The sequence below is a fragment of the Squalius cephalus genome (assembly GCF_949319135.1).
Source record: "Squalius cephalus genome assembly, chromosome: 19".
Classification (NCBI taxonomy): Eukaryota; Metazoa; Chordata; class Actinopteri; order Cypriniformes; family Leuciscidae; genus Squalius; species Squalius cephalus.
The window spans coordinates 7,803,219-8,029,474 of record NC_137140.1 but is presented as its reverse complement, the minus strand read 5'-3'; the positions used below and the strand labels follow the sequence as shown (position 1 = coordinate 8,029,474).

Genomic DNA, 226,256 nt, shown 5'->3' with positions numbered 1-226,256 from the left:
GGACACTTTTAGCCATTGAGATGACTGTCCCGAAAAGTGTCCTCCTTTCAGCATCTCATGCATCTTTGCTTTATTCAGTAGTCTACATCAGAAAATAATAGCTTGTTGAGCAGTGCTTTATAAAAATTGTTTAGGGTATTTCATCAACAACTTTGGGTGTTTTTATTTAGGTTTAGGATTTTTTCAGCTCTCCATTTTTCATTTTTGATGTATGAAAGTTCCCATATAAGTGACTTGAAAACTTTTCCATGCCCTCATCCTGTATTTTCATTACTTTTCAAGTGCCTTTATATTTAGATGTTTTATTGTTGAACCCTTGTCACTCACCCAGACAATAAAGCTATAGGCTATTTGTAATATAAACTATTACGTACACTGTAAAAAGTTGTCAGTTGATTTAACTTCAAAAAAGTGAGGAAACCTGTTGCCTTAAGATTAAGATTAACTTGACAATTCCACATAACTTAATTTTTTCATTTACGCATCTAGTTTATAACATTTACCCCTGGTTTCACAGACAGGGCTTAAGACTAGTCCTAGACTAAAATGTAAGTCTGAGCTGTTTCCACTGAAATAAACTTGCACTGACTGATCTTAAAAATATATCAGTGCCTTTTTAGTTTTAAGATGCACATCGGTAATGTTTTTTTCTAAGCATGTTTATAAAAATTACTTAAATGTCCTAATTGATCTATGGTCTAATCCTGGCTTAGTCTAAGCCCTGTCTGTGAAACCGGGCCTTAGCCTACTTAATTTTAAGGCAATGGGTTTCCTCACTTTTTTAAGTTACTTCAATTTATCACTTTTTACAGTGTATAGGCCTGGTTTCACAAACAGGGCTCAGATTAAGACAGGATTAGGCTTTAGTTCAATTAGGACATTTAAATTGCTTTTATTAACATGCCTTAGAAAAGAAAAACAAGGAACTCCCGCACAATATCAGTATCAACATTTTATTAGCAATGTTTCGGTCTCACGACCTTCATCAGTCATAAAAAAAAAAAAGTACTGAGTAATGTAGCCTACGGTAATACATGGGTTAAGGTTAGGTTTAGGGGTATGTTCAGGGTTAGTATAGTGTCATTACTATAATAAGTACATGTACATGTGAAACAGGGACTGTAACAAAGAGTACAGAATTACAACACTATTACAGAAGTTGGTCATGCTTAAACTTAAATAAAAATGATCAAAATGAACTTCAAGTTGGCACATCTAAAGTAAACTCTCTCACTGAGCAATGAGCAAGGCTAACTTCAGCTCAGCCCATTTTATAATTGATCAAGGTATAGCTAATAATTAAATTTTAAGTGCCTATAATCTTGTCAGGAGCATATTTCTAATGTTTTAATCCGCTATACTCTTATATAGAAATAATTCTTTAAATTACACCTCAGTGACATTCTTTTTTTATACAAAAGCAAGAGCATTCAAAGCCACTGCAGAACAGGAATTCCCATATAAGGTCTTTTCACCCATTAGTGACACAGTTAAGAACGTTTTATATATTCTGCCATCTAATCGTTTTGTTTTGTTTGGCAGGGAAAGAGCCTTTAATAGCAGCAGTATTTTTAAATGCAAATAAAAGACAGAATGAGGCTCCAGAGGCTGGAGGTTAGCTTAAAGTCAGTCTTCAGTCTGACCCTTTAGTGAACTGTTTGGCTGTGCTCTCGTGACCCCCTCCTGCGGTGCTCACGGTTCAAACAGCGTTCGCTGGTCTATATGTCATGTAAACTCATAAATCAAAGACAAATTCACTACCTATGCTGTGCCACGTGTCACTAATGCGAGTCATTTTATGCGAGGAAACAACAACAACAACAACCAGTAGCTCCAAAAAAAAAAAAAAAAAAAAAAACGAAAAAAAAACAACAAAAAACAGTAGCTCCAGCAGGATGCGTACACGTCATCCAATGTAGAGAAATGGCGGTTGTAGCCTATCATATACTCTGAAATAGCTGACTATGAATAATTTTATATGATTTAGGGTAGGCTATATAAAGTATTTTCGACCGAGCGTAGATATATCTTTATACGTGGTAATAGAAAACGATTCATTTTCATCACGGTCCGAATTATGTGGGGATGGGGGAATCTGACGCCACTAATTAAAGGGATAGGTCACCCAAAAAGTAAAATTCTGCCATCATTTACTCTCCCTCAAGTTGTTCCAAACCTGTATGAGTATGTCTGTTGAAGACAAAAGAAGGTATTTTGAAGAATGTTTGTAGCCAAACAGTTGTGGGGCACCATTGACTTCTATGGAAGCTTGTTTCCACCACTGAATAATAAATAAATAAATAATAATTGCGACTTTTTATCTCACAATTCTGACTTTTTTTCTCACAATTGCGATATATCAAGTCAGAATTGTGACTTTTTTTCTCAGAATTGCGAGATATGAAGTCAGAATTGTGAGAAATAAAATCGCAATTCTGAGAAATAAAGTCGCAATTCTGAGAAATAAAGTCGCAATTGCGAGATATAAAGTCGCAATTCTGAGAAATAAAGTCGCAATTGTCGCAATTCTGAGAAATAAAGTCGCAATTCTGAGAAATAAAGTCGCAATTGCGAGATATAAAGTCGCAATTCTGAGAAATAAAGTCGCAATTGTCGCAATTCTGAGAAATAAAGTCGCAATTGCGAGATATAAAGTCGCAATTCTGAGAAATAAAGTCGCAATTGGGAGATATAAAGTCGCAATTGGGAGATATAAAGTCAGAATTGTGAGATATAAACTATTCTGAGGTAAAAAAAAATTTTTTTTTAAAAAGTCCGTCTTTTTTTCCCTTAGAATTGGACTTTATATCTCACAATTGTGAGAAAAGATGTCAGAATTGCGAGATATAAACTCGCAATTATGTGTTATAAAGTCAGAATTGCGTGATATAAAGTCGCAATTGCGAGAATAAAAGTCAGAATTCTGACTTTATAACACGCAATTCTGACTTTAGCCTATATCTCGCAATTTTGACTTTATAACACGCAATTGCGACTTTATTTCACGCAATTCTGACTTTATATCTCGCAATTCTGAGAAATAAAGTCAGAATTGCGAGATGTAAACTCGCAATTGTGAGATAAAAAGTCGCAATTATCTTTTAAAATGTTTTTATTTTGTGGCGGAAACAAGCTTCCATATATAGACTTCCATAGTATGGGGAGACCAAATAAAAATGGTGCCCCATATTCTTCCAAATATCTTCTCTTGTGTTCAGCTGAAGAAAGAAACTCATACAGGTTTGGAAAAACTTGAGGGCGAGTAAAATTATGACAGAATTTTACTTTTTGGGTGAACTTTCCCTTAAAGGCTTGGTACTACTATTTGCTTATATGCAGCCAACATTTTCAAACATTTTTAGTCAACACAAAAGTTAGATTACAGGGCGCACAAAAGTGTTTTGTTTAAAACATTTCAAATGATTGGTGTTTAACAAAATACGATTTGTTAATGCTCATTCTTTACGAACCCACATCTTGTGCCCCGAAAATTCCTGTCAGAAATGAATTTACAAAATTCTTCCCCTTCTTAAAGTCATTATATAATTTGCAGACTCGTTTTCACCACCATTTTTTAAAACGGCCTATTCCTTGTGCTAAATATAGGCGGCGGACCTCTGTGATGAAGGGGGTGAAACTGTGATAAAGGCGGCGACCAACATCCAAGGCTCCAATTAAAACTCTCTCTCGCACACCAGTGAAAGGCTGTTTATCTCTTGACCCAATTAGAACATTACTGTAAGTGGCTTTAATGATGCCCTTGATTTGATTTTTGTGATGGACAGCACAGAATAGATGGCAGTGTGGATAATTACTGCTGCTCAGGCTGCGTATCTCGTTATTTGATGGACAGTGAACTTGGCGAGCTTTGTGGCCAGAGTTCACAGAGATGTCAGGGTCCGCGCTGCAGGGTCACCGGCGGGTCACCAGCACCCGGGAAGGAGCACTGAGATCAACACACACTCAGTGTTGAAGATTACAGCTTATACGAGACACGTATCGATAGCGATGACTCAGATTACTCTCAAGATCGCTGAATAAACATCGAAATGAGAAATAAATAGAGGGGGGAAAAGCATTGAGGCAACTCCCTTTGGAGTCTTTTTAGTAATGAAAATTTATACTGTGTGATTTAGCTTCAGTTTATATTGAAAACATCTGAATGCAAAATGAAAGTGATTTTTTAGACTAAAATGTTAAAGAATAGAACATATGGCATGTAAAATTCAATTCAGTTCACTGGATTGTCAGGACTATTAGATAGTTCATAATCCCAAGTGTTTCCAACTATATCACATGCACTGTAAAAAAAATGGTTTCCTTATATTTTTAAGCACAATCACTTGAATTACATTAAACTGACGTAAAAAAAAGAAGCTGAATATTGTGTAACATAAAAAAAGTTGAAAATTGCTTAACTTATTTTGATGACGTTATTTGTCATCAAAGTCTATTTGGGTCTTTGGATAGCTCAATGAAACACACACACACACACACACACACACGTTGGGTTTTCATGTTTTGTGGGGACCGTAATGGTTAGATGTAATGGTTTTTATAATGTATTAACTGTATATTATTTTACCCTACACTAACCCTACCCATCACAGGACACTTTATGCTATTTTAGATTTTCAAAATAGAGAATTCTGTATGATTTGTAAGCTTTTGGTATTTGGCATTTGGTCCCCATAACGTAGGGAATACCAGGGCGCCACACACACACACACACACACACACACACGTTGTGTTTTCATGTTTTATGGGGACTTTCCATAGACATAATGATTTTCATACTGTACAAACTGTATATTATATCCCCTTACACTAACCCAACCCCTAAATCACACAAAACTTTCTGCATTTTTACATTTTCAAAAAAGAATCACTTAGTATGATTTATAAGCTGTTTTCCTCATGGGGACCTGAAAATGACATTTTGTCCCCATAATGTAGAGTTTACCAGGTTTACCAGGACACAGGATATGCATACATTTATGGATCTATGACATATATCGCATCTTCTTCCCGAGGGCAAAAATGGAATTAAACAGCTTTATAAATTCATATAAAATCAATTTTCAAACTCAGTGGTAAAGTTTGGTTACAAATGTTACCAGTGGATTAAATGGGTTAAGCACTTGAGAGTATATCACAGTTTACATATATAATTGTAATAGAAAGAAGCTATAGGAAGAATTTATACAAGCTTTCTTTAGGGAACTATCCTTGAACTTCAGGTTGCATTGCTCTTGGCGCCGGTTGAAAGAGTTTATTAGGTTCATCAAAGCATTTCACACACTTCTACGACTCTTACGAGGGAAAACAGGACTCATAATTGCACAATTCACAAATAAGGCCAAGTTTGAAGGTTCGCTTAGGGCATTTGGCACGGTCGGGTCATGTCGAAGAATAAATATGGCAACGGTCGTGTAATGGGGTAACATATGAATGAGTTGCTTACATAGACACATACCTAAAATACCGGCTTAACATAGATATGTCATGCGTGAGTTTTCCCCATCCCATCACACAGGATGAAAGGTGAAATGCAGGGCAGACACACATCAAAGAATGAAGAGAGGGAAAAATTTGGAGCCATCCTGTCTCTTTAATTGACTGCCTTCCCAGCTTGTTTTTTCCACGTTATGGCTGTCGTAAAAACAGTAATTCAGACTGCTGTGGGTGTTTGCTCTTCATGTACCGTAACCTTGCTCTGCTCCGTCACTTTTTAAGCTGACCCATGTTTGAACCCGCAATGAGACAATGTTCATATTTATGATATTACTGCACACTCTGCTCCACATGAAAACAGCATTACATCTATGGCACTGTTCCAGGTTAAAGTCTAATATGAGATCAGATCCAGTTCACCACAGTACTGACAACACATATATGTGTCATAACTTATTTCAAACACTGATCTCAGTGATGTCTAGATAAACAGACAGAAGTGCATTATTATATTGCAATGTATATTGATATTGTTATCAGATCTAGCAGCAAATACCAGAGAATAAGGACCTGAATCAGCTCTGTATCAATGTTTTTTTTTAGGTAAATCAACTGTACATGTTTATATTATTAGAAACAGGACATATTTTGGGGTAGAAGTGTCACTAATATAAATAATCTTAATTAAAAAAAAAAAAATCCCAGTGATTAAATGTTTTAATATGAAAAAATATATATATAATAAATAAATACCACCATTTAACTTTACAGGTAAGCTGTCTAACCTGTGTAATGGCCTATTAAGGGCCCCCACGCCAAAGAAAGACAAAAAGAGGGCCATTTAAGGGATTTAAAATGTAAAAGTAGAGCTTCACAGTTTAAGCTCCTCAATTAAATCCTCTTGCGGCATTTCTGATGGCACACAAGCCCAGAGTAATGAGTGTAAACGACGGGAATATTGGCAACAAAAGAGCCTCGGATGCTTCCTTTTGTGTCGGGGGAATTAACACCTTTTCAAAGTGAAATCTCAGGATTGTCTGCTTTCTACGGGAGGTGGTATTAAAATGCGCCTATAACAAATGGTTCAGAGTTTGGAGAAGCTTCTGCCCTGTGGGCGGGGCGAGATGACACCACAATTAAAGATGAACTTTGTGTGAACTAATTTATCTGAGGAAGGTAACAGGAGGAGACCTGCGCGCAATAGATATATAAGGGCGCACAAGCGAGAACGCTCTCAGTCTGCGCGTAAAGACGCGTCTCCTCTCCAGAAGCTCTTTTGCGATTGTTGCGCGCTTCACCATGGGTCTGTACACTCTCATAGTCACCTTTCTCTGCACCATCGTGCTTCCCGTTTTGCTCTTTCTCGCCGCGGTTAAGTTGTGGGAGATGTTATTGATTCGACGGGTCGATCCGAGCTGTGGTAGACCACTGCCGCCAGGTACAATGGGCTTACCCTTCATTGGAGAAACGCTCCAGCTGATCCTCCAGGTACGCGTGCACTTTTATTGCAATTTGCACAGGTTCAGATGATTGTACTTAATTGGTAAATGCGATGCTCACAAATGTTTTGTTGTGTTTAATATCGGAGACATGTGTGGATCAAAACATGCGTTTGGAATCTTTGTGCCAATAACACGTTGTCCTTTTACACAGAGAAGGAAGTTCCTCCGGATGAAACGCCAGAAATACGGATGCATCTACAAAACGCACCTCTTCGGGAACCCGACTGTCAGGGTGATGGGAGCTGAGAACGTGAGGCAGATTCTGTTGGGCGAACACAAGCTGGTCTCTGTTCAGTGGCCAGCATCAGTGAGAACTATACTGGGTTCTGACACCCTCTCCAATGTTCATGGCACTCAACACAAAAACAAGAAAAAGGTAAGGACGTTAATCAGTGCTTTAAATATTGGAAGTACTTTACATAAAATCTTTCTATTACACTGCTCTCTGGGGAACTGATGAGATCAAACTCATGCAAGAACTCTGTAGTGGTTGCTCCTGTAAAGCTGCTATATTTGAAAGGTGTTGAGGAACTTGATATATTCAATACTCCATGTTTAAATAATATAGAATATTTAAGCCATCATCAAAAAGGAGCCTAGAAACTCTGCAAATTTTCTGAGGATCCTCATGTTTTTTTTTTTTTTTTTTTTCAATGTAAATCTTAAACCTCAATCTTTGTATTGAAAAAGAAAAATTATGCATTGATTTTTATTTTTTAATGTCCTGTTTAGGCCATTATGAGAGCGTTCTCAAGAGATGCTCTAGAGCACTACATCCCAGTGATCCAGCAGGAGGTGAAGAGTGCCATACAAGACTGGCTGCAAAGAGATGCATGTGTGCTGGTTTACCCGGAGATGAAACGCCTCATGTTCCGCATAGCCATGAGAATCCTGCTTGGTTTCGAGCCGGAGCAAATCAAGACGGACGAGCAGGAACTGGTGGAAGCTTTTGAGGAGATGATCAAAAACTTGTTCTCCTTGCCTATTGATGTTCCCTTCAGTGGCTTGTACAGGGTAAGTTATTGTATGATAGCAGTCTAAACATGCATTTCAGTATGCGAAATAAATTTCACGTAATAACAATATGAAATTTGTTTGGCAGGGTTTGAGAGCACGCAATTTCATTCATTCCAAAATTGAGGAGAACATCAGGAAGAAAATTCAAGACGATGACAATGAAAATGAGCAAAAACACAAAGATGCTCTTCAGCTGTTGATTGAGAACAGCAGGAGAAGTGAAGAGCCCTTCAGTCTGCAGGTAATTATTTCTCATTAGACTTAGTCAGATATTGTTTTATGCTCAAAAGTGAAGTAGGATCCAGTCTGCAAACCTCATTAATGAAGTGTTTTTTTTCCTCAGGCAATGAAAGAAGCAGCTACTGAGCTTCTGTTTGGAGGTCATGAGACCACCGCCAGCACTGCGACCTCACTGGTGATGTTCCTCGGTCTGAATTCAGAGGTGGTGCAGAAAGTTAGAGAGGAGATTCATGAGAAGGTATGATCCAAAAAGTTCTTCTCAATCTGATTGCATTACTTAACCAATATGTGGGCTAACTGTACCTACTTTTTTTTTTTTTTTAATCAACAGGTTGAATTGGGCATCTACTCACCTGGAAACTCCTTAAGTATGGAGCTTTTGGAACAACTGAAGTACACTGGATGTGTGATTAAAGAAACTCTCAGAATCAACCCTCCTGTACCAGGAGGCTTCAGAGTGGCTCTCAAAACCTTTGAATTGAATGTGAGTTAAACTTCAGGGCTGGTGATTTTTAATGTTACAGTTGACAGCTTCAAAATGTCCTCTATTTAAATACTCTCCCATTTGTTTAACACTGAATTCTTTTATTTTCTCTTCAGGGTTACCAGATACCTAAAGGATGGAATGTCATTTACAGCATCTGTGACACGCATGACGTCGCCGAGGTGTTTCCTAACAAAGATGAGTTCCAGCCAGAGAGATTCATGAGCAAAGGTCTGGAGGACGGCTCCAGGTTTAACTACATCCCCTTCGGAGGCGGTTCCAGGATGTGTGTCGGCAAAGAATTCGCCAAAGTGTTACTCAAGATCTTTTTAGTTGAGCTAACACAGCAGTGCAACTGGGTTCTTTCTAACGGACCCCCGACAATGAAAACGGGCCCAACAGTGTACCCTGTGGACAATCTCCCCACCAAGTTCAGTAGTTACGTCAGAAATTAGTCTAACATGAACTAACATGAGCTTTGTACATATGTTTTTTTAGATGAGCTGTGATGTATTGAATATTTTATATTTTGTTTATATAAAAGATGTGTATATAAGTCTATACAAGAAAGCAAAAACGAGGGCACTACTTTTCATGGATGGCTGTAATTCTACAGAGTGTCTGTGATGTATATTTATAATGTAGTTGTGTTATATAGCTTTTGTACTGTATGCAACTTATTTAACTTGCTCTTTATCATATGGGTTTTATTTAATAAAACAAGTTGTTTCAAGTTTTTCATTGCTGGTATTCTGTTTTAAGAATTGATCCACGTGGAAGCACATGCATATGCAAATTTCAAGCTAAAATGTGACTTATGTAAAAAAAAAAAAAAAAATGTTATCTGAAAAGGCTTTAAATCTGCAAACAGGAACGTTGAGATCTCAGACATCTAAAGCATTATGAAATGCAAAGTACCCGGAGTTAAACCGTTAATATAAGGATAATGGTTTTGAATAGAAAACAGTCAAACTGTTTGCATGCAGAGAACTTCATCTCAGTAAATAATCAGTGGTAATTAAACATCCAAACTGCTCTCTGTCTGGAAGTAGATGACGTGGAGATATAACACCCCCTGTTTGTAATTGTACTTAACCCTATAAAGTCTACTGTTTCATATTTGATACGTGAATTTCTAATTTATAAAAAGAGTAACACTGGAATCCATACATCATTTTTATGTAATGTTTATTTGTTCATCTCTAAATGAGCATTGTATTGCATTGCTTTTGTGTTCTGTCTCCACAATAAATTCTAAAATATCATTTAAATATCTTAGACGTATTATTGGGAGATATAGAGTGACAACTGATATTTATATGTAAGTGGTCTGCTATACTTTTATAAAGATCTGATTGATTTATGATACAAGCTATCAGAATTTCATTCATTTCATTTTTTTTTTTTTTTTTTTTTTGGTAATAAAAAAATCAGCAACTGTATCAAATTGCAGTTTTTGCTCAGTTTGGGCCTCTGAATAATTTTTTTCAACTCCTTGAGTATGAGCTGCATATTCTCATATATCATATAGGTGAGCCATAAAAGCCTGATCTATTAAATATGATACTCAATGAAAAAAAGTGTTTTTTATATATATTACAATATTTTGTCTAAAGGTTCAATAAACTCTTCCATTAAGAAAAAAATAGACTTTTCTGACTATTATTTTATATGTCAGGCCAGGTTAACTCTTAAAACACTTACAAATGTTCTTGCCTTAACATTTTTACTATAAGTTTTGAAAAATAACTTAATTCTTAAATTTCAGTCCAAATGCTTGTAGTTAAACAGAAATCATCAAGTCAGGCAAGAGTTACTTTGGGAGAGTTTTTATTTTTATTTTATTTTATTTTATTTTATTTTATTTTATTTATTTTATTTTATTTTATTTATTTTATTTATTTTATTTATTTTATTTATTTTATTTATTTTATTTTATTTTATTTTATTTAATTTTATTTTATTACTGTTACCGTGCTTTTCTGTCACTTCTTTTTGAGTAATAATGTTTTGTTAATTATACTTGCAAAGGACAAACGTTACAGTACAGTCATCATCACTGCTCGTTTCAAAAGCTCATTGCGCTGCCGTACGGTTATTCTAACGACCCCCAAAGGCAAATTTGCACAAACGCATTACCCCCGGAGGGGGCGCGTCTCCCAGCGCACAGGGGTCATGTGGAAGGGACGTGTCCTTGTGTGACACGGCGAGGGAGACAGAGAAGGCGGTGAGATGCTGGCAGATGCCTCTCTCAGCCGTTTCTGGGCTTTTCTCTGCTGCTGATTTACACGCGTCCCGCCGCAGGGCTGACACCTTTATGTTCAGCCACCCTATCGCTGCAGGTCCAGGCCTGGGGAGAGATGCAGCTGAACTTTTCCTCCTATCACCTTGTAAAGAACGTCTGTCCGGCCTATTGTTTGACATCTAGGGGCGACAACAAAACTTTTTATTCCCAGAGCCATTTTTTCTCTAAATTTGTGAGTAAATACAGAATTTATAGCAAGCAAATGAAAGAGGCCTGTTTTTATTCACTCCCCTGAACTGGACACAGTGTAAATCAGTGTAATTGCAGGGTTCTTTTCCCCAGACACTGAATTGCTTGTTATTTAGCATAAGGGAAGGGGACAAAAGAAGTATTTTCAGCTGAAAAGCCTGTTGTTGTTTCTTTTACATTTTCTGCACAAAATATAAGTGATGCCAGTGCAAAAGTCATGGTACTGCAGCCAGAGCTATTGCAATTCAGAAATATCGTCGAACTGACTGCACTCACAATATCGGAAATGAACCCTAACATCGACATTGTTACAGAACTGAATTGAACCAACATTGAACAGAGCTTAATGACACTATTGCCTTCTATAGAGCTGAATTTGACAACATTAACACTTATTTTCCTGTTTATTACTGTGAAGCTGTTTTGACACAATCTGTACTGTATAAAGTGCTATATGAATAAATGTGAATCGACTTTGCTTATTAGCACAACAAGCTGCATTATAACATAGGGTTAGTGATTCATTCAAAAACTTAAATGTCAGCTAAACTTAGTCCACAGGGGAAGTGTTAAAGATGTCTGAGTGATATGGCTCTCCAACACTGAAGTGAAAATGACTTTTTCATTAGCACAAGGGTCAATGAGAACGTTTCTAAAAGCATTTACACGTCTGCTGCCCTCTTGGCCTCCTGCTGAATCATATCAGACTTTTCCAGCTCTCAATCGGATTAACTATTAGCAGCCCATTGCTATTATTTATAATCAAGAGGGGGCTTTTCACGGGTTTGCAGGGTCAGGAAAAGTTCAGTCATTTACAAAAAGAGGCATGACCTCACGGAGACATTAATTTATCCATTTCTCGTGAGCTGGAAGTTTTGCAGGTCTATTTTAGTACTACTGATGGGGAAAGAGTTTCAGAGAAAGAGAGAAATACTGTGTGACCACTTCATGTGTGATGAACACATCATTCAGACACATTTACACACTTATTTTTAGATCATTTTTAGATCAACAGTTTTGCAGTTTTTTTTATTGGTGTATACTTTTGCTCATACTTTGGCTCAATGATTTGTGCAAACTTCTAACAATATATATTAAACTTTAGTCAAGTCACGTTTATTTATATAGCGCTTTATACAATACAGATGTTTCAAAGCACATTCACATTGATAAACAGGAAAATAACAATGTTAATATTGTAAAATTCATTAATTCAATATCAGCTGTAAGCAGTTGAAGATAGTAGTGTCATTATTCAACTAAATTTTGCTCAATGTTGTTTCAATTCAGTTCAGTAACTGTGTCAATGTTGCAAAGATCATCAGTAATGAAACTAGTTCAATTCAGCTATAAGCAGCTCTAGAGCTGACAATAGAGGCATTATTCAGCTTAAGTCAGTTCAATGTTGGTTCAATTCAGTTAAATAACAGTGTCTATGTGTCTAATGACTGTTAGAGTCATTAATCATCTTTTAAACCACAACTAAGCAAGCCAAAAGTAACAATGGCAAGAAGCCAAAAACCATCAGGTGACAGTAGTGGAGGGGGGAAAAAGCTTGGGAGAAGTTTTAGTGCAGGGGTGTCCAATCCTGCTACTGGAGTTCCCCTTACAAAAAAAGAAGTATACTTCAATTCATTTTATTAAGTATACTTGAGTAAATTTCTAGGTTGTGTCCGAAATCACCCCCTATACCCTTAAATAGTGTACTATTTGAGGGGACAGCCATTTGTAGTGGTGTCCAAAACTATCGTGCATGTTTTCAATTCTACTCATTCAATCCCATGATGCACTGCAACAACGAGTGTAAAACCGATGTACACTCAGAGCCTAAAGAATACCCATAATGCACTGTTAGAGTCACGCATCGAATTAACTCCCACGTCTCGTCAGAAGATCCATTTTCCAAACTGGACTATATTAGTGGAGTAATGTAGGGAAAAGTGAATGGGTATAGGGGGCGATTTCAGACACAGCCCAAGTAAACCAGAACACCCTGTGCATAGCAACAATTTCCCACCCTGTCATCTCGATGCAAACCCTATTCACATTTCCTCCAGCAATCATCAAAATCTGCTTAGTTATGATCAAATACAAAGTTCTGTCATGAACCTCTACATGGTGCAGGCTGATAGGCTCTTAACTCAATCTTCTTGCAATCACACCATTCTCTATAGTGGCACCACCTGATTGGTTCCTGTTGTATCAGTAGCCAATGAGCTCGCTGCTCAACCTTCAAATACTGGTCAGTATTTTCCGCAGCAGTTGCAGTGTGCTTTCAGAAACCCTCCACCTTCCCCAGCTCCACCTGTATTGATCTACTATGGGTAATCAACAGCAGCAGAAGCTTAGCAGGTCTATTCCCGCCAAGACAGAACATATCAACATTGTCATATCCATTACCATGCCAAACACTGAGAGAGTTGCCATGACAGAAATATATGCATAAATATAAGTTTTACACCACTTAACTCTCTCTTTGGTGAGATCATTCTATCACGCGTGAGCTTTTGTCAAACAAGGTATCTGAGTGAGAACATGTGGTCAAAGCTAATGACGAATGATTTCTCTGTTTGAGCGTGTATACGTCCACACCCGACACAGCTCAAGAGGCGGCTTTACTCTGGTCGAGCGACGCGGCTCAGGTTTCTGACTCGACCAGGAGCATAAACAGTAAGCATGCACCATTTAGTCCTTAGAATAACAGCAATGCTAGCATCCAACAAGTGAAAACAAATTCCCCAAATCTCCTGGAAGACCTCGTTCCAGTCTAGGCAGATAAATATCAGGTGCCTATTGAAAGTGAAGATAATTTATTGCTTTTACCTGTGGCTTTCAGGTTAAGTTGCACGACTATAACCATTAGTGAGGTTGTTTTGACTCTATATCCTCCCAAGACATGGTCCCACTTTATATTAAGTGTCTTTAACTATGTACAAACATTTATATTAATCGATTGATACAACCCACTTACTGTGTGAATACATGTTTTTACATTGTACTTATATTTAAAGAATACCTGCATGTAAAAAAAAAAAAAAATGAAAGCTGTAATTCATTTATGTAATTTTATCTTTAATTACAATGTGGACCCTTCCCTTATTCATTAAACCACCGTTAAAGGGATATTTCACCCAAAAATGAAGATTTTATCATCACTTACTCACTCTAAAGTTGTTTCAAACCTGTATGGGTTTCTTTCTTCTGTTGAAGATATTTTAAAGAATGTTGGTAATCAAACAGTTGACGGTAGCCATTGACTTCCATGGTAGGAAAATACTATGGATGTCAATGGCTACTGTCAACTTTCTGGTTACCAACATTCTTTAAAATATGTTCTTTTGTGTTCAGCAGAAGAAATAAACTCTTAAAATATATAATAAAATATATTTTTGGGTGAACTATCCCTTTAAACCTACCCAAACCACAAAAAATTTAGTCCCAACCCAATCACTACCCCTAAACCAAACTAGAGGGAAATGATAGGTGAATAACACTGATGTAGAAGCACCTAACCCTGGTTGTAAGCCTAAACTTCACATAAACTGTAAACTTTAGTGTAAAACTGTAAAATCAAAACAAATCTGATTGGTTGCTTGAAATGTTGTTTCAGGATCAACAAAGATGTTGATGCAGGAACATGTTGTATGTGAAATCACGTTCGCCAACCTTACCCGTATCCCACATTAATAACAACAAATGTGTTTTGCAATACAACATGAACACAATAATTGTACCTAACATTTTTTTTCTGATGTAAGTAAAGACACCTATATAAAGTGTGACCCGAGACGCTCAAAATTTGAAGTATAAGCTACCTTGCAAAAAAGTAGTTTACTAAACTAGAAGTTATTAAGAAAAGGAAGCTACGTGTATATTTAAGGGGACAGTATTTCAAATTTCAAACATATAACCTTCAAATTACATCATTTATGCAATCAGAGCAGTATTTATTGGAGTTATGATCACATTACACATGAATTACACTAAATTAGCAATCATTTAATGAATGATGACTGAATTTAATGAATTTGTTTAATTAATGATACTTCAATCATTCATAATGTTGAAAAGATAAACAATTATGCAAACATTATAAATGAAATAAAATAAATTAATTAATTATTAAATCATTAGTGGACTTGTGAATCCTTGAAACAAGGCTTGAAAATGAGAATATTCAAATGTAATTTCCTTTATCAACTATAAGACGAAAACAGCAATTATCCTGACATCGAATCCACTTGCCTCCCAAGTACATTTGTTTTTGACACAACCTTAAAACACCTCAAGACATCCAGACAAGACGTAAGACAACCAATTACTGTGCGATCCGCTGAGGTGGGAACTAATGATTGACTTTCTGAGACAACATCTGCTATTATGGCCTTCTGACGCACTTTTAAGGCAAGTTCAAACAGTCCTCAGAGTTCAAGCCTCACAGTGGCCTCAAGCTGCTCATTCTGAGGTTTGCGGCGTCTCTGTGTCCTACACATAAACCTGAACAAACGTACGTTAGTGCCTTAGTTTCTCTTTACAACACATCTCAGTTACTGAAAAAACCCGTAAAAAACATGAAAAGACTTCTTTTCCCTGCATTTTTTTGGTTAAAAAGCCGTTTAAAATGTCAGTTGCTTAAGGATTTGTAGCAAACAAATACAAAGAAGAATGTATGGAAGCCAAAGAATAAAAAAAGTAATTAACTTTAATCTCACAATTCTGACTTTTTTTTTGCTGTTGTTGCAACTGCAAGTTAATATCTCACAACTCTGAGAAAAAAGAATTCTAAACTCATAACTGTATGAAATAAAAGTCAGAATTGTGAGATATAATCTTGCAATTGCTAGAAAAAACTGAATCTGAATTGTGAGATAATTTTTTTTTTAATTGCAAGTTTATATTTTTTCCTTCGTAATTCTAAGAAAAAAGTCAGAATTGTGAGATATAAACTTGGAATTGTAAGATTTAGGCCTGGTTTCAGAGACAGGGCTTAGATTAAGCCAGTATTAGGCCTTAATTCAATTAGGACATTATAGCTTTTATAAACATGCCTTAGAAAAAAAAAACATTATTGGTGTGCATGTAGAGACAAAACAATGGCACTAAAATATTTTAAGATATGTCAGTGCAAGTTGCTTTCAGTTAAAACAGCTCAAACATGCATTTTAGTCTTGGATTAGTTTAAGCCTTGTCTGTGAAACCGGGGAATACATTTGTAATTGCGTAGTTCTGTCTTTTTTCTTGCAATTGTGAGATAAACTCTGAAAAAGTCAGAATTGTGACTTTTTACTGGCGGAAACATGCTTCCATATAGAAAACCTAGAAAAAAGATTCCGGACTTGAAACTCAAAATGTATTGTAATCTAATGAATGGCTCAATAATTGGGTTTCGGGGTTCTATTAAAGGTTTATGTGTTGAGCTCAGCTCTGATGAATAACAGCAATACATCTTTAGAGAGTTTTGTTGATGTTTAGCCCGGTGCACTTGACTTTCAGTGGCAAATCAGAGGCAGATAACCTGCGAGATCCATGTGAGACCTGAGCAAATCTACTACTGCATCTTTATGCTACATGTTCGATTTGGACTCCAGCACAAAGCCACATACCATCGAAAGTTCAAAAGTTCAGTCTAGCCATGAACTTTGTCAGGACTCAAGTTGTTCTGCAGTCGCAGTATTTTCACCCACGCTCTGTCCTGAGTAACACAGATTTCTGTGGACAACCGCAAAATAAAATTATTGTGAAAGTAATTAAGCGGCTTACATTCCATTTCATCTAAATGCCTATTTGCTTGCCTCTCTGAAAAAAACAAATCCATTTTAGCACATTCTGTGAACAATGGCCAAACAAACAGTAGGGAATTAAAAACAACAATAAATGTGTCATACTGTTTTATCTTCTAGAGTTTTATTACTCTGCACACTTCAGAAGTGGATCAGGTAGGGTTGCTCCGAGGTCATACGAGCCATAACCGGGCCGAACTTCATCCAGATAAGACGTGGAAACCTCTCCCTTGTCATATAGTTGTGAATGAATATGTGAAAATATCTTATTTATCATAAGAAGACTTCACAAGGTCAATGTGAGAAATGTGTCAACCGATAAAAGCTTCCGTGCTCATGGTTATTTCAAATCACACGTGTATAGGATAGGCTATATAAAATCATCTAAAACTAATCAGTGGCCTCAAACAAGACATACTTTTTTGGGGATCGCTTGTGAAATGGAGTAGAATTTTGTATACTTTTAAAAAGAGTAGCCTATAATTATCATACTTAAAAAGAATATTCTTAAGTGCAAACTGAATTTAATATTTGAAGTCTTCAGATGCAAAAACCTCTACGTCCGCCTGACATTTTTCTTTCAAATTAGGATTTTTATGTTTTTACTATTTTACTCTTATCAGTGACATTTTTTGAAAATAAGGCATTTCAGTAATTGACTAATAACCTTTTCATTGCCATGAAAGTGAAATTACTGAACCTAAGCCCGTTCACACCAAGGATGGATAACGATAAAGATATAGTTAAAAAAATCGTTCTCAATATTAAAGAATAGCAAAGTTCGCACCACATAACCATAACGCACAGAGAAACGATATCGTTGGAATCCCCTTCAGAACGATTTTATCCATCTGATGAACGATACAAACATTGACAGCCAATCAGAATCAATCCTGCTAATAGCCAGCTCGATCATTTAAAGTGACAGACAAGAACGCGCTAACAATAAACTGAACGATATCGTTATGGTGTGGACGCTAATATAGTTCACGAGTTCACCCTTTACATCAATTAAACAGAGTAAAGATTATGCGTATTTGGCGTGCTCTCCGGGGGAGGGCTCCGAGCTCGGAAATTTTGCCCGAACCTACTCCCCCGTTGTTGTAAAAGTGAGGAGATGAGGTGGTGGAGGGATGTTGTTAAACTGTCAACGAACGGAGGTAAGTTTGCAGTATATATAGCCTACACCTCTTACCTCATTGATTGGGTTGATTAACAGAGTGTGGTCCACTCGTGTTTAATTAGGTTTGATTGTCTGAATGTGCTCCACATTTGTTTAATTAGGTTTAATTATCTGAACGTGCTCCTCCCGAACTTTGTTAATAAAACATCATTTATCGTTCTCGGTGTCGGGCCGTGGCCGTGGCATTTTTGAAAATAAGGCATTTCAATAACCTTTTCATTGCCATTAAAGTGAACCTAAATATATGGAGCCTGATAAAATCCTTATTTAAAAGAAATGTCAATCAGACTTCATTTTCAGACACTTAATTGCATGTTATTTACATACATTTACATTTACATACATTAAATGTATTGTAGTTTAAACATATAAAATAGCCTACAATTAGTTGAACTTGAGGGTGTTTTTGACCCACTTAAATTGGACTTGAGTATATCTTTATAATTTCATACTTACTTCAATTGTCTTTGAAATACGGTTAAATAATGTACTGACAAGTATTTATGGCAAACTAAAAATATATTGAAACTTGATTGTCATATTTGTAAATGCATATTTGTAATTTTGATGCAGCAATGTAGTAGATTTACAATTTATTACCTTTAAATGTAATATCAAATAACTACATTTAAAATTATAATCAAGTAGGCCTACTTTACATGTGCATACTCACATCAAAATAAGTACAAAGGATCCTTAAAAGAATGATTTTGGTCATTATCACAAAGTGTACTTTTCAAAAGATGTTAAGAAACGTATAATCATGAAAGTATACTCTCCTTTTATTTCATTAATAGGCTATGATGTTATCTGCATGTACAATTGTTGTTTTAAGTGCATGTTCAACACTATAAAGCGCACTTCCTTTTAAATAAATGTAAATGTCAGATTTGTATATTTCTTTAGCCCTGCACTCTTCCCATCATTCTACTCTGAATGACAAAAGCATTGCAGGTTCATTTACACATCAGTGTACACATTTACACATCTCCACTTCCAAGCAGTGAGTCTGATCCCTTCAGGCCTCCTCTGAGAGCAGACGGAGAGCGTCTTCAACACTGCTGATAAAAACAGACTCTGTGTCGACTGTCATCTCACTCTGGATCTCGCCAACCCTCTGTCAGACTGAGTTTATTGAGCTGAGGTGAGCCAAACCATGTCAGTTCATGTATCTCCTAATGACATCATGCCTTTATCAAACATTTCTTAACACTATCAATAAAGAATTTGGAAATGCATGTAGATGCAGGGACATCAGATGAATATGTTTTGATGGTGATGCTTTTATATTTACATTTTACCACAATTAAGTAAATACAAATGTTGGTGTCTATTTAAGAAAGTTTACATTAAGTCATTCACAATAGTGCAAGCAGTGAATGTGAATTATGGGAACCCATGGGAGAAATTCCTATTGCTCAGTAGTTGTAGCTGCTTTCGTATCTCATATGAGATTTCATTGACCTTTCAACATTTGTCTCAGTACAGAACAAATAAAGATGACATTTAAGACAATTGAAAGACAGGAAAGAACTGAGTTGGAGGAAATGAATGTGGATCAAATGGCTCAGAACATTTGGTCTGGCAAGAATTCCATGAGAACTGTTCATATCGAAAACTCAGACATACGATTGCAGACTTGGAATCTTGTCACATTGTGAGACGTTATGCAAATTTGCGTTCTCATGCACTATTAGTGTAAGTGTCCACGGTCAAAATTCCAACAAGAAAAAGTGCACTTTAAAAATACTTAAAAAAAAAATAATTAATTGTGGGAAGTTCTTCAATTCCTGTATTAGTTATAGCATAGTACGTCATTTGGGACACAACTCTACTGAAACTCTTTTTCTCAGTAGAAACATCAGAGAAGCAGGAGTTTTTCTATTTAATCTCATTCCTTTTGCAGTTTCACTGAAATGCGAAACACCTGATGCTCATGGTTTCTACCTCTCTATTTTGTCATGTCCTTCCCTCCCCCATCTGCACTCATTTGGCCTGTACATGAACCCTTGCTGACTTTTTACCCTTCACTCCCTGTACCTGCTCACACACAAGCAGCTGTTTTTCTGTCCTCATACGGATTCCTTGTGATAAAGGAGAACATTATAGCATACTTTTAAAAAGAGTACTTGTTACAGAAATGATGTATCATTAAGGGTGAAATCTGTGTAATGTTTTTGGACACTTAATTGTATGTTATTTCAGATGAAATGAAAATGTATTACAGTTTAAATTGATATTAAATGCAATTAGTTAAACTTTTATGTAATTTCATAATTCTGTTGTCTTTGAAATGTCTATGTAATTTCTACTGAAACTTGTATGTCATGTATTTAAATATATTTGTAATTACACATTGTAATGTTTGTTCAAATTTAGTACATGCAAAAACTTTAAATGTGATATCAAATAACACAACAGTTAAAATTACAATCAAATACTTTATATGTGCTTTTTTAGTCAACACATCACTTTTTAAAAGTCTACTTAAGTGTATTATGAAGCATTATGAAGATTTTTTTTTAAAATGTACTTTTTAAGATTTGAATGCACTTCTTATTCACAAGGGATGCACTGAAATGTTAAAATAACAATAAAATGTACAAACGCGTTTACGTTTGTTTGTGTAAAATGTACAGTTTGTTTCATTATCCCACTAGGTGCAAAATAAAAAATAAATGGCTGTTAAAGCTGAAATGATTTTATTATGTGAGAAGAAAGAGGTGATTTAGAGGAACTCAGATGCCTGTAACAACAGTCAGTTACACACAAACTATGCTGACCAATCAAAATCAAGTGTTCATGGTGTAATTTGAATAAACATTATCATTATGATCATTCCATTATCATTCAGAAAGTGAATGACTTTAGTGCCATTAGACACACAATGCTCCATGAGCAAATAGTTTTCTGAAGGCTGAACATTGCTCAGTGTGGCTCGTAATGAGTTAAAGAGCACAACATCACAGGTAGAGGTATGTTTAGTCGTTTCGGTATGAGGAAACAGATAACGGTGGAGTTAAAATGATTAATTTGCTGTTCCCATCAGAAGGACGGTCTATGAACAGCTGCTATGGACTCTGAAAGCAAGTGAGGAAGACTGGCCCAGTTCATTGGGAGGGCAGAGGCGATAAAGAGTGGTGTGTCTGTGACATTTGTGCGCACACACACACACACATATGCTGAAAGAGTTACCTCTGTATCTCCCATTACCTCCTTCACGAGAGGAACGCTTTGCAACATTTCACCCTCATCCAACCTGCCATTATCTTCTCTTCGGGTTCATTCCCATGCCAGACCGAGCAGGCAGCGTCATTTATTTTCAACATCCGTCGTTTCAAAAAGAAAACACAGTTTGGCTCTTCTGGGGAGGCTTTCTAATGCCAGCTTCTGCCTCAATGATCAAAAACGATGAGCTATTACTTGAACGTGACACGAAGCGGTGGGGGCAGTGAACTGTTTTTGGAGCTGCTTTGGAAGTGTAACTTATCAGTTTGGGAAAACTCTAATGGTGGATAGCTTTAATGGCTCCTCCGCCACCTCATCCCTCATTCCAGCCATCCGTCAAGTGCCACCTTTGTCTCTGCGTTTCAGTCCTGTCTTTGATTCAGCAAAGTTCAGTGCTGAGTCTTTCTCTACACTATCATTGCCTGGAGAACGTGTGTCAGCAGCTTGAGCCAGACTTTTAACCTCATGAAGCATCATGGCTTCCCCTACAGTCCCGATTATGCTGGAGTCAGATTAAGAATAAATAGATTTTGGGTACTTAATATTTATGAAATCTGTATTTAAAGGGTTAATGCGTCAAGCATATCTGTTAAATTAGTTTTGGTTACTTTATTTTAGGATTTGAAGGGAGAAAACTCCATCATGCTGACATCTTTGCGGTCTTTGAGAGGCCAAACATAAAGACATTTAAATCAGTCTCAGAAGACCCATAGATGTAAATATTGCAGCAATTTCATGTTCCTAGTCACCCTGGTGTGCTAAATAAAGGTAAATATTAATGGGAATGTACTTCAGAGATATTTTACTCGTAAAAAATTCTAGGGGTGCCAATAATTGTAGCCAACGTGATTTGGAGAAAAACATTTATTTCATAATGTGATTTCCTCCCCACTTTCAATTATTTTACTTCAATGAAAGGTTAGATTTTTGCAAATTTTTTGAATGAAAGATCAAAAGGATAAACAATGCAGATTTATTTTTTACAGCCATTTTTGATCATATTTACCAGGGGTGCCATTAATTCTGACCACCACTGTATTTTGCTATTTTGACTGGGTTTAATCTCCTCTGTAGCATATTTGCTCCACTAATTATAATATATATATGTTTATGTGCTGTCAAATCAATTAATAGTGATTAATCACATCTAACACACACACACACACACACACACGCACACACACACACACATATATATATATATATATATATATATATATATATATATACGTATATATATATATATATATATGTATATATTTATAAATGATGTCAAAAGACTTGTTTTAAAAATATTTATGCATATAGATGATGTCAATAGTCAATATATAAAAGACTTGTTTTAAAAATATTTAAAAATATTTACCAACCCAATAGTGTACACTCAAACATTCCATTTTTCTTTTCTATTTTCTCCATATTTTCTGCAATTACTTCAGCTTATTTATTAGCATTTTTATTACATTTTTGTTCATGCCAACTTTATACTTTTAAAGAAATTAAGTTTTAATTAAAATTTTATTCCTATTTGAGAAATAAATTTTGAGATTTAAGTTACAATGCATACAATTCAAAATGCATCAACAGCAATGATGCCATCATTAAATCTGCATAATGAATTCCAGTGGTCTTTTCTTTCTAATATCTTTTACTTGCCACATTATGTGTTGATTCTCATGCACAGCTGACACAAAACAAGACGCACAATGAGCGTCATGACATGACATCCTAAAATTGACATTTTTAAAATGAGTAGATGTCACCTGTTCATGTTTACTCTCTCTCTCTCTCTCTGTGTGTGTCCTTACAAATCCCGTCTGCGGTGCAACTAAAGAATAATTGGCGTGTGGAGACAGCAGGGTAAGATGTGAACGGTGTGGATGTTGAGTGTGGTAGGTGAGGTGGGGAACATTGAGATGAGCTCCTGCTGAGACAGACAGGGACAGATGAGGGCCGCTGGCGTTCACAGCTGGGAATCCAGTCAGGGCCAGAGAGTCTATCAGTGAACTCCACAGCCCTGCTCAGACCCTTCCTGACCTGAACATAACCCCACTGATGCTAATCCTTATTTATTGCCTATTAAAGAGCAATGCTTCATCCTCTCAAGCCATAGTGTGATTTAGCACTCCTCAAGTCCAGTGTCTCACCTTTCTGCTGCTTCATCATGTTAGCACTCTGCGAGCAGGCCAATGCTCACTTTGGGGGCTTTTCAACAACTCCTTTTGAAACATTTGGAAAATTTTACACATTAATGGTGCAACAAACTGTACCTTTAGGTTTACTGGGGCAGTACCCTTAAAATGTTTAACTTTATCCACCCCTAAAAGGTGCATATTGGTACATAAGAGTAGTAATATGCACCCTTAAGAAAAAAAATAGTGCTTAATCGGATTGAATGCGCACCTCAAATCTTAAAAGCATATTTTTTAAAAACTGTACTTGCATACAACATATTAATGAAATAAATGGCCACTTTGATGACCGTAAGTAATACTTGTAATAATGTCAAATTGAAAGTTTCACTTTACTACATTTTAAATGATTGTTTAATAACTTTTTGTAGTGGTTTAAAGAAGTGCACTTATTTTGATGTGTCGACTAACATACTAAAGCACATGTTAAGTACTTGATTGTAATTATTAACTGCACTGTGTTATTTAATATTATTGTATTTATACAAAACTGCAACTTCATGACATACAAGTTTCAACAGAAATTTCAGTTTACCCTGAATATATTTCATAATTATGAAATTACGTATAAAGATGCACTTTAAGTCCTACTTAAGTGGGTGAAAAACAATAATTAAGTTCAACAATTTGTATGCTACAGTGTACTTCTTTTTCACAAGGGAAGGTATCGTTTAGGGTTAGATAGGGATGAGTGTTTCTTCTCAGGTCATAGTATGTGTTACAGCTACTGCAAAGAGAAATAGCTGGAAAAGTGGTATAAATGGAGGAATGCCTCTGTATGAAAAGAGTGTCGTTTACAGCACTTGGCACAGGGCCGTCTGAAGAGGTACCTGCTAAGTGCCGTCATTAAAGCTGGAGTCAACGTGTCTGCAGGACTTCATTGTGCACCACAGCCCTTGTTTCCTGTCAGACCTGGAGATGTGAATTGTCCCGGGGCCCTCCAGGTTGAACCAGGGCTGGGGGCAGAGACGGGACAGAAGAACACAAAGGAATGAGAGAGGTGACGGTGCGAGTCTAGTCATCCAGTCTGACCCTCCCACCCGACCCTCTCTTATCTGGTTTGTGACTGGCATTAGGTCTACAGTAGCAAGCATTTCACACTTTTAGTTAGGGTTGCATTATGTCGCGTGACACCTCACCTGCTTGTGAAAAGCGGAGACACATTATCACGACGGGCCCCCGTTTCTTTGAACTGAGGCCCCCGCCCCGGTGAGTTCGTTTGCATTTTATGCCTGTGTCAAAGCAGTCTGATACACGCTGACGTCGTAATGACGCTCTGAACGTGGTGTGAGACGCCGTCCTCAGATCTTCAGGAGCCTCGGGGACTATTTAGGTGGTGCAATCAAAGAGGTTCTCCTCCATAAATTGGCTTTCATACTCAACTTTATAGGCCCTGATTTGTCAGAAGAAGGAGTGAAAGGAGCCGTGGTCAGGGGTTAACTACAGTCCACCTCGGGGAAGTGCTGGGACAGATACAGATTCTGTGGCACAGTTTCAGACAGCTCACAAGTGTGTGTGATTGTCTCATTGAGGCCACAGCCCATATGTCATTTGTGCTTTTTTTTTTTTTCTATGCTAAACTGTCACCTCTCCGAACTTTGAATAACAGTGGACCAGAAAGTTTCGGTCGTCATATTTGATATTAATTGATCTCAAATTAAATGGCCTCCATTTTGCATGCATTTATTCTTTATAGCCACCGATTCACATGGTCTCTATGAAGTGTTTAGCTATGTAGAAGTTTGTTCATTTCGAATATGTCTTCAAACACAGGAACATGATGTAGGTTTGAGTAAGATGACATGATATACTTATGCAAATATATACAAATATAATAACAATTAACATACATAAATGAATGATATATTTTACCTATATATAAATCACATTGAAATAATTATTATCAATTATTAATACAATTGTGCAAATAAATGTTTTCATATACTGTATATAATACATCCATGCAATTTTAAATAAAGTAAATAATATATATATTAATGTAATTGTATTTAACGTTATATAAATTACATTAAAATATATTTTTAATACAATCATGCAAATAAAAACTATTTGTATACTTTCATATAATGTATATAATATCATGTGAATTTAAATAAAATATATATTATCATATATTTAAATGTAATTATATATTTAACTACATTACATTAAAATATTTAATGAATCAAAATGAATAATATGATTATGCAAATAAATAAAACATCTATTACAGTTTTTCTCGATTGCTTAAACACTATAACCAGGCTTTTGAATTAAAATTTCAAAACCATAATGCCATTTATCAAGAAGCACACCCATTTCACTAAACTATAAACACTATTCCCTGTTTTGACACACGAGTCAGATTTGTTGAACTGTCACTGCAAAACTCTACACACAAATCCCTTCATTTCTCATTGCTTAGACCATGTTGTCATTTAGAAAGCACTAGCATTCAATATTGTTCACTCAAGTCAGCACAGCTTCAGCTCAGTTAGCACACAATTACCCAAGTGGAAACACTAAGAGTCAAAATTTAACACACATCAACCAGATCCTTCAATAGAGAGATAAAAGGGCCCAAATCAGTTTTTTGAGTTTTGGAACAATGTATCCAGAAAGACATGAAGGAAGAGATCGAGGATAAGGAGGAGGAGGAGGAGGAGGAGGAGGAGGAAGGGCAAGAAGACGAGCAGTCTCAGATGAAATTCAAGCCACTCTAGTTGCCCATGTCTTTATCAATGGTTGGACTATGAGGGAGGCTGGGCTACGAGTAAGGCCAAATTTGAGTCGCTTTACCGTCACCTCGAGAACCTTCATGGAGGAGTGGTGACAAACAAAATTCACTGAATAAAAGACAAACATTTCCAATAGTCTTTGATGAGGTTTATTTTCTTGCAAGAAAAGGCCAGCAGTCGTACAGTCACACAGAGTGACACGGAGCGTGACAGTGAAGGGAGGGCATCCTTTCTCCTTTATAGTTGACTCCCAGAATGTTATCTTTCTAGGTAAATGATGGTATTTCAACCATATGTGGAACATTCAGACTTGTTCATCATATTGTCTCCTTGAGTGGAGGCCCTCCTGTCACACACTTTACCAGTCCAATACAATTCCATATTAGAATAAGGTTTGTGTGTGCTCTTTTACTGTCATATGATGGTCACACACATCTTACTGTAAGTAAATATAAAAAAAAATTTAGAGGAGAAAAAAAAAAAAAAGTAAAACGGGAAAAAAAGGGTTTTTTTTGCTTTGTTGTGTGTGTGTTGTACTGTGTAGTACATGAATGAATAAAAATGTGCCAATGTATCCATTGGTTGTGTCTTTTGTGTTCATCATGTGAAAAGGTTTGTGATGGGGGGACCACAAGCAACATAACTTACCAGTTTTGGAAATGTTGTTTTGAATTTATTGCACCAGTGTGTTAGACTATGTTGTAGTGTGTGTGATTTTGAGGGCTTGTGTGTCCTGTCTGAGGGCAAAGTTTGGTTTTTCAGCAAGAGAGAATGGTTTTGAGTGTAGAGCTTCATTTTGACCTGAAAATAGGATGTTTGGGGAATTGGGTGAGACGTTATGGATTTGTGTTTACAGTTTTGAGAATACGAGGCATAGTTTCAAGAAATGTGTTTAAGCAATCGAGAAAAACTGTAATACTTTCATATACCAAATATAATACATCCATTTATATAAAATATATATTACTATATATTTAACTATTTAAAAAAATATTATAGATTATTAATAATTGTACAAATAAAGAGAAAACTCAATTAACATACTTTCAAATTCTGTATATATCCATGAATTTATGAATAATTTATGAACAAATAAGTAAAAATATATAAATTAAATACTTTCATATACTGTAAATAATACAACCATGTGACTATGATATATATATATATGTGTGTGTGTGTGTGTGTGTGTGTGTGTGTGTGCATAAATTAATATTATTCATCATAAAACAAATTACTGTACTGATAAATTACTGCTGCCATGTTTATTACGAAAATAAATGTGATTTGGTTATAATGCATATGTTATGTGACTCATCATGATAATCCCTTTGTAACGGTCTCATGTTGCATGCTTTATACCCATTAATAACTGTAAAGAAACCATACCTTAGGTGAATTAGGCAGAGTAAAAATGCTGGGCCCTCCTTTTCACATATTTTATTTAGCCAAATTTCAATTTCTTGTGAGGTCCAGTTTTCAGAGCACTGTTACAACTGGATCATTCCCCTGAACTGCATGAAGTACTTCCAAGTTTGTTGCCCTCATTATAGTTCAGTATTTCTCCATGTGCTAGTCACAATGGCTTGGGCAAATTCTAAGCAAGAAAATTAAAGGTGAAGTGTGTAATTTCTGTACCACTAGCATCAACAAACAGAATTGCAAAAACAATCATTTTCAAACAGGTTTCAGAACATTCCCACAGTCTATATGCTTAAAGCAGGGTTCACCAATCTCGGTCCTGGAGGGCCGCTGTCCTGCAGAGTTTAGCTCCAACCAGCTCCAACACACCTGTTTGAAAGTTTCTAGTATGCCTAGTGAGACCTTGATTAGCTGGTTCAGGTGTGTGTAATTGGGGTTGGAGCAAAACTCTGCAGGACAGCGGCCCTCCAGGACCGAGATTGGTGAACCCTGGCTTAAAGCAACACTAAGGAACTTTTCCTCTTCGGTCGCCCTACAGGTTGGAAGCGGAATTGTCCATTACCGCTGTCGTAAATAATTTCGCCGCCCGCAGCTTACCGTCGCACGCATGCTTGCTGTTTATCCAGCACCGGCTTTGGAATGAACGATGTCCACAGACAAGGTAGAGTATGTTGCATGATTTTATGAAAGTATGATGTATTGCGACATCAGAAACGAAGAAAAACTAAATAATGACTATTGTAACGCTTGACGTAAAGCAAGTCAAATTTGTAGTTTTTTTAATGTCTCATTCGAACTACAGAAACGCGACTCGGTTTGGCAAACTTGCATAGTGTGGTTATAGCAGATATAGGGCTGCAAAGCGAATCCAGAAGTGCCTTCACCCCGTTACGACTTGATGAACCACTGATACGATTTTGGAAACATTATTTTAAGGTAAAAAATGTTCCTTAGTGTTGCTTTAAAGTCGCAATGAAACAGAGGTAGCAAAGGGTATTTTCTTCTGTATTGTGACACATCTGAGGGTAATTGATTATCAAAAAAGAAAAAATGTAGGGCAGGTACTCGGTTCTATTCATCAGTTGTTGGATTCATCAACTGGATTTTGAGATGTGGCCGTTCCACTTAAAAGTGAAGAGAGATGAATGCAGTTAATCAGAAAAAAATCATTATTCCTAACCCTCTTTACATAAACTTGTGTAAATAACCATGCTAGTGTGCATTCAATTTCCTAATGCAGTTCATCATTAGGTATTTCATATATTAATGGCACTTGCATATTGTCTCTGAGCATGTTTAATGATCCTTTCAGGCTGGCACACGTCTGTCCAGCAGCAGTTTGAGATGCTTTTACAAACACATTGCTTCAGTACTTCCATTAGCTTCTTCTTTTCACGTGTAAGTCCTCTACCCCTGTGTGCTTGCTGGTGCATTTATCATCCATTTTCACTTTTGTCGAGGCCATGCATCAAATGATCAATCATAGCCGAGTGTTTTCCTTAGCATTGGCCATCTTTCATTGTCACCATCAAAGGACTGTCTCGTCTCCTTTGTGGGAGAGAGAAAGAAAGAGAGGGGGTTAAAGGACAGGAGCGCAGGGTCTCATCCTTACACGACACCAAGAGAAGCCGAGGTGTACAGTCGGTATCAGCGAGGTATCTCTCTCTCTGTGCTCGCTTCGAGCAATGGGTTTTTCACTGGCCTGCCCTCCGATTCACCTTGAGCCGTTGCCGAGACCTCCATCCCTCTCCATCTGTCACCAGCAGAGAAGCTCTGTTTTACTGCGGCTGGAACCGCGAACAGCAGATCTGGGTTCAGCCAAGATTCACTAGGAATGCGTTTTAACCACATACACTGCATGTGACCCTTTAACACTTATGAGCTTTTATTTATAGACTAGTCAATCAGAGAGAGAAGGAGTTCAGAAGTTTATAACATTCACGGTGAGCACTGGAATAGTCCTACCCTGTGAAAGATCCGCCTTGATACCATTACAGCTGTCCTCTGGAGCTTTTACTGTGCATGTTACAGAAACAACACAAATGTGGTCGTTTAGGTGACATGTTTAAACAAGTAAACTGAGTCACATTTAATATATTTCACATCTATGGGTTTAGTAAGGCTGCACGATTTGCAATCTAATTGCAATTTTTCTGAAAATAAATATTAAATAAGAACAAAATAAAATTGTAATATCTGTAATATTTTACTGTAAAAATAATCAAGTATTCAAGAAAATAATATGATAATCATCATATTGCAATTTTAGTTAAATATTATTATAATAAAAATGATTATTATTTATTTTACATTACAACTGTAAAATTGCAATACGACTCACCGGCACATTCTCCATCACCAGCAGCCATCTCTGCCTGTTCCAGACAGGACTTATCGTCCCAGCCCAGAGTGTCCTGGAAGGCATGAGACATCTTCTGTTGTGGACCTGATTTTGATGCCTAAGCCTACAACGGAAACAGAGCCAGAATCAATGCCCGCCACGGACCACATGCTAGAGCCACCTAAGACCCAACCAAGTAGCCAGACTGCCAACAAGTCCATCCCGGAGCTAGAGCCAAAAGCCATTTCCATCCCGAGGCCAGAGCCCACCATCAGGTCCATCCCGGAGTCCGCACCACGGGGACAGTCCTCTCCTGAGGAGGGCTCATTAACTTCTCAATGGATCCAGCTCCGACCCTTGTCCCTGCACCTGAACTCGCTTCAAGGAATCTGTTAGATGATCCAGTCCCACCCTGTCACCTGCTCAGCCCGATGTCTCCGTCATCACAGCTGGCTCCATCCAGTTCCATGGATTCACCTGCTCTGCTTCATCGGCTTCGCCCTCGACGCTGACTCCCTCCAGCCCTCCGGTTCCGGCTTGGGCCTCCTCTCCACCAGCTTGGCTCTGTGAGACGGATCCCCTGGCTGCACCTTGGGCCTCCATGCCCATGTCTCCATCTCACCCTGTCAGCCTTTCAGCTCCACCTTGGTTCTGCACTCCCTCAGCTTCATTGTGGTCTGATATCACTCAAGCTCCACCGGGCTTCCTTTTCCGTCCAGTTCCAGCTTGGACTTTCGTCATCCTGGTTCCACTGCTGAATTCTGGGCCTCTGGCTGCGTCTAAGGCCCTTCACCCCTTCGGTTCCACCGGGTTCCTTCTTCCCTCCGGCTCTGCCTTGGTCCTCACTCCCTCCGATGTCACCCCATTCTGCCAGGCCCCCGTCTTTGCCTCGGTCCCTCAAACTGGCAGAATCGCCTTGGACTTTCTGGCCTCCAATGTCACTCCGGTCCATCATCCATTCGGTTTTGTTGGGGTCTCCACCTTGACCAGCTCCACCTCCGTCGGTTGGCCCACCAAGCTCCATCCAAAAGACCATCAGACTCCATCAGCTCTGCCGTGGTGTTCCCCTCTTCCGGCTCCTCCTGTTTCATGTACTTCGCCAGCTCCTCGTTTTCCTCCAAAGCCCCCTCCCTCCATTGCTGGACTAAAGTGCATGCCAAAAGGACATGCCTTTTGGGAGGAGGACTTCTGTCTGGGATTATGTTTGTTTCATGTATATCCTTTTAGTTTAGCATTCTTTGTGACCTTAATGACTCTGTGTTAGTTTTATTAGTTACTTGGTTACTTGTTTCTTGTTTAGTTCACTCATCAACTCTGAGGTTGATGAACAACATCAAGTTCTGTTCAGTTCATTGTCAGTTCATGTCTTGAGTTAAGTGCTGTTAGTAGTGTATTTTCCTAGTTATTCTCTCCGTATCATTGTTATTTATTCTGCGTCACGCATCTCCTTACGACCACCATATGCGCGACAACAACAGTGCAAGTATTTTATTACTTTGAAATTCCTCATTCATAGCTCAGGAGACTAATGTGCTATTCAAGTGGAGTTGAAAATATTGTTATTATGAGTTACGAGCACATGAATAGCCCTGCAATTTGAAGTTGTAGTCAAAGTGAATGAATTCTAGTTGATACACAAGTTGCGTCATTGGATAGGGCATGCCAGTTTGAAACATTGCAGCTCTGATCTATAAAATAGATAATTTCATATAATGTCTAAAATATATAAATATCAGTAAGTGGAAAGCAAATTTGTAGTGAATTATAATGAATGCTTTTGCGAGTAATATATAATAATAATACTTTTGTTTTCTTTAGGCTACTTCCGTGTTATGTATCCGACTTGAATGCTTGACATGACGTAGTAACGAACGAGGTTCGATTTGTTGAGAAATGTTTGAGTACATATTGTTTTAGATCTCATCTGAAACTTAACAGAATACAAATGTGAGAATACTAGGATCTTTTTTTAAGGAGAAAGGGTCTCAGTTTGCTCTTCATTAAATCCCATCGCTGTCTGAGAGAGATGTTAGAGAGATCTAATTTGTGGAAATACTCATATCGCACTGATGCAGATCATACTATCTCCATCATATGAAAGAATTGGAGTCGAAGGATGTATTTTGATTGTTAATTTACTATGTCCTGAAGTGACTGTATATTATTTACAGGAAACCTGGAAATGCTTGAGACAGCTTAAACAGGTTATCTTCTCAGAATCAGCTGTTATCAGCAATTGCTTTGTGTTTTACCTTTCAAAGAGAGGCATTTCCCTGACCCAAGTCAAGCCAATCAAGCGGCAATGACTGCATCTCAGTGTCAAAGCTAATTGGTAGCCGATCAAAATAAAGGCTTGAATGGGAGTTGTCTCTGCACCCAGAATTACCCTGAACTATGGGTGAACCCAGTGCTGCCCATCAAAGAGTTCACTGGAATTGTCCATGTGCCTGAAATCATCTCACATCAACCTCAAATTAAACAGGGAAGTGCTGTGTTTCACAACTGCCCATTCAGCAGAGGAGATGAGGAGATGATTGCATGAGTGACTGTAAAATCCTGCCTTAATGGTTCCTTGATTAACACCCCTTGAAAGAGACCTAAGTTCAAAAGACAGCTGACGTGACAGTGGAGCAAAAAAGACGATTGTACAATGGTGTCCAAAAAATTAACACAAAACTGACGCGATCAGTTATGAATACAAACATAATTGCTATACTCCACTGGTATGAACTTTGAGTTTGTTTTAAAAAATAGTTAATTTTGATACAGTGTTTGAGAATGAGATCAACACATATCCGCCTTCATCTGTGTAAGATTACATCATCAGTAACAGTCTAGCAGCCAGCCACATACAGGCACCATCTGCATCCTTTGTTTTTCAACATAAAATGATGAGGTGTTGATTTAAGTTGGCTGACTAAATGGGGAAATGAACATTCATAGATAAAAGATAATAAATTATACCATAATGAATTTCAGAGAACTGAACTTGGACTTATTGAACTTACTGTGACAATTGCATCTTTGGTTCCAGCTATAAAACACGTGCACCAAGTCAACAACAAATATTGCAATCAACGTTTTTAGTGCTGTCTGATAAGGCATATATTACCCAGTTCCCACCTGGTATTAAAATATGTTTTCAGAGATCCGATTTTAGTATCATAGAGATATATACTATTGAGACAATATAGTCTTTATTAATACTTAATTATATTATTTCTATACAGTTTTTATAAAATATTATTTCAGTTTTAGTTGTTTTAGTACATCAAGTTAAACTAAATTAAAATTATAAATGTTGCAATGAAATAAGGTTACTTTTTTATTTTATTTCAGTTAACATCTATTTTATTTCATAGTATTTTATTTTATAGCAACCCTTGTTGAGATGCATTTCGACCAGGTATTAACAAGTATTTCGAATGTGTCTTTTGTGTCCACATGTTTTCAGATTTTGTTGAGACACTTATTTTGCCACATTCTACATCACAGACCCTGTTTACACCTGGTTTTAAGATGCGCGCTGGTCGATCGGATCACAAGTAGACAACGGAGAAACATTCCCATTTACACCTGGTGTTTTAATCCGTCTCTTTTGCCCAATTTCAACCACTCCTGTCCTGATTTCTTCGAGGGGAGGGACTATGGGCAGGTAAATGTATGTTTTTTCCTGATCTTTCGATCTAATGGACAAAGTAAGCTCACGCAATTTCGTTTCTGCTATGACAGCCGGTAGACCACATCGGACGCGTTGTGTGTGTTAGAAATCAGGAATGGTGAGAGAACATTGTGCTCGGTACTTTTTTGTGTTCAAACCAAACTTGGATCTTCAGCCGACAAAGTTCAAATCCCATCTGGCTGGCGCACCTCCCATAATGTTTACACATTAGGTCAGTAGGTGGAGAGTAGACGGTCTTTTGCGGCTGTTCGAACACATCCGACCTCATGAGCGTCTACACTATGAAAGCAATCCGGTCGAATGCGTTTTCGACAACCTCTGGAATTGTTCGAAAATGGACCAACTAAAAACATTTTAGACCCTCTTTGCACCTGTACTTAGCGTCATCCACTTGTGAACCAATCGACCAAAACACATCTTAATACCAGGTGTAAACAGGCCCACATTCGAGGGAACGGCGAGGGAGTGGCGAATGGTGCACGAATACTTTTCAGCTTATGAGCTAATAAGCTAATTGGATCGCTTGGGGTTCTAATGGAGACCCAATTTCAAGAGAGGACCCGATATCTCACGAGACCGGGACGCATTGCTCCATATGTTTTCAGTGATCCGATCACAAATCATTTAAGACCCTTGTTTCCACCTTTATTTAGTGCTGCCCGTAACGTAAAACTCATCTTAATTCCAAGTGGAAACAGAACCAAACTTAGTTAGTGTTTTAAACAGATTTTGAAGTTATCTCATCCCATTTGTGCTACTTACACGAGATCATGGGAACAATAACACCTCATATCATTCAATTTGTTAAGGAAAGGTGTGCTTTTACTTTTCTAGATATTTGCTGGGCAGATTACAAAAACCGAGCCCCATCTGGAGACTAGGAAATCATAGAGACTTGAAGGTGGGCTCTTTTGACTTTGGCCAGTAAGCAACCACCTTAGCAGTGAGAACATCCTTGCAATGCTCCAGAAAACACCCAGAACTCCTTAACAACTGCATAGCAACACTGTAGCAATCACCCAGGGGTGCGTTTCCCACAAGCATCATTAGCCAACTATGGTCGCAAGTTCCACTGAACTCTGTTGGTAACGACAGAACTTGCGACCATAGTTGGCTAATGATGCTTGTGGGAAACGCACCCCAGAATAGCAACTCCCTGGCAACCACCCAGAACACCCTAGCATTGTGGTTTACTTGGTTGCTACTGTACATAATAGCCATGCTAATGTTCTCATTTGAACAATTAAAAGAAATTGTTCTTGCACCTGCAGCAGCAGGCAAAACGCCACCTGCCAAATGGGCAACACTCAGAGCAGTTGTCTGGCTGCCCCTCTCTCTGCGCAACTGTCCTGGCAGATCTCTATCGTGAGCCCCGGCAGATGCTTAGCCAGAGAGATAAGGGCCCAGCGGCGTTTGAGACGTGCTGACAGGATGCTCCATTACACGGTGTAATTACAACCAGAAGCGGCACCAAGTGTGAAAGCGACTGATAACATCAGGTCAACCAGTGAGCAGGGAGTTCAGCGGGAGGTGGAGGGGAAAGATGCATCCCTGACGGGTTATGTTTCCACAGCCCTCAATTCTGTGAGCACACACCCGACAACCCACACTCACGCCTCCCTGTGTGTCCAGTAGTGCTGTTGACTCTGCCAGGACACTGAAGATGTACATGCTAATGAATATTCCAATATTACTTGGTCATATTCTGCAAGTATCATATGAACGCATAAGCCCGATTGTCATGATTAACATGTAAAAATGTTTGGGTTTTTTAGATATTTTAAATACCTTATACAGAATATGTTCAACATTTTGATGAACATTTGAAAAAAACTGGAAAATTATTATGTAATTTATATTAAATACAGACAGTTTTGGTATAGAAGTTCAGCAACTAGACACATTTTTGGAGCAATGAAGAAACTGTATTTTTTTTTTATTTTATAAACATTTTATGAACATACTTTTCAAAGTATCATGACCGACATTTTGCAATTTCCGCAAAATTATTTGCAGTATTTCTAGCAGCCCAAGCTTATTGGAAATACAAGCCTGTGGTGAAATTACTGCAAAAGATTACACTGCTTCTCGCACATTTTGCTACACAATGTCCAGTAAGCGGTGCTAATTGCAACATTTTATTACGTTGGTTGTTGCAGCAGTTCATAATTTGGCTAAAGGGTTAATGCTATATCGCATTTGAAAATAACATACCACCTTCTTTAAACCATACCCCAAAACTAACTAATAGTTTTAACAAAAGCAAACGTGAGGGGAAAAATGGATTTACATTGCGTCACAAGTGCAATATTGTACCAGGTGAGCTACCGAGCTTTACTACATCATAAATGCCATATGTGCTGATTATGTGATGCAAACTTCAAAATTTCTTAGTTTTCAAATTTGGCACTATGGTAAAAGTGTTTCAAAGGTCATCATAACATAGTGCTGTGAAAAGAAGTTGTTGATATTTTACTACCACTAGTGGCCATTTCAGCTGAAAACTGCATTGAATTGTATGTATAGGGTTGTTTTTTGATTTTTGCAAAAAATGTAGGCACATTTTTCCAACCAGTTTTTTATAATAGAACAGCGAGGACAAGTGTGCATGTCTTTGTTCCTATTATGCAGATTGCAGGACTATAGCAATATTCTGATCACTGTATAGCATAATCACTATATATGGGTCTTAATGGGTAAAGAAAACATGCTGTGGTCACTCTCAGAACATCAGCACTTGCTGTACTGGTGTATAGATGTGAGAAACCACAACACAGGTGAAGCATCACAGTGCCACAAGGTCGGCGAGGGGACAAACACAGGAAAGCTCTCATAAACTCAAACACAGAGGGCAGCAGTATTGCCCTCTCTCTCTCTCTCGCTCGCTCGCCTCTGTCCTCGACTTACCCTTACCCCCCTCCAACCCCGGCCTGGCGACACGTGCTGATTCCACAATCAGATTTGTCCGTTTTATTTTGAGGTCCTGACCCCGCCGCCTTTGGGAATGTGAACTTTTCTTGTTTATTGGTGGCCATCAGGCCAAGAACAGCTGTGTGTGTGTGTGCATGTGTGTTAAAGAGAGGGAATGAGAAGGGGAAGTGTGCAAAATGCCTCCATTTGGCTGGACGTGGATTGCTCCTATTAAGCAACAAAACCAGTCCAGATTTCACGCTTGCTGCGAGACGTGTAGCATCCAACAATTTGCCACCACAGCATCCTTATCAGCATCATAAAAGCCGGCTTTGGATGGATGGAATGAACCCCAGAGAAAATGAACACGCACAAAAATCAGGAAAGGTGCACTTGGTTCCTTCACCTGTGCTCAGTCCTGCTGGGATATTAGTTAGGCTGCTGCTGGGCTGCTTGTATGGAGAATGGGTGAGGCGGAGCAGAGGTTTGCAGGAGCTGAGGAGGAACACCGTCTCCTGTCGCCAGGCTGGATTTATGATGCTTCCTCTCACTTTGAAGGGCAGCTCTGTTTGCTTAGTCCCCGCTAACTACTTTGCATGGCCTGCCCCAGTGCATGTTCATTCACAATAACGCTCCAGTGCCGCCAACCCCCAGGAATAGGCTGACGTGCTTGAAAAAAGCAACATAGGTCCTTTGTTTTTCTCCTTTATCATTTCTAATGCTTTTAAGGCAAACCCTCAAGGCAAAAGCCTGTCAGGAACATGTCCAGGTCATATTTCACACCAAAAACAAAATAAAAAAAATTTGTAATTATATTTTGCATAAAGAAAATGACACCTATTTATTCTTTTATTTTTATTATTTTTCACAACAATTAAGCACATTTTCTCCCACAAATGATCACTAATGAAATGTGGGAAAGTTTTTATTACACTAATGTCATATGAAGAAAAATACATCATGATATAAAATAAAGTTTTTATACATCACGATAGAATTTTTGCCTAATAAAATTGTTTTTAAATGATCTTTTTATTACTTTAAAGTAATAAGAATTTGAGACTCACCATTGAGAACGCAAACAAAGAGTAAAAAATACAAACACATAGGATTTTTCTAGGCCAAAATTGTGTCACAATGCAATTTTTTTTTTATTATTATAATCAAGCAAATTCACATTCCTCTATTTCGCATTACTGTAATGTGTTCAAAAATATTGGGTCACACTTTAGTTTAGGGTCCAATTATCACTATTAACCATGACTCAATAAACTCCTGATTACTGCTTATTAATAGTTTGTAAGGTAGTTGTTGAGTTTAGGTATTGACTAGGAATAAGGGATACAGAATATGGTCATGCAGAATAAGGCATTAATAAACAGCCAATATCCTAGTAATATTCATGCAAATAAGAAACTAGTTAATAGTGAAAAAGTGTTACCAAACATTCAAATATCATTTAAATTGTAAAGTATTTATGCATCATGGCAGTATTTGTTAAACTGTCTTGCATTTCAATTCATTTTGATTAGAATAAAAAATCATTACAGCATAACCATTAACAATATTGAGAATTACAAGCAAATGTAAAAGTAAAATGCCCAGATGCATTGTGGTAATGAGCGTTTATTTTTTACCTATGTGATCATAAAACATGCTTTATTTCTTTCTGCAAAATCTAATTTCATATATGACCTGGACATTATCTAATGAAATTCACCCCTTGAAGCCTCATCTTGCACTAATCCATTTACACTAATATCGCCACAATAAAAGGTTTTTAGGAAAAACAACACATCCTGACTGTTTGCAGCACTGACATATTCAACCCAAACAAATAAGTGCAAAACCAGGGGGTGATAATAACAGCAAATCTGATCATACGGAGCGAACTAATGGAGTTTCAAAGCGAGGGAACGGGAGGATAGATCGTGCCATCTGCACCTCTCCGCGGCACAACACACTGTCTACAGCAGCAACAGGAAATCTCTGCAAAGTTCAGCCATGGGTCAGTGTAGACATCGCTCCTCCCTCTGCCCTCCCTCCACCACACACACACACACACATCCACCTGAGCAGCCTTTGAGGGGTCATGAGGATTAGCGACGGGGCGGGGGCAGGGGAAAAGGGGACACAACTACCATATAATTCAAACAATTAAGGAAACATTTAGTAAATGGTGCAGTGTGTGTTAAGTGTGCGACTGACCTTTTCCTGAACCCATTTATGAACTTCTGTTTTGGTGTGTGTGCATGAGCGTGTCCAAACTCCATTTCCCCGCAGAGAGCGTAAACTTTAGCCAAATATTGTTTGTCTATTGATAACCGCTGATGGGAGGTAAACTAAACTGCTGTCAGTTTGCTGAACGCTGATATGCCAGCAAAGTTTGCACGCCGCCAGCAATCACTAATGTCTCTCCTCCACACAAAGTGCTTGTGAGATATTATCGTGCAACTGGTCATTCCCATGCAGATCTCTTGCTGGGCACGATAAGGTTACCATTATGACTAAACCGGCACACGCGATTCCTCAGATGACGGAGAAATTACCCATGCTGCCTGTTATCTCTATAGAGCAGCACTCTATGATTCCATAGCAGAACATGAAGAGCCAGCAGGGGCTGCCTGACCTCTCTCTAATCGTGAAGTCAAATCCTGGTCAAACCCTGAGGGACAGCCGTGACGGAGGAGGCCGTCCCGACTCCATACATGTGTTTGGAGCCGTGATTAAGCATTCCAGGAATGTGGTATGAAAATAAGCAGCTTTGATTGAAAACAAACAAACAAACAAAAGATTATTCATGTAATCTGACCAGGACGTTCAGTCACATGGAAAACATTCATGTGTCATTAATGGTGTTTGCTGTCAAGAAGGCTTGAATATGAGCCGTTCTTCATATTTTTGTAGGCAAAAACCCCGGAAACACAGTTAGCATTTTAGCACTTCCAGCTCCATCATCCTGAAGTCATTGGGCTTTTTTAATGAGTTTTAGGTTAAATGGCTGAAATACGGGCTGTGGTTAACAAGCACAAGATATTTTCATGTTTTTATAAAAAATATATCAAATACCCACTTGTGATTTTGTAAGCTTGTCTTGTTGCTAACAAGTAACTAAATGGGATTACAGAGTTTGTTGGGGATATTAAACATCATAACGGCATACAGGTTACTTTATCTACTCGCTAGTCTGCTTTCACAGCCTCGTTGTGTTTATAATCACTCTCTTGCAGACCGTTCTAACTCAAATTTGCAGGGAAAATGTTTTTAATAAAGAATGAAAGAGTTGTCGGAAGCTGCCGTTGAAGTCTGGCAACCGTGGTGTAGTTCGTTTACAGCCTACATTTAGCTTTTTACTTCTGGTGCTTGTATTTAGGCTTCAAAACTCATAAAAGCTGTGTTCATTTGTTCGTTCATTATCATAATGAACAAAATGCAAGCCTGCAGAGCTTATTTTCTGCAATAATCCAAAAGCCAATGGAAAATCCTATTGAGTTTTTGTCAATGGAACCAGGGTGATGCTAACTTATAGATGGCCGACAAAAATACATCATCACCAGCACTCTGTTGACCCTGCATGGGGGATGTTTAATAATACTTATGTTAAGACTTTTTATAGAAAAACTATTAGATCACAATGTCCTTCCAAACTCATAAGAATTCCTTCAGCGGCTATCCAGCTCAAAAAAGCACCACAAAAGTGGTTCATATGACTTCGGAAATCATTTGATGGATTTTGTGATTGAAATTAAAGCTGTTGTTTAGTGAAAATCCCTCGTGCTTCTAAAATCTCAAATGCACTTGTGCATATTCAGAATTAGCACGTTGTGACTGCATGGCATGAGAGAACCAATTAACGTTATAGACATCAAAAAGGCGCGCCTTCACGCGGCATATTTATTCAAAATCCTAATATTTGAAAAGCAGTAAAATCTTCAAAAACTCACCTTTTGTGTTCCACTGGAGAAAGACAGTCATATTATTTACTTTAGAGCGACATGAGTTTGCGTAATTAATTCATGACAAAACTGACATTTTGGGTCTTGAGACATGCTTGAGACCTGTCACACAGATACAAGCACATACTGTTATAGCGCCCTCTAATGGACATCTAATATAGTGCAAATGCAGTCTGTTATGACAGTTCTAGCAGTGTAGCAAAATTGACAACATTTGACATCTCTAGACTAGAGCCGCTGTTAACTGGTGAAAAGCACTTAAAATGTGAACCAAAATGTGCCAAATGACTAGTAAATTTGTTCCCGGAGCTCTTGACTGCTCTTAACTTAATTATTTCTGTCAGTCTGATTGGAAAGCTCACTGCTGCCTCAATTCACTATTGAATTATCAATTTAAATATCAAAATTCAATCAAACGTGGAAGTTACAGATTTATTATCATTATTTGATTTTACTTGCAATAACTCTAGTAACAGGTTTACAATGTTGATGAATGTAGTCAAATAATAATTATTAAAAGTCCAAATAATGTCACTTCCTGAGTCTGGAAATTTGGAACATTGGAACTATTCGTGGAAAGTTTTAAACGTACCTTAACAAAGTCTGTCATCTAGTGGACGATACGCGTAATGACAATCTACATCGCAGATCTACAATCTATATTGCGTGCAAGCAAGCTCAAATTTCCGTTTATCCTTTGAAATCGTCAATTGTATTATGCATTTTATTAGACTAAATCAGAGTCTGGAAACTTAAAACATTAAACATTAATTAAATGAGAGTTACTGTATGAAAGAAATGTTAGAAGCTGTCCCATTATACTTTAATGATGTGTGTCTGATGAGAGTTTCAGTCATCTTCACTCCTCTCCTGTCTTCCACTGAGTGAAGCTCAAAGCTCAGGTTCTGTTCTGTCCATCCTTGATGATATACAAGTCAAATATTTGTACACCCCAAGCCGTTCATTATTATTAGGCCTACTGACTTTTAAAAGATAAGTCATCAACCAGCATTATCAAAACCATCCTCAAGAGTTCACTTGTATGCTGGATACTATTTGTAATTCATGTATGAACCTTTTTTAAGATGAACAAATGTATGCATGTATTCCCGATGTCATGAGATCTATCTATCTATCTATCTATCTATCTATCTATCTATCTATCTATCTATCTTTCAACAGATCTATCTATTCACACAGATCTGTCTCTGTCTATCTATCTATCAATCCATTCTTCAACAGATCTATCTATCCACACAGATCTATCTATATATCAATCTATCAATCCTTCAACAGATCTATCTATCCACACAGATCTATCTATATATCTATCCACACAGATCTGTCTATCTACACAGATCTATCTATTCTTTAATCCATTCTTCAACATATCTATCTATATATCTATCCACACATCTATCTACACAGATCTGTCTATCTATCTATCTATCTACACAGATCTATCTATTCTTTAATCCATTCTTCAACAGATCTATCTATCCACACATATCTATCTATCCACACATATCTATCTATCTATCTATCTATCTATCCATCTATCTATCTATCCATCTATCTATCTATCCATATATCTATCCATCTATCTATCTATCTATCTATCTATCTATCTATCTATCTATCTATCAATCTATCTATCATTTAAATGTTGCTCTTAAAAAGTGCAAATATTCATTAATATATATTCATCCATTAATCCATCAACTGCTCAGCAGCAGAATAAATATCATTTGGTTATATAATAATGTGTGAAACAATGTGTAGCAAAGAAATAACAATATTTGCATTACAACATTCCAGCTTTATTCATAATTTGTATTCATTTTGAATGACACATCGATCCACACGACAGCACAGTTACCTGCACACCCACAGAGATGTTATATTAGTGTGGTCGTCCTCCCAGATGAAGAACGTTCTGCATGGAGACCAGTAGTGAAGGATTTCAATCGAGGATTTAAAGAATGTGCAAAAGGGGTTTCCTTTAAACCCAAGTACCATCAATAATAAAGAAAACAGTCAGCTTTTTTTTTCTCTCTCTCTTTTTTTTTTTTTTTTTTTACACATTTGAAAACTGTATTAAAACATCTAAAAAGTCAACAAGAACACAACACCGCCTTTTGTTCTCTTTGGTATTTTCTCTATTACTGATTAGATACAATTTTGGTCTGATGCTGACAAATCACTGTCAAGTTTTGAAGAATCAGAATTAATACCTAAACTACAATTGTAAAAACGACTTAAAACATATCTAAAAGGCAGCAAAAGATGAATGAAAACAGAAATATAAAAACCCACATCCAAAAAGAACATTTCTAAATGCAAATACTGAAACAAAAGACATCTGAATGTCAAATTCAGACCAATGAAGCCATGCATTACAAATACAGACATCAGTCAAACCCCATACACTTCAAGCTCATAATACTCACTGTATGTACACATTTGCTGGTAGAAGTAATAAATAGATCTGTTGGTATATCCATGAAAAAGTTAAAAAACATAGTCCACAGCCCTTATGAAAAGAGAAGAATATGAACACACTGGTGGTCTGATAAAGTGGACACATCTTCCCGCACATCAGTAGTCAGCTCAGTTCTCCATGCTGGTGTAAGTCAAGGCATTAAGCCCTGGTCTTTTCCTCCCTTTGATCTTCAGAGATCCATAACGAGCCTGCGACCAATGAATGACAAGCATTTGTTACCAGAATTAAAATCACGCATTCCGCAAATGAAGAGGCAAGCTATGAACAATTATAATCTCAAGATAATATGATCTGATGAAGGGCTGTAATAACTAAATGATAAAAACGACACAGCGAACTTCCATCAGTGACGTCACTTTACAGTAGTAAAACAATGCATTTGAATAACGGGTGATCCCACCATGCATAAATTACATTTCACTATACTATTCTTACCTGTAAATGTAACCAAATCAAATTCATGTGAATATTTCAATTTTGCAAATCAGCCTGTGTGAGTTGCGACTTCTTACAGCGTGCAACATACGCGTGTCATCAAAACGCAATGCAACAGAGGAAAAAGGGCATAATTGATTAAAAATATATATAGCTTTTGACCAAATATTGATTGTTGTATGGTAAATGAAGGTTTTACATTAACCGAAATTTACATTTAACACAATAATGTTTTTGGTACAACAGTTACTGTAATGTGATTATGATGATATAATTATTGTTCTTTATATTTACAAAAAAAAAAACTACAGTAATGTGTTGCCATGTTCAGACGAGGAAATATCTTTTTGACCTGCTGCTTTCAAACAGTGGACAAACAAACATTTTTTTTTTAAATAAAATATAGAAAATAATATGTGGCTTTTGAAAAATGCTATTAGAAGTCTTTAAGGGTGGGTTGCACCAATAAGGATTAATCTTAAATCTAGATTAAATCAAGGTTTATCTACTAATTCAGTTGCACCAAAATAAGCAGGTTTACATTTAAACCATCATTTTAATCCTGGATTTAAAGGCCCTCTAAAATCAAAATTTAACTTTAGCTTTTATTATGAATATGTTTGTAAGAGCCATTATGCTCTATTTAAATGTCTGTTGTAGTTCCACTGGAGAACACTGGGCGGAGTATGGGTTTAATTGGTATATAGGTAACCAGAGAGCAAGAGATGTTAGGTGTAATGAATGAGGGAAGCAAACCATTTTTGACATGTCAGGATCATGTAAGGACATGCTAACTGGTGATTGCAATGTGTTTTTTAGCATAAGAACTGAGACAAATAAAGAAGATAAATGCAGTACTGGACTGGAAGTGTATTTGTTTGGAGCCACGCATCAGATAGCCCTACAAACACCTCTAATGGCTCGTTTCCACTGAGCGGTACGGTACGGTACGCATTTATTTGCGTTTCCACTATCAAAAGTTGTGAATGGTACCAAAATGCCGAACCGTACCGTACCACTTTTTAGGTACCCTTCCATTGGGGTACCTAGCACAGTGGTACGGTACTAAAAGGTGGAGCTAGACTCACTGCAGGATGTTGATTGGTTGACAGAGAATCGTCACTTGCGCGTGCTACAAGGGGAATGACAACATAAGAAGCGCCATTTAATACAGTTTAATATAATACTACTGTTACTGTGTCACGAAATGTAATTTTAAGAGTTTTTCAGGCGAGAATGTAGTTGTTTAAAGCTCAAATCTGTGGTTTATTTATAAAGATAATTTTTCCCCCCGGTTGTGAGATCCATGCGATCAGCGGGCGCTCGGCGCTCATGTTTCCTGGCTGGATGAGCCTTTCCTCGGCTAGTTCTTCTATCGTTCGTCGCTGACTCCGACGGTAGTGGTTAAACATGAGATATAATTCGTCTTGTGTAGACCTAACGGGCGATCTTTGGTCTCGTGAATATATAATTCGTTCCATGTCAATCGTTTTGGCTGAGGGCTAAGTTTAGTTTCATATTATAGGCTATTTGTATTTAACTTTACTGTTGTAATGTAGAGCGCTGCATTTGGATATTTGACTGAATTGTTTGCTGTATTTCTTATTATATAGCTTCTTGTACCTTTTACTTAAACTTTTATATTGGCTATTATTGATAAAACTGAAATTTTACAAAAAGAAATATGGTTTCTTGTCATTTTTTTATTACAAGATTATCACTGATATTTATTGCAACATTTGTACAAATGCATATATTGCCTGGAATATGTGTAATTTTTTTTTTTATTTAAACGAAAAGAGGTAACGTTAGGGTTGTGTTTTAAATTTCGTTTTGTTATAAATAGAATAACGTATAACGTGCAGTGAATAATCAATATGCGTTGCGCATGAGCCACATTTGTGTCCCTATAATGTTAAATTTATCTAAATGAAAACGAAAAGAGGCAGAGTGGTGTTTTATAACACATTTCGTTTTATTGTTGCTTAACATGTACATACAGAGTAACAGATAACCGGAGTAGCAGAGCGAGCTGAGAGACGCTTTTAAGAACGCGCTGTACCATTTGCATGTAGGAGTCGCACATGGCAAGTACAAACTTTGCGTACTTGATATTGAGAAAAGCCTAATGTCGGCGCTTGTCTTCTTGTGACAAACATGTCGAGGAGCTGCTGTATGTCATCCATTGTAGTTTACTATGTTCTTCTTCGCGCGAAAATGACGCCGATCGAAACACCACGCCTATCAAGTAAGGGTACTGTTGGCAGTGGAAACGCTAGCCAGATCATGGTTAACAGACCCGAACCGTACCGTACCGTACAGTGGAAACGAGCCATTAGTGACAAGATGGTCATTTTTCGCTACAATGTTCGTCACAGAGCAATATTGGTTGGAGATGTGTGTTCTGTTGCTCAAACGCTCAAGTTTTATTCCGTTTTCCAACTGTACGTTGGTTAAGAATGAAATGGCTAGAATTTATTCACACCTCTACTATTGAATCCAACGTATCATCAGCGCTCGGATTCGCTTCCATGGTGCTGTCAAGTACGATGTGCAATCTGTGCGGTAAACTAAACGCTATTGGCTATTTGAAAAGCAGGAGGAGCAATTCAATATGTCCCACCTTAGCTTCCTGTTTCAGTGGAAATTACGTCAATGCTTTCATTGCCTGCTTGATCAGTAACGGTCCTCTACGTAGCAGTTTAAAGACAGCAGACATTTTACAAGTTTATATCTTTTATCAGCAAGAGCTACTGTCAGAGACAGAGTTTCTGGTGGTCAAAAAAGAAGGAAATGGAATACTAACATTGTTGCCGTTTAATCACAATGACGGATCCATCCATCAGTTTTTAATCGCAGGTTAGAATTCTAATCCCCGATTTGTTAATCTGTGTTTAAAATTAAGTGGTGCACCACAACTTGATTTAAAATAAAGCCCAGATCAACAAATCCTAGATTTGCTGTAAAATGTGCTTAATATAATCCTTATTGGAGCAACCCACCCTAAAATGTAATGTTTATGTAGTTATTGAGTCTTGGAAGAACAAAATGGAGATGTGCTATCGGGTTTAGATGAACTTACATCTCTGCGCACTTTTGAGCGGGTTATTTTGACGCTCTGAGATCGTCTGAGCCCGTGATGAGACACGGCTTCATCTTCAGAGAACACAGCCTTCCCCTCGTCATCACTTCTGTCATTGTCATCGCTATGATAATACTCTACAAAAGAAAACAAGATGAACATATAGATCAGAGTATGATCATACATAACAGCAGACAGAAGAGCAGGTATGATTAAGGTCAGTGCTACTTAAAAGCTTACCCTTCAAGGCACAGAATTTACACCAACATCAAATGGAGACTAAGTAACAAAGAACTAAAGTTATCTACTGAACAATATGTTTTACACTGAAGACTGAGCAGAAAACTTTTTTTTTACATTTATACATTTTGCAGACACTTTATTCATTTACATTGCATTAGAGATGCACCGATATGAAGATTTTGGCCTATACTGTTAACTTCTTATAAACCGATAATATTTGAAAGCCGATAAACGATATATTGGTAAATATATTTATTTTGATAAATCGAAATCCAATTTTTTTTTATACTTTTTGAGAGCCTAATTACATAAACAAAAGTCTCATCATTAAAAGCCATGAAATAGTGTTTAGAATTATAGTGTTCTCATTATAATTTTATGTAGCCTATGTGACAGACTTGCGCTACACATGCTGCACTTAACTGTATTTTCCAAAGTGATTCCAATCATATTTCAAGCAATTCAAAAGCATCAAGGCAAACAGTGCGCATAAGTGTTTCAGCTGAAGGAAATAATCCCCTATTTATCGGCTTTAATATATCAGTCAAATTTTCTTATCGAGCCGATAACGATAACATTAAAAATCTCTCTCTCTCTCTCTCTATATATATATATATATATATATATATATATATATATATATATATATCGGCCAATACCGATATGGTGGCTGATATATCGTGCATCTCTACATTGCATTCAAGGTATACATTTTTATCAGTTCTTGCTTTCCCTGGTAATCGAACCCATGACCTCGCCGTTGCTAGCGCCAGGCTCTACTGTTTAAACTACAGGAAGGCTAAAATACATTAATATTACAGCATAGGAACAACAATATGCAAAATGACTAAGGTGACATTATGCTGGATAGGAAACCTAAGTACACAAACAGATGAACTTGTGACAGATTAATTTGTTCCAAAATACAGCAGAGTTTGACTGGACGTCAACAAGGTATGGGAAGTGTTTTCTACTCATTTTAAGGAGCCTATTTATTTATCCAACTGTGCATGATTATTTGTTTATTATTTTGCGCTTAGTATTGCTTTTCCTTGTCCATGACCCTATTAGAACAGATCTATTTTTGGGTCACGACTGACCGGTTGAGAACCACTGATCTAGTTTATTGTGAAGGTTGGGAATGTGATTTCAGCCACGGAGAAAGGACAAGCGGGGGAAGAGAGAAAGAGAGAGAGCAGCTGCCGGGTTCAGGCCGCTCCTGGCACCATCACCTCTGGGCTCCCCGGGTGGCGCTGGGAGCTAGGCAGAGACAGCCTGTGCCAGGACGCCTAAAGGCAATCCAGCCGGAGCAGATTCACTGCACACTCCATCACCAGAACGATACCACCAAAAGACAGGCTATAACACGACTATACAGCACTGCACAGAACTGCAGGCTTAATTTAGTATTGTGTGTGCCGTTCTCCTCTCCACCATCAGGGGGCAGAATAAATACAGAAACCAATGGTTCTGAAAAGCCTTCCTTTGTTTGTTTCCACACCCACCGCTGTTTTCAATAACTGAAATATAACAACTTCCGTGGGATTTGGAAAACTATGCAATTCATTTTCCAGAACTATTCTTTTAAGGCCCTGTGCAAACTAAGCAGAAAGAGATTTGAAAGAAGACAAATATAAAGACACAGCTGACATGTCTTTGTTATTTAGACTGTTAGCAGCTCTACAGGCCAGTCTGCCTTATAACCAGGAGAGATACAACTTCTCTCAACCTTGGCATGAATTTTATTGAGCAACTGAATAACAGTCGTAATATATTGTAGGCGATACAGCTAATTAGTGTGTGTGCGTGTGTGTGTGTGTGTGTGTGTGTGTGTGTATATATATATATATATATAAAATTGGTTTCCTTTGATTCTTGGAGATTAGGATAATGAAAAAAAAAAAAAAAAAACACGGGTACAATTGTCCCACTCTAGGAAACTTAATGGGCAAATAATATATACATTAAAATCATTGCAATATTCACAATGCTTAAATTTATATTGCTAGCGAAAACACTAACATCAGACCCCAGTATTTGTGTGAATGTGATTGACAGGAGAGCATAAAAATATATACAGGCATGTTTTATGTCATGCCTGTCATTCAAAGCGGACTTCTGCATCTTTAGAAAAAGCCAAACCCAATATTAAAGGGTGGATGAATAAATAACACACTCGAGCCTCTCTCTTCATAGGCTACCCCCCGTTTTTAAATTCAAACTGCAATTAGCAGCTCGTTTGATCAGTCGGGATCTTTCACCTTGGCTTTGAGCCTCTGAAAGGGAATGCCATTTTGGAGGAGCTGGCTTTCTGATGGCTTCATTGCAGATGAGATGAAAATGACCTGGATGCCAGCGGAATTTCAAACGCGGCGGGCACATTAGCATACTGAGATAGAAGCACATTAGGTATTCTGCTCAGAGGCTCCCTGAGCTGTTTTTTCCTCTTCATCTTCTCACAAAGCGGCACTAGACTATACCTTTCATGCTAGGAATGTGCCTTTATTACTTATAACCCTCCGTTGCTTGAGACAAACACCGAATCCATTCCATTTCCTTGAAAACCAGTTAACATTGCAGTGATTTCCAAAAGCGAGTGAGATTTGGTTGAGATATCATTATGAAAGTGCTATGGCTTTACTTGCACAACAGACGCTTTCCCAGCTCCTGCTTGCTGTGTTTGGTGTCACACAAAGGCTGTGTCTGAAACCTCGCAGGTGACAAAGCACATTGAGAATAAACATGTCTGATGGAGCAGTTATTGCATAACAGTTTAAATCTTAATGATAGTGAGCATTGCTGTGATAAAATATTTGTGTGATCACCTCTAAAGCTCACTTGAATTTGTTCGACATCATTAGACATGATGTTCTAATGCATTGGAAACGTTTGAAACGTATAGTAGCTTCATAAAAATACTCTAAGTTTGTATTTATGACTGAACAGGCAGAGCAAGGCATTCTGCCTTCTGTTGTGGACGCAGCAGAGAAACAGCAGTGCGAAAGGAAACAAAGGATTGCATGTTAATAATTAATCTGAGGTAAGATATACCAGCTCCGTCGGGTTGGTCCATGATGGCTCTTCTGGCAGGGTTGGAGCCGTAGGATGAATACCCGTCGTCGTGAGGGATCTGGGTAAGGTCGTGCATGCTGAGGCTCCTGAGCTTCTCTGTGATGGCACCTTGACCCTGTAGAGACAAAACAACCCCCAGTTATGATAAACATGTCAGCACTGACATTGACAACACACAGAACAGCTTTAACGGAGCGTAACAAGGCTGCATGGGCTTCCATGATGACATCATCACAACATGCAGGTATGGATGAATGTTTAAAAGATTTGGGCTCTGTTCCAAGTGACCTGTTACCTAGTGACCTGCTCCATTGTCATATGAACCTCTGGAACAAATAGCGCTCCTCACATGACTCTCTATTTCAAAGGGGTTGGCATTTGCATGTCAGCAAAGCATTTATTAATTAAACAATGAATTAGGGCCGGTTCACGCAGAATGCAGTTTTTTATTCCACTGCACTAATTTTACATTGTTTTCAAGTGTAAACGCGCTAGAAGGACAAGTTTTACGAGAGTGACAACTGCATTCTATTGGCCAGTTCAGACAAACACCAACAAACCAGTTGGCCATTGGATTTAGACTTTTATGAAAAATAACTGTCATATGCAGTGTTCTTGGTTTTGGAAGAGAGCTTAATTGAAGATAGACTAAAGAAAAAAAAATCTTTGCATGGGAACATTTTAGGCCTCATAACACAAATGTTTTGAACTGATAATACCAGATAATATAAGCAGTACTTAACACCATGTTTGAGTCAGAAGAAACTGAAAAACTATTTAAAAAATTGGAAAAAGGAAACAATGCACTAAAAGTAGTTAAAATGATATTAACAGCATGCTGTAGACACTCTATGGAATTACCTGCACTGGAGAGAGCAGGGCTGCAGTATTCCTATAGGGCAGTATATGTCAGTACAAGGTAACAAGAAAAAGATAATCACCAAAGAGATTTCACAAATAAAACAGAAAGAACATGCCAGAAAGAGGGTAAAAGGAGATAAGAAAGGGAAAATATGGTAGCTTTCAAAAATAGAGATTGACACAAAGCCTTTTCTCAACTTTAGAGACGCCTTTCAATAACGGCATGCTTTCAGAGAGTCTGGGCAGGACAGTGGCCAAATTAAAATTGGAGCATTGTTGAGCAGCCCTGTGATCTGCTTCTGATTAGTATATCAGCATGATTTCCTTTACGAATACTAATGGCCTTGGGTTGGTTTCACAAAAGAACAGTGACCTTTGCTTGCAAATGAAAGTCATTAGCGTGTCATTTATTACTGGTATTGCAGATTTGTGCCAGCGCACTTGTGCTCTTTGCTACATTAAACATTGCATATATGAAACATCATTTGCAACACTTTCATAATGTGATGTACACTACCATTCAAAGGTTTGGGGTTAGTAAGATTTTTTTTTATAAAGTTTTGGAATAAAGTACCTGATGTAAAAAAGAATAAAAAAATGATATAGTAAATTTTACTACAATTTAAAATAAATGTTTTCTAGTTTAATATATTTTAAAATGTAACGTATTCCTGTGATGGCAGAAATTGGTTAAATTTTCAGTAGCCATTAATCTCTACATTAGTCTTCATCCTTCAGCAGATTTGGTTCTCAAGAAATATTTCTTAATATCCATGTTAACAACTGTTTTGTGCTGCTTTATATTTGGGGGATATTTCCAGGATACTTTGATGAATAGAACATTTAAAGCTAAAGATCATAATTTATTTTAATAGAAATGGTTTGCAACATTAGAACAGTCTTTACTGTAATTTTTGATCAATTTAATGTCCTTGCTAAATAAACGTATGCATTTACTTTATTTACAATCTTGCAAACCCGAAACTAAACAACCCCGACCACCTTTTAAATGGTAGTTTATTTCTGAGTGAAACAGAATATATAAAAGAGTAACTTACTGTGTTAACTATTAGCAAGACATTATTATTATTACCAATAAAGGCTGTATCACCTACAGCAGTCTCTTAAATAATGCATAAATAGCTTTCCAAAGCTATTACAGCTATTTGGCCATTGTTTTTGAGGAAAAGCAAGTTATTACATAAAGATGAAAGATTACAAAGACAAATATTGTTTTCTTCTCTTTAATAACTTGCAGTGATGAATATTTTTTATAAAATCATGAAAGTGCATTAATAAAAAGTAAATAGGGTCCATTTTCATTTCATGTTGACTGTCAAAACAGCTCTCTCTCATTCTGTTTGTCTATCTTTAACACACACACACACACACACACTTGCCTTGACAGCAGCAGACACAGCAGCAGTTGCAGCAATGCTCAGTCCCTGCTTGCCGAAGTTCACCATGGTCTCGTAGCTTCGCTCTTTTGCCTGGATTATGTAGTCGTCAATTTCCTTCAAGAACATTAGGACAAGATTGAGACCTTTCTGGTCTTCAGGCACAGTATCAAACAATATAATATAGCAATAATATAATACAGTACTGGAAATGAAAAGCAGTACTAGACCACTGGTGGTCTGTTCTTATAAGGTTGCGGAACAACAGGGAAAAATAATGCCCAAATTCACCTTTCATTTTGCAGTATGGTGAATACTAAAACAATATAAGTGCTTTGCAAACCCAGTGTTTTAAGAGGTAGATAAATGTGAAGAGGAGATTCACCCTTTCTTTGGAGGAAAGCAGAGGATGGAGGGCTTTTCTGTAGATGACACTAGCTCCTCTCGTGTAGGGAGACAGAAGCCAGATCACAAACGCAACCTTGATCTCGTAATAGAGGGGAAACCTTTAGATCAGAGGAGAGGAAGAGAGATACAAGGACCCCCGTTACATCAGATTAATCAGCTCACATAATTACACTCATTAAAGCTGTATTCCAACAAATTAATTTGTGCTACTCTAAATTAAAACAGCAACTTCGTTTCATTAAACCCTGATTGCTTCCCTGCATTCCTTGGACTAGGGAAACAAAACAAGATCTTAAATGAAACGGCTTGCTTCTTTAGCCTGACATGAATCACTTGTAATCAGGTAAACGTGCCGCTGGTGTGAAGGAAGACTCGAGTGTCAGACTCACCAGGCTATGGTTAGATCTGAGATGGTCTCCACTACTGTAAACAAGGCAAAGACAATCCAGTACATCATCCATCGCACCTGAAAAAGGAACAAAACAGCAAACAAACAAAAACAATAGATGTTAAATTTACACAGTTTATGTTAAGTGCAGTAATATAAAAAATGTGACCTATACCAGTAATCAATAATCATTTTTTATGTAACAACCAATGTTTATGTTCTTTTTTTAAACAAAAAAAACAAACAGATATCAACCCCCACACAGGTTATTCACCATAGCATAAAAATAATTCTTGGCCATCGATGTCAAATCAAAATTTCCCTTAAATCCTGTTTGTTAAAGCTGCAGTCCGTAGTGTTTCCTCTTTGTCGCCATCTCTGTCTGAAATCTGCAATTGCAGTTATTCGCAGAATTATCAACTTTACGTGGGTTGTGCCTCGGCACGGCACAGCGCGGATGAATCCAATGTTTTGAGGAGAATGTGCGGCTGTCAGTTGCCGCGCCGGTGTGGAACCTGGCATTCGCAATCACAGATTCTACTTTGGAAGTATGACCAACATAAGAATTTTCACCGGAAAATGTCATCTGAACCAGTAAGTTACATTGTTCTGATCAACTAAGGGAAAAAAAGTATTGCAGTAAATCGCGCTGATTAAATCTAACGCTTATCATATCACGTCAAACCGTGCAAATTACACTTTGTTCTCAAATTGTTAAATGTTAACAACATCAGCACTGCGTGAGTACATTTAATGCCCTTGTTTTCACATGGGCCCGGCTCTTTTTTTCTGTAGCCACTCCGAAGTCCGAAGTCTTTTGCATTTTACAACGGGTGAATCTCCAGTTGTCACTGGTGATTGTTGTTCGAACCTTTCTGGATCCGCCATCAAATTGATAAGTTTAATTATATCAAGCGCTGTGAGAAAAGGCTATAAATCTCCACCTCCAACATCCTCACACACAACTTAGCCTACTAGCCGAGACTCCTTCTTTATGTGGACAGATGTGACGTAATAACGCATGCTCGAATTTCCCGCAGAAATCCACCAGTACCACTGAAATTAAAAACATGACTACAACCTTACGTTTTGAACATTGGCTGGTTATGTACTTGTTCAAAAATGTATTTTGGATCATTTTAACCAAAAAAAGTTACAGACTGCAGCTTAAAAATAAATAAATAAACAAAAAATAAAAGAGTGACCTCATCACTGTCGCAAAATAAACCTGACGAAAAGTGGTATTTTTTTCAAAATAAACCTGTACATTATCCCACAATGAGAGACATGAAACTAACATGGCTATGCTGAAAAATTACTGTATACTTTCAATTAAGACTTATAAAATTCCTATGGGAAAATACTTCTGGAATCAAGGTCGCTAAGAAAGTGGGAAGGCACTGTTGCACTCCATGATGGACTGATGATCTAATGTTTAGTGAAAACAACAACACGCTATATACATATATATTGAATCCCAAAGTGCAATAACCGCTACTCTTAATGTAGTCTTAGCCTCAGACGTCACGCCCATGGACCGCTGGCTGAATGTCTGATTCATATGCCACACTTAACTGGAAACACTTCAGGATTTTCAAAGTCGTCATTTGATTGGTTGAATTCTACAGTATGTCGGGGAGATGTGTGTGTCACGTTCTTTAACGGTCCGTCTGGAAACAAAGATGCTGTGACGCCAAACTCCCTCACGGAAGAAGAATGCCGTTGTGTTTACAACTTTGACAATGAGCGCTTGGCAGGATCAACTAAACGCTGGATTTTCAAAAGTATCTGAAGTAGGTGTAAAGAGTTTTGCACACCAGTCTGTTATTGTAGGGATATCGACGTTACATTTTAACGCCCCTAAACATGACGTAGAACAAAACAAACTGATTGGTTGCTTTACATGTCAGTCAGACGACCTCTGGGCGGTCCTTGGCCAATGAAAGCTGCTATGGTGTCCAGAAGGTCCAGTCTGAAGGTCTGGTTATGCGAGACTACACTTAATGCAGCATTGATCACCTAATGCCAAGATGCATCACAGTCACCCAAACATAAAACACCTGATACCATGCTAAAGAAAACATATATATATATAAAATTCATGCATTTTTTATTCTATTCAATAGCGTGAACGCATAATCTTTCCACACAGAGTGGCTTGCTAACACAAATCCATGTGCACCTCTTTTCCTAGGAGGAGACGGAAACAGTCGAGTGTAACAAAAAATCATTATGGCCGTGACATTAATTTCCATCCCAGCTCTCTGTGCGTGTCTCTCTGCAGCAAGACCTGTTTGGTATGCTCTACCTCTCCTCTGCTCTCAACCACAGCGCGCTTTCAGCCAGCTTCTTAGCATTTCAATTTCAAACGCCCGTGCAGACAGTCATGTGATCCCCAGCCTTGAGCTGCAGCTCTCGAAGGTATTAGGTGATATTTTCAGCCTCACTGAACAAAGTCAAATGAATCCATGCAGAGGCAGCATTACCAGCCTGACAGGAGGCGTCAGATTTAATTGGTGTCCTCCCAATGAACCTTCAGCGGTCTGAGAGAGATCAATGCGTTGCATCAGCCGCTGGAAAGCTGCCGCTCCGTGACAAACTGTCAATCGAAATCCACCAGCAGTGATCTTTTCTAGTAGCCGGAGCGCTTTGGTTGCTGACCGCATCGATACATGAAATCTAATCAGATCTAGAAGCCTTCCTCCCATAATCCTCCAGACAATCCTATTTATTACAAGTCGGCAATTACCTGGCTTCAATTAGAGAAGTATACGAGATGTAAGCAGAATTTCAACAGCTTCTATCTCGCTGTAAAACTGGGTAAAGGGCGATTCAAGAATGGGCTGGCGCCCAAGACAAGCATGCCTTTCCCGTTCCGCACTGCATGTGGATAAGGAGTTGTGTAGACTCGATTTCCAATGGAAATAAAAGCCTTTGAAGAGCCCTGATTGTGAATGGACGTATTCCTTTCCTGCTCCGCGTGTGCACCATGGAGTTTCTTTGTTCAAACATTTAAACTGAGCAGTTAGACATACGAGCTGACCCACTCTGTTTATCTAACAAACAGGAGTTGTAGGCATTGTACAGATTTGCTCCGAGTGGAAAAACCGCAGTGTGGTTTCTAAGAGCATCTAGTCTATGCTAGTAAACACAGGCTTTGTCAAGCTGCCTTTAAACTTTATTTTAAGTCCAACATAAACCAGCGACTCCAGTCGACCGGTCCTATAAAAAGGCCTGCAGCACAAAGCATCATTTGTCCAGTTCTATTTTAAAAATTATTTGAAAGAGGTTTCTCTGTTACCCGTCTGCACTCAAAGGCAAACGCAGCAACGGTTATGACATGTTTTCAAAAAAGCTGCTTTTGTGGTCGATTGAGCTTTCTTCTTTTTTCCAAAGGTTTGCTATTAAAAGTCTAAGTTTACCGAAATTGACTTTCCACTCGAACATTCAGGAACATTAAACATTCTAGCAAAGCATATAAACATCCGTGATCTCGGGCTGCCGGTGTCCCTTGTCCTGAGTTGAGTGATACTGCTACTGCTGTTTACATAAACGTGTCCTTATACTGTGTAATGCATCTATCTCCAGATCAAACATATTATGGGCTTGACAGTAAGGTTGGCCTAATGGCTGGCTTAAGAGTGATTCAGGCTAGTATATATTAAATATTAGTACAATAACATGCGACAAGTTTGACAGAATCGTTTATTGATATTTAAACATTCAAGCAGCACATTTCTGCTTTGAAATGCTCCAGAACAATGGCATGGTTTACTTCTACTGTAGTTGTTACTGTAACCATTTATTTTTATATAAAAATATATGCATCAACATGAGATTCTGTGCTACACGGTAACAAAATGGTCATAATTCTAACAGTAAAGAAATGTAAAACAAATTTAAAAAAAAAACTGTTTTTGGAAGGGAAAAGAATACAATCTTATTATTTACAGTGTGACAGTTCACATTTTATGGTTTTCATTGAAATAAATAAATTAAATAAAAGTTTCTTCTTAGTTTGTCTCTTGTCAGTTTGTTACATCTTATGTTGTTATATACGTTTATTGCATTATTTAAGTGTCGTGTGTTACCATGCTCCATGCTCTTTTACACTGTATTTCAGTCAAAAGCTATACTTGTGATGAACTTTGATTCATTATGTAGCTTTCTCTACCACCTATGTTTTTATGGTGGGTTTCAGAATATTATAAAAGTATAAAACGGATTTTACTACTTTGGCATATTAACATTATCAGTTAATCAAATATATATTTTTAAACTGCTACCGTATTTTGTGTGGTACAGCATATCAATCATTTTTAACAAAAATGTCACCGATTTTTACAGTGTGCTCCACATGCCTGTCGAAAGGGCTTAATCTGCATTGAACATAGAACATTCCTTTAAGCACACTCTCCTCGCTCTGTTCCCAGTGTCTTGACAGAGCGAATACAAATCTGAAATGTTTTGCATAGAAATTTGTTGGTTTCCACCAGATAAAGCCTTTCATTTGGAACCATTTTCTAAGGAAATGTTAATGCTCAGAAAATCATTATTGTTGATACCCATGACTTGATAAACCATTGTTGGCTGCAGGCTGTTACAGTTTATGCAAAGATTTGTTAAAACAAGAAACGTTTTTAATTTCTTTAAACCGCTTCAACTGGGATTTGGTTTTAATGAAGTGTGCATTCTGCAAGTAAACAGGAGAAGATGGAAAATAATACAGGAGAGTGAGACCTGGCTTGGCAACTCCATAAAGATTCCTGGCATAATTTCTGAAACTTTTGGACTTTCTGAAATATTGAGATGAATGACATATAAAACAGTCCTGTTCAGGAGAGGTAGCATTGGCATAGCTTTTACAAGTGAGGAGCAGAATGTTTTTCACAGCTAAAGTAACTCAATGCAGCACCGATTCAAACAGGCTCCAAGTAGAATACTGAAATACTACCAGTACAACCACTAAGGAAACCTAAAATTAGCCATCTGAAGCAGACAAATGCATACGAACAAAGAAAAAGAAATGTTTAAAGGGATAGTTCACCAAAAAATAAAACTTCTGTACACTTACTCACTCTTATGTCGCTTCAAACCATGAAACACAAACGGAGAACATTTAAAAAAATCTTTATTCACCATGGAAGGTGAGTAAATAAACTTAAAAATACACAATTTGATTTGAGTGAACCATTCCATTAATCATTTCACAAGAACAAAGGGCACACAAACAGAAGATCATGACAGTTTTTCCTCAATGGGGCAAAACCACATTCAACATATTTTTCTTAATTATATCCTGGTTTGCAGGTTCACCACAATGTTGCTTAGAGCTATTGTTGACTATAAATGACACTGATTCTGGCCAGACCTGAATTAGCATTAGCATTGATCTCTCTCCTGAGGATGTAGGATGAGCTCTCACAGGGCGGGTCCTTCAAGAAGTAAGTGCAGAGAGAATGCGTCACCTGATCTGGACATACAAGCCAACACACTCTCCCTCCCAACATGCTTGATCATGCACGGGAAACAATAAAGTGCTTCTCTTTCCATGTCCCATTTAAAGGTGTGGTATGGCTTTGTAGTTAAAGATCTGGACTAGTAACACAAAAGTCCATCATCACTGAGCTCTTGAGCAGGTCACTTAACCTCAGGTTATTTCAGAGAGGACTGAATTTGTAGTAAGCAAACCAAACTGTTTTGAAAACTCAAATGCCTGCTAAATCAAAAAACAACAAGAAATGTAGGCAACATGAATGGACACTGTGTTTATACTTACGTATTCTTTGACATTTTTGGTTTTCACTGCTTTGTAGGAATAGTACGCTGGGTACAGGTTTCCAAAAACCAGCCTGTGTAAAGAAACAGAGGGTAAAATAAATAAAGGAAAACAACTGTAACACTCCAGACATTCTTCAAAAGCAGGACTAATGGGTTCGGATAAATCCTGTTTCTATGTATAGCTCTATTAAAAGCCACTCACTTCCTCAGTCTGATTGTTTACAAGGTAAACAATGATTTCCTTTTCTTTCTTTTCCAAAAGAAAAAAATAAGGGCAACAGAGGGGACAAAAATGCAGGAGACACCTAATTTAAAACATGTCCTAAGAGATTAAATCCATGTAAACTGCCGTCCATAGAGAGCAAAGGCTGTGTGTGCTTTTGGATGGCAAAAAAATAGCTCTTTTTGGTTGAAAATGGAAACAATTACTACATAATATTAAGGACAGAAATTCATCTAAATGTTATTTTGCAAAAATTACAAAATTAGAAGTCATCCTTGATGTATTAACAAAAATACATTGCATGCACAGATTTTTGCTTCGATTTACTGGTGCTAGTTGCCGTAAGTCAGAGCCAGTCTGCAGTTTTGAGTTGACGGACTTCACAGAAAACCGTGTAGTGTATGACACAGACTCAGATATTTCTTTTGATTACATCTAGGGGTGGGCAAGATGACCAAAATCTCGTATAATTTTATTTCACGATAACAATATATATCACGATATAGTTATTTTTGCTTTTAATAAGGTTTTTACGATATAAAAAATTTGATAACATTGAAATTTCATAATTCTTATCACAATTTTCAATATTATTCAAAAAAACTAATACTAGCCTAAAAAAAAATCTCAAGCTTACTGCAGACAAGTCAACAGTGATAAAGAAAGAGAAAAGAAGAGAAAACAAACTACAATAAAACATGGACATAAATGAAATAGACCTACCTGAAAAACTTAAAGAACTAGAAATTCTACATTTATAAACTAGTAATCAAATGTATAAAAAAACAAAACAATGCATAGTGTTTAATGAGTAAATTAAATATACATTTATTCTTATTAAAGTTACAAAAGTGATTCAGTCAAGAGCAGTGAGAGATTTTCTCTCTCTTTTTGTTGTTTGATTACCATTAAAGGTGACATATTATGCCCCTTTTCACAAGATGTATTATAAATCTATGGTGTCCCCAGAATGTGTCTGTGAAATTTCAGCTCAATATACCCCCCAGAACAGGGATGGGCATCTTCGGTCCTGGAGGGCCAATGTCCTACAGAGTTTAGCTCCAACCCTGAAAAAAAAAAAATCACCTGCCTGTAACTTTCTAGTAATCCTGAGGACCTTGATTAGCTTGTTCAGGTGTGTTTGATTAGGGTTGGAGCTAAACTCTGTAGGACACTGGCCCTCCAGGACCGAAGTTGCCCATCCCTGTCCCAGATCATTTATCATAGCTTGTCAAAGTTGCCCCTTTTTGGTTGCGACCAAAATCGCGCCATTTTTGTGTCCCTTTAAATGCAAATGAACTGCTGCTCCCCGCCCTCGTTCAAAAGACGGACGATCCTTTACACGAGCTTCAGATACTCTGTCAATAACAAACACGAATTTCAGTCAAATCTCAGAAATAACCAGAAGCAAAGTGCAGCCTTATGGAGAGGCTCAGGAAGAGGTTAAACTTTTAGACGCACATGGACGTTTCTGAATGGTTAGTGGACATGGATGTAGTTGTTGTGGAGTTACATTGATTAATCTCATCGACTTTCATGTACTGTCATCTTTAAATTTTACACAAGTCGACAGTTCCCTGAGGTCATTATAAAACAGCTGTGACATTTTTTGGTCTAATAGTGTTCTGTGCTCGTCTGTGCAGCAACGACAGAACAGTTTGCAAGCTTTACTTTAACTTTTGCCATTGCGTTAGAACTGGTTACACTGTTGTAAACCAAATGGCAGCGTCGTGGGTGGAAACGTACAGATTAAGGGGCGGTAATATTATAATAATATCCCATTCCTACGTTAGAAGGGGAGCGAAATTAATTTTTGACATGCTTGCAGAGAAAGGCTTACCAAAACAAAGGTACTTGGTTGTCACTTTTCACGTTTTCAGGGTTGGTAGATGCACAGGGGACCCAAATATACCACTTAAACACGGAAAAAGTTGATTTTCATGATATGTCCCCTTTAATAATGACAGCAGGTACATTTGGATGCTGTCAAGACCGACTGCACGAATCCAATATACTCGTTTGTTTTCTCTCTCCAATGTTAACGTTCACTTGAGACATAATTGACTGTTTACTTGCAAATACATGGTCACTTTGACACATAGGTGTGTCTATTTAACCGTTCAAGCCCAATTAGGCAGCAAAAAGCACTCAGTTCACTTCTCATGCCATCTCATGAGTCTCAGTCAACGCTTAAAAATGCATGCACAGCAACTTCACGTGAGCTTAACCGCAACAGAGAAGCTCAAAACGCTTTAGATCCTGTTTACAACTATATTTAGCGTAGTCCAGTAAGTCCACTTATGATCTGATCTTAATACCAGGTGTAAACTTGGTCTTAGTGTGAGATCCCCAGTAATTTATTATATCATGCCCAGTTTTTCTCTTTAACCATTATAAAAATTGTCAAGTTTATGATACCAACTGTTATAAAATCTGTTCAGATTTTAAAAGTCAAGCAGGCCGGGTTTCAGAGACAGGGCTTAGATTAAGCCAGTATTATGCCCCCTTAGTTAAATTAGGACATTTAAGTAGATTTTATAAACATGACTTAGAAAAAAACATTACTGGTGAGCATACAAAACAAAGCCACTGAAATATTTTAAGATATGTCAGAGGAAGTTGCTTTCAGTTAAAACAGCTCAAACATGCATTTTAGTCTGGGACTAGGTTTAAGATGACTTAGGTTTAGGCTTAAGTCTGTGAAACCAGGCAGTAGTGTAGTCCAGATAAGTGTTGTCAAAAGACCCGGTACTTCGATACCAAGTCAGTACTAAAAAAATTCAACCGTTACGGTACCAGCTTTTCTTAAGTACCGGTGCTACCAAAGTATCGGGTTAATCCGGTTCTTGATGCGCTGTCCGAAAGGTGCACAGTTGCGTCCTCTTCATAAAAACACTGAGACATGGCGACCGGCGGCAACGACAGCTTGTGGAAAGAAGGAGAAAGTGGTGCGAACTGCGCTCTCCATGATGACGAGAAAGTATTAGCAAAAAATTCATTTATTTATAGCCCTTGCATTAGCTTTACTACTAGATACATTTATGGAAGTGAGAAATAAAAAGCCGCCCTGTACAGCTATGATCAGCTGTTCGGCCAAGCTTTCGATGTTGTTACGGAAAGGCCGATCGGTTGGTTTTTGTCACATGACCTGTTGAGATGTTTTCATCACGCATAGCCTACATTTGAAATAACGAATTTGCACGCGCAAAAAATGTGATATTTGAACGGCCCCTAAAGTGGTATCGGGTGCGGTTGTATCGGGGTAGTTTTACGAGCACAGTATCAGACCGACACCCAAACACTGGTATTAGTATCGGTGCATCCCTATTTATGTCATTAATATCAGTCTGTCAGAAAAGCAGTTCTAGGCTTATTCTTGGCTGGATAACTCTTAGTAGGTTTAAAACTAAATATGAACGCAGTTTGGGATTAAATAAAAGTACAGTCAAGTCAAATAAAACATGTTTTATCTCCTGTATAGTTTGGTAGCACTACAATAAAATACCATTCATTAAAATTACTTAATGCGTTATCTAACATCAACACATTGAGTGAACAATATATTTTTACAACATTAATGTTTCTGAATGTTATTTAATACAAACACTTGATTGTGCATGTTTGTTCACTTCATTCATTGTGCATTAAATAATGTTAACAGATAAAACTTTTGATTTTAAAAATGTATTAGTAAATTTTTTAATTAACCCCAAGGAGAATAATTGCTACAGTATATAACTATTGTTTATTGTTAGGTCATTTTATCTAATGTTATCTAGCAAATAGAATCTTATTGTAAAGATATAAGCTTAATAGTTTAACAGATTTCTATACAGAAACTGTGACCAATAATTTAAATGAGAAATTATCCAGTTTAATTGGATTTAATGTAAACTTGGGTTGGAGATGGAAAAGAGGTCACACTGATATGTTCATTTCAGTGAATCACTAAGATATTCCATTTCATCCTATGAGCGACTGACCTGAGACAAGCCAATAAACCGGCAGATGGGCCCAGTGCCAGCCCTTCATCTGCGGCCTGTCACTCTCACACGAGCCCCATTTATTATGTTCCGCTCGGCTAAATTTGTTTGGGATCTTGCGGAAGAACACATACTAACCTCCTGCTTGTGCAAGACTCCCATTGTCACAGAGCAATTAGTGCACGCTCAGAGGTGCCAAACACAAGTTCAGGGGGATAAACCATGCAAAAACAGGGAGACACACAGATCTGGAGCTGATTTCTGGCCCTAAAGTGCCTGTGGCCCAAATTCCATGTGCTAACAGAGGAAAGCTGCTACTAGCATTCATTTTGACATGCCACGCAGACTTTTCCGAGGTTTCACAGGCAGGAATCAGCCTTGATGTTTCCCAGATGATAATGCTGCTCTCTGAAACCAGTGTTTCACTCTCATACCAAAGCTGTGCCTTGAAAAATGGCATTTCCCCAAGGGCTAAAAGAGTCCTTCAAAGTAGCTTTTTGCTGAACTCGGGTTGAAGCATTCCCACTGATTTAGAAGTACTGTCTTTGCAGACAGACAGGCTTTCTTGACTCAGCAGTGCATCTAAATTTGGGGACAGCTTCTGCTGTTTTCGCTGCCAATTATAGACAATGTGTTGACACAGAAATTCAGGCTACTCCAATATCAGCCTGAAAACTTGACTATAGTGCTGGGCGGTATGACCAAAAATCCACATCACGGTATTTTTCTAAATTACACCGGTTTCACTGTATATGACGTTTTTTTTTTCCAAGCATGACTGGGTGTAAAGCCCCGTTCACACCGCCAGCGACACGCAGCGACAAAGCGACATGATCCCATTCATTTCAATGGAGCGCTGGCGACATCCGGCGACACGAGCGACAGTGACCGTTGGCGACAGAATGTGGGCGTGTCAAGCGACACGAGACGCGCGACAAAAGTTCAGAAATTTCAACTTTATGCAAATGAGAAGCGATTTTCGCGAGCGACAACCAATAGAAGACTTTCAGTGGAGTTCAGCTCACGTCACCGTCTCGAGTGCAGGCAAGAAGAGTTCGAGGGCGATTTCACTGCTTTATATGATTTGACTGTATGGATATAATAAAATGATGCATGGAAAAGAAACTGTCGACATTCTCAGTGAGTTTAATTCACACATTTAGTTCGAGTGTTGTAATTTTATGATGCAAGTTTAGCACTGCTGCAGACAGTTCATTTTACAGTTTCCCCTGCATTATGTGGATTATAAGGGACAAGAAATGGATTATTTGTCAAATTCGAATGACGTTTTAGTAACTATTGACAGTATGAGTGAGTTTAATTTGTTGATTGATCGATCGTTAATGTAGTTAAATATTTAATGCACTGCACTGCTGTGGTTAATATAACAACACTCTCCCAACAGCATAATATTGCTTTTAAATCTTTTAAGACCAATTCCTAGTCAAATTAGAATTATATCTCAGTTTTATATAACACTTGTGATGGTATATGGCATGCTCAGACGTGCAGTCTACCAATAACATTAGAGCGACAACACTAGGAACGCCCACAAGCGACTTCACTGTACAGAGACTAGCGACATGCAGCGACAAAATCGCTGGCGGTGTGAACGGGGCTTTAGAGGCGCTTTAGGAGCGGCAGAAATAGCGGTTTCCCCGGTAACGGCTGTACACAAAGCAGCAACGCTCATAAACGCTGCTTTATCAGGAAAGATAAAGAAAGATTCAATCGTCATAACAAAGAAGCTTTTCTAAAGACCGTCAGTTAACTTCACATACATTCATATAAAAACACCCGCGCCGCCTTTTGATTTTGAAATGTGCAGTGCTCATGTTTATTCAACGATGTCAATGCCAACCACAAACAGATTTTTCAAAAGGCTGTGTTGATATTGTGAAAATGTATAGGAAACACTGTAATATAATTTGACAGCTATCAATTATAGTTTAACCTAGCCATCTTCAAAGTCACGCTTAGGGGTTTACGCCTGGCCACTTCATGCGTTTTCTGTGACCGGATAGCTATCCGATCGTGAAAAGACCAGGTGTAAATGCCCTCCGAAACGCATTCGAGACGGATTTGAATCTGATCGCTCAAACCACTTCAGGAGGAGGTCTGAGGAGGAGGCCTCAAACCACTTCAGGAGGAGGTCTGATTCCAGACGAAACTGGACAAGTGTAAATGCATCTGGTTGTTGAAACCACATATGTAAATTGTACTCCTCCCAAAAATGCTAAAAAAATAAACGTGTGAGAGCGTGTTATAGGCTATATGTAATGTTATAGCCAGTTATGACGACGTTACTGGAACACGCATCAACGCAGATGAGAAGCTGAGCATATATTCATTAAGCCAACGTGCAAACTATCGCAAATCAAAAGTGAAAGTGAGACGCTTAACACACAATCATCATCATTAAAAGTAGAGAAACGAAATGATCTTACCAGGGCTGTTGCCGCTCTCTCTTATTGCGGTCTTTGATTTTGAAATTTTAGCTGATGATCAATAAAATGCAGCTCATATCTGTTGCTTTCGGTGACGTGCACTCCAATCTGCATATAGCGCGGGAATTGAAGATCGGATTTAAAAAAAACACATTTATATGACCAGGTGTAAATGGAATCGTTTTGATAAATCCGATAGTTATCCGATCTGAGAAAACGCATGAAGTGGCCAGGTGTAAACAGCCCCTTAGTAACACGTGCGTCACCACAGTGCAACAGTGGAAGGACCCTCTCAAACAGTGTCGCGCCGCGCCGCGTTCCGATCGTTATTAAAGCGACATACATCGGTATTGCGGTATTTTAAAAATTCATATCATAACCAAAATAAACACCGGTTTTCGGTAAGAACCGGTACACCGCCCAGCACTACTTGACTATAGTGGCAGTAACATATCTGTCATTTATTTCTATAGTGAACATCAATAAACAGCAAGATTAGAAAACATAACACAATGAAAATAATAATACATTTTTCTGTAGTGATTCTTGCACATGCAGAACTCAGTATCACGGTGCTAGGGTGTTCTGGGTGGTCACATCATGTGGTTCACATCTCAAGACATGACTCTTTCACTTGAAGTCTATGGGTTTAATATAGGGCTGCAATAACTAATCGACAACAAATCAGATCAAGTAATCCTGTCTATGTACTATGCACGGAAACCATCTGCCAGTCGTGTCACTTTATGGAAGTGAAAAACACATTTCTATGAACAAAACACATCTGGAAAACAGGCAACGCAGAGCAAAATGATTCTGAACCCAAGTTTGTCCTAAACATGAGAACGTGTCATATTAAGTGATTTAAACAAAAGCATATGACAGGAAAAGCTTCCCTGTCATAATCATTTCTATCCAATTAATAAAAGAAATAATCTACAGATTATTCTATTATCAAAATAATCTTTAGTTATAATATTTAGCATTAGGGGTTTGTTCAGATCCCTAATCCCAAGTAAGACAGATAATAGTGTTGTTTGTCTTAAACACCCAATGGGGCTTGTGAGCATTTTAATCCACAAGAATTATAACACTGTGCAGTGGATGAGCACAGCACACCACAGTTCTCCCTGTTGCATGGTCCTCATCCAAGGATCCACCTTGGCAGCAGTTTATTTTCCTGTTGCCATAGAAACAGCAGAGGCACCAAGGCTGTAACAATGGTGTTCGGCTCCACACATCTCTCAACCCTTCCCCCCTCCACTCTCCCTGGAGCACTGTAATTTACAGATCTGTTACTCGCATTCATGTTGCTTTGTGCGCCTAATAACTAGTATTTTTCTTTCATTGGACGATTGTTTTAATCAGCTCTAAATGAGGAAATTCACCTACAGCGTTGCTCAGCAATTTACAGGGAGCTGCAGTAGGCTAGACTGACTGTAGACAATGGATAACAGGGTTTTCCCACAATTCAATTCTAGTCTGTGGACCAGGAACCAAACTCAAATAAACAGACAGAGGTTTTATCTTCTAAACAAGTGGAACATTTCCAGCAGCAAGTCATTTGTCTTTCTACACTGAAAAAGAAAAGGCTGTAGGACGTCACAATCACAGCCAATCAGAAATAAATGAAAAGCAAATTTGAGTTAATGAAATATGTTTTCTGTAATTTTTTATTTAAATTTGCAAAACTTAGAACGTTGCTACTAAGGTTGTAACGGTAACAAACTTTTAGTAGTCACTTGTCAGTTAGTCGGTCGTAAAATTCTGCAGTGTTGAATTAAAAACTTGTAAAAAAATGTTGTCTTGTTTTGTCTTGTCTGTTGGTTATCACTGTCGATCATAAGCACGCATTTAAATACGTTTGTCGTTCCAGAAACTTTTGGAGTCTACATGGCAGCATAATATCTAAAGCGCAAGCTCACTGAATTCTGCACTCTCCAAATAAATAAAAAAAAGTTTTAATTGTACAATAAATCTCTTATTTACATTGTGTTTACAATTTGTTGGTTATAAAGGATTGTCGACCAATTATAAAACAAAACCTCACACGTTTTCAGTGGTGTTAAGCGGATTCAGACTAACTTACTGACTAGCACCTCTGATATGCCATTGCGTTCACGCACTCAACAGATATGATTGTGATTGGCTACCATGCTCAACGCTTGTAAAAACACGCTGTAAATAGAAACCTTTGACACTCAGAGAGCGCTCAAACAAACATGCAAACAAACAGAAATGCTGGTACCTTCAACTTTTTTTTTTAGTACGGAGTAGTACTAGTAGTCAACCCTTAGTTGCTAACATATTTTTACTGTAGACTTCTGGCAACTAGCTGCTGTTTTACAGTGTTCTGTCTGCTTGTAGCATTTGTTGATGAAATGTTTGCGTGTCTTCACAGGCAGATGGTAGCCTGGAAATCCAGACACAAATCTGAAAGATTAAGGGTCTGGCATTGAGTAATGTAAATGGCCCAACTCGAGGGGCGGCACCAAGCATGCATTTGAAAATCTCACTGCACGCAATTGGATAATACTATGACCAATCCCAACAATAAGCCCCATACGCTTAGCTACCAGCGGAGGTAACTGGTAGATTAGACTCTTGCCGTATCCGGTCGGCAAAACAGCAAAAACGTCCTTCTTGCAAAGGAAGGATTCGAGTGCCGTCTTCTGTTCCTCTTTTAGATAAAAAGCCAAGTCTAACTCGTTCATTGTAGCGGCCAAAGCCGTTTCAAACAACTGGTGTTCATCCATAGCCATCTTGCAATGTTTACTAATGACTTTGACGTCACAGCGCTGTCGTCCTCTGTTTAGCTCGCCTCTGGCCCGCCTATATCAGATAACCCGATGTCATTGGTGCAGCTCGGCTACAAGGGCATATTTAATGAGCATCATTACTCAATGCCAGAGTGACTTGCTGAGCAAATTCAAATTGTGCTCTCGCGAGAACTCTGGATTTCCAGGGTAGGCAGATGGAACAACTTGCAGTGCAGGTTATGTGGGATGAAATTAATGAAAGAATTACTGAAACAAAAAAACAAAAGTAGTAATTTCTTAAAGAATAAAATAATTAATAATATACTTTTATAAATCATTAGGCTAACTATTACAAACAAAACTAAAACTAGTGAAATTGTTTTCACAAAAAAAAAAAAAACACATTCCAAAATTGTAATAACCCCGCAGGACATAGTTAGACAGCCGCGTAAACAAAGACAGAAACTTCTGAAGAGTTATTATTATACTTTACATTTATGGTTCAACGAATGAATTAACTGTCCTTTAACTGGATAAAATAGTCTACTGTTACTATTACTCTCTCAACCAAGCAAAACATGTAGTTTGGTGTTATCACCAACAAACCAACAGCTCTGCAAATTTTTAGATATCAGTCATGCAAGTTACTGCTGACTCATTTGTTATGGAAACCCAAATATATATGTCTGACGCTATGAATAATTAAACATGCAGGATAAGGCCATCCTCTCTTTACCAGTATGGAAAAAGCTGATCAGTGTGTTTTGTCAGACATATTTCATGTATTATATAAATAATGCACAATTTTGAACAATTAATACTTAAATTCTTTATAAAGGCCACTCATTTGATTATTTTTAACATTTACTTGAATCCAGGTTGCAAGCCACATAAGACTAATAGCACATGAGTGTCTCTCACATTGTGTAACACTTGAGTTAAAAAATAAAAGACTCCAAACATTAACCATAATATTATAAAAATACAAAAGCTCTTAAGTAGCAGATACACCCACACCTGCCACTGCATATAAAGGTAATTCATTATGAATGCGCTACGCTGCTGCTTGGCAACCTTAAACTGAACTCTGCTTTGTGTTGTGCCTAACAAACACCCCTTAATAACAGGTTTTACCCCTTCTTAACTTGTTTGGGACACATCTCACTCTACCGGTTAAGAGGTTTGTATAGTTGCAGGGTATATACTGTCAGACCGCCCAGCCCTGAGAGTGTGCAATAAAGCCATAAAATCTGCTCAACTTGTAGATTTAGCAATCACTTTGTTGGAAGGCTTTGATTCTCCTCACTGTCTGCCTGTGGCCTCTCCTCCCACAAAAAAACTTGCACGGCCCCTATGAAACACAAATAAATGTGCTGCACATCAGTCTTTCATTGTTTTCACAACAAGGAGTTGGTTTTCCTACAGTGGGCCCCAGGAGGAAACGGGACCTGCACTGAGTGGTCTTGAAAGTATTTTCGTGAAGCAGGGTATCGTTCTCAGGGTGTGCAGCTGAAAAAATAAAATCTTCAGATGGGCCTTGACACTCAGGTTTAGGTCAACTTTGAGTTTCCTGCTAAGAAACGGCAAGGCAATGCTCACTCTGATGATGCTGCTGATTTGAATTACTTTGAGCCAGATGCTGAGAGTCTTCTAAAGCACATATGGTTCAGCTCTTGGGACTACATGTATTTTGCCTAAAAAATCCTGACAAGGTGCATATTTTTAATACTTAACATATAGTACATTGTTAAGAATACCTTAATAACCCATGTGGGTCTATTTGAAGCCTTCTATTTATCATGTAGTATTATTTATTTAGGTGATCGTGATCGATATCAGACGATACTTCTTTCAGTGATTGGCGCCAAAAATCGTGAACAGAGCACCCTTATATAATCTTGGTAAAATCACTAGAGATGCACCGGTCAACCGCTATCAATCAGAATGGGCTGACTTTGGACTTTGCACACAAACTGCATTACAATCATTTCCTAAAATGTAATTTGTGTGAAATATTTCGAGGTCTCTAAACAGGACGTTAAAACAGGCCACAGACGGGACACGCAGAAGAAGCATGCAAAGTGAACACATGCGCCAGCAGAGCAAATACTGTACCAGGCACTGCAAGCTCACTGTTCGCGATGCTCGAAATATAGGAAGGAAAATATAAATATTGAATTGGGAGTGGGGGTTTATATGAATGTATCTCTGAAGGGAAGTGACTGTCTTCAGAAAAGTTTCGATGGCATTTTCTTTCCTCTTACCCCCAAATATTAAAATAGTGTTTATAAGTGCAGCGGTACCCAAAGAAACATTGCTGTTATATAAGCGCCACCTACTGTCAGAGAGTGAATTAGCATTTTCATTCAGTCCGTCTGTTGTTTTTGTTTTGTGCAGTTGTTTTATGTAGTAGAATTTCACATATTTTTTGTTTAAGGCCAGTTTGCCTGATATAGAGCAAATAAACAAACAAATTAGCTTAAAGGGTGGTATGCCTCTTTTTTACAATATGTAAAATAAGTCTGTTTTCCCCAGAGTGTGCATGTGAAGTTTTAGCTCAAAATACCCCACAGATTATTTTTTACAGCATGTTAAAATTGTCCCTTTCTGAGGGTCAGTAAAAATGCGTCGGTTCGTGTGTGTCCCTTTAATTGCAAATGAGCTGCTGCTCCCGGCACAGAGGGCGGAGCTTCAAGAGTATAGTAGCTCCGATTACCTCACGCAGACATGCACTAAAATGTCAGAAACTGTTCTGCCTTTTATGTTTAAACTGGAGTCGGACAATGATGGAGAGACTCAAGAAGAAGAGACAACATGTAGAATGCAATAGGACGTTTCTGAATGGATAGTTGATGAATTTGTTGCTGATGTGGAATTAACTATCTTCAAGTCTTTGATTAGCATATTCTGTCATGATATATAAATCGCTCGTGTTTTAAGATGCCTAAAGAGTGACATGCTATTGCATTTGTGTTACGTACTGTATTGCATGTGAAAAGAAGGATGCGACAGCTCGAGCAGACTCACAAATGTGCTCAACAACCACAACAACTCTTCCTCTTCTCAACATGGACTGCGTGTTCCCGGGGGCGGGGTTTATGTAAATTTTAGGGTTAGTGATGTCACTAACCCGGGGAGGAATGTCGTGTAGTCCCTACCAGCCGTTTGTTGTAGTCCTTAAAAAACTATTTCTTTAAAGCAAATATCTGCCTTTGCTTTGAACTTCGAGCGTTGTAACTTTGCAGATGTTGTTTATGCTCAAACAGCAACATTACACACTAACTAAAGTAAAAAAGTGAAATCATAATCAACCAACCATTTAAAGTAAAAAATAAATCGTCAACAGGTATCAGAATCGGCCAATTTGCCTTTATAAAAATGGCAATCAGAATCGGCCATGAAAAATCATGATTGAAGCACCCTTAAAAATCTCTTGTAATAAAAAAATGAAGTAGAAGCTAAAAAAAAAAAGCCACTGCAACTAAATACAGGAATCAGAAAACGGCTCTGAAGTTGATGCATAAACATGAGTGATCCTGACCAAAGAAAATGAGGAAAAACCTGTTTCAGACATTTCTACATTTTCCCCTCAACATTAGAATTTACCTGATAATATCAATAAAGACCAGTGAGTTTTGGGTGTGTATTCTGTACACACATAGTGCTTTAAATTTCAAATAGAAAAAAGGCAAAGCAGAAAAACACAACACAGCCACGAAAGTGTCTACGCAGCACAAAACCCACGGCATCATTTCAGACAGACAGTGTGGTCTTGATTTTTCATCATCTTGCCAGAAGCTTACAGTTATTGTCCTATATTTGAACTTCTACATCGTATATGCTGTAAAATCCTAACCGCAGAATTATAACCTTAAACTAGCAAGGTGGACTGTAATTGGTACTTGCTGGTTTCTGTGACTGACTAAATGCTTGCTAGTGACTCTTGGACGCTGTAAGGGGACCACGTTGCAAAATGTGTCTTGCCCACAAAATAAACCAAAATGATCCTCTTTCTGCTGTTTGCAAATGAGCTACCAAACAAGGACAGACACATCAATCATTCAAATCTTTCCAACCCTAAAGGCAAATGTGCTCTTTTTGTTGTAGAGATCGACTGATATTTTTAAAAGAATACTGATTATTTATTATTATTTAATGTTATTATTAGGCTAATTGTTTGGTGTCAGCTTCCGACACAACATTTCATAAAAAATAAAAAAAACTGATTAAAACAATAAACTAAATATGAATATTTTATCGCTAATACTTATTATTGTTGTAGAATTAATTGTTTTTACTGAAAGCAACATGCACTGACATATCTTAAAATATTTTGTTTTGTCTTTAGATGTACATCAGTAATGTTTTTTTTTTCCAAGGCATATTTAAAAAAGCTACTTAAATGTCCTATTTTAACTAAATCCTAATCCTGGCTTAATCTAAGTCGTGTCTGTGAAACTGGATCAATAAGAATTAAAGATGACTATTATAGCTAGGCTACACAAAGTTAAATCTAAATGGGTGCAAAATAATATATTGTACTTTGTTTTAGTGTATGTCTTACTTTTCTGTTTAAAATGCTATGTGTTACACAATTATTAACAGATGTAAAAAGCTAAATAATTATGCAAACATTACATAAACAAGTTACCTAACCTAACAAATACTGTTGTTTTACTTTATGGACAAAACAAATCCATGTAGTGAAAGGCATGATATCAAATAACTAAAGAACTGATTTATTTAGAATACAGTAAATCTGTAGTTTAAATTATGTGATATCTAATGTTGGGGGAAAAATGAGTTTAAGCAGACATACTTTTTGATTCCCTGACTGGAAAGTAATATCACTTTCTTTCTACATATGTGTTCAGGCCTGTCGAATGACATCAACCATAAGTTAACATAAGGTTGATAAAATGTTCAGAGAGGTGAGTCACAAGTTTATGACAGCTCCACCTTAACCCAAAAGCACCAGCAAGAATATTTGTAATACGCGTCAACACGAAAGCATTCACTGACACGTCCATTGTTATAAGAGTAATTTCACTATTGACACAATAACCTCTTATACAGCGGTCCAGTCGTGATGGCAAACTATACAAACACTGGCTTGCTGCTGGTGGTTCTTTTTCTTCCAAATAACATGGATCCTTCCCAAAATTCAGGTTTAAAAAACGTAAAACGCTTAAATTGAACAATTATGACAAATAAACGTTTGAGAAGAAGATAAATCTACTTTTACAATCTTCAATCCGCTATCATGGATGCTACTAGGCTAACCAGTAAAATGAAGAGCTAACGTTAACGTTAATTAAACACGCGAGCTATAAAAAATAAACTACTTGTATGGACAAAATGAGGATTATACTCACACGACAGATCTTGATATGATCCAGGACACCATATTTTCCTCAGGATGGAGCCGAGCAGGGAGAGATGCTAGCTAAGCTAACCTTACTTCAACTTCAGTGTACAACTTCAAACGAAGACAAACATTAACTGTCTCCTGAGAGCCTCCGCTCGTTCATTACTGAGTATTACGCACAAACATCTCGTAAAAAACTAACTATGAAGTCAAAATTTGTTAAACTATGACACTCTTGTTGTGCCCATCTTCTTGCTCTCGACCAACACCGATGCCGTTTCTGTTAAAGGTGCGCTTTCACGTTGACGTCAGACATAATTTGATTTCAGGGCTTGATCTTCCTGTTACGTGATTGGCTAATATGACTTGTTTACATGAAACTCGGGCGTGGGTTGGCTAGTTAAAATGTTTGTTAAGTGACGTCGTTTCTGAAACGCAAACATCAACCTCTCAACGCATTCGATGCTGATTCGTTTATAGACACCGGGAGGAGGCACAGACCAATCAAATATAAAAGCGTTGAAAATAAAAACTCTTTGATCTCGTTGGCGTTCTAGTGCAAACACAGATTGGGGGAATGTTGTCAACCTACTTAACCCAACACTTTCTATACTATTTCTATTCTTTCTATATTAAAAAAACACCTTGCTATATACTGTGCTAAGCGAAATGGGACTTGTCACAACACTTAGCCTGCATATTGTTGCTCTTTTGTTTGTTCAACAGCTTATATTGTTCTCCTCATTTGAAAATCTATCTATCTATCTATCTATCTATCTATCTATCTATCTATCTATCTATCTATCTATCTATCTATCTATCTATCTATCTATCTATCTATCTATCTATCTATCTATCTATCTATCTATCTATCTATCCATCCATCCATCCATCCATCCATCCATCCATCCATCCATCCATCCATCCATCCATCCATCCATCCATCCATCCATCCATCCATCTATCTATCTATCTATCTATCTATCTATCTATCTATCTATCTATCTATCTAATCATGAATACCAAAATTATGATTTTAATTTGAGTTTAGGCTAATTCTTAAAAAGGGATCAGAGTTCAAAGTGACAGATTTGAACCCTATACCTGCTATTTGAACAAGAATCAATGTTATATCTTTTGAACAAGAATCAATGTTAAATATAATCTATATTATTGTATAGCTGCTAAATGTGGTAACAAAAAACAAAAACGTTTACACATTTAGAAGCTATAATGTATGCATTTTATGCAAATAGTTCCTGAATCACAATATTAGAAACTGTAATTACCATCTTTTATATTGTCCTATTTCATATTGATTAATATTGTGTATTATATCTATCAATATGTCTTGCGAATACATAATAGCAATCTCTCCATGAAAGGAAGAACGGTGGTGATGCTTTCTAACTGATTGATATACATCAGGCATATACACATATCCTCCAACAGATGACATCTGTGAATTGTGATCTCTCTTGGTAATATTATTGTTCCCTAAGAAGAGAGATATTCTACGTCTTGCAGCTTCATGTAGCCTAATTAAACATCTAAGGTGTTAAGCATCTAATTGTGTAAGCACACATTGGGTTAATATAATAACACTTTTTACTCTTAGCAGAAGGTAATTATTTCTTTCATATAGCATTTCTTTCATGCTGACATAATAATGGGTCTATATTAAAGTGAAGCCACAATAAATTCAACCATGCAATCACAGTACAGTACATCTGCGTGTGAAGAAACATGAAAAATGTATTACTATTGTGTGATTTTTCTTGTATTCTCTCCACTGCTGCTTTCTATCATTGCTTTTTAAGAAGCTTCTAATTGTAAGTGTGCCCTATTGCATTCAACATTCAAAGTTTCAGACAGAGATTAGCCGTCCTGCTTTCAGCAGAGTGTCTGCAGGACCAACAAGCATCTCAGCCGCGCTCTATGATTTGTGATTCTATCAGCCATGAGATATCTGTCTCCATCTTCTGCTCTGACCTAAAGGTGACACGGACTGATTGTGTCCCGTGGATATGCTTCCCTCTATCAGCACTCCTCTTGTGCTCATCTACGAACAGCCCACAGGTCAACTATAAACTGGCAAAAGTCTGAAGTGTGAACCATCTGTATGGTTGTATGACAGAATAAAAATTAACATATGCTGTGTATTTTCATAGAATGAATTATATCTGTATAGAATTATATTATATAAATCATATTTTTAATAATATTTTTTATTTATCTTCTTCTCGAATGTTCCTATTTGGTTTCCATACTTGATTGGTTTATTGATTGTGATTCCTATTTCATTACAACGGCAGGCCATTTAGTCAACATTACAATCATTCTGTGTCATAAATATTTATGGAATATATCATGTCTGTCAGGTTTCGATCACTGAATGGATCATTTTGCATTTGATGGCTCACATGATGAAAGAGTGTTTAGAAGTTGTGAAGAGTTTGACAGTTTAACTCAATCAACTAATCAGTTTGATCAACAATGTGCATTTAGTAATTCCGCAAATTGTACTTATTCTTTTGCACACATGTGCCACAACTAATGCAATTTTCGTAATTAATAAGAAAGTCAAATCTGATATGAACAAGAAACTAATTGTTCAGAGATATGAGCATTGTTTTGAAAAAAAAAGTGCAATTTGAGAATTGAGCAAAAGCGATTGAGAAAAACTGTAATGTCATGAGGTCAATTAGTTCTATAATATTGAATTTATTGATTGATTAATTTGTATTGTTTGTTTTTATGTTCTTCGTTCCTGCGCATATACCAAAAACTACAACAACAACTAAGCACTATTTTCAGCACACTGGAGTGTAGTAGAAAAGCAGCTTGTCTTCCATTGAGAATGAATCTGTCTGGCGGACGTAGAAATCTCCCTGTTGCGGTTTTACATGGACTTGTGAGTTGTTCAGGCGGAGGGATACCAGTTTTACGTTCGCAGTGATACGGTCCTGTGTTCAGTTTCACGGAGCGCGAGAGCGACCATTCGCGGGTGGAGGCTGAGAGAAATTTAAATCCCCCGGGTTGCGGTTGACACGCAAAAGGCGAAACAAATCACGGTTATTTCTTTCTTTTTGTTCAGAACGCAGTTTAACGGTGTAAATGTGCGGTCGGTAGGGTGCGAGCGTTGAAGTTTTCGAGGGTTTTCGCCATGGTGGTCGGGAAGCGGTTCCTGTGCGTGAGCGGAGAGGAGCCGCTGGAGCCCGCGCACATCGCTCGCTGGTCATGGCGAACCGGAGTCATCCGAGCCGTCACTCACCGAGACCACGACAATCCCGAACTCACGGTAAGACAATGGCTAACATTCTGCGAAAATGACTTATTAGGAGCGGGAGATCTCAGTGAGAATATGACATTTTTGAACAGGCTGTTAAACGTCAGAATATTCTAGCTTTTGATCGTTTGGTACATGGAAACAGGCTTGGAAGTCAGTCAGGCAATGGAGTCGTGTAGTAGAGCTATATTTGGATCTCAGTCATCGGTGGTGGATTGTAATATTAGTTGTCAGCTTGTGACTTTTATACCCTTTGAAATCCGAATGATTTATTTATTTTTGTATACAATTAACGAGATTTTTAATTAAGGGTCTTCTTTAGCTTTAGTGTTTTGCACCAGGATTTCTCATTGAAATATCTAAAATCCTTATATTATTTTTCCTTTGTCAAGCTTGTTGAAAACATGATAGAACATTTTGCAAACAGTTTTACCAAATGTAACAGATCTGTGTAAATGGCCAGGGTCATAAAACAATTCTGGCATGTTTTCATTCATGATGAATATAGTTTCCTAATTTCCTTGGCCCTCCGTTATGTTTATAGATAATTTAGAGCTATTATTTGTCAGTGTATAAATGTAATAACATATGTCTATCCACCTTAAAATGTTGTAGTTTTAAAACAACAGCGCGGTTGACGTGATTATAGGTCTTCTACCCTTAAATCTAAAATTTGCATTTTTGATTTAATTTGATTAGCTGTTTTGAAGCTATTTTTAAAATTATTATACCTGTTTTTATCTTTACAAGTACAGCTAGCTTATGATGTGCCCATTTATTTAAACGATCCTATTGACACTTTAATAAAATAAGCAATGTCAAATATTGTGATTACATGAGCATCAAATACAAATAATTATTAGTGTAATTAATGTAATTTAAAATGTCAATGGTGATACTTTTTTTCAGCGTTGTTGTATCAATAGAAAGTTCAATGAACAGCATTTATTTAACCTTATTAAAACATTTATTTAATAGAAATCTTTTGTAACATTATAAATGTCTTCACTGTCACTTTTGATCAATTTAATGCATCCTTGATGAATAAAAGTATTGGAAATAATATCATTGTTTCCACAAAAATGTTAAGCAACAAAAGCTGTTTTCAACATTTTGTTAATAATAATAATATTAATAATATTAATAATGACAATAACAATAAATGTTTCTTGAGCAGAAATAGAATTATTTCTGAAGGATCATGTGACACTGATGGCTGGACTTTAGCTTTGCCCTCACAGGAATAAATACAATTTTCAAATGTGTTAAAAAGGAAAACAATTATTTTAAATTGTAGCAATAATTTACAATATTGCTGCGTTTACTGAATTTTTGCAGCCTTGATACTTTTTTCAAAAACATAAAAAAATGACAACGTTTTCAAACTTTTGACAGGTACTGTTTATCTCAAATGTAGGCCGTTACACTAATTCCTTATCCATTTGAAGCAAAATCCTGCCTGGTCTTTGATCAGCGAGACCGCTCTCATGTGGTGGAGATGAATGGAGCGGCTCCTGTCATTGTGTGTATAGAGTAAGTGTGTACAGTACGCTAGCCGTTTGTTTTCAGGGCTGTGTCCTGAGGTCACCAACTGTACTGCTGCTAATCAGCACACAGAACTTTCCACACTCAATAGCTGCCCTGCAGCTGAAAGCTCAAGCTGTAAATGCTTTTGTCTGTTTGCCTTTTTGTTTGTTTGTTGGAAAAGTAATAATTAAGCTTGTAGTCTGGTGGGGCATTTGTGCGTTGTGAGAGAATACGGTAACATGGAAACTTGCCACTTAAACAAAACCAACAAAATTCCATAAATTAGGCGACACCAAAATTAGAAAAATTACTGTAAAAGCCAACAAGTTGTGTTTATTGTTTAATTTATAGAATTAAACGTAGAATATTGTAGAAAATCATAAAGCTATTTACACAATCTAGTCTATTTACCATGAAATAGCAGACTTTTGTACCACCATGTAACGCAGTATATATTTAGCACACAGTAAAATGGCCCACGTATCATTTTGTTGTGAAATTTCTTCAGCTTTTCCCCCGTGACATCGCACCACTGTTATTTACAGAGATGTCTGGGATGATGATGGAAAAGTATCTGATTGCAAAGAACACCAATGCAGCTTTCATTTACAGCCCTCAATCACATTGACAACAACTGGCTGTAAAGAGCTGGAAGTGGCCATGTGATTTGTGGCTTAAGAAAACAGCTCGTAACATGAGACCGGGGGTCGTTCACCGCCCTCCCCCACTGCAGCACAGCATAAAGGCCGCTATGTTCAGCCGTTCCCCTGAACCGGAGTTAACCTACAGAGAAATTGCTCTTTGTTCAGTCTGACTGACACTCTAACCCTGCACTGTTTTCCTTTGACAGCGAGCCTCCGTTTCCATATCTTCTCTAGAAAGATTTACTGAGCACTCTTCCTTTGTGCACCTTTACTTTGGGAATGACAAGAGTTCTGTCTGAAGCCAGGCGATGACACATTTCCTATCTTAATTGTCGGTGGATTAGGCTTACATAATCTAAAGAAACCCTCTTGTAATCTTTCGCGGTTGTAAAATAGTGGTTTAGAACGAGAGATGGTTAACACTTATCGACGAGAGAGGTTTATGGCTGACAGGCCTCGAGTTTAAACATTAAAGGTTGCCCGGAGCGTTAACCTGAGTGCAGGGCATTCTAGCGTGTTCCCTTTCGGGGACGGATTGCGACAGTAGTTTGCCAGGAGTGTTGAAGGACGCCGCATAAGTGAATGCAATGAGGTGGAAAAACATTGAACTTTTGTACTTTATTATTGAGTTAGATAGGCCCTCTCTCTCCTGTACATTCCTTGTCTGTCTTCCCATGAAATGCAAAAACCTTCAATTGAACGTGTTAAAGACTAACCTTGTAGTGGACAGTCCGTTACTATATAAATATCTAAATAGAATCCTAGCATCCTAGTTTGTTCTTATTCAAGAAACCTGCTTGAAAAGGATTTTGTTTGGTAGGGCCCTATAATTTCCACGATGTTGAAAACACAGATGGAATCGTGGAATCTAGTCATAAAACAGGGATTTGGGAAAAAATGAAAAGGAATCTATAGGGCCGTATAGTGTAGTGATGCTGCTACTGCTTTAGAAATGACATATTTCATCTTTAGTCTAAGCTTTGTAGCTTTTGTCATCCCAATCTAATAATCATAATGTAGATTAAATCTCACAGATGAAATGTTTCTGCTTCATTTGGCATTAGAAGGCCAAGTTGATTGCATTGTGGGATATGGTATTCTGTGAATTGCCCTCTGGTTGTATACTATATATTGTGGGGTATTCAGTGCATAGAAAACAAATTACCTTTTTATTACAAAAAACCTCTTACCTTTTTTTTCTGCAAGTTCTCTAATAAAGATCAAATAATGCCACACTGCTGTTAGCCCACTGCATGTGACACATGCTTTTTTCCAGAATCTTTCCTGTTTAACCTGGACTGACCCCGGCCCTGTACCAGCCAGTTTCCTCTCTGGAAAAAACTACTCTTCATTCAAATGTTACTGAGCTTCTCTGTTACAAGAACAATTACATGATCATGTTTACTCGTTGTAGCAATATTATGCACTATGTAGGCTAGTTTCTAGTATTATTTACTGTGTTCAATTAGACATCCCAATTAGACTTGTGATGACTTTCTAGATCATGAAGTATGTCACTTCAGACAATTCAATTGTGCAATTATTTTTTTTTTCTTCTCAATTTATAGATGTAGTGATATCTCAGTCCAGTGATCGGACTGTATCCCATAGCAACAACAGTCCAGCGGTGTGAATCACAGTGCAGGTTTGCGCTTAACTCTCAAATGCAGAAACAGACACATTTCATTAGGTTGAGCCACCATACCTACCTAACTCAACTTGGTATGAAACAACAGTTACCGTGCTAAATACACAATACTAACATGAACTGTTAATGAAACAAAATGTAAATTGCTCCTGATGAATAGAATGAACATCATACCTGCTTGCAAATCCCTTTCAGCTAACATGCAAACTACCAGTTACGCAAGTTATTGGTACGTTTCTTTAGCTGTTTATATACAGTATAGTGAAGTGATATACACTGTGACTACATGCCTCTGCACTTGAGGCTGCAATTGAAGACGCAAACAATTGTGCAACGCTACAAGCACAGTATAAAGTCTGACAGGACAGTAGAGTGCATTTCTTGAAAGACTTTTTATTTCGTAACGTGAAAAAGGTAACATTAGAATAATGACACTGACATACAGCCTGACAACATCTCTTCCGTCCGCAGATGCTGAATCAGGACAACACGTTTTTCTCAGGCTCTCTTTACTTAAACTGCGTCTGAGAGAAGAGTCAACAGCTTTCACGCACGGCTTTTGAATAAAAGTCTTGGTTCAGAAAAACATTTAGAATTACCTTTTTTGTTGTCGTTTCTTTCTTTGTAGACGCTCCATATCGCACCCCCCTACTTATGCAGTTCCACTTCATTTAGGATGCTGCCCATAGGAAGCACACAGCAAGGCAACTCACTAGGTTTTGGAACGGCGCCTATGTCTTGCTGTGAAATGGCTGCACTACAGAACGGTTTAGTGCAATTATGCATATTTAAGCATTTAATTGTGCTAAATGTACACAGGTGGAATCATTTAGGATATCTGTACAGTCAAAGAATAAAGTATGTTAGAACATTTATTGGAGCTGCATTGGCTGACCTCTCTCTGTGTGTACGGACACATTAGCGATGGAGGTCTGAATAGCTCTGGGGTGATGCAATGAGTAAATAGTGTCATATATCCTGTTATGCTCAGCAGTAACACACACAGAGCCTATTCCTCTATTTCTGAATCGCACTCATTTGTTTCTCTTGCTCAATTTATGTGGGACTTCCTGCAATTTCGGATGCACTGGAAGTGTTAGTGTGGGTTTCTGTGATGGTAGAGTCTTTTTAGCTCGAGCTAAGACAGCAAACGGTCAGCAATGAAACACAAACAAGGCTTTCTGTAGGCGGGAATGGACCACTGAGCCAACGCAGGCTTCCAGCCCTATCTCCTTGTGCTGATCCTTCTCTGCTTTTGTTGAATGTGCACTTAAGCGAAACCAGATGTCTGCCTTTTAGACTGTATTGTATATTCGTTTTCAGCGCATACTTTCACAAATCAAATAACTGGACTGTTACACTAAGGGCTTGGCTTTTTTTAGCACTTCCATCTGAGGTGGCAGTTATGCTACTTGACGAAGCCTGCTGGAATGTGCTCTTAATTAAATTCGCTCCGAACAAGTAAACTCTTGTTGGCTCATAAAGGTAATGCGGTTGTGGCATGGATGATTTTGGCATGAGTGATTTTCTTTGAGAAATACTTTCCCACTTCCGGATTGCAATATTAGAGAGCAATATCTCAACTTCCCTCTTTGAGCAGTCACACATGTTATTGCCCAATGATGCATGTGGAAGTGTTGCGTGGACACGGGAAAGCAGAAGACAGGTAAAGTGTTGTAATGCTGCTTGATGTTGTAGAAAGAGTGCTAACACTTAATTTGACTGTGTCCTTGATGGCTGTTACATGGTATTTACTATAGTAATTACTGTAAATTGTGCATAATTATATGCAACTAACCCTAAATCAAACCTTTATCCTAACCCTATAGTAAGAACATGTATTTATGTAATACTACACTGTAACAAGGACACCTTAAAATAAAGTGTAAATGAAAGAATGTTTGCTCAGATCTTTGTGAGCACATACTCTGTGTCTAAACCCAGTTTATATACATCTGAGTCTAAGTGGTTGTTTTCCCTCGATTTGTCTCAATGTCATGACAGCTTGGCAGGATCTGAAGGAGGTTGCTGAGAGCCCACATTTATTGAGTTTTGTTTTGCCTGGGGCTAAAAAGCAACACCCACAAGCTGGAGGCGGCATTGTGGAGCATGACACACCTTTAAAGAGAGGCCCAGTGGGAGGTGTGTACACGCCTGGAGCCGCGACAGCCTTTGAGATGTACACACACACACACACTCATCTACACATACCTTTGGCACGTAAGGCACGGCATGTGGCTGCTGCACTTTAGATTTAGTGAAAATCTCCAGGGAAATTTGAGTGCAATTACTGCGAGCAAAGGATCGTCCAGAAACAATGTGAGATCTGGTCTATTCATCATGTGGTGGAACTGTGTCTGCAGCTCTCGAGAAACCTTTGATACAAACATGCCAATTTTTACAATTGTCGAGTCCAGTATTGTTCTTTGTAGTGGCTGAATGTCCCACAATGAATTACGGCTAGGTTATGAGAGTGTATATTGTGCTGGTAGAGGATGCAGTTATTAAGGGGTTTTAACTGCGACGTATCTTGCATATGAATGCATAATTTATTTAATGTGCAGTCCTCAGGTGTGTAACGACTTGTGATCCGATAACAAAAAACGAATGATAATGCCAGGTGGAAACGGGGTCAGAGACTACAGATGTGGCCCATCCAATCAGAATTGAGATTCAGGATTGTCCATTTTATAATATTAGTTGATTTAGTTGTAGCAGCTGCGGTACATATTGCGTAGCTGTTCATGCACTGATGCCAGACTAAATTAAATTCTTATTATTAATATCTTTTGCATTAATTTATCAAGTTCCAAATAGAAAGAGACCCTTTTATTCGTAGAATATTTATTTTTATAGATCCAGAAAATACATTCAAAAATCTCTAAAATAGGCATTACCACATGGTTATTAAAATATAAAACCATTTATTTGTGTGAAAATAAGTAGTTATATGTAGCGTAGAAGTAATATAAAATTAGGTTACTCAAACGTGAAATGAGATTTTGGTCATACTGCCCACAACAGTCAACAGCCCAATCTGATTGTTGAAATGTTGCATAATTCAATGATTGTTCAGATGCTTCATCAAAGAACAGTTTTACATTTGAATGATCACTTTTCCTCAGTTGTTTTACTTGCTTTATATGATTAAAAAACAAAAACAAAAGGTCATTGTCAGTTTTCAGAAGAAGCAGTAGACGTGATGTAGTGAGAATGATTAGGCACATCCAATATGACAAATATAAGTTCAGTCAAGTTTCACATATGTCTTTTTGTTGGTTGTCCAATGGATTGTGGGTTGTCTTGCCTTAAGGGGATTACTGAGAGCATAAAATAAGTGTCCTTTAAATGAAGGGCAAGGTTCCTTCTCTTGTGTGAAACACTATTCTTTGTTTGGAAGCTCTATGGGCTTCATTGATTGGTTCCATACAGTGGAAACCTGACCTTTAGCAGATGTTTGAGGTCTTGCCACGACTCAGCGTGATCCCCACACTAGACAGCTTTCTCCTTGTTATGTTGACCAAGGGGTGCTTATCTCTGACAAGATACAAAAAATTAAACCATTGACGTATTCAAATGAGGAAGTCATTCAATCATCACAGGGTTCAGAGTTGGTGATCTGTGATGAACATGGCTGATGACCTGAATACAGCCCTGATGTTCTCAGTCAAATCCAATGTTTGATTAACATGATATCTGATCCGAATGGTTTGCATTGTAGCATAGCCTATACATTTTAGTTTTTTTCAACAAAAAAAAAAAAAAAATTGATAATTGTTGCATTACCACATCACAATGTTGGCTTTATGTCGATTAATCGTGCAGCCCTACACCCATATGACCTACTACGTTTGCATTATGCAGGCTGAGTAAACTGCACGCAATACTATATCCCACAATGCAGTGTTCTCGACTTAACCTTCCACTTACAGTGTAACAACTAAACCAGATGTAGCCTAATTACAGCCTTGTTTTTTAACCTCTTTTTTTGAACTTTATTTACACTTTATTGGTGCTGCTGTGATAAAGATCTGTTGTGGAATAATGTTTTCGGTTTTAAATAATAAAAAATAGTATAGTATACTATAGCGATGGAAATCTTACTGTTGAGTGGCAGGTGGCCCAACACATGCTTTTAGGAGAACAAAGTATATCTATAGGTTACTATGGTGCAAACGTTTTAACATGTCCAGATAATTAATTGCTTTGTTTCCTTTCCACCATCTCCACATGCTAATGCCCCCTTTTATTTGTGATTAGCAATTAAAACCATCTTGAGGGTGAAAATTAGCTGTAATAATTGGGTTAAATCTGGTGATATGGGCTACAGTGTGATTAAAGGAAGCTTTTCAAATACACAAAGCGTTTGGCCCCTTAAGCCTAGCACGAGGACCACTTCCACTGGGCAAAGATGCTTACAACACAATAACTTAGTATTAAATCTAATTAGGACAAATTAATGCTTCATCAAAGGGGAAATAACACTGAGGAAATTCACATGTGGATTTCCTATTACATTCCCAGCTCATGCTAAATGGGTGCTGACGTTTGCTGTGTCGCTTTAGCAGCCTGTGCTAGTGTTTCACCACGGTGGCAAATTTCACACGTTTCAGGGGTACCGTGAACCCGTCCCGTGACCGCAGATTAATCTGGAGTCATTACGAAGGCAGAAGATTCACTTGCACAAAGAATGTTTGCGCTTCACCTTCTTCAGAGTCTTCAAGGATGATCGTTTGTCATTTGCGTGGCATATTACATAAAATTATGTGCCACAGAAATATCACCATCTGGATTATGGATTCTCTACTCGCACCGAATGAGTCATATCTGTGGATTAGTGTGTTTTCTCTTGGATTTTCTCTGTGTATGTCATGGATGAGCTTCCACATAACGGCACAAAGCAGAGACCGCAGAGATAAGGATTTGCCATCTTTCTCAGCTCCTCGCATCTCTGTTTCATAACCCAAAATTCATTTTCATTCTCCGTGCGGATCTTGTTTAAAGAGGAAAGCAGATAATCAAACAGACTTGCTTATGACGTGCCATTTGGAAGTCTGGCAGCGCGAGCAGAGTCAGTGTGCAGGATGTTGTGAATTTGATGTGAGCGCAGCTCCCTAAAGGCCGGCTTAATGGGATGGGAGCAGACACGGCTGCCTTGTAGAGGGATTTAGGAATGAACAGTGTGCGCACTGTTTTTCTCAAGCTTGCTTCATCCCAGTTTGCTGCAGAACCACAGGAAAGCACCGAGCCTTTGTGTGTGCGTGTCTGTATCAGGTGTGTGTGTGTGTGTGTGTGTGTACATGAGCATGTGTGTGCATGAAGGAAAACAGTCTGGATGCGTTCGCATACCCACTGCTGGAATTTTCTTTCCTGCAGGTGGTTGTTGGCATTAGGGCACTCCATGTCAGGCATGAAGGAAAAGAAAGGAATGCTGGGAAAATATGGAATGAAAAATGGGCCCCATTGTTCCATGGGTAATAAGACATGCTTTGTGCTGTGCTCTATTGTGAGTTTGTCTGCTGCTACAGACTTTGAAGAACTGGAAAATGGGAACGTTTAGTGAGAAAAATAGAGCTCTTAAGAAACAAAACATCTGAGAGTGGGATTTGTGCTCCTAAATATTAGACAAAACAAAATCCCTCAGGCAAGTTATGTAGCCTACTAAAGAAGAAGCATTACTCTTTGATAGTCAGTTGTTATGCAATTCATTGTCAGGGTAGGTCTCTAGTCCTACACAGGTGATGAATTGTGTGTCTCCCATGCAGAATAGATTCACTTAACCGAGACAAAAGTAAATGACTGATAAGCTGCTATTGTTTTAAACCTCAAGGCAACACTTTTTGTCTGTGTTTTATTATGTTGATTATAGTGAAGAATATAGTGATAATAGTGAATAAAAAAAATAAAAAAATGACGACTCTGTTACTTGCTATCCCAAGGATTTCACTGCAAGAAAAGCATGTAAAATGTCTGCTGTGCTTAACTCAAATCTTAAAATCCTCATGGATTTGGATTGATCTCCACCAGAAAGCCCTCAAAAATTAGATTATGTAGCCTATATGTAGATGAATTTAATATATTAAATTAAATAGTGGTTAACTTTAAAGGTGCATTCAGTAGTTTGGTATGAATTTAAAGTTTTACACTTTAAGAAATATATCTTATGTTAATGTTTTTGTGAAGAGTCATTTAAATGGTGTACACTCAAATGAGATGATGACTGTGCGGCCAAATAAGCAGAAAAGGTCTGAAGCCAGAAAGACAAATGCAAAAAACAAGCATAAATATTGTTGCTGCGTACACTAGGTGGAAGGATTTGATGACAGAGAGAATCCTGGTAGTGATGCCCAAGTTGCTTCTTCTTTGGTTTGAACAGGTAAGGGAATTAATTTCTATAGACTGCTCTCTAAAGCCCACTAATGTCTGTGTAATCTACTTAAAAACTCACAAGCGATCATGCTGATCCATGTCAATAGATGGCAGTGTAGTGTCTAATACTATTGTGGTGATTTAAAGTATAAGAAAAGCAGATTGCAAGCTAAAAAACTACTGACTGCACCTTTAAACAACACTTTGTGTTTCTGAAGCCATACACAACCAATTTTTTGGTCTTAGTCGTAAGATGATCTGCATTGTTTTTGGGAACGGTTGTAAATTATTTTCTAGGGTTGCTTGTAGAAACTGGATGGAATTTCTTTAGACCCAGGCTGACATCCTGGCCTGAGTGCCTCATCTGGAACTTTGTTTGCTTTGTCAGTACCCAGTCCTCTTCGCGCCGCTCCCCTGGGGGCCTGAAACTGGGGGCCTGCTCCGAGTATGTCAGAGTGCGGTTTCATCTGAGCGTGGGCGACACGCTGAAAAGACCCGTTGTGCTGCGGCCCTGTGCTGAAACGCAGACAGCACAGAGTCCCGTGCTTTCTTTAAGCGCTCACATCCTTGAGAAAATGGCAGGAGACTGTTCTCAGCTCGTAGTGTAGCTGTCAGCGTTATTTTTATTTCCTTCACTGCCGTCACAGATTCATATATTTTGCTGTATATAAAGGAAGCAAAAGACATGGTAAATAATGTGTGTTTCCCCCTCCTGTGGGGGAATGTTTCCTGTAGATGCGTGGGACAGTAATTTAAGGCGGCAGTGGGGAGACATCCCTGAGTTCACACAGATAGCCAGGAGGTCTCGGAAGTCTTGCTCCGGCTGTAGCTCAGGCATCCCAGGAGGCTCCCGATCCACCCACACTCTTCCCACCTCTTTTTTTTGGTGCTCCTGGACCTCAGGAGTCTTCATCTATGGCTTTTGTTTATCTTGAATGCATATATAGTACTTTTTCTCACCTCTTTTTTGCTTCTTGCATTTGAAGTCCTTCCTTCAGATGTGGCCGTGGTTTGTAATCACCAGTGGTTTGCTAGAGTCTCATTTTGCATGTTTAACGCAGTTCTGTGCCATTTAACCCAGCAATGATCTTTTTAAATATGGTTTAATGCTTCTATGTTAGATTATGTGAACGCTGGTGCCTGCAGACTTCACCTGAGCTGAACTCTACCACAATCACTGTCCCTAACTTTAATATACTAGTCTCAGCCTCAGATGTCATCCCCACAGCTGGTTCTCTGACAGTCTGATGCATGTGTGCACAAAACTGGAAAGCGTGTGTGAAAATCACAGGCTCCTTTCAGATTGCTTGACTGCCATGCAGCTTCTGGGAGTCGTGGTGAATGGGTTTCTATCAGTCAGCCGGGACACAAAATTATATTTAATAGCTTCTGAGGAGGAGCTAAACACTGGATTTGAAAACATTTGTAGGGTTTGTGGCTTCAAATCTTTGAAATATGCTTTGAGAAGAAGGTAAACTAGATATCCACAAGCAGAAGTGCCTATTCTGATTTCCAGTGTTTTCTTTACAACCATTTGTGGATATTTTTGCACAATATTCTGAATGATTTATTATCCTATGATATTTCTCAGAGCTGCCTGACACTAAATGACATTGAAAACAGTTTACATTGATGCTTTACATGTCGATCAGATGATCTGTTCATGTCTAAAGGTACAGTCACACTTACACTTGTTTGGTGAAATTCTGCAAGCGATTCCCAGTCATTTAAATGGGAATCTGCACAATCTGGATTTTCCTGATTGAGTGAAAAAGTTCCCCAAGCAAGTTTCACTTGTTCAAGTTGGTCACGCCAATTCGCCACATTGACCAACAGAAAACTGATTGGTTTGAAGGTGATTCACATTAATGTGGCCATACCTTAAGCGTGTTTGTGATTTGAGTATGTGAACCAGACATAATGCCAATAGTCAAAAGTCTGGCCCTACATAATTTTAATCTCCAAACAAAATGGAAAGTCAGAGACAGTTCCTGACGTGCTGGCGAAATGCATGAATGTTCACTTGCGGTTTTGGCCGTGTCCGCGTGAAATGTGATAATGGAATGCAAGTTTCTTGGGCTGAACTCACTTGCAGTGCTTTCCTGGAAAATCCCATCTGTGAGAATCAGGCCAGGGCTGAAATAAATGCAGCGGCAGAAGGCATCTTAATACCAGACAGAGTCTGGACTACTGCCACTTGGACTCCTTATATTTACCCTTATTTTTATCCTTATATTGTATCTGTGCAAGATTCAACTGCTCAAGTAACAGTAAGATGCAAACGCTTTGACATGTCAAAGTGAAATGCGATGCTCGTAATAGGTTACATTAACTTCAGATGCTAAGGACTGTTTTGGACTGAACCCAAACATTCTTCACTGATAGTCATTGTTACTGACTCTTTATCACCAAGCAGCTAAAGCCACTGTAATTACAGGTGTGTAAATGTAACACGACAAGCCAGTACAGCAATCATGTTGCAGTTTAACAAAATGGGCTCTGATCAAATGCAGGAATTTAGTTATATGATTAGAGTAGCTTTTTATTTATTAAAGAGAGAGAGAGAGAGAGAGAGAGCAAGAGACAGAGAGGCCAAGAGGAAAGAGTGGAAATGAAGTTTCCATTCCGTGGTGCAGTTGTTTGCCTTTGCTGCAATTTGGCGAGGATCCTGTGGCCAGACGTCTGCCTTCAATTAGGAGGCTGAAATACCCCACTGTGTTTCTACTCTTGGAATCAGGATGTATACATCATCTTCAACATTTTGAAATTGCTTGGCTGGTGTTTGCCTGTTTATTGAGTAACATGTCTGCAAGCAATTGACACAGCTTTTGGTGAGTGTTTTCAATTAAAAATTCAAATGCTGTCCTGCATGAGGTCACAGGCTATTTTCATGACTTTGCATTTTTGCTGTTTTCAGTAGTTTGCATTCTGCTGTGATGGTGTTTATCTTGGGATATTGTCTGCATCCTTTTGCCCAGCGGTAGACTACAGATGCTAAACATAGTTAGGCTAAGCATACAGGAACAAACTGGCCAGCATAATCATTTTACCTTAAGCGTGCTGTGAACTCTACACCTCATGTTATTTATTGACTAACTATAGTTTGATGGACGCTTTGCCATTGTTTTAATTAGTCCAGACAGTGAATAGGGGCATTACAAAATGCAATTATTATTATTATTATTATTATACATCGTATTAATATTTGGACTATATTTGTTACAGGGCTAGCTTAAAAATCGATTCTCATTGATTTTGAAGAACCGATATCGATTCTTAAAACCCAACAATCGATCTTTCAGGCTGTTTTTAGTTGATGAATGAACACAACTTTGTAGCGTGCCTCCCATTCATTAAATTGCAATAAGCTTTGTTACTTCTGATATGAAACAGTCTCAGATTTTAAGTTCTGTCAATTTTATTATGAAATTCGAACAGTGAATACCATTTGGTGCTATTTAATGTGGTGTGACAGATCGCTGTAGCTCCTCAGTTCAAGCGAAGTGGCAGCACGGAGCGCACATGAACTGATCATCTCTTGTGCTTTACTAGTTACAGCACGAAGTAAATATGAATGAACATCAGAAGGTATGTTGAAAGACAGTATTTTGTCTGTTTGTTTGAATAAATCTGCCATGGTTTCTGTCATGTCTGTCAATTGTCATTAAAAATGTATTAATATAATGTTATTATTATAAAAAAACGTCCTTATGTGTAATTTAAATGCAAGTAGCCTACAAAGCAATTAATTTTAACGTTTAATTTTATAGTTAGGCTGTGTAACAACTGGGGTTCCCTCCCTGTTATGCATATAGAGATTTTTTTCTTTTTTCTTTTTCTTTTACATAGTTTGCCATGTACTGTACCTGATAGGTAAGTAAATGATATGAATCGAATTGAAATCGAATCAAAATGCAAGCTTGTGAATCAAAATCGGATAGAATCGTGAAATTTGTGTCAATGCCCAGCCCTTAAAAAAAAAAAAAAAAGGCCAAACGTATGGTCTGTGTGTGTCCAGACATCACATATTGATTTACTCTATTCGGGAAGCGTATGCATAATGCACTTCTTATCATTCACAGTGATTAGCAAAAGCAGGCATCTAACATGCACTAGAGTCTGCAGCTCTTTGGTTGAACAGCTGAAATTCATTTAGCTTGATTTACGTAGTCGGCCCCTCAGAATGTGAGTTGCTTGTTGAGAAATATAGTGGCCTCTCGGCAGGAAACACAGATAATGCCAGTAATGATTGTGAAAAATAGAAAGGTTTTTTCCCCCCCATGATTTCAAGCCCCAGCCGTGAAATGAACTAAAATAGTTTGTTGGGGTGTGTGTGTGTGTGACATGTTGTCCTAGTAATCATGTTTCCTGTTTCAGGGTTCACCCGACCTGCTCAACGAGCACATGCATGTGTCATAAAGTTTCACTGCTTGTAATTTTGGGAAAATATTACATCTGTCGATCCAGCAGATCCTTTCCTAATCACATCCTGTTTTCTATGGTAACCACAAGAACATAGCAGAAGCTCGACATCCTATGGCAGGAAAAAGTCAGAGAAATGAAAAGAACTAAAGAGCTTGTGAACTGGGTTGAGTTTGTCTAGATTTATGTGATAGCTGCAGAAATTCACATTTCTGCACACAGCTGAAAGACATTAAGACCATGTTGAACCTGAGCCCTGTTTTAACCCCCCCCCCCCCACATGCACCCAGATAAAGGTCACCCAATGTCCCGTCATCAACAAACACACTGAGCTGTGAGAAGTGCACAGACAGATGCATAATTATGACCTAAATCAGTCGATTATTTTTCATAATGTTATAATTGGGATTGTTTCGATTAATAGATTTGACATAAAAATGCAAAGCTCTGTGGTTCAGTGTTCTGCACTCACAAACACGCCAGTTATAATCAATAAAACTGTTTTCACTGGAGACGAAATCTCTAATTTACTCTCATTTAGTCTACGCCTTGTTGATTGTAAAGGAAGCATAGAGTCTGTCTGTCTTTATCCTCGTTATGTCTGTCTGTCGATCTCTTTTTTTTTTTTTTTTTTTTTTTGACATTTGAATTTTGAGCTTTTTTGTTTTCTGTATTATGAAAGCATTCTCCAATAAAATGAACAATTTCATACTTTTCTTGATTAATCGTTTGGAGTTGTTGTTATTGGGTCTGTAGTGAGTAGACATACAGAGCTCCAGCATGTTCAAAAGGGATTTTTGCCGTGACATTTCCCTGTCCTGAAAACACCTCAGGAAGCTACTGAGGCAGCGTGTGCTAATTCACCGAAATTTTTCGTTTTGTTGTCTGTTTTTCCGCCTGGCATGTCGTGAGGAAAAAGAAGGCAGTGGTGTGTTATGCAGAGAGCATGTGGTACTAATGCTTAGCTAAATGCTGGTGCTGTGACAGATGGCTGTCTCATTCCGTTACTTTTTTTTCCCCTTCCATCATCCTCTTTTTTTTTTGACAGAATGACACCACTGATCACTGCAATATCATTGTTGTACCAAAGCAGGACAGAATAGCTCAGTGTTAACAAGCCTATTTTAGGTCACTCTTTGTTTCTTGGTGTGCTTTGCATGTGTTCATTCATAACTTCTAGTTGTGTGGTTAGATAACTGTTTGAATACCCAATTATGAAGGAATGCAGCTAACCTGCTTTCCCTGATGTCGAATAAGGACTTGACGTCTACTGCTTACAAGAGACTGGCCACAGCTGATAGCATTCCCAAAAGACATTCCAGGATCTTACATGTCAAAACACTGGGAATTAGAGCTGGACAGTACGACAGTATACTGTATACCGTGCAATGGTTAAATTCTGTTAGCTTTATGGTTTTGCTGTTCTAGTGTTTATACTATGGTAAGAATATTTTCACAGCTATAATTAGGCAGGGCTCTTCTTTGCATTATTTATACATGACAGGGAAGAAGAAACATGGAGTAATGTGAAAATATAGAGCAGGACGAGGCTATTTCTCAGCTGTTCCATTGGTTTGTCTAATCAGAATTTAGTCAAAACTGCTGTTTTGAGTCTCCAAAAGTTTTTGAGAATGTTATGAGATAAAAACTTTTTCAGGTAAATTCTTTGCAGGAATTCAAGTTCTTCTTAGATTTGATTTTAGAACATTATACAAAAAAAGATATTAAGAACATTCTTAAAATGTTTTTGAATATTTTTTTTTTCTTGTGTCCAACAAATCCAAAATAATAAGAGAAGGTAATCAAATAGGCTACCGGTAAGTATTTTATGATAGTGATGTTCATAAAGTGTATAGTATCCTGCTGCTGTTATAAATATAGTTCTTTAGATTTTACAACAATATTCCACAGTATACAAACAGACATTGTAGTATGACGGTGGTCATTTAATGCATATGATTAGAGAAACTAGCTTATATGCGGTTAGATTTGAGTTAGTTTGACTGTGTTTCTGGCAAGAGGCACATTATGATTATGGATATGTATTCATTTTCATAAGACATTTTTTAGAATTGTAAAATGGCATACAAAATGCCTGTCAAGATTGTCCACGGCGCCTGTAAATTTTCCCACAGAATGCTAAATGGTTGTGCAGGGTTTTCCATGCAATTGACCTAGCTATAGAAGGGAACCTTATCCTAAGATTAACCTTAAAGCAGATGTTTTTCCCCCCTCTATAATCCAGCCATACACACGGCATCAACGGAGTTCTTGAAACGTCCAGCTAATCAGGTAATCTGAAACAGACCCACTGCTGTGTTGTTCCTCAAGTGGGAAGGCCGTGATCTCACTCGGACTCCATCTCACCCCCTTGTTCTCATTTCCGTCTTCAATAACTCAGACCAAAGTATTTCAAAAGCTCGCAATTACTCCATATCTACTTCCGAGCTTTTGAGTCCACATTATCATTGTTCTCACGTCACCTCTTGTGAATCGCCAGGCCTCTGCAGTTGCATTCAGCTCATATCAGCAGTGCTACAATACGGCCTGGTCTCTCATGGGCTCTCTGAATTATTGATCACAGGCTATAAGTCGGAGCTATAGAGGGATGAACTAATCCCGCTGCCCGTGCCAAAATTAAACTGCGCTTGCAATGGAAACATCTGGTCCCGTGCTCTGCGTTGTGACAGATGTAGTATGGGTGCCGTTTTATGACCTTGTATTTAGGAAAACATCTCCTTCTGCTCGTTTGTCCCCATCTTTTATAGGTGGCACACTCAATTTTATCAGCAGATGTTCAAACAGAGCAGAGGAGAGAGAGAGAATGCTGGTGCTGTTTTATCATTTCAAACCTCAGACCCATTGAAGCTCTGCAGAGAGTATTTATTTCATATTTGTTTTTCTCGATCGGTTGACTGAAGTTGTGCGATAAATGAAAGCACCAGTGAGCATTTGGAAACCTCTGGAAGGAACCTCTGAATAAGGTTTTAACAGTACGACACACTCTTAAATATAATAAGGTTCTTTATGGACATCTATGGTTCCATGAAGAAGCTTTAACATCCATAAAACCTTTCCATTGCACAAAAGGGTTGTAGTGTTTGTTTTTGTAGTGGAAGAACGTTCTTTAGATTATTAAAATGTTTTTTTTTTTACACTAGGAAAAAATGTTTCTTCAGGGCTCGATAATAAGGACTGCCCGATGGCTCGGGGCCAGTGTGAAAGACGCTCAGGACAGTTGATGGATTTGTCACTTACCCGATCGGGCCAGTGCTGCGTCATCACAAAAGTTGCATTCGGTTTTAATATGACAGCAGCCTTATAAACCTGTCATTAATGTTAATCAAACAACAAAAGACCAATAGAAAATCACTCACTGATCTTGCCTGAACAACTTTTGCAGCTTTAACAAGGATTCATCTATATTTATTTTATTCAGGGAAGACTATGCAGTGCTATTTTACGTTTGATTTTTAAATTTTTGAACATGAATAATTTATTTAATTTGTTTCTTTGTTCTGTTGTATTTATTTGAGCTATTGCTTGTAATTTGTTTGTTCTTATTTTATTACTGAAGACTCACTTGTCTTCAATAATGTTTGAACCTTATAACTGGACCAGTAGAAAAATTCCTCAGCATCGAGCCCTGGTCTTTTTTTTCAAAACTGTTCTTTGGGGAAACCAAAATTGTTCTTCTATGGCATCTCTGCAAAAAAAATCTTTTTTTGTTTGACCTACAACTCACATTCTGTCCAGTAAAAGAAAAAAAATATATAAAAAATGTGCTCCAATTTTTTGAAGGTTAAAAATGTCATTGAATAAATATGTAAAGGCTAAAAATTGTAAGAGAAAATGATATAAATATATCCAGTCTGAATACAGAGCATTCAGCCAACATATAGAAATTGTCTATTTTGATAGTGGGGCCCAAAATCTACCAGCCTTGTTAATGAATTTTCAGCAAATTTTCTGTTTTAAAATCTATTTGGGAAATTCTGAGAAAAATATATTGTGTAAAATAAATGTTAATTCATCTCATTTAAAGGGTTAGTTCACCCAAAAATGAAAATTCTGTCAGTAATTACTCACCCTCATGTTGTTCCAACCGCGTAAGACCTTCGTTCATCTTCGGAACACAAATTAAGATATTTTTGATGAAATCAGAGCTATGTCTCACTCCTCCATAGGCTGCTATGTGACCGAAACTTGCTGGCCCAGAAAAGTTATTAAAGAGATCGTTAATATAGTCCAAGTGACTCCAGTGGCTCAATCTTAAGTATATCAAGCGACGAGAATACTTTTTGTGCGCAAAAACAAACAAAAATAACGACTTTATTCCACTTTTCATTTCCTTCTCTCTGGGCCTCGTAGTGTTTTTGCGCTGCGCGTCTGTGTTGCACGTCATCACGCATCACACACATGACCGGCGTCGGCCAATAGTGAGCCTACGTGGTGACGTGAACACAGACGCGCTGCGCAAAAAGACTACGCGAACCAACTAGAGGCCCAGAGAGAAGGAAATGAAAAGTGGAATAAAGTCGTTATTTTTGTTTGTTTTTGCGCACAAAAAGTATTCTCGTCGCTTGATATACTTAAGATTGAGCCACTGGAGTCACTTGGACTATATTAACGATCTCTTTGATGACTTTTCTGGGCCAGCAAGTTTCGGTCACATAGCAGCCTATGGAGGAGTGAGACATAGCTCAGATTTCATCAAAAATATCTTAATTTGTGTTCCGAAGATGAACGAAGGTCTTACGCGGTTGGAACAACATGAGGGTGAGTAATTACTGACAGAATTTTCATTTTTGGGTGAACTAACCCTTTAATAGTTATACCAGCAATCATCCACCTTGATCTCTATGTCAGTATCCGCACCAGGCACTGAAAACCCCATATCAGTCGACCACTAATTAGAATCTTTTGTAATGCCTGAGAGTGATTTAATAAACTCTCTATGCCTTTCTTTGATGCAAATGGCTTGCTGTATTGATAGTCTTGTGTAATCAAAACACATCTCGATCATCTGTTCCACCCATACAAGCAGCACTCTTGCTATTATATTTATCTGCTCTGTGAGTAAAGGCTTATGTGAATAAATCAACATCATTAGTCTGGCTGCTTTGTTTGGTTGCTCACAGGGGCTGTGCGTGATGATCAGTCAATACTACGCTGGAGTTGGCATGCTAGCTGCAAACCTACATAACCTACAAATTACAAAAGCCTTGCGGGAGGGATGGCGATTGGAGCGGGGATGTTTTTCCCTGCCTTTTAGAAAAATCATATTGTACAACAGCTAGTTTGTAATGCAAAATGAAATGTAGGCTCTCTTTTATCATTGTATGCACCAATACAGTGAGTTGAGCATGTTGTATTCAAGTTATGCAAATGGGTTAGTGATAGACTGACATATTGCCTTGTATTTGACCATGTCCACTTTGCTTTTTTTTAGTGTAGTTTTAGGTAGCCAATTTAGTAAAATTGTATAGTAGATATATATTGTGTAAAATAATACAACAAGACTTATGTTAATCATATACCATTCAAATGTTTGGGGTCAGTAATTTTTTTTTTTTTAATAAGTAGGCTATTCAGCAAGGATGCATTCAATTGATCAAACATTTATAATGTTACAAAAGTTTTATAACAAATAAATGCTGTTCTTTTGAACTTTCCATTAGGGGTGCAACAAACTATTTTTCTGATAAATGATTAATCTAACAATTATTGGAACGATTAATTGAGTACTCATTGATTATTTCACAGATTAATCAGTAGGCTTTGATCGAATATTCAGCTTTTGCAATTAGTTTAAATACTGAGTTACACCTATTCTAACTAATAAATAAAACAAGGAAATAATATCTCCAGCTTTTGAAAATGTCTTTGAGCCAACTGAGTAGATCAATCTCATTCAGGTTTTCTGTCCTCAGAAGTCATCAATAGGCTAACTGCTTTGCTTAAAACAAATAAGCATTTACTCCAGGACACATAGAGTGCTAAAATATTAATCAACAATCAATTACTAGATAATCTATGATAATCAAATCAGTGCTGAGCTAGATCAAGCTTTAATCTATGCAAACCACACTATCACTTTAAGGTAATATGTTTTGGTTTTAACTTTTTTTGTTGTTGCATACACTAATAAAAAGATTTAACACTAGCTAGCTCCACACTTACCTCTCACCGTTTCCTTCTCCTCTTATGCCGCTATGTTTTCTCTTTGTTGTTCCAACATGTATGTTGTGCTCCCATGAAATTATGTTAAAGTGTCTTGGATTTAAAACCTGAACCAAACATATTTTTATCAAAGATCAACAGTCTGTCATTAGTCTTTAGTCTGCCACAAAAAAACAACATTAAAATCATGAACTCACATGTCATTGTAAAAAAATAAAACAATGATTGTTGTAACAGTGCGCAAATCAGACCTTTCATGCTATAGCCTAACGCTAATAAGCCTTATGCTAAAATTATTATTGCAACTAAACTGTTTGTTTAGTTAAATAAGAAAACTAAATAATTGTGTAGATGATTTGCTTTGTGTAACCCGACATCAGACATTAGGCTGAAGCATTTTTTTGCACACAGTGCCGTGACCAATCAATCACTCCTTTACGACTGGCTGCCTGCACATTCACTTCTCGCGGCTGCTGCAACTTGCGCTCGCTTATCAATGCATATCTAAATTCACGCCTATGGTATCTTTGTAGAACTTGCTGCAGCCAATGAGCAGCCGGCGGGGGCTGGCTGCAGGACGACACAACCTCCACGGACAGTTTTTAATGTTTTATCAGACAATAACTACTCAAGATTTTGCTTTAGTATAATTTTCGGTACAATTATAGCCGGATTCGGGATTCGGGACAACAGCTTAGATTTCGGGACCGGGACGTCTGGTCACCCTAGTTGGATTGCCTCCTGGAGGGCTGCATTACAGTTGTTAGCTGCAGTGCCCAACTGGTAAAACCGCATTATTGCAGGCCCTTTCAATAGGGCCCTGACACAAATAGAACCCTAAGCCCTCATGTTCTTTCTCTAAGTTCACACTTTCATGACGTAATGCTGCTTTGACTGTGGAGTAGAAGTCTACTGCGGCGCTTGCTTCAGTGCAGGCTTGGCAAAATAGCATCGAGGGTGCATATAGACCGCAAAGGGGGCACTTGTGAGGGACTTCTGAATCCTAAAATGACAAATAGGACACGTGGACTTAATGGACATTCGGCCATTGTAAGTCTTCAAGACTGTAAGTGCTTATGATGTGTGCCATTTAGGGCACGGACTAGAGATTAATGTTGACTAATCATTTCAGCCCTACTTTCTATCTTTCAATGAACCCTGCATTTTTTTTCCAAAGAAATATTATGCAGCACTACTATTTTTGACATTGAAAATAATAATTATTTTATCGGGCACCAAATTGGCATATTATAATGATTTCTGGATAATGTGAGACTGAAGACTGGAATAATGGCTGCTGAAAATTCAGGAATAGATGACATTTTGAAATATATTAAATAGAAAATAGATATTTGAAATTGTAATAATATTTCACAATATTACTGTGTTTATTTTAATTTTGATCAAATAAATGTATCCTTGGTGAGCATAAGTGACTTCTGTCAAAAGCATTTAATCTTATCACCCCCAAACTTTTGGTAGTAGATATATTGCCATTGCATACCACCACACACATATTTGTCCTACAGGCTCAACAAGGTCTGTTCTTACACTGGTGTCTTGTGCTGGGCCTCGTGTAATGTGATGCTGATGGCTGCTGGGTAACAAGAGTGATGTCAGCCGTCATTCACAGTCTGCGTGGGGGCCGTCGTCTTTCAATTCAGCCTGATGAGGTGGAGGAGGAACATCAAGCCAATTGCAATAATGAGATGAACCTTGGAGCCAATGCACTGTCCATTATTTATGAATGCCTTCATCTAGAGAGAAAAAACCACTGGGCCTGATCAGTACGCTTGACTGCTTTCTGACATCACATGCAACGAACAACTCCAAACTTTAAAAGCACAAGGCCGTTTGTTCACACTGCTTTTATGTTTCTATCTTTTTGTGCTCTTGTTTGAACTGCTGAATCTTGGCTCTCGGTTAACGCCTCCTCTCATGTGTTATAGCAACTCTACACCCGTCTCCATGTGGAGACTTGAGCTCTTGGCATTCAGTGTAATTAACACGACCTGTATGGCAACCCAGGAAACTGGTTGTGCTTGACTCAAGGCAAAGTTTTTCAAGTTTGGGTTTCACAGCCATAACACAGGAAACTGTTTTCCCAGGCTAGGAAGAGGGGGAGGAGGTGGAGTTTAGGGCAGTTGCTGGAAGACAGCACACTTTATTTCTTCTTCAATGAGGTGCTGATTTCATGTGTGTGTGTGTGTACAGGCATGGTGAGACAGCAGTGTGGTAGCCAGGGGGCTGGGTGCGGGAAAACAGGTCGGCCACTCCCTCCACTTGTACCAGCCTGTTCCATAATGAAGCAGTGCTGTCAGGGGATCATCTTTCTTCAGCCCCGGTCTGAAAGCTAAACATTGGAAGGCGCCTGAAAAATGTGCCGGGCGCTTAAAGAAACACTAACCTAATATGCTCCTTCAGCGAGCACATGTGTAATGAGAAACAGAGGCCCTCTTTGTTCATGCACCATGTGGAAAATCATCGCCCCCCCCCACCCCACCACCCCACCAATATGTAATTTCTTTTTTTTTTTTTACAATGTTATTTTCCTTTAGCTCAAATAGTAGAACACTGCACTAGCAATGCCAAGGTCATAGGTTTGAATCCCAGGAAATGCATGAACTCATAAAAATTGTATACCTAAAATGCATTGTAAGTCGCTTTGGATAAAAACATCTACCAAATGCAGAAATGTATTTTGGCTCAAAAAGGTCAAAGTGGGCTCTTGTTCACTTGAGCATAGCACGCCATGTAAGACTTTCAGGGGTTGATGTTTGGGAATTGTTGTCCAGAGAGTCAGAGGCACCTCATCCACGACCGTTCCATTGCGCACACACTTGACTGGACAGGTTGAACTTGCTCAGGGCTGTGCAGAAAAGATGTCTTCATATGAGGGAGAGTGGACCTGTCGTAAAAACACCTACATGTGTGTGTGTGCTAGGGGTCAAGGTTATTAGGGAAAGGTGATTGCAGCTTCGCTTGAGCTGACTTGAATGAGCGCCACTTCCCCAGTGGCCAAAACCGTGATTAATATCCTGCCTAGTACAGCCATAAATCGTCAGTAACCATAAAGTGTTATAAATGAAAGAGCATGTGAAAAAATGGACACCAATGGAAATAGGAATATGGAAACATGCCATGAATGTCATATGCCATATAAATGTTTCAATATGAAGGAGAGTCAGTTTAGATAGACCTTTTCCCTCTTTTGAGACTCTAAACATCATCTTATATTTCATTTTCAGTCATTTGACTGCTTTCATGCCTTTAAGTTTATGGGAGCATTTCATAAAATGGAAATGATTAAATCCTAATTCTGAATCCAGTGGGTTATGATCAGCTTTGATGTGGTATAGCGGTTTAGCTCAGTGAAGGTAAACAGACTGCTTCATGGGGTGTGTGTCCTGGTGCTGTGCTTCCATATGGTGATTAGAAAATAATGGTGATCACACAAGTCTCGCCTAGATAACAGTCATTTCCTCTTAGTAAATACTCTCTCTCTCTAGGTCCTTCCAGTCAACCGACGGCTGAGATATTTCTGTATGTCAACAACCTAACATTCTGTTGTGTGTCTAACTCTATTATTCACCAGCGATGCTGCCCTGTTGCCAGATCTACAGCTTTACAGCAATTGGGTTTTGGGCTTGTAGTCTAAATTGTATGTGGTGATACAGAAAGACTGACTGCTACCAAAGACTATAGATATGCAAAGACTGTGCAATCCTGAATAATAGAAACTGCAATGGGCAATATGGCGGAATACTCATGCTTAAGACTGCACATGCACAAAATAAGCTTTTTTTAGTGCTATTTGAGCATAAAACTATGCACACACAACAAGCATATTTATCCCTGCATTGTTTTGGATGTTCGGCAAGTTCAGTCTCAAAATAGGACCAAACGAACCAAACGAACCAAGCGAACCGAACTACAAGTGTGAACACAAATAACCTAACTCTCTTTTGAATTGTCCTTTCTGGTTGCGTGCAACAACAAATAAGTTGTTGTTTTTAGATGTTTTTAATGAGTCATTCAAAACTATTCTCAACTATTCTAAAACTATTCTTAAACAGTTCCTGAATTTAAATTGATGTAGTAAACTGCTGTAGGTGGCGTTTTAGTATTTATAGACACAATACACTGGCTATTTCCTATAGGATTTAATCGGTAGAATATTGTGTTATAATTATCCGAACAAATAAGTGTTTTTGTGTGTTATTAAATGTAATGAAATGTATATAATAATAAATCACCTATTTTATAAGACTGTATGACGCTATATTAAATCAAACCAATTAGAAATAAAATCTGCCAGAAAACTGTGTTTCTCTGTGTGATTGTTGAATATCTTTGAAATGTAGTAATTCAGTAAATTTCTCTTCCTGTCATTCCAATTCAAATTCCAACTCATGCATTGAAAGGAAGCCACTTCTTAATTTATGAATTTTGTCCAAACCTGGTAGGAAACAGGTTTTCAGTTAGCCTCTAACAAGTTATTCCTGAAGAGCTGTCTAAATTGGCCCATGAATGGCGTATTAAATCCAGTACAGCTGATGAGTCCTGCCCATGCCATGCTCAAGCTTGCTTGACTGGATTCCAGTGAAATATTTGTTTGTTGAATCCTTATGCATAATACACATGCTTTTATACCAAAACTGACTTCATAGTTTTGGACAAAGAAACAAAATGTGAGAAAAAAGTTAGAAGCTATTTTATTACTTTTGGATATTTACCTTTTGTTTGTGAAGATCTCAAATGAACAACAGATTAGATAATACTTTTGAGATTTTCCCTAGCACTGTTGGCTTGTGAAGGCATGTACTGTAATGAAATGAGCTTGTGTGGCCAGTTAGTTTACATTTGGCTCTTATCAGCTGGTCAGAATAATCACCAGCTTCCTGTGGAAGGAGCGCTATCTAACTCACTCCCTTTGATCCAGAGGAAGTAGACTATGCATTACATGCAGTGCACAACCTGTTTTGAAGAGTCAGTTTTACATTAAGAATATGCTTTTTGTCTTGTGGCCAAACCAAAACAAAAGCATCCTGGTGGAAGAGGAAAGTATTTTCCCATGTTATGTTGAGGGTGCCCTAGATTTCAGCAGCATCTCATCTGGATATACAGGCGGCTATTTTTAGAGCACTTTGTTCATTGGAATAAAACGCATATCAAACCAATAAACGGCACCCTTGGTGAGCTGTTTTGTTTTGTTGACAGATGATGTGTAAATAATGCAATATTTAAATAAATGACATACTCTGCTGACAGGCTCCAGAACTTTTTATGTTTATTTTTTACACCTGCCGTTGTTGGTACATTAAGAATTTATGGATATAAATATTCCTTACTGTCAATGAAACTGTGTTTTGTAATCTTTTTTTATGTTGTTATACATCATTGAAGCCCCTATGATAATAGAATTGATTAACTGATGTTTTTTCTTGCTTATTTCTTCAGGTAATTGTGTCACTGACACAATTGTGTCACTGATACACCTAATTGTGTATCATATAGCCAATGAGATGAGTCAGTCTTTGCACCTGTCATGTAAATCATAAAAGGGTGTTGTTTTTCATACTGGTGGCTTAATGTGTGGAATATTCCACATTTGTTTTCCACATGTACTTCTAGTGACAAAAAAAGTGTAGGTACTATATTAATCTGATTCAGTCACGTGACCTTTCAGTTCATCCACCACATTTCTGACCATCAGCAGGGCAAAGTAATGGCTGTGAATACAAAAACACAAGAACAGAGATACCAAGAAAAAACATTAATCATTTTTACAGATCTCAAGTTAGCACAGACCCTACCAAATCTTAAAAAAAAAAATTGTTTTAAATTGTTTGTGTTGCTGCTTCAGTAAGAATCAGACCAATTCAACTTAAACTATGTATTAACTATCCATTGTCCATTGACCATGTCTGCTGCATTTCTGAAGCTATGGGGGTGATATTTTTGTTTATTATTCACACTGGATCCCGGATATTCGCTGTGCGTGTTTGGTTTCTATATTAGATTATGCAAGACTCACATGAAAACAGACTTACAGAACTGTAATGAATCAAGGCTTACATCAGTGGAATCAAGGGAATCAGTGAGATTTTATAATAACAGAAGCTCCTTTTACACTCTAGTTTGAGCATCAAAGCTACAGAATCCAAGTTTTTTTTTTTTTTTGTGGAGATCTTCCCCTGGGGTTTACCAGCTCTAACAGTAGCAACTCATGGCTGTGTTTCTCTCTCTCTCAGAGATGGGCTGACACGTCTGACCTTGATGCTAAATGGATGCTTCTTGAAGCTGTCGCAAAGCATTTCTTAAGACTCTGTGCCAGACATGTCATTCAGAAATGCTTTTAACACCCCTTTTTCTTAATCCAATGTGAAGATGGTGGAAGAAAGATTACCAGAGTTCCGGTTTCATTTTTTTCCTATTTATTTTTGTTTTGTTTTCGGCAGAATCACTACATCTGTTTGCTTCATGATGACCTCTGTGTCTTTGAGTATCTCGAACGTGATTAAGACTTCCTCATTGCTTTAAGAGCTTCATTTAAGCTTCCATGTGCCTATTTAAATTGTGCCTTCACTTACCTTCAAGGAGGATATTGTTTCTCAAACACTCAGGCGGCTTTGTCATGGTGCTCTTTTGCGGCATTATGCGCTCAGATTTAAGGCCTCTCCAGCAGTGAAGTGCCAGGAGGCTGGGCTGAACGGTGTAAGACAATCCTTCTTCTGAGTACCGTCTTCTCATTGATTTTTATTATCAGGATAAATAGTGTGCTGCAACTCTCATTACAAGACTGTGTCTTTCCAGATGTATCTCTAATTTCTCAGACATGGCCTTCTGACTCTTCTGCTACTGTAGGCATATGCTAAATCGGATCGAATGGATTATATTAATGAAATGCTATGAGATATCTTTAGCATGTCTGCTTCTCTCCATCATGGTCGAAATTCACTGGAGTGTTTTTGTCTTCAAGTTCATCAGTGACATTGGCACAATGAATCTAGCCTTTCACAGTAATGATTTCTGAAGACACTCTGATGATTAATGGATGGCAAGATAGGTTTTAAAGGTGATGGATTTAAAAAGAGCACAAATGGATTAAAAGTGTACAATTTCTCAACTTTTGGTTGAATGACGAAGGGTTACTTTCACAAAACCCTTGCGGTTTTCATCAGTAGAGTTGAAACATTCTCTTATGCAGTGTAAAGTAAGTGTGCAGTCGGCTTAAAGGCAGGGTAGGTAGGATTTTTCTAAAAAAAAAAAACATTCCAAATTTGTTTAAACTGTCTTTATATACCAATACATATTTAAAATGTAAGTACTCTGAAAAAGAGAGATTAAAAATCGAGTGTCTGTGGTCCTCTCACGACTGTTGTAAACACAGCTAATTATTTCCATTCACTCCCACCCCCTCCCTTCTGAGCTCCTTCCAAAGCCACGCTCCCAAAACACATGAACGTGCGACGCCAAACGCTCAGGCTCAGCTGGAAGACGCATTTATTTACCTGAGACGAGTGGAGAGCAAGGAGCGCAGTGCATGCAGTGACATCATGTCAGAATCACATGTAATAAAATACTTAACTTTATCACTATGAATATAAACAAATAAGATTTATTTTAGTACTCACTATCAAGCTAGCATATCGATACTGGTAAAGTTTAAAATATACTTATGTTTGATTCGGTAACAAGCTATATTTATAAGGCAAAGCTAAAAACAGGTTGCATTGATACACGTTTTTCCATTACCATCAGTTACACTGTGATGAAGGTGAATTTCGTGTAAGATTCATAACATATATGGTGTTTTGCATGTAGGAGTTTCCATGATGAAAACATTGTTGACTCTAATGAGGACTACACTCCGGAGACAAGTACCGCATCGTCGGTTCGAGGACAGGTCCGGGGTCGAGGGCGAAGCAGAGGAGGTCGTTCAAGAGTGCGGGCAACCAGGGTCCGAGGAAGTCATTTTTGCCTTGTTTGCCTTCGCTGACTGATTTTGAATGCTCTTTCTCTGCCATAATTTTACTCTTCGTAGGTTCCACGTCTCTCTTGCACTCCTCAAATCAAACGGGTGCGCGCGCATATGGGCAGATCTAGCAACAGGGGTGGTAGCCATGGTTGCGAGAGTGAGTGACAGTCGCCCAAACCAATCAATTGTTTCGTCCCGAATGGAAATAATGAGCTGTGTTTATTGCAGATTAAAAGGTCTACAGACACTCGATTTTTATACTCTCTTTTTCAGAACACTTACATTTTAATTATGTATTGGTATATAAAGACAGTTTAAACAAATTTGAAAAAAAGTTTTTTATAAAAATCCTACCTACCCTACCTTTAATGCATCAACTACAAATTGCAGAAAATGGACTACTGGTCAGACAAACTTTTTTATTTTATACTTCTTTTATACCCTACAAGCTTAAACCTGTATGGATTTCTTTCTTCTGTGGAACACAAAGGATGATATTTTGGTGTCAGTGATTATTTTTATTTATTTTTTTTTTTTTTTTAGAAATAAAGGTCAAAGGTGTCTAATTCTGTTTTGAACGCTTAGGGTAGAGACACACCAAACTGAGAACTAGTGATGAAAGCCGAAATTACCCGGAACAATTTGTCCCATTTTTTTCCCCCAGACCTGTTGCTGTATGCGTTTCCATCGCAGTCTAAAGTACCAGGAAGATTAGGCAAATTAGTCCGGTGATGAAGGACTGCACTTGACTTTCTAGTTCCCGCTGGATTTCGTCCTCCGCATGTAAGATTAATGCAGCCTGAACCTCGTCGTCGGTCCATCTGTCGTATTTTTTTAACTCAATTGTTGATTCGAATAGCAAACAACTCTTAATGCACGCACCGCAACAGACTTTTAAAAATGGTTGTTGAAATAAAATGCTGCGTGAATCCAACCAATCAGCATGTTCAGCGCCTAAGTCCCACCCCCAAAAGTTCCTGAACTTTGAAAAAGTACTACCTCGCGAGCAGGACTTCCTGAGGGGGACATTTTTACCCAGAACTTCATTTAGACACTGGTCCCTGCGGTCGAAACACAGAGTACCACCCCAAAGTTCCTGTGGTGGAAACGAGGCTTATGTTTTATCTGCTGAAGAAAGTCTGGAACAACATGAATTTAATACATTATGACAGAATTAAAATTTTAACTCTACAGGCAGCATATTACCCTGAAATGATAGAGTTGTGCCTACATCTACATTTTATTAATTTAGCTGATATTTTTATCCAAATTGGAACGGAATCCTGTAATTCATTGCAAGGAGATGGTAATAACGTTGTGTGTATTAGGCTAATATCTAATGTCCAATCTTGCATACTTCTAACTCTTAACTCTCAAAGTTAGCCGTGTTGTTTATCCACCCTTGCTTTTTAACGGCTGATATTGGAGAGCGGTATGTGTAGAAACGCATGGATCAGTTTCGTGGAGGATGTGGTGTCATTATTAGCGTAATAAGACCTGTGTTTTAAAGCCCATTGGCTCGGCTGACTGAACTGCACTAGTTTATATGCAGCGTCGGTGTACAGCATAGCGACCTGTCCACCGACAACCTCGCCAGCACTGCCTCCGCCAAGCTGGAACGGCTCAGACACAATGGGTTTGCACTGCAGCCAGCAATGCCAGAAACGACCGCATTCTTCTCACTACGTTTATTTCACGATTCTGTTGATCTGTTCTTCTGGATCGTAGTTGTATGATAACATTTTGTCTGTATTCTGCTAATAATGGAGAACGACGACAAGCTGTTTCCCACTGACCATGAAACCGCTCCTTATCTCCTGTGGTATGACGTGCTTGTCATTTGTATGCACCACATGTACACCAGAAACCCGCGTCCCAGTCTAGTTGCCATGCACACAACATACTAACCTGCTCAACATGCTAGGAAACGATCACTTTCAGACAGCATTCATGATCGAAGCAACAAATGAATGACCTTTGCCAGCGCTCAAAGGGAAGCTGGTGTCATTAGTTGTATTAATTGTTTGTTAAATGATGGCTGTGTTGGGACCAAAGGCAAAGCGGTGTGGTCTTGCTCTTTTATTCGGCTTTAATGGCACTAGCAGCTGCAGTCACGTTGAGAACACAGATGTGTGTGTGTGTGAGAGAGAGAGAGACAGAGTTAATTGGTGTGTCTCATTGCCAGGCCAGAGGAGTAGTGCCTTTTGGGAATGACACGGTTCCAGAGGTGCAGCAAAAAGTATTTAATTGGATTCGGCAGAAATTCTTTCTCTTTCTTTCTCTCCCTCTGATTCACACAGTGACTCCATCGGCTCTAACAAACCCTATTCAATTTTGCTCATTAATTTCCACATGTAGCTAGCAATAGTAGTCCGAAAACAGTAAATCTGACTTTTTAACGAATTGTCTTAAAGACGAGTCCTGTCCGTCCTGGTGATCCTCATTATATTGGCGAATGATTGACACTGTATGGACACATACACACTGCAGTTAAACATGGTTTACATCAACGACACATATCGTTGCATTGTTAAATTGTGATATCTCGATATAACGATGTATCATTACACCTCTAATCTGTATAATAGACAAAACCAGTACAATAAGTAACAGTTACTATGCCAATGCGTATTAGTAAATGTAAAGTTAGTTCATTATTAGATAATTATTCAAATTTGTGTTAGAGATTTGTAATTTTTTAGTTTTTCCCCCATTTTTCTTACATCATTAACACTAGTGTTGTCAGGTTATCAATACCAGTAAAATGTCACGGTTTTTAGTACCAACCATAGCAAAACTACTATATGAAAATAATTAAACAGTTTAAATGAGTTATGATAATAATTATAGGTTAATACATTATAACAGAATGTTGCCTTAATTTATTTTATTCTTATAAATCTCTTATTTACATCATGTCGTACTTGGTTATAATATATAGACATTACCAATAGTCAAATATAGGAATTATTAAACAAAAATATTAGCTAAGAGATAACTTAACTACATTTTAGTGCTGAAACCACTATTATGCGTGTTTCCGCATGTTCTCAAGTTCTAATTACGAGTTCTACAAGGAAGTGAACGCTTTTTACAAGTCAGAATCTTGTAATGACTAATTCAGACATGGTGTGAACGCACCTAAAATGTTTCCTTTCGCTGACAGAATATCAAATATTTGTTTATTTTGTCTAATGTTTTTGGCCTAGGCACTAAAGAGGATTTTCCCTCTATTTTATGGTTTTATCACTTAATAACAAATTGGCTTGTGGTGTGTTCATCCTAGAAAATGTGCATTCAAGTCATTTTTTGCACAATACTTTCAATGTATTTTTGAATTAATGTGTGTCGTGAACTCTACAACCAAACACAAACTTCATCGTTTTCTAAAATTCTTTAATATGAATGCATAATAATGAATATTAATACAGCCATGCTGTAACTCCTCTTAGCTTGCTAAAGTTAGTTTCGTCTAAAATAGCAACCACCCACCTAACGGGTTTAACTATTGCCATCCATGTTTCTTGTTTACAGTAATGTGATGCCAAGATGGTGCTATCGATATTGCCATGACAACCATCAAAAAATCAGGGTAGTGGGAGTGACTCCTTTTATTCCATAAAAAAAAAAAAAAAAAAAGTTGGATGTGCTCTATGATAGATGATGAGATTTTGGACCAGTCTGTTTTCTGAATGTCTTGTTTATGAAGCTTGTCTTTTCCCTCATCAGAGAAACATAGTGCTTGCATAATTTGTTGTAATATCTGATTTATGCGAAGACTGTAGCTAAGCAGAATGTCTGTTCTCAAAAGGAGCTGTTCATGTTGACAGTCTGCTTATGCTTGTGTTTAGTGCTTCTAGTGTCAATATTTCTCGATCCTATTGGTGTGGGGGCATGTTTTAATGTGGCTGTCCATTTGACACATTCTGATATAGTCTTCCAGCATCTCGCAGAAGCTGTGGCAATAAAACGACTAATGATAGCAATTAGAGGTCGTAATGTGAGATGTGTGTCAAAGCCCTTTTGATATGTTCTCAATATTATGATGGGCCACTTTAATCTGGTTTCAGTGTCAAATTGGCTGTCAGGCCGGCTGTAATGGAAGCAGACCTCCCTGATGTAAACACACACACGCTAACACACATGCATGCTTTCGACCACAGATTGTAGGCATTGTTTTTAATATCGCTGCTGAGCGGGCGGTCGGAGCTCAATACAAACAGACCTCTGTGTGTGTGTGTGTGTGTGTGTGTGTGTGTGTACGCAGGTGCCCTTCCCTGTCACTCGCTCTCCTCTGACCACCCACAGACCAGCCCACACACACACACACACACACACACACACACACACACACACACACACACACACACACACACACACACACTCCAGACGTCAGAACGTGATGTGATGATCTAAACTTCATTTATAATAATCCTAACTTCAAGTTATAATAATGTTAACTACATTTGGTTGAACAAAATGTGAATGGTGCTAGGGTGTTTTGGGTGGTTGCCAAGGCACATCTGTGCAGTTGCTAAGGTATTTTGAGTGGTTTCAAGGATTGAATGGATTACTATGTGATCAGGTTGATTGCATGCTGTTTGCAATGCTGGGTTCAAATGGTCCTGGAAAACCTGGAAATATTAGTGTATTATTAGAGTATTATGAATGTTAGGGGTGGGCAATATGACCAAAACCTTATATCACAGTATGAGTAATTTTGTTTCACGATAACGATGCATATCACAATATAGTTATTTTTTGCTTTAAATAAGGTTATAATATCAACATTTTTTAAACCATTGAAATATCATAATTCTTATCACCATTTTCAATATCATTAAAAAAAACTCTCAAGCTTACTGAAGTGAACGGTGATAAATGAAATTGACCCACCTGAAAAATTCAAGCAGTAAAAATAAGAAATACTACATAAAATGTATAAAGTAATAATAATAAAAAAATCAACAACAATGCATAGTCTTTACTGTGTAAATTAATTTGTGTCTACCGGTATATCACCCTCCCCTAATAAAAGTATATTATTATTTTATAATAATTTCTCAGGCTTGGTCAATTCATGGAAATTGATGTATTAGTGTAATTTTTTCTAGTTTTACTCAGCATTTGCTGAGGTAGAAATGGCTCTTTTTGAGTATGATCTTTATGAAGTACTTGATCAGAGGCTTGATCAGCCTAGGTCGGGTTGCCTAGAAGAGGGTGTCTGCATCAGAGTTTGTATGAATAACTGTTTGCTAGTAACCGCACACATGCAACATGCAGGATGAGTTTAATACAGTCTGAGCAGTAGTAATAGTGATTATTTCTGTAACAGAAAGAATCGGTTTTGTTGCAATATTATGAGCCGTAATTACTGAACGTGGCTCCCGCACTGTATAGACTAGGGGTATAAACCATTAAAGCCAGACTTACTGTGAGCTACAAGGTTGTTAATTGATGGTATATGCTTTTGTTGAAACCATCAGCCTGCATTTTTAACTTATTTTTAAAAAATCGAGTTTAACAGTAGAATTCCTGGTGAAAAAACTGCATTGCCCATGATTCTCCTGCAACCTAAACCAGTCGGAGAATCGCAACAAGCATATCGCTCCCATGATTGGGCCAGTTTCCCTACACTTTTTAAATCAGTTTATAAGTCAATAATTTTCAATAATCACCAAAGTTACATATTTAAAAAGTATTTTTCCTGTGAAAAAAAAAAATCTTCTTGTTTTAAAATAGCTTAAATATTTTTCTACACCCTTGATTCAGTTAGTATACACGGATCTATGAATTTGCAAATTAGCCCCGTCTCTTCACTCGCACAAGCTCAGAGATCTACTTTAGCACACATTCTTGTACCTTTTGTCTTTGATCTGATTTTCAAATACTTTTTTGCTTCAAATCAACATTTGTAATGTTGTGATTCACATGGTTGGTTGGCTTGGTTCATGGCTTATAACTCTGTAATGAAGATATTTATAAACTCCCTATGGGAAATTTAATGGGAAAAATATTTTCGGAACTGAAAAAGTGGGCAGGCACAAAAGAGCTTACTAAAGCTTTGTGCTGATTTTGGATGGTTTGCTGATTGCTTCTCTCTCTTTGTGTTTTTTTCTTTAATAATAAAAGAAACTTTTAATGGAGATTCTATTTCACAGCTCAGTCAGCTCGAGTAAATCAGATTAAATCTGGCTAGGAGGGCTGTGCTGTGAGCATCTCACCTATTATTCATGTGAGGAACACAGAAATGGCCTGCAGAAATACGCGTATGGAGGTGTAGGGGTTAATCAGTGCTGAGGTCATCAGAGGGAGACAGGGATTGATGGCTTTATTAGGGGCCTGTGGAAATCCCCTTCCTTAAGCTGAAGCCTAGCACATGAGCGCTGCTTTCTCTCACGCGTGCTCATGTGAGTTGCATTAGTACACACACACACACACACACACACACACACACACACACACACACACACACACACACACACACACACACACACACACACACACACACACACACACACACACACACACACACACACACAGAGTCACACACACATTCCTTTAGTTTCCAAGACTCACAAATACTCCCCCTCCCCTAGTTCTCTCTGTTGGTCTTATTCTTTCTCTGTTCATATCCATTTAATCGTGTTCCCTGGCGTTTATTCTTAGGAAAGGACATGCAGGAAACAGAGCCAGTTCAGTCTGAGCTCTCACACCTGGGGCCATAGCTAGAAAACAACAGGGAACACCCACTTGTTTTAGTGGCCTTTGGTTCTGGAAGTCTTTTTCCCGTTTATTTTCTCAGTATAGAATCAATAAGCAGTTTATTTAAAGCAAGAAAGAGGAAAAAGATTAGACAAGACTGTTTGCTCAAAGGGTTAGTTCACCCAAAAGTAAAAAAAAAAAAAAAAATCTGTCATCATGTATTTACCCTCATGTCATTCCAATCCTGTATGACTTTGTGGAAAATATAAAAAAGATATTTTGAAGAATGTTGATAACCTAACCATTTTGGTGACCATTGACTGCCAGGAAAACTGAGACTTTTCTCAAAATATCTTTTTATGTTCTTGTCATGTTTCACAGAAGAATGTGTTTAAATTCTGTTATTCTTATACGAGGGAATGAACATCTCGTCTCATCCCCCCATAAAGCCACAATGACAACCACAAAACTACTGACTAGGGTTGGGCGATATGACCAAAATCTTATGTCTTTACATTAATCATTTTATATCACGATAACGGTATACAATATAGCTCTTTTTGTTATTTGATCTTTATTATAAAAACGTTTAAAGATGCACATTTTTAATATGTTTAACTTCCTATACAACAGTATATTAGGCTGTTGTCACTTTAAGACTTAATGCAAGGATCCAATATACTGACACACATCCCGTTTCTTTTACGATCTGTTTACGTTCACTTAAATCATAACTGACCTTGTACTTGAACACTTGCCAAGACAGGCATGTTGACATCATTTTGTGCGTATTTGATCGTTCAAGTGCAATAAGCCGTGAAAGAGACCTGAATTTGAAATTGTGTGCACACTTCTGGTGTGTCAGGACGGGTACCAAAGTGAGTTTTTTTTAAGCTTATTGTGCTTAATAAGTTTTTGTTAACATCAAGTGTGTCCTACACTTTATTTTCTCACTTTATTTTCTTTCTTATTCATGTTTCTTTATTGCTCTAACGTGTCAATAACTTTAAAGGTGCTGTATGTAATTTTTTCACTGTACTAAAGTATAGCTGAACAATTAATCGCACTTTCCATGTAATCGCACTTAAATCGAGATGGCTTATCGCAATTTTAAAATCGCAAAGGCTGCGATTATTTTTTTATGTGCAGTTTGTCATGGATTTACGGCTCTGTAAACGCTGCTCTATCTGAAAGCACTGTGAGTTTGAGTCACTTATAACATGCATTTGAAAAAACAACACGCGTCAAACATCTTTCCAAAACATGAGAAGCATTTATGAACCTCGTCCAACAACAGACAACATTTAATAACATGCATTTACTCCAAACTCACTTCATAACGACAGCTGAGCTCCTCCTTCTGTGAGATGATGTGCTTCTGACACAGAATAAGGCAGTCGTGTATTTATAAGTCATGTTTAATCAAAGCGTTTCAGTCGTCTGTTTATTCAGCTACAGCGATAGGAATTTCCTGGAATGATGCGCATTATTGTACTTCTGTGGCGGAGCATATTTAGCGTGTTTGCATGAAGAGCGTCCTCTGGCGTTCAAATGGGGCAGTATTTACTACCAATCAGCCGCACTCCACTGACAAGCTGCGCACAAAATAATCGCAAATCGCGTGCGGTTTTGTTGCGATTAATCGTTCAGCCCTATACTAAAGCATAAAATACCATAATATGTTTGCAGATATTTAGGAAACATGCTAAGTTCACATACTCGTTTCCCTGAAAAATAACACAACAGCCAGTTATTTTACTTTTAAATGTGTGTTCCGTGTCAGAATGTGTGTTTTTGTTTAGTTGCCAATTTACCCAATAGTATTTCGACACCCCAGGTTGCCAGTTGGCGGAAAACATTAAGCGTATTACAGCCATGAAAACCAGCAAACAAACTCTATCGATAGACACTTTTATCATCGCCACATTATATATTGTCATGCCGCTCAGCCCTACTTTTGGGTAAATGTGTCAATATATTGAGTATTAACACTAAAACGTGATTGGCAATGTCCATCTGCTGAGCTGTTTTTGTTTCCATGGTAACAGTGACTTCTCTGATTGGTGAATCTCTCCACAGGATTACGGGTGGTGTAGTTCTTCACAGGGAATTATTAAACAATTAAAACTGTTTTGAGTTTCAGTGCCTGTTTTATTATTTAGTGTTGAAGTCCAGAATTGCTGATACTAATGCTTATACTGAGGTTCAGCGAACTACACAAACACTTGGTGATCAGAGATGTGTTGTTACTTTTCTGAGTAATCGAATTTGTAATTACTGCTTTGTAGACGATAAAACGGGGCTGAGCTCTTGGCTAAGAAAGCAACCATCCTCGAACACTAGCGACTGCATAGCAGTGTTCTGGCAACCACTTACAAAACCCACACTTTGTGGTATTGACTTTTGCCTGCACCATTCACAGTTTCTTTAGGTGCTCTGCTTTGAAATGTAGCCTACGTGTTCCCTCTCTTCTACTTTGTTCCATCAGTGTGCCTTGCCACATCTTGATTTTCACTGAGAGTGCTTACAAAGACAAAGAGAAGATGAGCGTGTGTCTCTGTCTCCAATGGCCTTTTGTTCGGTCTTTCTGCTCAAGGTGCCGTTAATCTCAGCTGATGTCAAAGCACGTGCTCCAGTGAGAGTGTGAGAGGCTCTTCTCTTATGTAAGCGCAGCATTATCTCTGTAGTATCAGTAAGACGGCGAGGATGTGTCTCATGACGGCTGTGTTTGCTGTGCCGCAGGAACTCTGAGCTCTATGGCTGATAGATAAGCCCAATAGACTTGACCTACTTTTGTTTGTTTACTTTGGGACGGTCCTTGTTTCTCTGGTCAGTGTTTGTCTACAGCGAGACATGTTGTTTCGGGTGACATGTGGGACAATGTCCTCGGCTGTTTCGTGCGGTGTTTGTTTTAGTTACATGGCCTCAGTCCATCAGATGAAAGATCATTTTGATGACTTGTTATTCAATAATAATGTGCTTTACACGGGTGGCCTGAGATGATTTGTTCTGAATTAAAGTGGCACATGGACGTGGAGTTCTTTGTTCATTTATGTATGAATGAGCGATATCACACGAGTAGTTTTTTACATTTTCGGACTATCCGTTTCACTCGGATGTACGTCACAATATGGAAGAAAAGATCTGTTGCCATTACATTGAGACTTTGAACACTGTGTGCATTCAGTGTTTGGTGTTTTAACTACAGTAGAATTATTTTTCGCAAATTAAAAATGTATTTTTAAGAAGTTTAAAAACAAATGAAAGCAATGACCTCACAGTGATATTTGCACAGTGAATTGCAATTGGTCATCTGAATTGCATGGAACACTGATATCTCTAATCATCTATGTGTTGTCATTTGATCTCTGTTCAAGTGGTTCTTGGCACAAAACAGAGCTTATCGCTTTCACCGCCATGATGAAACTGCCATCATTTGTGTTAGAGTTGTGCTGTTTCTTCCTCTGTCAGTTGTCAGTGTCTGCCCCGCCAGGCCTTGTCTGCAGCTGAGCTCAGCAGCACCGCAGCGTTGACCGATCTCTGTTGTCATGTGGGAAGAAGAAAGCATTTGTGAGGCGGGGCTTTAGCGTAAAGGTTGTAAACAAAGGCATTGTTTTAATCTGGAGAAAGTACAGAGCGTGCTTTCGCTGCAGATGTTGCCTCGGGTCACACAGAGCACGGTTTTCTTAATGCTCTCTCCACACATAGCTGTGTTTGTTGTTATTTTTGTTGCGCTGTCTCTATGTCAGCGGGTTTGCAGACAGGAAGTACAGTGAGTTGAGGTTTGTTAGATAAAATCTTACAGCTGAAAAGATTTGTGTGATGTGGTTTCATCGTGGAATCTGAATAGAGCATGCTGCTCGTAAAACGTTCGGGTCCTGGTTCACATGCTAATATGCCAGATGTGAATAAATATGGTGAAATTATGTATGCATGTCTTGTTTACATCTTGAGCTGTTTTAGTTTAGGAAGAACCCAAAATGAAAGGAGAAAAATCTGTTACTCTTAAAAGGGCTCTCATGTGGTTAGCAGTCTTGCACAACAGGCAGTTTTCTGTATGCTTTCTTTTGTTAGCTCAGATGCTAACACATGTTCATGTCCATTTCCCTGTCCATGATTATTAAACGATACAGTAAATGCCTTTTTTTTTTTTTATGTTAAAAAAGTGTCTTTATGGCTAATCATCAGTGGTTGGTGGTATTAGAGGGACGGACAAATTTATGTGAGTCACTGAGTGCCAGATGAGTCATCAATGTTTTTAGTCTATATTAAAGACTCGACAGAGAAGGGCTGTTCATTTTTAATCTGAATAAAGCCTAATTTTGAGGATACTCGTTTATAGATTAAAATCTGGATTAGAGGTTATAGATAATGATGTGGAATTAACATCTAATTTTGATTTCATTGGGTCTACATTGTAAACTGACACAAGACTGATAATAAAAATAACGCTGATGCTGATTGGATATTGTAGCAAACGTGTAAACACAAACATCTGCTTGAGATTAGATATTTTTTTGCATCCGTGGTTTCAAATCAAAAAAGGTTTGGATGTCTGATCAATGTCTGACACAATTGCCCACAAAGATAACTTCTCTTAATGTTGCAATAAGCAGATGTGCCTGTACGCACTCGCACAAACTCACAGCTTCTGTTAGTAAGGAGGAAACTTGAATTTTATAAATACAACACATTTCTCATTAAGGTTGTGGTAACATTTTTAAGTAATTTTACTCACAGCTTCACTTTAGTGTAGAGAGGCTTCACAAGTAATCACACTCACAATGTACTTTTTCACTTCTGACTTTTAACGATCTAACGATGGATAGTCGAACCATTTGATGTGAATTATATAAATAATTTGATCAATTGTATAGCAGAGACATTCAAAACCCAAGGATCAAATGTGTTGCTGATCACCGATATCAGATCTGTGACTCTAAATCGGATATGGTCAAAAGATCAGATCTGTGCTTTAAGCCTTGCAATGTAAACACATCTAGGCTATAGTCTTCTCGACAAAGGCTGTCCTGTCATGATATCTAAAGCTGTTCAATAGCATTGAGCCTCGAGGCTAGATAACTGATGCCGTATGATGAAACGACAGCGCAAACAAGATACTGTCCTTTCTCTTTCCCCAAGGCTCCGAGGAACACAGGATTCTGTCTGGCCCATGAGAGCGTGTGTGTGTGTGTGTTTGTGTTTACGAAAGTGACAGATGTAGAGAAGATGTGACGGCCCATGACAGGCAGGGGAAATGAGGACACTCATATCTGCAGCAATGCAGGTTTGCTCACCGTGTACATTGTTATTTTTGTCTCTTATGTTTAAAAGGATCAACAACACTGGAGGGATGGTCCCCACAGGCTATAGTTTGAGTGACATTAACATCTCATTTCATCATCTCCGTTGCTTCGTATCGTTCTCGTTTCACCGCGAGGATGCCGCCTACAAGCCGAGAGCCGCCGGTGTTTCTGCGCCCAATGCCGTAAAAGAAGCTTTCCTCCGCATTAATCTGATAAAAAAAAAAAAAATCACTAAATCCTTCTCTCTCCTGTGCACTTTCTCTCCGCTCCAGTGATTTGAAAGGCAGATTTGTGGTTGCGCGAGGTTAGCGTTCAGCGTCTGGGCCTGCAGTGATTGGACTGCAGCGGTCTGGACTCAGCCAGTCAGGAAAGTCCTGCTGCTGTTAGTGAGGGGCAGATTTTCCAGCGGCGTACACACTCACGCGGCGCGGTGAATGATAATCACTCGACTGTCTGAAGCGGCGGGGAGGATGTGCAGACGTGCTTTTAGAAGTCATTTATTGATGAAAGTGTTCTTTCTGTGAGCTCTCGGAAATGTCACTGGGCTTGTTATGAGCTTGTTTTTTTCACACTTTCTTTGTTCTTCTGTGCGTATGCTTATGTAATCTACACATTGACATACATTTATTTTAATTATAAAAGCACAGGTGATTCTTCATGTGAAGTCATTTAATTATCCCCAATTGGGTAATAAAAAGTGTACTTTTAATGTCGCTAGAATTACTCGATGCCCTTAGGAATAATTCAAAGGAAAATTCTGTAATGAGTTACTCATCCTTATATTTTTCTAAATCTGTAAGACTTTTGTTCATCCTTGAAAAAGAAATGAAGAGATTTCTGTCCCTTCATTGAAAGTCCATTACACCAAACTTCGGTACAAAGTTAATAAATACATTGTAAAACAAATCCATATGAATTGAACATTGAGCTTCAGTTTACCATATTTGATAAGCTGTATAATCAGTATGTGCATTGATCTGTCGTTTTATGTGAATGAAAGCCTAAAGTAATTGTGTTTATTATATAAAGCAATCTTGTATCTTCAGAAGACTTCAATCAAACCAACCGATTCATGTTGATCTAACATACGACGATGTCTTTATGAATTTTTTGGAGCATCACAGTTTTGGTGGAATGGGCTTTTGATGGACAGAAATCTCCTAGGTTTTATTAAATTATCTTCATTTGTGTCTCGAAGACGCACAAAAACTCTTATGGGTTGGAACAACATGAGGATGAGTAAATGATGACAGAATTTTCATTTTTGGGTGAACAATCCCTTTAATGTTCTTTTCTCCACACCTTTCCTGAAATCTATTTATAATGTTACTCAAGGTTTCTTGTACCGTTTTCATCCTCTGACTGTTACAATTAAATAGACTGTTTCTGCTTCCTGTATGTAAAATTATTCATCTTGATTAATGTTTAACTTAAATTTAGACTGAAACAGACTAAGTTATTCGCCCAAAATCATCCTCCACACTGAATCTCGATCTAATTATTAACAGATGCCTCAATTTTAAGTTGTTTCTAAAAAAAAAAAAAAACATTTAGAAAATTTGAAAGACTGCAAAAGTCACACACAAAAAAAGGAAAAACGGGAAGTACTTCAGGGTTACTTCACTCAGGGTTTAGTGTAATTTCATCTGAATTTTAGTATTCTCACAGGAGGTACTTTGACCTCATGATGTCCTCTTAAATGGTGAAGAAATGTTGATTGAGAGCAGATGTCCTTAAAATCACAGTTGTCACAAGAAAATGTGGCATTCTCCTTAATGCCAGTCTTTGGATGTACCCTCCACAGATGTGTTTTTAAAGCCCCAATTCTTTTGAAAATACAAACACATTCTGGGTGTAAACAGGGAAAGGAAGTTGCATTGACCAATGGCAAGTTCTGTAGTGCTTGAAAAGGATGTCTTGGTGAGGTGATGAAAACTTGCAAACCTGCAAAATAAATAAATGACAAAGCTTCCTTGCATCAAACAGCTGACGACAAGTGACAGAACAGAAGTTTTTTTACATAACACTGCCAAATTTGATTCATTTATGTCTTTAAATCACATTCAGCAATATTTTAACCTTAAAACATCTTAATGAATTTTAAATTCATGAGGATGTCTAGTGGCGGATCCTGGCAGTAACACTCTGGGCAACAAATTGGAAGTCTTGCATAACTGAGAGATTAGTATGGGCTAAATTAGGTTCTAAAAGGGTATCATGAAACCAGCAAAGGCGTGAATTAACTTATTCTGCAAAATACAATGTTATGTATGTAAAATATACTGGGTCCTAAAGTAAAACATTCAGAGAATCATTCTAATTCGTTTAGCGAATGCTTATCGGGCGCGGTAATGTAATACTCATGTTTTTCGGTTTTATGTTGAAATTGAGACCTGCACTCAAATTAACGTACACAAGACTTAATAAATAAAGAGTTCAGTACTCACCGTAACTTAAATGATGGAAGATCTGTCTGGAAATGATGTTCTGTCGCCATCCTCAGCATCGACTCCTCACTCTCCCACGCATATACATTTGAATCCACTATACCAACAGTTTCTCTCAGGCGTATGCGTATACGCTTTCTTTTTTTTTTCAAGGCTTGTTCAGCAAACACAGATTTTTCACTTCTACTTGATGGATTGGCGGAACACAATTTAATATGGTCAGTGAATATATATTTTTTTAATTTTACCTTCAGACCTTGAGCTAAAATTTTAAAATTTAAAATTAAAATTAATCTGTTGAGTCAATATTTAATTGTCAATTTCCAAAAATGTTCAAAATATACTTTTTTTCACAGTGTATGAGTATGTGAAAGTACAAATTAGATATGAAAGCTGCAGCAGACAAAATATTTTTTTGTTGCAAAAAGAGCAGCATTAACATTTGGCTTCAGTTCTCCTTGAAAGTGTTCCACACGATGGTGAATAAATGAAAAACATTTGTCATTTTTGGCTGCACTATCCGTTTAAATGCGTTGAGCTTGTGATGGGTTGATTCTCAGGCACAAGGTGAATCAGTGACAGTCGTGGCTGTTGGAGGGGGTCATTTCAGTTCAGTTCTTTTATGATGCGCCCGGTAGGCTCTGCTCTCTGATGAGTCCAGTAAATTCACTGACCCACAACGAGTCCAGCAGCTCGCCACGTTCCCCAGGCGTTCATTGAGAGCGGACATTGTCCTTTTGAAAGAAATCCAGAATGGAGAGAAAGATAAAGACGGAGCGTTCTGGTCTATGTGCTGTTAGTTGCATAGCAACCAGCTCTTACATTTCGTAATGTCTGCACATTTGTTGTGTGTATTTTGTATCCCTGCGAGCAATCGCCTTAGAGATCCATGTGTGTGCTTCTGCACGTCCACTTCATTCTTCAAACCAGGACAATGACTTTTCCTTGAGGCTGGTATTAAGGTGTAGTGAATTTTATTAATCTGTTCATCATCCCCAAACTGCTCCACAATAAGAACGATTAGCCGAACAGTAAGTGTTAATGTAACGCTGTATAATTGGTTGGTTTAGTTTGTTTATAAACAATATGTGTCATTTAATTCAACGTAAAGTCTTGTGGCTTTTCTCTGGTCCGCCCTGTCACAGGAAGAAAAGACTATTAACTTAATTTAACACATTCAGTATATAGATATTTAGTATCGGCACAAAAGCCTGTTTATTATCTTTATTTATATGTTATAATAGTATCACAAAATCAAAAATCCTTTACCGATCATTGACCTCCAATGCAACGTTCACACTGTCAGTCCAAATCCGATTTTTGTGCATATATTATTGAAATCCAATTCAGTTTACCAATTGTGACCGGCAAAAAATCTGTTTCAGTCTGACTGCTCTGATCAGATGTCACTTTCTCACGCCGCGTAAAATGTAAACGTCTGACGTTATGGGAAACATGTTGAAAGTCGCTGCAGAAACAAGGTTGTGTTGTTGCAAAGTGCCGGACGAGCAGAAAATGACAATATAACGGAGACATGTTTTGAAACCGACTGGTTGTTGTTTAATGCAGATATTCCGGAAAACTAAAGAATGGAGCGCACACACGAATCGGATCTAAACATTGGCGATACACAATGTGGACAGTCAATCATTTTAGATCAGATTCCAATCGGATACACAAATAATCGGATTTGGACTGATAGTGTGAACGTAGCCTAATTCATATATATTGAGATATTAGTACACAAACCAGTGTCAAATACCTATGTATATTGAATAAAACACGTCTTAAGTATTTTAATCTGGCAGTTACCCAGTGTTGCTGTTGAATACAAGCTCCAGCCTGTTTAATTAAAAGAACCTGAGACACATTATTTATATTAAGATTGTGTGGGTTTGTTCGAATGGACATATGGTGTTGATTTTATTTGTGCAGGTTTTAAAAAAATTCTCACCAATACAAGGATTTTAATAATGACTCTAGTTCTGATTCTGTTTCTGTAATATTTCCATTTGAGGAAGACCGTGTGGACAGTGGTTGTGAAAAGGTTCTTATTGCATTAATTCTCTGCAACATGTTGTGAAATGAAGTCATTTCAGACGAAAGAACTTGTATTATACAGATTGTGAGGGGAAAAAATATTACCCATTCACATTGACTGTATCTAGCTAGTTTTCGAAAATATAGCCTAATATCTCTCCTAAACCTATTCCTGCTGTTTGTCTGTGAGGCATGTCGTGTGCCTTTGGAGTCTTTCCATTGATTTTATACAGTTTTAATCACGGTGAAGTATGAATCACATGCTTAAAGCTGTTTGTTGATTCTCGTGCTCTGCAGACAGAAGACGTGCACTGATCGTCATGACAACAGCAGAGTTTCAAGTGCCTCTGATACATGTACTGAATAATTCTGTCAGAGTTCGGTCCACATTGGCAGAGGAAAACAGATGTTATAACTATTAATGGCACTGAATGTTTGAAACACGAGAACTGGCAGATGTTCATTAAATTGCCTAAGTATCTATAACCTTTCGTTGCACATATACACACTATAGAGACCTATGGATTATACATAATAATGAGAATTTTTTTCACACTTCAGCATTTGAAGTAATTGGTTCTGATGCTGAAGCTCTGATTATTTTGAATGGCAGTAACTGTTATGTTACACCCCTCTCCAAGACATTGTGTCTTTCAATTCCCTTTTAAGCACTGCCACTAAAAAATCTCACTAACTGAACTATACACGATACAGTAAATGACTAGTTGGTTGCCAGACAACTAGAACTGATCTGTTCCTACTCCTAAATCATTATCATGTTTTCCAGAATAAATGTCTAGTTTTTTTTTAACATCTGAAATGTGCTGCAATTTATTTTCCAAAGCAGCCTATATAATGCAATTAATATAAATGTTGTTTTTAAGTCCCCCTGTAGTCAATAATTTCATCTTTTAAAACTCATCTTTGATCACCAAAATTACATATTTAAACATTTTTTCCTTGAATTTCGTTCATGCCTTAAAATAGCTTAAATGTAAATCTACATCCTTGCTTCATTTAGTATACGTGGTTCTATGAATATGCAAATTAGCCCCACCTTAGCCATTCCCTCACATCAGTTCAGAGATCCACTCGTAGACGATCACACGTTGATCTGATTGGTTACAAGGTAGTTTGTGACGTCAGAAACACCAGCGATTTCAAACCGCGTTTTTGAGACGGTCTTTGGTGCAGTTTTAAAGAGAAAATACTAAGTAATGGTGTTGACTTATGACTTTACACATGGTTTGTCTTAAAGCATATTAAAAACACCACATAGACATAAAACAATATTAAAAGCTTGATTTTCACCACAGGGGGACTTTAAATAATCAATGGCACTATAATTTATGTTTGTTAGTTTCTGTATTTTATATGGATTGTTGTGGCGTGATGGGAACTAAAATACATGTTTATAGTGTCTATAAATAGTTCATTTTATTTACCGGTGTTTTGCCTTATTTTGGAGTATACAGTCAGAAAATACAGGAATTCATTCAATAAATACAGTGAATTTATTCACCAGGGGTTTACTTGCCCTGCACAACATGCTCGACGACTCCAGTGGCCAGATTCCAGAACTGTTTAGCAACAAGGAATTTTGCAGCCTCGTTATTTTCCATTTTCGGGCATTTCCATAGCCTTACATAAACCGGTCAAATCCTGGATGTGCCTGGCCCATGCAGCCCAACTGCTTTTCTAGACCTTAATCTAGTTGTGTAGGGTTCAACAACCAGGCAGGCAGCTCTCATCTCCCCGAGCGTCTGACTGAATGCAGTTATATAACACCCCTGCTGCCCCTTCATGATTTTGGAGTCTGTACAAGCCTCATCTCTTATGCATGGTCAAGCAGACCAGAGCTGACCCTTTAACTGTTCCCATTAAAAACATTCCTTCTCTCTCTCTCTCTCTCTCTCTGGTCTTGCTCTGCCTGTGTTGTCTGTGAGTTGTGCATCCTGAGTTAACCCTCCGTTATCTCTGCTCTGCTGTGGAGCTGGCACTGGATCCATAATCAGATTAAACATTGGAGCCTGACCTCAGTTTGGTTCTGTGGGTCACGGCAGAGGCACGTGTGTTGGCGTCCTCCATCTGGATACGAGATGGGGAGGTGTCATCTGCGTTCAGCGTTTCCAGACTCTTCCTGCTTTTGTTCTGCTTGTTATCTTGGGTTAACCCATCCTGCTTTCATAGAATGTGCTTAAGAATTTTAATTAGTGTATTGTTTTAGTTTGCTGTCGCGTGTTCTGATCTATATTGTGTTTCTCACACTTCTCATGTAAATAGCAAATCATTAGTTTAGCAGAGATCAGTAAGCTGGGTAAACCTACTCCGAGGTCAAATCTGATCCTGGATCAGATTTTTACTGCAGTTATCCTTGTGCTTTCAGCTTTAGATTGCCCCTTTTCCTCTGTAGTTAAACAGATGCGGCGGAATGTAAAAAAGCTCTGGCATCTTGCAGGATTTGTTGCATCACAGAGATGGTGAAATGTGTTTCTCTGCCTAAAAGAATGTCCATGCTGTGCTTTTCCATACAATGAAAAATATAGTGACCCTGACCAGATTGAGAATCTCATTTATGGTGACTAGTAGTGGTGTTTGGGATTATGGATCATGGCGTTTCATTTTGAGTATTTGAGAAGTACAATAAAGATTATTAGCGAAATACAACTTAACAAATTAAATGTATAGCTTTAGGAGACTTGGAATATTGAGATTATGTACTCAAGTACTTTTTAGCATGCTTTTTATAGTATTTTTGGAGCTCGACTGCATCGTACCTCAGTCACTTGCAATGTAAAGAAAGAAAAATAATCTTGTTTGTTTGAAGAAAGAAGGGTTTGGAATGATATGAGTAAATAATGACACAATTTTCATTTTTGATTGAACAATGGATTATGTACCTAGACTTTAGTCCTGGAGTCCATGTTTTGTGTCTGTTTATTACAGTTCTACATTTAATTGGTTTGTTAAAGTTGATGATTGATAGAGTTCTGTAGTCTAGATAGAGATCAGTTTTAGATGAAAACACTTAAGACTAGAAATTCTAGTTTCTCTGTTGAAATGAGTGAAATAGTGTGACACGTTTGATTATTTTGGCAAAGCATCAGTGCACACATTACCACTGAGAGAGATGGAGATCTGGCGTGTTTGACAGGAACTTATGGAGACGGGACATAATGACCTGCCCTGATCCACTTTCTGCTACTAACAGACACATACACTTAAAATATTAGCATGGCATGTTGATGTTTGGAGTAGTAGTCTAGACTTGCATGCAGGAAGGTTTGATTAGTTTTTTAATCGTGTGCTCGAGGGCTTCCTCTCCGTTCAGGTTGGTAATCAATCTGAGCAGCTCAGTGTCTGTTGGGTGAGGCTTCATCCACCCTGCTGGAGGAGCAGAACTGGACCATCTGTCTGTGTCCAGCAGCCTTCCCATACTCCCTCTGCTTATTTACAGCCTGATTCTTCCAACCATCCTGCTGCATCGCGTATCTTATCAAAAATTGAGTATTTCAGAAAAATAAAATAACAATTTTAATTTACAGTTGAACAGTGAAATTACCAAAAAGTTTGAATTTTGTTGGGAAATTGCATAGAAAGCTTCTCTTTTGTTGACAACAGCCGGTTTATAATAGTTTCTCATTACAAGAATTGGAAGATATTTGGCGCATGTTGCATTCCTAAATGCATGTTAAAGTGACATAAATTCAGAGCACATGCAATGATTTTATGTTGAAAAGCATTTACTGCAAACAGAGCTGCTCTGAAACACTGAAAACACCGGATCATGAGCTGCTCGCGTGTAAATAAACACAGTGTCGTGTGAAATCCACTCTGAAACATGCAAAATGTGGTTTTATTTAATTAAATCGCAGCCTTTGCAATTTGATATTTGCACTAAGCCATATAACGATTTTGGTTTTATTTTGATTAATTGTGCAACCCTAATTATAGGGTACTATTTGTGGCAGCGGTGTATGTGCCTCTCACTAATACCAGAACCTCAGGCTTTACAGGTCACTGCCTGAATAACCAGCATAAGAAAGTAACTGTGCCCTACACACACACATACTCATTCTGGCCCTCTGCCCCATGTCAATTTTTAATGAGAGTGAATTTTTCATCTTGCCAGCAGCAGAAACTCAACTGAGAGGGTGGGTTCAGCAGAAACACAATATGAAGTTAATGTTTCATTCTGAGACAGAGAGAGGGCGAATGAGGAAAGCCGTCCTCCATGATCCCTTCAGTGAAGGGGATTATGGGAGGGAGGGGTCAGCGGGACGGGGGGAGGGGAGAACAGAAGTCGGTCACATGTGTCATTACAGGAATCAGGGCTGGATTTTACATGCCCCCCCCCCCCCCCACACACACACACGCTCAAAATGTAGTAAGCGAACTACTTACCATTTTTGGTCATGTTCAGATGTTCATATTAGTCATTTTGGAGGTGGAGAGAACACTTATTTTTCTTTAAAATGACATGGTTGATGAATTATGTATAGTAAGACAATGGACTTTAATGAATAGATTTATAAGTTGAAAGGATAATTTTGTATGTTTTCTAAACAACATTTGAGTTACAGTTATTAACGTACATACTTAATAAAGGTGCCAAAATATGTTGTTTTTTCTTTTTGCAGCGATACCATATAAGAACCATTTGGGTTCCTTAATGAAACTTTCAGTAAACAGTTATTAAAAGAAACATTTTTTTCTTAATGTAAAGAACATTTGAATAATTTAAAGATCCATTTGTTATTATAAAGAATCTATGGTGCATTTGAAAGGTTCAGACAATGGATGTTAAAGGTTCTTAATGGAACCAAAAATGGCAATAAATAACCTTTATTTTTTTTAAGAGTGTACATCCATATGTACAGATGCTGAGGTGGGAGTGTCTTGTTCTGTTGTCTTGGAAGGTCTTGTGTCACGGATGTGTGCATCACATGTGGTCATATGACCAACCAACACACTAAAGATGGTGGAAAAGACATTTTTCTGAGCTTTTTGACTGTTGGTTATACTTTGGACTGTTTGTGCGATTTATATAGGATTTTTAATTCTGCATGTGCATTTTACATGATTTGTTTTGTTTTCTACCATTCAAACTATTTTCAGCTTTTCAAACTGTACATCATAATTTTGTGATGCCTTACTTCCCTTGCAGCTTTTGAAATGGCTGATTTTGGTCTTTAGTTGTTTATTTTTAATTCATTTATAATAGTATACAGCTTTAATATTGGTTCAGCTTTAAATAATAGCTGAAATAATGCGGCTTGTTGAGGAGTGTGCTATTCGTTTTCAAATGATTAGACTTGGAGACAAATGATTATGATTTGTAAACGATGAAAGATCCCATAGATTAAATAGAAGGACTTGGGGCCATTCACGCCAAGGACGATAATTAATTATAATTAAAACCTATAAAGTTTTAATAATCATTCTATGAGAACGATTCCATTAGGGAATCCACAACACAACTATAATGATAACGGCACAGACATTCCAATACCATTGGTATCAACTTTCCAGCTGATAAAAACATTGACAGCCATCAGAACCACCAAAACCGCCATGAGTGCTTATAATAACCAGAACATTATCATCCATTGGTGTGGTTGATAAATATGCTTGGTGTGAAAAGGACCTTAAGAAATGGTGTAAGGACTAACAGAACCCTAGCTAAAAAGCTACTTTTGGATACAGGCAAGCTCCATTCACTTTGTTTTGGTATTAAATTGTTTTATTGTCTTTCATTCATTTGCCACTGGGTTACTGTTGGGACAACATCCCTATAAAACACCACTGTGAGATTTTATGTTGATCGCAGAAATGGGATAGGTTGTTGCTTCAAGTGATACTTTAAAATTGGCCTTTTTCTTCAGCTTAGCCTGCACAAAACAGGGGGGGTCCAGATGTGAAATCTGCCCTGACAGGTTTGTTCTTCACTCGTTCCCCTCCAAACACTCATTAGAAAGCCTCACAACCCCAGTCATGGTGAGAGAACCACAACAGGCAGTCAGTGAATCATTTCTGGTATGAATCCACATGATGAAACCCGCTCCTGTTACTGCACGTTGCTCAGCACTGGGGTTGTGCAATGTGCTCTTGGCTGACTCACTCGCGCTGATGATTCCCACAGCTCTCAGCACTAGATCTGTGCGTTTCAAATCATTAGCTGGGTGCTTTCTGCATGCACTTTAAAAGTGTTGTGCGCAGGATCGTATTAGTCAACAGATGGACTTTGTCCAGTGGAGGAACAGTTTTTCCAGTTGGAAAACAGGCTCAAAAATAGTGCCAAACCTTCAGTGCGGCTTATTTTTTGGAAACCAGTTCTCCAGCCTATCACGCTACGCCCGCCTTACGCACACACGCTGTGAAAGAGGAGACTTTGACAGGCCAGAAACATGCTGTCTTTACGACATGCTGCATATGTTGAAAACATCCAGCAGCTCAAACACATGTTCTCCCTCTTGTCTCGGTGTCTCACAAACACACAAACGTCCTGCACACCAGCTCCGCTTTGAATCACATGGCTGTGAGTTGTTTCACAGCTAAGCACCGCAGCAGGACAGAGGCACAGTTTTAGCGCCATGACTGTAAGGAAGGCAGGACATTCAGTGGGTCTGCAGTGACCACGTCTGTCCATAAAATCAAATCCAAATGAGGTCATTTAAGACCAATGAGCTTTTATGGCTGTGAAATTGCACTGAACTTTTTTTCTGTTACAGTAAGTTGTTGTTTAACAGATGCTCTTGTTAAAACACTGCGAGAGGGGTTCCCAAAGGTTTTTGTTAGCTGAACCCCTTATATGGAAAATAATTACTTGAAGTACCCCCTTACATTTTAAGTTAACATTTCAATAATTGAACTACACATTTGTTTGTTCAAGGTACTCTGATGTCTGTTAATGATCACATGACATGCAAGTAAATATATTCCTGTTGTAAATTCGAATTTTACTTTAAAATACAATTATTATATACATTTTATTTTACACTGCAAGTTACAATACTAACATTTGTCTTAAATTCTTCACTTTTAACAAACACTTTTAATTCTTCCCTAGTGAAAAAAACCTATACCAAAAGGTATTTAAAATACATTTATTTCATGCTAAGTATACTACAAATCCATTAACATATTTACTGACATATTGCTTGAGACTTACTGATATTAATATTATAATAAAACTTTATTTGGAGTACTTTATTGCACAATGCACATTTCTTAATATTGAGCCTAAAATTTGTTTTAATATCACGATTAGTAAGGATAGTATGATCACTGTATAATATCAGTCTATAAATGCAAGATATTTAAAGTGTACCTAAAGTATACTTGCAATAGTTCCACTTTAGCACAATCAAATATACTTAAGTATATCTTTAGTTGGACCTCAGCACTATTTCCGGAGAACTAAAGTGTATTAAGTACAAAATTAGTTGTTCCAATTTAGCAGACTTTAAGTATACCAATTAGTATACCAAAAGTACAATTGCAGGGTATTTATATTAAGTACACAAATATGTAAATGTATTTGTAGTATACTTAGAATTAAATAAATGTATTTCAAATATGTTTTAGTATATTTATTTTTCACTGGGGTTTACTTTTTCAAATCCGGAAGCTTGTAACATTTCAAATTCTTGAGCTGTTATTTAGGTGGAATAATAGTAAAATGCTGTAACTTTCACAAAAATTTTAGAAATGATGCTAATGTGTAAACTAAACCTAGCCCGTGTTGCATTCCCAAATGCACGTTAAACTCTCAGCTCATACAGAGATGGAGTTACTGTGAACTGAGCTGCTCTGAGATGCAAAAAAAAAACCAGATCATAAGCTGCTTGCGTGTGCACCGAACACTTCACTCTGAACATGCAGTTTATAGTTATAAAATGTTCTGCAATTTAGATGGTACATGCTATATGTCAAGAATGTAAACTGTTCTAAAGACTTGAAGTGCTTAGATTATGGGTTTTTCTTTTTTTTCTTTCCTTTCTTTATTTTTAGTTAGACCACCATGGTGTATTAAACCCCAAAATGCTTTATAAGGGGAGTGAAGGGGGTGGATTTCCAATTCCATCCATTTTCTTGTATTATAAAATGAAATGGAAATCATAGTTGTCTTAAAACCAGTGTTATTTATTCTAGTATTATGTTACAGGAAATGTCTGTATTTGTTATCTGAGAGGTGACTGAGTGTCTGACCCATGTCGGGAATGAAGTAACAGTTTTTTCTCATTTAGCCTGTCCTTGTTTTGTAATGAATCAGTTTTAACTTTATTTGGTTACACTTTATTTGAAGGTGTCATTGTTACAGTACAATATATTTAAGTACTGATTAATATTAATTAACAACATGTACTTACTATAGGGTTAGGGTAGGATTAGGGTTTGGTTTAGGGTTAGTTGCATGTAGTTATGCATAATTTACTGTTATTACTAATAAGTACATGTAACATAGGTATCAAGGACACTGTAAAATAAAGTGTTACTCTTTATTCATTTTATTCTGTACCCTGTGTGGATGTAGATTTCATGTTCTGTTCCAGTGAAGTCCTGACAAACTCAGCCTTGAAGGGAAAATATAAGCGAATTGCGCTCGCAGGGATTGTTTATCATTTTTAGAGGCAAAGTTGCTTACGTATATAGGACATAGAGTGTCAAAGATAATGTTTTGCAGTTTTTGTGCTTTAATATGTCAGTGGCAAACAACATCAAAGTTGAAATTGAATGGCAATTACAACATGATGTGATTACAACAAAGCTTGACCTGGCGCTTTACTCATTAAGGTTCAATGCAACGGATAATGAGCTTGACCTGACGCTTTGCTCATTAAGGTTCAATGCAATGGGTAACTTTGATGTGAATCCTGTGAAAGTCCTTAACAATTCCATATCAACTCAAAAAATGTCTTTCCACGCCACTTATATGCTTTTATACATTATACAGCAGGAGAACTTCTCTAGCATGATTTGGGCATGTACAGGACGAGGGCTCAGAGTGCTAATGTGACCAAGCTTTGACCCCTCTTCTTGCTCTTTCCGCAGGTGTACGTGGAGTTTGACGACCTTGAGTGGGAGAAGCGTGAGTGGGTCAAGGTGTACGAAGACTTCCAGATCTTTCTGCTGGAACATCAGCTGGTTTGGGCCAAAAGGAAGGAGGGTGCCCAGCTGCAGGGAACAAAAGCCAAGCAGATCCAGTGGCCAGCTCTGGTGAGTCATTCCTCCCAAGATCTTTGATCCGGAGATGTGCTGTGCGTTGAGCCGCAGCTGTGGAGTATTTCAAGTCGGAACAATAGCTCTGCGGAGGCAATATGACGGGATCCTTTATGTTGCTGGAATGATTTGGGGTTTGGATGACTCTCAGATCAATGGCTCATGTCTGACAATAAGATCATTATTTGTTTAGAAGGCCTGCTGAAAAGATGGAAAATAACAGAGGGTTTGACGTCCTTTAAAAGAGACAGAAAGGCAGCGAGCAAGAGATTGTAAATGTTTCACGGCTCACGCTGTTTTGATTATGTAACGTTAGCAGCAGCACAGCGCCATCTGGGCCATGAGCACACGATAAAAGATTTCAAAGAGAAATCTTAGTATGGCACACGGGACGGTAGTCATAGCGCCCACACATGCACAGGCCGACGACCCAGCATGTGTCATGGTGCACTTACCCTCATCAAGAACTCGTGAGCACTCCGTAAGTTCTCAAACAGGACATTTTTCATATTTTTCAGTAGTTTACGCTACTGTAATTATTAACCTCATGCCCGTCTGTTCAATTCCTGCCATTGTTTAAATGAATTCTGCTTCAAATAAGTGAGGTGAATATAAGGTGAACATTTAATCTGAAGTTAAAGGTACGGTAGGCTATTTTGGAGCAGCTAGCAATACAAAGTTCCCCAAGAGATCCCACCCTCCCTTCAGAGTGCTCTCCAAAGCTACGCCTCCTCCAAAACTAGGGATGGGTACCGAGAACCGGTATTTTTTTGTACCGGTACGTAAATGGGTCAATACCGGACTACCGATAAGCTTCAGGACAAACGATACTGTTATCGATACTTGTGTTGTTTTATCTCCGTATACTTATGTGTTAGTAGCGAATTAGAAACTGCTGCTTGTCATATTCCAACCCTGAATAATGTCATCACATGGCCGACGTTTGATCGACGTACGTGTGATATCCATGCGCATACTTGTTAAAAATAAAAATTTCGATTCCTCTTATTGATATCTTTGTGCATTTCAGTTTGACTTTAAGCCATTCAAGCGTGAGACGACTCGCGCGCTGTTTTCTGTGCTGCACACTTGAAACAGTGCAGATCCGTGCAGCTCTTAAAGTGACAGCACTAATATTCTTGCTGCCTCTCTATAAACAAAAGACAAAGAGAAAATTCACTTGTTCTTGACTGAGTAACTTTTGTAACTATATTTGTTATGTATAATTTATTTATAAAGTGCAGTGCTATTTTACATTTGATTACAGTTTCTAAACCTGAATACCTGAACATCTTAAAACACTGTTTATTTCAATCATATCATATCTTCATTATCATAAACAACTTACAGAGCTCTGACCTGTACCACTTGACTGCTGCAGATTCATTTCTGCGTTGATAGTGTTGACATAGACATGCATAAATCCGAGTCTGCGGGCATAAACAGCTCTGGTTAGAATGTTACGGGTTGCCATCTCGTAAATATAGTTACATCATGGCATGAATGCAGCATAAGCTTGTTGTTTTGGTTTAGGAGGAACTGTAAAAGTAGGCCTCTGTTTGTTTGTGGCTTTTGGTGACTTGCTTATCCTAACGGAAGTGCTGATGACGTGTGATGTCTGCGCGAAGGTATGGAAATACATATGTTGACAGGCAGGTAGGGCATCCTATCATTGCATTCGGACCAAATAAAATTATCGGACAAACAGTTTTTGGTCCTGTGACTTCCACATAAGATATATACGTTTTAATATTTAGACCACCTCTATTATTGATTGCTATCAGGATGTAAATAGAGTTTCAACCAGTATAACAAAAAGTGTTGACAAATTGACAAAAACAAATTGCCTATAATAGTTAGGCCTAATAGTTAATAGAAACTTTAATAGTGTATTTTGTGTGTGTGCAGTGATATACAGTAATATCACGAAATATCATTACAATTTAAAACGACTGTATTTTGACTGTATTGTATTTGAATGTATTATTTACAATGTAATTTATTCCTGTGATTTAAAGCAGAATTTTCAGCATCATTACGCCAGTCTCCAGTGTCACATGATACTTCAGAAATCATTCTAATATGCTGATTTGGTGCTCACGAAACATGGAAACCGCGATACACTTTTAATTTAATTGTACATTTAATTTTTTTTTTTTTTTTAATCATTTCAAATAAATGCTTTTGAACTTTGTCCAGAAAAGAATCCTAGGAAAATTATCATGGTTTTTCTCAAAAATATTAAGCAATTTTCAACAATGATAATAGGAACGATTATCTATAATTGAGTACCAATAATAATTGAGCACCAACTCAGCATTTTAGAATGATTTCTGAAGGATTGTGTGACACTGAGGATACGGTAGTGTACACAGTGACTAGGTAAACTAGGTCATAGCTCTTACCAGATTGTGTATTTTAGCATGACTGGAACAACAATATATTTACAAATCAGCATCCATTCCACCTGCATAATTGTTTGTTGGTTTTGGATCGGTTAGTCGAATTTTGTGAACCTACCTTTGTTTTCTGAGTTATTTAACTGGAGAAATATTTGATGTAGTCAATAGACTGTTGACAACGCTTGATGTTCAGAGAAAACATTCTCTGTCATTGTGAATTAGCAATGTCCATGCTTTTTGTGTTGCTTTTTAAAACTGGGACATATTTTTCACCGATTCTTCCTGTTCTTTACACTTAACACTTATCTAACTTATGATGGGTTTGTACAGTTGTCAAACAACTTAACCTAATTACTTTACTCAACGCCTGACCAAACAGCAATTTCCCAACAAGACTCGCGGGATTGTGTTGTTCTCTGGTCTTCTTTGAAAGCTGTTATTTTTCCATCGTCTTTCCCTCTTTCAAGTTTCCTGTGTCCCTCGCTCACACACAATTTCCTTCACGGCTCCATTATTTATGGCTGCCATTGGAGGAGAGTTTACTGCCACCAGATCTCCTTACTCAGCACTGCCTCTCTCTCTCTCTCTCTCTCTCTCTCTCTCTCTCTCTCTCTCTCTCTCTCTCTCTCTCTCTCTCTCTCTCTCTCTCTCTCTCTCTCTCTCTCTCTCTCTCTCTCTCTCTCTCTCTCTCTCTCTCTCTCTCTCTCTCTCTCTCTCTCTCTCTCTCTCTCTCTCTCTCTCTCTCTCTCTCTCTCTCTCTCTCTCTCTCTCTCTCTGTTGATATATGAGGCCCAGCACAAGCTCGCTGATTTCTCCTGTGTTCAGATTAGCACACTGGATCTTTTGTCTGAATGTGACCCGAGCAGGTTTCTTCAGTGTTTCCTGCACATCTTAGCATTGATTGCATAGTCATTCCCAAACATGCAGTGTGACCAGTGTAGTTCCATTTGTGAATGGTTTGTGGTTCTTTTTAAATGAGTCAGCAAAAACTCATGATGAATTATTGTTTTGAGTCAGTCTAACGACTCACTTCAGAGTGGTTACTGAATTAACATTTGACTCACTGTCTGAACCACAAGTCATTACTTTCAGTCATTTCAGTCTCAATAACTAACCGAGAATTACTATTGTGTCATCTCTGACTAGTTGTTACCATGACTGTTTAAATGTAATACATGGTATTTCTCAATTACAAAATTATTTTAATAATTGTGTTCCAAAAATAATTTTTGCATTGAGCAAAAGTGACAGTAAAGACTTTTACACTGTTATAAAAAATGTCTATTTCAAATGTTAAGCATCACAGCTCTTTTCAACATTCAATTTAATTCACATTTATTTGTATTGCGCTTTTCACAATACACATCGTTTCAAAGCAGCTTTACAGAAAATGTATGTGTCTCAGGTGATGATCACTGTGTCCAAGTTATGTATTTCAGAAATGTACATATACAAATTGCGCATTTAATTATTTTAATTTAAACAATGTATTAATTTAATGCTTTTTCTGCATCAGAAACAGATATCATGTTCCAAAGCTTAGTGATGTTTCTGAGGTGGAAGAAGGTTGTTTTTGTAACAAATGAAGTATGATTTTTGAAAGACAAGTTGCTGTCTAACCCAGGTCTTTAACTGTAGAGGATGAAGTAACAGTACATCCTTCTAAATGCAAAAAGAGATTCTGTGTACAGGTTTCTGGTCCAATAAGTAATCTTATCTGAATTTAATAGAAGAAAATTACAGGTCATCCAAAATTTTATATCTTTAACACACTCTGTCAACTTAGATAATTTAGAGATTTCATCTGATTGTGATGAAATAATATATAACTGAGTATCATAACAGTGGAAACTAATTACATGTTTTCTTATAATATTACCAAGAGGGCCTAACACAGATCCTTGTGGCACTCCATAATTTACTGACGTTATCTTAGATTTTTTCTCTGTTTAAATAGACAAAATGGTAACGGTCTGATAGGTACGATCTAAACCAGCTTAATGCCCGTCCCTGAATACCAGTGTCATTTTGTTTTCAATCTAAGAGTATTTTAATATAGTGTCTAACGCAACACTAAGATCAAATAAAACTAGTATAGATATACAGCCTTGGTCAGAAGCTAGAAGTATAAGTCATTTGTAATTTTAACAAGACCAGTTTCTGTGCTATGATGGGGCCTGAAACCAGACTGAGATTGCAAGTAAGAACATAATTTAGCAGACACAACTTTTTCTAGTATTTTAAACATAAATGGAAGATTTGAAATGGGTCTGTAATTTGTTAATTCATTTGGATAAAATCGTTGTTTCTTAATAAGAGGCTTAATAACTGCCAGCTTGAACAGTCTTGGGACATGACCTAGAGACAGAGACCAGTTAATATTTTGAGAAGAGGCTCTTCTGCTACAGGTAACAACTCTTTCAGTAGTTTAGTAAGAAATAATAAGAAATGTAATGTTTCTTGAGCAGCAAATCAGCATATTAGGATCATGTGACACTGAAGACTGGAGCAATGATGCTGAAAATTCAGCTTTGCTGCCACACAAATAAATTATATTAAAATTAAAAACATATTATTAATATTATTTTATTTTATAATATTAATAAAGTTATTTTAAATTGCAATAATTTTCTTAATATTACTATTTTTGCTGTATTCTTTGATAAAATAAATGCAGCCTTGATGAGCAAACATTTTCTTTATTGTAAATGCTTAGTGCTCCCTTTACATGTGTGTGCCTGGCAGTTGTCTGTTTGAGATAAGTTCATTTTGCGACAGATGTGGTGCGGCTTGTTCGCAACTCTCACTCCTTCTGTCTGATTATCAGTGATGACTGTAGTTGTTCGTTCAGATTGGATTGTGTTCTACAAACACAGCTCTTCCTGCACAAACTCCGCAAGGCCGTTATGCGTTTACGGCATCCTGTAAACCCTCTTTGTCAAGTGCTGTATTTTACGCATTCACGCTGATGTAGCCAACTCTCTGATGGCTTAATTGTGTTTAGCCCTGCTTGACCCGTAGCCTTAAGTGCGATCTTTACTGCTGATAAACGCACAGACCCCTGCCCCGCTGTCTTGTTTAGTGAAAGCTCTCTTTATTTTGCTTTCAAGGGATGAAATCCTTCCGCAGAAGGAACAATGCTATGGATTAAAATCTTCAAACCCATTATTTTCATCAGCCCACATGAGTGACTTTAATAAACGGTTTGGCTTCAATGTTTTGGCTTTATTATTATGATGTGAACAGTGTGTGTTTGAGGCCTTATGAAGCAAAATGAAAACCCTTTTTTCCCTTTATGTTTTTTGCTGTTAGACAATCAAGCCCAGTAATACAAGTTCTCCTGTTAATATTAACTGTAAATGCTGATTAAAGCACAAAGGTTTGGTAGCTTAGACAGTGAAATGGATGTTGTGTAACACACATGTGGTTATTTTTAGTCAGTTTGTGATGGGAATCTTGCTGAACAGCTGTTGAGCTGATAACACATAGTGATTGGTTTAGGTTTGCTCATGTGGCACAGCAACAGATCTACAAACACCCAGAGAACGCACACCATGTGCTCGCTCTTAAATTCCTTGCACACTGAGGCCGAAATTTTCGTATACGTTTTTTCGTATTCATCATTCGGTGGCTCTGAATCATCAAAACACTTCTCAAAAGGCTAGCTACGGATGTGAAAAATGCAGAAAATCGAATCCGATCCAATTTTTTTATGACTGATGAAAGTTTCGGATAAAGTGTGTGAATGTGATTGACAAAACGTGAGGTCGTATTTGTTTTTTAACGTGCGAAAATTTCAGATTCATTAAAAAGAACCGCATTAATCGAGAATTGCCGTGTGACCATTTAAAAAAAATTTTTTTATTATTATTAAAAATCATTTATATTATTATTTTTCTTTTTTTTATATATTTTTATTATTGTACAATTATTGTACAATTATTTTTATTATTGTACAATTTATTGACATTATATGTTGCACCATAGCTTGCACCATCAAAATAAAATTCGAAAGCGCAATATTGCTATGTGCACTTATCAAAACGTAAAAGCTGCGATTTAATTAAGTATAGTGTCTGTGAATATCTATTCAGCAAACTCCATCTCTGCATTTGTTGTGAGTTTAATCTGCATTTGGGTGTTTTGTAACGAGATGCATTCGTAAACTTTTTATAATAGAAACTTAAAGGACTCCAACAAAATAAAAGTTTGAGGTTTTAACTCTTGCAAGTGAAAAAATTAAGACAAGTATTGTGATTTTGCTACTATAGTAATTTATTATGAAATATTAATTATTTTACAGTGCAGTTTATGTCTTAGAGATGATAATAAGTATTTAATAATGCAAAATTATTATTGTTGTTGTTGTTTCTAATAATAATATTATCAACTTAAAAGTGTATAACAGGGGTTTTCAAAGACAGTGGGGCCTCCCTTTTGACACAACTTACCCAATGGATATGTTCCAATGCGACTGTCATGTAAACAGGCAGATCGCATTTTCTGAGGCATTAGGCAACGTCTCCGCGGTTTAATGACGAGAGAAACCTCTGCAATCATATGCGCATCTGCAAAGAGATGACAGACGAAACGTTGTGTCGTCTATAGGAGAGGAATGTTGACAAACGTTGACACAACATATCAAAGATTGGCTTGCTCATCCTAAAATTTCGGACCCACTGCTCCTCGTTAAAGCCAATATTTAAACAGAATATGCTCCCACCAGTCCTGAGATCTCACACAATAACTGAAGCAAATGCGCAGGCTGCAATGATGGCACTTTTCGTCCTCCTCAGCCTCAAAATCCTGGTGATGTTTGGCGAACTTTGCATAGGCCTAAATCGCAGAGCTAGCATCAGCGTATTTCGCGTTCGTCCATCTGTGCAAGAGAATTAACCCTTTAAGCATGCGCGATGTTTCAGATAGTAGGCTATGGCAAGTGTAGACACATGAATCGGATACAGTTGAAAGAACGTGTAAACGGACGGTAAATTGGGCATCAACACATGCAGTGTAAACGAGGCCTTATTTTCAGAATAATAACGAATTAACTTTTTAAATGTATTAATTTAATCTAATTATTAGGCTATCATTTTTAACACTCTCCGCGCCTCCCCTGGAATGCTCTGGCGCCCCCCTGGGGAGGCGCGCCCCACACTTTGAAAACCCCTGGTGTATAACATTTCCTTCCAGGGGAGAATGTAGACCCTCAGAACCTCTATGAATCATGTGGGGAAACACTCCTTTACTGTTCCTCTAGTTTTTGTCTGTGTTTATGTAGTTTTGCTGGTGGAAGATGCACCACTGCTTGTGACCTTTGCTTCTGGTCTCTTTCTGACTGGCTATAAAAGTAATCCTGAGGGAAAATCTCTCTCTCTCTCTCTCTCTCTCTCTCTCTCTCTCTCTCTCTCTCTCTCTCTCTCTCTCTCTCTTTCGGGACACTGAGTCTGCGAGCCCTGTCAGGTTGTATGTTGGCAGCACAGAGGGCAAAGTGTCATGCATGTGTTTTGTGCAGAGACAGTGTGAGAGAAGAGGTACAGACTCTTCAATGGTTCATTGAGACGGAGGAGTACACAGATGATCTTTCACTGCCAGCAGCACAGCTGGCTGCTTAATGGCAGCAATCATAGACAGCAGCGTATACAGGGATCGCCTGGGGCGGCTCTCTCCTGCCTGCACTGAAAGGACTGTCTCTGTGAGTAATGAAGCCCGGCTGATGGGTGGGTGTGGGACATGACTTCACCAAAACCCCCCTCTGCACATTTGGCTTTGATTTGCGTCGCTGCTCACTTGTGATTTGGGTTTCTCAGTCAGCTCCTCTGCCCACAGAACTATAGATTCATGGGTAAAGGCAGCTGTGAACCTATTTAATGTATAACAAAGGGACTTGATTGTCATCCTCCCCTTTATTCCCTTTCATCACACGGTTGTAATAATAGTATACAGTGTTGTCGTGTTTACACGTCATATATGTGTGTCAGTAATGTGGCTATTTGTTGACTGATGCAGTTCCATACAGTATATATAAATTCAGTGACTATCTAAAATTTCAGATAGTGACACCCTTTACCTTTTCTTTTGCATTTTTAACTGCACACAGCAATCTCTTGAAATGTAAAAATATTTTTCATGCCAATTATTCCAATTTAAAATGTTTTCTATATGAATATATTTTAAAATGTAATTTATGTGCTGCCTAATATTTTTGTGGAGACCGTGCTTTATTTTTATTTTTTTTGATGAATAGAAGTTCAAATGAATAGTTCAAAACAAAGCCTTTATTTGAAAACTTTTGTAGCATTATAAATGTCTTTGTCACTTTTGATCAATTTTATACATCCTTGTTGAATTAAAGTATACATTTTTCTCAAAAAGAAAAAAAAACCTTACTAACCCAAATCTTTGTAACGGTAGTGTAAAACTCAAACATTTTGTCTGTTTTGCATTGTATGCCTTCATTTGTTTTTGAATGTATAGTCTGTCATGTAGCTACATTTATAGGTGCATAATGTCCAGATCTATATATTTTTTTTCTGGCAAAAATGAAAATACAGTGATTAAAAAATAAACTATTTTTGTGGTGTAACTATTGAAAATGTCAGCAGGTTAAAATCTGTACTTTTACCCTGCTGTAGTTTTAGGCCTGTGTGGGCCAGCAGAAAAAAACGTTATTGTTGAGATCTGTACAGTGACCCTTCACTGAGACGAAAAACCCCGTCTGTCGCCCCAAGAGCTGCTTCCTGTCATAATACTTCGGTTTCTCTCTTTGTGTCGTCTTCACCCCCGCATCGGCAGCTGTGTGGCAGGAACTGAGACCTCTGTGGCTTACCTGTGTGTTGTCTCTGCTCTCATGTGTCTGCATATGTGTCGTATAATGTGTCATTCTGAGGGCATGTTGCATAACAGCTCTCTCATCTTTTTATCAGACCTGCTCTTAGTGTGTGACTGCAGGAAGGATATTAATGAGAGGATTCGGTGCGTGGGGTCAGGCCTGCATTTTCACAGTGGGAGTGCAGTTTTGTGGTGGTCTCTAATACACCTTCCCCCATTAGGGTTTATTTATAGAGAGAGACTTCCGTTTACACAATCCCAGCTTGCTTGAAGCCTCAGAGAAACAGTTTTTCCAGCGGTAGTGTATGGGGATGTTCACACAGGACATGTTCTTGCGTTCTAGCTAGATGGAGCGTGATGAAATGGAACAGGATGTAGGGATCAAAAGTGTTTTAAAAGCTATTTTTTGATACACAGTTTTATAGGTGAAATGGTTGTTAAAAATAGATGATGAAAATATTTTATTCTTTTCATTCTTAAAGTGGATAGACAACTATAGTTCAACATGTTAAAGCTATTTATATAGTGCTTTTCACAATACACATTGATTCTAAGCAGCTTTACAGAAAATCATGATGTTAATGTTTGTAATTTCTTAATGTCTTCATGCCTTATTGTCACATTTAACAGATTAGAGCTGAATGATAATATGGTTTTTATTTTGCAATGATATAAACAATCCAATAGATTTGCTCTATAGTATATATCAGCGAATGTGAATACATATGCAGATATATTTGCGAATATACTGTAGGCCTATATACTGTATGTCAATAAATGTATTGGACGAACTATATATCCAATTTTATATTCAATATATATCTTATGTATGGGACGTCCTATATCCAATTCTATATAAAGAGCATGGTGATGAGATATATATATATATATATTAGGGTGGTCCTTATTTTTAAAGTATCCAATTGTCATGCTCTTAACCCTTCAAATTGTTCCTTTATATAAGAAAATACAGCATGCCAATTTTTATGGCAGTAACATAATAATTACTGGTAGCTCACTAGCTTTAAACTTTCTGAGATTTTGATGATTTTCGTAAAAACAGATAATTTGATTTGGTATTGTACCTGGCTAGTAAAATTCCAAAAAAATCTCCATAAAAGCATCTAATGCACCATATATTCCTAAATATGTATTTTAGATACATATCTCAGTTTACTTATTGTAGAAACTAAATCCAAATTAATCCATCCATGACCCGGTTTAGCAGATTTACCTTTCCTGGTGGAATCAATACATATTTCTATTGATGATCACCTTGGTTATTGTTTGGGTTTAGAGCACATTTTTTGGTTTAAAAAATTACATTACGTTCCTTGAAATTGACCCGGAACTTTGGCCGAATCAAGCAGATTATCAGGAGGCACAGGCAATCATGCAATGAAAGTAGTCAATGATCACGCCGAGAGAGGAGTGGCTCTGATTCAAGAATACAATGGCTATCTCACACACTCTGAAGAACAATTGCAGTTTCTCCTTCATGTGGTGGAAGATCACCGACGGATCTATCCAGACTGCAAAAAGTCAACACTGGCTGCTGAGCATCCGAAATGAGGGATTGTTGAAAACTTTGTGCTTTTTTGAGATTGTTAGATATTTTTATATATATAATTGATTTATTTTCAGTTAGTTTATAGGGATGTAAAGATACCCTCATGTCACGATTCGATACATATCACAATACCGACCGCACAATATGATATTATTACAATACTCCAAGACATTTGTTAAAAGGTTAACAAAAAATGTAATGTTGATTAAAATGTTAAATTTGATATTACATTGGGATTGGGTGTGGAAATGAATAGGCTTGGACTTGGTGCTGGTAACCCAATCTGCACAGGACAATAGAAACACTAGAATAAAAGTATTCATGATTCTGAAGCTGAAAATACAGAATTATTTTAGACAAATATGCTTGCACTGTCACTGACTAGAAATATTTAAAATAATATAGGCCACTTTTTACTGGTAATATAAGACATGTGGCATTATCAGGACCCACAAATATTCTCCCATAGCAATATTAAACACTATCAACATTATAGTAGTTTAAAGTACTGACACTAAAACTCTGAAAACTCGAATTGTTTTCTCACACAGTATTTTTCATTTTGGGTGAACTAAACACAATACACATTGTCACTAAACATGATACATATTTTGCATTTTTGAACTGCGATATATTGTGACACGATATATTGTTACACCCCTATTAGTTAATTAATTAGAGTCATCTATGAGTAAACAATTTGTTAATGGACTTCCCCAAAAGTGTAACATCCAAAACATCGTATGACAAGAATTTGGCGTGGGGCTATATTTTTTCATACCAATGGCAGATAGGAGGGTTTTCCAAAGTGGGTGAATTTTTTTTTTTTCCCTTCTTTTTCATTTCTTGCTGGTGACGCTATAGCTGCAGGAATCACACGCTTCACTTTCAAAAAACCAATATGCTGATGCGGTGCGATGCGATGCTGACAGTGATGCAACGGCCAAAGATGTCCATCTGAAGCATGTGTACATAGAACAAAAATTAACATAATTCAGTTGGAGCGCAAGAACCTGTCCTGTGTGAACGGCCCTTAACACATGGGAAATGCTGCATACAGCTGCCTCAACTGTAGGTTTGTGGCTAAAAATGAGGTCTTGCACAAGGGACGTGTTGCCATTGTGTTCCTGTGTGTTCAAAAGGTCTACTGAGGCCTACAGTGTTTTCACTCAGTCTGCTCAGGGTAACGCAATATAGTGCTTTAGCGTGACTGACAGAAATGTGTTGTGAGGAAATGAGCAGTGTAAAGGTCATAGATAGTAGTATTTACGTAAGGTCCACAGGACATGAAGGGCTGAACTTTTGTACCACTTATAGTCCTTGACAGACCTCTTCAAAAAGTAGGCTTCATTGTCTTTGTACCCTTTTCATGAATTTTACCGTCTTATTAGCATTTAATGTATTCATAGATACATAGGCAGGCTGTATAAATAACAAAAACACAACCTCTCAATATATATTAAAACAGAAACATATATTACACGAAACAATTTTCACACGTGAAAAACTTAGCCACACTAGTCGGCAACAGACGAGCCAGGGAAACACATACGCTCACACACCTGCTCGGAAACGGGCCGGATCACACTGCTGCGATCCTGAAACGTGTGTATGCGCCTCCTCACGTGTCCTACGCAACTGTTTGAAGGGATAGTTTACACAAAAATTATAATTCTGTCATCATTTACGCGCCCTAATGCTGTTGCAGACTGACTTTCAGTTTTTAAGTACTGTCAATCTTCAAATATGATGATAAATGCATCATAATTATAATCATAAAGTAGTCCATACGGCTTATATTACAAGTCATACTATGATGTGTTATGAACAAAATTAAAAGTAAAAAAATAATAGCTCAGAAATATCATGCATGCAATTAGAATATGCACATATTTAAATTTTGTGCTCCCCAGACACTTATGAGACATACGACAACCGCTAATGTTTGGCATGATTTACAGTACTTTACAGTGTTACCTAAGTACGGCGGCTGTGCTATTTCTACATAGGCAGGCGGTCAGGTAACAAGCATGTTCTTAAGTTCAGTGGTACGCAGGTGTTTAGGTCAGCATTGGATCAAGGCCACTCTGGCCTGTTGTGGCACCCTATTATACAAGTTGAAGCCAGTGATGTAACCAGTGATATTACATCACAACTTCCTTGTTCTTTCATCTAATGAAGCGGGACTTTGCCGTCCAGACACATGTCTGGTGATTAGATGGCACAGGTGACTTTGAAGTTATAGTTTTCTCCTGCAAATGCAATCAGAACAAACTAGCACTGTGCTGTACCATCACGCTGAGATCAGGAAATAAGAGAATCGCTGGTGTGAATCTGGTGCATTTATGAGTCAGGATACAGCAGGATCGTGATCATTGCAACAAGGTGAGTCAAGAGAGCCAGAGTAACATGCTCTGGTTATCAGGAAATTAAATGTCAACCAGTTTTATTTCTGTAATGTGAAAATTTCTGCGTGAATCTGGATATTCAAGACAACAAAATTTAGTGTACACTGTAAAACAAAACAAAATCGGTGAAATTTACGGTAAAAAAGCAGCAGCTGTGGTTGCCAGAATTTTTTTTTTTAAGGTTTTAAAGATTTAACTTAAATTTACAGTAAAAAAAAACATATTTTATTAACACATGACACTAAAGTAATGCAAGAAACATTAATTTAACAAAGATGTAACTCAAAACCCTAATGCACATAACTGAAGAAAAAAACTAAGAAGAAATATAGTTATTTCAATGAAAATGCATCAAATGTTAAGTGTCACTCTAGGACTTTTTGAAATGTCAATTTACGTTTTTTCACTGGAAATTATACAATTACTTCATATTCACTTCCAAAACTGTAAATTTAACAGTATTTTACTGTAAAATAATATCATTTTGTTAACCAATTTACAGGTTTTTACTCAAGCATTTTTTACTCTTAAAATCACAATCATTTTTTACAGTGTAGGACTTTATTTACTCAACAAAGAATCTAATAGCATATGTGGCCTAAGCGATGTCAACAGAAAAGAAAGTTGTTTCAGAGGTGATGGAGAAAGTCATTACATTTTGATGAAAGATTATGCATACAAATCATTTTTTTTCTTTGGAAAAATACTCAATGAGATCAGCAACATTCATTAAGTAAATGGGGTCAGTTTTGAATTAATGTTGACTTTAAAGGCTTGCTCTTGCTCGTGGCATAGATTAACTGAGATGTGAATAAAGCTAAGGTAATGTAAACACAGCTCAACCAGTGAGCGCTGCAGCTGCACGTTAGCCTGTAAACAACATTTCTTTCTGGGTTAGGGGTGGTTTATTTTGCCTCTCTGCCAGATATTACATCATACACGCTGAATCTGCTACATCTATAGACGGACTGACCCGATGAAGGTCAAGGCCACCCCACCACTGCCCTCCTCCCTGTTCATTTGATCAGACTGCAGTGCACCCAAACCACTGCGTCTCCATTCTAAAGACATGAATTAATACGGCCGGCCCGTGTTCAGAGAGAGAGAGAGAGAGAGAGCAGCGAGCAGAGTGCCCGTCTTATAATAAATGTAATGCACGCTTGCCCTTCCTCTTTCTTTACAGATTTCTTTTTGGCCGCTTGCCTCCAGCTTCAGAAAAATGTTATTTGGCAGGCTGTTCTGTCCTCATTCTGAGCCTTTCATGTTAGAGCTGAGCTCTGAGAGAGAAAGAGAGGGAGAGAGAGAGAGGAAAAACAAGCTGAAATCAATAAGACTTTCAAATGAAAGGGCTTATTTCTGTAGAAAATAATGGGTTGTGATTATCTTGTGTCTTATTTTGGTTTTAATGTGTGGAATAAAGTATTTTCTTTTCTGGTTTTGTTAAAACATTATTTAAAGTCAACATGGAATCAAAATGTACTCTGTTTATTCTCTTATTACACGTTCCTGGTCCTGTTGTGTACAATTCATCACTTCATGTTATTCTTAAGAAAAAAATGTTTGTCGTTGTAATTTTATCATCAATTTATTTACCTCTGAAAGTCTTTCTTTATCCTGTGCCGTCTCCTAGCTACTGGATAATGTTTCCCAATAGCCAAATAGCCATTTAGGCATTTGTTTTTAGCAAACTCACATTCAGGTCTGGCTCCATTCTGGAATGGAATTCTCCGTTTTGCCATTCAGTTAATCCCCAATGAGTCCTGCCATACATTTTTCGTTGAATGTTCTTGTTTTATTTGTTCTTAAGCATTTTTATAGACCTTGTTCAAGTGTATTTCCTTTGCAGTTATGCAGTTCAATATGAAACTATATTCACAACCCATTTCACTTCTGTAATGTGAAACATTTTTCAGTGAAACAGGATGTTCAAAGAAAAAAAAACATAACATTATACATCAGACATTGATTGAATTGTGAAAGTACCCATTTCATGCCAGAATTGAGTCAGACCTGAAATCAGGTTTGCTGAAACAATGTCTTAATATCTATACACACTGTAGGTGAAGTCATTGAAAAGGTTGTTTTAATAGGTGGAGCAAGTTTTGATGAAAGGTTATTCATCAAAGCATAAGATATTTTTACTCTGCAATGATGAATTTGGCATGATAAGACCTGGAATTAGTATTAAGAAACTAAAGAAAGTACATTTTGATTTCATTGATTTGGTTCTACAAATATACATACCTAAATATCTTCTCTAAAGCTTTAGATTCTGTTGTCTTATGCAACAACAGATGTACAGAAAATTTGAAGTGCTTTGAGAAAACAAAACAGATGTTTTCATCTGCCTAAAGAATTGTATTTCTGTGCAGAGATGGTGCCCTGAAAATATCTTGTTCCCCAGAATGCACTCACTGCGGTAGCTGTGTATTATTTATAGCTTTACTTTTCGTTTTTTCCGTGTGACCTCATTTTCGGCGGGAGGAGGTTGAGGATGATGGGTTTGACAGCGACCGCAGCATGAGAGAGAGAGAGCAGTGCAGAACCAGCCTTTTCCTCAGCCAATGGGAGAAAAACAGGATTGTGAAAGAACTGAATGCATGGCCTGGCTTCTGTCGTTTCTGTAAGACCCTGTTATTCACAACTCCAGAGTTAGTCCCCTATAGCCATACATCTGACTAACAACATAAAGTCTGGTCCACATTGTTCAAAAAGCACCATCTAAAAGTAATTCATGTGGATTAACTCACGTAAAGCACAATAGACAGTTAGAATACCTTGTAAACACAATTTTGTTTCAATGCACCATGTTAGAGCTTTCCCAAAGAAGAAAGGCTGTCCAGTTTTATGACATATGTATCATACAGTCATTGAGTGGACTGTGGTTGGACCATGAACTCCAGAGTTGGTTGAGAGACTAGTCTAGAGTTGCCTTCCTCACCCAGACTGTAACAAACCCAGAATGTTTTTTGTATAATCTATGAAGCTTGTTTCATACAAGTTTGTGGTATAGATGACTTGAAGTACAGTATACTCTCCATAGGTTGCAGCTTGCCAAGAATAGAAATGGGCTTTTTGAAATATTCATGTAATAACGAGAAAAACTGTCCATTGTTTGGTGGTGAGGACAGCGTTCCCTCAGGAAGTTTGCTCGACTGTGATTGTACACTCAGCGAAACCCTATCAGCACCACAGTACTACTGATCATAAAACTGTCATTTGCATATTCCAGCTGGCTTTGATTTTAAAGCCACAGCTCACTTTCTCTCTCTCTCTCTCTCTCTCTCTGGTGCCGGAATACTTCTCCTCCCTCAAATTCTGTGTTACGAGTGGGATTTTGATTAATTCACAAAGGAATTTTCTAAGCTTAATTGCTTTAAAAATCCGGCTATCGATAAAATGAGCCGTTAATTGTTTGAGTATTTCGTAGGCAGTCCTCAAGGGCTCTTTGACAATAGATGATGATATAATTATCCATCATAGTTTGTGGAGAGATTGTCCGTAGCCGGAGGCTCTCAGGAGATCAAGCTCTCCACTCAAGACATTCACACTGTAGAAGATCTGAGCAGTGTTTTATGGATTTAAACCTTTAAACTAGTTTTTCTTTACAAATCTAACTTTACATAGAATTAATAGCTAAAAGCAGCGGAGGAGGTGAAGTGAATTTAAAAATCACCACAAACACAAGTGTGGAAGTAGAGATGGGTGACTCACAGAATGTTTAGTTTACTACTTTTATATCTCGGTTCAAATCCTAGAAGTTCCGGACACCCCGTTCACATCGGAGCCATCCATAAGGCTTCACCGGCTCTCACAAAGGCGCCGCTATTTTTACAAGCACAGCTTGAAAGAACACACACAAATTGATATCATGAGTCAAGGCGACCACAATCTCCCTTTTATCTGTCCAATCCCTGAGAGCAACAAGTGGGCCTGTTGACAGACAGTTGTCCCTTTGTCTCGGTGTCTTCCTCTGAGCTGCTGCTACCTTTAGAGAGTTGTTCTGTGAATACTCTGCTCCATCATCCAGCTCCTTTAATGTGTGTGTTATGGGGGCATATTCTACACTTTTTGTAACACTCTTTGTAATTCCTGAAATCTGTTTATACTTTTCTGATACTGTAACTTTAAGACAGGTGTTTGACTGATATGGGCTTTTCTTAAAGTTGTGATGAAACAGAAGGGCAGGGACATTGTTCTATGCATCAGTTGACACACAAAATTGCCAACAATAACATGAAAAACATATTTTACCTTAACTGGATAGTTCACCCTAAAATGAAAATCCTGTTGCATCCGATGCACCGAAATGAGTTTTTTTCCGGAATACTGAAAATGAAATTAAAGTTTTCATTTAATTGAAAAGTAAAAAAAAAAAAATCAAATTTAGCTAAATTAACTGAATACTATTCAGGGTATTCACACATCTAGCATAATGTTTGGTCATGGTGAAGTGCATCTACACTGCTGACATGTTTACCTGTTGAAGCTTATCCATGTTGTGGATAAAACATTTATGGACACTAAGGACTAACATTAACAAAGAGGTTTAAAGGAACAATTCAATGAAAAACTAAGCTCCTGATATTTTAAAGAATGTTATTAACCAAAACATTTGTGACAATTCACTTTCAATGTGAGTAAATGATTACAGATGTTTCATTATTTTGGTTGAAATGTCCCTTTAAACCTCTTTATTAATGTTGCACATTAGTGTCCATCCATTTTTATTTTTATTTTTATGTTTATTTTGGCAATGGGAGTATGTGTACACAGTACAATCAGACTTTTATTTCAACAGAGCAGTCCTATTTGCAATGGTATTTTCAATGGTACTTCCCCTTTAAGAATTTCAGGAAAGAAATTAACCATAAAGGCTAAAAAATAAAATTAGTGTTGTCTGGATATAGCTACAAATGTAATTTATACTGACACCTCAGCTTAGATGCAGCATCATGCAAAAGAAAAAAATGTCATTTAATAATGCACTATTACAGTCGACCTTAATCTGTTACACATGTTAAAAGGGACCTATATTGGTCATGTGATTTCATCGTGAAGCCACTCCATATCAAATACAACCACAGAAATGTCTTGTGTTGAAAGTGAATATCATTTTAAACACATTTTTCAACTGTGCCATTTCTTTGTGTAAAACTTTTTAATGAGGAGTAAATCTCCAAGGCCATTCAGCAGATGTGGAGCGTGTGAATTGTGTAATAAGTCAATGGAGTGTCACAGCAGCCGTGAGAGTGTAAATAGTGTCTTTGTGCCTTATTTTAGAAGCAGTGCACAGTGACAGACTGAGATGGCTCATTGGCTGTTATTTGTGCCTATGTCTTCTCAGCAACCATATGAGAGGGATTTTATGTGTCTCTACTGTGTATTCAGTGACTGCTTGCCTCACCGTTGACAAGCTCCTTAAAAAGAATTCACTGCTATGCCAATTATGCTATGCATGTGAATATGTTCTCAGTGCCTCCTAAGTCATGTTATGTGTTTAATAGACCATGCTTTTGCTCATATTTGGATTCTTTTGGCTACAAGTGGATTATTTGATATTGACATTATCACAATCAACAAAGAGAAATAGATTTGTTTGTGTGTCATTAGAACAGGCCTGAAATATAGTTTGTTCATGTCTTTCAGAAGAGCATCTTGCTGAGCAACTTACTTACTAGAACTAGAGCATTGACATGGTCTTCATAGCATTGACATGGTCATTTGCCTGTGGAGACGTTTGTGTGATTTGTGTTGATTTGCAGTGCTGGTGAGAGAGCGAGAAAGTGAGAGGAGGAAAACAAAGGCCTATTGACAATCAGATAAATGAATCTCACAAACCAACCAAAGCTTCCACCGCTACCACTCACAGATCAGTTCTCTTGCTTGAGTGTCTCTTTTTTGCACTCAAAATGAAGTCAGGCAGACAGTTTGCATTTATGCTTTATACTTGAGAAAGCAAATTAAGTACAATCAATAGCTTTAAGATGATGCATACATTTAATAAGGCTAAAATAAGGCCTTTATGAAGGAAAATAACGGCCTGGGGTAAATATATGTAGATGTTCATGTTCATGTTGTTTTGCAAAACAGTTGTGCTGCTATTGAGGTAAGGTTAGCACAGGTTTAGTGTAGGGAGGTTTAAGGGGTTAAAGGATAAAGGTAGAGATGCAACGATTGTAATTTTCTTGACTGATTCTGATTTCCATTTTCTTTTTTTGTTGGTAAGTGTGACCTGGCGATACCAGTGTTTGCAGATTACGATGTTCTTTCAAAGAACTATAATTGACAGCATATACAAACAAAAATCTACTTTTCTTCAGTGCTAAATTTTATTTCCATTCCACATAAAAAGAATAAAAACAATAAATTAATTTCAAACAACAACACATAAATGCAATAAAATAAAGAGAGATATGAAATAAACATATGTGGGTATACACTATATTCAGTTAAGAAATGCTACAGAAATTAAAGTAATCAAATATATAATATACTATATAGTATATAAAGTAAAATATCACTGGATAGTCTTCATTGTGAAAATGAAATACAGATTAATGATTACAATTAGTTACAAAAGTTATTCACTCAAGAGCAGAGAGTGATTTTCTCTTTTATTAACATGACAGACGGCAGCAGGAATATTAGACTGCTGTCACTTTAAGAGTTTATGCACGGATCCAATATAGTATTACACAACTTACGTTATCTTTCTCAACTAATTAGGTTCCAGAACTAACTGTGTTTAACTGAACACTCGCCAAGATGGACATTTTGACATAATTGTGTGTGTATTTGGCCGTTTAAGCGCAGTAAGCCACTCATTTTGGTACTTGCGACTCACAAGCTACTTGAGACTGAGAGAAATGAGAATTTTGGAATGACACAATTTTATTAGACTGTATTCAACAACAACAGCTCATTCCGTGCATCATACGTCATTATGCAATTTCTTTGTCATTGCACATGCACAGAAATATTCAGTTTCAGTTTTCAATCCGATCAAGTGTATTCATGGAAAAGATTTAAACCACCCCTTACAATCCAACTGAAATTTTAATCGAATTTGGCCAATTCATTCCGATTGATGTGGTTACTTGTAACTTTTTTATTCCGACTGTGCTACTAGTCTGATCACAGACAGATTATTAGGGTCCATGTAAACACAGCTAATGTTCCTGTTTGTGCAAGCAGCCTGACATTCTCATAATATCTGCCGTGTTAATCATAGGCAGTGGCAGATGGAGTCTGGGGTATTATGGCAGATCGCTGATGGGGGATTCCTGGGGATTCAAACACTGAGCATGACCTATGGCCAACTTTATTACCAGAACAAGTGTTTGAGATATCACTAATAACATATAAACCACTAAAGAAACCACTGCTGTTGTAAATTATATTTATACTACCTTATTTTCTGAAATCTGAATTTCTAAAAATAAGGAGCAGAGACGTTAAATCAATATTGCATTGATTGATTTATACTTTCTCTCACACAAGGCACCTGTCATGGAGTTTCACAGGTGGCACTAAATTAATATTAAGAGTTTGGCCATTCCAAAGGCGAGTTTGAATGTGTCAGAACTCTTATCCCCTTTTCCTCGGGGCACCAGCTAAAGTATTTCGTCTTAGCAGTAAAATAACAATCAAAGATGTTTGTTGAATAGATACAAGTATGTAAATTGGAGGTAGTTTGTCATCCTCTTCTGTTTTCTGTATCAGCACAAGGAAGACGCAAGTGTAATATTATAATACATCTTATTAACAAAAAGATATATGAGAGTAATCAATAGAGATGCTCCGACCGATCACATTCTATGACTCAATCGGGAGTCACTAAAATACTCTTAGAATAAATATCTCAACAACCGATCGCAAATTGAAGACATCAGAAGTGCCGCAGTCATGTCATCACAAGTGTGGAGTTATTACGTGGTCTCAAGAAACAATGCATTTTTAAGCCTTGCGATTTGAGAGCGAGTGACTTGATACCGCTCACGCGCAGTAAGCAGTGAAACAGTGAAACAGTGCTCATTCGATATGTGCGCGCGCTGTCTGAGAGACGGGCTCTGACCACACGCAAATAAAGCCTCTGCTCATACAGCGCATGAGTACAGTCAGCACAAATACTCAGCGCTTGCAGAATAATATTGCTGATCATTTATGTATCAGACTATTTATTTTGTTCACAGTTAGAAGTCTTTACAGTGTCCAGTGCATTTCTCACTTTCCAACCCACCACCAGAATACCTTTGGCAATGTTCTGAACATATGAGTCCAAACAAACAGCTACAAATATCTGTCATTGAGAGAACTTATTTATGTGAATAAGTATGAAATGGAGGTATTGTAGTTTACATCAGTTTTAAGGTTCCCAAACATGGTAATGAATGGATTTGGATGGATCATGTTGGCCTCTCTTTGTTTCAGCCACTGTTCTTGCATCCAAAGGGTCCTAAGGAATTTTTATGGCAGTTGGCTTAAACCTTAGGGATTAGTCTCAAGATGGGTGCAGGGCAGAAACTGCCTATGGACCAATGAGAAGTCCTGTCCTTCCAGCGCTTGAGGTGTCTGTCAGTTGTCCTAGCATCCTTATCTGATGGTGTCGGACATTTGTTTGTGCTAGTCCACCAAAATCCAATCAAAATGTAGCAAAGAGAGGGGCCCTTCCATAAAACAGTAGTCAAGAGAGTGAAGCTCAATATCACTCAACACTTCAGCCTATGAAATGCTTATGTCAGGACATCTGTATACAGGTTTGCCACGTTGTCTCTTGGGCAGCTGGCAGACATATCAACAGGCTTGGAGTCCCTGCACTAAAAGGGATATTTTTAGAGCATTCACCCGTCCATCTCCAAACCTGATCCACAAAAGCTGCTCTCACTGCGCTGAAGATAACACTCTCTTATTGATCAGGAATCATACGAGCTTGCTGATTACAATCTTCACCGGTGCAGATCTTCCATCTTGGTGCACAGTGCTTTTCTGGGTTGACAAATAATTGGCACCGTATTTCATCTTCATGACCTTAAAGCAGGAGATAAGGCAGCGTTTGCTGAGGTTTATGCCGGAGCATTTGGTGGAACGTTAATTGCATGAATGCGATCACAGCTGCCGAGCTGCTACCTGACCCTATCGGAGCGGAGCAATTTGAATGGTTAAAGTTATTATGCAAAACAGGCAGAACAGAAGAGGAACGCTCCATTAAATGAAATGTCACAGTGTCTAGAGCTTCCGTTTTGCATTAGAGAAAATAGGGAAAAATTATCATCAACCCATAAAGCCTACTTGATGTTTTTTTGTTCTCTCTGCAATTCTTGTTTGTGTGTTTAAAAGTTTGGGATCACAGTAATATTTTTTTAATGTTTTTGAAATAAGTCTCTAATGCTCAAAAAGTCTGCATTTATTTTGGTCAAAATACAGTAAAACAGTTATATTGTGAAATATTATGACTTAAATAAGTATTAATAAGAAATAAGTATATTTTAAAATGTCATTTGAATTTTCAGCAGCCATTACTCCAGTGTTCACTTCAGTATCACATGATTCTTTAAAAAAAATCATTTTAATATGCTGATATGGTGCACAAGAAACATTTCTTAGTTTTATCACTGTTGAAAGTTCTGCTGCTAGTTTAAAAGAACACCATTTATTTGAAATAAACATTTTTGTAACAGTATAAAAAGTATGTACTGTCACTTTTGATCAATTTCAATGCATCCTTGCTGAATAAAAGTATTATTATTATTATTATTATTATTATTATTATTATTATTATTATTTAATTATTCTTTCGGACACCAAACTTTTGAACGGGAATGCGTGTGTGTGCATGTTGTGCATGTTGTTGCTATTTAGCCCATGCAGCTCTGGGAAATATACAGAGCAATCAAACATGTGATTGACTGACACCTAGTCTTATTATAAAGTATTTAATTTAGTTAATTTAGCTTAGGGCTTTTTCCTTTGGCTAACGTGATCCTGACCGGGAATTCTTGTGTAATTCTTCCATTATTTTACATTTTAAAACGCCGGTTTTACACAGACTGTGTGAGCGAGGCGTTTCAGTGAATGGGACTAATTCTGGGACGTGACTCCACACAGGTCATGCTCCCAGTGTGAATATGATGAGAATCCGGTTTGTTGAAGGGAATGATTAAAAAGTAGTTTCACCAGGAGCATACAGACATTGTACATAACATAATTGTGAAGGCAGGATCTACAGAGAACGGTCAAAGCAATGCCATTACACGTACAAAGAATTAATGAGGACTGAAGAGAGCACGTCAATAGGAACACAAAGCCAAAACCCATACATTTTAGGCTATTTAGAAATCCTGGCCAGGCAATAATGAAAAAGAGGATGTATGGTCACCCTTAATCCAGTGAATTACACAGATTACCAATATCAACACAGAAAAAAAAAATCCACACATTCTGGGTAAGAACTAGCAGTCTGAGAGAATGTGATGCATTTACTAATAAAAGACTTGTGGGAAATCACAGCAGCATGGCTGTAATTTTTTAAAGCGGTGCTGTGTTTGACTGCGCGCTGGCAGTGTACTGAGAGATGGAATGAGCGCGAGACGTGGGATTGGGTTTCTGCACGTGAAAATGTTCTTTGATCATGGTGGAGCGCTTTGGGTCTTTTGAGCATGACAGCTCGGGTGCCAAGAACACACTGCGGCATATACGCTCTGGACTTCAGCAGGCTTTTATCAAGCTGTCTGAGAGAGAGGGAACACTCACGCACCCATACTCATTTCCTGCCACATCCTGCTTTTCAGCACGGGCGGCTTCAAATGTCATGCTGTTATCTTCCCTGGCTTCTCATTCCTGGTGTGTGTGTGTGTGTGTGTGTGTGTGTGTGTATGTGTGTGTGTGTGTGTGTGCGCCTCATTCACATGTCTGTGCTTGTGCCTCTTATAAAGCCATTTATAATGGCTTAAATTGGCATAATTGTCATAATTTCTTCACTCCGATGTCATTTCAACCTGTTTGACTTTCTTTTGTCTGTGGAACACAAAAGAATTGATATTTTGATGATAAAGATATTTTGAAATATCTGTTTGTTTTTTCCATACAAATGGAAGTTAGTGTTCATCAAAACTGTTTGGTTACCACCATTCTTCAAAATATATTTTCCACAGAGGTAAGAACGTCATACATGTTTGAAATAACATGATAAAATGATCATTTTTTATTTAATTTAATTTTAAACTATACTTTTAATTGCAATTCTGAATGATTTACTGGTGAATGGTGGATGTCTGAAATTGTTGGTGGTGCTAAGTATTGAAGTATTCAAAGTATTGAAGTATTCAGATTATGTGGCTTGTTTACTGCTGTTACTTTTCTAAGCAATTGGACTTGAGATTAATATTGCCTGTCAGAAATTGTTGCCTGAGATTGTTGTCTCCAAAAAATGGACATTGTTGTCTTTAAAAGGTCATTATTTGGGTCTTAAGCATTATCATTGTGCCTGTATCTGTAGGACAAACAGAGCTGTTATTTTCTCACAGTTCCTGTCTTCGATTCGGGAGACTGAACATGGTGTCCTGCCCTTGAGGTGGGCACAGCCACTGGAGTGTAAGGAAAACCACCCTCACTCATGCGCTCTAGTGGGCACACACACTTCCCTTTAATCCTATACTGTATTACACACCACGTCTGAGCCAAGGACATCCTACCTGCGAGCCAAATGCCTGTCCCTTCATTTTAATTTATGTGTATTATTGTGTCCTCTCTGAAAGTGCGTCCGGTGACTAATGGGTTTCAGCGGGCTTGTATTTCAGCCCAGCATGGCCATTTGAATACCGAGCTGCTGAGAAAGTCGACTGGACCCACGAGGAGGAAGCGTGTCCATGGCCTTGCTTACTAAAGCTTTATGAGCTCTTTAAATGAATAGTTACGTGCCTACCCTCTTGCCACCGCTATGACTTTTTGTGGAACACAAAAAGAGAAGCTATGCTGAATGGACAGATGACATTAAAGACAGCTCCCAAATTGTCATTAAAATTGTGTGTTGAGACATCAAGCAGTCCATTTGATATCCAATGGGGTTTTTTGTATTTGTTTTTTCCCTTTATATTTTGGTTACTATGAATAATCATAAAATCAATAATCAAATATTGTATGATAAAAACAAACTGTAATATGTGTAATGAGTTGTGTGCCATATTTCATGTCTTCTGTCATGCTGAATTTGTGTGAGGAAAAGGTTGAAACCTACTGAATCTCATTTACGTTCATGTGTATTCAAATATACAAAGATATATTGTGTAAGAGATGATATTAGTGATAGCAAATTTCATTGGTTGTCACGTTTAAATATACACAAGCGCAAATTACATATGATGGCAAGATTTTCAGCTTTTTCTCACTCGAAACTATCTGTACTATAACTGTCTCTAACTGGTAACTGTCATACTATATTTTTGTGTGAGAAGGACCAGGCAGAAACTTAAACACCCAGGTATACTTAATTTTCTGTAGTCAAAAACAAAACAGGCTTTATTAATAATCCAAACATTCTGAATCAACACGCAGGAGAATAACGCAAACCACAAAATGCATAAATGAGAATTTACCAAGAACAACTGAAAAACAGGGCTAGATAAACACAAAAAAAGCTGATTCATTCATTAATGAAATACGATGTTGAAATTTCTTTTACTTTGAGCACCACTTTGCAAGGCTCAACAGACTGGCAATGCATCACCGGTAATGCTGAAGCTGATGCTTCACTTCATAGAGACTAATAGCATTGATTAAATGCATTGACCAGCGTTGACGCCATTCATGGGAAATACACTTAAATGGCAAAGATCGCCTTCCTCTTCGGACATGGCAAACTTTTTTTTTTTTTTTTATATGACTTGACCTGAAGAAGGACAGACGCAGATAATCGCACATGCTCAGTCGATCTCTCTCACACTCACTGTTTGTTTAGGCTTGTTTAGTGCAAATCTACAGAGCCTCTTTACAAATCACGATAGTACACAGTCTCAAGTAAAAAAGAGCCAGTTGGTGGAAAAAAAATACATTCTTCACTCTTGTTATCATTATTAACTTAACATTCATTAACTTTAACTTAACAACACTTTAACTTAACATTAACTTTCATTAACTTAACAACATTGAATTTTACATTCAATACAAAAAAAAAAAAAGTAAAAACGAGAACATTGTGGTTGTGGCGGTTGCTTGTGTTGGTTGGCTTATGGTATGTTAAGGTGCTTTGTGCAAGATTTGATGTCAGTGATTCTATGGGTTGTTGCATGACTTATCAACACTTTTCCTCACATGAAACCACAGTACTGGGTGACTTCAGAAGACTTGAAATATTGCTCATGGGTAATATGAGGTATAAGGGTTTTTATTGTCATTTTTGGAGCTAAAGAGCATCTGATCACATTCACTTCAATTGGCAAAAAGAAGCCAGGACTTTCAGCCAAAGATCTACGTCTGTGTTCCACAGAAAGTCATACGGTTTGGAACGACATGACAGAATTTGAATTTTTTGGTGAACTATCCCTTTAATTCTTAGTAGCCTATGTGTGAGTGTGTTTGTGTGCGCGCACCAGTGGCCTGCTCATCGGGGTGAGTCATTCTGTGGGGCGGCTCTGCCACCTGTGATGGCAGACAGATTAGTTACATTGTACATAGCAACGCCCTTTTCATGGTTTACACTCGCCTCCATGCCACCCCCACCCTCTCTGTTCCTCTCTCACTCTCTCTCTTTCTCTCTCTGATTCTTTCATTTCACTCTCTACAGTGCCACACTGATTTTCTCACCACACAAACAGCCACTGAAAAACTCGTCTGCGCAACAGCAAACCAAAATCCATGACGAGGGGGAAAATACAATAGCAGCCTGTGCGTGCTTGTTCTTTCAGTACGTGGCTCTCAAGAGCTTCCTGATCGCTGCAGTGGCGGAGTGTGTTTGTGTGTGTTAACCGCTTGTGTAACCGGGCTCTGGAGGAAGCAGGCTGCCTGACCCAGTTCCAGACTCAGGCAGGCCGAGAATCATCGCTCACTGAACGGATCGGACTTGTTCTCTGGCACCGCTGACGACAGACTCGCTAACAGTCTGATGCTCAGATACAGAGAGACGAGCAGACGAGGGAGCGTGTGAGCGAACGAACGGTCCGTTTCACTTTTTAGTCCTCCTCGCCCTGTTTCTTTGAGCTCTGCGGCAGCGGAGGCTTTTCTCTCATTCTGTGTTTCCTGTCAGCCACATAAAATGTCTGACATGTGGTTAGCGTCTGAGCAGGGAAGGTCTCTCTTCAAAGCACGCCTCTTCTTTTAAAGACCACGAGACGCCTTTGAGAGAAACTTGTGCTTGTTTGTTTTGTTTTTCTTCCTCTTTTTCTCTCACTCATCTGAGTCCCACTCGAGTTCATTTAACTTGAGCGGCGCATGTCCACTGACCGGGCTCCACTTTTGGCTTGGGCTCATCCTCAAGACCAGCGAAGAGGTAAACAATCTCTTGTTTTCCATAGATAAGCCTTTTTACGACTTTGAGACTGTATAGCCTGAAGACATTGAGGTAAATGTTTCATGTTGAGCCGGTTACATTAGGGCGTGTTGGATCATTCATGTCTTCGTCTAACAGGATGTTTATCAACCATCTGCTTGTGTGCAGTCAATTGTGTTATTGTGTCTACAGCTACAGGGCGCTAACTTAACTGGTCGAAAGCACAAGCGCCTTTCGGAGCCTTGCAAAAGCTACAAGCCTTTTCTCTTGAGCACAAAAATCAGTCAAGGACAGACCCAAGTATGTCAGAGTTTACTGGCAGAACTGAGAATTAAAGTTGCAGGGGATTTTTCCTGGTTGTATGCTTATTAAAGCAGTAGTGCGAAAGACACGTGAGCGGCCCAGACAGACGTGGGTGTCGGATAGAACTGCAGCTGTGTGGAAAGCCCCCGCTTATTTAAGCCTGGGATGGATGGTGTGCCTGTTTTTGGCTGGTTGTTGGACAGGGGTCGTCTAGTGTCAGTTAGGGTGATAGCAGGCGGAGGTGTCTTGTGTTTTGACAGGCCTGTTCGTTCATTCCAGCAAAGCTGATCATATCTTCCTGTTCTCTCTCTCTGGGGCAAAGTCTGGAGGGGCATTTAATCTGCTTGATCCACTGAGAAGTGTACTGCCTGAAACGGTGTATGTATGTGTGTGTTTGAGGGAGGAAGGGCAGGGTTGCACTATGACCCATTTAGCAAACAGCTCCTTCAATGCAGCACTGTGCATAGTGCGGCTGTTTCTAATTATGGCTCTCGCATCCGAGAGAGAGAGAGAGAGAGAGAGAGAGAGAGAGAGAGGACTAGAGACAGTCTTGTTCCAGAACAGTCATTTTAGAAGGATAGTTCACCCAAAAATGAAAACGGTCATTGTTTACTCAACATCATTTTGTTCCAAACCTGTATGACTTTATTTCTTCTGTGGAACACAAAAGGTAATGTTTTGAGGAATACCCTGAGTGCTCTTTTCCATGCAAGGAAAGTGGAGGGAGACCACAAGTAGGTCAAAGTGCACCATGAAAGTGGGACATACAACTTAAATATCAGTCTGTTCCTACGTAAAGGTAATGGTTTCAGAAGACTTGGAAAACAGTGATCAGAGAGTTTTGTTGCAGAACAGTCATTTTCAAACCAAAAGTCCTGTGGGTTTGTAACAATATGAGGGTGAGTAAATGATGGCACAGTTTTCTTTTTTGAATAAACTATTTCTTTAATTCCTGTCTATTCTTTGTTTTGATCAGGTCTGTCGCCCAAATTGGTTGAAATGATAAAAGTGTGTTTGCGCTATTATTGGATGTCATGAGGGAATGTTGGTTGGGTTTCAATTATTGTGTGTTTGTGTGTCTGTGTGAGGTTGGATTTGTCAGGCAGAAGTGGGAAAGTACCGTTCCTCCTGTTGGGATGTGTTTTTCTCTGCAGTGCGTGGTGGTTTCTCACGAGTCTGTCTTTTCTTAGGATGTCAGAGGGAATGTGCAGCTTTCTCTGGAGCAGAACACACACATACTGCCAGCTTTGTGCTTCTCCTTAGAAACACATTAGGCAGGAAGTGACCATTGAACTGAAGTCGGTCGTTAGAGCTGACTTGGCCGGGTGTCCCAACCTTCTGCTCAGTTTCACTGTTTTAAGGGGATGAAGTTCTGCGGTGAGGTTGTAAATCTTGTGTACTGCAATATTACTTGGAATAGTACGGCTCGCTCTCTGTCTCTGGGTGCGTTCGCAATGTCATAGTGCTAAACTCCTACTAGCAGTCTACAAATACATATGGAATACCAAAATGTGCAGTAAAAAACTGCATGGACCTTCTATTTCCACTGTGACAAATTAACCACAATTTAACTTTGACTAATGTATCTCTTGACTAACGTTCTTCATGAAATTATGACTTAAAGTGCATTTAGTAGTTTCACGAGAGAATCCTCACGCTCATTGGCTGCTGCCTCTGTAGATACGCCAGTAGTGTAGTGTTGTTGTTGAGTGAAAATTAGACAATGAAACACATTTATGAAACTGGAGGAATCAGTCTCTGTAAGGCCAAAGATGCAGCCACAGAAAGACAGACAAAGAACAAAAAAGAAAAAGAAGTGTAAACATTGAAGTGCATACACAAGATGTTTTGACAGAGAAAATCCTGCATAATTGCTTCTGTTTTGTTGGACAGGTATGGAAATTACTGAATAGAACTGACTGAAGTATTGGTCAGACAGTCATGTTGACATGCATCGATAGATGGCAGTCCATTTTTACACAAAATTGGTTTCTTGTAAAATAAACATGCTACATAGTGAGGTCATGTGACACATTTAGTAGGCAGTATACATTAGATACTGCATAGTAAGCTGCACACTTGTAGTGTATTTTGAACATAGTCTCTCAGAGACATGAGAACCGAATTAGTAACGGTTGTGATTGAGACATCCTGGGGGGAAACTAGCCCCCTGCAAACACTGGATACATTGGATATGGCATCTCTCTCCACAACAGATCTGTCGTCTGCTGGAGTTCAAAAACTCTGCCAGCGAGCTATATGATGCAACAAATCTAGATCAGTGTCAGTGTGTTCATCACACACTTGCTGTGTAGGCAGCTTAGTCATTGATAATGGGAGCAATCTACTTTTCTCAGTCGATGAGGGGTTTCTGACACCTCAGGACATGCCTGACTATTAACCTCACTGAAGGGCTTGTTTCTTCTAAACCACTATCAGTATGATGTCATTTCTCTGAGTTGCCCAAATGTTACCTTCAAGCCATGGTAGGTATTTCATGCAGGCTCAAGCTTGCTCATATGCAAATTGGGAACGTGATGCCATTTGTGGTCTTAACGTTATGAGAAGGGTGTGTGTGGTGATTTAAGCAGTCTGCGGAATAACTGCTGTCTGCTGCAACTGTTTTTGCAGATCGTCAGATATTTGGCCAAAACAGTGGGCTACAATTACACGTTCCTGCAGAACCACATTGATAAATGGCAGTGCATTTGGTTACACTTCATTTTAAGGAGACATTGTTACATTATAATTACATGAATAATAATGAGCTACCTGTACATGTACTTACTGTAGAGTTAGGGTTAGTTGCTTGTAATTATGCATAATTGTAGGGCCATCAGAATTCCTTTGATTAAATTCGAGGAATCGAAGGGGAGGCGGGGTTCTTGCTTTTGATACATCATTTGAGCCCATTATTATTGCCTCATTGTTATAATTTATGTATTTTAAGTCATTTTAAAGGCTATTGTTCACTTAGGTCTATTTTTATTAACACAAAAAATCTGATTACTTGATTAATCGTCAAAATAATAGTTACTGACAGCACTACATAACTTACTGTTAATACTATAAGTACATGTAACGTGTAACTGTTACCTTAAAATAGTGTTAACATTCTTTTTTACGCAAAATTGGTTTTTAGTTACAAATTCAAAATAGACATGTTGCCACTTAGTAAAGTAAACATACTAAACTACATAGTGAGGTCTTCTAACTACATAGTGAGTGCATTTTGAACTTAGTAACAGTTGTTACTCATTCATGGTGCTATTTGTGGTCGTAACATTACATGAAGAGTGCAGGTGGTGATTTAAGCAGTCTGCAGAATACACTAAAAATGTATCTAGGATTTACTTTGAAACTATTTTCCTTCACAAATGGTTAGTGAATTTCACAAATAATTACAAAGTAACGGCAAGTACCACATTGAATTAAACATGAAATTTTGATGTAGAAAAGCTGAATTGGTATTTTCTTGCAAAAAGTACTCTAATAATCTTGCTTTAAAAAAACTATTTTACACTGTAACTGCTGTCTGCTGCAATTGTTTTGGCAGATTGTGTGAAATTTGCAGCCCACCATTTTGGCGATTTGCACATGATTTGAGGGCTTGCGTCAGAGAAAAAGAGACAACAGAGAGATTTATTTATGTGTTCAGAGAAAGACAGAGTCCGTCACTGTTAATGACTACTTCGCTGTGAGATCCCACACGTGCATGTATAAGCGCAGTCTGCGTTCCTTCATGACCTTCATCAGATCGTCCTGGAGCGTCCCAGCCTCCCGCACACTATTCTATGCATGAACCCCCCTCACAGCTCCATGCACATTCCTGTGCACTCAGCCTTATCAAATATTCATAGCCGAATTACGGCCCGCCGCGCAGCGGCCAGACGAGGACCGTATTTCGGAGATGCTTTGTCTGCCACGGCCAGGCTGTGCTTTCTCTGAAAGAGCCCCTCCTTTCATTGGCCTCTTTTTGTTCTTGCAGAGGGAAGGGGAGACATGCATTGTGTGTGTTTCCATGTGTGCGGCTGTGTGTGTGTATCATGGATCCACTCAGGTGTATTCTGTATTCTGGAGATGCGCGGCAATTATTGCACTGTCTGTTTGCCAGCTTTGATTGTGATGAGAGGTAACTCCCTAATGACAAGTGGCAGATGTGACCCAGTTGCAATCGCTCAAGGAAGTGCTTTTGTGTTTCTGCGTTTGTCTGTGTTTGTGTGTGGAGGTGTCGCAGGGGTGATATCTGGTTTCTGATGAAATCCTCTGGCTGTAAAGTGCAAATTGCAGCAATTGTGGTAATGTTGAATGTTTCATTTGGCTTTCAGCAATAAGACTGATTGATTCCAGAGGCCGTCCAGATTTTAAATCACATACTTGTTTTCAGAAATCATTGAGTAAAACTTAGGCTGCACCTGCAGACCTGCTCAGAGGACTCTGTATTTTCCTTACTGTTGGATGTTTTTACATTTCTTCTCACAGCTGTATCAAGTGTGCATTTTCCTGAGGTCTACATTGTGTGTTTTTATTAGAACAACAAAGCCTGGTTTTCCTTTAAGAGATGTAGATCTGCTGTTGCTATATTTATCTGTCCTAGAAACGGCTCGTGTTCCTGTAGCCTTGATTCAACTCCCTATACGCCGAAGAGGAGGTAGACAACAGCAGTGAAGCTCTACTACAAGTCTGATAAATTCACGCTTCATTTCTAGTCATTAAAATTCAGAATAAGCTTGAGATACTCAACTATGAGTAAAGCTAGGTATTGGCAACTACTACTCAATATAACACAGACTAGGTATGTTTTGCATGCACAAATTTTCTTCAGTCTGAATGTCTGAGTTCAATCCAGTTTCAGATTCTGAAAATTTTGCTTACGTACCCTAAACGTTGCAGTCCAATTTGCATATTCGTTTACATGTGTATCACATCTATCCTGAACACATTTTCAAGGATAATTCAATTGGATCGAAATTTAATTTGGATCAGTTTCAGTCAGATTGATTGAGATGTTCACATGAAGGCTATCAGTTCGATTTATCCATCAGTCTGATTATGAACAGATTATTAGGTTACATGTAAACGTAGCTTGTTTCAAGCATATACTGTATCATGATTCAACTGTAGGTTTGGTTTATATCTCTTAGGAGGTTTGCATCTCATATGTGGGTTGCCAAAGGTTTTCGAGTTTTAATGAAACTGTAGGAAATTACATGATTCTGCACACAAAGAAATGAAAAATATGCAAAAAAGAATTACAATTATATAAGTTTGTGATGGTATCGACACAGCCTTAGCATTGACTACTTATAAAATGGTTACTTCAATGCAAAAATATTTTTCATTTTATTGAGGAAATTCATTGTGCCATACTTCAGCTAAAAGATACAATCCCTTGCACAATTTCCCATTATAGTTACTATATAATGCATTTTTGGATCCCTTAAAAGTAGTATTAACCATTAACTATGTGCAGCAATTCTTTCAGTTGGGTTTTAACAGTAGGTCAGTTCTCCATATAGAAGTCAAATTCAGTAGCAGTTCACTTGACTGCTTGTGAGGCTGATGAAAGGTTTATTTTGGTAGTGTAAATCTACAGCTAGTCTTTCCCCCGCTGCTGCTGCAGGATCAGGTTCAGTGAGAGACATGCAAGCCAATACAGACTGTCTGAGCTCAAATCTGAAACAATCACAATTATTCAGCTAGACTGCCCGATCACAGAGATAGGTGGTCAGACGCTTAGTGTTTACTGGTCTAAAAACTCTTCCTGTTGGTCAGTGTGGTTGAGTTTCACTTCTGCGTGTTGTTTTGGAGGCGGCCAGACATGGGCATGTCTATCTGACCTCTGTTGATAGAAATAGAAATGGTCGGTTGCGAAGCCAAAAGTTCAGCATGGATTAAGATCACATGCACACTCTTGGATAAGATGCAGTGTGTGCAGTTTTTTTTTTTAATTATTCAGGGGTTACATTATTTATTTAAAGATGGCTCCTTTAAACTCTAAAATTAAAAAAAAGCAGCTACACTGGAAACAAATTGGTGAGAATGCAGTCTAAATGTCACAAATGCTTTTTTTTTCTTTCTTACATGAATACAATCTTAACTTGTTAATGACCTCCAGTTATGCTTGTAGGAATTATAGGAATGTCGTAAACGAGAAACTAAAATGACATCTAAATCCATAAGCTCCTGGTACTTAGTGTTTAGAGTTGCACAGCACAGTTGTAGATGTGTTCCCTTCCCAGCAGACATGAAGAATAGCTTGTGATGCTGATCATGTGCAGCTAGTCTCATGACTGTCATGTCTGTGTGTAGTATGAAGACTTCGACCAGATGGCATGCCATTTTCACACACACACACACACACACACACACACACACACACACACACACACACACACACACACACACGCACACGCACACACGCACACACGCTCAACTGCAGTTTACTGTGAGGCCGGGCTTGTAATGAATCCAATTACTGTCCACTCACTCCAGCTCTTGTGTAGTCATACTAGTGCCAATTTAGCCTTCTGATTCAATTAGAGTCTCAGGAAAGACCTCTGATCTAAGGTGAAGCTGCAGATGTTTACTGCGTCGTGAGAACATTCTCTCAGAGTCCAAGCATGCAAAGTTTAGTTCACACAAATGCATCTGTTCCTTTAGTGGTATTGCATACTTTTGTTATTTTATTCAGGTTTCCTGTGGGTCTTTAAAATGTGTTATTATAATTTCAATGGATATTGAATATGGGGCCAGAAAAATAGGAATTGCGATACAGGCACATGTGATTATTAAACTTCAAAAGACAACGATTTAATTTAATGAATGTGGGTGGTACACTCTTGTCTCTTTAAAGTAAAAATGCAGTGCTGTTGCACGTTCTACAGGCTCTTGGTTTCAGAGCAGTTCGCAACCAAAGAATACTGCAAAAGTCATGCCGAGCGATTGCTAATGGTCTACTGTTGATGAATTATGGCAAGGTTTACTTAATGGTGTTTATATTGTAATATGTTGCAGATGGTTGTAAGAATGCATATTTTATCTCCCTCGCCTTTTTGAATGATCAGCTACAAGTAGTAAAGCAAAAACATTTCAAAATAAAAGTCCCAATATAGTTTGGGCTTGTTCAAAATTAAAAGTCCTTCATCATGCATAAAATCTTTTCTGGATTCTCTTGTGGCTTCTTTCACCTAGTGAGGAAAGACTAACAAATCTATTTAACACATTCAGAATATTGGCTCTAGTGTAGTCTGTTTATTGCCTTTATTTAAAGTCATTATTATCATATCAGCAAAATCTAATATTGACTGACCTCTAATTTGTATGTTTTGATATATTATTTAGTACATATTCCAATTATGAATACTGTATATATGGAATAAAACATGTCATGAGTATTTTAAGCTTGCAGTTAGCCTGTTTTGCAGTTGAATGTGAGCCCCAGCTAGAATCTAAGAAACATGATTTATTTTGAGTTTGTATGGAGTTGTTCGGTTTGGATTCTGTATACGGTATTATGGATGTGGTATGGATACCATTTTATTGGTAAAACTTTACAATGAGGTTTCATTTGTTAACATTAAGTTATCTACATTAGTTAACACAAACTAACAATGTCTACGGCATTTATTCATTTTTGTCAATGTTAATTTCAACATTTACTAATACATGTTTAAAATGAAAGTTTGTATTTAACATTAGTTAATGCACTGTGAAGTAACATTAAACTAACTAATGCAATGACCGTTAACAAAAGGGACCTTATTGTTAAATGTTAACATTTTGTTTGTGCAGGTCTTAAAAAAGATTTGGTTTAAAAAGAGCAGCTTGTTTATTGGTTCATTGGCAGGAAGAACAGCCAGAAGGAAAACAAATGGGTATTTCTCACTTGAAATGGTTCATTTTTAACCTTAGGTTTACATAATGATTCGTTTTATTGTATCATACTGTTTATGCTTTACTTGGGTTAGCAATTAATTCTAGGTACTCAGGTTTCAAGAACGCACACTGTACTTTTGTTGTTGTAATACCATTGTTTGAATCAAAAAATAGAAACCCGTAGGTGTGCTTTCTTTCACGGTTCCCTATTTTTAGCGGTTTCCTCGGATGCTGAAACTAAAACAAAGCACATGAAAGTTTCTCTGACTCTACAAAGCATGTGAATATTTATTGAGGTATGCACTGAGGTTAGTGTATGATTGGTTGCATGTTGGTAAACAGTTCCTTTTCACATTCCAGCAAATTCACAGCAGTGACTCCAGAGTAAACATGGTGCTGATGATCCCCATTCAAAATGATGTGAAATGTTGTTTAACTTGGGGTATAAAAGACCGTTCACCCAGCATTAAACACAGTGTGATTATGTGCTGTTTAGGTTGGTTGAATGTGAAAAGGCATGCATCAAATTTATTTTTGTTCTGTTTGAGCTGTCAAGCATGACGCTCTTTCTTTTTTTAGCTTCTGAAGCCCAGAGCATTGACTAACCTTTTTTTTTGTCATTACAGACGTTCAAGCCTCTGGTGGGGAAGACCGTGTTTGGGTCCATCACAGCCATCGAGTTCTTCTCTGACAGACACCTGGACTTCCTGACGGATGAAGGAGCCTTTCAGCCCTATCAGGTGAGAGTCTTTGCGCTGCGTCCGAAATCGAATACTTCCCTAGCTACTATATAGCATGCGAAAACAGTACGCCAAAAGAGTAGGATGTCCGAATACATAGTATTCGAAAAAAAGTTGCCGAAACGGTCACAAAGTAAGTTAAAATTCAAATGTAGTGCTACTCAAACAGCACGCGACTTCGGATGCACTGTTGGTCTCATTTGCTTTGCATTCTCTATTAGCCTACATGTTACTTTAGTCTGTGTTTACACTGAGCTAAATGCTGACCCCTCTCACATCTCTGCCCATGTAGGGATCTGTAATAGCCTTGTCAGTTTATCAATCTTGTCTTCCAAGATGAATATTCTGGTTTATTTTGGTTAAACTACCTTCTGGTTGTTTGTCCTTCACTTGTTTTCCTCGAAATCTTTTGCTAGTGTTCACCCGCCATCAGAATACGTTCCCTCCAGCTTCCACTAATGGATGCTGCTGAGTGGATGGGTACACAAGCTGGTCAGCTATAGTTTGCCTCCATGGGCGCTTCATGCTCAGAGCACTAATAAGGACAACAAACAGCCTCTTCTATTGTTCTGTGCTCAGCCACTCTCATAAACAGCTTAATTATTCTAGCTTAGATAAAACACACAGTGGCAGAGAGACGGGCTCTGAAAACAAACACACATGACAGATGGGTGGAGATGCTCTCCACTGCTGGATTCATATTCACGACATGTTTTATCCCCAGTGTTGCGGGCTCACCTCCATCCTGCATGACGGATAATGAAAGGCCATCTGCCAGCAAATTATCGTCGCTCTCATATCATCGCCCTGATCCCAAACCTAAGCGTATTGTGTGTGGGGGAAATTGCTGTGATATTTTTGAGGGGAATAATGAAAGGGGTCCTTGTTTTGTGACTACTGCAGTGGTGTAGTTTACTGTGTGTGCTTTCAGTGTTCACATTTCCGTAGGTGATTTTGACTAATCTATGGGGATGCTTGTGGTTAATCTCTGCAGGAAGTAGAAAAAAGAAAATAAATGCCTTTACAGTAAATGTTGCAGATATATCAATAATATGATGGGAAATGAAGATATAAGCTGTGTTCCAAAACTTGACAACATTTGTAGGTATCATATCTGTGTATGTGATTAAAAGGTTGTTTTAGTAAGCAGTAATCTTTTAAGGTACCTAGATTCCACTAAAATCTCAGCACTACGCAAGCCTCCAGTTAGTATTTCCCAAAGCAAACTGCAGTACCTGCAGTGTCTCAACTCTTTTTGTCATGTGTCTAATAACTGTTGATCACAGCAAATTATATTATTTCTAGGGCTCTCAAAATGAACTGGTCAATTAACGATTTAATTTTTATCAGTTTAACTTGTTAAAAATATTTTACGCAATTAACACAGCATTAGTTTTGTTTTCTGTCATCCTCTGGCTGCGCTAGTAATCTTTAAGCACTGTTTACAAGGTTACATGTGTCAAAAACAAAATGCATTTTGGCAGGGCAAGTAAAAATCTGAACCAGTAGAAAAAAACCTTAGCGTTGAGCCCTGATATATTAAAAGCACAGCTAAATGTGACATTTATTACAATGGGTTTATAGAGATTAGAAGGAGAGCAGCAGTATACAAACTGAACAGCAGCTACTGTTAGTGCCGATTGGTCGGGAGTTATTTAATAAAAAAAAAGTATAAATATAACACCTGGAGACTGAGACACCGCCGCCGCATGTTCATTTGCTTTTACAAGCAGGTATTGTTCGTTACCACGGCAACCGCTTGCATGTGCACATTGAACGTGAGGTAACAAGGTCTCAACAAGATCTTGTCATGTGCCGGTAACTATACATTATTTAAAGCTATTTTCTAGTCGTTAAGATATAGGAACTGCTTCATTCATAATGCTTCCCCCGCTTGGAAGCCTGTGCGCTCTCTAAACTGTCAGGGGCCTTCTTTTTTCAAAAAACATCACGTTATTAACAAACATTAAAAAATAAAATCAATTTTTGAAATTTGTGAAACGATTTGAACCTGTAGAAGGTAGAATCACATTTCATATGTGAATAAATTCCCCCCCCCACACCTAATATATATATATATTATATTATATTAAAACATAACTTCTGAGTAAACATAAAAGAATTGCAGAGTTCACACCACAACTATAATATCGATGCCCAATATTGTAGGAACCACTTTCAGAATGATTTTTCCAGCTGATGAATGATAAAAACATTGATAGCCAATCAGAATCCATCCAACTTCAAAGAGCTTGAGCATTTAAAGTGGCAGAGACAGAACGGCAGCACGCGTTTAGAATAAACAATGACGTCTACTGGTGTGGATGCTAATATAGTTATCTTTATAGTTATCGTTCTTGGCGTGAACAGGTCTTATGCCTTTAGTTATGTGACATTGCTAATGTAAAGTTGCGGTCCATTTACCATTGCTTGGTGAAATCTCACAGGCAAATTCCAACCATTCCTTTAGGAATCCGTGCAATCTGGAGTTTTGCGTAAGGGCGAAAAATTTCCCCACGCAGATTTCACTCATGTTGAGGTTGGACAACTGAATTTGCCTTGTTTATCAACCAAAATCTGCTTGGTGTAAAGTGACTTCTGAGTGAGCAGTGCTTCAATCGTCTCTGCTTAATTAACAATGGACACTGAACCTGTTTTTTTACACACAAAACTGCATTGCTAATGTGACCGCACCTTTAAGACTGTTAAGCTCGGTTTTCATTTGTCATGTTCGATTCTTAATGCAAAAGGAAGTACTTTTCAACATTTCCACAAGGCAAAGTCACTTATGAGATTTAGTTAGGTTGCTACTTTAGAGCTAATTTAAACATTTGACAATGAGACAACTCACTACAGAGTATGAGTGTTTCACTCTCAGGTGAAAATGAGATTATGGTGCTACAGTCACACTCTCACATTTAACAATTTGCACATCACAAGCGTGTCAGGAGGAAGCAGGTATTTCTTCTTCTCTACAGTTCCTCTTACAGCTGAGAAATGTCCTCAAAAAAGAGTATACCTCAGTCCCAGATCTGCTGCTGTGACTCTCACGGGACTCTCACACATTTCAACACACCATCTTGTTCTGGAATCAAAAACACGCCTCCTTTTTAAAAACTCAAAGTCTGACCTCCGAAGTGCTTGGGAACTGCGTTGTTTGCTTGCTGGAGTGTGATGAGCTGGCTTGCTCACATCCTGTCCTGGCCTCTTTTCTCCTTCATGGATTTTTTTCCACAGTGCAGCCTGATCCAGGGATGGATAGAGGAGAGGCTGGAGCCCAGGAATCTGTTTGGCATAATTGCAACAATTGAGGCTCTGTGTGTGAGGCCAGCCGGCGAGAGAGAGAAAGAGAAAACAGGAGTGCTGTTATGGTGTGCATTACTGGAAGAGACGACTACACGCTTGTGACTTACACTCATTATTCTCTGTGGGCTACATTACTGAATGGGGATTGGGTCTGGGCATGCATTTGCATTCGTTTATCCTTGAGTGGGATGGGAGAGGAGCAATTTGAACTCTGACCTCAGTGTGGCCGCATAGAGGACTTGAGAACTCTATGTAACAATGAAACGCTCTTGTTTACTGTCATGGCAGTTAAGGTACATTCACACTGACAGCCATTAAATCGCTGGAGGTCGGAAAGTCGCTGTGCTGTTGGTCTCTAGTAGCTGTATTCAACCATATCAGTACTGTCTGCACCACCGTTTTAGGGCCTCGATGAATTCTCTAGACTTTTATCCACATTTTTCAGGGCTGATTTTAGGGCAAATTCTGCAGAAATTGATTTAAAATATAATAATAATAAAACATTATTAGTTTAAGTATTTAGTTGTTGACTAATGGCTGATGCAGATATCTTGGCAGATGACCAATATAATTTAAAGATAACACATGCACAATTTCTGAAATGAAATTTATATTTATTTTACATAATATTTACTCAAATAATCTGAAATAAATTATTTGAAAATAAATCCTATTTGAAAAAATGATTTGAACTCGATAAAAAAAAAATCTGTAAAATAAAATGATTTATACTTTAGATAGAAACGTCTTGTTTCTGTAATACAATTGTAGTATTTTCACAAAGAAGTTGTTAAAAAACAAACAAATAAAAAGTAAACACTTAAACTAACAGTTTGAAATCAAGGATTCAATCTAATCCTATAAAACTATAAACATTAAATATATATATTTTTTTAGATTGGCAAGACCTGCTGCTGGGACTATGTTCTATGCTTGATGGTCAGTTCCTTATTTCACATCAAATCACCAACTCTCATCGAAAACAAATGACTTCTATTCGCTCACTGTGAATACCCTTTAGTGTTACGCCCTCTGTGTTGAGTGGTGGGATTGTTTTTGCACCCTGCATATGAAAGCGTGCATATATGAGTCAGTGCACAAACACAATATTCCACCATCCCATAATGCTATAACAATTGTGTGAAATTGTATTCATGGATACCATGCATCACACTAGCGTACTCTCTTTTGATGAAGAAACATATATCACACTCAGATACAGGCGGCTCAGCCACCCTCCCCCATACGCTTACACACTTTCGCACATTCAGACAACTACCGTTTCAGCATGCGTATTTATACACAAGACTGCAGTACTCCCTGAATGATTTAATCCACAACGTATAGAATTACTCACTGTAACTGTGCTAAATAAATTACCTCAGCAACACATCGCTTGAAATGACACAGACCCATATAAAAGACACAAACAGCGCACACACGCTTGTATTGCCCCAGCAACAAGCTTTTTTTCACACACGTCACGTATGTAGTATTGCCATAGCAACAGGAGCGCACACATCGTCTGCTCCTCAACAAAAGCTTTTACGTGCCACTGGGTTTCTGCTCTCGCTTTTTGCGTTTTCCCAACGCCGCAGCGGTTAATTGAGCTGATATTTACGCCTCTGTTATAAGACGTCACCATTAATACTATAATGGCGTTATTATGGTATCTTTCTTCATGTCATTCCAGCTCTCCGCACAATGATTCATCCTCTGAATGCGTCATCTCTGTGAAAAGCATTTGTAGAGCACTGGAAGGAACATCCTGTCTCCGTGCACTCGTTCGCTGTTTACACCTCTGACTGATGCAAGCATTGTGTCAGCTCCCCACGCTGCCCACTGCCATGGCAACACTCCGCTTGCATGTTCCTCTCCCATCTCCCATCCGAAAAACTTACTTTTTAAACATTAGTCCATCCTCTAATGCACTGAAATGCTCTATAAAAGTGCGTTTGTGATTTGAAGCAGCATCCTTTGTGTTAGGCTGGCTAATTAGGTGTATTTGTGGTTACCTTGACCATTTCAAACATCATAGACAGAAGCAGAAATTACCTGTTAATGCACTCTGTCCTGTCCTAAAACGTTTCCTTGGAAGCAAAACTCTACAAATGTAACAGCATGATTCAATTTTTTATTAGACTACATTTGTGAACAGGCTTTTTTTTTACACGTGGGGCATAAATTTGGCCTGTTTCACCTTGACACGTGCTCGTGTCGTGAACCTTCAGAGGACAGGATGACATTAACGCAGGAGCTATGCTCTTCAGAGAGGGACAGATCAGGAACATGTCTGCCCTTTGTGTGCACAAAGACAGTGGAAAAAGAGTGACGGAGAGAGTGAAGGAAGCAGAGGAATGCTAATAGGAGCACTCAGTCATGTGGAGCGGGATGGTAATGGGACCTCATTCATTCTTAATGAACACATTGTTAATTTCACTGACGTACAGTAACAGCCTGAGCTGCACCCTCTACGATGACTAGATATTGATTTGAATTTGGCACATTAGAGACCATTTTTTATAATGTCGCATACCTCTTCATTTTAGACCTGCTTTTCTGATGATGTAAGAGTTTAACTATTTGTGGTTAATCTGCCATTGAATTAAATTAAATCTGAAGGGGTTACCAGAAGAAAATTGTACAAAATATATTTGATATTATTTATAGAATTATGTGGTGCACAATTTTGGAGCAATAGGATTTAATTTTGGGTGGGACTATCTAAAATGTCACTGCAGAAAGAAACCATAAATAACAAAAAATTCCTGTCATGGTTGTTTAGTATAAACACTTATGTACATGAAGATATAGCTTGTCGTGCCTGGTTTAAGACATCATAAAAGATGAGTCATATTCAGCAAAGCTTTGTGGGCGAAATCCAGTCATTTCAATAGGGAATTCACATGATTGGGAATTTCACATGTGGGCAAAAGATTTCTCCATGCAGATTTTGCAACAGGTTCAAGTTGGTCAAGCGTATTTGCCTCATTAACCAACAGAAAGCTGCTTGGTTTGAAAGTGTGTGAGCTGTGCTTCATGCATCGTAACACTTTTGACAACATAGAACACACCTTTTTTGCCCTCAAAATTTGCCCACACCTTAACACTGCTTCTAAGTGTAAAAGTTAAGATCATGAGATGTTTTTTATTGTTTGTTTGTTTGGCCTATTTACAAATGTGTCACTGGAAACTTGGTTAGGACATGGTGTAATGCCACATCTACACTGCAAACAAGCTGCACAATGTACATTTTATAATTGATTACACTCACGTAATGGACAGTTCTAGTTTTGTTTAGTAATGTTAGATCAGTCATCACACATGATCACAGGCTTGATTATGTTATCATTCAGGCTGGGTGGATTTGTAGTCTTTAGATAAAGTTCTAACGTTGATTATATAGCTGTCAGAAGTAACATGAAACATTTTATGGTTATATTTGTACCACCTCTTTCTCTTGTCCATGTGAAATCCCAGTCTCATCTGATCAGCATCAGTTTGTCAGCAAACACAGATGGTGCACAGACAGGGATTCTGGACCTCATTAGGAACCACGGTGTCATTTTACGGGCAGCACCCTAGAGCACGTTCTTACGGGTCTGTATGGCACCAAATCTTATTGAAGAATGTTATTTTGTTATTGACACACTTCTGTGGCTTATGCCTGTCGAGAACAGCAAATATGAATGAAACATGTCACATGGACAATACAAACAAGATGTTTCTGAAATGTGAGTCCTTCGGAGAGCCAGGGAACAGTATGGAACACTTCTGAGCAGCTGTTGGATGGAGAGAGGCTGCTTGTCGAGAAGTTGGAGAAAAAGTGCAAGCCCCACGCCCAGCCTTTTTCCAGGCTGCAGGCCGATGGACGGAGAGCAAGAGAGGGGAAGGAAGCTGTTTTTATCTGGGTCAGAGTTTGGATCTGGAAGCACTTTCCTTTTCCCCCCAGTGCTGAGCACCACCCTGTTTCGCAGTGTCTTCCACCGCAGCGCCATGTGGAAAATCCTGGAACATATTGCTGTTAAAGTGATGGATGGCAGCCCGGTGCGGAATGGGGGGGTGGAAAGAAAAGTGCATCTGCTCCGTCCTTCACAAGGGGGTGTGTGTGCAGAGGAGATGAGATTACAGCTGAAGTCTTGCTGAAGGTCCTCGACCAGACTATAGGAATGAGATCACGTCTCGCTCTGTGATTTAAATTTCATTGTGCTTATTCACAACATTCGTCATTCGTCTGATTGTGAGCTGCTTCTCATTCCTGCTAGTGTGCATTGCTCTGATTGGAAACATTTGGACATGGGATATTTTTCGTTTTATTTGGATGTTCCTCTTTCTGTCGTTAAGTGGAAGGGCAATGGGGAAACCAGGCTGTCCTAACAGATTCCATTCTTGGATGCCACCAAGAGAGAAAGTGCCCTGTGAAACCTCCAGGCCAATAAATAAACCATGTGCCCTGCCATGCTCTTGCTTTAAAATAGAAACTGGAATGAAGGCGTTTGTATGTGTGTATGAGTAATGCGATGGTTGTCACTAGGGAAAGGAAGATACAACAGTTTACTTTCGCCGAAGATTGGGCACACTGGTGATGCAATGCTATATTTTTAAGACAAACCACAGCACCACTTAGTTTCCAATCTACACACATCCTCATTCAGTGCAAACATGTTACTTCATGGCCTCATTTTTGCTGGTGTCACTTGTAAATTACAGATCTGATCTGACATTTATTATGAGCAACAGTGGACGACCTAAAGGAGACATGTCATGGATGGCATATTTCACGCCAAAGTAAAGAAAAAACATCATCAATACATGACATCACAATGACAGTGGCAAAATGTTCCAGAATATGAAATCATAATAACAATAAGCACATTAACAATCGACCACCTATATTTACGCTTCTTCACCTACCAGTATTGACCTGCCCTGATGAACGTCAGTGTGAACCTTATAACTGGTACATGGAGATTAGCCAATTAAAACAGTTGTCATTTAGGCTACGTATAGAACTCTTAAAGGCACAGCACTATTGAAAACAGCTGGTTTAATTTAGTTACACCACTAGACACTAACACTCCGTGGCGTCTACACAGCAAAAAGTGTATTGTGACCACTCCATAAAGGGGTGATGAACTGAGAAAACAAATTTTTCCTTGAGCCTTTGACATATAAGAGATCATAAGAATATCCTGTAAGTTTTAGAACTGAAAACTTCCTTGTTAGTCCAATAAAAGCTTTTACTGACACCAGGCACAGCGAACGACAGGTTTTTCAAAGTGGGGATCTATGACGTCAAAGGGTATCAAACACATATATAATATGCAAAACTGTTATCCAATCATAGCAGTGGGCGTTTACTTCCAAGTCTTCAATGCGGCACGTCCATAAAAAAACGGAGCTAAGCTCAAAACCAGGGTAGAAAATAGCCTATTACTTATTCATTGTGATGTTTTTGAATGTAAAAATTAAGCAAACGTCATAAGTTGACCTCAGACAACAATATAAACAATTTCAAAAAGCCAGTTCATGACCCTTTTAAGGGTCAAAGAGAGGGAGAGATCAAATTCTACACAAAGGTTGTATATGGCCCTATTGAAGTACCTCTGTTTCTGATCGGGGATGTGCTGTCATTCACCCTAGCCAGCAATCACACCACAGCAGTGTAGGCTTTTGTTTACACTGTCTGTGTGGGGGGTGGGGGGGATATTTCCAGGGCTCAGTTCATGCGTTCACTAGGCCTGCTGTGTGATTGTGTAAATAACTGGAGCTCCTGTCAGCCCCCGCCCTCTCTCCACTCCTCATCACCATCAACAATTAATGGAAGTGCAGGGTGGATATCCCTCTCACCCTGCCAGACCCATGACACACACACACACACACACACACACACACACACACACACACACACACACACACACACACACACACACACACACACTTACACATCTGCTTCACTGTTGGGCTCCTGCAAAGCGGAAATGTATAGCGTTGCCATGCCTGAGGAGGTGTGAGAGCTTTCCTGTGCTTGTTTCAGATTCTGTGGGTCACTGGCCTTCATCAGATCGTTCAAATATCTCTGTAACTGGAAATATGTTAGCGGTAATTGCAATGCCTATTGCTATTGCAGGTTTTGTTTAGATCACTAAACCTATGTATTACTTTTCATGGCATATTTTGCCCTGCACCGTTTGTGCTACAGACATGTGTGACACCTCAAATCATACAGCTTGCTTAGGGGCGGCTGTCACTGTAAACAAGACTTAAGATTAATTTCAGATTTAAGGTGCAGTCACATTTACTGTTGCTTTGTGAAATTTAATAGGCGAAATCCAGTCGTTTTAATAGGAATCCATGCGATTGAAGTTAAGGTTCCCCATGCAGATTTTGCTATTTTTCAAGTTGGTCACATTTGCTGTGCTGACCAACAAAAAGCTGCATGGTTTGAAAGTGACTGCTGTGTTATCAGTGCTTCATAGATCTCTACGCTATTGGCAATGGACACTAGTCCTGGTTTTGTACTCAATTTCACTAATGTAACTGCACCTATAAAATTGATTGCACTTCTCACACAACATGGTTGTTGCATAAAGGTGTGGTCACATTGCAAAATTTGGGCAAAATAGCTCCATCGTCAATCGTATAGCGATGCATGAAGCACCGTTTACACAGAGTTTACTTTCCAACCAAGCTGGTTTACTGTGGTCAATGCAGCAAATTCACGTGACAAAGTTGAACCCGATGCAAAATCTACATGGAGAATTTTTTCACTCACCTTCAAACTCAAGATTTCGCGATCAGCGGTAAATGTGAGCACACATTAAATCTGATTGATGGTTTGTGTGGTTGATCCCTTAATTTAGAGGTCAAAGAAAACACTGGGACTGGTCAGTGGGTTCATTATTAACTCCAGCACTGTTTCGACTTTGCATTGTGTCCTTGTAGTTTTGTAAGTATTATGCTAATGTTTTACCTTTTTTTTTTTTTTTTTTTGCAGGATGAGGTGGACAGTTTAAGTCCTGTTCTTAGGGACTATCCACATCTCCATGAAGAAGTGAAAGCCTGGGTGAAAGATCAAAAAGTTCAGGAAATTTTTATGCAAGGTAAGCTTGATCACATTTCATCAATTATTCTAAAGGCCCTGTTCGAACTAAAGGAAATCATTTTTGTTTTTAAATCTCGTGCTTTTTAGATGACACAGCATCAATAATTTGTGCCCACCATCCTGCCTTTTTTGTTTTGGAAAGTCAACATTAACTCAAAAATTACCTTTTTTACTTGCTTAAAGTGATCTCAGGTTATGTCCCGTGAAATTAGATGATTATTGAACAAACATTTGTTTTAACGTTGACTATTTTGGTTGACTCTTCATTTCAGCTAATGTTCATATAGTAATGGTTATGATAATTATGGCAAATAACAAATAGATTTGAAAAAGAGAATGTATCAGTGTAATATTGGCATGACCTTCAGCCTGCATTTCTTGTTCAAAGTTTTTTCTGTTTTTTATTTATTTATTTATTTTTGAGAGAAGGGGGGTGGGGTGGGGTGGGGTGGAGTAGTTCTTCCTGAACCGACTGCCAACTCACTTTCAGTCATAGCTCTTTTCTGGTACGGAATGCCCACTCTTCAGGATCCAAAACAGAAAAGTCCCTGCCTTTTCACTTGGTAAGAATTACAGAAGTAAAAGGGGGTGTTGTTGTGGTCTTGGCAGAAGTTCTTGTTTACAAAGTCCATAACAAAATTCCAGGCCCACAATTAGTGATAATTGTTGAACTTGGCAGTTGACAAGGGCAGAATGGAAAGCATCTCAGAGCCAAAGGTTTTGGTGGGGAAACAGCACAAAAATAAAAAAATAAACGGCCTGTGGTTTTGTACAAACGTCGCCCCATGGTTTATGTGCATGTGAAACTTGATGTCAGGGAGATGCATTTTGGGTTGTTGTAGGCACAAGGACAGTGAAGGGTTATCTCTTCTAGCAAGGCAAATGAGCAGTGTGTTCAGGAGTAATTAATGGGAATGACCTGCCCTGCACTAATGAGCTCTAGTCAGTTTGGACACCTGCCTGCGTTCACTGCGCCTAACAGCATATACTGTAGATACAAGGTTTGATGTGTCATCTCTGAGGTAAAGGTTACCCAGAATGATCAAAAAGAGAGCTTTGCAGAATGCTCACGTTGTTTTTTCCGTACAATGAGAGTAGACTGTGACCAAGGGCAGTTGAGCTCCAAAAAAGAACAAAAAGGCACCATGAAAGTAGTCTGATGACTCCTATGACTCCTGCCCTGTTGAAATGAATTGGTAGCCAGTTATGTGATAATGTGTATAAAGCCACTGTTTATAGAGTAGAAATGCCACACTGAAATAAAGGGACTGTTATTAAATTAGTGTACTGATAAAAATCAAAGTGCGTTTTTGAAAGTGTTTCTGGTTCCTGATATCTCCAGGTCCCTATTCATTGAATGGCTACCGTGTACGAGTTTACAGACAGGACTCAGCCACCCAGTGGTTCACGGGCATCATCACCCACCACGATCTCTTCAGTCGCACTATGGTTGTCATGAATGACCAGGTACATCTGATACCACAGTGTTTTATTCTGTAAAATGTTTTGATTAATAAGATAATATGGTATGAGACGCATATGCTATTATTAATGTAAATTAAAAAAAAAAATAATTATTACAATAAAACTGAAAATTGATGGAAAATGTATGATTTTAAAGCATGCCTTTCATGGTTCATTGTTTAAAAAAAACAACAACAACAGCAAAAAAAACATTTGCTCTCTCCTCTGACTCTGTGCAGGTACTAGAGCCTCAGAACGTTGACCCTTCCATGGTACAGATGACCTTTCTGGATGATGTGGTCCATTCTTTATTGAAAGGAGAAAACATCGGTATCACGTCGCGACGCAGGTCTCGCTCTAGCCAGAACAGCAACACTGCCCACGTGAGTGTAACCTACAAGAGCACACACATATCTCCATGCCTTTATGTGCTTTTGTTGCTAGATGATCAGCGCACCTGCCTTCCTGGATTAACATTGTGTTCACTGATATATGCCAGATTGTATTTCTGTCTTGTGCATGTCTGTCCCAGTGTCTGTCTGTGCTTCTTACTGGACGTTGTGTCTGTAGCTAGCTTTGAAGTAAAGTTCCTATGTGCTTTTTTATTTTTTAAATCTTTTTAAAGAAAACTAGAGCCTTGTAGAAAACACATATCATTGCTCCCTTCATCATTAACAAGACTTCTCTGTTCCACCTTGTTTTTTTTGTTTTGTTTTTGTTTGTTTTCTTCTCTGTTTCCCTGTTTTAAACATTAATTGGGGATATGCAAGCAGACCACAGGAGGGAGACCAAGCGGCTCTACAGGAATCACTCAGGTACCGGGCCGTACCCCCCTCTCTCCATAGATTTAGAGCTGCTTTTGTACCACCTGCATATCCCTGTCTATTATAATTATTTAGAATTAATTTATTACAAGTGTTAATTTTCCAATTAATGCTTACCCCGATTACCGTTTCACGTGCTGTGCTTTTATGGATTAAATTTGGGTGAGATATAGGTTTGGAAAGCATTTTTAAGAGCCATAGGAACTCTTCTTTTAAGCCTAGCTCTGTGCCCACATTTTTTACAGATGTGTGTAGTGCAGTCGTTGCTGGCAAGGAAGTGTTTTTCATATTGGTGGTTTTTAACTTAAAAATTCTCTCTCTCTCTCTATAACCTAAATCCATTACAAGTCCTCTCATGCTTGTGTTTGCTGTTTGTGCTTTTTTTGTGTTTTTCCAGGGTCATTACACACGTGCCCAGGCCAACAGCCCCAGACCTGTAATGAATTCCTCTGGCTCCACCCCCAAACAGGCCTCTCAGGCCCAGCAGCAGCAGCAACAATCCCAGCATGTGCAGCAACAGGGATCCCAGCTACACCAGCAGCAGCAGCAGTCCTCACCAGGTCAACAACGCGGCCCACGATCTTCACGTCGGAAAGGTTCCGACAGCAGCGTTCCAGATGAAGAGAAGATCAAAGATGAAAAATCAGACAGTGGAGGAAAAGGTAAATGTGTGTTTCTTATACATTAAGGTGACAGGTACGTCTGTAAATTATGAAAGAAAAAAAGTTGCTTCCGTCTTCCCCTACCTGTCTTTCATGTCTTGCTCTAAACATGGTGAATGTGGAGGATTTTTGTATTAGTGTGAAATGTTTTCATAAATTATGCTTAAAGGACTGTAGGTCTATGACTGAATTGCTTTGATTCAGTCTTGTTAGGATTTTGATGAGAAACGAAACAGCAATTGGAGCTCTTCACTCAGAGGAATTAAAACAAAATCAATCTCTGGATTGATTGGATTTTCCTCTATTATGGCTTTCATGTTATGCAAAGGCCTTTTATATTTGGCTCGGTCTAGTGCTTTATGTTTAAGTTGACGAAACCTTCTACTGGATAGGTTCAGTGTTAGCTTCTTGGCCGAATGGCCACCTGGTAAAAGATCATTTAGATCCTTCCATCATAATTCCTGCAGTACAGTGTTTGGCAGGGTGCTGGGTCTGTGAGAGATGAGGTGAGTGCAGCCACCGCAGTGAAATGGACATTTTAAGTGTGCATAAATTCTACCGGAGTCCCATACATCACACTTCTAATGCAGCACTTAAAATTCAATCAGCCTTTAACCTAAGTACAAAATGACATCATCCTTATCCATTCTTGATTAATCAATTGGATCGAGTTTCTTATGCACTCAGCTTGCATTTAATTATTTGCTGGTGGCACGTTTTGTGTCAAAGTTCTTGTTTGTGTTCAAAGTTCTTCCTGACAGAGTGGGTCTCTTTTTTTTCTAGATCCTTCTAAAAACAAAAGCAAGCAGACAAACAAGAGGAGGAAAGCAGATGAAGAAGACAAGAAGGGTAGTCTCAAGCGGCTCAAAACGGAAGCGTCTGACCTCTCTGAGAGCAGCGACTCTGAGAACTCTAACAAGCTGAGTGTAGACTCTTCATCAGAGCACAGTTCAGAGAATGAGCTCAAATGCAAGAGCACTTCAAAAGTTCCTGAGGAGGAGGAGAAGTCCCAGGGATCCAAACCCGTGGACGAGTTGAGTGTAATCAACAGGCTGTCTCCCTGGGACGAAATGCAGGATAAAAGCGTCAAGCCGGTGGCCGTGGAGGTAACTCAGTTGGCAGACAGTGAACGGTCTGGAGAAAAGAGATCTCAACTGCCTCCTCCAGCCTCCTGTACACAGAACCAAGCCTCTGTACCGGCAGAGGTACAAAGCTGCATTGTCGAGATGAAAAGCACTGTGAAAACCCTCCCCAAGGACCATTACTGCACAGGGACACCTCGGATGCCCAAGTGCGTGATTGATATCACAGAGGATGCAAACACGCAGCCCAGTTCCAGAGAGAACTCTGAGGCCGTATCGGCCTTGTTGGCATCACAGAAGTGTGATGCCTACATCCCCGAATCGAGACATTTGGTGCTAAACGTCTCCCACTCAGAGTGCAGGAGGCCGGATGGCGAGCAGCCGCAGAACGCTCGCAGCATAGGCAGTAAAATCGAATTCGCCCACTCTGAGGTCATAAGGCCGGTGACATCAGTGAGTGAGTCAGCAGCCCTGGGCGAGAGAGGGAAGCTCCAGCAGCAGTATACATCTATGGTCATTAAAAATGCCTCTCTAACCGAGGACATCAGGAAAACCCATAAACTCAGTCCTTCTCCTGAATCACCCAAACCTAAGTCCAACTCGTCCCCTGACATCCTCAAGCCCAAGTGCAATCCTTCACCTGACATCATAAAGTCAAAAACTCACAGCATTCATGAATCCTCCAAGCCCAAACCAAATACATCTCCTGAGGTGTCCAAACATAAACCTCGCCACCCTGAAAACCTACCTACAATAGGCCGTTTGGCACTCAAACCTGATCCAGATGTACCCCGCTCCAGTTTTAAGCCTGTGCTAGCCCGTGGGGCACTCTGCGAATCCACAAAAAGCCCTCTTGTTGTTGACAAAAATGAGCATTTTACGGTGTACCGGGACCCTGCGTTGGTGCGTCCTGAATCGGACGGCAACCACGTGGCGTACCTGCACCCACACCTGCATTCACTACATGGTTCTTCTCACACCACATGTCTCACACCCAGCTCACACCACCCATCCCACCTCCTCCCTTCTCCCCCCATGAGCCACTCGGTGCACCACCCACATCTGCTGTCCTCCGTACTGCCCACAATTTCACCATCCTCTCTCCTGGGCAGCCATTCCCGGCTGGATTCCACAGGACTCGGGCACCTGGCCTTGGCCCACCACCATTCCCACCAGCAGCAGCAGTTCATCCAGCAGCAACAAGGGTTGCTGGCCCAGACACATGGAGGTGCCTCATATAACCAGCTTGGCCTCTATCCAATCATCTGGCAGTACCCTAACGGTACCCACTCCTACCAATCTGGGTACAAGTGGGTACATCCCGAGAATGCTGTCAATTCAGACTCCAGCCTACGGAGGGTAAGTGTGTGCGCCTGTCTGTTTACTAGTCCTGGCCATTATAATTTATGTAGACCGTATTGCAGCAACTTGCATTGTGAATTAAAATGCACAACGTGTGACTGAGGTTGTTGTAAGGAGATCCTTTAGAGGATGGACAAATACTCTCTCTTTCTCTTGCTGCTGTCAGGGATTGTTTGTTTTGAACTCAGCCTGAAACAATCTATCCTAAAGCAATTAAGCTTAATGTGTGTGAGCATGTGCTTGGATGTGCTGTTTCATGTCTGGACACATTTCCTAGCAATTGGAGATACACGTTCATGATAATTAAGTCAAACTTAAAACTTATTTAAAGGGTTAGTTCACCCAGAAATGAAAATTCTGTCATTAATGTCGTTCTGCTCACCCTCATGTCGTTCCAAACCCATAATATCTTTGTTCATCTTCAAACTCAAATTAAGATATTTTTTATGAAATCCGAGAGCTTTCTAACCTCCCCTATAGACAGCAACATCATAACCAATTTCAAGGCCCAGAAAGGTAGTGAAGTCATCGTTAAAATAGTCCATGTGACTACAGTGGTTCAACCTTAATGTTATAAAGCGATGAGAATACTTTTTGTGCACAAAAAAAAAAAAAAAAGATTTATTATTTATTCAACAATTTCATCTCTTCCTTATCACTGTTCACGTGAGCTCCACGACGCATACATGTGGTGCTGACGCAGGATCCGGCCAATACTGAGCCGCCGTTCTGACGTAGAACCCGGAAGCGCCGCGCTGTGTTTACAACGTGAAAAGAGACTGTCAGGGAAGAGAAGAAATTGTTGAATAAAGTTGTCATTTTTGGGAGGGTTTGTGCACAAAAAGTATTATCGTCGCTTCAAAACATCAAGGTTAAACACCTGTAGTCACATGGACTATTTTAACTATGTCTTTACTACCTTTCTAGGCCTTGAAAGTGGTGATTACGTTGCAGTCTATGGGGGGTATATCTTAATTTGTGTTCCGAAGATGAACGGTCTTACAGGTTTGAAACAACATGAGGGTGAGTAATTAATGACATAAATTTTATTTTTGGATGAACTAACCCTTTAAGGAACATTCTGGGTCAAATACAAGTTTAGTTCTATTAACAGCTTCAATAGCTATGTTTCCATCCACCTAGTTTTATGCGCATTTTGGGATATCACATAATAAAACGCTGGATGGAAGCACCAAGATGCACATAAATTCTAAAAATGTGCATAAAAACTTGTGCGCTCAATTGAGTCGGATACATTTTTTTATCCGATAAGAAAACATGCACATAAACTATGATGGAAACACTTACACAGAATAGATTCATTGATGCGCATCAAAAAAGACATGTGACACTGCGCCGGGACGGCATAACTGGACAAACCAGCAGATTTCTTTGCACAGCATTTGAAATGCTGTTTTGGTCATTCTCAAAGGAAAGTCTGTCATTGCCTGAGGAAAGTCTGTCATCAAAAAAGTGGTTAATCTTTCTGTCATCACCGCTTTGTGTCATCAAAGTGGTATAATTGCCTCCCAGAACTGTCTTACAATACTACGTAGGATAATGTGACCTGGTTTATTGCGTTTCGTCTGTGTTCTCTGAGGCGCAAGTAATTTTTATATATTAAATTATTATATACAATGCCTTTTCTTACTGCAGTAACTTCCATTTTTCTTATATCTTTCTGGTTTAAGCACCTGTTTATCAGGAAGTGACGATTTTGTCGTCTTCAGCTCACTGGATGGAAATGCTACTCTATCTCCCATTTTTCCCATAAATTAAATTTGCAACTATGCATGGAAACATAGCAAATGGCATGAAGGGTGTTTTACCACAGAAAATAATACAATAGTTTCCCTATAGACTTTTTTCCATTTCTCTCAACCCAGAATATTCCAAGATAATGTAACTCAACTGTAATTACTTTGTTTCATATTGTTCATTATAAGCATGTGTGAGAGAAATCACAGAATATCACAGAATAAGAGTAATTTTTATGCACAATTTGTGTGCTCTGACTTCTGTCAGAGAAGTGTATGTTGCCTTGAGTGCACTATGACCTTCTGAATGTGTTTGTGTGTGTGTGTGTTTGTGTGTTGCAGAACACTCCCAGCCCCTGGCTGCACCCGCCCACCCCTGTAACCTCAGCAGACAGCATGGGAATTTTAAGCCATGTCCCGGGCAGACCAGCCAGTGCAGAGCCTCATAGACCCATCAAGATCAGCTCACACTCCAGCCCGCCACTCTCCAAAACCCCCGGAGAACTCCACAAAGAGTGAGCACGCATACACTTGTGTCTCTCTCTGTTATTAACACACACGGTTAATCCATTCCCACAGTCCTGCAGTGCCTGGAACTACGGCTAACTGTTAAATACCTTGTGACCAGAGGTGGAACAAATGCCATGTGATAGGAGCACTGTACGCTCATTCAGTGACTGTGCGCATAATTAAACTATTCTATTATAGCCCGCTGAATGTCTGTACTCATTTGAACCACCCCCAGTGCAGTTACCTAATATCTGAGAAGGAACATACTGTAGCACCTACACTAGAATAAATATTAGTCTAGCATCACTATTGCACAAATCCCTCACGTATTAAAATATTAAATGTGTTTGATATTTTCAGATATGCAGGTATATCAGAATTTTTTTAAAAAATTTGTTACTAATGTTTTCTATCATTCTATTTTTTTACGGTGTTGAATTTTTTTTTTTTGTATTGCTTCCTCAGGGATCAGGACAAGAATGTGTTTGTAGACCCTCTGCGTGGCCTGTCCAGTATCCACCTTAAGCAAGAGCCGGACCGCAGCCGGACACCTAACAACAAGGAGCTACACCGCCTCTACATGGAGTCACCCCATAGCAAGCAGCAACTACCACCACGCATGCAAGATGGGCTCGACCGCACCAGCAAATATAAAGAAGAGAACCGCCGCATCCTTCTGGAGAGCATTGAAATGGCCCCCTTCACAGCCAAGATTCGCGCCGGAGAGACAGAGCGTGAGCCCTACTCCCGCATTTCCTCCCAGCCGAAAAGCCATGAGAAAGAGGTGGAGCACTCTGTGGCTGATCTGTACAAGTACAAACACTCTATATCCCAGTCCCTCCCTCAAACCAACTACTTCACCACGCTGTCAAATAGCGTTGTAAACGAGCCACCACGACTTTTCCAATCCAAAGATCTCAATCCGTACTTCGACAAGGCACCCGCAGCCTCTAGCCCCTTGTCTTTGAGCTCGTATAACTCTAGCCACACCAAGTCTTTGTCCAAGCCTCCCCCTCTCATTAAGCACCAGCCAGAGGGAGAGGGACTGGTGGGCAAGATCACCGAACAGCTCAGTCAACAAGCACCCATACACTCACTCAGTACCTCAGTGGTGACACTCAGTGAACGCTGCAGCCCAGCCATCTCTCCCTCAAGTCAGCCCAAGGGCATGCCAGCCTTGCGTAGAGCACCAGTCTTTCGCCCGCCCACCCAGCAAGCGCTTGACCGCAAGGAGGGGGCCTACGGTCGCCTTTCCCCACCCACACTCACCCCCATTCAGCCTGTTAGCTCGGCAGGAAAGGTGTCAGAACAGCAGAAACCACCCACCCTGCTCCCAGAGCTCAGGGACGAAAAAAGCGGAGCCGAGCTGGGCTCGGCCGAATCCTGGCAGGCTAGCGGGGAAGCAAAGAGCCACGAGAAAGTGGCCTGGCATTCAGAGAATAGCCAAGGGAAGCCGCAGGCAGCCATGGCATCTGTTATTGTCCGCCCTTCTACTTGCATAAAATATGACGGTTCTCTAGGTCCCAAGATTGCCTCCAAAGAGCAACTTGGTGGCAGATTGTTTGCTGGCCGCACTCAGTCAGACTGCCTGAAAGTGGCCGAGAGCAGGGAATCTGGGAGAGTCATCCTACCAAACACAAATTTGGAGGATCCCAGTGATCAGTACAACAAAAACTTGATTAGAGCATCACCAGGTGTCATTCCCAGCTCAGTAGCAGTTGTGGCCAATTCTGTGTGCAACACTAGGACTAATGAAGCCATTTCTACTGCCAGCAGCACCTTTAGCACGCAGAGCTACAATGGAGCAGATCTGTCGTTCTCCATCTCTGGCACTAGTGGTAGTTCCAGACTGGAAAGCACTGCTTCCAAAATCCGCCCTCCCACTGTTGTTGAGTCACAGGAGGGAGGTTCGAGAACCACCTCCCCTAGTTCGCTGCCTCAGGCCGGCTCTGCTGGCTCCACACAGGCCTACTCAAGGAACTATGTTCACCTGAAGAAGGCCAAAGCGGCTCTGGCTGCGGCACAGTCTCGTGGTTCCAGCAGCGCCTCTGAGAGCGAGAGCAGTAGTGTCAGATCCTCTCAGGACTCGCCCACCATTGCCCAGGATAATTCCATGCCCAGCAATCCTCCCAGCAAAGCCAGCCCTTTGCCCAACGGACAGCCAGCACAGGTGTGCCAGTCTAACTACCACAAGCTCAAGAAAGCCTGGCTCACACGACACTCGGAGGAGGACAAAAACACAAACAAATCTGAAAAAGGCGGGAATCCCATATCTGAGCTAATTAAGCCATGCTCCGTCAACCTGATTGCCCCTGCTTCTAGTGATGTGGATCTAGGCAAGGACAGCAAAGTACAAGAGGACAAGCTGTCTCAGGAGGACAGAAAGACACGGCGTACCCTCAAGCGTTCCTACGAATCGGGCTCGGAGAGCGGTGATGACTCAGACTCTAGTGAGAGCAAGCTGGAACAAAGGACTAAACGGCAACCCAAGCCCACTTACAAAAAGAAGCAGAACGACCTGCAGAAAAGGAAGGGAGACAATGAAAAGGAGGAGGATGAGGTGAAGCCAAATGGTATTTTCCGGAGTGCCAAGGAAAAAACCAAGCTCAAGCTGGCCAGTACTAGTAAGTGCACCTTAGTCCACATCACAGTTTGAACATGCGTGTTTAGTACACTGCAAAATCATTTAGCTTGCCCGGTCTCCCAAGGGTCTTAGTACATTTTTAAGGAAATTTTAGTTTCTATGGCACATTTGATATTAGATAAAGTGAATATGTTAGTGCATGTTCCAAGTGTTATTGTATTGAAATTATTCCCAGAATAAAGGCTTTAAAATGTAGTGACTTCCTCCACCAGTGAACCAACTTGTGTTACCTAGGCTAGAAATTATTTTAACCAATACCTAAATAACTGTTTAGACATTTGAAGCTGTTTTTGTACTGTGGGCAATGCAGCTTTTATAACATTTTGGCTATCATTTTTAGTAGTTAATATTTAATAGTACATAGCAATTCAATGCTGATTAAATGACAATTAAATCCAGCTTTTATTACATTTTGGTAACAATTTTCAGTATTTAATTGTAAATAGCAATTCAGTGCTGATTAATATTAATGTAATAAAGGTCACAGCAATAATATCAAATAATGATAGTTTAGAAACAGACTCAGTAAAGAAGAACCTCAAAATGTTAAATATTTAATTAATCTTAAACGGTAACGCACACAGCGTAGAGGAGAATGACAGCACTACTACTTTGAATATTAAGAATTTTGGCATAAACATGTAAATTGCAAACCTACAGTAAAATGATTGACAATGAAAAAATTACAATAGTGATTAAAATATTTAATTCAAACTAATAAAGGTTTGTACTGGTCTTATTCATCAGGTCTCACACACAATGAAAACTTCTTGTTCCTTTTGAGTTTGGAAAATTTGTTACACAGTAATCATCAGAATATCTCTTCTTCTGTCACTGAAAATGTCCAGTTTTAAAAAAAACTTCTTACGAACACTCATTTTAAGTAGCGTTTAGTCAACTAGGTGCCTATAGCACATTGAAAATATACTTGACCGGTAATAAAGAGTTCTATTTATGAGTATCCATGTTTTATTGGATTTTTTTCCCCACTCATATACATATATATCCCACAATATGGAAGTAAAATAGATTGTGAATGCCGTTGTGAATGTTTCATGTTAACTGTGTGTGAGAAAGAGAGCAAGGTGTGTTTGGTGAACATCTGGATGGCAGCTGTGCAAATAGCTTTTCCTAGAATGCTCACGTTTATGTGGAAAACATCTCCAAGAGCACTTGGGTTTTTATTAGCGCTTTCTGATGATTGCTGTGAGCAAAATGGAGCCTCTTTGTAACTGCATAGCTTCTAAAGCTGTAGGTCACTGTAACGGTACAGCAGGTCACAAATGTCAGTTACGCTTGCTTGTGGTTACAACTAAAACATTAACTCTTCAAACCCTGCACACTCACCATCCCCACCTAGTGATAGACTGATATATCCCGGCCACGCTAATTATTGAGTAATAAATGTTTTTATGCAATACATTGTTTAATGGATAAAGTAATGGAATCTATGATATGCTATCTGTGGAAATAGATGGCATTCCCCGATCAGTACTGAAGGACTGGAGGAAAGTAAAGAAGCTAAAACAGACGGGTGAGTCCTTCCTGCAGGATGACTCGTGCTCTGAAATCGGACCCAACTTACAGAAGTGCAGGGAGTGCCGCTCCATCCGCACCAAGAAAGGGGAAGAGTCTGCCCACTCACCTGTCTTCTGCCGCTTCTACCACTTCCGCCGGTGAGTATAAAGTGAGGAGCTACATACCATATTTGCTGTGCACCCATCAGACTACATGGTAAATAGGAAGGGGTGTTGCTCCCGCACAAATATTCAAAAACTCTAGTGCAGTATAAATAGACAATATAAAGCCAATAAAAAATAGAGAACATGCCAAGAAAAACAGAAGATGGTTGTGTCTAGGTTTTAGAAATGATGAAATAGCTTTTTTGCAAAATGTGAATTACATGGTCTTAAAATAATGAAATCTCTACTTGTCTGAAAATAAGCAAACAACATTTCTTTGAGCATGAGTCATTTGAATTGAACCTTGTTAAACTGTAGCTATCCCACAATTAATTGTGTTTAAAAGATTTATTGAAGTTATTGAGTCCCATCTGTGGGCACAAAGTAAATGTAGATCTGTGTTTTCAGTGGCAAAGATTGGGACATGGATTCTAACTATTTTTGACATAAATACACAAATACTTACCGTTGCTAGGCTCCTTGATGGTTGTCTTTAATTATTCTTTCCATTTAAAATAGGCCAGGCTCATCTTGGTTGTTCTATGAAACGAGTCTAATGTCATCTCACAGAATGCACTAGTATTAAGTACTTGTGCTTTTCAACCGTGTCTTGTGTCAACGGTTTTCTCATTTTGTTGTTATAGAATTGCTCTTAGGAAAGGAAATAAACTCTAATTGCACAGTCTCCTCCTCATTTCCAGCCTCTCGTACAGTAAGAACGGAGTGATCCGGATTGATGGCTTCTCCTCTCCTGATCAATATGATGAAGAGGCGCTCAGTCTCTGGGCTCCTGATGGTTATGAAGAAAACACCCTGGACCTGGAGACCTCTAAATACATCCTCAGCTACATTGGAGACAAATTCTGTCAGCTGGTTTTAACTGAGAATACTGCAACTACATGGATAAAGAAAGATGGTGCGTCATACTGCCCACTAGAGCCTTTCCTATTTATTTAACAGTATTAAAACATACATGACCTCCTAAAACATTGTTATCAGTACACCATTATTTTTACAGCAGACTGCAAGTCAAAAGTGAGAAAGGAAAAAGAAATAGTGGGTGAGCTCTGTGAATGTCCGTTTCATCCTTCCCCTGTTTGCTTTGCTCTGCAGCCAAGATCGCCTGGAAAAGAGCGGTGCGCGGAGTGAGAGAGAGCTGCGACGCATGTGAAGCCACATTGTTTAACATTCACTGGGTCTGCCAAAAATGTGGATTTGTGGTGTGTTTGGACTGTTACAAAGCCAAGGAGAGAAAGAGCTCCAAAGGTCAGTCGTCATTTTCATATTCACCTTTGAACACTGACAGTGCTTGTACTCTCCTGCTGTTGATATGCAGTAGGCTCAAAAACCCTAACTGGACAGGAAAAATGCCCAGATATTTAAAATGCGGGTGCAAAAAAAGTCTCTAGTTAATTATTCTGCTTTATTTATTTTTATTTACTGTTTTTTTTGTTTTTTTTACAGTTGTGACCTGTAGCTGTCAGATTTTCGTGTGATTGTTGTTAAATGTGAAGCTATTATGCCAATATATAAAAGCTTTTTTATTTAATTTTTTATATAATTTAAATGTGACGGAAAAACAAAACACTAAACTTGGTTATGGTATTTACAATTATTTAGGAAAAAAGGCGAACTACAGCTACAGGTTTTATTTTACCATGCAAAAAAAAAATGCATGAAAAACAAAAAGCTCACAGGAAAAAGCATACATTGACTATAACATAATCAGTTATTAATTTTTCATTGTCTCTCTCGTTTTTTTTTAATGATTTGATGAAAGACAAAACTGTGTGTTCAGTTTTTTATATAAAAGTAAACAAAATAAGCTTAAAATACAATTAATAAAGACATGTCATAAAAGGTATAACTTATGACTGCTGGTGTGTAGTTTTCACTTTGGTTTGAATGGCGGCACTTGTGTGTGTTTGTGTGCTGTACACAAACACATTGTACACAAACACATTGGCAGTTGTTCTATGACTGTCTAGCTCGGCTGTCTCAGGGGGTTGAGATGTGCCTCTATCTCTTCCTCGTCTTTGTTCACCTCATTTAAGTCCCCCATTCCTGCTGCAGATCTTCCTGTCTTCTCCAGGCTTGAATTCTGCCGCAGGGCATAAAAAAACCCCTCCAGCTCTAGAGGTGTCATTTCTGCTGAATCACATCTGTGCATCTTTTCCTAAAAGGCTCAGAGCTCCTTATTTACTTTGAAGCATAAACACCACGGCTCCTCTACGGGAAAATGGGCCAGTGACAGCGCCCTTCTCTGTGCATGTTGTTGCTCTCAGTCTCTGTGAGTAATCCACCTTTTCTTATTCCGCAGATAAAGAGCTTTACACCTGGTTGAAGTGTGTCAAGGGACAGCCTCATGATCACAAGCACCTGATGCCAACACAGATCATTCCAGGAACTGGTACGGAAAGAGATGCGTTCACTCTTGTGTGATCCCAGATTGCTTGTAGTTAAGCCTTTGGCTGGAAGTAGAGAAAGTGTGCTTCTTTGACTTATTTGTTTTGTCTGTGTTTTAGTTCTAACGGACTTGGTGAACGCTATGCACATGCTCAGGGAGAAGTACAGCATTAAATCACACTGCTCGTGTGCTGTGAAGCAAAACACCCTCTTCAACAAACTGCCATCCACCAATGGTGTCTCCCAGGTATGTGTGTGTCAATGGGCAGACCATAGTCAGGGTTGATGCCATTTTGTAATTTTACACGAATACAAACGGAGCTGTGAGGGATGTTTGGTTGTCGTACTGGATGTTGAGAATCTGATGTCAGTACACTTCAAAAATTATTTTCCTACTTCATATTTTTGTCTTGTTTTCCAATACAAATATCTAAACATTCATAAGGTAAGACGCTACAGGCATAGCACTGGTCAGTTTTGAGATTTTGGGTTATTTGGCTTTTCACAAGATGTTTTTTCAGACTAATGGAAAGAAAATATCCAACATACTCTTTTAAGAAAGAGCCAGAAATCTCCACATCAGAAGCACTTGCATACACCACACATTACAGTTTTATTCCTACCTATATTCTAAAGGTTTTTGTTTATATATCATTTGGCTGATTTTAGACAACATTTTATTTCTAAAAACATGGTGATATTTTTTTCTTTTTTTGGCTGTTGACAGTATTTTCTGATTATGTATGGAGTGAGAAAAAAAAGAGATATCCAGAATCCCTTCCAGAATACATTTGACTGTAATATGTCAACAAAATTAAACTTTGAACCTGAAATTTCGAAGCTGGCTTTATCCAGTGTTCCAGATTTATTGTAAATGTGCAAATTAGTGTGTAGTTATTTATTTAATGTCATTTGCATATTTAAACAAAATATTTCAGAAAATTATTTCAGATTTTTTTTATAATCAACTGGTAAAGTATGATGATATCAATTAGTTTGCGATAAATCAAGACATTTACTTGAGAAGCAAAATGAATACCATTGGCAGATATTTAACTCGCTTATTTTTTTTTCAGAAAACAAGACTTAACATGTTGTCATTTTGCATTTCATGTAAATATATCTTTATTTTAGAATTTACTGGACAAAGATAAAAAGCAGTGCAATCTTAAAAGAGCCAAATATTGACAAATGAATTGCTCCTATCACTATATAATAATTTAAACCTGTTAATTTCAAGGAATGGTATCGGACATACAAATGGAAATCTGCCTCAGCAATTTCTGTAAAATGATTCAATCAAATGCCAAATCCAGTAATCACATGATAGGTTCATCCTGAGCAGCGTGAGAAAAGTAATGGACACCATTTTACAACACTGTATGTTTGCTACTTCAGCAGTGACCTGGTGTGACTCAACTCAATTCTGTTCAATAGATTGCACTGTTGATTGTTCAGCCAGTAAAACATTAATACATTTTGACAAAACGATCAGATGTGATTTAAGGCCATAAGACAGTACATCCCATTGAGCAAACCATACATCTATCCCTCTCAGCCACATTTCCGTTCACATGAAATGAAATTGGGCATCAAGCCTTGAGTACGCCTCATGAAAGTGCGTGCTCTCAGTGTAAACACAAACTCTCACACTCTCTCAATCACGCACAGATTTTCACATTCTGTTCTGCGTTGGAATGTTGAATTCAGTCCTGGTTCATCTCTCAACCACTAAAAGTCCACAATATTTCCCCTCACTCTCCTCGAACTGCTGAGCTGTATCTGACACACTCTTTCTTTTCACAGGTGTTACAGAACGTGCTCAATCACAGCAACAAAATCTCTCTGTGTAAGCCTGAGGGCGGCCAGCAGAACTCCTCTCTGAAGGTGGAGGCCAATGGAGGGAGCAGTCCCGTCAGCGACACCAGCACCGACAGCAAGTTCACCCCGCCCGAGTCCCAATCGCCTCTGCACTTCCTGGCCGATCTGGCCGAGCAGAAGTCCCGCGAAGAAAAGAAGGGTGGGTACAAAACAATAAAACTACAATAAAAAAAAGGTACGATTGAAGTTATTGGTAGCCAGGTGCCGGAGGTCTGCCAGCTGCCCCGTGTTTTTCCTTTCTCTGCAAGCGTGTGCGTGGTTGACAGGCCGCCAACATTCCACAATCCTCACATTTAGTGGTGTACGTTACAGGCCTTCTCAGTTGTGAGCTCCCACAGTCTAAAGAGCTCACTTAACCACATGTTTATCCAGTTCTTCAGCTGCTCTCACATGCCGAACACGCTGCTCTCTCCAAATGAACTGCACTTAAAAGACCATCAGCCCTGTGGTCGTTGGCACACGTTCAGTTCAGTTTGTTGCCCAGTGCAGCATATAGAAGTTTCTTCATTTAGCAGCTGTGCTTAAGTTACATTTTTTGATAAGTCTGCATTTTTTGCGTTTTATGTCCGCTCTTAAAATATAGTAATGTATTTTGCTTTGCTAGTTTTTTGAGCAGTATGTTGTTCTCGGTACTTGAAAAAGAGCCTACCCTCAAGTCTGTGATATTCTCTGCTGTTCTCTAGATATCTCTTTTCCCCCAGCAGCATGATTTGAGGCATTTGATCTGGTAAATCTAATACAAAAGGTTATGGGTTTCGCTACTTACATTTCATTGCAGCTTTAAATCATAGTAAAAAGTCCCACTAAATCAGTTTCCTTACAAAATATTTTGGAAATGTTTTACCAAAAGTCTTACTGTTTATTTTGCTTTTGACTTTCATATGATGTGAAAGAGATTGAAATCTGAGGTTTGAACAGTTGTACACCTGTGCTTCTCTCCTGCAGAAAATAAGGAGTCACTGGTAGGGAAGATAAAAGAGGAGAAGGATCAGTCAGATCCTTTGGAGTCTCTGCACAGTAAAGCATCATCCCTGGAGCAGGGATCAACCCTACGAGACCTCCTCACCACCACCGCAGGCAAGCTGCGCCTGGGCTCCACTGATGCTGGCATTGCATTCGCTCCTGTGTATTCCACTGCCTCGCAGGTCAGAAAAGCAACATCTACTGATCACACTCAATCAGAGAGAATGTATTAGTATACAGAGATGGTAACATATACACACCCAATCAAAAGTATGCACATGCTTGACTTTAAAGGAGAACTCCGGTCAATTTTAATATTGAGCTCATTTTTTTGTAAATTTGGAGTGCTGTCAGTACAGAGAACAACGACAAAAATCGGTGTTGCCTACACCGTGTTATCCTCTTTTTAAAATTTGCACCCTGTTGACTTCAATGGGGCAAGTTTTAAACCTGCCTTTAGCCTCTTAACATCCTTGATATGTCATTACAAGTGCACAGGTCATGTGAGTGATTCCTTCAGAGTGAACACGAGTGAATCTGACTGCAGTAGATGTGAAAGATATTAATAAAAGTGATATTAATTCAGCCAGCGCACATACCTGTATTTACTTCCAGTTTTCGTTCGAAATCCATAGTAGTCGATTGTCGAGTTCACGCGCGTGATCATAGGTAACTAAACCTATGTGCGTGAACTCGACAATCGACTGCTATGGACTTCGAACGAAAACTGGAAGTAAATACAGGTATGTGCGCTGGCTATAGCAACGGTGTAGGCAACACCGATTTTTGTCGTTGTTCTCTGTACTGACAGCACTCCAAATTTACCAAAAAATTAGCTGAATGTTAAAATTGACCGGAGTTCGCCTTTAAAAAGCTTTTGATCTAAAGGTTTATGATTAAAATGAGATTTTTAGTAATTATTAGTAATAGTAATAATAAGGAATGACTTGGCGTTTCCATACTTTTGACTGGTGGGCAATATAAATATACAAAAACTAATGTTCATTGTCATAAAATAGCTTATAGTTTCATTTGTTGTCTTCACAGATTGTCAAGAGTGGTCGCAGCATGCCCAACATCCTGGATGACATCATCGCCTCTGTGGTGGAGAACAAGATCCCGGCGGGCCGTGGCACCAAGCTGAACCTGAAGCACGAGCCTCTGGAGGAGCCCAAAGCAGAGAAAAAGAAAGCAGTGGAAGAAACGCCCAAACTGTACACTGACATCTCTCACTGCTGGCTCTACGAACGCAGGCTGCTCTGGCTCAAAGACCACCGCAATAGCAACAACTGGAAACTTTTCAGGGAGTGCTGGAGACAAGGACAGGTCTGTGAAACAAACCCACAAAAATACAGAATCTTACATTATGTTCTGTTCTGCTGGAGAGGTGGTTCTTTTGAAGCCAAAAAAATTGCCAAAACGGCAAACAAATCCTAATTCTCATGTAGTGTTTTGGGTCACTCCTCTTGAGGCTTTTCCACTGATATTCTTGCTTCCAGGATAATCCTAATAATTTTGTGTGCCTCTCAGTGTTACACAGAATCATTATCCATCTATACTTGATTTTGTTTCCTTGATCCAGTGAATTTCCATATTTTGTGTCCTGAGGACTGTGTGGAAAATGAACCAAGCATCAAATATAAATTGGCACTGGCGAGTATATGAAATAGTGTTAAGGTGCGGTCACATTAGCGAATTTTCAGTGACATTTGGCATGAAAAAAGCGTTGAGATGTATTAAGCACTGCTCACACAGAAGTCACTTTCAAACCAAGCAGCTTTCTGTTGGTCTGTGTGGGGAATTCCTATTACAATGACTGGATTTCTGCCATGAATTTTCACAAATTTTTGCACCTTTTCTTGCCAGTTGGTTTGATTATCAAATCGCAGAAGCTGAAATTTAATTATATAAATATAGTCTTGCGCACTGTATAGTGAAGCTATGACTTGGTTCTTTTACAAGCGAGCAGCTCGTGATCCAGTGTTTTTAGTGTCTCAGAGCAGCTGGTTTTGCTGCTCCACATAAACTTCATCTCTGCAAGTGCTGTGCATTTGAAAACGCAATACACGCCAAACGTGTTCCAAAATTTGTAATGAGGAATCTGTTTTAGACAAGTTTTAAGGTCTCCCTGTCGAAATTTTCACCAAAATAAAAGTTCTGTGGTTTAACATTTGAAATCAAAGAAAGTACTTTTTGCTTTTGTTTGGAAAAATAATAATAATTATTATATTATTATATTAAATATTCAATAAGAAAAAATCTATAATATCACTGTTTATGTAAAATTTGGTAAACGATGCAACATTTTGGTTAATGCAATCTCTGCTACCGCTGGCTAGAGTCTCTTTAGCTCAGCAGACAGTTGTTGTCTGGTTTGTCTTACTTCATTCTGCATTATATATGCAGTGTGTGTCCAGAGAGAAAGGCGGCATACATTAGAGACCATTTATTCAGTGTCTACTTCACAAAGGCAATTATAGACATTAAGTGCTTTGATGCTTTTATAAGATGTAATGCCTCTTCACATGTGCTGCTCTAATGCAGAAGTGGGCATATAGGTACTTTACAATGAAATCTGTTTTTCTCTAATGGACAGAAGGATACAGAAGAGGTGTGAGGTTGAAATCTTGAGGCATACATCCTTTTTCTCTAGTCACACGCAAACAGAGGTCTCTGGCTGCATCCCGAAATCAGCCCCTATATCCACTACTCCACTTTTTTGCACCAAAAGGGCTGTGGATGCCATCTTATGGCGAGATTCAGTAATTAATTTGGCACAGCACTTAAAGTGCATGGACATTAGTGTGCATTACATGTGCATTGGCCGTACACTCATTATTGGGGTGCATTAAAGGATTGAATGAATGCACTCAATATTGCCCACTATGGTGTTGTGCATCACTTCAAATGACTGTATAGTACACTAGGTAAGGGTATAGAGGGAGATTTTGGACACAGCCTCTGTCTCTGCCGCTCTGGGTTTTTGAGCTGCACTTCCTTTTCCAAGATGACATTTATTGACTTCTGCTCAGTGGACCATGACTTTACAGCTCTGCAGGAAGTAAACTGACATTATGAAATGTTGGTCTCCCAACACATAGGCTTTCTTGGAAAACCTAGGAAGCTGCCTTTGTAGGCAGAATTTTTAAGGTTCTCAATGCAAAGGCTGTTTCAAAGGGTAGACATTGTTGTTATGTTTCTCTCTAAAATTTCTGAAATAGTCAGACAGTATCGCATATATTCATCCCAGAGGCAGTTCTATAATAAATAACACTGATCTCAGTTGACAAATCCAAGATAAGTGAAGACATGAAAAAAGTCAGTTTTATGTTACTGTAGATTCGTATGAGATTCTTTGTCTGTGTATATTTAGCTGCCTATGTAGTGCACGCATTTTTGAGGATGTGCACTACTTAGCCTTGCATGTTGTTAGGCTGATCTGTTGTCTGTTTTTAGAATTTTCATAACTTTTGAGAAAAAAACAAATAATATTAAATCCTTTTTCAATTTGCAGTCAGGCCAGCAGTTTCAGTTTTTACTTACTTTACCACAAATGACTGATACATTTTTATTTTAACCAATATAACTTTTTTTTCTTCACCAAATAATTTTACAAAAAGAATATTTAGAAATAGAGAAAAAAAAATGAAAAGCTAGAAATAAAGCCGATATAATGTACATTCATATTTATAATGTAAATTCCTATTTATGAAACACAAAGCTCGCCCAAAAGGGAAGGTGACTGATCCATCGACTCATCGAAAAACACTCACACTGGCCTCAGGCCTCAGGCCAGTGTGCCATCCTTATTATTGAGCTCCGCAATTTTGCAGATGCTTGTTTGGCACTCAGTTTATAATAAACTCACAGATTAAGGCTTTTCAACAAATGTAAATTGCAACTTTAGTCTTTAGAGTAATCCATCTTGCAATGTCCCTTTTTAACCAGACCTCATATTTTTTTCCACTGTTCAAAAAGTAAGTCTTGGTAGTGTTTGTGATCTCAGCTGTCATTAAAAGGCCATTTCCCGTGTGCTGTTTTTGCAGCCTGTGCTGGTCTCTGGGGTGCACAAGAAACTCAACGCCAGCTTGTGGAAGGCAGAATCCTTCAACCAAGAGTTTGCGGATCACCAGGGAGACCTCATGAACTGCAAGGATGGAGTAATGTCCAACTCAGGAGTCAAAGAGTTCTGGGACGGGTTTGAAGATCTCACGAGTGAGTGCCACCTGAAGTAGACATATAAGCATTTATCTAATTAATCGGTCTGTTTCTATTTATGCTGATCACGCTCTCTCTACAGAACGTCCCAAGTCTAAAGATGGAGAAAGCGTGGTGTATCGACTGAAAGACTGGCCCTCAGGCGAGGAGTTTATGGCCTTGATGCCCTCCAGGTAACTCATTAACTGAGGAACACAAGGAGTAGATTTGCTAAGTAGACATTTAGAAATTGGTTTAGGGGTTGTGAATGCTGTTCACGACACTAAACATTTCATTCGTACATTCCGATCGGATATAGCTCTGTTTTAGTCTTGTTTTAGCATGTGCGTCATCTCATTGTGTAGGTATGATGATCTCATGAAGAACCTCCCCATGCCTGAGTATTCAGACCCCGAGGGAAACCTCAACCTGGCCTCCCATCTGCCCTCCTTCTTTGTGCGGCCGGACCTGGGCCCGCGCCTCTGCTGCGCTTACGGTGCTGTCTCTCTCACATTCTCACAGGCAGATTTATTAGTAGCTTGCTATGTTTACTGCATTGTTTTACGGTGGAAAAACTAATAATTTCATCAAAAATTATATTAAATTACTGGAAGGATCTCATCAAACTTGTCATATTTCACCCCAAAAGAAAAGAAAAAAGAACTTTTGCAAAAAGAAAATGTGGCCTTTTTTAGGGCCGTTTAGATTGTTTGAATTGTGGCATTGTTTTCATGATAATTAAGAATATTTTCCTCTAAATTGTGATCTGCTGTTACTGTAATGCAAAAATGCTGTACTATTTACAAAGTATTTGTATATCATGGTAGTAATTGTTGTATTGCCTAATTATGCTTAATTTAAATGGGATTGAAATGAAATGGGAATGAAAAACTGAATGTTTTGATAACATGCTGACTTGAATGATGTATGATCCATGTCACAGGTGTGGCGGCATCTCAGGAGCAGGACTTTGGCACAGCTAGCCTGCACATGGAGGTGTCTGACATCGTCAGCGTGCTGGTTTATGTTGGAGTGGCTAAAGGGAATGGTGTCCTTTCCAAAACGGGTAAGCCTGAGACCAGCTCGCCACGCAACTGTCAACAGCCTGTCCGTTAACTTGGTCAGCCGTGTTAGGTTTTGGGGCCTCTGCTAGAGCTGAATTGTTCCATAAACCCCTGAGCTCAGAGGAAAAAAAAAAAAAAACACAGAACATGGTTTCCACCCTGGAAACAATGAAATGTGAGAGATGCATCTGGAATGAGTTTTCCCTGCCTGTACATGGCCATAGCAGCACTGCAAAGAGCTTTTCTCTGCACTCATCAGATTAAATCAGTAAAAACTCAATCCAAACCATGGAGAAGTTTCACATTAAAAGGGCCATATTACTATGGTATCAACTGAAAACCATTTGTAGTTTTACATGACATCATCTGCGCTCTCTCTGATCGTCTACAGTTAATTATCCGATGGGTGTCCACTACAGTAGACAGTTCTCTAAAAGCCATTTTAACTATTCAGGGTATGATGTTACATCTGAAGCACCATAGGTCAGTGGTTCTCAACCTTTTTGACTCCAAGGCCCAAGGACTATTCCATTTGTTCTTGATTTACTGGATAAGTATTTAGGATAAGGATTTTTTTTTAAAATAAATAATTACTTTATATATTTATGCACTTTATTTTATATTTATAAGATATTTTAAAACTTGGCAAAACTAGAAAAATGTATGATCAATATAAATATGCCTATGGCGCTTCAAGATTTTATTAATTTCATGACATATCCAGATCTAAAAGTCCCACTTTTAACATTAGGGCTACCTCATGTATCCAGCCTTTCCAAGTTTCCAAGAAGCCTAACCCTAACCCTAAATGAAAAATGAAACCGAAGGGGTGACCCGAGTTCAGAGACCGGCTCCTGGTCCACTTTGATCACTTTCCTCACTGTCCTGCTCCGCTTTCGGTCTAATCTAACTAATGTTAGTCGTTTTTAGCTATTTTAATGCTTGTTTTGTCTTAAATCATTTAAGTCGCCTTGAATGTTTGCTGAGGTCACGGCCCCCTGGTTGAGAACCACTGAGAATCACCTTTGACCCTAAGCAAAAATGTCTTCATAAGTCATGACAACATGCATTCATCAGAGAGATGCAGCAAGACCTTATCGTCTGTTGTGTAAAAAGCAGGCAGTTCCCCCCCCCCCCCCCCCGTGCCTTAAATATACGGTGTGTAAATGACTTGTTTTATGATTGTACTGTTATAGTTCACACAGACGTTCATCGGTGTGATTGTGGTTGTGATTTCTGAACGACACATTTTTTGTCTTACTTTTCTGGTCGTAATTTTCATGCCAACAGCTGCTCCTCTCCCTTCTCTCTTTCCTTCTGCGATGGCCGTTCTATTTTTAGACCACTGTCTCAGACACGAGGAGTATATATATATATATAAGCCAGATGCGCACACACACACACTTCTCCATTAATTTTTAAACATCGCTCCGTCTTCAAAGGGGAATGGCGCTCCCTGCCTTTGTAAAAAATGAAGCTGACTGTGTGATGTGTTTGCTGTGTAACCGCATGAATGTGTTTGTGCCAAACACACAGGAGTGCTGAAGAGGCTGGAGGAGGAAGATCTGGATGACAACGTGAAGAAAAGATTAAAGGACTCGAGCGAGACTCCCGGAGCCTTGTGGCACATCTACACGAGCAAAGACGGCGAGAAGATTAAAGAGTTCCTGCACAAGGTTATTTTGATTTGATTTCAAATAATACAGTGGATCACTGAGGCGACGCTCACTCCCTCTCTCTCTGAGCGAGTGTCCTCGTGAAACCTGCCGTCCTTCTAGCACAAGGGAGTTTATAGGATTCATTTCATATGTTTGCAGGTATGTTGTGCGTGTGCTGTTGGTTTAACTCAAGGTTTGTACGTGACAGGTGGCGAAAGAGCAGGGCGTGGAGATCCCAGCGGATCACGACCCCATCCGTGAGCCGTGCTGGTACTTGAGCCGGAAGCTGCGTCAGCGTCTGCTGGATGAGCACGCCGTTCAGGGCTGGACTGTGGTGCAGTTTCTGGGTGATTCAGTCCTGATCCCTGCCGGAGCTCTGCACCAGGTCTCGTTGCACTCCTTCCTCTTCTGCAATGAGCAGATCATGATAGTTTTAGATAGTTATTGATTATTCAGACCAAAAAAAGCCCACTTGATTGACATGGAAAGCAACAAAGCTAAAGGATGTCTTGTTTACCGTGTTGCTAACAAGTGTTCAGACACTTAAGCCACACTTATGTCTGAATGTCATTTAAAAAATCTTTACTTTACTCCTGTAAAGCCTGACATATGAAATCATAGAAATTCTATCATTTATTTGAAATGGAACAGTTTATTGAACCTTTAGACAAAATATATATAACAAAAGTTTGTATCATATTTTATAGATCTGGCTTTTATGGCTCATATAGAAAGATGTAGGAGAATATGGAGCTCATACAGGGGAAAATACACTATTTAATGCAGTTGCTGATATTTATATGGCCAAAAAGGAAGATGAGATTCTGATAGCTTGTAATGTAAATCAATGAGATTAGAAATGCGTACAAATATCAGATGTCATGCTACATCCCCCAATAATGTGTCTTCCGTAAGATGATATTTAAATGCTTAGTTTAATGATCAATATCCTGTAGTTTTTATTGTGGAGGCAAAACATTTAATGCAATGCAATACAATGATGATAGAGAGATGAACCAATAAATGTTCCTCAAAATCCTAATGTATCATTTTAACATGATTTTTCTGAAAATAATGTATGGATCATCAAGCAAACCTAAGTCGCTTCACTCCACTATGCGCTCATCTTAAAATATTACGAACGATATAAAAGTTATTCTTACGTCTACTTTATAAAAATGGACAGTTTTAGAATTATAATAAAAATGCCTTTGACTTGCTAAAAAAGTATGATCATCAATCAAACAACAGAAGGCATGTGGGTTTGATTGTAGATTGCTAGTAGGTTGTGTACAACAAAATGTAGTTATTATTTACATTTTATTTATTTACAATTACACATACTGTAAGTTATTTAGGGAAGGTGAGCGTATTTAATGAACCAATCACAGGCACACTTCCTCTTTCTGTACTAGCTAAAGTTCCAGAGTCTCATCAGCGCACACTCACGTTTGTGTGCGTCTCATCCGTACAGGTGCAGAACCTTCACAGCTGTGTCCAGGTGATCAATGACTTCGTCTCTCCGGAGCATGTGGTGCATTCGTTCCACCTAACCCAGGAACTCAGATCCTCCAAAGAGGAAATCAACTATGAAGATAAGCTACAGGTAGAGTTCAAACGCACTGGAAAAATCTTCAGATGCATTTTACGACACGAGTTACAAATATCAACGTTCCTCGGGTCCTTAAAAAGTGTTGAAATTCATTTTGATCAAATTTAAGGTCTTACATTTGTGGGGCCAAAAAAAAAAAAAAAACAGGAATAGCATTTCAAAATAAGAGTCATTCATCAGTCTCCACTCTCTCGGCTCTCGTCTTTAACCGTGCGAGTCAGTCGCGTCATTCTAACAGCCTGCCGTTTCTCTCAGGTCAAGAACATCTTTTACCACTGCGTGAAGAATGCCGTGGGAACATTAAAGAGGTGCTGCGCAGAGGAGGAGGAGGAAGAGGAGACCAACTCATGACACCCGTCGACACGTTCCCCCAAATATGCACACTAACGCTCACACCGCAAACCTCCAGTGCCAAGCAGAGAAGAAACACACACCAGGAAACTGTATTTATTTGTTACCGACACCATAGCAGTATAGCCCATCAGGATGACTGTGATTGACACGCCACATCTGAAGATAATCCGGCAGCGCCGCTGTCACAACTAGTGTTTGTTCGTCTGTTTGCTTTCGTTCCCCTTTTGTTCTTTCCTACTGTATAGTTTCAGTGGAGAATCGTATTTATTTTCAGGAGTTCTGCTCTGTTCTCGATCAAATGTAAATGTGACTTGTACAGTTTGCTAATGGATTTCTGATGCCGCTCACTACTTTGGAGACTTGGAGTTACTGTGAGAGAGATCCGCTGTCTCGTGTCCTCATGCCATATCTTTTGAGAAAAAGAACTGCCAAACAATTGTAAACATTGTAAAGTTCTATTATGTAAAGAAAGACTTAATAAATAACACTTCAGCATTTTATTAAGAAGTATTCACTGTAAAATGGAGACATTTACAAAAAAAAAAAAAAGTTGTAATTTATTTAAGAAAACTCTCATTTCTCCTTTTTATGTTCAGATTTACTATGGTGAACTTTTGAAGTTCAATGGAAAAAGGAAATCGTACTATGCTGTGTAAATATATACATATATACATTCACTGATGTATTTTTTTAAACATGGCTTGCTTCAATTTCAAATTTTAAAGTGCAAGTGTTACATGCTTTGTACATTGAAGTTCAAAAGGGTTTTACATTTTCCATTAAAATGGATTTATCAGATATATATGCCTGCCTTTTGCCTTATTGACAAGCTGAAAGAGAAATTCACACACACACACGCACACAGAGTAGTGTCCGAAAGTGATGTCCAGAGGGGATGTTGGTCTTTAATGACCCTACAAGTTCCATTAATCCATCAAAATGAGGAAAATATATATTTTAAATATAAGGGAAGAACAAAACAATAAACTTGGTTATGGTATTTATCTAACAAAAGTATATGACAAAAAAGGCAAAATACAGCTACAGGTTTTATTTGACTGGGGGAAAAAATGCATAGAAAAACAAAAGCATGCATTGGAAAAAGCATACATTGACCACAACATAAGTTATAAAAAATGTATTGATTCTCTCTTGTTTTGCATGTGTTCATAATTTCTGTGTATGACAGCTTGGCCAAAAATTGTCTGCACTATTTGGCATGTTTCATTGCGTTATGACAAAGAAAAGAATTGACTCCAAGTATATGATTACAAAATCTTAAACAAATAAAGGGCGAAGTCACTTTTGGCCACTCCTGTATATTTGTGTCTGTATATAGCTACAATGTATCACACTCAGCAATGTAATCGTGCTGCATACGTTACTGTAGCTTATTTCATCTAAAACGAGCCTCGCTGCGCAGTTCACACGAGTTTGTTCCCACGTTGTTTCTTCAGATTCACATAATCTTTCATCGGAATGTAACAAATTGCTCCATAAATTGCTTATGTCTCCAAAAGCGAGAGAAAATAATGTTAACCACTAGCCAAATTGTGCCCGCTTTTAAACACGTGCTGTCATTCACAGATTGGGCACAAGAGGGCGCTATTGAGCTGTTGTGGAAATTTAGAAATGATGAGAGACAGCCGGGAATATTTGAACTATTAATTAAACATGAAGAATTTATGTTAAAGTTATACGATTCAATAGCCTCCAACTGTGTACAGTTGCCAGGCAGCATAGAAATGAGTGCATTAACACAGAATTCATCAGATGTGCAGTCACAAATGTGTACCACTTTATTGTTTTACAATAGCTTTGAATGTTGCTCATCTAATAGACCTTTGTTACTTGACTGAGAACAGCAAAACTAGCAGGTGGACAAACAACTCAGATTAATGCTTCCACTTGTTAAAATCTTTAATGCTTGTCAGAACAAGTAAACTCACAAAAGAATTATACATAAATTCTTGTTTTCAATATCTTAATCTTGTACGTACAGCTACTGTAGAACAGCCATTCATGCATCAAAACACTTTCGTCGTATGATTTTCATTGATTTTTACATCGTAAAATAACAAAACAATCTGACGCACCCTGATTACTGTGGTAAACCAGTAATTAAACATTGAATTAAAAATAATAATAAAAAGAGCAAAATGTGGATTTGGTTCCCTCTTCATGACACAAATATGAGCCATACATTCATCTCTTCCCAGGCGCGTCTGGCACATGTTGGTACGCTTTTGATTAGTGTGAGGAGTGAACCTGGTTTATTGTTAGACAATGTATGATTGTGCAATCAGTAACCTGAAAATATTAGCATCGTGATCCAGACGATCCTTGATTGATGAGTACAATGCAAAACGAAGCTTCAAAAGAACCAATGACAACGTCAGTTCATCCAGAGTTCCTGATGTGTTTCGGGACAGCTCCATTCCTATGCTGAAGAATGACACAGCTGAGCGGGAAACAGTAGAGATGAGAAACGAAGAAGTGATACTAGAGCACATGACATGATTATTGCTTATAGTTCTGAATGCAATCGTTTCACACTCATGTTCAGTCCCAAAGTCCCTTCTCCTATAGAAATAATCCACGGTTATTAGCACGGCTGTTGGCGATCTGGCGGAGATGATTCGCTCTAGTCTACAGGACTTCTGCAATAAGGCGAAACAAGAGCTGCTGCCGCAAAGCTGCTTATCTGTGTGTGGAAACAGAATGCAGAACTAATTGCATTGATGCCTCTTGGCTTCCTCTATGCCCTAAATCTGCGCTGTTGATAGACGACTGAAACTGCATGAACACAGGTACTGCACAAAACCCTCACACACACACACACACACTCACACACATTATAGATGTAATTCACAGTGTCTGTGTAGGAAATAGTTTTAAATTCCAAGTGGGATTTTGCTGATAAAAAGTCTGATAGCATAGTGTCCGACAGAATCTGTTCGTCTCCAATGTCCCTTTTCCCTTGTACTTCATAACAAAAAAAAAAAAAAAAAAAAAAAATGCGTTAGAAATGTTCAAAAAGGCACACGTACTTCAAAGAGTTGTTTTCTTTCTTCGTATATCCAATCGCTACGGGCACCACTGAGAAAAGTCGTGAACCAAACCTGCCGACGGCCGAGTGAACCATCGTTTGCGCCACCGAGCGCGTTTCCAGATCTTTCTAATGCGCTTCCTCTGGCACTCGATGGCGATGGAAGTCTCCCTTTGGTGCGTGAGCGTTCACAGCTTCTCTCCGTCCAGCAGCTCCTGCAGCTCCTGCTGGATGTCCTCAGGAAGCTCCAGCCCCGGCAGGTCTTCCAGAGGGATCTCCTGAGTGGGCATCTCCAGTGGAGGGAGCTGTGGGATGGGAATGTCCTTGGCCTTGCGCTCCTCGGCCGTCTGCGGAAGCACCCAGAGCTCAGACTTCTCCACGAAGTCTGCATCAGCGTAGTGTTCCTTCTTCAGCCGCACGTTCTCCGCCCGTATCCGCTCGTTCTCCTGTTTCAGCCGCTCATTGTCAGACACCAGGCGGTCCACCAGCTTGCGTAGGTCATTGATGGTGGTCTGCTGCTCTTCCAGACGGGTTTTGTCGTCTTTCTGGGCTTTGCTGCCGGCGCAGGGCTCTGGGACGGTGCCTTTGTTCTTCAGGAGGTACAGCCAGGTGTCGTACTCGCGTTCGGAGGGTTGGGCAGTTCCTCCTGGCTGTAGGTAACGGCGTGGCGTCTGGTCTGAGGAGGAGACATGCTGGAGCGTTCTGGGCTTGTCCTCTCGCTTAGCTCGCTTCCATCGCTCCTCGATCAGTCTCTGCTGTTTGATGTGACTGTCCCTCTGAAGCTCCAGAGACAAGCGTGCCTGCGGAGGGAAAAACATCTGAACATCTCGAGAACTGATCTATCCGCTATCCACACAGCAAAATAATAATAAAAAACAATACTGGACTTTGATGAGCATCTAGGCGTACCTGTTCACACTCCGTGAGCTTCATGGCCTCCTTGAGAAGTTCTGTGGAGAAACAACAGGTTATTTAAGCACACGCTTCCAGGGCTGGTTTCTCAATCACAGATCGAGCCCAGTGCTAGTCATAGATTATACAAGAATTTAAGCATTTGTGAGACAAACTTCAAGGAGACAGAAGCACTATTCGTTTTTTTGACGGTAATCGTTTCTCTTGGGGATGTAAGGTCATTTCAACATTTACATGGGCTAGTCTCAGAGCTTGACATTAACTTTTTTCTTCACCAGCCACTAGAGTTGTCAAAAGTACCGACTTCGGTACCAAGTCGGTACTGAAATGTAAAAAATGTGACGATACCAGCATTTTGAGCGCTGTTGAACGGATTGTTAAAAACCTCTGATTGGCCATTGTGTTGACGTGCTCAACATATATGTCTGTGATTGGCTACAATGATCAACGCTTCAAAAACATGTTGTCTTTGACGCTCTTCATCGAACGCTTACACAGATAAAAACTGGAGTATTTGAAAGCGCCGTCTATCAGCAGATATATTAGGGATCCGCTGATAGACGCCTGCTTTTAAATGCTCACGTGTGTATCTGTGTAAGCACTTGGTGAAGAGAGTCAAAGATATCATTAGCCGCGTTTCCATTACCCTTCAAATTGCGCAAATTGAAATTGCGAATTGAAAATACGCCCAATGGAAACACGTCAATTTCGCAAAAACTCCCATTTATCGCAAAAAAGTTTTTACGCTCTCATGAGGTGGTTTTTCAGTCAATTCGAAAAAGGAATATTTCGCAAAACTGCAATGGAAACAGTTTTTGCGCATTTACAGTCACCTGACTTAGAAGACGCAGTGTGTTTGAAGTCCATGTATAGCTACGCAAATAATAATTTTATATTATTTTATTATAACATTTAATAGGCTATATTTAGAAGACGCTTTTATGCAAAAAAGGAACAAAGCTGAGCGTGGAGCGCGCACTGCATGACACGGAGGCGCGGCCGCAAACACTTGCATTTTCTTAAAATACTCCATTTCTGGTCAGACAGAAAATAATAATACATTATTCTCAACCACTTTTATATGTGTAAACTCACAATAACAAGAAAACGCTGTGCTTTTGTAAAATAAAAGAAACAATCAGACGCACTTTCATGATCTCCGTAAACTGGAGCACGAGAACTGAAACAAAATATAGCATAGGCTAAAGCTTGAAATGTCCACTTTAAAACTAACAAATTCGAATTAAAAGCTAATACCTTCTGATTATGTAGGCTAATCCGTATGAAAGTTGCATTTCTCTCTAAAAGCGCATCTGCTTAACAGCGGAGATGGAGATGTGATTTTAGCCGACACTTAGAAAACAATAGTTTATTGATTATATTAACGGCTCTTCTCATTCAGCACTGCGGGAAAGACAATTCCAGTTTCTAATTTGGCCTTAGAAAACCAGTAAAATCGACATGTTTTCCATATTAATTTGTGAATATTTTAAATGTTTAATAAAGGGGCAAAAAGTCATAAACAAAGCACAGCAGTTGTGTGTAGCCAGTTCAAATTAAAATTTTGGTGTTCAACTTTGCGTTTTAAAAAGACAACAACCGTTCATTTTTCGTTTTTCAATTAGGGGTTAAAAAAGGAAAAACAAATAGACACAAAAGTAGCCTACATGGATCGTTTGGACAGAATACGAGACAGAATTCTTTATTAAATTCATAAAAGAAACAATAATTAGCCTATAGGAATACTGGATTCTAAATCTCAAAGAAATGCCACAATCGGAGCAGAAATGAGGGCGAAACACCCAGAAACTCCTTATATGTGTCGTTCGGGGGTCTTTCCCTGCCATTAATGCTTGGATAACACGCCACGTCTCCTTCCATTAATAATAATAATAATGTCTAATGCGGTGGCTGTGATATTATAACCAACGTCCGTTGCCGTGATTTAAGGAATGACTTATCGCGAGAGAAAAAAAGACGTTTTAGTCGCATAACATCGGTTAATGGAAACGCCGTCATTTCGCAATAGTTTTTTATCGATATTTAGATAATAGCGCAAAACATTTGCGCAAATCTGTAATGGAAACGCGGCTATTGTTGATCATCTTTGTTGATCATTGTAGCCAATCAGAGACATACAGTGTATTTGATACACTGCCGATTTTGCAGGTTTTCCTACTTACAAAGCATGTAGAGGTCTATCATTTTTATCATAGGTACACTTCAACTGTGAGAGACAGAATCTAAAACAAAAATTCAGAAAATCACATTGTATGATTTTTAAATAATTAATTTGCATTTTATTGCATGACATAAGTACTTGATCACCTACCAACCAGTAAGAATTCTGGCTCTCACAGACCTGTTAGTTTTTCTTTAAGAAGCCCTCCTGTTCTCCACTCATTACCTGTATTGACTGCACCTGTTTGAACTCGTTACCTGTATAAAAGACACCTGTCCACACACTCAATCAAACAGACTCCAACCTCTCCACAATGGCCAAGACCAGAGAGCTGTGTAAGGACATCAGGGATAAAATTGTAGACCTGCACAAGGCTGGGATGGGCTACAGGACAATAGGCAAGCAGCTTGGTGAGAAGGCGCAATTATTCGAAAATGGAAGAAGTTCAAGATGACGGTCAATCTCCCTCGGTCTGGGGCACCATGCAAGATCTCACCTCGTGGGGCATCAATGATCATGAGGAAGGTGAGGGATCAGCCCAGAACTACACGGCAGGACCTGGTCAATGACCTGAAGAGAGCTGGGACCACAGTCTCAAAGAAAACCATTAGTAACACACTACGCTGTAATGGATTAAAATCCTGCAGCGCACGCAAGGTCCCCCTGCTCAAGCCAGCGCATGTCCAGGCCCGTCTGAAGTTTGCCAATGACCATCTGGATGATCCAGAGGAGGAATGGGAGAAGGTCATGTGGTCTGATGAGACAAAAATAGAGCTTTTTGGTCTAAACTCCACTCGCCGTGTTTGGAGGAAGAAGGATGAGTACAACCCCAAGAACACCATCCAAACCGTGAAGCACGGAGGTGGAAACATCATTCTTTGGGGATGCTTTTCTGCAAAGGGGACAGGACGACTGCACCGTATTGATGGGAGGATGGATAGGGCCATGTATCGCGAGATCTTGCCCAACAACCTCCTTCCCTCACTAAGAGCATTGAAGATGGGTCGTGGCTGGGTCTTCCAGCATGACAAGGACCCGAAAAACACAGCCAGGGCAACTAAGGAGTGGCTCTGTAAGAAGCATCTCAAGGTCCTGGAGTGGCCTAGCCAGTCTCCAGACCTGAACCCAATAGAAAATCTTTGGAGGGAGCTGAAAGTCCGTATTGCCCAGCGACTGCCCCGAAACCTGAAGAATCTGGAGAAGGTCTGTATGGAGGAGTGGGCTAAAATCCCTGCTGTGTGTGCAAACCTGGTCAAGAACTACAGGAAACATATGATCTCTGTAATTGCAAACAAAGGTTTCTATACCAAATATTAAGTTCTGCTTTTCTGATGTATCAAATACTTATGTCATGCAATAAAATGCAAATTAATTACTTAAAAATCATACAATGTGATTTTCTGGATTTTTGTTTTAGATTCCGTCACCTACAGTTGAAGAATACCTATGATAAAAATTACAGACTTCTACATGCTTTGTAAGTGGGAAAACCTGCAAAATCGGCAGTGTATCAAATACTTGTTCTCCCCACTGTATATGTTGAACGCGTCGACACAATTGGCTAATCAGAGGTGTTTAAGAATCCGTTCAACAGCGCTCAAAATGCTAGAGGGAAATGCTGGTATCGTCACATTTTTACATTTCAGTACCGACTTCGTATCGAAGTTGGTACTTTTGACAACTCTACCAGCCACTGTGGCTAGTGGTTTTCCAAAGTTACTAGCCACTCTGCATTTTGACAATTCTGACATCGATACCATGGGGAAAAACTGCCATATAGATATTTTTAATTTTATCTCATAATTTGGCAGCAGGTATATTAGGCTGCTGTCACTTTAAGACCTGACACACAGATCCATTAAATTTTTACTTATGAATTTTCTTTCTCAACTGAGTTTTATGTTACGTTCACTTAGAACATAAATGACTGTGTTTACATGGATACTCACCAAGACCGGCATTTTGACATTATTTTGTGTGTATTTGACTGTTTAAGTGCAATAAGCAGCAGAAAAGAACTAAATTTAGTACTGAATGAGTAAAATTATGCGTAATCCCACACCTAAATTCAAGCCCTGTAACAACAATACTGATCCGGAGTAAATGAAACGTGTGAGTGAGGAGAGGCGGGTTTGTGTGTAACTCGCTGTCGGAGAGATGAGAGAGCGGGAAAGAGCAGCTGGTATTGTGTATCTTTTCTGTGGAAAATGAGCATTGGAAGCGTTTCAGATATTTCAGTATCGATATGTTATCGAAAAATCTATATTTTCCACCACACTACATTGGATGTGGTGACTTTTTAAGTGTCTACAATTGAAAAATGTAATCAAACCCGCCAAAGTGGCTAGTAGGAGTGACTGTGTTACATGCCACTGCTGAAATAATTATTTTTAATGTCAAGCCCTGGCTAGTCTGTGATTTTATTTCAATCCAAATCCAGAAAGTCTGTTTTTCTGCCACCACACGAAAAATGACTAACTGCTTTTTGAGAAACACAGAGGTTGTATGGTACTTTAATTACCATACGCATTTACATCTGTACATTTACAAGAAGGGATCAATCCAAAAATCTATTCTGCTCCACTATAGCGAATGGGAGCTGTCAAGAAGGAAAAGAAAATCTAAATCATGTAAACTTTTTAAACAGGTCATTATTATAGTATGCAATCATTTAAAAAAATTTTTTATTTATTATCTAAATTTATGTAAATTACGGCTTGCACAACTAAATGAGTCAAATGTATAGCCTACCTTTTTTTAAAAAATTACTTATTACTGCTAATTTCCTTTTTTTTTTTTTCAATTATATCCACCATTTTGAGAAATGAAATGAAAAGTAAGACAGAAAACTGGGGTGGTGATGGCGCAGTGGATAAGACACAAGCCTTTGGTGTGAGAGACCCGGGTTCGAATCCACTGTGAGACACCAATGTGTCCCTGAGCAAGACACTTAACCCCTAGTTGCTCCAGAGGCGTGCGACCTCTGACATGTATAGCAATTGTAAGTCGCTTTGGATAAAAGCGTCAGCTAAATGAATAAATGTAAATGTAAATGTAAAACAATTCAAACTACAGTGTGCCAATTTTCATATTTTAAATAGGATATTTAAATAATTAAATAATAAATATGTTATTATTTTCCTATTATTAAATTAATGCGAATTACAATAACAGACATTTTGTTTACCACTGTGAATAATTTGCTATCCGATAGCACGAGTTGTTTCACTAAGGTACCACGCAGATGTATTTTTATAGACGTCCCCATGAGAATCACTTAAAACAGAAACCCACCTGCAGCTTTTCTGTGGCAGGAGATGGCATCTTCAAATTTCCCAGCAGCCACCAAGCGGTCTGCTTTCCTGCACTGTTGATGGGCCTGAAAGAGATGATATAACATATTACATTATTTCATCATGTGACTGATAACAGTACAGATAATCAATGACAGCTTTCCTGCTTCTAAACTCGGTCCTGGAGGGCCACTGTCCCGCAGAGTTTAGCAACACACCTGTCTGGAAGTTTCTAGTGCCTAGTAAGACCTTGATTAGCTGGTTCAGGTGTTTAATTGTGGTTGGAGCTGAACTTTGCAGGACAGTTCCCTCCAGCAGCAGGATTGGACACCTCTGTTCTAGAGGATTTCAACCTACAAGAAGTTTTAATGAAAGTTCATCTAAACCTTTCAATCACAGCAGAAGGGTATCCAAACTGATGTGACTGCTTCTGTCATCCCTCCATCACTCCAGGTCCAGCTTTATTTAGATCTGATTCTATTGTTCTGTAGTTTTCCAAGCAGTCCAGAGGAATTACTGGGAACTAGTCTTTTACTCAAACTCTCCATCATCAACCTCATTACACAAGGACTATATGAAATATAAACTCAAGTTTCTTATGTAGCTTTAGGGTGTGTTCACACTTCTAGTTCGGTTTGCTTGGTTCGGACCAAAAAAATTTTTTTTTTTTAGTCTTGGTATTAAAATCATGCTGGAGACTGTGATTATCAGGTTTTCTTCATGGTCATGTCATTGAAGCAGAAGCGGAGAATACCAAAGACTTGGCTTGCTGTCTATGATGGAGGGCTCGTCCTCTACTACATACCCCCTGGACTTCTTAAACGAAATTAGTAATAAAATAAAGGTGTAGATGATGGGCTAATGGAAGGATGCTGGAAGAATTGTCACTGGAGCCATAATATATGTCTAGACCACAAAACTTACTAAATACACTCTTCTATATATCATATGTATAAAGTATTAATATAATATCTGTATTGTCTTAAGTAAATAACATTTATTAAGTTATTTTAATATCACAATATAGCTAGCAGAGGGAGAAAGATGTGTCAAAAAAACAGATCCAATGATTTGCTTTTATCTTTTGTTATGCTGATACTATAATCTACAATGAAAAACTAATAATCTAACCAAGCTTTCAATAACGTACTGGCATAAACGTCATAAGACTCTAGGAAATAATAAAACACACATTTAGAGTCATATGTTAATAAAGTAACGTTAGGCTACTTGTGTGTTTGTTTGTTTAAAGGTGATCAGCTGTCAGCAGCAAACAAACACACATTTAGAGGCTAACTCCGACAGACTAGCTTACATAAAAACCTGAACACGGTTTATACGAAGCCTTCACATCACAGTTAACGTAATTAAAAACCCGGGTAACTTAAATGGCTGCACGTGTTTCCGGACAGGTGAACCTCTTCGCAGCTGTATTTTAATTTGTTCAGTGATTAAATGCGGCTAAGCTAACAGCAGCTAGCATGCTAATGTGGCTTGTAAACAAACACTTACGAGATTGAGAGGACTGTCCAGCACCTCCATTCCTTCATCGACTACAGCCTCAACTACACGAGGGACTCATTGGCACATTATTGTGTTTTTACCGGGACCAGAGACTCTGGTTTCACCGGTTACTCATCCACTGCTACAATAGACGAGCAAAAAAACACCAACTTCCCCCTCCGCGACGTCACCGCCGCGTCATATTACGACTTGCGTGTCGTGAGAACGCTGTTCCTCTCGTCATTTTTATTTCCACGAGTGCTAAAACACATTTCTAGAAACCTTCACCCATTTTCTCACAACATTAAACACAAAACTAAGTCTTAAAACTACATTCACAAAACCACCGACTCTTCAGGCAAAATCAAACAATCGCCTCAAAACCATTTCACCTGTTCTCAAAGTCGAACAATGCTTTCAGGTCATACACACATCAGGCTATATAAACAACACAGCATTCATCAGACACTACATCAAAAAACTGGAGAACACAGCTTCCAGAGCATGAGTTTACAGTTAAAAAGAAAAAAAGTAGGCCTATATTGCATACAGCAAACTAATTTACGTTAAGGCCTACCACAACTTAATGTTAGGCCTACTGTACTGAAAGTAGGCTATATTGTATTGAATAGTGTAGCCAATAACTGTAAAAACTAAAATAAACTATAAGGATGTTTATATCATGTGAATAAAAGTAAAAAAAAATAATAATTCCACCCTATAAAGCGATCGAGTCCATTCATATCGACCATTTTTCCGATCTCTTTATGAACTTTTTGAAGCGTCAAAGTGTCAGTTGTGAAGCTGTCAATGGAGGGACAGAAAGCTCTCAGATTTCATTAAAAAAATATCTTCATTTGTGTTCCGAAGATGAACGAAAGTCTTACGGGTTTGGAACGAGACATGGGTGAGTAAATGATGAACTATCCTTTTAACTTTTTCTGCTTGTGTTATAGGCCTACCTTCTTGCAACACAAGTGCATCATAGTGCAAAAATGTGTTTTAGTGAGTGAGAATGTTTTTAGAGTTTTGCAAAAAGAGTGCATGAGATTTGGAAATGGTGTATAACTATATATTCATAATTGCCTGAACTTGTTTAAGGTTTTGCAGAAAGAGTGATTTATTCGACAAATTTAGGCCTTTGGAGAATTTGCTACAGAGGATGGGGTTTAGCGTCTTAGCAATTGTGAAAGCTGTTAAAAAAGCGAAATCATATCACAATAACATGTTTTATCCTCAAAACGCGTCTCGTTATGATGTTCAAACTCTGCTCTGGAGTTCTGTGATGTTACTTCACCACTAGAGGACGCTTCTGTCCTACAAATTACTTTTTTTCTTCTTCTTTTTTTTTTTTTTTTTTTTTTTTTTTTTGTTGTTACATGTACCGTGTTTCCTTTTTTGACCTATTCAAGCAATCTGAAATCCCTAAATATATATGATATATAAACGCAAAATATTGCTTTCTGATTTTTGTAGCCTACACGATGGGTAGGCTACTTTAAATCAACAACATAACAACAAAGCATCATAATATTATTTTGGTATAAATATTAAGATAATTGAACAAATATTCATAAATAAACATAAAATATAGGCCTAATACAAATTCACTATAAATGTATATAATATATAAAATGGTATATTTAGTAAATTATGCAGCACAATACATTACATGGCTCCAGTCACAATTATTCCGGCTTCCCTCATCAGCCCATCTTCACCTTTATGTCAACTTTATTACTAATTCATCTAAGTTCAGGGGTTATTCAAAGGTCAAGCCCTCTATCATAGACAGCAAGCAAAGTATGTTACATTTATCCTTATAAAGTAGTGGCCAAAAGTGATGTCTGGAGGGGATGTTTGTTTTTAATGGTCCTACAAATTTAATTAAACCATCAAAATATAAGGAAAATATTTTATATATTTTAAATATGAGGGAAGAACAAAACACTAAACTTGTTTAAGGTATTTTTCTGACAAAATTATTTGGCAATAAAGAGCAAACTACAGCTACAGGTTTTATTTCACTATGCAAAATAAAAATGCATATTAAAACAAAAAGCCCACAGGAAAAAACATACATACAACATAATCAGTTATTAATATTTCATTGATTCTCTTTTGTTTTTTCATGTGTTCATAATTTATTTGTATGACAGCCTGGACAAAAATGATGTCCGCACATATGTCTGCACTTTCATTGCGTTATCACAAATAAAAGAATTGACTCCAAACACAACAATGCAATATGCTTACAAAATCTTTAACGCATTTTCAATAGGCTATCATTTTAATAAATGGTGAAGATGTCGGTTTTCCTAGGCCGAACATCACTTTTGGCTTTTTTTTTTTTTTTTTGCCTTTTTTTTTGCCTTTTTGTTTTCTTTTTTCACTAAATAATCAGACTAATGTTTAGCTTTATTGTCAGGAAAAAAAATTGTAAGGTAAAATGTAATGTGTTCATGTTGTATTGCGAAATACTTTTGCTTCTATTGAGGTGGGATACTGGTAATGTTAGTGACAGCTATCTGTTATCCCTGGATGTTGTGTGTCACTCGGACACTTTGGCCAATGTGACAGTGTAGAAGCACTGAATCTATATGATATATGTCCATCAAAGACACAGGCAGCATCACATGCTCTGTTTCTCTGTCCAGCGGTTGGAGATTCTTCCTTGCACAGCATATTTTGTTCATTCAAAGAGTGCACTTATTGGTCAGTGACATCATCAGCTCAAGTACTTTGTTTTTGTTGTCAATTGCCACTTGCTTTATCCAAATGCTCTTCAATTACTACTAATAGAGAGCAGAACGGGAACTGATACCGCCTCGTGAATCACAGCCTAAACACGCTTCTCAGGGCCAATGCACATTTCATATAAGAACCTTTGATCAGCCCTATGCAGCTTTTGTTTGATTGAGTTCATACTGTTTTTACATTCAAATGATATTACAATACCGGTACATTTCAAATATATTGCTCAGAAGGGACTCTTTCATGAGACCAAACAGCTGACGGTATTTTTTTCCTACTATGGAAGTCAATGGCTACCGTCAACTGTTTGGTTCCTCTTCTGTATTTGGCAGAAGGATGAAATTCATACAGGTTTGGAACAACTAAATATAAAGAGTAAAGATGTCAGAAGTTTCATTTGTGGGTGAACTATCCCTTTAATAGACTTCTTAGTTATGTTTAATTAAAGTGTCGGCTTAGTCAAGTCATGTCACAGTTATTTAGAGCGCTTTATGCAATACAGATTGTTTCAAGGCAGCTTCACAGTAATAAACAGAAAAATATGAGTTAATGTTGCAAAATTAATCAGTTATGAAACAACTTCAATTTTAACTGTAAAGCAGCTCTACAGAAGACAATAGTGACGCTATTGAGTTCAATTTAATTCAATGTTGTTAATTCATTCTCACCTGGATCTCAAAAAAAAAATATATATAATAATAATAATCCTCTGGAGAAATACAAAAAAGACACAAATGAGTCAAATGGTATGGTATGAATTTGATGGAAAATGTTTGTCCATTTTGAAATCTTGTTGCAGATACAGTAGAGGCCAAAAGTGATGTCCGGCCTATAGGAAAAATGACCTCTTCACACTTTATTCAAATGATATCTAAAATTTGTTAAAGATTTTGCCAGAATATTACGATGTTGTGCTTAGAGTCAATCATTTTATGTGTGATAACACAATGAACCATGCCAAATTTTTGCCTCGCTGTCATACAAATAAATTAAGAATATGAACACATGCATGCAAAAACAAGAGAGAACCAATGAAATATGGTTTATATTTATTTATAAATAAATAAAACCATTAAACCACACATATATATATATATATATATATATATATATATATATATATATATATATATATATGAAGAGTTCAGATGCAAAAGCCTCTAAATGCCATCTGAAATTTTCTTCTAGAATGGTCATTTTTATCAAGCTCGTATATTTAAGTTCAGTAATTTCACTTAAATGACAATTAATAGGTAATCTTCATTGCCATTTAAGTGAAATTATTGAACTTAAATATACGAGGTTGATAAAAATGACCATTCTAGAAGAAAATTTCAGATGGCATTTAGAGGCTTTTGCATCTATATATATATAATTTATATATATATATTATATATATATATATATTGCATCTATATATCTATATATATATATATATATATATATATATATATATATATAATTTCCTCATATTTCATTTGCAGGGTCATTAAAAACAATGACCCCCCTCTGGCCACTATACTGTATATATTCTGAATATAATATTTGTGATTCATAACTCAGTCATGTTGCTTATAAGTGTAAACAACCCATATTTAGCAGGGACACTGCAAATCTCTCTCTGTGTTTTGTGGACTGTATCAGAAGGCCATCGCTGGAACGCTGTGGGTGTCCATCGAGACAACGGACAAATGTGAATCGAGTCATAACTCATTGAAAAAAAGTCTGGCCGTTCATACGACAGGCCACTGGAACAGACTCTCCTTTGTTTCTGCCTCTGAGGTGCAAAGTTAGCCTGTTTTCTCCTTCAAAGCCATCCTAACTGCTGTGCTTCAGTGTGGGCTTCATTGTAAACCTGTTTCATGCTGCTGTACATTTGTGTGACTGATCCTTTATTTAGCGCATGAATAATGTCTTCTGAGCTGTGATGTTCTGAAGCATCATAGGCTAGGTTTTTCATGTTCGGAAAAGCATTCAACCATTCGACTCTTATAAGTGCTGCAGGATACTATATACACGTATATTCTGTGTGCACTTTTTCTGAATGTGTAGACCATTTTTCAAAAATATGTAACACTGTGCCTTCTCCCACAATGTAAAGCGTTTACTTCACTTTCCATTTCCTGTGAGAAGTACAGTGTGAACCTGATATTACTGTTCAAAGGTTTGGGGTCAGGGTTTTTCTTTAAAGGAAATTATTACTGCATTTAATTGCTCTAAACGGTAACAGTAAAGACAGTTATAATTTTACAACAAAAAAAAAAATTATATTTCAAATAAATGCTCTTTTAAACTTTCTATTCATCAACGAATCCTGAAAAAAAATCATAAATAAATCAAAATTAATCAGCACAATTGTTTTCAACATTGATAATAAGAAATGTTTCTTGAGAAGAATGATTTCTGAAAGGTCCTTGTGACACTGAAGACGGGAGCAAAAATAAACTACATTTTAAAATATATTAAACTATAAAACAATATATAATTATGCTGTATTATATATTATATTCAAATCATAAAATCTTAAATAGTAATAATATTGATAACACTTTACAATAAGGTTCATTAGTTAACATTAGTTAATGTGTTAACTAACATGAACTAACAATGAGCGATACATTTGTTACTGTACTTGTTAATCTTTCTTAACGTTAGTTAATAAAAATACAGCTGTTCATTGTTTGTCCATGTTAGTTCACAGTGCATTAACTAATGTTTACAAGATTTTAACAAAGTATTAGTAAATGTTGAAATTAACAAAGATTAATAAATGCTGTATAAGTGCAGTTCAATAACTAATGTTAGTTAATGAACCTTATTGTAAAGTGTTACATCAAAATATGACTGTTTTTACTGTATTTTTGATCAAATAAGTACAGCCTTGATGAGCATATAAGACTTCTTTCAAAAAATCAAACAGACCTCAAACTATTGAACTTATGTGCTGCAATTCATATAGTCTGATCAGTGCCAAATGTTCAGACATTTTTATGTGAAATTGGATTAAAAAAAATGACAAAATAACTACTTTCCTGGCAAGATTACTTGTATCATCATAACTTACTGTATGTGACAACACTGTTTAAGTAAGCAAGCCTCATGCGTAATGGAGTTCACACAACTTAATTTTTTCATCTACGCATGAAGTTACTTAATAATTTTAAGGCAATGGATTTCCTGACTTTTTTTGAAGGGAAGTCAGCTGATCACTTTTACAGTGTGTGTGGCAGTCCCTGCACTTCCTGTCGCTCTTCTTCTGTCAGCATGTCACCAGAGCTGACAGCCGTGAGAGAGCGTGCCCAGTGTCCACTGGAATCCGCGTGTAGGAGGACGGCCCGTCACCTCTTTCACCTGGCTGAAGTCTGGCCTGAAAAGTAATGATGAGCCAGCCAAGCTATAGAAGACCCCCGGCTACTCCGGAGCAGAATGTGTCAGCCCACACTCTGACTGCGCTCCTCAGCCGCTCTCTTTGTCCTCTGTCCCGTCACGAAGGATTCTGCTTAGAGCGGGTCTTCTGTCGACGAGCAGAGGCAGGTTCCTATGTGCTTTTTGGAGCTGTTTGTATGGGGAATCCCACATAGCCTCCTACACAGAGCACCCTAAAAGACAGAAAGGGAATGTGATGGGGGTTTTGAAGGCCGCCCCCTTACACACAATGGGAACCCCACAGTGAGCTAATGTGCCTGACAAATATTCTTAAACATGTTAAACTAGTAGACAGCTCTCACCGCTGTCAGGTGTTCAGCTTTCTCACAAGTTTCTCAAAGGGTTATACACCGGATGAGGAGCACGTGTTGAAACTCCACTCCATTTAGACTTCGGTTTTAGGTTTCACACATTCATTGTTCATAATTCTAGTTATGGTCACAAAAATAGAGACAAAAGCCAACTAATGACGTCTGAATTCATCTATTTTTATAATAGTACTACATGTGACTGCTGTGTGATGGTGATGATGACAGACTGACAGAGAGTTATGAATGACCTGACAACTGAGCAGCAATTATTAAAGAATAAATGACATGTTATGTTGTGGTTTTAGGCCGAGGGTTTAATTGATTTTATAACTTAAAAAAAACTATTAAGGACCCAAATTTTCATTACAACAGTATTTTATTAAAGGGATAGTTCACGGAAAAATAAAAAGACTTTCGTTCATCTTCGGAACACAAATGAAGATCTTTTGAATGTAATCTGAGAGCTTTCTGTCCCTCCAATGACAGCTACACAACTGACACTTAGACGTTTCTAAAAGTTCATAAATAGATCGTTTAGATCGATTAGTCTAAATTTTCTGAAGAGACTCGATGGCTTTATATGACAAACCGACTGAATTTAGGCTTTTAATCACATATAAACATTGATCAGCGAACAGAAGCTCAACCGAACCTGCTTGACACGCGAGAACAAACCTCATTGGTTTTTCAGATGGATTTGTTTTATGATCTCTTTATGAACTTTTTGAAGCGTCAAAGTGTCAGTTGTGTAGCTGTCATTGGCGGGACAGAACGCTCTCAGATTTCATCAAAAAGATCTTCATTTGTGTTCCGAAGGTGAACGAAAGTCTCACAGGTTTGGAACGACATGAGGGTGAGTAATTAATGACAGAATTTTCATTTTGGGGTGAACTATCCCTTTAAGCAAATTGATGCGATAATTTTTTATCAATATAATTCAATCAGCACATTTTAGTTTAAATGTCAGTGTTTAAGAATGTTAACAATGTTCTGAACGCTGCACCCCCATCAATGACTTTTAAAAATGAAATATAGGATTCTTTCCACAGAACTGTTATTTCTTTCCAAACAAGGGCATAAAAAAAATGACGAAATCCAAACAATGGAAACATCTAGTGTTTGTCACAGCCGCTCTGATTGGCTAACCGAACTGGCTTGTGAGTTATTTGGCAATATGAGATAATCAACCAAGATGAATCATTTAGTTCTCCTCTGGGTCTGAGAGTCTGAAATCTGACAAATTGCGATTTTCACAAATCTCAACCCAGCAAATTAATAATATCATTATATTTAAAGTCTGTCAGTCTAAGTTATCGTTCTTCCTTTTTGTCGAGGGAAAAATCTTCCTGCACTTAATATCACTTATAAGGTTAATGACTCCATAAACAGCTTTTTCATATTGCACTTGAAAAAGATTCATTCACAGAGCTATTGGTATTATTGCAGTCATAACTCTACTGACTAGCGGTGATAATGAAATATTATGAATATGAAAATTTTCCTCAGGATCCAAAATAAATCTGATTGACTGAATAGATGGATGTGTTTCGTTTAAGCTTTGTCTTAGCATTAGGAAGAGTGAAGTAAAACGTGGCTTTGACTCTTGGATTGAGGATTTTCAGTGCTTTACAGTTTGTCCACACTGTAGCATCAACAATATTATGATCATTTACAATACAAGCCAAATGAAGTATCAAAGAAAAGCTCAATAAATTCATACAGCCAAGTCCACACTGGAACAATTTCTGTGTTTTTCTCCTTGCGTATCCTATCTGCAATTTAAAAGAGTAAAGATCATCATTTTACAGTTAGGTATCACTCTAAATTTGTATCCTTTGTGTTGTGGCCCTTGAATGGTTTGAACATTACCCATTTGACTTCAAGACATTGTGTAACGTCTCTAATAATAGAGGCAGGCAAGTTTCTAAAATCAGTTTCCTGACACAGTTGACCTAATTTCAAGAAACGTGTCCATTTCTACACCCGTGATAGCAATACAGTCGCAATCAGATGAAATAACAGGCGGAAAAAGCTTTGTTGTGGCTCACAGCGAGCAGGATGGGGAGAAGCAGGCCAGATGTATATACATATATATACATATATATATATAGAGAGAGACAGACAGACAGAGCGAGGTGCTGGTCGAGTGGGAGACAGGAGGAAATCCCCACACTAGCCGGCCTCCCACAGTCACTGCTGAGAAGTCTGCCAGTGGACCATCAGAAAACACTACTGATGGGATTTTCCTGATTCTGCAATAGATTACTGAATAAAAGCTGCACTACACAACATAGCTTTCGTTTTTCATTCATACTAATATAAAAAAAATAATATTTGTGAAATACCAGCGAACAACAGATCTGTACAATCTGTAAAATGTTTGGAATAATTCAGATTTATTATTATAAATGTTGGAAACAGTTTTTGCTTCTTAATACTTTTCTGGAAACTGTCTGTCTAACCTGAGCATTCCAAAGTTTGTGGTAAGTAAAATAAAAAAATGAGTAAAGTGAATGAATGCTTTTATTCAGCAAGGATGCATTCTGTTGAAAAGACATTTATAATGTTACAAAAGATTTCTTTTTCAAAATAAACTTTTTAAATTTCTGTTTAGAATCCTAAAGAATCCTTAAAGAGTTAGTTCACCGATAAATGAAAATGAATTACTCGCCCTCTAGTCGTTCCCAATCCTTAAGACTTTTGTTCATCTTTGGAACACAAATGAAGATCTTTTTGATGATATTTTGACGACACAACTGACACTTTCAAGCCCCAGAAAGGTAATAAAGTCATTATTAAAGTACACCAGTGATTTAACCTCAATTTTATGAAGTGATGCAAGTGTTTTGTTTGCGCAAAAAAACATAATTTACCACTTTATTAAAGGGCCCCTATTATGGATTTTTGAAAATGACCTTTCATGTAGTGTGTAACATAGCTCTAAGTGAATGAAAACATCCTGCAAAGTTTTAAATCTGAAAGGTCACCGTATATAAAGTTATTGTCTTTCAAAAGTAAGAGTCGACTCTGAGTCAAAAAAATGAATAGTTTGTCGGCGTCGATGGCCTCGTGCTCAGCGCGCCGTTGCGCTCGTGCGGCCCGAGTTCGAGTCCCAGCTCGTGGACCTTTCCCGATCCCATCCCCCGTCTCTCTCTCACCTCGCTTCCTGTCCACTCTACACTGTCCTGTCACAATATAAAGGCAAAAATCACCAAAAAAGCAATAAAAAAAAAAAAATTAGTCATAAGTCGTTTCGTTGTGACGTCAAGACGAAACATTCGCATATTGCGCGCGCAGACACCAGGGAAAGCTTGAACCTCAAACCTGCAGCTGATTCCTGTGGATGCTAGATAGCATCATGTTGAGGAGAAGCCGTGCTCTACAATGTGACGGTAAAGCCAGTTTTTTTTCACTGCCCAAGGACGAGCATGTGAAGAATCAGTGGTTAAAATTCATCTTTACCATGGCAGTATAAACCTAAACTTTTGCTGTGTTCCCTTTATTTTATTGACGACTGCTTCTCAAATCTCGGAGTTCAATGCAGGATTTGCAAAAGGCTTGCTCTTGAAAGATGATGTTCAAAAAACTTAGTTTTGAGTTTTATATTGTGAGGGTTAACTGGCTAACTCATGTTATCACTGTCTTACTTAAACACTTCTGCTAATCGGTTTGTGTGCCACTATTACCTATAATAACTGTGTCTATTAATGCAGATTGTATGTCGTTCTCACTACTTTGAGGAAAGATTAAGCATGGAGCAAGATTTGTTTTACCAATGTTTATGTTACATCAGTCATTCATACATCTCGCCTAATGTATGCACTGTTATTGATACAGTTTCCACGTGTTCACCGCAATAAATTAGAAAAATACTTGGTAAATAAATAAGTAGGCCTATAAGTAAAATAGTCGGTTTGTTGATGGACCTGCACTTGTTAATGCTGATGGTGAGGAATTACAGTTGCAACATCTCATATAATGTACCTCAAACTGAGTAGAGTATCACTGAAAAATGTCCTGCTCGAGCTGTCCTTGAGATGGAGGTTCAGGTTGAATAACTATAGCCTAGTTCTTCCAGTGTTTCATCATTGGACTTGCGATCATATGGTAAAATCAACGTCATTGTTCATTACTGTGTTTAGTTTACGGTGTAAGAAGCCTCAGGACAAGCAGAGATGACGTTGTTATGGCAATGGACGTTTTGGTTTTTGACGCACGCGCTGGTACGCGGTAGACCAATCACAACAGACTGAGCTGTCTGGCCAATCAGAGCAGAGTAGCTTGAGGAAAGGATTGATTCATCTGAGGAGTCGTTTGAGAATC

The 226,256-nt window shown here is 38.4% G+C and overlaps 4 protein-coding genes and 1 long non-coding RNA gene across 10 annotated transcripts; 2 read left to right on the top strand and 3 right to left on the bottom strand.

Annotated features, from left to right (window-relative positions):
- Nucleotides 1-6,619: 6,619 nt before the first annotated feature.
- On the top strand, nucleotides 6,620-9,961 carry cyp26a1 (cytochrome P450, family 26, subfamily A, polypeptide 1). The gene is made up of 7 exons (XM_079851641.1): nucleotides 6,620-6,942; nucleotides 7,108-7,332; nucleotides 7,689-7,970; nucleotides 8,059-8,214; nucleotides 8,317-8,451; nucleotides 8,545-8,697; nucleotides 8,814-9,961. The coding sequence occupies exons 1-7, from the start codon at nucleotides 6,754-6,756 to the stop codon at nucleotides 9,150-9,152; spliced, it is 1,479 nt and encodes a 492-aa protein (XP_079707767.1). The 5' UTR covers nucleotides 6,620-6,753; the 3' UTR covers nucleotides 9,153-9,961.
- A 7,198-nt stretch (nucleotides 9,962-17,159) lies between these two features.
- LOC307147136 lies at nucleotides 17,160-40,698 on the bottom strand. 2 transcript variants are annotated; one of them, XR_013819226.1, is made up of 3 exons: nucleotides 40,612-40,698; nucleotides 24,405-24,530; nucleotides 17,160-17,200 (listed from the first exon to the last, which is right to left on the bottom strand). It is a non-coding gene; the product is annotated as an uncharacterized lncRNA (long non-coding RNA). The 2 variants fall into 2 exon arrangements; XR_013819227.1 differs by lacking the exon at nucleotides 17,160-17,200 and adding an exon at nucleotides 23,176-23,306.
- Nucleotides 40,699-42,424: 1,726 nt separating this feature from the next.
- reep3b (receptor accessory protein 3b) lies at nucleotides 42,425-73,883 on the bottom strand. Its single transcript, XM_079851066.1, has 8 exons — nucleotides 73,581-73,883; nucleotides 58,792-58,864; nucleotides 53,014-53,090; nucleotides 52,602-52,722; nucleotides 52,220-52,333; nucleotides 49,938-50,073; nucleotides 46,644-46,780; nucleotides 42,425-43,314 (listed from the first exon to the last, which is right to left on the bottom strand). Exons 1-8 carry the CDS (start codon nucleotides 73,610-73,612, stop codon nucleotides 43,234-43,236), a joined length of 771 nt encoding a protein of 256 aa, XP_079707192.1. The 5' UTR covers nucleotides 73,613-73,883; the 3' UTR covers nucleotides 42,425-43,233.
- A 2,672-nt stretch (nucleotides 73,884-76,555) lies between these two features.
- On the top strand, nucleotides 76,556-205,303 carry jmjd1cb (jumonji domain containing 1Cb). Of its 4 annotated transcripts, none has more exons than XM_079850933.1 (27): nucleotides 76,556-76,874; nucleotides 131,189-131,353; nucleotides 167,857-167,970; nucleotides 178,274-178,379; nucleotides 179,724-179,848; nucleotides 180,085-180,228; nucleotides 180,619-180,660; nucleotides 181,067-181,331; nucleotides 182,115-183,772; nucleotides 185,875-186,047; nucleotides 186,508-188,666; nucleotides 190,161-190,362; nucleotides 191,070-191,284; nucleotides 191,482-191,634; nucleotides 192,689-192,778; nucleotides 192,894-193,021; nucleotides 194,581-194,794; nucleotides 195,601-195,800; nucleotides 196,666-196,944; nucleotides 199,665-199,833; nucleotides 199,919-200,009; nucleotides 200,181-200,311; nucleotides 200,759-200,881; nucleotides 202,416-202,555; nucleotides 202,746-202,922; nucleotides 204,012-204,143; nucleotides 204,405-205,303. In XM_079850933.1, the coding sequence occupies exons 1-27, from the start codon at nucleotides 76,740-76,742 to the stop codon at nucleotides 204,498-204,500; spliced, it is 7,626 nt and encodes a 2,541-aa protein (XP_079707059.1). In that variant the 5' UTR covers nucleotides 76,556-76,739; the 3' UTR covers nucleotides 204,501-205,303. The 4 variants fall into 4 exon arrangements, with proteins under 4 accessions (XP_079707059.1, XP_079707058.1, XP_079707060.1 ...); XM_079850932.1 differs by having other exon boundaries at nucleotides 180,616-180,660; XM_079850934.1 differs by lacking the exon at nucleotides 180,619-180,660.
- A 107-nt stretch (nucleotides 205,304-205,410) lies between these two features.
- On the bottom strand, nucleotides 205,411-215,642 carry nrbf2b (nuclear receptor binding factor 2b). 2 transcript variants are annotated; one of them, XM_079850940.1, is made up of 4 exons: nucleotides 215,452-215,642; nucleotides 213,941-214,025; nucleotides 208,462-208,502; nucleotides 205,411-208,352 (listed from the first exon to the last, which is right to left on the bottom strand). In XM_079850940.1, exons 1-4 carry the CDS (start codon nucleotides 215,479-215,481, stop codon nucleotides 207,741-207,743), a joined length of 768 nt encoding a protein of 255 aa, XP_079707066.1. In that variant the 5' UTR covers nucleotides 215,482-215,642; the 3' UTR covers nucleotides 205,411-207,740. The 2 variants fall into 2 exon arrangements, with proteins under 2 accessions (XP_079707066.1, XP_079707065.1); XM_079850939.1 differs by having other exon boundaries at nucleotides 206,287-208,352; nucleotides 208,435-208,502; nucleotides 215,452-215,625.
- Nucleotides 215,643-226,256: the final 10,614 nt, after the last annotated feature.

Coding starts and splice junctions, on each gene's coding strand:
- cyp26a1 (XM_079851641.1), top strand. CDS start 6,754: ATGGGTCTGTACACTCTCATAGTCACCTTTCTCTGCACCATCGTGCTT. Junction 7,971..8,058: donor CCTTCAGTGGCTTGTACAGG/GTAAGTTATTGT, acceptor TTTGTTTGGCAG/GGTTTGAGAGCACGCAATTT. Junction 8,698..8,813: donor TCAAAACCTTTGAATTGAAT/GTGAGTTAAACT, acceptor TTTTCTCTTCAG/GGTTACCAGATACCTAAAGG.
- reep3b (XM_079851066.1), bottom strand. CDS start 73,612: ATGGTGTCCTGGATCATATCAAGATCTGTCGT. Junction 58,865..73,580: donor ATCATATCAAGATCTGTCGT/GTGAGTATAATC, acceptor TTCTTTACACAG/GCTGGTTTTTGGAAACCTGT. Junction 50,074..52,219: donor CTGTGTCTGCTGCTGTCAAG/GCAAGTGTGTGT, acceptor TTGTCTCTACAG/GGTCAAGGTGCCATCACAGA.
- jmjd1cb (XM_079850932.1), top strand. CDS start 76,740: ATGGTGGTCGGGAAGCGGTTCCTGTGCGTGAGCGGAGAGGAGCCGCTG. Junction 194,795..195,600: donor GTCCCGCGAAGAAAAGAAGG/GTGGGTACAAAA, acceptor TCTCTCCTGCAG/AAAATAAGGAGTCACTGGTA. Junction 196,945..199,664: donor AGTGCTGGAGACAAGGACAG/GTCTGTGAAACA, acceptor CTGTTTTTGCAG/CCTGTGCTGGTCTCTGGGGT.
- nrbf2b (XM_079850939.1), bottom strand. CDS start 215,481: ATGGAGGTGCTGGACAGTCCTCTCAATCTC. Junction 208,503..213,940: donor CTGCCACAGAAAAGCTGCAG/GTGGGTTTCTGT, acceptor GTTTCTCCACAG/AACTTCTCAAGGAGGCCATG. Junction 208,353..208,434: donor TAGATGCTCATCAAAGTCCA/GTATTGTTTTTT, acceptor TTCCCTCCGCAG/GCACGCTTGTCTCTGGAGCT.